Source organism: Neolamprologus multifasciatus, chromosome 8, assembly GCF_963576455.1.
Source record: "Neolamprologus multifasciatus chromosome 8, fNeoMul1.2, whole genome shotgun sequence".
Classification (NCBI taxonomy): Eukaryota; Metazoa; Chordata; class Actinopteri; order Cichliformes; family Cichlidae; genus Neolamprologus; species Neolamprologus multifasciatus.
This window is the reverse complement of record NC_140446.1, coordinates 17,319,180-17,541,729: the sequence shown is the minus strand read 5'-3', so window position 1 is coordinate 17,541,729 and position 222,550 is coordinate 17,319,180. Positions and strand designations below refer to the sequence as shown.

Genomic DNA, 222,550 nt, shown 5'->3' with positions numbered 1-222,550 from the left:
CCTAGTGATGCCATAAAATGCATCATTGGTATTATTATATATGCTACAGCCTTCTCTAACTCAAGGTTTTAAAATGTATTGACTATTTCTATATAGAGCAATTATAGAAAAATTTTATTACAGTCAATTTACAGTATGCACAGGCTGAACATAAACAACAAAGACAGTCTCAGTTCATGTACTTTAGGTTTTGTAATTCCTTTGGCAAAATTATTGGCTGTTTTATATGTTTTATGGTTAGGTGAAAAAGAAAGCTTATACAAGACTCTGTATTCCTGTGAAAAACTTTGTACAGGCTTGTAGGTCTACCTGTAGCAGCAAAAACTGAAGTAATCATCTGTATGACTATTAGTCTCTTGCATCATTGTGGAGGAATTTTGGGTCACTCTTCTTTACAACATTGCTTCAGTTCATTGAGGTTTGCGGGCAGTTGTATATGCACTGCTCTTTTAAGGTCCCATCACAGCATTTCAATGGAGATTGAATAGAATTCTTTTCTCTTTCAGCTATTCTGTTGTAGATTTGCTGCTGTGCTTGACATCATTGTCCTGTTGGATTATCCAGTTTCAGCTAAGTTTTAGCTGTCGCGACAGACAGCCTCACATTGTACTCTAGAATACTTTGGGATACAGAGGGTTCATGGTTGACTCAGTGACTGCGAGGTGGTTAGGTGCTGTTGCTGAAAAACAAACCCAAGTCATCAACCTTCCTCCTCGTGTTTGACGGTTCGTATGAGGCGTTCGTGCAGATATGCTGTGCTTGGTTTTTTGTTTTTTATTAACCATTTGGTATTAATCATTATATTAACACACACCTGAATGCTTCAGACCAATATACTACCAAATGCTGCTGCTTATAGAGGTGCTCAAACTTGTTGATGATCAGTTAATCAAGTGCATTTGATTAGCAGCACCTGGCTGCTACTTACCCACTTAATTCCTATGGAAGCAGAAAGGATGTACTTAGTTTTTAATAGTTTGTCATTCAGTAACACCTGTTTAAATTATTAGATCTTTTTTTCACATTGCTTACATCTGCATCTGTGATCAAGAACAACTTGGGGATGTCATTTTATGGTGATGGGAAGGATATTTACCTCTAATTAAACTTTTACCATGTGTGACTCAGAGTTAGAGTTTACAATACACTGATACTTCCTGTTGTCCAGTTTCTATGTTCAGGTACTTTCAACTTCTCATTATCTTAGATGTTTAACCATCATGAACATGCTATCTCACATTCTGTGATGTCTACTGGCTACATAGTTTCTACATGAACTACATGTGGGCTACATGTGAACTACATATGAGCTACATAGAAAACATAGCTTAAGGTTGTTTTTAAGGGTGATCCCACTTACTCCGGATCTGCAGCGCAGGAACTCCTCTAAATTTCTGTTTAGAACCACAGTACACTTACACAAAATTTGTCTTGAAGAAATGCATAATATAATCATCACCAAGAGTGATTTCTATCCTTACAAGCCTAATACCAAGCTGTCAGGATCTGGTAATGAGGTCACTGTAATGGGGTCAGCCCCATACACAAGAAACTGTGATGCACTGTGTATTCTGACACCTTTCTATTTGAACCAGCATGAACTTTTTTAGCAGTTTGAGATACAGTAGCTTGTCTCTGGGATTCAACCACACGGGGCAGCCTTTTAACTCCCCAGATGCATCAATAAGCCTTGATCGCCCATGACCATGTAGCTGGTTCACCTCTGTTCCTTCCAAAGACCACCTTTGATAGACTGGGAAAACCCCACAAGAGCTGTAGTTTTGGAGATACTCTGACTCAGTTGTCTAGCCATCACAATTTGGCCATTATCAAACTTGTTGAAATTCTTACACTTGCCCATTTATCCTGCTCTCCCAACCACTAACAGGTGCCATGATTAAGAGATAATCAGTGTTTTTGATTTTAATGTAGGTGGTCATAATGTTATGCCTAATCAGTGTGTTTGTTTAAACGATTTTTATTCTTGTTTTTTTTTTATCCATCTGAAAGAACATTTCCATGGAATACACATGCAAATATCATATATAAGCCAAAAGCAGAGTATAGTTCTCCAGGCATCTTAAAGGACATTTCAAAGCTCTGCTTCTTGTTCTAATACAGGGGTGTTAAACTTATTTACCACTTTATCACGTGGAGAAATGGCTTACTTAAGATAAAAATGAGCTGTATGTGGCCCACAATATAAAATGAGTTTGGTATCCCTGATTTAGTCCTCACCAGGCCATAAAACTCAATGAACAAGTGGAAACAAGCTGAAATGAAAAACAACGCATGACAAATCTGTCACAGCATGATGAGGAGATACAAGGTTTAACTTTTGCAGGATGCTGATGAATGGATGAATCTCAGGCGTGCAGGATAATTGGACATCGAGGTTAGAACTCATCAGTGAGAACTGATATTGTTAAAGAAAGACAGAGACACAGCAACAAAGAAATCCCAGGAAACAATGTGAGGAAGATCCCCCCAAAAAACTGTAGAGACACAGTTTTGCCAGATGTTCTCTGCTGTTGTCTGGATTCTGAAATGGGAGAAATAATAATATTGAGCAGAAACAATGAGAGGACAGTACATCAGAGATTGGAAATCCTATTTGGATGCAGCTGTCGTGTGTGTGAACCATGTTTGTATGTTTTTAGGTTTTAAGTTGTTTTTGTTGGTTTCATTAAAGTGATTTGAGACCATTAAAATTAAACATTCTGTCAAAGCCCAACTCTCATTTTAATCTGATGTGTACATTATATGTTGACGACTCTGTTCTTTAATGGGGAAAATCCATCAACCATATCAACCAAAGTAACTTCATCACTGATATCATTTCTAGAGGCTGATGAAAGGTTGGAAATGCTGCACCATCCTTATGATTTCCCAAAAAGGTGTCCTTCTTTCCCGCGGTGCTACACCCTGAAAGTACACTTATAGTTTTAGCAACTTACAAGAGGATCATTATTATTATTATTATTATTATAATTATTATTATTATTATTACCCAGCCCTAACACTAACTTTAACCTATGTTTTGTGTTTTTGTGTTGTGGGTGGAAACCCAAAGTACCCGCGAAAAACCCACGCAAGCACGGGGAAAATACAGAAACTCCACACAGAAACATGGAGGGAAAACCACATGCTAACCACTGAGCCTCTGTGCTGCCCGTAGAGAAAGAGCGGAAAGAGGAGAGAGAGACAGAAACAGGGTGGGCGGAGTTAAAGGTGAAGGAGATGGAGGGATGCAAGAAAACAGAGATTTAACAGTTGGAAGGTGGATATGGTGAATGATGGATGATGATGGAGAGAAAGATCAGTGAGCGTTGATTTAAGAGAGGTGGAGGAAGAGATGGAGAAGTGGAACAGAATGGAATGGAGGCCAGGTGGAGAAAGGAGGGATGTGGAAGCGACTGTTGTCCACCCTGAGCTGAACCCCCAGCAGCCTCATGCGCACTCTTGTCAGCAGAATGTTTCCTGTTTCTGGTCACCCAGGACCAGGAGCCTTTTTTCTTTTTCTCCGGCTCTTTCTCCCATTTTATTTTTTTCTTCTTTTTCCTTTCTTTGCTTTTTTCTTGGCCTCCTCCTCCTCGCCTGATGTGGATCTGAAGAGCCTGAAGCTTTTTTCTTTTTCTTCTGATGTTCCACAAGCTCTGTTTTTGTTCCACAGTTTATTATTTTAAACTACATTATTTATTTTATTCTTCGGCAACAACACTGCATAATTTTGCAGCTGTTCTGTCTTGTCCTTTTGAATTTCTGGGTTTTTTTTTATATTTTGCCTCTCATTGTATGTTTTGGGTTTTTCAGAATTTCTGGCCTCCACTTCTTTGTGCTTTTTTTTACCAGTTTTTCGTAATCTTGCACTTGTTTTATTTTCTCCTGCTGCATTTCTGTTCTGCAGCTGTTGGTTCTTCATCTCAAACGCTTTACATTTCTGCTGCAGTTCTCGTTTTTCTTCCATTTGTTTGCTTTGCTGAAATTGCTTGTAGTCATGTGTATCATGATCATGATGTATCATGTATTGTGTGTGCATCTTTCATCTTCGCTTCCAGCTCTGCCACTTCCAGATGCATCTTTCCCTCCATTATTTGGTATACGTGCTCCAGCTGTTTATTTTTTTCCTCCAGCTGTGCATGCTGACTTTTTATGCTCTCCAGCTCTTGTGGCTGCATAAAGATTATTCTTCTCTTCCAGATCTTTGTATTTGTGCTCCAATTCTTGCATCTCTTCCAGATATTTTTTATTCTGAAATTACTTCTGTTCTTTTCGAGTACTTCAACTTGGATGTGTGCATTGTTAAGGTTTACGTTCTCATGCTTCAATATATGGTTTTCCTCTTCTAGCTGTTTGTTTTTTTCCTCAAGTAGCTTACATTCCCCCCCCCCCCCCCCATGTTTTTCTAAAATCTGCAAAGGTATCTGCATGAGAGAAATGTCTTCTTTCATTCACGTTCATTCATGACATTCTAGTAGCTTGTTGCCAAGACTGTCCAGTTTTAGCTTTTTCAGGAGGGTTTTTTTTCTTTTGTTTTTACAAAAAAGAAATTTCTAGAGCAGAAAGTGAAAACAAACTTTGTGTTTGAAAAAGTTACAGAGGTTTTATTAGAGACATAGCTAATTGTCTTGCAATTTGACATAATTTGTAAAAGTTAAAAATTTCTTTAGTATTGAAAAGCAGAAATTAGGCTTTCTTTTCAGAATTTTTGGGGAAAACACGAAAAGAAAACCACCAACCGACAACATTGTACACAGCAGTAGACTAGTGTGTAGTATGCAAGTAAATAGTGCAGAAAACAGAGATGTTTGATGGAAAACTGGTCTCAAAGCACACTGAGAAATAGAGCTGTGCAGGACGTGTGATTCTATTGTGGTGGAAACAAGACAGAGTAGGAGATTCATTACAATCTTTTTCAGATGTGAAGTGTAGTTTTGGTGTTCTTTTGCTGTTGATCTAATGAATTGTGTGATGAAACCTGCCCTTTCAGGTTCTATGAGATGTCCTTTTTCTGCTCCCGACATGTCTGTGTAGGTGCCATCGGATGAACAAGAGGATCCGTTGATGTTTCTGTGGATACCTCTCGTCTATATTTAAATAACAAAACTGGAGGGGAATCCCATTAAACCAGATATTGTCCCTCTCCCCTCTGATAGGCACTGGTGCTTTACAAACTCGAACATTAGGACTAACAGCTGGATTTCCCCGTTTGAGTGCAGCTAGCCAAACAACAAACAGACATTTACTGCTAAAGAGACAGACAGTAAATGTCTAACAAAAAACCACATTGTTGCTGCTAAGGACAGCACAAAAGTGATCCATTCAACCGATTTTTAGTTTTAGTGTTGTTTTTTTCACTGGGTTATGGATTCTATCACTAGTTAGCTAACATAAATTAATATAAGTCTATCAGCCGCAACCAACCAACCACGTTCCACAGAAGATGGCGCTAAACATGTTTTTAAAACGTTAACTTTAAACACTTGTTTCTTGAATCCACCTTCACAGACAGTGTTACATGTATGTGAGTTTTTGAGAGCAGGGCTCGGTGATGTAAAGTAGCCTCTATATGTGTAGCATTTTATGTCCCTTTAATAATTGAGATGAAATTATTTCGCATACGTTTGACAACTCTGGTCTAATAGTCCCGCCCACTAACATGGCTATAATGAAGAGCTAATCAGTGTTACTCACTCATTTGGCAGTGGTCAGACTGCTATGCCTGTAAAGCTGAAGATCATATCTTTTGCATTGCAATATCAGCCTCACTGGCCTGGGTGGATTCTACCAACGGTCCGAAACATTTCAGATGTGGTTCATACCATTGACCACTGGATGGCGATATAGTGCCGCTAGCTTGTTTCGAGACTAATAAGATTAAAATGTACCATTTATCATAAGAAGGATCTTTGTACAGTATAAGCTAAAAAAAAATGAAAGAAAAACACGAAATCTTAAAGGTTCTGAGTAAACTCGCTTTAGCGAGTCATTAAATATATCTTTATTATATATTTGCATTAGGCGACGGTGACCGTACCCGGATATCCTTGTTGAAAGATCCGCGTTCATCACGGGAAATGGAGTTTTCCATTTTGGCATTCTCCTTTTCTTCTTACGTAATTTTACTTGCGGTTAGCTTTAGATAACAGCCCTTGGTACGTATTTAGCGTACGACTTGATCGCCGTTTGCGCCTTAGAATTCCCCCTCCTTCCTCTCCGAGCTGTTTGAGGTAAACCGACGCGGTCGCATCAGTATCGATAATACACGACGGAGTGGAAATAAGCGCACATACGCGTGTTTGACACAGATATGTTAGATATGAGCCGACGGCAGAGAGCTGGGAGCTGACTAACGACCGGGAAGCTCGGCGAGAGAAGAACAAAACCGGGGGAGAACTTACCGTTTCCATGGCTGTGAAAAGTTAACGTACAGACGACTGAAAACGGGAATAATTCCTCTTCAGCCGAAACGAGGTAAGAACAACCGGTGCCTGAGAGTACTTCACCAAGTGGGGTAATGTCAGGGAGGGTAGGTAATGTCGGCCAAATTTGAGAATAAGAGTGTCTTTGTGTGTAAGGTTCCCCCCGGCAGTAGCAGCAGGCGGCTGTGTCCTCGTCTCAATGGGATTGTTCAGAGTTTTCGTCTGGCTGCTTTAGTGACAGAGCTGGCAGGCTTACACTTTGGACACAAATAGATTGATTATGTGAGAGAGCCTTGTGTATTTAACAGTCGGAGTTTATTCACCTCACCTCACAAGGAGAGACATTAAGTCCCCATAACAGCACTGACATTTGTTCTTTAACCCTGCCTGCTTGGGGCAGCAGGGTTAGGGGAGGGAGATAAGGCAGGAACCAGGCATACTGCAGCCTGGGGTACACATTAACTTGCTCGTGGGCACTCCAGCTGGTTGGACAATATTACGAGTGTGTGTGTGTCTTGAGGCCTGGAGTGTGGCAACAATCTGAAGTTTTGTCGTTAGAGTGTCAATAAAAGGTGTTTTGTTTTTATACCTGGAATGACCACGAAGGGTTAATTATTCCTGCTGTGCTTTGTTCACTGGTGGGGGGTAAATATAGTGTCAGCCCGAACATGCTGGGTTGTGTAGAAATGACAGTTTACAATGTACTGTGAAAATCAGCTCACATCCCACCTCCTTTCCCCTTCTTTTCCCAGTGGGTCCCTGGAGATTAGAAATGAAACCTAATCTCTCTCACCCCTGTCTCTGTCTCTCGCTCTCTGGCACTAACTGTGTCAGCTGTTGGTGCTGACTCGCAGTGGAACAGGTGGTGCTTGGACAGGTGCACCCATAACAAAGGGTTGCAGTCCCTTGACTCCTTCCTCTCTTACCCCTTCTCTCTCTTTCTCCCTCTCTCTCTCTCTTTTTTTTGCCAGATCTGCACTCTTTAGTAACCCATCTATCTATTACAGTACTACAGTGATGATGATTTCTCCTGTCTCAGTCAGTGTGACTCAGTGAGCTTAAGTGAAACCACTCCAGTGTTGTTGTGTAAGCAGCGTTTCATTTTTGGAAATGGAATTGTATTACTAATACAGTAAGCTCCCTGTTTATGTCTTTCTGCGAAAAGCAGTTGGTCTTGAGCAACACCCTCCGGTGTCTAGCTTGAACTTGAGTCTACATCAGCAGCTGCATTACATACTGTAGACTTGCTTGTTCACTGGAATTGTAATTGGAACATTTCCAGACAAACCAGTTTATGTTTTTACACATTCCACTGAGGAGTCATGAAGATTACACCCTTGCAGTTACAAAAAGCTGAGGTCCAGACAGATGACTGGCCATGCAGTCGGTCTCTCCACGATCTGTAGCTCAGGTAGACTTAACTTTATTAAAGAAGAAAATGGAGAAAAAGAAAAGAAAAAAAAGGTGTGGTTTGAGCCTGTTAATGTTCTGGCCGCTCCTGTGTTCTCATGTGTGTATTTTGCTGGCAAACACTGAATTCAAAGATAGAGGATCAGGAATGAGGGCAGCAAAGTTACATGAAGTGGAAGAGAGCAGTGGGGGAAGTTTGAAGGCTTATCTCAGTAATGTGCAGGGACAGTTGAGCAGTGATGAGTGTTGCAGTCACCGCTGTCTTCTGCTTTAACCCTTCAGTGCTCTGCCTGCCAGTGACCAAAGGAGAAATCTGTCTCCGGAAACCAACAGAAAAACACAGAACATTTAGGCTAGACAGCTGTAACAGTGTGTATTGTTCTTATTCTCCTGCTCTCCTAGGGCTGGCATGCCTCATCTTGCCCCTGTGCTGCCGTACACACTCATTACTAACGTCGCTCCTATTCACAATAATGAGCGAGACCTCTAAAGCTTGGACTCTAATGGGGTTTATTTAAATCTCTTGAACGCAGCCTTCCAGCTTTGCTCTGCTCGCCAGGGCCAGTGCGCCTGCGCTCTACAGACACTCCAGTAATCCGCTGGAGGAGATTGCATCCTCGTCCACTGCGCTCAGGCTATCAGTGAGGGAGACTTAAAAGATGGAAAAATACATAACGGGAGCATGGGAGGCTGGGAACGCGTAGCGGGACCCAGATGTAGAAGCATTATGGGGAGAAGCGGCTTTTACACTGCGAACAAGCTCACATCCAAGGCGATAACGGGACCGGGGCGAGGATGTCTCCTGATGTAAGGCAGCGAGGCTCAGCGATTAACATCCCAAACGCTGGAAATATGAGATGAGCGCACGCAGGAGTGGAGCCGGCGGAAGATGGTGAAATTTGCGACCGAGTGCTCCTTCTTCTTCTTTCTCCTGCCTGGACGAACGAAACATCCTCGGGTATTCACGCTTCTCCCAAAGCCTGCGGATCGCTTCCTGCTTCATGCACACTACTCTCCATGGCCCTGTGTACCGCTGTGGAAACTGATCACATTTTTTCTTTCTTCTTCAAATGAGTAACGCTTTGCAGTTATGCTAACAGGACTTAGTTGAAAGCTCACATACGCGTGCGTTTTTAGTGTGACGTTCACCGAACCCGTAAAGCGAAACTACGGATCCGATCCCATGCGAGCGACCCGTGGGCACAGCGATCAGCTAATACTTCATGCCTATCAAAGCTCAAGCAGACCAGGGAGCACCGGGGTGTTTACAAACTGTCGATACTCCTAAAATCACCCATGCAAATGTAGTTTGTCCCTGACGCCGTGGCTGTGGGGATACTCGTTTCCCTGTGTCGCTTCGCATGCATAGACCTGCTATGACAAACTGGCAACCCCGCATAAATCCGAGCGCAAGATGATGAACTGAAGTGGCCTGCCTAGGCTGTGGGATCAGACAGAAATTAAGCTGTGTCTCTCAGACAGAAGAATCTAGGATCATCTCCAGTCCTTGTGCTGGCACAGCACCGCAGCATGACATGGAGCATTGCTCTCGGGTGTTTACTTGGATATTGCTCAAAAGTTGAAACTGAGTTGTAAACATGTTCTGCTGTGACAGCTGTTGAGGTAAACACGCCCGTGGCCTGTGTTGCCTTGAGATTTAATTCCCGTGAAGTGCAGGGATTCTGCACATTTCCGAATTGATCTGTGTGAAATTGCCCTTCCTCACGCTTTCAAACATGTTTTCTTCTGTGAGAGAAATGCAGCTGGGCTGTTTTACTGGTAAACCTCCACAGCAGCTGTTAGTCAGACTGAATGTCTGAAAGGGGACACTTGGCTATTTGCATACTTGTAGTGTTGCCAACACTGCTCCCACGAAATGCGATGCATTGATTTCCTTCTTGCAAATAACTTTTGTGTGACTCTTTTTCCCCCCTGCCCCTTCTACAACATCATCAGTGCCACTACTAATCTGCAACATTATCAACTTCATGGACAGTGGTGTCATTTTGGTGTCCTTTTGCGAGTTTATCTTAAACGTAACACTTTTTGGAGGTGTCTGGTTTTGTTGCTGCAAAGTTTTAAGACAGTGAACACTTTTACGTGCACACGGTTTCCTTTTCCTTTTTTTTGAGACATTTTTCCGAGCATGTGCGAAAGGAAGAGGAAGCAGCACAAGACTGTTGCTGCACAGGCTGGGGAGATGTGTGAGAATGAACACGCAAGGAATTATGAGTGGCACTATGGAAGACTTGGTGCAGAGTGTTACAAGCTTAAAGTCTACAAAAGGGAGAATTACAAGGCTTTGCTGTGAGAAAATTGTATTTTCTCCTCTGTGACGCCAGCTGTTCCATTGGAATCGCTGCTTCTTGCCTCAATTTACTGTTTGAATTGAGAACTTCCACCCTGTTGTGGATACTTGGCCACCTGCAAGTTAAACTCATTTGAGTACCCTTCTTCTTTTTTCTATTTGCCATCCTGTTGCTGTTTTTTTTTTCTTTTCTTTTTTTTGTTATAAATACTTTCTTTCCCAGAGGGATCCATGGTGTTATTTGAAGGAGGAAATTCTTCATATTCGTAGCTGAAAATTGCCAACGGGAAGCAAAGACCACATGATAAGGGTTGTTTGTGTTCTTCAGACAAACCCATTTCTCTTCTGAAGGCTTTCTGTGTGCCCAACTGGGTGCAACAGTGGATCCCTTGTCATATTTGGTGCTTTAGGGAAATACAAAGAAAGAAAACCCCCAAAACAAAAAAAACCCAACATTTAGAAACTAACTTCTTATCTCCGTGGTGATGGGGAGTTCAGCCTCGTCTCTCACTGCAGAGACCGAGTCGGACCATGGCTTTCGAAGTACCCCTTACCCTTCGTCACCCCCTGTGGGCTGGCTCAGGAACAGCCACAGCAGCCCCGTGTGGGGTACCACCTTCATCACACGGCAGCAGCAGCAGCCGTTGCCTCATCGAGAGCGCAGGTAAGGGGCAGCGCTGTCTAACCAATCAAGCACTTCTCTCACATTGAGCACGCTCGGGTCGGGGACAGTTAATGGCAGCCTTAAAGAGGTATTTAATTTTTGTGATTGAGTGATGCTGCTCATTTGCGTTGTTGGCTTAAGAAATGTGCTGCGCTCTCTTTTATAGTCTTACAGAAACGCTTACTGAGGATTCACTAACCCCTCAGCTATGGATCAAATCCACTGTCTCATCAAAGCTTATCTAATCAAAGCCTGCATTTTGATGTTTTTCTATGATGCACCCAAAATCTGACTAAGCCGGATTTGTCAAACAAAATCCCACCTCCTCCTAGCTCGGCTGTACAGTATGTGCTGCAAATGAGGCAGGGCAGAGGGGACTGAATGGGCAGATGGAATGACCTGGGCTCAGTGAAATCAATGAAACCCTGCCAAAAGAATTAATTAAAATATGAATTTAGTGTGATCATGGATATCTATTTGTTGACCCACAAAATAACCCTTTCTGTGTTTTAGCGGCTCCTCAGTTTGCCCGTCAAACATAGCTGTGAGTTTTCAGAGTTTTGGGTTGAGAAAGGTTTATGTGTAGCTGAACAAACTCCTTTGTGGAAGAGACAACGCTATTCCTTTTTGTATGAATAAGATAGATTCACTCAGTGCATCTGCAAGAAAGGCTGCATTAATCCATTGTTCTGGTGTGTGCCTTCTGAATCTCTGATTTGCTGTCAGAACAGCGGCACACAGGAGTTTGTGAGAAGCTTTGAATGTGCCGCACATCTGGCAGTTTTGACTGACTTTCTTCCAAAGCCTGATCTTCCCAACCGCCCTCACAGAAACCTATTTAGAAGTGTTTCCAGTTTTCCTCCTGCATTTTTTTTCCCTTTTTTTTTTATTTTTTATTTTTTTTAGGTCATGTCTCCCGGAACAAGAACAGGCAGTTGATATCGACCGTCTGCAGTGTATTGAAGTTGTTGCTGAGTCACTCAGGGCATCATGGTCTGGTTGTTAGTTATTGATTTTCAGAGAGGCCGATCACATTTCCCCACAATGGATGTCATTATTTATTCAGCATCAGTCTCCAGTTGGGCTTTCATCTTTCTTGATTCCTGCCCACTGCTGTCGATGCTTTCCTTGCAGTTGCTCCACGTTTAACAGTTAAGTCTGTCAAGGCTTCCTTGTCTTATTGTTTCAAGGTTTTCTTGTTTTTTTTTTGTTTCTTTTTTTTGTTGTTTTGTTTTATTTAACCATGAAACAGAAGTCTGGAGATGTAGACTCTTTTGTGAGTGTTGTAGGCCAAGATAAGGAACCAGGCGTGTTTTTCAATGCCCAGGCTCGAGCATGGCTCTGTTAAATATTGCTGAATTCATGATTAAAACTTAAATCTGGCTCGTACTGTCAGTGTAGTTTGACATCATACAGTTTATTTGCTTTTCTTTCAGCAGAATCTTTTGTTTGTGCATCTCTGTAGCAACAAGACTGTGCCTTCAGCACCAATCAGACTACACTCTCAGTCAGTCGAGTGCATGCAGTCCGTTTCTGTCTGCTGCTGGAAGGCATGGAGGGACACACACACACACACACAAACACACACACGCTGACAATAGATGTTTTAGAAAGACATTGCCGTACCACTTGAACGTGCTCTCTCATCTACCCCACTCACCCTCTCTCTCATGTTCACTCAGTCTTTTGTCCATGTACACACCACTGTGTGAGCCTAACAACGTTAGGCAAGCTTTGCTGAGCTGTGACAGAGCATGAAATATAGAAACAACAGTACACCATGAGCCCAGCTAAACTTCAGCAATTCTCTTACGCTTTATTCTCTAATATATTGTCCTATAAACCATTTTCTTTCCCCCCTTTTTCTTTCTTTTTTCCCTCTACCTTGGAGACTGCATGAACAGACTTGTCCTTGAGTAATTTCAGTTTGTTTGCATCCAGCAGTAAACCCCATTGACTTTGGGAAGTGTTTTTGTGTGCCTTGATTCAGCACCTCAGCTGTGAAGGTTCACTCATGATAACAGCCCACTTACAGAGATGTGCAACATAAGTGCACTTGTGCACACTCCCAAAATGGGACATTTAATAGCATTGCTGGCTTCATTAATCCTTTAAAGCAGTGGCGTTCTGTCATTCAGACGTTAATGTGGCTCACAGCTCAAATTCATTCAGGGTGACAGAACTAGCCACAGTAGCCACATGATGTTATAAACTGTTTGAGATCTGATGGCGCGTCAAGTGACACTTACTGCATTAGGTACACATGCATCTTAACATGGCAGCTGTAAATTGGTAGCTAATTTGATAATTGAAGAGGGTATAGGAAACAGATCTATTGATAGTCTTTGGGACTAATATACTAATAGTTAAATGTGAGGAAAAAAATGTCAGACTAAGTAACTTGAATGAAAGTAAGAAAACAAGCCAGAAGACAGAAAAATTTTAGCACACTTTTAGCAATGTGGTTAAGTGTTGTCTCTGCATTTGGATTTGGAGTCTCTTAATCACATTCTTCGATAATCAGATTGTGTTTTTAAATGCGGCTTGAATGTGAAATGTGGCGTTCAGCCCAGTGCATGAAATTGTACACTGATCAGTCTGCTGAGTGTGTCTAACATTAGCTGTGCCAGCACCCGCAGCCTTCTTTCCATGCAGGTTGATATCCATGCACCTCTGCAGAATAAGCTCACCTGTCTGACATGAAATACACAAAATCACTCTGTTTAAGGGCTGTCTACACAGGAGGACAAGAGAAGTTAAACTCTTCTCAAACTTGAGGCTACTCATTGAAGCAGCTACCAATGAGAGTGAAGGAAACTATTGACTGACACACGATTGGGTTGTAAATATGTTTGTACACATTCTTACCCAGGCACCACAGTCTGAAGCATCCACCAGCAACCAACCATCAACAAGGGAATTTATATGTGTACGTGACTTTAGATCCCAATCTATGAGGTTATGACTGTTGTCCAGTGTGTAACTGTGTACAACTCTCTTCCTTCTAAGCGCACATGGAAGGATTCTAATGCTTTCTGATGCTTGAGGTATTAAAAAAAGGAAAAAAAGAAAATAGGCTTTTGTAAACAGCTGGAATTAACATATTTTTTGGCAAACTGGACATTGTCGTCTTTACTCTGGTCTGTAACAGACTCGTTACTGCAGTAAAAATGCTTGAGTAAGCTAGTATTTTCACATCTGTAATGGATCTGAGATCGCAGAGTAAAGTAAATGAAGGAAAAACTGAACATATATGAGAAGAGTTTAATGACTTTTGGAGAGGGGTTTTGTGTGTGCCTCCGGCAGCTTAATGGGGCACAAACTGTGTCTTTTGTGCTCTCTGTGCTGTTTATGTACAAGTGTGGTGCCAAACTTAAGAAGAAAAAGAAAAAGATTTTTGGGTAAAGCGTCAGCTTTGAGACTTCCTCCTATTTGTTGCGAGAGATTCATGTGGCAGTGTGAAACAGACTGAGAGAAGGTGTCTCACGCCAAAAAGTGTGAAAGTTTACATGCCCGTGTTTCAGTTTATTTATTTACTTTTTAATTTCTTATGTTGTTACTTTTCAGGTCATTCTCCAAAGTGATTTAGTGAGGCAGCAAACTCACAAATATACAGGAGAGAAATGCACACTCTGTTAATGTGACTGCTTGTCTTCAGATAAGATAAATGTTATAAAGGAAGCCAGCGTTATGCAACTTTGGAATCTCAGTTATGACGCTATTGTAATTACGGCAGCGCAGTTAAGTTTTATCACAGTGCTTAATGTGTGAAGTCACAAATCTGACTGCTTCATTGCATTTCAGCCACATACTCCTAGCATCCTATGTTGCACGTCGCATTACGGGGGCTCTAAGGTCGGTGTCTGCTCTCTGCAGAGTTGCTCCCAGTCTCTGCTGTCCCAGCATGATGGATGACAGCGTTTATTGCGACCGCGTTCCACTGGCTGTGCTCTCTTTAATTGGATTAAAACAGGTCCACTTGGGCTCAACAAGCATGGTCGCTGGCCGCGTTTATGTCTCAATTATTTCAGCCTGTTCTCTCCCTTGCCGTTGCCTCATCTGATGGAGACAGGGCCGCGTCAGGACAGTCCCCAACCAGAATAGACTTGGCATGAAAGCGTTGTCTCACAGCGTGGCTTTCTGTGGAAAACAGTGCAGTGATGCAGCAGGGGAAAAGAAGGAGGAAAAAAACAAAAACGCCCGTTGGCTCTGCAAATGACATGATTCCAGATTTCCCCACTCTTGTTGCCATGGAAATGTGTAGCATATGTTCAGTAACCTAATTCCACTGGGCCCAAGATAAGACGGCACATAATAACCTGTCTGTCTCGCACAGAACGAAATTTCTGCTGCTGCTGAATTACACCTATGGAGAAAGGGTATAATTCACGTTAATGTTAATGGTTTCACGTAGAAACTAGTGCTTTCCCGTGGCAGGTGGTTTTTGCTGGTCTGCCTTCCCGGGTTAGATTTGTGTCGCAGTAACAGGGGTGGAACTGTTTTAGAAGTTGCCCTCGGGCTCAAGGCACAGCTGCGTCAGCAGTGTCCTTGGCCCCTTCAGATTTGGGTGCCCCCAGGAACTTCAGATTAGCTCTGTGCCCCTGCCATCTCTTTCCCTTCTTCCTCTCTGATTCCGGAGCTTCCTGCTAGCTTCCTGCTTGAGCTCGCTTTGCTCCGTTACTGATGTCTGTTGAAACCCAGTCAGACAGTTTCCTCTGTTTAAAGATTCAAATGTCTGAAGCTGTCTCCACCGCTGACAGATTCACCCATCAAAAAACGAGCGCTGGTCGTGAAATATTCACCGAGGGCACAGCGAGAGGTCAGAAGCCGCTGTTATTGTTTCATTCCTTTTCTCCATTTTTTCCTTTCTCACTGGTATCTGCAGAAGTGATTGGTAGTTCTTAAATCAGTGTGATAATACATATATGGTTCGAGTCCTTCATCATAAGTAGTGTGAACTAAAAAGTGAGAATACAAATGTTGAAACTGATCAGAAATTCACACACTGATTTACTCTGTTAACATTTACACAATATAACCTTTGCTTCTAAAGCTTCCAATAATATTTAGGTTTCATAACAAGGGAATATGTGTTTAATTTTTAAAGTTGCTCTCAGTGTATAGTTTCTTCCGTACTTTCTGGCTGCCTAAGGGCGATTTCTCAAAAGAGCTCGTCTGGTATGAGTCTTTGTACCTTAAAATTGCCCATCTTAATGTTCTATCTCAAGAAGTCTTGGAAAGACTTAATGAAAACTTTCTGAATTATATTTCTATTGTCCCGTGTGATTAAGGCTTTGCTGTCCCCAATCCTTTGTATCACGTCACCAAGTTTCTCTTTAACTGCTGGTGCTCTAGATTACTGCAAACAAGTATCACTTAATGGCTTATCTCTGCAAAAAAAACCCATAAGGGTTGATGTGAGTGAGTCATATTCATCACAGAATTATCTGTCATGTAGAAAAAAAACAGGTTTCTGTTAATCGGTGACCCTGACTCATCAGTTTCTTCAAAAAACAGAAAGAACTTCCACATAACAGAAATGTATCTTTATTTTTTTTTAAGGAGGAACACGTACTCTGGTCTTGTAAGTGAGAGAAATACTTTGATAAAGTCAAAAAGTTCCTGTCTGTGAGACTGTTACAGGCAGGCTGCATTCATTACTGATGGGGGTTCAAATAAATTCTCGGTTTTCTCGAGTGTGGCAGAGATGGTGTAAAAGTGCTGATCTAATCCCCGTCACAGCACACAGGGTGTGTTCAGAAGCAGCAGAATGTTTCAGCTTTCATTATCCATTTTTACAGCTCGTCTGATCCAAGGACATATTGGTGTCTGATAGGTCTCTCTTTTTTTCTCTCCAATAAAAAGCTCTCTGCTGTCGAAGAAGAGTTGTCACTCCTACTGCCTTCCAGTACTGTTTGCATGTAAGAGGTAAAAAAAAAATGTATATAAAAAGTACAAATAGGAATGCCAGGGCTCTGAAACCCTGCTGACAGTTATGAAAATCGCCCCCCATTTTCTCTTCTACTTTAAAAACATCTATCAGTTCATCTTCAAGTGCACAGCAACCAAGACTTTTTTTCTAACATTATATAAGCTTTAAGTTTCTATATTTCCACTTCTCTCCCTGCGCTCACTCAAAAAAAACAACAACATCTGAATATTTACCACCAGAGAAGCCTCACTTTGAGCGTGTTTGTGTGGGAGCTACATCTGGAGCCTGTCTTGCAGTTCAAAACAGTCACGCTCTCCTGAGACATCCAGGCTTACATGGCCTATTAAAGTCATTCCTGATAAACTTGCGTTGTAATAAAACTGGTTTCCAAGAAAGTAAAACAACTGTGGAGATTGTTTACATTCGACGGGCCTTATCATAGGAGTTTAATCCTGTGGGAAAATAAGCTTTGGCAATTTAAAAAAGTATAAGACACCGGACTGCACCTAGGTGTATTGCAAAAGTAACACTTAGAAAATGGTGTAGCCTTAATTATTTGCATTATTGATCATTTATTAGGTTTAACAGACCTCATGTTAGTGCAAGGAAGCCCTGATATTGAACTATCGATGGAGACATTTATGTTGAGTTATTGATTGATGCTTTTACTTTGAATTACACTGTAAAATGAGAGAAATTGACTTTTAACCCTGTAAAGCCTGAACCATGAAAAAATGACCAGAAAATTCACGTTTGTTGTTTTTGCTTTCTTTTTTATAAATTGATTATTTAAAAAATAATTATAAAAAGAAATTAAATTATAATTTTTATATAGGTTTTAGTTTGTATCATATTTTACATCCAGTATTTTTTTGGCAATTTATTATCCAAACAATTATAGTGCAATTAATTTGGGTTTTTGGAGGGAATAAAAATCAAACATGATGTAGCTTTTGAGACTTCCATCAGAAACGACACACTTTGGTGTTACAGGGTTTAAAGTATTGTGACATAGTATACAAAAAACAGTCCAGAATGTCCCAAAAGGTTGATTCTGTTCATCTGGAGATAGTGTTCAGCGGTGAGCTCCTCACTGCCCCATTGTTCATTCAGTGGGCTAGTTTCAGTCATTGTGCAAATGTATTGTTTATAGGGTTAGGAAAACCTGCAGTCAGCTGAGACTGAAGAAGTCACTTGGATGAATTGTTTCTCCCACTGAAAACACCTTGTCTAAATAAACAGAATCAACCTTTTGGGATTTACTTACCTGGATGATTAAGCATGAATTATCGTGGTTTAATAACAATGCAAATAGTCAGTTGCAGCACATTCTTAAAGTATGAAATTAAAAACTCAACTATGTTTACTAGAAACTGTCGATGGACACACCCATGTTGCCCTGGGCTGTAGCTGGAAGAGTTTCCAACAGCACTGAAGGAGCAGGTTTCACTGACTGACTGGCCAAGTCGCACCTTCTACTACTGTGTGGCTCACTGAGCCGGGGTTTTCCCATCATAGCTTTGGAGGTTTGGTGGATGATTACTTGGGGCAAAAGGGTGTGTGTTTTTTGTGCAGCGCAGGCATCAAAAGCTGAAACTGAAAGTTTTTTTTGTTGTTTATAAACATATTTGTGAGTAATGGCACACAGTAAATTGCAATAACAAACACTTGAAGTATTTGGAAAGTCTGGTTGTTCTTGATTCCATCATTGCTTGGATGTTTTCGTGTTTTGTTTTTGTCGGGATTCTCGGCCTACGTCTTCGGCCAGCTTTTCACCACAGGAAGTAAAGTCTGAAAAGAGGTCAGTTACACTAACATGTAACACTCTCACACTATGCTGCTTTTGGTTCTAATTTCCAGTCAAAAAAAAGATTATTTTCAATTTTTTATTTTTTGTAGTAGTGCACACTAGTCTGTTATTAGACACTTGTGTTGCATTGCTCTTCCTCATATACTGCACAGTTACAGGAACAGGTTATGATGACCTGTTAATATCTAAACTCCTTCTGTCCATGGTCACACACGTCCTGGAAATCACATCCTTAAGAGTCAGAGTCCAGAGTTTACATACCTGGAAAAAGTGATAACGAATCTGCTAAGTTTGAAGTTGAGCACAGTTGATCAAAGTTAGAGGCCAGCAATTCCTACTTGGACACATCAAGTAGAAAAAGCACAAGTAGAAATTTACTGATTACAAGATAAATTTCAAAAACGAGTCCTAATGATGTTAAATGCTCTGATTTAAGTGAATGAGTAATTAAGTGCCGAAAATTAAAGCGATTGTATGAAAATGTTAAATTAGGCAGCTGCTTTGTGCTACCTGAATTTAAATGTGAGACACTAAATTTGCAAGACTTTTCTCACACTGTTTCTCTGCTGTCTTGCATGCTGTGTAAGAGCAGCAGCTACATTTACAATTCTTCCCGTCAGACAGGCGTGTACTGGCAGGCTCGACCCAGCAGTGTATGCATTTGGATACATTATTAAATAGGAGCACCCCACAGCGGAGCAAGTTTGCTTCACCTCATTCAGAAACTGAGCTCAGCTTAGATAGATTTGATAGAAAAATTCCTTCACTTTAACAAAATCAAATTGGCTCGCAGGCAGCCAACTCTATTTGATATTCACTGGATCACTGTTTCACTACAAGCTGCACACAAATGTACCGACACCAACCTACAGCTGGAGTCTGCGTTTTGTCTGCCAAGTATGTTTTCATACCAGAGAGCTGACTCGGTATGTTCCTCTCAGATATATGTCCCAAGTGCACGCACATGATAAGAAACGTATCAGCTGGCACTCAGGCAGGCAGCAAGAATTTTGAGTAAACATTATGTTGAGGTCATGGGATTCTGTATAGTTGCTGCGTTGTTAGTTAATGTTTGTTGTCAAGGCTTTGAGGAAATGTTTGTTTTGCAAAAAAAATTCAAGCTCAGCTAGACAAACTGTCATAGAGCCTGAGTGACACTTGCGCTACGGTAACTGACAGGCCATCTGTCATTTAATATCTCTGAAGTGCTGACTGACTCGCTTTATATTTCTGCTCGTCCTGTGTCAGACTTCATTTATTAGACAGCAGGTTAAATGCTTGAATTGTGGGAAGCTGACATTTTTGGCATGTTTTTAGATAAGAATAAAAATCACAATGCCTGCACTGTATAGAAGATCTGACACTGTACTATAAGACAAATACGATGAGTACTACAAATGCAACAATTAAAATGTTAAAGTGGTCAGTCATTAAGGAACTAGGCTATCAACAGCAGCCACCATTTCTGTGCTGATAACATCCATTTTTTTGTGGCCATGCTTATGTTTGTGTTGAATGAGCACTGCGCCTCTAATGGCCAGTGCGATTCCACACCTTCCCCTCAGGCCCTGGGCTCGGGGCCAACCTTGGAAAGGCAGTGCTAATGACTGTCGCACAAAGGCCAAATGTCTCACAGCGAGGCAGGGAGAGACTGGCAAGATTCTCCTCGTTTGATCTCTCATTAGAGTTCAGTATGTATAATGAATCCAAGTAGCCAGAGCCATAGGTGGCCTTAGACACAGTTATCGGTGATTTTTGTAGCATTTCTTAAAGCCTTTCTGACATCTCTTGTATCCAGGGTGCTGTAGATACTGATCATCTTGACTATGTTTGCTGTTTGTAGGTACTCTTATCTAAACCCTGAAGACTTCCTTGTAGACACCTCAGTTGTGAAAGTTAATTTACTCTTTTTATGCAATATTACAGACTTGCTCATTTTTCACTAAGACATTTTAGACTCTTTATAACAGTCTGCTGAAACTGTGATTGTCTGACACCCAGTGAAGCGTTGAAAAATCACCGCAGGGTCATAGATGTTTTTACTTAAGTGAAATTCCAGTTTCAGAGAAACTACTTTATGGGCAGCAGGCTTCATTGAGGACCTCATTGCAAAAAGATAGGCTTGCTAGAGGTGAGGGTGCTCTTCTATTCTCTTCCTCTTCAGTGTAAGCTACTGGCTGACTGCCCAGGTCTGCGACACAGAGGAGCTGAAGTGGGCACTTTTAGAGCAGCTCCAGTGAGCACAGGGCCAAGGACAAAAGGTGTGTGCATGTGTCTGTGTGTATGTGTGTGTGTGCTGCACACTTTTGTTAGCGACTGGAACATGTACATTAAAAACATCCTTTTAAGTATGGTCCAGGAATCACAGGCTATAGCACTTCATCCTCTGCTGCAGGCATGTATTGTACATATAGTCCCGTGCAAGTCTTGACCCACCCCTCAATTCTTTATATAGTTTGTTTCCAAGCAGCCAGACTTTATTTAAAGTTTTAAAAAAATGGGTTAAGCTGTAGTTCTCCAGGCCTGTGAATCATTCTTCCTCTTACATTGCAGAGTTACAGGAATCCTGGTTTCATTTATGTTTGAACAGCTCTGAACATGACCTCTGATCGAAAGTCCTCAAATGCTACAGGAGTACTTTTTATAGGTGCCTGTTAATATCGAAACTCTTAATGTCTCTTGTCACCTGTACAAAAAAGCCAAAGAGAACACAAATTGATAGGCATGAAAAAAAAAAAAATATATATATATCTATGTACAGTGAGAAAAGGGTGAGTATGCCACGTTACACAAGAATTGGACTGAAAATAGGTGGCATCGGGCGTTATGGAGTAATTGATTTCAGATATGAAAATTTGGCTTAAATTATTGTCAGTTTGTAAAAATGGTGAGTGTCTCCACTTATTTGTACAACATGGCGTACAAATGAGGCTCTGTCATGGTTTGGGGCTGCATTTCACCCAGTGGTGTTGGGGATCCCGTCAAAACTGATTCAATTATGAACACACTGAAGGACTATCAGATTTTGAACAACAATACAATACCATCGGGAAAAGTATCTCAATTGGCAACAGCTTGACCATGATCCCAAACAAACTACCAGTACAGTAACATCATACCTGGATAGAAAAACACATGAGTCATGGATCGGCCTCCCCAGAGCCCAGACTTCAACATTATTGAAGCAGTGTGGGATGATCTGGACAGAGAACAGAACAAAAGGCAGAAACATCCAAAGAAGAGCTTTGATTGTCCTTCAAGAAGTCTGGAGAACTATTCCTGAAGACTACTAAAAAAAACAAAAGCTTGACTAAGAAAGTTCAGACTTGGTTGAAGAATAAAGGTGCTTCTTAGAATTGTACAAACTCTGTTTTTGACTTATATATTGTATTTCCATGTGTGTTTGAACATGCATGAAGTGAAGGGTGGCTCAAAGTACTGTACTGGGTGTGCACATAGTACAGTCAAAATGCATTGAGAACCCCAATTGAGAGGTTATAGTTGTTCATCACACCGTACTGGGTGAGAGGTAAATACCGCTGCTTATAACGAGTATCAATAAGATAATTTTTAAAAAAAAATCCTTGAGGCTGATCACTTTAATAAAAAGCTTTCATGGTGTCAGCTAAAGATGGAAATATAATGAATCTGTTATCCCTGTGCTCCAGTGAGAACCGCATCAATTGCTTTAACAAATTCTCCACGTGGCTGACACTGCAACTTTGCTCTCTTGCTGTAGATGAAAGAGGCCTGACAGTTATAAATGTCCACAGGGTAGAATCTGTCATCAAACATGAGGTGTTGACACTTGTTGTCATTGATGTTTGCGGCACTCAGACACGCAGACCTTTAGAGAGCCAAACATGATGTAAACATGTGCCATCCCAGCTGGCACAGTGCTGCCACTTAATTCAACTACTTTTAGCATAGCTGCTGAAGGTGCGGAGACAGGGCTGTAGTCTCAGGACACACCACAGACCTTTATTTTCTTTTCTTTTTTTGTGGTTAGATGAACAATGTCAGTTATGTCCTTTATATTATTACTCAATGAACATTACTTCATTGGCACCCCTTTTTTGTTAGTGGCTAGAAGGGCACTTAATATTGCAGAGCAACCATGAAGACATTGCAGATAAATGCAGTGATAAAAGCGTTTGTGTGCTTTTAAAGAAAAAGTGTGTTCTATGTTTTGTTTATCATTAGAAGGCTGAGTTTACTCCTTACAGTATGGACTTCAGGGGTGCTAAAAGCTACTATTTGCTTCTGCTTCTATAGTTTTGCTATCCTGAGAAAACACACAAATGTAGGTGGACAATAAAACTACCAGCAGTGCTGCATCTATAGATAAATATAGCTAGATGAAGCACACAACCAAGCAGCGAGGACCCACACACTCAAGAGACAACTAAAGTAACACGTTCACATTTCTTCCTGCTTGTCATTTCCCTCTTTACCTCTGGGAGAAGGGATGACAAGAGGAACAGACATTGCGCTGGGAGCAAGAGGTCGTCTGTAAGAGGTCCCCCTGGGATCTGGGGATTCGCTTGATTTGAAAGGTTTAATGAAGTTGAACTAAAGGCAGTTGGCTGGCCGTGACACATGGCACTTCAGGGGAGAGGAGCAGGACCCAGGCACTCCAAACTGCAGTGTCAGCAACAAGGAATTATCAGAATATGCTTTTATAGAAAAAGTTTGTTTTACATCAAGTCTCAGATCTCACTATAACCTCTGTATGCCCAGCTGTTTGTCCGTTTTTCACCTGCCTTGACAGTCATTTATCCAGTCCACTTTGTGGGTGCATTGGTGGGGACTTTAGCAATTGCACTACTGAGTTTAAGGTCATTGGCTCTCATGTTTTGGCTAAAGGTTGTCCTGTGTTACCATTGTTTCCAGTACACTTACTGCTACCTGCTACACAATGTGTGGTGTTTGTTTGGCGTCACAATTAAGTGCCAAACCCCTACTCTAACCTAGAGCTTGCAATCCTGTGACTGTAGAGCAGCTGTCTTCCTGGTTTGCTTGATATGCACCTGGAGTTCTCCCTTTTTTATTTGGGCTATTTTTAAAGCTAATAAATTGTCAGGTGTTTTAGATTACTTTTAATTGTGATTCATTTGCCCAATTAGAACCTGACTGATATTTTTAAGACCAATACCATTGGTCTATAAATTAAAAAAAGCAACAAATGCATTATTGCAATGGGAATGCAGAGCTGAAGTACAGAAATGTCTGCTCTGATTGTAAAGGTTTCAGGTCATGCCCTAAACAAAATCTTTTAACACAGCAGCATTAGATGCTGGCACATGTAGTTCTCCAACCAAATATCACACAGAAGATCAACAAGCTTCAGTCACTTTGAGGGCAACATGTTCTCTGCTGGGGTCAATGTGAAAAACACTGAAGTATCCTGGCTCTTGGCACCTTCCCCTCAGCTATCCTAAAATCCCCACATTACCTTCTCTGTTGGTGTTCACACATGAGCAGCCTGAGTGACACTGACATTTATGGGTTTGTCCAGATAGAAACCGTGTCCGTCCCTTGGGGCTGTCCCTCTTCAATCCGCCCCCACCCCAACCCTCTCTGCTGCACAGTTGGAAGTATCCGACTGTGCTGCCTTCCCTCCAAGGCCCTAATATACCCTCTATCAATAAGTCAGATTGACTGAACTGCAGGCACTCAGAAAGGATTGTACACACGTCAATCCACAGTAACAGACTCCTTTTTAGGTTTTAGTTTGCGAGAGGTGGAAAGAAACCGAGGGGCCTGAATAGATGGATTTCTTTCTGTGCTGCTTTCTCTGTTTGGGTCCTCTTAAGATATGTGGATAGTTGCAAGCTCTAAATTTGCTGTAACTCCAGTGGCATGAATGACTTGCCATTTAAAATATGCCTGAGTCATAAGCGCTGCGAGAATTAATAGACCCATCCATTTGAAATTCATTTGGGCAAGGGATTGACGTGACCTTAAGTTGCTCCCATCTACCCTGCATTAACATTCACTGAGAGGGGAGACAGCCGCTAATATGAAGTGGAAAAGATCCTGTGTGTGTGTGTGTGTGTGTGTGTGTGTGTGTGTGTGTGTGTGTGTGTGTGTGTGTGTGTGTGTGTGTGTGTGTGTGTGTGTGTGTGTGTGTGTGTGTTTGTGTGTGTGTTCTCTGTTTTTTTTTTTTTTTTTTCTTTTTTCCCCTCTTCCTCTCTCTCTCCTGTGTTATAGTGAGTGTCAGTTAAGGAAACTCAAGCAACACTGTCCTAGTATTCTGAGGCAATAGCAGCCTCCTCTCCTCTCTTCTTGCTCCTCCTCACTGTGCGCTGTCTCCCTGGCTCTAATCAGGTGGCCATTGTGTATGGATTTACTGCCCTCAGTGCCCCCAGGAGGGAGATTTGATTTTTTTTCCCCCTTTCCCCCCCTGCACTGACTAATCTTTCCCTCTCGCACTGTATTTTTCTATTCTACTTCTTTCTGCCTCTCCTTGTCTTGCGTTTTCTGGGTTGTTTTTGCTGTTTGCTCTTTTCTTCCTTTACGTGATCACCCTGAATTTACCACAAGCATTTTAATGTCAATTCTCTGGCTTTTTCCATAAGAAAAATCTTGTCACGTTTCCTTCTCTCCTCCCTTGCTCTGCTGACACTTTAAGCTTCGCTTGACTGAAATAGCTTGCGTGTTTATGCAGCAATGTAGTTAATATGCATCTATTTTTGCCAAGCACTTACAGCTATATGGCAAAAGGTATTACTGACTGATTTGTTTGGTTCATTCTGTTCTGACTCATTGTTTTTTCTCCTTTTTTTTCCCCAGCCACTCTCACTCTCCAGGCTCCATGGCAGCAGCGGTGCAAGGCAGTGAGTGGTCATGTGGGCGCTGTACTTTCTTAAATGCCGGTGCAGCACCTCGCTGTTCTATCTGTGAGGCGCCACGCCAGAAACCCGACCTCAACCAGATTCTGCGCCTCAGCAGCACTGAGGAACACCGCTGGACCTGCCCCCGCTGTACCCTCAATAACCCGCAGGGATCTGGGGCCTGCTCGGTCTGTGGCTTTGGTCCATCACCCGCCACTCACACACCTCCTACGACCACTATAGCTGCCACTGCCAATGGTCTCCCTTCTGCTCCCACTGAGCCCCCAACACCCACGATCACCCCCACAGTGCTACTTGAGCCCCATGGACAGCATCCAGCTAAGGAGGAAGTGTTTCGGCGGTCTGAGAGCAATGGAGAGGTGGGTGGTCAGGAGGGTCAGCAGGCGGGCTGGGCTTGTCCTCGGTGCACACTTCACAACACCCCTGTGGCGCTTTCATGCTCAGCCTGTGGTGGGCCTAGAAAACTGTCTCTGCCTAAAATCCCCCCAGAAGCGCTGGTAGTGCCTGAGGTGCGCACGCCAGTAGTGGGCTTTCCTGTTCACACAGCCGCTTCGGCCCCGCTACTGATTGACCTAACAGATGACTCCCCCCCAGCCCCGCCCTGTGATCCTCAAGAAGCTCCCCATGCGTCTTCACAGGCCCTCGCCTCCACCTTTACTTCATTCTCCTCCCTCCAGAACAATCCTGTGCCTCGCAGCAGGCGAGAGGTACCGCCTCCGGGACGCCCACCGAACCCAGGAACCAACACTCCCAGCCCCACTTCCCCTTCAGCTGCCAGTGTGCCACCCCAACCTGGCCCACAGAGGCCAGCTAAGCCCAAGCACGCCCAGCCCCAGGAACCTTCTTACCCCAGCAAGCGCCTCAGTATCTTGGAGGAAGAAGAGTCTCAGCACCACCCACTGACGCCCCACCTCCCTGTTGCTTCCACATCAGCCTCTACCTGGAAGTGCCCTAGCTGCTCCGTGGCCAACCAAGGCAGCTCAGCGAAGTGCGAGACCTGCAGATCGTCAAGGGGTGGTGCTGACCTCATCGACCTAGTAGGCTGTGAAACGGTACGATTTACCCCAGCAAGCCCCTCGAGCCCGGACTTTAGCACATGGGCCTGCTCTAAGTGCACCCTGCGCAACCCTACAGGTGCTCCCAAGTGCTCAGCTTGTGGTTCTTCAAAGCTGCATGGCTTCCAGGAGCAGCAGGTGCCTCTACCCCGCTGCTGTACACATTGTGGCCTCCCAGTGGGGCCTGGTACTGCATCTTGCTCCTGCACACCTTCCTCTTCTTCATCATCCTCAGGTCATAAAATACGTAAACAGGCCCGGGGCTTTCCTTCATCCTCTTCTGCCGTTGCCTCCTCTGGTTCTTCTTCGTCCTCCACCTCATCTAGCCTCCAGGAGAAGGTAGGACAGTGGAGCTGTCCAGCATGCACGCTGCTCAATGATATCAAAGCCAAGAACTGTGCAGCATGCCACACACCCCAGCAGTACCTCACCCTTCGCAAGGTGGTTAAACCTCTGAAGAGAAGGGAGAGCATGCATGTAGAGGCGCGACGACGGAATGATGAGGGCGAGGCAAAGGAGCTTTGGGAGAACATAGTCAGCTTCTGCCGGGAGGTAAGAGAAAAATGTTGCTGTTAGTAATTATTGAGAATTTGAGGCTGCTTCTGGAGTGTGGTTGTACAAATAACCAACTCTGGTTATTCTTTCTAGTTCCTTTGAGTTAGTCATGTCATGAGTCACCTTTTTTTTTCTTACTTTGCATGCATGTGAATGTCCTGACTTTGAGACATCAAAGGCTGCTTAATTTCAATGTGTAATGCGTCAGGGGGAACACATTGCCTTTCAGAGCACAGTTCTCTCATTGTATTTCCTCTTTTTGTGCTGTCATTGTTCCCACTACTTTAATATCGCTAATTTCAGAGAAATGTCAATAGGTTTTGTTATTGCTGTGTTTCTGCTTGCTTCCTTAGCTGAGTTTTTAACGACCACACAGTGAATCTTTACCACCTAAATGAACTACGGATATGGAGAGTCTAATGTTTATAACCAGATTACCTCTGGCCCTCGGTTGCAGTGAAGTTACTTCACAGAATTTTGAAATTCTGTTTGACGACTGTGACTCTTGTGTCAGGAGGATTGCATTATTTTGGTTTGATTGTGTCTTTTGATTGCTCTGATTGTTATGTTCAAGCAGCAATCTCCAAGGCTGAAAAATGAAGCCAAGGTGGAAGTGCCAAAAACAGTTTCTGTAATGGCCACTTGAGGATTGCTCAAAAATGAGTCCATTCTAGTAAATTCTCTTATTAAATTGCCCAACAGCAGAAGTCAATCTTTTTGTATCAAAACATGTTTTGGTCATAATAGTTGTATTGCTGTGCTTCCCCCCCCCCCCCACCCCCCCCACCCCCCATGATTCACCAGTTTATTAGGACTCACTGTAACTGATACGTCTCCTTTGACTGACAGGTGGATGCTGTTTCAGCTTTAAGCTAGGAATCTCCTCAGCTAATACGAGCCCCTGAACTGGACTTGCCAAACATGTTTGTGGTGTTGGTCTCTTTAAGAGTATTTTTCTCTGCAATTATTAGGCAAATATTATTTTAAACAGCCCGTCCAAGAACCCTGTAGAAGGAAAGCAAAATTTCATAATTTTGCATGCTATTCAAATCTGTCAGTGCAGAGTACCCAGTGTGTAGTCTACAGATGTAGCTTGGTAACCAAACTTGCTTTTTAGTTGAAAACATGGCACTCCACCCTTTGATTGTCATTCTAGTTCCCAAAATCCAAAAATGCAATTGTACAAAATGATAACTCTTCATTGCTGGAACTTGAACCAATGGGTGATGTCCATCTTTTTTTTTTTTTCTGTCCAGCTGTAGCTTAGTTTGTATTTTGGAGAGATTTTACACTGCTTAATGAAATATATTTCCTTTCACTGTGTCGGAGCAGACCTCTCAGTAAGAGACAAGAAATATCATTATGAATGTAATTTCCTTTTAAAACAAAACTAAGTACTTTAATTTTACCAAGGTCGGAACAGACAGCAAGAAGTCCTTCTATAGCACACTCAAAACAAATATCACACTGCAAAAAGTTAATTATGATGGTTTTACTTAACTGAAAAAGAACATACTTATAGTAATTATGTTTTTAAAATTATAATTTTTATAGTGTCAAATAGCAATCCCTTTCTACCTGCTCCAGTGGCTTTTGTATGCAGTTGTCATTCGAACACTTCTTGCTTTGGAGAATATCTCAACCCTCAACATAACTAGCTGAACAGGAGAGTTCAGCTAGCTTCTCTGTTGTAGATGTTGTGTCGAAAAACCTCTAGTTTGTGACAGGAATATTCTTTCTGGATTAAAATGACTTGATGTCATTCATTTTTGAAATATGATTGACAGATTAAAGATCAACAAGTCAATTTACAACAGTTTAATTCCAGGCAGTCATTTTTTGGCAAATGCTAGAAATCACTTTTTGGCATGACACCAGATGATTGATGTTGTTTGGTTTTTCTCATCCCGAGCCTGAGTCTTCACGTAGCCCAGGGCCTCATACCACTTATCTGTGCAATGATGTAAGCAACCCTGACATCGGTTCTTTGTATCAAACTGGTTCAGGCTCACTTTATCTCTGCAGTGCTCAACCTTTGATAAGCCTGTATTATGTTATCATGGATATGCTACTCAGGCCTATCAGAAAGGTTCATTTGAAATCATTTAAGACCGCCAGCACCTGCTCGGGAGACCAACCTGATTGGTCTAATTACACCTCAGGAAAATGAGGGCATTGCAGAATGTTAGACCGTTTAGATTCGGCTAAGTTTCCAGCCAGCTTTTATTCTGTGAATTTATTTGGGTGTCAGATGTGTGCCCATTTACTACACCGGCATGACACCTATCCTGCCATGTTTACAATAGCATAAAGTGAGCCTTCGAATGCATTATTAATGCCTTCTTTGAAAGTCACAGGGCTCACTGCTGCAAGCGTGGGAGGGAAGTTGGCTCGGTAGGAAGGAAGGATATCGGAGATCCCTCATCCCCACCTTCTCCTCCTCTTCTAACTTCGTCATTTAAGCTACGCTTTCTTTTATCGTCTGTCTTTTTCTCCTCAAATATTTTACGTCTGCCCTTTCTCGAGCTCTTCAAAGTACTTCATCTTCCTTTTATCCCATCTCCTTCCATCACATCTATCCCCACATGCTCATCCTGTTCTGCTAATACCTCAAAATACACTTTCCCCTTGCCACCCACTACACCCCTCCACCCCCATTCCACCCTCTCCACACGACTGCACTCTATTCTCCACTGTAGTAGTCAGTGTGAGCCTGGAATGTTTGCGTGCGCATGTGTACTTGTTAAGGTGAACGTAGGGCTGGCCTATTTTTAGCAACGGAGTTGGAATGGAGGGGAGCACAAATGATATACTTCCCTATAGTGAACGTAATCACTGACGGCATCAACTGCTACATCTCGGGTTCACGGGCCAAAGAGATTAAAGGGGGGGGGGGGGGTTAAATTGGTAAACAAGAGGTGCTAGTCTCTCATTCATCTCGGCCAAGGCACAAGCACTTGCCAAGCACCAAAATGCCAGTGGTGAAAATTTAGTAATGATTAAAGCTTTTGGTTTAGGCTGTAACAGGATGTGCAGTACAGTTTGACAGCAAGAATGGAGGGACCGCTTCAGATCACCCGTTTTCTCTCTGCTGTTGGGTAACTGGGCCAAACTGGAACTGGAGTTTGTTTTTGTTTTTTATAAAAAAATATTCTCTGCTCACCTGAGTGTGGTTGATTTCTCTTGCCTCTTTTGCTTTTTTGACTCTCCCTGATTGGTTTTGAGGGTGAGAGGTAATGCCTGAGAGCAGTCTGCTTACTCACTGTGCCAAACAAATAAATGCTGCTAACAGCCATCAACTTAACTTGTGAACTGTGACACACAGCATGGATTGAACTGCTTTTTGCTGTTCCCTTTCCGTGCTATGCAATAAAACCAGGCCACATTGCAGCGGATTGTTCTTCTCTTTACTACTCTTCACACTACTTAGTTGCTTAATTTTGTGCCATATTATCAAGGACCTTCTTGCCAGGCTTGCGCTGCTTGTTACAGTATTGTGCATGGAAGGCTTTAAATTCCCTTCTTCTTTTTCATAAAATATGCTTTCAAGATGCTAATCTTGTAGCTTGGGTATCAGAATGAGACTGACACAGCCTTGTATGGCTGCCAGTTCTGAGTCTGGAAATGATGGGAAAGCAGCTGGTTTTCCTAGCTCAGCACTGAGTTGGCTGATTGCAGTGTTTGCATGCTTACATGTGCACAGCGATGGAAACAGAGGTGGCAAGACAGCCAGCAAGGATTATCCTGTAGAGTCCACAACACCAGAATCCTGATTTAGGAAATTGCTTTATACGTGGTTATAATTCCTACTTTTACACTCTGCTGAAGTCAGATTGTTTAAACTTTGGTGCTTGGATTGTAGAATATTCGATATGAGGAATTAATGCTAATTCAAGGTTAATCTCACATTAAATACACATTGCATCTTAATAGAGATGTGACGCAAGTTAAAAAGGGAAATACGATCTAAATTGCCTTTCTAAGGTATTGGGCCTCCATTCTTTCCAAATATATATTTTTTTAAATTTTTTTAATGGTAACAGTGGAAAGTCGTGTGTAACACGTCTAAGGAGCCTTTAAATGAAACCAAATGCTTACAAGAACAGCACAATGGGTCTGCTGCTCCTCTCACTGTAGGGATCCCAGTCTGTCCCAGCTATCATAGGGTGCTGGAGAAGTTGCCAGGTTAACGCATAGAATCAGACAACCATTCAGACTTTACATACATGCCCACAGCCAATTAACTTAACAACCATGTCTTTAGACTGTGGAAGGATCCTATAGAGGCACAGGTAGAGCTCCACACAGAAGAGAAAAATGGTTGTTTTGAACCAAGAATGTAAGGATCAAACATTGATTTAAATTTTTTTTGTTAATTTATCATCTGTACGATCCTCTGAGTCCAGACTGCAGTCCAGAGTGTCATATCACTGTGCCGTTTCAGAAGTGCCTAATTAACATCACAGAGCATCATGTACACTCCAGATATGAATAGGCAAGTGGCTTTAACCTTTGAGGCAGACTGCAGCAGATCATTCTGCTGATGATAATGTCTTTCAAATGGGTTAGGGCAAAACCCTTAAAGGTACTCACAATACAGGATGTGAGTACAACCGGATAAACCACAGGCACTGCGTTCAGAAAGAATGGATAACAGATACGCAGCATAACCTGGTAGGTTTTGGTAGCACAAATGCGCACATCAGTAGCAGCATTAAAGTGTGTCTGTGTAGGCTCCCTGTCAACCAGTTTATTGTAGTCTTAAGAGATTGAAAAAAAGAAGACAACTAGATTAAAGTTTTAAAAGACATTTCACCTCTATTCCAAGAGGATACGAGCTACTTTTTTCAAGCTCTTAGGACCAACATTAAAATAATTCATATAATATTGTTTTCATTCTTAAAATAGAGACTATACAGGGTTCGTACGGGTGCTTGAAATCCTTGAAAATGCTTGAATTTTAATGTTGTCTTTTCAAGGTTTGAAAAGTGCTTGAATTTCAGATGGTGCTTAAAAGTGCTTGAAAGTGTAACTGTATTTCATTCACCACAAATAACTATCTGATTGAATAGTTTTCTTATCAGATATAAAAATAAAATGAGTCGCAAAATGTAAAAGCAAAATTTCCCGGCCTTCGCTGCCTTGCGCCTCTGTTTCAACCAGTCAATGGTTTCAACGGGTGACCCCGCCCCTCCTTCGGACAGTCGGGGATGAGTGCGCTAACATACCTGTAGGTTGCTGTTTTAATGAGTTTTTGATGGAAAAAGACAGTCGCATGATAGGTGAGTCCTAGTAAATAATTTTCCAGTACGTGTACGTTACACATGCTATTTTTTAAAATTATGATTATTTTGCTAGCTATCAAACTCGCTGGAGAAATGATTGAAATGCACTGAGTGTGATGCAGTACGGCAGCGCTATTATGGAATATGCTGTGAACTTAGCTAACATTACTTAGCAGTAATATGAGTTACTTTGCTCAAGTGAAAGCTTTACACATTAGCCCGATACATAACTAGCCAACTTAAGTCTTTCTGGTTACCCTCTGGGGTTAACCATTTCAACTTGGGTCGAACGTGCGGACTTCAAACTATATACTAGTTTTTAAATTGTGTTGATAGGCCACCTAAAACCGATGTTATTTTTCTGAATACAACAGTGGCGTTTACTCTGGGAAGAAACGGTAAAAACTGTGTTTTCTAAGGAGAGCGCTAGCAATCATGCTTTGCTTGTGAGCAATGAGTAAAATAAGTAAAAGTAAAAGAAATATAGAGGCCAAATCAAAAGCTTTTTAGAATATTAGCTTGGTGCCTTGGTCCCTCAATGGTAATATGAGGGACTGATCCATATGGTCACAAAGAATAGCCACTTGTTTCTGTGCGACCAAAGTTCCCCAGCTTTCATTCAAAATGTGTTTATGGTCAGCACCTACACATTAAACTACTTTAACATTACAAATGTCTTCAAGCTCACACTGACAGTACACACATTTATGTGTATTTGTATATGAATATTTCATACTTTAAGGCTGCCTGTTTATTTAAGGGAGATGGACAAAATACATCGGAATTGTACATAATAATATCACAGATGATAAATTAAATAGATTTTAAGTAGATGCTTGTGCATTCTTAAAGTCTTATATGTTGAATTGAACTATGTGACCTATTCGAAGCCTCTTCCAGTCAGTGCTGTTCTCCATGCCTGTCTGACTGTACATGATGTTGTTAGCACAAACACTTGAAAGCTTGAATTTGACCCTGAAAAAGGAGCATGAACCCTGACTATAGAACTGTAAATGTGAGGGTTTCCATACATTTCACGTGAAGTAAAAAAGAAAATGTTTCCTGTTTTACATCAAGCTCAGAGGAAAATTAATTAATCCCACAATAATATAGTGTCAGAAGTAGGAAAACAAAGACAAAAGCTTTAATGGCTGCATTAGTAACAGCCAGAGCTCAGCTGGGATTAGAGCAGTTTGTATGTAACAAGTCAGACTCTTTAACCCTTGGTCGCTGATCATAGTTGTCTTTCTCATGTCTGTTAACATACAGATTGTATTCTTTGAATTGCATTAGTTGGAATTTCAGGATCTGTGCGTATGTAGGGACAAAGCTTTGATCTTAACCTCTGTGTTAAATTGATATCAACCCAAAAAAGCCTTGCGATAAAAGCCTGCACATGTGTCACAAATAAACCTGTGAACTACAGAATCGATAAGCTACGTGACGACCTTGGATGGCCAGGGTGGTAAGGAAGCATTCAAGTGACTCTGTCTAGTAGCAAATGCTGCATCCAGGCTACAGAATTGGATTGTGGGGGATGGTTACCAATTGATTCGCTTCACTCTAACTGCCAGTGGGGTGCCCGCTTTACATCACCCCTCCGCCTGCCTTGCGATGCAACTGGCCGAGTCCACTTCTGACACGGCAGATGGGAAACTGGATAGGGGTTTGGCGTGTGTGGCTGTTTGCCATCTCAGGTTTGTACAGGAGAGTTTTAGATGGGCAGATAGTGTGTCAGGTTTGGTGTCTGGATCTGTTAAAGTATCCGTGTAGTTCTACTCCTGTGTACAGTAGCGGGGCAGTGTTAGAACCCATCGTGTAATTTAAAATGTGGTGTACTCTGCAGGGGAATGTGCCAGAAAGCAAGAAGCTCCAAATGTTTGAAAGTGATTTGCATTTTTGTGCCGCATCCTGGTTAGGAGAGTACAAGATGCCACAGTTGGGCTTTTACTGTGCACATAATAATCTCACGTGGAAAGAATAACGAGTAAATGTGGAAGGCAGTAATTCGCCCTCACTCATAGCATAATCCAGGGCTTGTGTGATGGTCTGTACTGTCCTGCAAATCATGTGAAATTGCAGGATAGTTGGTTCTTTAAAAACTTGCATTAGCAGTTTGAAATGCTTCAGGTCCTCACACAAGATCCTTTTAAGAGTGATCATATTTTAAAATGGATTTTGGAGTTTACAGATGAGGTGTTTTCATGTTCAGTAGTTTTCATGCTCAGTAGTTTTCATGTTCAGTAGTGTCACTCTTTTGTCTCTCTGCCTTCTTTCACTCTGTCTTTTCCTCCTCTTTCCCAGAATTCAGTGAACTTTGTGGATGACAGTTTTCCCCCCGGACCTCGATCTGTCGGCTTCCCAGAGGGCGACAGCGTCCAGCAGCGAATCAAAAAGTGGCTGCGTCCCCACGAGATCAACTGCAGCAATTTCAAAGACCGAGGAGTCAAGTGGTCCGTGTTCCGCACGCCAAGGCCCTCGGACATCCTGCAAGGACTTCTTGGAAACTGCTGGTAAGCTGATACACCTGAACATAAGAACACACAGGACACTGATTGTTTAAGATAACCTTAAAAAAACCAAACCAGAACAAAAAAGGCGTTGTTGATTAATGATTTGATTGGAGACAAAATAGAATAGCAGCAGATCCTCAAAGCAACAGGAAATTTTTCATTCCGTTAAGTCTCTGTTCAGTTTCTGAGAAAGGTCAGAGGAATGCAAAGCAGACAGCAGCCAACACTTCTCTGTGTGCGTCTGTCAGAGTCTGCTTTCAATGGACACTGCCGCTGTGAGCTAGAGATGGTGTGGCAGTGAAACAGTAATTGAAGAGGATTAAAGAGAGAAACTTAAAAAACAAAGCAAAAAATCAAAAGAAAGAAGGTAAGCATGAAATGAAAGGTTGAGCACAGCGGACAGATGTACAGATACATGTGACAGGGAGATTATTCACAGTAATGTGGTCCTGGACACACGCTTTATCTCCCTGCCCTTGTTCTGGGTGCCCTTTGGGGTTTATGTGTGTGTATGCTGTTGTCATCCATCATCTTCCTGTAAGCATAAACGTACACACACACGCACACACACAAAATAACAACAAAGCACAGTCAGTCAGGAAGTTGTCCCCAGTATAACTTTTCGCTTCATCACCAGCGCACACAGCTTATCAAAAATAACCCTCCCCTGAGCCGAATCCTCTCACTCGAAACAGGATGTAACCCAAATTCTTTGTCATTGGCTTCGTCTCCCCCACTCTCTCACTCTCTCACACACGCTCACACTTGTCCTAATAAACCAACAAACAGCCCAGCTTCTGCCAGCCCAGCCAACCAGTGACGGCAGAAGAAAGTCGTGCCAGTCGCCTCTGTCCTTGAGTACGGCTGCAGTACAGGCCAACATCAGAGTTCACATTATGATGCGGCTAATTGGATTTTCATTGGATTCCTTTTTTTTTTTGGCCAATTTGTATTTCATCAGTGACTGAATGGGTTGATCGGCCTCACTCAGCTGACACTTAAACAGATGGAATATAGCTTTAGTAATGCCGCCAGACAAGAGCTTCACTCTATAAAATAATGTGCAGACTGAAAGCAGCACTCCTTTTATCTTTTCAGATATTGCTGCAGTACTGCCAGAGGCAAAAGTAGCTGCTCAATTTGACAATTTTTTTTTTACTTTTTTGCTTTTTTTGTTGATAGAAGAATCAAACTAGTGCATGTACAGCAGTGAGTCTGCGGCGTGCAGAGGCAAATACCTTTAGCTCATTGTCCCCTCCAAAAAGACCTTTCTTTGCACAGCCATTTCATTAATAGTGTTTAAAGATCTTTCTACATTTTCCGATTAACTAATGTACACTTTAAACTCTCTTCCCTTTCAAGTCGAGTCCTCATGTCCCCAGCTGTGATTCCCCAGTGTAAAGAATTACCATTTTCCACATCTATCTGGATTTTTGATTAGCTAATTTCTCTTGCAAGTTAATTAGAGGAAGCAAGCCTGTTTGTCTTTGCTGTGGGGTGTATTAAGAGTAATGGGGAGGTAACCAGAAGGCACAGAAGCTTGACTCATCAAATGTGATTGATTTTCAATGAGGGCTAATTATGTATATATGTATAAAAAAAAAAAGTCTTTCATAAGTGTTTGAGGCACTCTGTTCAGGAGAATGCTTTAATTCCACATTTAGACTTTAATAGCAGCTTCTCAGTTATTTTCCATTCCTGTCTAATCACATCAGTTGACGTTCCTAAACCATGCCTGTCTCTTTGACGGAAGACGGCGCTCATTCAGCCATTCACTTGTCCGTCACACTCAGCTGATCATTTATGTGGTTTCTCTGCCTAATTCACATTTTCTTCGTGCCTCGTTTTAGTCGTGTCTGTCCGTCCTGATGTGACGTTTCATTTTCCAGTTCATTGAGTTTTATCGGGTCTCTAGGTTCCTGAGTGCACTCGCTGTGCTGGCAGAGCGTCCAGAGCTCGTGGAGAGGGTGATGATCACCAGGACCATTTGTCCAGAGGGGGCGTACCAGGTTCGGCTATGTAAAGACGGGACCTGGACGACGGTGCTGGTGGACGACATGTTGCCCTGCGACGACTACGGCTACCTTCTGTTTTCCCAGGTAAGTGCAATGCAGAAAGGTGTTTACGCTGATACTGTAAACAGACAAGAGGGAATTTTAGATAGACATATATAAAATGGATAAATACTCAAACAACTGTCTGAAATTTTGGGGAAATAAATATTGCAGATCTCTGTGTATTAAGTTGGGAATTCTTAATACGCAAAAAATAAAGAAAAACATGATATGTCCCATATTAATTGCTCCAGATCTCTGAAACATGAGGGTAAATTACTGCCGGGGAGAACTGACAGATCCAAGACTTTGGTAAAGACCTTCTCATCCCTTAGTTTGACCCTGAAAACGAGTGCGTTTCGTGGGCAACTCTTAAAAAGAATTACATTTGACTTGGTGAACCCTGAAAAATAAGCCATTAATTAGTTCAAGTTAGTTGATTATGTATTTCTTATCACAAGCACATCTCAAAGGACCCCAGTGAAGAGAAGAATCTAATTAATGAACAGCCAACAATTACGGGTCAAATGAGGTACTGAATTATGCAACGAATAAAGCACAGGCAAATAAAAGCAGGCATTCATGCGTACGGGAGAGACACACTGCGACAGCGTGACACCTTATCTATACCTTATCATGACTCCAACAAACGTCATCTTTTCAAAGAAGACAAAGGAGTAAAACAAGAGGGTAGAAGTCGCGCTCGGTGAGGCAGTGACCTCTGAGCATGCAAGAAATGCTGGAAAAACATTGCACATGCACATTAACAGATAAAAAAAAAGAGCAAATAAGAGATCCTACCTCTGTTATCAGGTTATCATTTTCATTGACCTTTAGATAGAGGAAACTAACCCAAAGACAACATCCTGATCCCTTTCTCAGTGAGTCATACTCAGGCTGATGTTTCCTCTCTTACTTTTTATAATCATTCCAGGCTCAGAGGAAGCAGTTATGGGTGGCGCTGATTGAGAAGGCCCTGGCCAAACTCCACGGTTCCTACTTTGCCCTGCAGGCAGGGCGTGCTATTGAGGGTCTGGCCACGCTGACAGGGGCTCCGTGTGATTCCCTCATGCTCCAAGTCAGCTCCACAAACCCGCGAGAGGAACCCATCGATACAGACCTCATCTGGGCCAAGATGCTTAGCTCCAAAGAGGCCGGGTAAGAGAGGGAGTAAAGGTGGTTCAGTTTAAAAGGAGCATATAAAATAATAAACCTTGTTTGAAAACACTTTGAACCAATCTTCTCTGATCAAAACTACAAACAGAGGGGCACTACAAAGGTGCTGAATGCCAATTTAGAGCATGTTTCCATAATAAAAGTTGTGCCAGTCATCACTTTGATACACAAGCTTTCAAAGCAACATGAGACCAATAGTGCAACTCCAAAGGGGCCATTTCATCTGCGTCCAAACTGCAGGTCCATCTGCCAGAATGATTATTTATTTTATCAAAAGCAGTGTACTAATGAAGACTTCACTCACGTACTATGGTAAACAGAGACAAAGTTCATCACTGAAAAGGAGCATTGGTCTCAAACAGAGGCACATCAGTGGGATTAATTAGGGACATATACTAAAAACTACTATTGTTTTTGTTTTCTGTACCTGTGTCTGCCCAACCTCAAGGTTAAAGTTTAAAAATTTACGTGTTTTTTTTTCTCCCTGGTTACCGAGTAGTAATTGCATTAGTGTCCTAATGTAATTTCTTGTCTTTTAGGTTTCTTATGGGAGCGTCTTGCGGAGGAGGCAACATGAAGGTGGACGATGCTGTTTACGAGTCGTTGGGTCTGAGACCTCGACATGCATATTCCATTTTGGACGTACGAGATGTCCAGGGTTACAGGTACAGGTGGACTTTCTGTTGTTCTGACCATGCCTCCTTATTGCAAATGTATCTTCTTAGAAATCCTTCATACACCATTAATAAACGTATCTGGGCCGTCATCAGTCAGTGTTATTATTTGGTGGCTAGAACATGAACAAGCCCACGAGCCACATGTTGAGCATCACAGAACCCGGTGGCTTGCCAGTAGAGAACGGGTGCACAACAGATCTGTATGATTGCTCTGTTTGGAGCAGCACTGGGAATCCACACAATTCCTTGCACTATAAGAACATATATGTCTTCTTTGTAATAATCACACACACAGAAAAGTCTGGGGCAGAATCTTTGACTATCATAAATAACTGGAACATCGTATGGATTAAAAAAGCGAGTTTAGTCCTCTTGTCAAAGGAACACCTGTTCATCCTCTATTATAGCTCTGCTTGGAAAGCCTCTCCTCTGTTCTCCAGATGCATTTTAGGAATTAAGTCATCCTTCATCATGGCGAACTGAAATTGATTTCCGGGTCACAGTCTAGAAAGACGGAGGACTGAGGAGGCACAAATTAGAAAAATGAGAAAAGCCTAATGAAGGCTTTTTCCTTCTTACCTGTGAGGAAAAAATTTGACAGTAGCCAGAAATCCCAGAAGTAATTTGCTTAAAACCCACACGCAGCCACTTTCATTTACTGCCATAAAGCAATCAGAGTGGAAGGCTTGGGCTAGACTTGGCCACAGGGCTAGATCCAAAACGAGTTACAATCCTCCTGCTAGGAGCCCCAAGGAGATAAAAAGCACTCCAGAAACAGTGAACCACATGCACTTTGTTACTTTTTTTCCTGGAAAATACAGATTCTCCAATATGTTATTCTGTTATGCCCCTTGTGTTTTCTACAGTATGGAGGAGGTGGTAAAATAAAAAGGGTTGTTACAAAGCAGCCAGTCATCCATAAAAGGAGTAATATGACTGTGCAGAGATGGGGGTTGCTGCTTTGACTGAAGGCTGTTGTCACATTTACTGCTTGCTGAATCTGTCTCTCTCACTGTTTCCGTTATCTTCCTGCCTCCAGGTTGCTGCGGCTGCGTAACCCTTGGGGTCGCTTCTCGTGGAACGGCAGCTGGTCAGACGAGTGGGCAGACTGGCCTCAGCACCTCCGCCATGAGCTGATGGCGCACGGCAGTAGTGAGGGGGTCTTCTGGATGGAGTACACTGACTTTATAAAGTAATTATCATTAGCGCAGCATAAGTGTGATCTTTTTTTTCCTTTTCTTTTTTTGGGTGGTCATGCTGAAATCATTTTGGTTAATCTCTCTATACCCTAGTAACCCTTGAATTCATGCAGTTATGTACAATAAGGCTATTTTGTTGTCATCACTGTCATGTTTGCTTTCACAGTCAGTGGCTGTACCTGCTGGTACAATAGACCAGTGGCTGTGACCGCTAGGCTACGCTCACAGATTTCTTGTGTTTATTCCAAACAGACTCTCATTACAAGACTTTCTGTTCTATTTACCCACCACTAGCTGCTTAGAATAGGTTGAATGAGTTAAAGAGTCCTTTATTGTACCGTGATGGACACACGTAATGTGTTAAACGTGACGGACTGTTTGGCAATCTCACGCCTCTGTGGATTTTACTGACCATCTGGTATTGACACCAAACTGAGTTACAGTGTTTTTGTTGTCGTTCCATTTTGCTTGCTGACAAGCGCATCATACACTGGTTTCCACAACATGTTGTTATTAAGAATTGTGGAGGGGGGGATTTGGCAGGCAGAGGCTTAGGCTTGTCATGGCTTTCAGTTTGTTTTGTCATATTAGACTAATCCTGTCACTCAGTCATATACATCATTGATAGTGACTAGTTTTTCTCTAGCTGTGTTTTGCTGCATGCTGCATGCTGACATGCGCTTCTAGTTATCACATGGAAAAATAGTCACAGTTTTTATTCAAGTGTTTCTATAAATGCTATTTTCTTTGTCATATAAAAAAACAAGTGTGTACTTAAATAGCGCTTTTTTTACTCACTTTGATCACTCAAATCAGTTTCTTACTTCAAGACTCATTCACCCATTTACACAGGCCTTTTATTTTTTACTTATAACCAAACATTCACACACTGATGCATCGGCAGCAGCTATGGGTTCACTAACTTGTCCGAGGATACAACACAGAGGCTTGAAGAGCAAATAATCGAACCACCTTCCGATTAGTAGACGACCCGCTATACCACCTGAGTTACAGCCACCCTTAACCCCCTATATATTTATTATAAACACCCCTGTTCTGTACTCTACTATCACAATAGATGGATACTCATACTGGCCACAGTAGGAAACAGTGATGAGTTCAAACCTCAGGCTAGCTCTGTATAATGTCAGTGAAACTAGATGTCCCCAATAAGGCCTCTCTGTTACACACCTCTGCCTGTGCACACAACAACCTCATCCATCTGTTGTATAAACTGCATAGCCCCCATGACCATGATCACCACATTTTTAAAAACTTCAACATCAGCGTTTTGGTGGCTGCTGTGTTTTCTTTTCGCTGTCAGAAGTTCCCATAATTGGATTAAAGACTGTAGTGCTAAGTTATCCGCTAATGCTACCTAGCTTGTTAGCGAGCTTCATTTGTAATCTGTATGGCTGCAATGCAAGGACACACATAAGCTAATTAGGGCTAAGTAATGGACTAACAGAGAAACTGGAATTTCACTTATTAAAACAAACTTCATCTTGAAAGGTGGGTACCACAGAGAAAGCCTTATTATTTGGTAATCCACTACAGAAGCTTTAGCTTTATTGCTACGGTCTGTGGGGACTGCCCCTTGGTTTACGAGGAGCAGCCAATCGGTTGAAAGTCGGCTTACAGTTGAGGAGAGAGAAGTTGCTTGTTTCAGGAAGAGGGCAGAAGGAGGCACATGAGCAAAGTCATGCAAAGCAACTCTAGTGGAGCCAAAGAATAATGACGTGGAGCTGGAAAGGGCTATAATGGGGCCCTTTTACAAGCAACTCAAATGGCCATAATATTTGAAGAAAACTGAACTGTAATGTAATAATCTAATAAAGCTTAAATATAATCTACCATTCACCAAAATGATATTTCATGCGTAATTGAATAAATGGACAAGACTCCACTTGCATAGGAAGTTTCGTTTTTTTTAAATAACTGTCAGCAAAAAGAACTGAAGAATGGAGGTTCACAACATGAGCAGCTTGACGTAGGGCTAAATTGTCTGTACAGTGCATTTGTCTCTCTGAATTTATTGCTCTTGTTGTATTATGAAGGAGGAGGGACATGAATAACAATGTGGCTGTCCTCCTGAACAACTCCAACCTGAAAAATGTGTTCAGCCTAGATGAGAATCCCATATGTCTTTGGGCTGTTTATTGTTTTCTCTGACAGGCAAATAATCTCTCAGCTTTGTACGACATGACAAACTTGCAGCCAGCATCTCCCTAGACTTGTTTTCAGTGTGAAAAAGAAAAAGCGGTCAGCTTCTCGGACAAGCAAGGCCCTTAAATCGGCCCATCAAGTAAACAACCAGGGCCAATGTTGATCATTGATAACATTCTTGGAAAGTGGCTAGACACAAAAGCGAACTAAATACAAACAAGAGGATTCATCAGCAGACGTGTTTGTCTTTTCTGATCAAAGCTGAGCGTAAAACTTAAGCGTTCCCTCTTTTTCCTCCTCTTGCTTCTTCCTGATTGTCAAGAAGACAAAAGTAAGATGTAAGACTGTTGTCAGACCGAGGTTAGGAAGTGATGAAACACTGAAAAACAGACTGAAAGTAAGGAAGAGAGTCTCCCGTGGGGGCGATGTCTTTGAAGAAAGAGGTCTGATATGCTAGTAAGGTAAATTGTGTTTGTACAGGGATGCCCTCAGAGGCTATGCTAACGTTAAAGAGTTGCCTGTGATGCATACAAATAATCGTAGCTCATGACAAGAGGAGATCAACCGGTCACACTGCTAGCATCTCAGAGGAACAGGCTCTTATGCAGGTCTTTTTCTTTCTTCTTCTTTCTTCTTTTTTTTTAAACATGTACATTTTTCCCCCTCCCACAGGTACTTTGACTCAGTGGACATTTGTAAGATCCACTCTGACTGGCAGGAGGTGAGACTACAAGGCTGCTTCCCCAGCAAAGCCAATGGGCCAGTCACGGTCACAGCTCTCACTGTGCTGGAGAGGACGGCACTGGAGTTTGCTCTTTTCCAGGAGGGAAGCAGGTAAATAGGACTCTAATCTAAATCTTTCAGTACCCACACATTTTTCCTCCTTGCCCTTTTTTCTCCTAAGCCTCTTCCTCTTCTCTCCAGGCGCTCCGACACAGCTGACAGCCACCTGCTGGACCTGTGCATCATGGTCTTCCGTGCCTCCTTTGGTAGCGGCAACAAGCTGACTCTGGGCCGCCTAATGGCCCACAGCAAGCGAGCGGTGAAGAAATTTGTTGGCTGTGATGTTATGCTGGAGCCAGGGGAGTATGCTGTTGTCTGCTGCGCCTTCAATCACTGGCAGATGAATGTCAGCAGCACAGGGGGTCCACCCACACCCAGTAAGTGTACAGATGCATTGGTCACAGGCAGCGCTTTAGTGTTCCTGCTTGTGAATGTTCGCTTAATGACGAAGGAACTCTGTTAAACATGTAATTTTTGTCTTCATTAATTGTTCTCCCCTCCTTCCCAGTCTCTAGCCCCACCAGTGGAGCAGTACGGCGGCCCAGCCAGGACTTCCCTGGCTACATCCTGGCCATTTACAGCTCTCGTCAGGTGATGGTGGAGCAGGTGGAAGCGACCGCGACCACATTGGCCGACGCGATTATTCTACTCACAGAAAACAAAGGCGAAAGACACGAGGTTAGAAAAACCCATTCCAGAAAAAGAGAAGTAGTAAAGCTGCAATAATGCAAACCATATTTGTGTTACTTATCTACAGTCAGGTGAAAAAGATTTTCACAGAACTCTGTGGTCCTGTGAAAAATTAATTATACTCCATGGTTCAGCAGCTACAACTTGGGGGAAAAAAAAGTTTTTCTATGTGACTTTATCCCTTTCTTGTTGTGGAGGAATTTGTGGAGCCCGACTGTTCTTTTCACTGTTACCCACAAACAGCTCAGTTCAGAAAAAATCTTTAAGATTCCTCCTAGTAGAATTACATGAGGTAAAGAGTTTAGGTCTAAACCGCAGCGTTTCCATCTTTTGGAGGTCTGGGCTTTGACTTTGTCAGTCATTCTGTTGTAGAGTTGCTACTGTGCTTGGGATCATTATAGCCAGTTTTGACAAAGATCTCAGAAGGATGGGCTCACATTTGACTCTAGAGTGTGAACAGTATACAGAGGAGTTCATGGTGGACTCAGTGTCTGTAAGGTCGTCAGGTCGTGTGGCTGCACAATGAGGCCAAATGATCACCTCTCCACCAGCGTGTTTGACAGTTGGTATAACGTGTTTTTGTTTATGCTGTGTTGTAGTTTTTATGAATTGTGCTGTTGTGAACGTTAATATTTCACATGCAGACTGAAGCCTGTATATATAGCTCATGGGTGTTTTCCAGTTTCTCTGAGTATTGTATGATCGGACCTTTGGGTGAATTTGCTGGAACGTGCTCGCCTGGGAAGGGATGATCAGTTAATCAAGCACATTTGATTAGCAGCATCCTGGCTGCTACTTACCCTCTTCAGTCCTGTGGAAGCAGTGGCGATGTATTTAGTTTTTCTTAGGACTGCAGAGAATCCTGTATATAGTTGTAGGGTTTTGTCTTTCTTTGTACCCCCAATCTTTATTGCCTTTCAGTATAATATTACAGTCCAGATGATAAGTATTTGGAAAGTTTTTCTTTTTCTTTTTTATCTCTGGGCTGTGCGCTTTAGCAAAATTATTTTGAAGTGAAAGACTACTGCCTGAACGTGTCTGATTTAATTTAAATGTGTTGGAATGAAAATACAGAAGTAGATAAAGCTTTTAACACATTGGGATAACCAAATTAATCAGATAGTTTAACCAACCAAAGCCATCGTATTTAGTAGATAGTAGCTGTGACAAAGGCTATCCCCAATCCCTTTGTCACAGCTACTCTCAGCTTTTTTTTATGTGGGGTCTCTCTCACTTTAGTGTGGTTTTAGCTGTCCATTAGCACTTTAACTTGTCGATGATATTCCACTTAGTCACCCTGAAGAGCCTGTTTTGACAGTTGGGTAGTACAGCCGGATGCTGAACTGTCCTCTACAGAGTTTGGCTGAATTTGGGCAATCCTCCCACAAGAATACACTACGCCTCTTTTCACAATAAATTGCCTGGACATTCACGCCAAACAAAGCTTTTGACCTCCATTAATAGACTGAGCCACAACTCTTTAAAATGCACAAACTGCAAGGTGTATAAAAATAGTTATAACTGCACCTGGAATACAAGGTTAGTAGGATCACCGTATGCATAAACATTTTAAGGCCATCTTAAAGCTATCTGTTACATTGTTAAGGCAATGATTATACTGCAGATTATATTGTGCTGATAAAATACTTTTGTTCAACCCCACAACAGGATGGAGTATTCTGTCCAGAATGCTCCAACCTACCTCACAGCATTTATCCTGTTGCATCTAAACATCAGTAACTCTCTGTGTGCCCGGTGTATTGGCAGCCATGCTGTACAAGACCAAATCATATTAGAAGCACCTCCATCTCATCTTTGACAGACGAGATAGCTCACTTTGTGTTGTGAGCTCTTCTTTTTTACCCCTCCACTCGTTTCCTTTTTTCAGAACTTGTATAAGAGTTGTGTTTTGGTTTATTGTCCATAGAAGTTAGTTCCACAGCCCTGCATCACAGTTTTTTGGGGGTTTCTTTTGTATTTTTCCTTTGTTTTAACGTATGTGCACACTTTCTTAAGATGGGCCCAACGTCTTTGGTTGCATTATTTCCATAAATTAGTAAATAAATGGGTTGAAAAAGTACATCTGAAACATTAAGAAACATTTAATAGTCTATTGTCCAATCACTATTGTACCACTATCTCCAATTTGGACAGTCTATTAAAAGGAATTCCACATACAAATCTTTGTATATGATGCTGATCTCCTCAAGCTAAAGCACAGAGCCTGCAGAACAAAAACAAATGCACAACAGTTAAATCCTCACAGTCAGAATGGTTCATACTCATCAATCTGAGGCATCTTACACGCTTGCAAGTCCTGTTCTGCCTTCACACGTGCACGTTTGTGTGCGTTACCTCTTGCACAAGCTCGCGCACGGCCGTTCATACCCAAGGAAACAAATCCTCCCTGCTCTTCAGAACAATGCTTTCCTGAAAGCGCCTGTCACATTTGGTGAATATTTTAGAGGATGACAGAGCTTTTTAAACACTTGAGATCATCTTTGTTAAATCATTCAGCTCTTCAGAAATTCACAGCTGAGCACTCAGGAGCACATGGCAGCCAGTGCGTCAGCTGTAGCGTTTTAGCAATACAGTTAAATGAAGATTTTCAGTTATTATTAATAAATAATTTGAGCAGTCCCGAGCTGTGAAGAAAGGAGAGCTTTGTGTTAAGAGCAGATAGAGTACAAGTATTGCCCAAAGCTATTTTTCAGACACTGGTTGGCATCGCTTGTGCAATTGGACGTGACAGCAAATGACAGCAGCTAAAGTAGTTTAGCTGCACTTGTGTTTGCTTTACTACAAATACAAGTAGCCCTAAAAGAGAACAGCAGCCACTGTTAGAGAGGTAAAGTGGCAGCTGAATGCAGAATGATGTTTTTTTTTTTTTAATCATTATTATTATTGCATTTTAATAATATTAAACTGATTGCACAGAAGTAGTTTTTCTTCATTGAAGCTACTTTGTAGTAAGCACATTTCTTCCTATTTCAAAAGCGTTTTAAGAGCATTTAAGAGCCATACTTACAGAAATGTAGCCACCTCTCTGTAGATAGTTGCCGCAATGCTCTGTAAATCTATGGAATTATAAATACTGTATATATAAACTGCACTATATGGAAATTTAGGATTCTGTATATATACAATACTATATGTATACAATGTGGAAACATGCTTACTATACTTAATGAAAACATAGGATATCCTATGTTTGGAAATATAGGATGTCTGTAAACTATACTATGTGATTGCTTTATAGGATACTGTATATATACTATACTGTATTCTTACTAAATAGAAATGTAGGATACCGTGTTCTGTATTTTGCTGATGTAGTATCAGCGGTGCTAGCTTTGCACAAGTGGTGAAATCTGAGGTTTGCATTTAGAAAACAACCCTTCTGCTTTGAAAAATGAAAAAAATAAGCTTGTTTCCTTGTGTGCTCTCAGGGCCGTGAGGGCATGACATGCTACTACCTGACCCACGGCTGGGCAGGTCTCATCGTGGTGGTGGAAAACCGCCACCCCAAGTACTACCTCCACGTCTCCTGTGACTGCACTGACAGCTTCAATGTGGTGTCCACACGCGGCAGCCTCAAGACCATCGACAGCGTCCCGCCTTTACACAGGTACACAAACCACTCTCTCTTTTCCTCACTTGCGCACAAAGTCAGAAAAGATAACAAGTGCACAGATTAAATTCTCCGGGAACATTTAGGTGCAGCAAATATCCACCACACTTACATGCTTATATAAACACAGTGATCTCACAGGATTAGCGCGCTGTGTTTCTTAATAAACTACCCCAGGCTGGTCTCAGCACAGTTAATATCTGCTTTTGTTTTCTGCTGGTCTCTATTGTGTTTCTCGCACTACTCCAGGCAGATAGATGCTGGGAGAATCAAGCGTGCAGAAGCCGTTTACATGTTATTAGTTTTCTGTTTAACAGCATGAAATCTTCCAGTAAGGGAAAATTGAGGGCTTTACCTGTCACAAAGTTACAGCCCATATAATGGGAAACTGTAAAAAGTCACCATGCATGAAGCTGCTCTTGTCATTTTCTCCATCTAACAAGAACATAGTGTCACTTTGCTTGCCTAAAAAGCTACTATCACAAACTATCACAGTCTCATATTTTGCTCACTTGCTTTATACAATTCATAGGTGAAAGCATTTAGTGGCAATGTAATCATTCAAAAGAAGACCATATCCAATTCATATTCATAGAGGTGTGAGTAACACAGTCATGGGCAGCAAGCCTTTATTTCTCACCATATGTCACCATATTATCCCAATTTGTCTTGAAAATAGAATGAATCATTGGTTCTGATTACCGTATTTCCCGGACTACAAAGCGCACCTGATTATTAGCCGCACAAGCTAAAATCAGGGGAAAATCCTGTTTTGTATATACATTAGCCGCACCTGACTAAAAGCTGCAGGTGTTTCAATGTTGACTTATCATATGTAAGAGAATATGCACAAAGGGAATTGTCAGCAAAGAGATGGCTGTTTGGAGACACACCCCTTTTATTAATATTTTGAAAAACAAGTTATGGGTACATATTTGCATAACTCTTTAGGTATATGTACAAGTAGCGGTAATTACAAGTACGAAACATGTACTGTGCTTCATAAATGAGTAACAAATGTAGTACATAACAATAACCTACAGCACACCAGAAAAATAGATTCGGACTACCTTTTAGGCTCAGGTGCAGTGACACGGCTTTAACAAGAAGAAAAGTCAGTCATTCACCACCATCTTCCTGCGCACTAAAACCACCAAAGTCCTCTTCTCCAGTGTCGGATATGAACAGGCTCAGGATGGCTACGTCATCCACTCTCCGCTTCTTTCCTTCGTTGTCACTTTCAAAACCAAACAAATCCTCGTTGTCAGTGTCAGAGTCGAACACCCTCAGAAGGGCCGTGGCGGTGTCCTGCTCTCCATCATGCAGCAGTCCAGCCCTTCGAAATCCGTTGGTGATCATGGATGTTTTCACACTTTTCCACGCTGTCAGATTCCACCGGTGGAGTTGAGCATAACTTGCTTTTTGCAAGTTTATCGCCACTCGTCATCCAGCGCTACTTTGAAGTTTGTTTTTCGCGCTACTTGTACGGCACTATGTTGCCTGGCGGATGGACATGTGACCAACATACCACTCTTGAACCCCGATACTGTGTGTCTGATCACATGCCCTTCCGCCAGGCAACGTAGTGCCGTACAACAGCGGAACAAACAAAACAAATCGTCTTACGATATGACAAAATACATGGACAATCCATAGAAAAGCCGCACCTGACTAAAAGCCGCAGGGTTCAAAGCTTGTGCAAAAAGTAGCGGCTTATAGCCCGACAATTACGGTAATCAGCTTGGTTTTCTCCACGTGTAGGTTTAGTTTCTCTGAGCAGTTCTCACATCACTTCAATTCAATTAATTGAAACTCATTTTAATTATTTTGAGGACGGAGTGGGATAAAACGACTGTGGCGCTCTTGTCCGTCAGCAGCCATCGGATAACTGTCGTAGCCGTTTGTTTTGCCACTTTTCGTCAGAAGCTGTAGCTGCACTTTTTAAATTTCCTTCCATTAATGCATGATTAAATTAAATGACGCTGCACTTTTCTCCTGAATGACGAAGGAGAAATGATGCTGGAGAGTTGAACCAATTCCCCCCCTGTGGTTGTTTTCAGTCTCTTACTTTTGTTTCATACACAAGGCACAATTTAAGACCACTGTGTTTGTATTCACTCTACCTGCGTTTAAATGTCAACAACAATAGCTCGAAGGCTCTCTCTCTCTCTCCCTGCAGGCAGGTGCTGGTGGTGCTTTCTCAGCTGGAGGGAAATGCCGGCTTCTCCATCACCCACCGCCTGGCTCACCGCAAGGCAGCCCAGGCCTCCCTGGGAGACTGGACCCCCACCAAGGCCACACACAGCCCCCAGCTCACCCCGGACATTGACGGCCTGCACCGGCCCCGGCCTCTATGACCACCGCCCACTTTATCCCAGACTCACTTGCTCTAGTCCAATAAACTGTCAGACCACTGGAAAACAAGGTTAGGCACAGTGTGTGGATCCCTAAAATGCAGAGAAAGATGCGTTTTTTACATCTCTTTAGTGGTGCATCTGAATGTGAAGCATGACGGGAGAGGGAAACATTTAGTTGCTCTCTTCCTAACGTTCCATGGATGCTCGAGATTTTGTCCGGACCGCTCATGCTCTGTCTGTCCCTTGCCAACTGGATGTGCCATTTGAGGATAAAATGAGCGACAGGGGAGTACTAAAAAAAACAAACAAACAAAAAACCCCACAATATTTCACCCCAGCACCTGAGAGGATCCAGTTCTGACTACTTAACATTCTGGACATTTTGTATAGCTGGCAGCACCTGCTGTATGTGAAACAGATGTCAGGCCTCAGTTTGGTATGCCTGGAGATGACCCTGCTTTCAATGAGCTTCAAAAAAAAAAAAAAAGCCAGGGTGAGGTGCTGAAACTACTGAGCCATTGACCGGCCCACGGACCATGAGCCAACCACCAGATCAGACACTTCCCCCTCCCTCCGTGTCGTCCACCAAGACTGCTAACAAAGTGGGCAGACTTCTGGGGGGGGGGTTTATCGCCCTCATCCTCAGTGCGGTACTTTATGAGCCAAACCCCAGTGATTTTACCCATGAAACATACATGTCCTGTATTTTTACATTTTTGGAAAACATCTCAGTGTGAGTTTAACTTGTTTTATACACAACCCTCATTGCCTCTTGTCCATATTTGTGTTAGGGTTTTTTTGAGGTTGTAGACAAAGCCATCATTCATACGGTACTGTTCCCTCTCCGTGGCACAATCTCTAGCTCAGGACCAAACCTGTGATTTGTACAGTAAGCTGGATTGGCAGGTGGATGGTGCCCAAGAAGCTGCAATAGCATCTTTTCACTGTTATCTCCACTGTTTGTGATGTTAGTGGGGCCGTGTTTGTAGAGACTGTAAGGTTTTTATCTTGTGAAATACTGAGCCGTAATGGAATCACCTGGCCTCAGTTTAGGGTCTCATCGCTGGAGGGCTTCTCGTCCACTTCAGAAGACAGTTTATATCTTTCCCCATGAATTAAAATTTATGTGTACAGCACCTCCTCCCAGTCATCGCCCTTCTGCATATTACATGAGTCTTACACTTGAGGTTTGTAACACCGAGCAAATTGCATCTGATCTTGTTTGGTACAGAAGGTGAGATTAGTGTCTGTTTCCCACGCTTGCACAGTTTGCCAGCATGTCAGTTTATACTATAACGTGCTTAGGGAGTACTAGAGTCGCTATTGGCTATTTGAACAGCCAGTTTGCCATGGGGGAGCTCTTAAGAGGAGCTGCCGAGTTTACTTTGGGAGGGCAGGGACCACTTTTGTTTGCTTGGGTGCAGCGTGAGCGTCTGGGCAATCCTCCCACAAGAATACACTGACAGCTTGTTAGCAACAACACAGAGTCCTCGTGAAATAACAAATGATCATTTTGTCAGACTCGGTGCACACACAGCGAGACAGGAAAGAGACCCCCGAGATGGGTTGTGACACAGAAAATAGTTCTCTGAGTGTGCTCGTTCAAGGGAAAGCTGTTTTACGTAGGTCCTTATATATAGGGTCACGGTTTTTTGAGTTTTTTTCCCAGTGTCAAAGCCATTACTCCTCATTCATCATGCCCTTACCATGGCAACATAGATGTCTCATCAGACAGAGAGGGGAACAATTAACATGGTACTATAGAGACAGGATTGAGTGGGAGACTTTTTATTTTAAAAACGATGTCTTACTGTTAATTTTGTGGTGAAATGGAGAAAAACTTGAAACCTAATAAGCAAAAATCCAGCAGCATTCATACAGTTAATGATTAAGTGGGGGAAATTTTGATTTATTTATTTTTTTTGTTGTTGTTTTTTGTATCTAAATCGTTTTAAATGTAAAAAAAACTAAAATGTTATCATGGATAATTTTCACTTCATATCATCTCATTTTTCTCCTTTTAGTTTTAAATCATTGATGCTAAATGGCTGCGCTGTGTCCCGATGTTTGCAGTGCAACGTTTGTTTTTAATGAAACCCAGAGCTCAAGTAACTGTAAATATGCTTTCCAAAGAAACATCAATGTGTAATGACCACTTTCAGATGTGCGTCCCCGTCTGGCCCTGTGTGCATGTGTGAGAATGTGCGGTCGCAGCCACGTAGCTGCTTCAGTCCCTGTGTCTTAATTTATTCATACAAGTGATTTGCAGCCCTGTTTTTCTGAAGCTGATGAATGACAGATAAAGGAATGTAATGAGGCTTTTACAGCTTCACTCTGAGCCCAGATGGATTGACGTGAACCTGCACTGAAACGACTGCGAAGGCACCTCAAAATCAAGCGTCACTGCTGGATCACTTTTACGTTTTACAGGAGTTTTAAGTTTTGTTTGCCGGTCTTCTGTTAGGTTGTGTCTGTAGCTCTTCTGTGCTTTAGGAGCGCCCCCTGCTGCTGAATAGAAAACAACAAGAGAAGAGGTGGTCACTTACCGACCCATCCAACCCCCCCCCCCCCCCCCCTTTTTTTATTTTTCTTTCCTCCTTTTTTTTTTTTTTTTTTTTGACCCTCATTGTAAATTGTACAATTTAGACAGAAAACTGAAAACTTAAGTCAGACTAAAGATTTAAAAGCAAAAAATGACCATTTGAAAAAAGAAATTAAAATATGATAGTAGATAGAAAAAAGTAACCTAATGCTGAAAATAATGAACTCTGAAGAATGTGATATATCTATATATAAATATATATATATATATATAGACATATAAATATATTTTATTGATCCTCTTTTTTTGGGGAGCGGGGACGTGGTATATGTGTACAAAAATATGTATGTTTAATTTTCAATCTCAGGTTCCAATGGACCAAATAAATTTTTTTTAAAAATGAAAAGGCTTTGGTGATTATTACGAAGTAGTATTTCCTTTATGTATACAGATTTATTTATTTATTTTTAGTTTTTGGAACTCATAGAAATAACCTGATGCATGCGCATATTAATTTTTTTTTCCTGTTCAGGCTGCTGTAATTGAATAAAAAGATGAAGTCAAAGCTTTCAAGCTGCAGGGGAAAAAGCACTGACTAATTGAAAGAGCAGTGTATTTCCATATCAAACGTGTTTTTGGTTTCTTTTTGTGTGTTTTTTTTTTTTTTTTAGCATATACATTGGTTTCTTCACTTTTCACTGAGTTTTACAGATCTGTTTTCTGGTGTGTTTATCAGTTTCTGGCCTGTAATGTGCCTCGTTTTCATCTCTGAGCCCCCTCTCCCCTGCTGAGAGCTTTTTTTTTTGCGCTGAATATTTTTTAGAACATCTCTTTGGTACATAAACTTGAACATACAGCCTTCCTCCTCCCTCACCCCATCCAAATTTAGCTGATTTGAATCTTCACCCACCCCTCCCTTCTCTCCCTCCTTTTTCTAAAAATGACCTGCTCCCCACTCCTCACTTTTTGGCTCCTGCGCCCACCTCCAAGGCAACCCCTCCCTGCCCAAATCATCCAGTCCCCCCACATCCTCTTCATTTAACCTCATATGACAGGAGTCCCCAACCCTCCCACCTTGGCTCACTTTTCTAAAACCCAGCAGACACACCAGAAAGGCTCTCCGAGGTTGTGACATCCAGCATAAGGAGCTGTCAGCCCCTTTCTAGAATCATCTAGGAGGAAGCCTCTTCTGATTTGGAAACGAACAAAGGTACGGCCACGATCATATCTTCTAACATAGCCAGGGCATCTTCATCGTTAGCAGTAATGCTCAGACTAGTGGAAGGTCTGTGTACGCTAAAATGCAAACAGTGGTCAGACCAACGAGGAGAGAAAAGTGAAAACTTGCCCTTCTCATGGGAAACCTGTTCACTTCTAAGCCCTAGCTTCCCTGCTGCTGTGCAGATATGAAATAACCAATTAGATATAAGCCTCTGAGTTTAGTCTGCACACATGATTAAGGCTAAATCACCCCAATACATGGTATGAAATTGAAAAGATGCAGTATCCCCTCGGAGTGGAAGGAAACTTTTCCGGGAAAGAGGACTGCTATGAGTAAAGACTAGAGTCTCTGTGTGAGAGGGAGAATTTATTGTGCTGTTCTCAACAGAATATTGTGTATTGCTGCAAACTGCTTGAGGTTTAGTGCGAGGGGAACGTTTTCATATCTACCTGTCTGCTTCCAGACAGGTAGATATATTTGATCACAAAAAAAAAACCCACGAGTGGGAAAATTACAGCTATACATTATCATTATTTTAAGCACAAATTCAACACTTACTTCCAGTAAATTCTAAAGACGGATGGAAGGAGGTATGTGAGCTAGAGATGTAGGAGTGCCACCACCAGATGATCACATTTCTCGCCCATCCTGTCCAGCTAATAAATCATTTGATATTCAACCCGCGGAGGGCACGGGATGTGAGGATTTCCATGAAGGGCAGAGGTACAATGACTCACCTCGAAGAGCATGCCTAAATAGAGCCTTGGCTTGTCTCAGATTTGTGTGAGCTTCTTGTCATGAGAGTTCTCATCGGGGCTTTCAGGTCAGCGAGTGTAACTGGGGACAAGGTCTGTCTGTTTCCTTCACAGCATTTCACATAAGTGAAAGGAAGGAATGTTTACGAGACTGTTTAATGTAAGGCCACTTTCACTGTGGCTTGGTGAAAATCTGGGTCTCAAATAGTCCAGTACACCTGCTAACCCAGTCATCATAAAACAGTCAGTGCAGTGCTAGTGTAGTGTGGTGGTTGGATTGGGTAGTAAAAAAAAAATACTTGAGTGGCATGGAACGGTATGTATCCCTGCACCAAAGTCCCCATTTACAGCCCTGCTTCTTCTCATTTGTCAGCCTGACCACTGGCTCTGCTCTGTGTCTGTTACTAAGCAGATAACAACATACAAAATATAAACCAGCATGTTCAAACTGAAGACCAGGTGTTAATAAACCATGCAGTGCATATGTTTATATAGTTATTTAATGCTTCGTTCTTCTCCAGTAGAAAGTGTAGGCCATAATAATGGCATCCCAGATCCCTGCACTGCCACAGTCCTACACTCCGGGGACTGACAGCGTCTTTTCTGACCAGTCTGGCTTTTACTCTCTGGACTCCAACGTACCTGGACTCTCAAAGGTGATTCTCAACAAGCTCAACCTGAAGGACTACGGCGAATACAGGTTTCCAATTTTCATTTTTTCTTCTTTTTTTCCAATGTTCATAACACCCAGACCTGGATGGCATATATGCTTTGATCGGTTACGCGTTAGAAATTTGCACAAATTTCACATGTCCTACGTGCTCAAAAGTTGCCCTTTATGTCACTTTAACACCTCAGATTCTTGAGCATGTGTCTTGCTTGGCAAATGATTTAGTGTCTGACTCTAATCAGGGCTGCACTCGAAGGGAAGGCTAGAGGAATCTCATTCCGCAACTACAAAGAGATGTTCCAGAGGATGGAGGAAACTTTCAAGTTCTGCGCCGGCTGTAACGAACTCCCCGAACATCTCGCCGAGGGACAGACCCTGAAGCGCTGCGTGAAGTGAGTGCAAACTGCACCCTGTTGCGTTTGATTTACAGTATTCGGTCATTAACGGCGATTAACAACAATCGTTGTTTACAGTCTGAATATTTTCTGGAAATTAAATCTCCACTGTTCTCTGGACATTTCTGTCACCACACAGCCAGGATCTTGTTTTGATGTTGTTGTCCAATAGCTGTCATGTGTGAGGCATTACCAGCTGCTGCTGTATCAGCAATGGAATGATAAGCCACCCAAGTGTGGACAGCACTACAGAGGTGGATAATGGCCAATGGCAAATATAGCTAAGTCCCCTGACTGTGATTCATCTCTCTGCAACTCTGCAGCTTATTAAGAGCAGCTTAATGCAGTTCATATGTCACACCATCTGAGAGAGTGCTCAAGGAGAATATTGAGCAAAAAGCAGCAGAAAACACTGCAGTGCATTTTTGTGAGCACCTAATTGTTTTTGTGCCTCGTTTTTCTTTGGCCCTCCGGCTCCCTGCTTCTGTTTTGCTTCCTTTCCCGTCTCTGATTCATGCCGACTCATTCATGCTGTCGTACAGGCGCGTTCCCTTGAAATTCTCAGCTGCCTCTGCCTCTAACCTCTTACCATTAGCAGGAGGCATTTAGGCGCACAAAAAACGGAAATGCTGACAAGTTATACCCTCGAGACCTTTGACATTAGAATTACCACCAGCGTTAAATCAGTAGTGCTGACTTTCTAATGCCGTCCTAATCCTCATTCTTTTTCGCTTTCCTCTGTTTATTAATCTCTTGGGAAATGGTTCACACTTTAACTTTCAAGGGCACCTTGTTTTTCTCACCCGTGTTTTGAGTCACTTCTTCTACTTATAAGCCTCTTTTGGAGAATTAGTACTCGCAAAGTGCACAGTGCTGCAACACGGTGGCTGATAAATGATTTTATGTAAATGTGGGGTGCCTCTAAGGCTGCAAATGACTGCAAGGTAAAGTAATATACTCTCCCAATGCAGCAGCTGCTGCTGGCTGTCAGACCACTACGCCAACACATTGCCTCATCATTGTGCATGCTGTGTGACAACACAAAGGCCTGCATCCTTACTGAGAGGTCACAAACTCCTACTTTTACCTAGTATGCCCCTGTTTTATTTATTTATTTATTTATTTCCCCAGCAGCTGCCAAAAGCAAGTCAGAATTCATCTTCAGTCTCATTAGTTTCTCACTGCACAGGAAGGGCAACATATTGGTTCTGTATGTAAGAAGCTATTTGTGACTTGGCACAAGCAAAACATTCTAACTTGTGGCCTAGTAATTAAGAAGCTCTCTTGATATACATTACACTGCATGGAGTACTCATAAATATTTTTACTCTTTAGCTAATACTTAGCATGAAATACCTAAAAGCTTAGATAGTTTAGCGTAATACAAGATTAGAACCAGTAGGGTGACCATATCCCAACATGCTAAATGTAAAACAAAGTGTGTGTTTTTGCAGGACTTGTGGTGCCTTACATTTTCCCACCCTGGGAGTACCGTAGGCAGCATGAGATGGTGATATAGTCAACTGTGGGAGACACAAGATGACAACCTTTGCCACTATCTTCACAGACATTAAATAAAAGCTGGATTTTCAGAAACTAGAGACAATCAAAATGTGCAGGATTGTCTCAGTAGGTGGGAAGGGAGGGAAAGGTATAAAAATACTGTGCGCTTACTTGCTTACCGTACTATATTGCCGTGTGGCTTTTCTTGGCAATAGATTGGACTTTTTGAGCTTAAATTAGGAAATCCATATACAGCCAAGTATGCAGTCCTGCGAAAGTCTAAGAACACCACATCATTGTTTTGGCTAGCTTAAAGAACCACCGCTAGCAGCAATAACTTGAAGTGATCGCTTTCTGTGTGACTTTATCAACCTCTCGCATTGTTGTGGAAGAATTATGGCACTCTCTGTTTTTATAATGATACTGTCATCAATATTTAAGCTGCAAAATGAGACCTGTAGAGTCTGAGAGGTAGCTAACTGCAAATAGCGTTGACATTTCATGGTCTGACCTTGGGGTGAGGATGGTCGGACAACCACCACTGAAAAGATTGCAGCATTGTGTTAAACATGCACCTGAATGTTCCAAAACAAACGGCTGAAGGTGGAGAACAGCAGAAGTATGGAGAATTACAGCTTCACAAATAAAGTAATGCTTTTGCTTACCGTCTTCTTCTTCCCCACACCAGTTTTTCACTATGTTACCATTTTTCTTCGGTTTTCCACCAGGTGTTTGAATGTGTACTACTGCACTAAGGACTGTCAAAGAAAGGACTGGGCTCAGCATAAAAAGGTCTGCAAGATATTGCGGCTGGTGGCAATTGACAGACTAGTGGAGTGGCTAATGTTCACAGGTGAGAAATTACAAGGTGGTGCTGCTGAAATGAATTCACATCTCCATGGCTTAAATTTTCCTTTTCTTGAGAAAAAATTATATTTCAGCCTGCTTTTTGAAAGCTGTATCATACATACCAACACATTTGTACCCCTCCCTCACCAAAAAATGGGCTCATGGCCTCAGGACAGCAATGTGCAGTTTTCTGTATATTTATGAAGTAGATTTGATTGCTTTTAAATCCTGCCACTCAGCGCTCCTAAAAATAATAACACAGAGGTTCTCTCTCTGATCGGAGTTGCTACTCCAACACACTTGAGTCAAATAATCACAACAAGCAGCCCCAAGGACCTGAGTTTGGAAGTGCTGTTTTCCTGTTATCCCCGTAAGAAAAGTGGTCTAACGGCATAATGATGCCCTGAGGCAACGCACCAAAAAAAGCTGTTTTAGTAAATACATGAAATCCAAATCTGTCTTTAAACAAACAACTATACTTGTTCACATAGTCATGCATATACACACATTGTCTTGTTATAGTTATTTCAATTTTGAACATGCATACATATGATATTAGTTTTAGCAGTAGCTAACATTGAGTTGCATGCAGAGTTAGTTCCTGAAAGGACTGTTCCACTCCCAGGTCAAAGGTCAGATCCTCTTCTACTGGTTATTTTACTTATTACAGTGACGTGTTATGAAATAAAGTAAATTGTAGATTGTAAAGGACAGTGTAATAAACAATTATGTGGTTTGTTGCCTACCTGGGCAACTCCACACCATAGAGTCATGAGGTTTCTAGCAATCTGAGATGAAAATCAAGAGAAATTACACAAAGGAAATGCCTGAAAGACAACGAGTGAGACAGAGAAGTGAAATTTTTCTGTCCTAAAGTTCTGTCATAGTTGACCAGTGTTTTACTATCTGACTTTAAAAGCCTCTGTGGACCTACAAACTTTGTAGCTCAATCATAGTATTGTACCACTGTTACAGGAGACCTCCCCATCCCTACTGAGAAGTGGTCCAAGTCAGCTGGTGAGGTGAAGAACTGGGACGACTGGCTTTCCAAGCAGGGGGATCTTACACCACGCCTGAACACAGTCTTGTCCGGTGCCAACATGGCGGCCCTTTGGAAAAACGCCTCCAGACCTCGACCGGATGATGCTGACCTGCGACAATCCTTATGGCGAATTCAGAGCGAGTTCCTCTCTCGAGTTCTCACAGTGGGCTTGGCCGTGCAGCACTTTAAACTGGACCCATATGCCAAACCAGTCACTGTTCACCTAGTGGGGACATCTCACAATGAAACCATGGGAGCCAGACTGACCGACTTTGATGAGCTGAACCACATGTTCCCCGGTCACCAGGGCATAGAGGTGGTGATGGTTGGACCTGAGGTGGTGGACGGCCCCATCATGAGACCTCCTCTCAGGGCATTTGGCCCCAAGCAGAGAGTCTACATCAGCGCCTACAAGGCTCTTTACCATCAGTTCTGGGAGGATATGGTGGATAAACAGGAAGCAGCCAAACCGGACCTGGTGGTTGGATTTCATCCTGGTATGTATTCTAATAATCCCACAAGACATCAACGAAGAGTGCAATTTTGAGAGAATTTTAACAGTGGCCTGAATTGAAAATGAATTTAGATTAAGACCTTAATGACTGCTGCAGCTATTTTGGACTGAAGCGATGGCTTGTCTCCCTCTACGTGTGTCTGGCAGCTCCTTCCTTCAGAGAATAGAGAAAGCAGGAAACCTGTAGCTCACTGGATCTGGCCCATTCATTAGTGCCAGGCCTTTATTGGGGATTTGGGTGATTAAGGGGAGCAGCTGTAAAAGAGTTTGGCTTGAGATAGCTGGAGTCAGCATAATGTTAGTAAGCTCTCCTTTTGAAGAGGTGTCTCAGTCTATCACTGCCTGCCCTCTCGTGTGCAAAGTCATTGATTTGAAGCCGTCGGGGGACAGCTACATCTAAAGCTTTTGGAGTAGAACACAAAGGGTAACTGAAAGTCTTGACACCTACTTCCCCGTTTATACACTTTCACTGACAACCACGTCATTAAAGCCGCACTATAACCCAACGCCCTTTTAAGCTTTTGCACCGAGTCTGTTCTTTGACCCTTTAACCTGCAAATCAGCAGTAAAGCACCGACCCAAAATGCACCTGTAACCCTGGCTCGGTTATCGCTACAGGCTCCAGTGGAGCTAAATATACAGGAATCAGTCATCCTGAGAGTAAACTGCCTGAGAGCCTGGCTGCAATTCATACCGCAAAGCTGGCAGAGCACTGCATTATGACACTGTTTAGGTGATAGGCGCGCAGGCAGCGTGACGAAAGGAGTAAAAAAGAAGGTCTGTGCGTGTGTGTGTGTGTGTGAGTGTGTGCTCACAAGAGAATTAGAACCAGGGGAAAGGGAAAGCTACTAGAAAAACACATTTACAAAATAAACTATGGAGATATTGACCTTTGAGAATAAGAGGGAGGAGGTAATGTCAGCTTTCAGAAAGAAGATTGATGTGGGATATGTAACATTACCCATACAGGGATACAACACCCCCAAAACAGGTGCTTCATAAATGCAAAAAAAAACCCCATCCAGACTTCTTTTTGTTGTCCGTGAAATAAACTGGATTTTCACAGCTATATAACACTTTCTTGTTGCCTGTTTTTTTTTATTTTTTTTTTTTAAAGTCTATTATCATTAATAATTACCATATGGCCCAAATTTACTCTGCTGCCAGGCAATTATGGCAGTCGTTACCAGTCAGGCTGTAGCCTGTCTTTGTCGCTTTGTCTCCTGGGGTATGGTTTAAACCTCCAAACGCTTACTCCGTGTTAACAGCTTTCTCGTCACGATAAGTAACCGCTAGGGTGTTCATATCATGGAGTGCATTAATGAAATTGAAATCGCCCTCCTCCTCCCGTTTGAGTTCCCGGGAAAGATGAGGCGCTTGATAACATGATGCCATCTCTGTGCCACGCTGTCACATTTCTTGTATACACCCCCGGTATCTGCAAACTTGTTTCTCACATGTCCACTTTCCCGTTAATGCTGAGTAAGATATAACCACGTCCTTCTCTGTGGGAAAATAATAATAATGCAAGCACAGGAAAATTCTCTTGTTTGCTTGGTTTTGTCTCACTCGGGGACACTTAAGCTGGATGGATTTACAGTATTTGCTGCCATGGCAGGCTGGAACCTCACTAATCTGGTTGAAGGGCAAACTTTTCACCATAATACCCCATCGCCACCCCGCACCACCCCCCGCCGCTCAAAAATCTGACTTCTGATATAAAACCGAGTCGGGGGGGAAAGTGACATCTGTCAGTTAATATACCCGAGGATTATGCAACCAGCCCGTCCTAAATGTAGCCGGACTGCTGTGACTGTCTGTGTGACTGACTGGAGAGTATCACACATTTTCAGCTGGTGTGATGCTGAAAAGAAATATTTAACAAGCTTCCCAATGTCCAGCTAAAGCTCACAAATGAGGTCCGCTTGCTTGTGGCAAAGCTGCCGTCTTCACATCGACACCACAGGTGTGTCGGCATCAGTGAAGCTGGATTATATAATGCTGTTTACTTCAGACCTCAATCCTGACACTGACACTGCAATACACACCTGTCAATAAACTGCTGCGGAGGACAGCCAGAGATTCCTTGGTTTATTAATGAGATTAGCTATGCCCAGAAGGGATTGTACTCAAGCTAACAAGAGAAACACATGGTTTGCTGGAGCCTAATCAAGTGTACTCTGTTCCATCTTTACCTCACTGACTAAAAGGAGACTGAGACTGACTGTTTTCTCTGTCAGTTTGTTGTTTTAATCTTTTAGCTTCCAGATGCCTCATTTTTTTTAAAGAGTGGAGCATCTAGCAGGAATAAGACACACATATTTACTTTACCAGGATTATATTGGAGGATGGGAAAAGATGAAAAAAAGATAGAAGTGCACTGTGGTTTTAACAGTGTAGTGGGTAACAGGCCATAAGCAAATGTGATACTAATTATTTAATATTTCTAATAATTAGCATGTTTGTTTTTATCATGTTTGTGAACGTACAGTATACAGGTTCACGTGTTTGTTTTGAACTCAGGGTTCCACGCTAACCAGGGTCTGATAGAGGGTTGGCTGCCCACTCTGCTGCTGCTCAGAGACTATAACATCCCTTCCTTCTTCACCATGTTCAGGTAAGTCATGCTCCTGTGGCTCTAATTGCTTGGATTGCATTTTATATAGCAGGCTTAATAAAACCTCTCACTCTCTTGAATATTTGAAATTCTTTGCGCTTGAGGGACTTCATTAACTCGTTTTGTATACCATCTGAACTCCAGAAAAAAAGAAAGTCAGAACTGACTGTCGGAGATTGTTGATGAACATACAGTGCTATGCAAATCTTTTCATTTCTTTATGTTTTGATAGAAAAATTAGAAATAGCTTCTACATTTTATTGAGATGTGCAAACACACATGGAATTACAGTACAGAAGGCAAAAGCAGAGTTTGTATAATTCTAAGGAACTCAAATGTCAATATTTGGTGTGACCACCTTTATTCTTCAACACAGCCTGAACTCTCTTAGTCATCTTTCTTGACATTTCTTTAAGTAGTCTTCAGAAATAGTTCTCCAGGCTTCTTGAAGGACATTCAAAGCCCTTCTTTCAATGTTGCCTTCCTTTTGTTCTGTTCTAAGTCAAGATGAGCCCACACTGCTTTAATAATGTTGCGGTCTGGGCTCTGGGGAGGCCAGTTCATGTCTGTTAGTGTTTCATTGTGTGTTTTTCAATTCAGATATGCTTTTAGGGCATTGGCAGTGTTTTTAGCATCACTAATTCTGAATCTAATGCTGAAAATGAAGCTGTTGAAGCTTCCCACATCACACGTTTGTAATTCTGTCAATACCGACAAGATCTTTAACACCACTGGCTGAAATGCAGCCATGACAGAGCCTCCACCATGCTTTACAGAAGGGTGTAGACACTCACTCTGTCGTGCCTCTCTCCTGACCTCCTCTGTTTGTTGGCAATGATTTGAACCAAAGATTTCAATTTTGAATTCATCACTACATTTAGGATCTGTTGCCTCCTCTTATGTTTAATATGTCAAGAAACCTTAAGAACAGCTCCCTGATAGCCACCCTTCCACTGAGACAATTTCTCACGAGGCTTTTGTGAACAGTAGATGATCCACTGACGGTCCAGATGCCTCGTTCAGGTCATGTGTCAGGTCTTTGCTGGATTTCCCCCCCCCCCCCCCCCCCCCCCCCGTATAGTATAACTGGATGAAATCGCACAGTTCTGATACTCCAGTCTTTCACCCTTTGTTGATGCTGTTTTGCCAAAATGTCTGTTTTCTTGTAGCCGTTTGTGTTTCTTAAGCACTCACGATTCACACGCACAATAAAACTAAACTTCAACCTAAATTTGAGTATTTTCACACCTCTTTTGTCTCCACAGTGAGATGGAGCTCAAGTACTCACTGGAGATTCTGCTGGAGCTGGAGATGCACATCAGGGACAGTGGGCCCAATCCATTCACCTCACAGAAACCAGAGCAGGTCCAAGCCTGTCCTAACAAACCCCCCGTCTACTGCAACTCTCATTACGTCAGTTTCCAGGGACTGCTTCCACAAGAAGACCTTGAGGGCCGAGATGCTTAGAGTCCACAGTGAAACCTATGAAGGTAACTCAAAGCCTTCTCTTCGGACCTGACAGATTTGCGGGTTTCCTAAAGTCCTTGGGGGACTTTCTGCAACCTGTCAGAGATGTCCATAACTCTGCTGGACACTGAATCATACCTCTGGCATTGGGAGTGAAGGAAAAATAATCTTCACTCCTGCCAGAGTGTGCTAAAAACTATCCTTTAATTCTGATATATTTATCTAATGAGGAAGAAGCCAGCAGTTTTTGGGGGGTAAAGCACCAGTGGATCCCAGAAGTTTCTACTCTCTTCATTATGCTGGGTGACATGACGACTGTTGGATATGAAGAGTCACTGTTGTACCTACATTATGTGACCAAAATTAGCATCATCATCACTTAACGACTTCCTGTGATTTGTTCTGCGGCATGAGCAAATTCCCAAATATCACACTGGCTGCACATGAATTTAACACACAATCTCAAATACCGCCTATATAAATGACAGCATTATCAAAGAAGCTGAGGTTCCTTTGAGATTTGTGATGGTTGTGAGTTTTTCTACTTTATTGTGTGGATTTGTCTCTGCTTTGTTGCTCAAATTTGAGTGTTTAGTTCTTGAAAAAGAGTTGTGCTGACAGCAGAGAGTTCTACTGATGCACATTAAAGTAACATTTCTTTAGCAATGCCTCTGTTTACTGTGTGTTGTCTTTTATTAAGGTTTATCATCATGTCTAATAGCATTTTTAATGGTGGTAATCACTTAAGCGTGGTAAAATATAATAAACACACCATTACTGTTTTGATTACAGGCCCAGTATTGCTGTATTGTAATGTATATTTTTTTAAACTAGGGTATTAAAGGATATTTTCATATGTGCTAAACAGAGGTCTGTATTGGCAAGTGAGTTTTATTTGACAGGTACGTTTTATTTAATATGGAATAAACAACAATTACCATACATTAACCTTCACTCTCTCCTAGCCCATCTGCCTCTCTTAAAAAACATCACGAGCCCCGTTTTTCAAATAATCATAAAACAATTTATAGTATGGTGGCCCAGAGAGGCCAAACGGACTGCAACTTCAGAAAACACTTGCAAAAAGAAAAATGGTGCAAAAAGAAAAACACTTGCAAAAAAAAAAAAAATGCTGCAAAAAGAAAAACGCTGCAAAAAGAAAAATGCTGCAAAAAGAAAAATGCTGCAAAAAGAAAAACGCTGCAAAAAGAAAAACGCTGCAAAAAGAAAAATGCTGCAAAAAGAAAAATGCTGCAAAAGCACACACAACACAACGGAAATAGGAAAAAAGACAACGGAAATGTTTCTGGGGAGACAACCAGACGGACCAGTTGCACAAACCAAAACATGTATGTATGGCTGTATCCCAATTCAGGGACTGTTTCCCAATTCAGGGTCTGCAGCCTTAAAGTACACAGCCCTAACGGTCCTCAAGGGCCGCGTACTCAAAGATCGCTGCGGCCGGAAGTGCGGGGCTTGTAGGCTTGTGAGATGGGACGGTCTAGCCTCCGTCGCGCTGCCCAGGTTGCCTAGCAGTCATGATACTAACAGCTGGAAATGTTTCATACAGCTTTGTTTGACAGAAATGAAGGAGAACATATTTTGTACTTTTGTTTCTACAAGAGCTTTGTGTGATTTGATAAGTATCTGAGGCTGAGACCACAGGACAGTAAAACATGATTGTTGGGCTTCATTTCTGTACTGAACAGTCATTTTAGGATTAGCTAGTAAATAACAATTAGCTAATGTTGTTCATGAGACTAAAGTCATCTCACTTTGGTAATGTAAATATAATATGGCCAATATTATATTAATCATTATTAGTTATTACAGCAGTGAACATGAATTCTGTGCCAAACACTGAGCTTCAGTAAAGATTCAAGTTGCATTTATTTATATTTCCTATCACCTTAAATCTTCACTTAAAGACAAGTATCTGTGACAGTGTATATATAGATGTATTATATATAAGAGACAAATATTGTTCTTTTAATATGTTGGCATTACTAAATTTGGCTCAATGCTTATATATGTGTGGAAGAAGCAAATGTACGAGCTGTGATAACTGTTTCTGATAGAATGAAGAGTAGACTGATATATTAAATATTCCTTTATTGGGTGTGAAAATCAGACCATGTCATAACTGCTTTAAGTCATACAGAATAGATATCAGAGCCTTAAACAGGCTGACTTCTGCTAAATGGGTTAAACTGGGCACAAAGTATACAAACACATAACATCCTTATAGAATATGATGTAACACTATAGATCAACTTACCTCAGAATATATAAAGCATATAAACAATTACAGCAATATGATGCAACAAACACAGCAGTGCTACTAATCCAAAATACTCAAAGCTTCATAGAACTAAAACAAACATTTATTTTTAGCTCCATTCTGCTGCTGATACATACTTTAGGTTTCTGAATATTAAACTTGTTGCTGCCTTTCATAGTGTGTAACGTGAAGGCCCTGAGTATGAGGTGCCGTAAGGGACATTATTACTGAAACGCTCTCACACACACTACTGAAATTTTAGCTCTCACACACACTACTGAAACACTCTCACACACTACTGAAACGCTCTCACACACACTACTGAAATTTTAGCTCTCACACACACTACTGAAACACTCTCACACACTACTGAAACGCTCTCACACACACTACTGAAATTTTAGCTCTCACACACACTACTGAAACGCTCTCACACACACTACTGAAACGCTCTCACACACACTACTGAAACGCTCTCACACACACTACTGAAACGCTCTCACACACACACACTACTGAAACGCTCTCACACACACTACTGAAACGCTCTCACACACACTACTGAAACGCTCTCACACACACTACTGAAACGCTCTCACACACACACACTACTGAAACGCTCTCACACACACAACTGAAATTTTAGCTCTCACACACACTACTGAAACGCTCTCACACACACAACTGAAACGCTCTCACACACACTACTGAAACGCTCTCACACACACTACTGAAATTTTAGCTCTCACACACACTACTGAAACGCTCTCACACACACAACTGAAACGCTCTCACACACACAACTGAAATGCTCTCACACACACTACTGAAACGCTCTTACACACACAACTGAAACGCTCTCACACACACTACTGAAACGCTCTCACACACACTACTGAAACGCATTTCCGCTGAACAGGAAGTTGTTTCCTGACAAGGAAACTGATGGAAAAAGTGGTATATTTCAAAACACTACAAGGATGTCTACTCAGCAACCTGCTAGTACAGCAGTTCCCAACCTTTTTTGTGCCACGTAAACAATATAAAAATAAAAAAAAAAGATAAATACCATGAAAACCATAAATTTTAAAATCAAGCCTCAACTCTTGCGACCCGGTACCAAACGACTCACAGACCGGTACTGGTCCAGGACCTGGGGGTTGGGGACGGCTGTGCTTGTAGCCTAAGTGAAGCAGCCGCATTACTTAACAATATTTTAGCTTCCTTGAATCAAGGAATGGATTCAAGGTGCAACAGGGAATTCGGCAATTATGTCCTGTTTCCCCTAAGCTTTTTATATTGGCAACTCAGTTGTTAACACTATTAATCAAAAATTCTAACGACATACAAGGAATATAAATTTTTAATAAAGACTTCAAAATAAGTCAATTCACAGATGATACATCTATGTTTTTGAAAGATAAATACATGGTAGAGAAAACTAAAGCTTCTCGTTTATCTCTCAGTATCAAAAAATGTGAACTTCTCCCGATTCATACAAGCTCTGACTCCTCAATAGCTTTGGTTAGAGTTGAATCTAAAGTTAAATATATAGGGCTGATAATATCTAAAAAACCCAATTAGCAGAAAAGACACCAATATTTCTAACTGTATCATCGAGATGAAGAAATCACTTAGCCACTGGTTAAGCAGAGACCTCGCTTTTTTTGGCAGAAACATCCTATCTAAAGCTGAAGGCATCTCCAAATTGATTTATCCTTGTCACTCTCTATATATCTCCTCTAAAAGCATTAATAAGGCTAACACAGTTATTTTCGAATTTTTGTGGAGGAATAAAACCCATTACATAGAAAGATATCAGCTTGTGAAGGAATACAATAAAGGTGGTATCAAAACTCCAGAATTAGAATTTATGGATGGCACCCTTAGAATTAAATGGTTAAAATCTTGTCTGTCACAGCCAGACTCTACTTAGCTCCACATCCTATGATCCTTGTTTAATAAAATAGTATACAGGATTAGACTTTATTTTGAAATGTGATTTTGCGGTAAATAAAATCCCCATAAAGATATCAAACTTTCCAAAGCAGACTGTGCATTTTTGGGAAAATGAGATTTACCCACAACTTCTCCCCATAATTCAACCTTATGGAATAATAGGGTAATAACACTTAATCAAAAATCAATTTTCAAGACTGACTGGTTTGAATAAAAAGATTATATTCATAACAGATTTGTTGGATGATAACGGTGTAATTCTAAGTTACCCAGACTTTTCAGAAAAATATTGTCTAAACTGTTCTCAAAGAGAATATAACAAATTTTGTGAACTGGTCCCACTGCCTCTGCTTCATTTGATTAAAATTTTTATGATATACAATAATTTCTCATCAGTGCTCCCAAATTTATTGCTAGGGCAATGTCAGCTGTTTGATAAAAATGCAATAAGAAATTTGTTAGTAGTTTCTTCAAAGACAAAAATATTTCATAGTTACAACAGAATGGTTACATTGCATGGTTCTAATTTAGTTATTTCATATACACTGGATAAAGCATACTAAAAATTTATGAAATAGCCTATTCTACCTAAAGTTAAAGAAACACACTTTAAAAAAAATTAATCCTGTGGCAGAATTTCTAAAAAAAAGAGATTTGGCTTTGAGGTGGATCAGTGTTCTTTTTGTACTGATGAAAATGAAACCCTCTCATCTTTTTTTTTTCTATGCCCTATCACACAATGTATTTGGTGCAACTTAAAAAATTGGATTTTCCTAAATATTAATGATGTGTCACTATTTGAATTACATCATAATTTTTTTATATGGATCATCTGTCTCAGACATTATTAACATCATCATACATTTGAGTAAATATCATATCCATTGTGTTAAATGGAGGAACGCTAAGCCTTCTCTCCCTGGTTTTATTGATGATTTTAAGATATTTTTTTCTTTGCTAAAAAAGACAAAAAGCACATATGCCAAAAAAAAAAACAAAAAAAAAAACAGGATAATGCCCGTCTCCTGCTATTCTAAATTTTGACTTATGCTGAGGCTAATATATTTTTAAGTAATGCAGCTGTCTCACTAAGACTAAGCTGTCTAACTTATCGTTCCATGATTCGATTCAATTCGATTCGATTCAATTCAATTCAATTTGATTCTGGGAAATTTTGACAGTCAGCAATATTATAATTCAGATCAGTACATTTACATATTTTTGTATCTAAAAAAAGGAAGCTGACACACGCAAGACTTTATCAAAGGTGTAAGCTCACAGCAGATGCCTTTGTGTAAAAGTAGCTGAAGATAAAACACAGAAAAACATGAAGGTGATTTTTCCTGGCCTGGGATTTTATAAAAAATATTCTGCAGTACATCAAAAACGAAAGAAAACCATTAGTCAACATATGAACGTTACCTCTGACGTTCCAGCGGTTTTATTAGAGACACGGCTAAGCGTTTTGCATTTTGCATAATTTTTAAATGTTTAAATTTGTTCAGTATTGAACGGCAGAAATAAGATTTTCTTTTCGGAAGTATGTAAAATGAAAAAAAAACCAGCGGCCGACAGCGCTGTAAACAACAGTAGACTTGTGCATAACAAGCAAGTGAATAATGCAGAAAACAGATTTTTAGACGGGAAACAGTTCTTGAAGTACAGAGAGAGAGAGAAAGAGAGAGAGAGAGCTGTGCATGACGTGTGATTTTATCGTGGTGGAAGCAAAACAGTAAACGTCAGAGGGAATTCATGACGATGTTTATGTGAAGCGCAGTTTGGATCTTCTTTTGCTGCTGGTTCAGTCAATATTGTTTGGAGAGAGATCAAACTAACAGCTTTAGAATCAGCGCAAAAACGTCGTGAAAACAAAGCGCGGACCGCCGACAGATCAGAATCAGCCAGCTGTTGGCTTTCAGCCCCGACCGTGTCCGTGCCGTCGGGTGAGAAAGGCGACATCCCATTGATTCTGATCCGCGGGTCCGCGCTGTGTGTTTACGTCTTTGTGCAGAATCCCTGTTCCTGCTCTCATTTACTGTTTTAGCTGTTTGGTGGTTGTTGAAATTTTGTGCGGTTTCACCTGAGATTCTGGCATTTCGGGCAAAATTAATTTATATTAAAAAATTGATTCAGGATTTTAATGAATCGATTTCACGTTATCCAAGCCAGAATCGATTTTAATTGATAAATCGATTATAAAAACCCACCCCTAACTAGCAGGTTGCTGAGTAGACATCTGTGTAGTGGTTTGTTTGAAATCTACCACTTTTTCCTTCAGTTTCTTTGTCAAGAATTAACTTCCTGTTCAACTGAAATGCCTTCCTGTTCAACTGAAATGCCTTCCTGTTTAACTGAAATGCCTTCCTGTTCAACTGAAACGCCTTCCTGTTCAACTGAAATGCCTTGGTTTTTCAGTAGTGTGTGTGAGAGCGTTTCAGTAGTGTGTGTGAGAGCGTTTCAGTAGTGTGTGTGAGAGCGTTTCAGTAGTGTGTGTGTGAGAGCGTTTCAGTAGTGTGTGTGAGAGTGTTTCAGTAGTGTGTGTGAGAGCTAAAATTTCAGTAGTGTGTGTGAGAGTGTTTCAGTAGTGTGTGTGAGAGCGTTTCAGTAGTGTGTGTGAGAGCGTTTCAGTAGTGTGTGTGAGAGCGTTTCAGTAGTGTGTGTGAGAGCGTTTCAGTAGTGTGTGTGAGAGCGTTTCAGTAGTGTGCGTGAGAGCGTTTCAGTAGTGTGCGTGAGAGCGTTTCAGTAGTGTGTGTGAGAGCTAAAATTTCAGTAGTGTGTGTGAGAGCTAAAATTTCAGTAGTGTGTGTGAGAGCATTTCAGTAGTGTGTGTGAGAGCTAAAATTTCAGTAGTGTGTGTGAGAGCGTTTCAGTAGTGTGTGTGAGATCGTTTCAGTAGTGTGTGTGAGAGCTAAAATTTCAGTAGTATGTGTGAGAGCGTTTCAGTAGTGTGTGTGTGTGAGAGCGTTTCAGTAGTGTGTGTGAGAGCGTTTCAGTAATAATGTCCCTTGCGGCACCTCATACCTGAGTACTTTCTCCCACACTGAAAAAACATGAATGATCAAATTATTTGAACATTACCTAATAAGACTGATTCAGGACAGACAATTAGTTATTCTAAACTTTTCTAGCAGTCCTTCACAAACAGGGAACAGTCTGTCTATTCTCTCCATCTATCAGCTGCTGCTGGCTCTTCCTCCTCCTTTTCCTCACACACTGCTGAGTTTGTCCTGGTGGATCATCAGGGGTGCAAAGTCTCACAGATGATGTGCAGCAGTGGGTCCCTCAGTCTGTCCTCACTCTGGACACTTGCAGTTGTCACACATGGAAATCAAATGTGTGATAAGCTGCAGGATTCAAACACAAGTGTAACTTATAAATACATGTTCATACTTTTATCACACAATCAGAGAGAAAGAAAAAGACAGAGTGCAGAACAGACAGGTGACAGTCTCAGGTGTATACACTGCTACAAAACAGCACAAGAGGAGGAGGATTTTGTTTGTGTTATTACAAGTGCTAAACAAGAAGAGTTCCCAGATGGTAAAGTGGACACATGTGTGACTCCTGTGATTAAAGCATCTTTCTTTCAGCTTAACGAGTGAACCGTCAGCTTGTTCAAACACACGTTAAAGTCCGTTTGGCTCGACACCACCGAACAGAGGCAGCAATATAACATAGCTAACATTAACAGTGCAGTGAATCCTGCTTGTGCCGTGATATTCAGGACTGCAAACCGAGCAGCATCACTGACTTTCAGCTTGTTGTGTTTGTGGATATATGACTGACTTTAATTATCCACAAAATCATCACATTCTCTGTAAGATTAAGGTCGACTATCGAACGGTGTATATTTTAAAGTAAAGGCTTTAAAACAAAGTAAACGCTGAAAGTACAAACATCGCTAATGTCACATAACTTTGCTGGCATGTGGCCAACAGTAATGTTTTAATGTTCCTCGTTATTAAACATTTGCACATAAATAAGTGACATAATATTCAGAACTTACTTTTGAAAGTTTACTCTTTGGCCGCTCCGCTTCCACTTCTTTGAAGTGTCACCCAGTCCCAGTGCACTTGTTAGCATGTTTTGGTTTGTGCAACTGGTCCGTCTGGTTATTGTCTCCCCAGAAACATTTCCGTTATGTTGTGTGTGCTTTTGCAGCGTTTTTCTTTTTGCAGCGTTTTTCTTTTTGCAGCGTTTTTCTTTTTGCAAGTGTTTTTCTTTTTGCAGCATTTTTCTTTTTGCAAGTGTTTTCTGAAGTTGCAGTCTGTTTGGCCTCTCAGGGCCACCGTATTATAGCCAGTCTGAAACCATCGGACACAAAACTGAACAATGCTTTTTAAAATTAACACTATTTTGTTTAAAGCATGGACAAAAAGCCGAATTCTGCCCTCAGTAGCAAATGGCACATAGATCCACCGTAAAGAAAAATGTGTTGTTTCATCGCATTCAAAATGGTGATCTGGTGTCATTTCCCCACACAACCATCTCTAACTGTCACAGAAGATTTTTTTTAAAAAGAGAAAATATCCAGTGAGTGCGTGGGGAACAGAAGAGCACATCTGGCGTCACTCCTGTCAGCTAGGAACAGAAAACTGAGACTACACTTCACACACGCTCACTGAAATTAGACAACAGATGATTGCAAAAGCATTTCCTGGTCAGATGAGTCGCAAATGCCGCAGCCTACTTGAGCAATTACTACTGACCGTGTCCACTTCTTTATGACCACAGTGTACTCATCTTATATGATTGCTTCCAGCATGATAACATGCAATGTTGCAAAACTGAAAACATCTGAAACCGGTTTCTTGAACATGACAATTAGTTCTCTTTATTCAAATGGCCTCCACAGCCACCAGCTCGCAATCCAGTCGAGCACTGTCAGGATGCGGATGTATAGGAGATTCTCATCATGGATGTGAAACCATCAAATCTGCAGCAACGGATCTGTTACTATGTTAATATGGACCAAATCTACCTTGTTGACTCTCGAATGAAGAATTAAAGTCGATCGCAGGTGTACCTAACAAAGTGACTTGTGAACATTCAAGCATAAAATCTAAATGATAAAAGTCTTTATTAATTTAGAATCACCCTTTTTTTGGGTCAAAATGTTGCTTTCACTGATGGATACCAATAAATCTATTTGACGCCGTTTCTAGAGAGCAGACCTGGTGGGGCGACACTGACCTCTAGTGGACAGAAGTTGTAACACAAAGCTATAGGAAGACAAGTCATTAAGAGGCCCAAGGCATGTTTTGGACTAGTGGAAAAAGTGTTTCTTTATAGCTTTCTGCCTGATTGGTTTTATTCTCTTTATATCATTTTATTTTCAGGAGGAAAATGTATTCAGGTTTAGGCAAAAATCTTCTATTAGGCTATGTGTAAATACCAGAGGTACATACTCTGGGCCAGGTTTACTATTAAAACCATGGGCAATAAATCAGTTATAAAAATAATAATAAAGTAATTTGGGGTGAAAGTATATCAAACCCACAAATTATTGCTAAATGCGATAAATAAACAACCGTAACACCATAAATGCAATGATAAATTACATTTTTAGGGGGTTGTTACGTCATAAAACCTACTCGTACATCTACTCATTCATTCATGCGTTTTACCTCCTCATGTGAGTCTGGCTCTTGTGAAGTCAGGAATGGTCTGGAGTTGTCAGACGTTTCTAGAAGGCAGAGCACAGGTGCTATATCTGGCACTGCAGCCCCCCAACAGACCGCTCACATATCATAAAAGCAGAGGAGCAGCAGAGGAAGCAGCTGAAAAGCGTCTGTGTCACACTCATTTGCTCGGTTCAAGATGACGGAAATGGAGAGGTAAGTGGAATGTGTGGAGTCCAATTTTATTAAATGTGCATTTATTTTCACAGAGCACTGTGAAAGTGGCCGATGAGTGAAAGCACATGCAAGAGGAGCAGGGCCTTCACCGACAGCATGAAGTTTGAATTGCCATTTTCAGTCTTGAAACACGGAGGTAGTGGAATGTATGGTTTTTCCACTTGTTTTGCTTAAAGCAAAAAATGCTCTTCCCACCCACCACTGAGAAAAGAACTGAATGTTACAGCATGAGTATAAGAGTATGATGAACACATGGCATGATATTTGTCATCTTCAGCCTCTGATCAGCTGTATCCCGTTGATCTTTAATAATTTGAATCTTCCTTTCCAGGGCTGTTCAGCAGACCAAGGGTAAAAGCATGACTTTCCGGTCCCAAAAAGAGATGTTTGAGAAGATGGAGGAATCTTTCAAAATCTGTGCTTATTGTGAAAAGCGACCGAATGAACTTTCCAACCCACAGAAGCTAAAGCGTTGCTCCAGGTAAAGAGAGAGAGTAAAAAAGCAGTGTATTCAGATTTTATCCAGTGAGTTTGTACTGCCAGTACAGACCAGATCTTTTTTTCCTCTCCAGGTGTCTGAATGCTTACTACTGCTGTAAAGAGTGTCAGAAGGAAGACTGGCCCAAGCACAAGAAGTCCTGCTCACAGCTGCGACTGGCTGCCATCGACAGAGTTGTGGAGTGGCTTGTGTTTAAAGGTAAATTGCAGATTCTTCCAATTATTCCATAAAAGGAATAAAGTATCCGACATAGTGGGTTGCTTCAAATGTCTGATTTAGCAGATTTTCTTCCACTACATGCCATGTCTGACCCAACCCCAGAGGGAAACTGGGGGTTTTGTGTGAATCTGTAAACTGCTATGATATATTTTTTTTACAATGTTATGCTAAAGTAATAATGTGAATTTAAAATAAAAAATTAACAAACCATTTTAACCTTGCTCAAACTGCCAGTTTTATTTGTCTTCAGGAGACCTTCCGTTTCCTACAGAAAAATGGTCCAAGTCCCAGTCTGAGGTAAAAGGTTTCGATGACTGGCTCTCCATGCAGGGAGCTCTCACAGCACGCCTCGATCCCATTTTAAATGGAAAAAACATGAACGACTTGTGGACCAACGCTGGTCGGCCTCGGCCAGATGATGACGATCTGAAGCAGTCGCTGTGGAGGGTTTGCAGTGAGTTCTTCTCCAGGCCCCTGACAATAGCCTGGGGGATGAGGCTGTTTGGTCTAAACCCTTTATCCAAACCACTCACCATTCACCTGGTGGGAGCAGGCCACACTGAGACTCTGTCAGCCAGGCTGACCGACTACGATGAGCTGAACAACATGTTCCCTGGACACCAGGGGATCGAAATAGTCATGGTGGGGCCTGAGGTGGTGGACGGCCCTATCGTGAGGCCTCCCCTCAGAGCTTTTGGACCCAAACAGAGAGTCTACATCAGCGCCTACAAGGGCCTCTACCATCAGTTCTGGGAGGAGCTGGTGGAGAAAGAGGAGGCAGCCAAGCCAGATCTGGTGGTTGGATTTCATCCTGGTGAGAAATTTTTTCTCACTTATATTAACACATAATAGTGTGTATGTTTCTTACTGAACAATAAAAAGTTAGAAGATCTCATTCATTATTTGGTGTTCTTACCTTCCTATTTTAAATTTATTTATTTATTTTTATTAAGGATTTGATGCCAGCCAAGGTCTGGACGAGGGTTGGCTTCCAACTCTCCTGCTTCTCAGAGATTATGAAATTCCTTCTCTCTTCACTGCTCTCACGTAAGTGACATTTTGACCTTATTACATTTATATTTAGTTTTCAGGTTCATTAACTTTTCTGGTGACATTTCTGTTTTATGATATTTCATTGCTAAAGGGAAACATTGTGATCTACACCGCATTATTTTACTGCAGATATGAAGTTACTGCTGTCTAGAATAGTTAAAATGAGCTCGGCTTCCCTCAACTACTACATTAACGTTCTGTTTACATGTTAGTTCATCAATAATAATCAAATATAGTACAACATTAACTAAGAAAACCTTGGCTGTTCTACATGATGAGGACTTTTGATAGTATTGTTATGGCATGCTAATGCTACTTAAAGCTACAGTGTGTAGCATAACAATCCTAATTTGTTTACTGGGAGTAAGAATATTCTTAGCGGTGTGTATTTAAGGATAAGATTACTCACCATCACAGTCAGCAGCTGAAACTGCTGCAGTAAAACCCAGCAAGTTCAAGAGTAATGCCAAACATTACTTCTTTAGAATTAAATCCAGAATACATCTTCAGTATTTGGATTATAAAGAATTAAAGAGCAGCTTTTTCATCTTTTTTTTACAAGGCCAATGAGGAATCTTGGCCTTGTATAACCTCAGTGAGTGGGAATATGCACCTGCAGCTTTGGAGAACTACTCATTCAAACAGATCTTTAACGGACTGATGCTGATAATATGGGACAATGAAAAAAACGAGTGCTTTGTCCATCACTGGGAAGGCACAGCCCACGAGGCCTGTGAGGAACACCGGGTCATTTGCATTTACAGGCGCTGATGCTGATACAGCCAGACAGCGAGAATATTTCAGCTACACAGGCGTGGCAGAATAAACAAGAGATCTGTGAGGGGTTTTGAGTAAGAACCTGAGCGACTAATTCTGGGGAAATGAGAAGATCCTGCGTTAAGTGGCGTCATGTGGGATCTTCAGTTTAATAAGCTATACTGTAACAGTCATTTTTACATTCTAATCAGGTGACATGCTTGTCAGTTTCATTATTGTATTATACATTATATCTTACAAGTGCACAGCAGTCTGCTGAGCCTAAACTTTCTACTGCTTCTGCTCTTTTATCACTGAGAGCTAATGTGCCCATTTGCCATGCTTTGCTGCGTGTAATGTCGACTGATCATGTCTGCTTGTTCTCCGTCTGCAGTGAGACAGAGATGACCTACTCTTTGCAAATTCTGCTGGAGCTGGAAATGGACATGAAAGGAAGTGGAGCCAACCCTTTTGCATCACTAAAGCCAGAAGTTGTGGACTCATGTGCCCACAAACCTCCGGTCTACTGCAACTCCCACTACTTCTGTTTTCAGGGTCTGCTGGAGACTGTGGAGTTTGAAGAACCAGAGGACGCCTGAATAACAGCAGCGTGCTGACTCTTCCAGCTTTGGGACTGTAAAGTTTTGTTTTTACGTGAACTTTAACTATTTTCTTAAAGTAGTTTAAAAAAAAAAATACTACTTAATGTGTACATTTGCTGAATAGGTTCTGCCTGATGGCTACTTACTATGCAATGTCCCTGCTGCATTTGCATTCTCACTATCTCAGTTTGATGGCATTCAACAGCCACGGTGATGACATTTGAATATACTGCCTGAGATGTATTATTGTGTGTAGAGGGTAAAATGTTATAGTAATAGTTTGCTGTCTTCTGTGGTTTTAATCTTTTGGTTATGGCCTCTTTTTTCATCTGCTGTTACAATAACCATGATATGATAAAAGTAACTTTTCATTAACGTTGTCACCTTGTGCTTTTTAATTAAAAAGGACAATATGTCAAAAGTTTTTCAGGCACTAAATTTATTATTTTTGCAACATCTTAAAACAAAAATCACTCAGTCAGTTTCCTCTAGGCAGAGGAAATGAAACGTGCAGCACATTTGTAGCAAGAACGAAGCACAAATCCCCCCAAAACTGTATTCATACGTACAAAGATAGCTTTTAAATAGGTGATTGTCACCAACCTTGAATGATCACAATAGTGCGCACAGTCAGGAATATATGATAAATAGCAGGTCAGAGCTTGACGTGATTATGAATACTATATAATATTGAATCAAATAAGTGGATTTCAACACAAGTAGCTGCAGGTGGAAAATGACAAGGACTGCTGTAAAAGTATTCTGTTAATAAGAGCGTTGTAGTAAGGAGCTGTTACTGTGAGATAACACAAATGTTAATGTGGGGGAGATAAAACTTAGAATCTGACAGTGAGGCAGAGGGAGGACACACAAAACTGACTCATGCCTCACTTCAAATACTCATTGTGCATTTCAGTTTGACAAAACATAACAAAGCAATATTCAAATACTCAATTTTATAATGTAAAAATACAAAAACTATAAAAAACAGAAATTATAATCCACATTCATGGTATTAAACTTTGTAGAGCTATCTGTCAAGCTACCCAACAATGATATCCTAATATCCTGAAGTGCTGATGCAGATTAAACACAAGTGTGTTATACCCATATGCTTTAGTCTATTTACATGGACCTCAATATACCAGTTTCAGAAAGCATTATAGAAACTCAAAAATGAGATTTTAACCCTTTTTTGGTGTTTGTTAACCTGAAGTACAACTTAAAAGAATTTTGAATGACAAAGAAAGGCACCAGTTTATGGGCGTTTAAAGCCACAGATACCAAGCAGAGTGAAAATGAGGTCCAGTACGAATAGAATGAGGTTGACATAGGTGAAAAAGGCAACCATGAACTGAATGGCCCATATGCAATAGCTGGGTGGACAGTCACTGGGGCGAGGGTTGTGTCTGAACATAAAAATGGGCCACATGATAGCAGTAAATACATAGAGCACAACGGAGATGACCAGGAATATAAAGACAAACCTGTCCAGATTAAAAGGCAAGCAATTCTTGAGTTTCTTGAGGATGTTGGTAGCAATGATTAAAGGGATAATGGGAAATGGAATGGCGTATGCTACAACACACAAGATCAGAGGGAAGGAGTCTCTGTAACCGGTCAGGGACACAAAAATGATGCAGCTCACGAAAGCCTCCATAACTTTCATGAATCCTGGTAGGGCGGACAGGTAGCTCCCCGTACTCTTATCAAAGATCTTGTCCTTCACCACTTCGAGTATGTAGACAATGCCGGACAAGAAAGCAAATATGCTCACAATCCACCCGTGCAGGCATGTCCGGCAGATGTAGAAATTGGCATAGAAAATAGCAACGCTGACAGTCATAAGCGCGGAGGACATGGCCATCCCTGTGGTGAAATCTCTCCAGTCCAGGCAAAGTTTGAGCAGTAGGTCAAGCTTGAACATCTCAACGATGGTGATGACGAGGGTCATGATGGGACAGAAAGACCAGGCAAACATGGCGTAGATCCAGTAGGTATGGCTGCTCCCTCCTCTGAAGGCACTTATGACAAATGTAACCAGACACAGTAATATCTGAGCCATGTGCAGCCCTCCTCGCCCGGACATCAGAGTGGAAGGAGTGAACACAGCCTGCGACACTGTGTTCTTAATATCATCAAGTATTCCCATCTCTTTAAACTGAACCGAACAACTGTTAAAATACCTGCGTAACCTATGTATGAGCTCCCAGGTTGCTCTGAGCACCCACTGAGGTATGTTTGATCTATGCTTTCCGTTGCTTCACAGCCCTGTTTTTCTATGCAATCTTTTATTGCCTTTCATTTTGCATAACTTTCTGGGACTGATCTCAGTGTAGTGATAAATGTCTGTCACAGCACATGGAAAGGATATGAAAAGTTACAGAATGTCAACAGTGTGTAAAACCATGGTTTCCCAGAGAACACCGTTTGTTTTTAGTGTGGATTAACTCTTTCAATATATTCTGGTTCTTTTTTAACCCAAATTGTTCAAAAAGACCCAGTGTAACATCATAAAATAAAAGGCCAGCAGAAGATGCACAAGATGCACATGCCCACTCAGGAACTTCTGTCAGCTATCTCTGATGAAAAATTGAACCTAATCGAAGTGATTTTTGAATTCTAACACATAGTTAAATGCAGATCTGTGAAAGCCACTGATTGTCATTCCCTCTAAACACTGTTAAGTGCAGGGGGACTATTTTGATTTCCAAAAAACAGGACACTTGGCCCAGTCATGAAGAACGTTAATAATGCTGTTTGCTTAAAGAAAATTTTAACATACTCAAATGATGCCTTCTCTATGCAGTTAATGAATGGTGAAATAAAAAATGTCATATAGGGTTTACAAGACAACAAGTGCAAAAAGATAACTGAAAAACCTCTGGAATTAAGTAATGGTACAGAAGTAAGGCCTCATCTGTATAAGAAAAATGGCCAGTACCGGGACGGTATGAGGGAAATTTCTTTTGCAGTTCGTCTGAAAAGCTGCATTTGCGCTTTTGCATCTTTTAAACATCATCAGGCATGCTCTGTCCCGTCTGTGAGGCAGAACAACCACCCACAAAGCAGCAGTTCTGGGATGACTTCACACATGGATCCTCTGTAGGCCTATAGAAGAACCATTTTCATCAATCTCGAAAATCCCCCCGGACACCCCTGACAGAACGTGAAAAGTGTACATGTCCAGGGACACGGTTGGTCACCTTAGTTTAGTTTAGTTTAGTTTAGTGCGCTCTCTGCCCTGTCTTAGAAACCACACTTTTTCCTGTGGAGGCAATGTAATCTGAGGAGCTCAAATTGATGCAGAAGACACTGCCAGTGCCAAAGTGCCTTTTGACTTTGCTTCATGTGATCTGTGTGTTTGTGACCGCTTAGGCTTTCTCTGAAGAGAATCTATGAATTGCTTTGTTGACCAGCCTCTGCTGTGTTTGTTCTTGTGTTAGTTAGTAGTAGCAGCCTGGCACTTACATATCTTCTGCCTAATTTACCGCCTCCTTCTCTCGATTCCCTATCTATGTGCTCACATGCAGCCTTGTTCATTACTTCTCAGGATCTGCTTTCATGTCACCCGTCTAATCCTCTAACTCCCCTGTTTCCTGTTAACAAGGTAAGGTTAAGAATGAAGAGTTCAGGACAGCTGAGGTACAGTTTGAACAGTTCATCTGACACTGATGGATTAATGTTCCCAGGAGAGTATAGAGAAGGGGAAAATCTCCTGGAACGAGAAGACAGACGTTAATGACATGCAGTGGTTGCAGCACTGAAGGACAAGATTGAGGAAGGGACCAGAGAAACCTATAGAGTCCCACAGTGTTAGTGACACTACATACTGATTGTCATGGTCCGGGTGAGTGCCAGGTTTTTCCACAGAGTCGCCGTTTCCACCCCTAAGCTGAGTCACTGCATTCATGTGTGTTTCCACACCTGCCGGCAATAGAGCTGCCGGTATTTAATACCAGCACTTACCATCACTCTTCGCCAAGTCTTCAGCTAACCGCAGTTAGTGCTAGCCGTCATAGTTATTAGAAGAACTACTCATCAGATCATCTCTGTCAGTACCACGCCACCCAGACCACTTACCCTTCCTTTGCCAATCCTCCACCTGTTACTCTGCTTGTCTTCCTTTTGCTTCTCTGCAACGGTGGTCCTGAGCCCAACTGTCATTAAAGGTGTGGCTCTTGCTTTTTTCGCACTTGGTTCTGGCCCTCTTATTTGACGTCTCAAAGATGTTTTTATCTGGCTTCCTCTTACTTGGCGAGATGGAATTCTGTGTCCTGTAGCCACTGGTTGAGCAGGATGGACCCCTAGAACAGTGGTTTTTCTTTTGGTCATGATCTGATCTTTCATGTTGGTACAGTGTTTTTCTGTGCACATCTTTCCAGTCAGTCTTTTTTCTTTTAAGCTCTGCATCACTCATATCCTTTTTATCTTCTTCCATATGCTTTCTTTTACACAGTGCTTTCATTGGAATTGTCTCAGCATTTTTACTCTGACTGGGCCTGATGAGGTTGGGGCTGTTCCTCTGAGCTGAAGGGAGAAGACCGTTTTGGCTGCGGGGGCTCACTAGTGTTTTTCTCTCCACTGCAGAGGGAGGGAAGTTACTTTGGGCAGGTACTTTGGTGTCAGAGGTGGGCTGGTGTGGAGACTCTGTCCTGCTATCTGACGCCTCGTTCTTCTTTGTCCTTAAGTAGTTTATGTGTTCATAACAGGACTCAACATAGGAGCTACACTGGTGCAAGCAGGGCACACTTTTGTAAACGCATAGTCTGGCACCTGATCAGGTGTCATTCGTTTTTTTGGATCGAGGTGAAGCAAGTGCGTTACCATTTCAACAAACATCAGGATATCACACCTTTTTACAGTTGTATGTGCATAATCCTGATCCTCGATGAGGTGGATATGTAAGAGGCCATCCAGAGAATGCAACTTTATACCTCTTTTTTTCAACAAACTGAATCCCAAACTCCTGAAAATATTGTTCAGTTGTCTTGAGTTTCCAGTGGTAGATGTAGGAATTTAACTCTCTGCAGAAAAACTTGGCAGTCTTTTGCCCACAGTTTAACATTTTCCCCAGGAGTTGTCCTTGGGTCTCCGTTATGTATCGTAGCATAGCATATTCACTGGGTCCAGGGTACAGCAAATAACCAGTGTACAGAGTCACAGCCACGCAGCCCAGAGACTATATGTCTATACAATGACTTTCCCCCGGGGAAAAGAGGACGGTTGGTCACCCTAGTTAAGTGTGTATTGGCTATGACTACAAATAATAAAATATGTTCGGATGTAATGTTTTTAACTTTAATTTTGACTTTGATTGGTAGAATGTTTTAACCTGGGGTTGTCCACTTTCCAAGAAATCCCATTTACGGTTCCTTTATCAATGTTTCTGTACGGATCAATTTAATGTAACCCCTCTTCGCCACTTTATGTGCTACTGTTTTATGAGCTGCCCTCAAGATATCATACTTCTTAAAAAACAAACAGATATTTACACTTTGTTTACAAAGAACGCACATTCCTCAGTCTGTTGATGGGATTTTTATTGGGCAGCCGGCCCGTTTTTTTAGCATTTGTTTTTAGGGGGAAGGTAAATAGAAAGCGCTACAGGAAGTTGTTGTCAGCATTACCACTGCAGTCAGTACTAGTTAGAAATATGTGCTCCCTGTAGTCTTTTAAAGCCGTAAACCTTTGAAAATAACTCTGGAGGAGGCCGTCGCATTGTTGGAACTCTATTTAGTTGTCATGATAATTTCATTTTCGTGGGCTGTTTATTTTATATTCGTGTCGAAGCCGGTGCTGGGGAAAAATTAGCTAGCGTAACGATAGAAATGGGTCGATGACAGAGACTGCAGCGGAAGAGTTTGACCGAACGAAGCAGCGAGATGGATTTCTCTAAATTCCTGGACGATGATTTCGACGTGAAGGACTGGGTGAATGGTGCCTTCAAGGTGGTGCAGAAGGACGCGCCGGGGAAGGCAGACGCACACGCTGCTACACTGGTCATGAAGCTGCAGGTCTTCATCCAGGAAGTCAACAATGCTATCGAGGGTCAGTACTTTGCATTGGCCATTGGTCATTAGAGGATGTACTCACCATTGTAATTTGCCTTTATGACCTACACTGTTAACTTAGTAAACTACGTCCCATTTACAGTTAATGCAGTATGCTACAAGAACATTTCTGCTGCATTTATTGCATTAATATAAACGGCAAAGTCAGTTTTATAAATATTTCTGTAGAACCAATACAATTCAGCTGCCCCACAATCCTCTAAAAAGGACCATAACCACGTGACCATGTGTCTATGTTGTCATTAAGGACTATGGTTTGTGCATTTGGAAATTGCATGCTGTATGAAATCTTCTGATCACAAATTAAATGAAAACTTTACAGAAAGAGTCATGGTGTCCCCATCAGCAGGTCAGTAGTGAGCACTGAATGGCTTTAGGTGTAGGAAAATTATACGAATCATCTACTGTGGCCTTTACATTCACCGGATCTCTACCTGGACAAACACCTATGAGAAAATGACTTGTTAGACATGACCAGAACACGTAATGAGAAATTGTCTTTGAGAAGATTTATGTTCTATTCATACATCAGTTTAAGAGTTTGTGTATCTAGATCAGAGGTGTCAGAGCTGGCTTAAAATTTGTACTTGTGTAATTTAACAGTTTTTGCTTGCTTATAAAGATCTCTGTTTGTCATGAATAATATACGAAAGTGATAAACAAACAGTTAAATGACATAAAAAAATTAATAGTTTTTCACTATTGACTATAGAACTTTCTGTTAATTACCAGAAACCTTCTGTTGTAAAATTGAAGGTCAGTCTGGCCAATAAACTACCAGAACATTTTCTGGTGTTCTTTTACCTTTATTTCTTCAATTCAGTTCTAGCGCCAAATCACAGCAACAGTCGCCTCAAGGCACTTTATATTGTAAGTTAGAGCCTACAATAATAAATACAGAGATAAACCTGACAACCATATGACCCCCAATGAGCAAGCACATTGGCAACAGTTGGAAGGAAAAACTCCCTTTAAACAGGAAGAAACCTCCAGCAGAACCAGGTTCAGGGAGGGACAGCAATGTGCTGTGACCGGTTGAAAGAAGGAAGCCAGGATAAAAGACATGCTGTGGAAGAGAGCCAGAGATTAATAAAAAGTATGATTCAGTATGATGGGATCTGTTTAAGCCCTAATTATTATTATTATTATTATTATTGTTGTTGTTGTTATTGTTGTTATTGTTAACTTTTATTTAATCAGGAAAGAAATAAACTCTTGAGATTCAAAATGTGTTTTCAGTTGTTGACACCTTTCTTACACTTCCTACAGAATCTTTTCTTTATCATGTAGGAAAAACTAACAAATACTGTTGAAATTGGATTCCTTTTTCCATGACATCTCAGCTAAATATGTAAAACTTCTTTTCACTAACAGAAAGGGAAGTTTACAGTTTACTGAGTTTACAGAGTTGGTGGGTTTCTACATTACGATATCAAGCGCCTTGGCATTTGTATTTATACTGTGTACCTGTACTGCATGGATAAAATTGTGTTGAATTTAACTATGACATGTTAAAAAGTTAGAGTTGTTTTCATTTGTTGTGTAGAGAGCAGTAACCAAGCCCTTCAAAATATGCCCCGAGTGCAGAGAGATGTGGAGGCTTTGAAACAGGAGGCCTCCTTTCTAAAGGAGCAAATGGTCATGGTTAAAGAGGACATCAAGAAATTTGAGCAGGAGACAGTGCAGTCCATGCAGGTGTGTGCACAGTTCCAACACTTACTTCAAGTGTATTCAGGATTTAAATGTGATCTAGTGCATTAGGAGAACATGTATACATACTTTGTATATTGTGTTTTTGAAATAATTTGCTTAATAGTAAGCATTATAATAGTGAAAGTCTAGCACTGGACTCAAATGTGCACAGTACTCCGTACTTCTGAGGCTTGAACTGTATGTTTCATGCATCTTTTCAACCAGGTCCTGGTGGAGATAGATCAGGTGAAGAGTCGAATGCAGCTGGCAGCTGATGCGTTGCAGGAAGCAGACAAATGGAGCACACTGAGTGCAGACATTGAGGAGACCTTCAAAACACAGGTATGAAAGGAAGACTCTGCCGCAGAGCTTTTCTTGGTTTGTTTCTGCCTGCCTTGCTGCTTACCAATTATGAACTGATGTGACTCACACTGGCTCATATGCGTGTTAGAGATCAGAATATTGGAGCACTTTAATCTTGTTATTTAATCTAACTTTCTGAGTGTACTCAACACATCCTGTAAACTGATCCACTGTAGAGTCAAACCTCTTTCAAGGCACTGGATGAGTAATGTGTAATTACAGTGCTATTGTAATTAGTTTTTATCCTTTGAAAGCTAATTATATAATATTATGATATTGTGCAGATGTTGACGGTAACGATAGTAACCATATTTTCCTTTTTTCAGGACTTTAAAGTAATTTCTTCTAAGCTAACCAGCATGCAGAACAGTCTGGCCATGTTAGTGGACACACCAGACTACTCTGATAAGTGTGTTCACCTGGAGGCTTTGAAAAACAGACTGGAGGCCATGGCCAGCCCACAGATAGTAGCAACGTTTAATTCCATGTCTGTAGGTAAGAACCCCAGAGAAAGTGTTGTTTCCTGAATTTATTCAGTGCTTACTGTTTTGGTTTGCTGTAGTTTGCTTACACTGTACAAACATCACATGCTTTTGCCTCTCTACAGACCAAGCCAAGCTGTTTGTTAAAGTCTTCACAGAGATCGACAGAATGCCGCAGCTTCTTGCGTACTACTACAAGTGTCACAAGGTAGGCACCACTGCATCTCTGTGACTTATAAATCTCCACAAAGGCATATTCTGATATATTTGCATCTGTGCATGACTGTCTGTTTTGCTGTTCTCAGGGCCAGTTGCTGAGTATATGGCAGGATCTCTCCCAGAGCGAGCTCAGTCTGAATCAGCAGCTGTCTGAATTCTACGACACCTTGCTCTCCACTTGGCACGGCCAAATACAGTGGAGCAGCCAGGTGAGATGGACTGCAGTACCAAGATCGACACCTGATGGGTTTTACTTTGCTAACACTCTGTAGTGCTAATTTTTTTTTTTATCTTGGATCCACACAGGTGTTCAAGAACCCTTATGAAGTGGTGACAGTGTTGTTGATACAGTCTCTGGGGGCCATGGTGCCATCCATACCTGTGTGCTTGAGCACGGCCATGGAGCGGGCAGCCCAAGAGGAGCGTCTGGGGACTCTGCTGGAGCTCCATCACACCACGTCCACCTTTGGACACAACCTTGAAGCAGCCATGCTGCCACACCTGGGTATGCACCTGAACCATATGTGTAAATACTGCTCATGGAAGATGACAACATAAAGTGTTCTCTTCATGTTTGGTCTTATTTCTACTGCAGGTGAACATAACCTCTTGAAGCTGAGCGAGCTGGTCTGCGTGCTGTATGATCCCTATAAATCTTATCAGCTACATTATGGAGATCTGGAGGAAGCTCACCTTCTCATCCAAATCAGCGCCGTGCCTTTGGTTAGAGCACACCAGAAACTGAACTATTGAAATAACTAGAATTTTTACAGTAATTACTTGTAGTCTGATCTTTATCCAAATCATAATTCTACACATATGATCTGACTGAACTAACAACAGAAAGAGTTGTGAACCTGTTTGCTAACAACTTGTCAAGTTGTCAGTCAGGTGTTCCAGTTACTGAGAGATTTGAAGTGTTCTTGTGCCCCTCCCGGTATTCAAACAAAGTTTACTTGCTGATAAAGTCTGCTGTTCCCTAGAAAGACTGGTAGGACCTATTGTCTGTGAAAACAAGTTTCACTTCTCCTTAGAATAGATGCATGAAGTCAGAAGCTAAATGGATGTCTAAAAAGAATCCACCCAAAAACTGTTTACAGATGAATGAAAGTCATGACTGTTCCTAAACTCCATGGGATGAGGATTACAGGAGAAGTGCATCATGTAAAACTGAACGAGGTTAGAAAAAAAGCAAAAAGGGAAAAAGTGAGGAACAGCTGCAGAACTCCTCCAGCACAATTATTTTGAGGACTTATCATTTGCAGCAAAACGACACAAAGTTTTGAAGGAACAAGGCACTACACACCACCATCACTGGAGTGTTTATTAAATCATCTCACAAATGACAAAATTAATGAAATATCAATTTGCATATCTGGCTTTTAATTTGCATCATTTTGCTACATCTGGCATTTTTGTGCAATTTATTCAGGCTTTTAAGGAAAACAGATCACACTGATGATGTAGAAATCTAAAAAACACCTCGCCATTACAGGGTTAAGTTGCTCAGATTCATAATCTAAAAAAGTGTTTGTATGTAGCAGTGAAACTAGTATAGTCTGCATAATAGTCCATTTTGTCCTGTTTCGCACACTCCACTACAGGAACATGGGGAGGTAATTGATTGCGTAGAAGAGTTGAGCCACTCGGTAGGCAAGTTGTTTGGCCTGGCTGGTGCTGCTGTGGACCGCTGTGTCAGACTGACTGATGGACTTGCAGTGTGTGGCCTCCTCAAAGCTCTCAAAGCCCTCTTCACCAAGTAAAGAGCCTCTACTCACATACGCCACATACTGCATGGATTGCTACAGATATGTTTTATCTCTAGATATAGTTTGTCTGATTTTAGCATTACTGTAGATGATTCACCAGCTTTGACGTGGTGCTGATTCTAGGTATGTGTCAGACTTTTCCACAACACTCCAGTCGATCAGGAAGAAGTGTAAGCTTGAGGACACACCAAGTTCATCAGTTTTCCAGGAGGACTGGACGGCTTTCCAGAACTCAGTCAGGTTATTACCTTTTTAATAACAAAAAAACAACAACAAACCCTTTTGTTATAATTCACTTGGATTGCAAATTATTGCATGAAAAAAACTGTCTTCTTACTTTAAAAAACAATATTGTTGTTTGCAGGATCATTTCCACATGTGGAGAGTTGCTTAGACAATGTGGGGCCTTTGAACAACAGCTGTCAAACAAGTGAGTGAATCTTTTTACTGAATGAATATTTTTACCCAACACCATCATCTCATTTGACAGTGAGCACACAGTCAAGAAGCTGATCTGGAATTTTAAAGAAAATGTCTACTTTGCGATCTGTCCCATAGGATCCTGGCCACGGCAGGTAAGTACTTGTCAGAGTCGTACAGCCCACGCAGCCTGGCAGGCATCCAGGAGGCCACTTCCACAGAAAGAAAGAGTGCCACCAAAAACCCTTGGCAAGAATACAACTACCTTCAGAGGGGAAATGTGGCTGAATACAACAATCTGATGGAACTTCTTTACTCGTTAAAGGTGTGGCAGTTTTCTGTATTGAACCCTTACACTTGGTTTATCAGGGTCCTTCTGTAGCTGTTCTTCTTACCCGACACTTTCTCCTATTTCTGCTTGTCCCTCGCAGGAGAAAGGCACAGGTAACTCCAACTTGTTAGCAGAGCCTAGGACGGCTCTGACCAGACTCAATCAGCAGGCCAACCAGCTGGCCTTTGACTCGGTCTTCATGCAGATCAAGCACCAGCTCTGCCTCGTCTCCAAGATGGAGGTGTCAAGTTTCTGCGTTATTTAATTTCAAATAAGGATCAAGATGATTTGAGTGCATGTGTGCTGAAAGCTTTTGGATTGAGTTTGCGCACTCGAGTGGTGGATATGCCGTATCCGTTTAATCTGTTTGATTTGTGCTTCTTGTTTAAGAGTCAAGAATCACCTGGTCTTGGAGAGAGCTACACGGAGGACCTGCCTAATTTCAGCCTGTCACCACAAGAGTACATCACTAATGTTAGTGAACTTTCATTTGATAAATATAAATAAACAGGATACAATGGTATTTGTACATATTTACAGAGACCATATGACTTTTCCCTCCACATAGATAGGACAGTACCTGATGTCTCTCCCACTCCACTTGGAGCCTTTTGTGACACAAGAGGACCCGGCTTTAGAGATGGCCTTACATGCTGGGAAGTTGCCTTTCCCTCCAGAGCAAGGTTACTGAATATTATCCCCCTCAATTTTCCCTAAAGTCAAAGACATTTGAAAAGGAGATGTCTTGTAATCTGGTGCCCTTCTCAAACACCTTCTCCTTCTCTTTCAGGTGATGAGCTTACTGAGCTGGACAACACAGCAGACTACTGGTTGGGCTCCATTGCTCGGGCAACCATGCAGACCTACTGTGATGCCATTTTACTGATCCCCCAGCTGAGCACTCATTCCACTAAACAACTGGCCACGGATATCGGTACAGTAACTAAAATGCAGGACAGATGACGTACTCCTTCTCTTGGGGATCAATTGAAATTCACGATAGCCCAAAATTATATCTGAACATTTGTGTTTCTGCTCCACAGACTATCTGAGTAACGTGATGGACGCCCTGGGCCTGCAGCCGTCTCGCACCCTGCAAAATATCGTAACTCTACTTAGGACTAAACCACAAGAGTACAGACAGACCGCCAAGCTGTTGCCTCGACGACTGACGTCCACTATCGCTGCACTTCGGAGCATCGACTACTAAGAGAAAAGCAAAAGGACTCGATAGGTTGCATGGCTTCAAGGGCGACCCTGGGGACGTCCTGTGTTGTAAACAAACAGAAGAATGTGATGTTAATATCAGCTGGTTTACATGTTACAGTTCCCCTAATATCATAGTGACTAATCTCGCTGACAGCTGCAGCATTTAAAGACATTTGTGTCTAAATATGGCATTTATGGGACAAGATTCAAATAAGGGCAGGTCTGACCTTTTTTTTTTTTTTTAATTTTAATTTTTTAACTGATTAATGTTTGTGAGTTTGAAATGATGTCTCACCAGTGACAATGCCTTCAAGTGAAACCAAAAGGGGAATGTGTCTTGACTTGTCATTTTTCACTTCTGCATTTATAAGACGGGGGAAGCTTCAGAGCATTTAAATCTACTTAAACAAGTCTGTCATGCTAATGAATAAATCGCAATTATTAAATTATATTTAGGTAATAATAGTGACAAACTTTATTCATTTCTGGTAATTTAACTTTAAAAATAAGGGAGAAAGTGATCTGTCTCTGAGGTTGAGGGTGTGCTGAACTGGTGACATGGTTAATATTTTTACATGCAGTATGGTGGAAACGTGTATATAAAACATGGATGTAAACGTGTGTGGCTATGTGTATTATTTTAATTCAGTGGACTGAATCAAGCGCTGAATGAAGATCCCTCAGTGGTAAACTGTGTATTGCGTTTTATGTTCCACTTCCTACCTTTAAGACATGAAAATTGGCTTGTCTGTCACGGTTAATTGTCAGGGGACTCGAGTAGGCAAAGAAGACTTTGCTGTAAAGCTCTTTTCACACATTTAAACTACTGAAAATGTGGACGAATCAGGTCGGACAGTTTTGTAGTTGTCCCTTATCGCAGCAGGAGATGGAGTGTGCAGCTTTGGGCTCATGCTACAGTTACATAAAAAAAGTGGTGGTTGGAGACTGTGGCAAGACCCAAATTAGTGTGACCCTGTGATATGAAATTGTGGCCTGGTTGCTTTTGCATCTGAGATGCTGTCAGTTGCCATCTTCAAAGCAACTTATGTGAGTCGAAATGGCGATGGAACTGAATGAGTCTGCAATCAGTTTGAGTGAATGAGGTACGCAAGGACTCTTATGAACTGCTTATGAACTGCTTAAATTCAGAGTCCACTCAGGACCTTAAATTTGAAACACAAATGTCTCAACTTTGCTTTTATATGGTAATATAACAAGAACAGAACCAAGTGAGTCCCGTAATGAAAACCTCAGGGACATGTTGAGCTCATCAGTACAGAGTCAGGTTGTTTGCAGTTTGTTGGCAATTGTCTGCGTTTATAAATTAAAGGGCAGTTATTTGCAAACCCTTGCTAATCTGTCTGAGACTGATGGCAGTCAGTCCACTTTGGATTGCAAACAGTTGCACATCTATCCAGGTGGGAGGCAACCAATAACCAAATAATTGTGGTCCTGTGACCAGTTGGTCCCACACACTTACTTGCAGTCAGTCACTAAATGTGAGGAAATGAAATCCACTCATCTTTTTTTCTTTAAGGAGCTCCCCCCAGGTATTAGTAGTGACTGAGTCGTTAGGGAGAATTGCTCTACTTTTGGTGCAGCCATCTGCCCAACCAGCTGCCAGATGGCTACATCCTTAGATCCTGGTTCACCCAAATATGTCTTCCTGTTAAAGAGAAGTTTTGCCTTCCCACTGTTGCCAAATGCTTGCTCATAGGGGATCATGTTATTGTTGGGTAGCTGTGAATATTGTGGGGCCTTTACCTCACAACGTCAACTGCCTTGAAACGACTGTTATCTTGAACTGTCGCTAGGCCCATATAAGTAAAAATAAATTCTAATTAATCTGACTTTTCCAGTGGCCCAGCAATAGCCTACAATATTGGGAAACATCAGCTGATAATGAAAATAACTGTGTTGTGTCTTTTGTGTAGCCACTGTAGAACAATTCATAGCAACTGGCAACATTTTACATAATTTATTTGTTTGTTTGTTTTTTAATTAAATTTTTGATGTTTTTTTAAACAAAAATTCCTTTGTTGTCCTTTCCCCCCCCAGCTATAAGCTCAGCTGCAAATAATGTAAAATAATGTGAAAGAGTAATAGAATACCATTGCTACCGGATTGGTTGGGATCGGCGTCCGCGCTGTCCACAAACAGGGACGGAGCATCATCACATGCCGCTGTACCTGCTCTCCTCCAACATGGACCAGTGTTTGGCCCTGACGTCAGCCGTTACCGCCCTGCCTGCAGTATCGTTGCCCACAGATGATGATGGTGGTGATGGAGACGGGAGAAGCGGCCTCGCCGTGAATTTCATTCGGAGGCGGAATTAAGGCGCACGAAGCGGACAAGTATTTAAACAAACAAAAAAAAGGACAACAAACTTTCAGATGGGGAAACGGGAACGTCCGCTTCACGCGTTTGGCGCAGGGAGAGATGCCCCGCAGCAGCCAAACGCGAGGGAGCGGCGCGCTGTGTCGCTCCGGTCGGGGGTTCCTCAGTTTGGCAGTGCGCCTGTGGAGGCGATTTAGGGAAGACGTTCACTTGGTTCATATCTCCGACCCACCGGTTCTCAACGTCAGCGCGGATTCGATGGCCGGGGTCAGAAGAAATACCTTTAAAAGGGTGGAGCTGCGGTTCGTTTAATAATAAATGATGAGGAATTCCGCTCGTCACTCTCAGCCTAATTGCGAGGAGTGGATTTGATGTTTATGTATGCCTGACACTGATACCCGAGCCCCACAGCGCCGTGCTTTCTTTTTCCTTTTCCAGCACCCTAACAAAGAAACGGGTGATGATATGTCACCATTTGAAATGACGATGGCTGCTGGCGGGTGCGGGACTACCCCTGGCATTCACGTAAAGCGCCCTGATAGCGGCTCTCCGCGGAGGCAGTTTATGCAATCCGACGCAGTGTTGCAAGTGGGCCGATGATTTGATGCTGTACTCTGCTGTCTCCTAATGATATGATCCCAAGAACTGACAGGCCTTTACGTTTCAGTGAAATATGCTCAGGCCTCCCGTAAAGCACCACAGAGCGAGGGAGCTGTCAGTGTGCGGGCACGGGGTGTTTCTCTGAAAAGTGGGGGCCCTCTCTGTAATTAAGGTGTGAAATCGGAGGGGCAGAGAGAGAAAAAAAAGCAATCATGTCGAAAGTTGTGAGTAACAAGGAGAAGAAATCCTTCAGCAAAAAGCTGTTCCGGAGGAGCTCGGTGCGCTCCGTGGGGAGCTTTATGAGCAGAGTTCTCCGGACTCTCTCGACTCTGTCTCATTTTGGCACCGACGAGCAGGCCGCCGAGGACGAGACCGACGAGGCAACTTTGCTCCCCAACACCACTGGGGGGTCACTCCCGTCGGATGACAGCGACTGCGGGGGTTTCCCCTTTGGGGATAAGGTGCCCGGTGTCGCCGGGCTCAAGAACCACGGCAACACCTGCTTCATGAACGCTATCTTGCAGTGCCTGAGCAACACAGAGCTCTTTGCTGAGTACCTTGCTTTGGAGCAGTTCAAAGGTGGAGAGACGACAGGCAACAACGAAAAGGCCAAGTCCAACGGGGTGCTGATGCAGAAAAAGGGGGGAGGCCAGCAGCAGCCGGAGACAGGGGAGGTAACCGAACAGCTGTCTGGACTGGTTCGGGCTCTGTGGACCTTCGAGTACACACCTCAGCACAGCAGAGACTTTAAGGTAGGTCGTGGAGACCCATATAAAGACCCTCGCTCTGTGTGCAAGCAGAAAGCGTCAAAAATACACTAGATTTAAGTTGTGTTTTTATTTTATTTTGCAATATTTGTTTTTTATTTCTTTGAGCTTCAAATTCAACAGTCATCTATGACGTTTGATTAGATATGAGCTTATGGGACAACCAGCTGTACCTTATAGTCCAAGTTTTTGCCTCTTAAGTGCAACTAAGTGAACTTGAGCAACAAAAGGAGTCCTACTTTTTAAGTGGTTGGTTTTTTATGTTCTCTAAACGTACATGGTTAGAAGATAAATCTGAATGTGAACTCCTTAAATATTACAAAGATGATTAGTTTATTATATGCTACTTTTCGTTTCTGACTTTGATCCAGGTGTGATTGTTACACACGGGGCAGCCATATATGCACTTTACAAGCAGTAAAGTGTTTATAGTAGAATCCCAGTGATCTGTGAAAAGTCAGTGTTTATAGGACTAACACTTCTTCCTTGTAAATGAAACAGAATCTTGAGTAGAGCTGTATTGAAGCTGACTGTATCAGCTTTTTGCTTCCAGTCTTGTCTGTTTTTCATTGTCATCTCTTAAATCTGCGTCCCGGCGTTGAAAAGTTTGCCTGTCACGATCACAAAGATTTGCTTCTGCACAACAAAAGACGAGTTTTCTCACTCCTGATGTGTTCTTGAAAAGTTCAATACAAAGTGGAGAGAGACTAAACAGAAATGGGCCATACAGCGCATTCTTTGTTCTTGACAATGTTGCTATTTCTGTCTATTTTCTTCTGCTTTAGTTGCCAGCCAAACTGCACACACACACACACACACACACACACACACACACACACACACACACACACACACACACACACACACACACACACACACAGTACAAATGGATCTTTCTCTTCAAATGTCTAAAAAATACTATTACAACCTTAAATGCTGCTAACTGGACTTCAGCAAAGCAAACTTTGTTGTGGTTTGTGTACATTAAAGATGGACATTTGCTAATTTTCCGCCTCTTTTCTTAAACCACAATCTGAGCCTAAACTGGAAGCACTTAAAGACCATTAGGGAGATTTAATAAGAACACAAGGGAATTATCTTATCGTCCACTCTCTCCCAGAAGCTGCTGGTTTGAGGATTTGGTTGTAGTACACTACCTAAGCTCTCAAAGACTTTGCACAAGTCTGCACTTCTGCACATCTCATCTTAAGATGAGATTTTATTTGTCCAAAGAGTTTGGAAGTTCCTTTGTTATACCAGCTGAACATTAAGTGAAACACACTAAAAAAAGACCTAACAAAACTCCTTACGAAGTAGAATTGGCATATAGCTAAAAATTTAAATACAATATCACAAAACAAATATCTTAACTTAAAAAAATATAAAAATAAATACAATTATATAAAATAAGTATAAATAAAAAGTGTATTAAATATCTCAAATGTATAAAAATATTCAATCCAACAAAGAAAAACGAAACAGAATTAAACTAAATGTAGGTAAAAGCATAAATATCAGATGACACTGAAGTGGCTTCCTGTAACAGGGTCAAGTGTCAAAGCCAATGCAGTCACTGTACACACAGAGTAAAGTGTTGTGACAGTGCCAACAAGAGACATTCAACATGTGTAACCTCCCCCCCTCCCAACAAAACAAAACAAAACAAAACAAATTATAGGATGGTAATATTGATATGATATTTTTTAAAACCCGTACTGATACTGATATTTGATAATCTAAAAATCCAATATGTCAGCCGATATTTTTTTCTTTCAGGCCCATGAAATATGAACAGCTTTGCATGACATTCATCGTGTGTAGCTTTTTATGGGCAGTTACTAAGATAATATTTGTCTAATAAGCAACGTTCTCCAGTTCAAATCTGGGAGAAGATGCAAATCTTAAATCAGCCAAAAAAAAAAAAAACCAAAACCAAAAAAAATGGAAAACCATGCAGGGCTATCTGCTGCGGCAACGACTTGTGAATATGGGAGCAGCCAAAAGTAGCTTCTCCTACTAAGATAATTAAAAAAAAACAACTAAACTTTTTTTACTGTTACAATCAGTCTTTGACTACTTTTTTTATGAGTGTTGCTAACAGAGAAGTTGCAGAGTGCCCTCTGGTGGATAAACTACTATTTCTCCTGTTTCTCCTTCTAGCTCTTTTTAAAAACTTTTAAACTTTTTCTTTATCAGGTGTTATAAATGCACATACATACATCGTGCACCTTTTAAATACACGGGAAACATAGTTATATTTTTGCTGTGTGGTGGTTTCATTCATTTTAAGCCACATTTACTTAACACTTATTTAATCCTTTCAAGCTCAACCTGCTATTTGACATTTAAGTTGAACTGCAAGTTCAGCTAAAATCCTGGTCAAATGTACTGCAAAGGTACAAACAAAGGTCAGAGGTAAGAGTCACGCAAAAGTGTTTGAGTGCACAGCCCCGGAAAACAGTTTGTCCTTCCTGGCACTGGGGATTTTTGTAGTGCCTTGTTGGTGTCACTGGTTTTTAATTTAGATTTTGAACTCTGCATTGCAGACCAGAGGTTTGGGTTATGAAATGTGAGGGCACTTATTTGGCAGAAAAAAGCCAACAAATCAGGATAATGATGCATTATGAGAAAGATATCACAGCTTTAATGCAGTGCCTCATTTAATATTACTTTTAAAATATTATCACCAACTGATGAATTCAGACATTACACAGGCTGAACATCAGTATCAAGCCACTTTCATACTGATTGGTTATTGGCCTGTCAGCAAAAAACACAGCATAAACCAATGGCATTGGCCAATTTTTATCAGCTAGACGTTGACAAACAGTGCGATGAACAATAAAAGACTCTGAAACAGTTCAGCCATTGTTTTTATATCGCACAACGAAGAAAACAGGGAGTAACGACTAAAACCAAATACAGTGGCACTCAGGACAATCAGGACAGTTGCTATTTGGCTTAGAATTTCACATTTTGTGCATCCCTAGCTTTGCCCTCTGGGAATAACAATCCCATTTTATGCACAGTGTCTTGTCTGTCGTTAACCACAAATACACACAGCATAGCAGTTTATAGGGTTCTATTTTTGTGAAGGTGCAGTGTTTAAAAGAGACCTGGGTATTTAGAAAATGAATCACTGATATCATCTCAGATCTCTTTACTTAAAGACAACCTTTGTGGTTGAGCCACACAAGATAGGCTGGCTCTTTCTTTCTTTCTTTCTTTTGCACCATTTTGCACAAAAGTGCTGAGACTGCTTTTGTAACTGCTCTAAAATAAGGACGACTGTCCCATAGGAGAGGCTGAGCGGCCACACAGTACCCAGTGCCGCTCGTATCTTTGACCTTGTGTGACATTTGATAGCCTCTGCGTGGAGGTGACTTCACAGCTTCCAGCCTGGGCGGCTTTGTAGAGTACGCTCTGTTTTGATCTCCAGCAGCTTATTGTTTAAGGTCAAGCTTGGCCTGACCTTTAGGACTCTGCTAATCGTTGTCCTGGTTAAACATAGCTGAATATTTCACAGTTAAGCAAGGTGGAAAAAGGGAACGAGTCGCTCTCTGTGAACTTTTACTACATCTCTGTTTTTTTTGTGCAATCCAGTTAAATCCATCCAATTCCTTGATTTTTCTTTTTTCTGCTGTTGTCTGCAGAATGTAGTGTCAAAGAGTGCCCTTCAATTCAAGGGCAACTCCCAGCACGATGCCCAAGAATTCCTCCTCTGGTTGCTTGATAGAGTTCATGAAGACCTCAACCAAATTATCCCCCTGGACAGCAGACTCCCCAGGAAGGTAAACACTGATTTAGATCACAGTTACGTGTTACCGCTGTGTCCTAAAGTAAACAGATATGCAACTGCGCATTCGGTAATTTCTGAACATTTTATTGCTTCTTGACTGCTGCTGTTGTTTATTCTCAGCCTCCAGTAGAAGAAGAAACTGTCCCTGAAGGATCTCCACTACCAGCACCTGGCTCTTTTGTACAGGAGCTGTTTCAGGCACAATACAGGTAAAATTTGCAGTTGCTGGCAGTTGCACATTTGTTTTGACTCTTTAGCACCGTGCTTGTATTACAAAAACATACATACGTAGTTAAGAAAATCCTCGGCATCCTTGTTTTCTATGCTGAGAGTAATTCCCCATGTGATAAACATCCAAGTGAAATGCCGATCACAGGTCGAATCCACATTGGTATAGATGAGGATATTTATACACAGCTGTGACTTTGACATCAAACCAAACACTGCACGAATGGAAAGCGCGATCACTCATTGGTTTGGGGATTCTTTGCTGTGGATGTTTTATCCTAGAAAGTGTTAAGCAGTGTTAAATAAGAATGAAAATACATAAACTCATCAGAAAAGTGTTCACTGAACTCATAAATCAAGTGAGAAGTGGAATCATTTCCTCAGTCTTTACAGACTTCTTTCTGTAACTGGAGCAATTGCCCCCTGCTGGCCATTATTAAGATTGCAGGTTCAAAGCTGCTGTTGCTTCTTTTTCTTCTTTTTCTTTTCCTTTTATTTAAAGCCCAAGAAACATAAAATTCAGTTCAGTTCTATTATATGGCACCAATTCACATTAACAGTTGCCTTATATTGTAAGGTAAAAACTCTGCGGTATTAAAAAGAAAACCCCAACAATCAGATAACCCTGAAAAGCAAACATTTGGCAACAGTGAGAAGAATAAACTTCCTTTTAATGTGAAGAAACCTCCAGCAGAACCAGGATCAGGGAGGGACAGTCATCAGCTGTGAGGAGACAACAGAGGGAGGCAGAATTAAAGACAAATTATTAGAGTTGTATAATTGAGAGTGATTAAATGTAGCAGTGGTGTATAAACATACAGAGATTGAAAAGAGGTCAGGAAAGAAGAAATGCTTAGTGCATGATGGGATGATGGGAAGCCTCCCAGGAGCCTGAGCTTAGGAATAAATTGTTTCCCATTTCCAGTCTTGATCTGGCTCAACTATCCAGCTTCATATAAGAACATAAACGTGGTGTCAGTTGTAATTCATTAATTCTCCTTGTTTCTCTGATTAGATCCTCCCTGACTTGCCCTCACTGCCAGAAACAGAGCAACACCTTTGATCCTTTCCTCTGCATCTCACTGCCAATCCCGGTACCTCACACAAGGTAAGGTGACTCTGGGTCTAGTTTAGGAGTAAGACAATAGCCATCATACAATTAAAAAAAAAGAGTCTCTGTATCCAAAACTGTAATGAGACAAGATCCTGTCTGAACTCCAAGCTTGGAAACAAAGGGAGTGTCAAACGGAGCCCAGACAAACACTGTGAGAGATTTGACAGGAAAAAGCTAAAATTAGAAGATGCTGTCTATCTTTGGAACATTGGTCCAGTCATGGTTATGAAACAGCCAATTAAATCCAGCCGTTCTGTTGTGCAGGCCCCTGTATGTGACAGTGGTGTATCAAGGAAAGTGCTCCCACTGTATGAGAGTCGGGGTGGCGGTGCCCCTCTCTGGCACCGTGTCCAGGTTGAGACAAGCTGTGGCCCAAGAGACCAAAATACCTGCCCAACAGGTGAGGCCTCATTTAAAACTTTCCTCTTTGTGTTCCTGTTGACAAACCCGCATCAGTAATTTAGTGTTTGTTGGTTTTTTGATTCCCCGTCACTGCTTAGATTGTTCTCACTGAAATGTACTACGATGGCTTTCATCGCTCCTTCTGCGACGATGACGACGACCTCGAGATCATTCAGGAGAGTGACTCCATCTTTGCTTTCGAGACACCCGAGCTGTTCAGACCGGAGCAGATCCGCTCCAAGCGATGTGGTACGACATCCTGTTTACTCACTCTTTGTCTCAGTGTAGTGGGTTGACAAAAACAGGCAAAATGTTTCATTTTTGGGAAGGTAAAGCAGCATGTTGGATTGATTTTTGGAAACACTTCACAAGGGAGCATGTGGGTTTTTTCCCCCCAACTTGAACTTTTTCTGTGTACATTTCAGGAAGCCCACATGCCAATCTCAATCAGAACAACTTGAAGTATGGGACAGATAATAACAGGATGGCCACACAAATACAAGAGCCTACAACACCACCTCAGAGTCCCAATAAGAACAGCGGGCAGGCTGAGAAGATCGTCCTGCTGGTGTGCAACAGAGCCTGTGCTGGACAGCAAGGACGCAGGTGCTTTAATGGACAGAGCTGTGTAAGAATTGCAAATTTAATCCATAAATCTTCTAAAACTTGCTGTTTTTCTATTTCCTACAGGTTCGGTAATCCATTTATTCTATATTTGGAGCGTACAGTGACCTGGGATGTACTACAGAAAGAGATTTTGGAGAAAATGAGGCATGTTCTGCGCCCTGGAGTCTTTGTACAGGTGCATATTAAGACGTAAACACAGCAACCTCACATTTTGATAAGCTTTTAATGAAGATTAAGTTTTTTCTTGTCTTACCCTTGATGCCCTGTAGGTGGGGCCCTTCACTTTGCGTGTGGTAGGAGTGGTTGGAATCACATATCTCTTGCCTCAGGAGGAGCAGCCGCTCTGCCATCCCTCTGTGGAGAGGTAATGCCGCATATCCCCGCTAGGATGCAGTGTTACCCCACCTGAATGTCATTGTAGAAATCGTGTGGCGTGTTCTGTCCAGTTGAAGGTGATTGAAGAGCCTCAGCGAACCTTCATTGGTATTGATGTCAAAATAAATCCTGAGATGTCTGATAGCTTGTCTGGTTCTTATAGATTTTCTTCACAGAGGCTGCCGACCTCTGGGGTTGTTGCATGGATTTTTTTTTTAATGAAAAGAAAGTTGTGGAGTGACATTTGCTCCGCTTGTGTTACACGAATAAACAAAGATTCGTTCAAACTAAACTTTAAAACAAAAAAACATGGTCACCATCACAAGTTCGGATGATGACTTCAAGACTAGGACAAGGGTTAATAGTGGCTAGTGGTGAAAATCGAAAACAGAAATGACCTCTAGAGGAGGCGTAAATCTTTCTGTGCTTATGATAATAAATATAATAATGAATAAAAAAAACCCAGTTAAATGTGTAAAATTAAACATTTAATGTGTCTCTGGTCTAACTTTTAACAGAGCATACAAGTCCTGTGGTCCCGGAGGACCCCCTCATGTCAAAATCGTTGTTGAGTGGGACAAGGAGACGAAAGACTAGTATGTGACACCCACACGCACACACACACGCACACACAAAATTAACACAAGAACTGGACTAAAAAATGATGGACTAATAGAGTGATGAATCCAAATAAGAGTTTTTGGTTCAAATTGTTGTCTGTAGAAACGGAGGATGTCAGGTGAGCGGTACAACATTGAGTATTTACAGACATCTGTAAAACCCAGTGGAGGCTCTGTCATGGTTTGAGGCTGTACTTCAGTGTTGGGGATCTTGTCAAAATTCATGGAAATATAAATGCAGAAATGTACCATCAGATTTTGTTCCACCATGCAACACTATCTGGAAAGTGTCTGATTGGCAGTGACTTTGATTTTCTGCACGGCAATGATCCTAAACTAAATTTCAGTAAATGCAGATCTCGATAAATAAAAACAGCAGCACACGATACATCACTATCAGTCATGGACTGGCCTCCCAAAAGCTCAGAACTCAACATTATTGAAGCAGTGTGGGATCATCTTGACAGAGAACAGAACAAAAGGCAGAAACATCCAAGGAAGAGCAACTATAAAACTATTCCTGAAGACTACTTAAAGAAATTACAAGAGAATAATGAAGAGTCATGATGTTCCCACCAAATATTGACTTTCAAGCTCTTTGGAATGGTGCAAACTCTTTTTTTCCTTATATGCTCTATTTCTATGTGTTTTCTCATATATATAAAACATGTGAAGACATGAGGGGTGACTTTAGCACAGCGCTGTATAGTAACTCTTTTGAAGTAGTGTATTCCCTCTGTGACTCCGGCTGTGTTACGCCCACAGTCTGTTCAAAAGAACTGAGGACGAGTACATCCCCGATGCTGAAAGTGTGCGGCAAGCGAAGGAGCAGCATCTGCAGCCTCAGACCTGCTCACTCGCCCAGTGCTTTCAACTCTACACCAAAGAGGAACAGGTAAGCTGGTGTGACCTGCACAAAGAATATTACTGATACTGATTAAAATATACATTTTTCCCCTGCATGCAGGGGTGCAGAGCGTAAAGCCTGTTTTGTGCTTAAAGTTTGCCACTTGCTTAGTTTTAAAGCGTTTTCACATTAATTTCAGCTTGCTCCTGATGATGCATGGCGCTGTCCACACTGTAAACAGCTTCAGCAGGGCAGCATCAAACTCAGCCTGTGGACCCTGCCAGACATCCTTATACTTCACCTGAAACGCTTCAGACAGGTACAAGATTGTATCTTTTCATACGATGTAAGTAAAAAACAAAAAAAACCCAAACTTAAACGTATTGCTTCTACAGGACGGGGATCGGCGAATGAAGATGCAGAACATGGTGAAGTTCCCGCTTACGGGCATGGACATGGCACCTCATATGGTAAAGAGAAGCCAGAGCAGCTGGAGTCTGCCCTCCCACTGGTCGCCATGGAGACGGCCGTACGGGATGGGTCGTGATCCAGAGGACTACCTTTATGACCTGTATGCGGTGTGTAACCATCATGGGACCATGCAGGGAGGACATTACACAGGTAAGGAAGCACCATATTCAGCTGGGTACAGGAGCTCTCCAGGATATTTATGTGGTTTTATTTCATTGTGTCTCGTAGCTCACTGTAAGAACTCCATCGATGGGCAGTGGTACTGCTTTGATGATAGCGATGTTCATCCCATATCTGAAGATGAGGTCTGCAAGCAGACTGGTTACATCTTGTTTTATCAACGACGTGCAACTATCCCGTCCTGGTCTGCCAACAGTTCTGTGGGAGGTAATTTGTGACAATGTTATTGTGTGCGGACTCATGTCCAGTATGCAAGCAAAAGCATTTGGCAATAAACCCATTAAAAGGAACACAATTTTGAGTCATTTTCTCATGCACCTAAATGGTAAATGGACTGGTGCTAATATATCACCTTTCTAACATTTGCACACACTCTCACATGGATGCATTGGGGGAAACTTGAGGTTCAGTATCCTGCACAAGTGGGCTGAAGGAGTTAGAGATCGGTCCACCGACTATGATTTGAAGGCGACCTGGTTTTACCACTGTTGCTATATTATTCCTTGGAAGTTCCTTTATGAACACTTGCACTAACGCATCTGTTGTTAAAACAGTGCAGAGGGCAAACATTCAAACTGATTCAAATTTGCTGTGGATGATCAATGCTGGTGATGAGTGCTCGGTCTGTGGCTACCACTGAGCACTTTCAGCAGTTTATGTACTCTGCAGTTTCAAAGCCTGAAGATGGAGCATCGTGCAGGGAGCAGGTGGTTCTTCTTCTTTTTTCCTCAGCAGTCATGAGATTAAGCACTGGGAATTCATCCTCCAGGGTGTGACTGTGGTGTTTGAAGGGAAACACTGTGGAGAACTCCACAGTGTGCTGGCATACAAACCCACTGGTTAGATTTGCTTCCCTGTGACTTTGCACACTTGCCCAAAATGAAAATAATTTTGAAGGGCTCCTGTTTTCAGACACTGAGAGAAATCTGGCTCACATCACAGAGATCTAAAAGTAGAAGGTCTGAAGGTTCATGAGCCGATGACCTTAAAGGTTTTCGATATTTATTTTTTATGTGCTGTATCCTGGAACTTTTTTATTGCACCTCATATCTCACATATTAAATTATCCTGTAATGCTCATAATATATAGCTGTTCAACCACTGTCTGTCTGTTTGGCCTCTCAGGTTCCACCAGTTCCTCTTTGTGTGAGCACTGGATTAGTCGGCTTATAGGAAGTCGTCCACCTAGCCAAGCCTCGTCCGGGTCCTCCAGACGCACCTCGCTGGCCTCTCTTTCTGAGTCTGCTGAGTTTGCTGGTGAACGGAGTGAAGATGATGGTAAAGAACACTAATTTCACACAATTACACGTGTTTTTTTCAGCTGACAAGCATGACTATTTTCTTAAGGCATGTTCATCTCTGCCCTGCAGGCTTATCTTCCAGACCAGCAGTGAGAGGCATGCAAAGGCAAACTTTCTCCTCAAGATCTTCCATCGCAAGTCCCTTAGCGCTGAGTGAAAACGGTACTAAACCATCCTGGCCCCACTCTGCTAAGCTCCAGCTTCGTTCCAACTCTCCCTCACGCTTCTCCCTGGAGTCCCACTCCTCCTCCCCAGTACTGGAAAGGATAGGAGAGGTGGTTGATACCAAGCAGTCTACCTCCTGCTTCACTGGGTCACCGAAGTTAGATAAACTGTCAGGGGGCAAGTCGGCTATTGGTGCTTTGGAGAGTAACAGAGGCGCTAAAAGGCTGATAGAGCAGGTGCACTCGAAAGCTGTGCTGCAGGCAGATCAGAGGAGCTCCATCCAGGCAGGAGATAACAACAATTTACTGGCTGGGGCTGAACAGGTCAGTCCAAGACATGGTGCAGCTGCAAAGGAGGTGAAACCAAGGACTGTGGCCGTGGACAGCAGCGGTGTCAAAAGGTCCTCTGCCAAGACTGGGCTGGAGAGCGAAAAGAGCCCAAAGAAGCGTGCTGCCACCTCCTCGACATCATCCAGCTCTCTCTCTCCTGCATCTCCGGCCATTGATAAGTCACAGTCTCGAACACAATCCAAAAGCGCAGCGGCACCATCAACGCCAAAAGACAAAAGCGATGGAAGCACTAAAATTTGCAAGGGCGGCTCCTCCAGAACAGCAACCCCCTCTAAAAAAAGGATCATCCCAAACCACGGAGGTATTACATCCTGAGTTGGCTGCACAGAAAAAGAGTGGATCTCCCGGATTACAAAACTCACACCCTCAGAGGAGGACATCACCCAGAGGGGTTAGTGAGAAAAGCTCCGCTTCAGGAAGGAACAGAGCAGCAGACAGGAGCACTAGCCGTGAATCGTCACGGACCAATACGGCGTTAGAGAAGAAAGTTAGCCATTGGAGGTCCTCCTCCAGGCTGAGCGCTGCTAGTAGAGCTGAGGGCAGGCCAGGCAAGGCTAATGGAAGACAGAGCAGCAGCCCGGAGCTCAAGCAGTAGCTCCTCCATTACTAGTTCTCCGATCCTCAAGTGTAGGTGTTTCCTCTTTAAATACAGCTCCGCCGCTAAGAGGCCCCCAGAGGAGCAGTAAGACAGAGGGACAAAGGTTTGTCCTTCTTTAAAACTGCTCTGAGGCCTAAAGAGACCCGGAAACCAAGTGATAGCGGGCAAAGCAGGGGCAGGAGGAGGGGAAAGGAAAGTCCAGAGGAGAGTGGTGGGAGCGCAATCTAGAGAAGGAGTCCCACACGGAGCGAGCAAAAAAACATTGTGCGTGGCCTCGGAGTCCAACGCGAGCACAGCCAAAGACAAGGAGTCCTCTAAGGCATCAAGTTCAGCCAAGCACTCACTGCTGCCCTCCACACAAATCAAAGCTTTCTGGAGCAGAAACAGCAGCTCAGTCCTCCTGCCACTGCAAAGGACCCTTCAAAGAAAGAGCCAGCTAAAAAGACATTACAGTCCAGAAAGATCCCCCATCACACAAACTAGCCAGAAATCAAGTGATGTTACTCTGAGGGTCTGAAAAACAATCTCTCTAAAGTGCAGCTCTGAGGGTGTTTTTCTTTCTTTTTTAACCATCAAACCAGACACAAAGCGTGTCTAGCAAAACAACTTGAAGCACTGTAGCGTTTCAGTGGTCACTGAAACCAGCTGCCATATTGGACACCTCTTGCCCACATTGTTAAATAGTTATTTAGGAATGGATTTTAACAGAAGCACTTTGTATTGATTGCATTGATTTTCAGGCGTATTATACTGTGTTGTAAATAAGCATGGGCGTGTGTTTAAATTATTGCCTTGTTCTGTCTGTAGCATCGTCGGGAGAAGAGCAGCTCATAGCGAGAATAAAAGTCACTTTGCACAAGGTGGAAAGTGGATGCGGAAAGGAGAAAGGAACTTTTCAAACACGGACTCACTCAGTCACCAAAGGAAGTTTACTGGCAATTTTTAACAAGCTGATGCAGCAAATTATTTTCAAGAGAAGATCTTTACGTACAGCTCTCCTCCAGTATCGAGAGCCATTATGTCAACGACAAACATCAGTGCCTCAGATAATCGCAGAGAAGTATTTAATCGAAAGTTGTGTAACTGCAGGTGTTGGTAAATTTGTAACTCGATTTTAATATTTATCAAGCACTGAAAATGTCATTTCAAGTAAAACACAATAACGCCTGTTTAGTGCGGACCGCTGTTTACATGTGCTCTTTTTTGACGTAGTAATTCTGCAATAGCCTTTAAAAAAAAACACAGAAAAAAACAAACAAAGTTTTTCTTCTTTTTTTATCCGACCACATTCTGACTGTCGCCAAGAAGCTGAGGAGTGAAACGTGCATCATCAGTGTCTAACGTCTGGAGATACTCGGTCCACCATGGTTCTTAACATTTGTGTTTATTAACCTGTAATAACCCCTCAAAACCACCCCTGCCCTCCAGCTGCTGACGGCAACACTTAACTGCGGTGCCCAGGTTCCCTTGTGGGGAATCGAGCCTCTTCAGACTGCCAGACGTCTCCAAACATTCCTCCCAGACGAACACAGGGTTAATGTACAAAAAAAAAAACAAACAAAAAAAAAAACGCATAAACAACATGCTCAAAGACAGCCTGTCCTCTGTCTTCACATGGCACATCACAGCTTGTGCGCATCTTAGCTTGCAATACAGAGTAGTACCCCACAGAACGCACTGACTGTAGACCCGAGAAAAATAGATCACTATTCCTGAAGTATGTGACAGTTGTTGCATGATAAATTGCTTATGCATGCACTTAACTATGCAAGCAGATTCTTGTAAATGCCCACACTGAGTATGTAGAAGTGCTACTCTTGTTGGATGTGTATTTATTTCCAAGTGTGTATATATATATATATATATATATATATATATATATATATATATATATATGTATATATATATATAGTTTTTTTTCAAAGGCCAGCATCGGAGAGCATGTAAAGGCATCTTTATTATCTTTATTAAAGCTTTGTTTGCACATTTCCTCAGAGTAATATAGAGTTCGTATGAATGAAGGTTTTCTGTAGTGTATTCATTTGTCTCATGTTTCCTCCTCAAAACAAACACTCACAGTTGCTATTTTTTTAAACAGTTTTCATGACTTATGCAGCAAAAATGCTGCTGCAGCTTTCGGATTGTGTTACAGTCTGATCACTTTTAACTGGTCAATATTAGCAGAGCTATATTTGCCCCAGGATGGGAGTGTTTTATGATAGACCCAGTGACAGGCTTGTTGTCTGGTTTTAAAGGGGCATTTCACCAAAAATGAAAGCTTCTGTCGTATGTTTAGTGGTCTGTGTAGTTTCAGAGACATCTGCTGTAGAAATGTCTGCCTCCTCTTGAGCGAAATAGAACTGTGGCCCTCACTGTGCCCAAAAATCACAGATTTTAAAAGCTGAATCTGATGTAGTGCAAAGAAAGAAGTTACAGCATGAAACTGCTTGTGAGGATTTTTATTTGTATTTTTTTATTTGTATTTTTTTAAGTAACCTTGTGACTTACATTTAGCTGATTTTGGAGTGAACTCTATTTCTGTTCATGCATTTAGACAGAACGTGACCACTCATGACCAGTCTGCATTACTGTGCTGCTTTTGTCAGAAAAAAACTGATGTGCAGTATACACGTATGCATCTTTTACATATATATGATCAAAACATGAACCCTTCTACAAAAACAAAACAAAACCCCCCCAAACAAATGCTAATATCTTACAGTGAAACATTGGAAGGCTTCATTAACCTATCCAACAGGAACTCAATCAATGAAATTTTAATAATAAAATGATTTACTGAATGTCACATTTAAGGGTGAGTGTATATCACTAGCCTAAGCAGTCAGGCCACAAACTGCTTTGCGGGCTCTAAGTTTTCAGCACATGCAGTGCAGAATAAATCAAAGATGCTTTCTTCAGTGCCTGCTGGCTACAGTTTGTTGATGCTGTGGTATTAAAACCCAACACATCCAGTATATGAACTGGAAAAAAAAAAAACCTGACCTATGTATGTCGCGCCAGTGTTGATGATATATGTCAGCAATGTAATAAATGCAGGTAAAGTACTGTGAAGGAATTATGTGTTTACACAAAATGCATGGGAATTATTAAACCTTTTTATTTTCCCATTTGTATCGAGTCATTTTATTTAAAAGTGCTGTGTTCATCTTTTCTGTTGATCTGAGGAGGAGAGGTGGTAATCACAACCAAAAGCAGGATCAGTGAAAATGCTGTCTCTGCCTCTCTGTCTGCGTGCAGACAGCTTGACCTGCCGGTGCTTTGTTTTTCATTTATAGTGTTTGTATAACTAGCTTGAGGAACAATTTATGCTTCCATTTCTCATTACCTCCACTTGGTGGTGCTCGGTGTTTGCCAGAAAGTCTCAGAAGAGCCAGAAAAAAACGAGTTAGGGAAATAAAGCAGCACTCGGTGTGAATTTGCTCTTGACAAATGCCCTTCAGTCTGAACTTGTGGGATTATTAAGATATATAAGAGTGTCAGGTCTAATGCTGTCAGCGGGGCAGATGATATGTTATTAAACTACAGCACCATCATTTATTTAGAGCTGATTCAATTGCAGTTTTATTAGTTTGGCCCAAGGCTGGGCATATTAAGAGTTAATGCTGCCTCTTTGTCTTTTCTATTCTTGTAATTTTGTGTAACAGTCATCAGTTTTGGGGATTACATTTTCTGCCGCTCACTTCTCACCTCTTGTGCAGTCAGAAGACTGATGAAATTTTAAAAATTGCCTGGGGTGTGACGGGGCTACAACATGCTTCTCCCCACATGCAGCAGATTTTATACACTTGTAGGAAAGGAGCTTTCTTTTCTCTCTTTTTTTTTTTGAAACCCTAAAGGACAATGAGAGGCTCTCCTATTTAAATGCACGTATGGACGTAATTAAATTCACCGACTGCAACCCGGCACAGGATCATTCTGTAATGGAGCCAGGCTCTTCTACTGCCGAAATCAATAATCATTTGCCAATTGTATCACTTCCAAGAGAACATCATTAGCAAGACCTCAGTGGAGAATTCAGCAACTTTTATCAGGATTTAGCACACAAACTGTGACATTACCCTCCGTGACTCCTGAACACAAGGCTGAATTAGTTGACATGTTTTGCTTTTGCTACATTAATGTGCTTGGTGCGTCGTAAAAAAGGCAATCTAATTGTATTGATCAAACCAATCTCGGTATCTTCTGGGGGCCAAATTTAATCCTTAATGCTGCTGCAAATGCTCCAGTGTCCCCGCGCAGGAGCAGGAGAGGAACGGGAGCTTCATGATTTCACGTTTTCACTGCTTGCTGCTTGGATGGATCGATGCATTGACTACTGTGCTGAAGGTGAAATACTCAGTGTGGTCACACACACACACACACACACACACACACACACACACACACACACACACACACACGCACACACACACACACACACACACACGTATAAACACTTCTATAACACAACACAACAAATAGAACCAAGTGTAACAACCATGCAACACTGTGAAACACATCTGACTGGATTTTATTTTTGGTGCCCGTGTTTGTGTTGGTGTTCCATTGTTTTGTATTAAAATTCATAAGATGCTGCAGTGCTATAATACATCCAATAGAATCACACACACACACACCTATATATATTGTATACCTGTATGACCTTATTATGCAGGACAGTGCTAATTTGTGTTGCATTATGAGCTTTTCTTTCTGTCTTTTTACATTAATGATATGTTTCTTTTCAGTTATTCATTTCCTATCTGATCCAATAGTTTAGGGTATTTAATCAGCCTCAGTTAACTTGCCCAGCATTGTTCCCCTCCGACAGGACAGAAAAGAAAGACGCAGCAGAAAAGTGAAAAGCTTTCAAAAGCCTGTGGTAGCAGCTAAACTGATTAATCCTGAAGTCAGATATCTTGGTATTAATAGATCAGAGAATTATTTAAAAGGGTTTCTTTTCTTTGTAAAAGAAAAAAGCCTTTTATGTAATTTAATCATTTTTAGCTTTTCAACCAGTATTGTCACATGAAGGCACTCACAAGTTAGTTTCATTCACAAGATTTCTTCATTTCTACATTTAAAATGTGTAAATAACTTTAGGCAAGAAACTCATATTTATTCTTGTGTTTTTGTTTTCCCTCTGTCAGTTCATAAACTGTATTTAAAAGATGAAAATAGCCACCAGGAAGGCAACCAGTGATTTTATATGTCCTGTTTTTCAAACCTCAGGCCAAACATGATCATTGTTACCAGAGTTCATGAGTGTGGGGTGGACCTGATTTAAAGATAACTATAAAAAGTCATTTGAGAGCAACTTGTCAAGTGCCAGTTAGGGTCACCCTAAAACATGTCCTACTTCCTCCTAGACACTCAGAGGACCAAAAGACTTGAAACTAACAACGGATCTAAACTGTAATATTTAACTTCTTTGTCTAACCGCTGGCATTACCTTTGAAATGTTGGTTTAAACCACTTTTGCATTTCACTTTTGTTGCCCATGATGCTTTGCTCATTTTAATATTCGATTCAATTGATTTAAATTCTTTTTTATTTATATAGTGCTAAATCACAACAACAACAGTGGCATCAAGATGCTTTATATTTTATGGTAAAGACGCTACAATAATGCAGAGAAAACAGAGAAAACCTGAACACTTGTATGACCTCATATGAGCAAACGCTTTGGCGACTTGCTTTTAACAGGAAGAAAAAGGGCGGAAGACAGAGCAGTTTAAATCGAGTTCCTAGCACAGATGTTGTTATTGTATACCTAAGGTCGGTGCTAGATTGGATCAACCAGAGGGACTGTCATCACTGCTGTGATTTTTTATTTGTTGTCACCATCACACTGGAGAAAACGGTGGTTGGAGACTGCCACATGACCAAAATTAATGGGACTGTGTTCAATGAGCTTGTAATTTTACTACCTTTGAAATGGTTGCTTCAAAGATGGCGACCAGATCTACGACCACTTGCAATCAGTTGGTGTCGGTAAAGCAACTTTGGTTCATGTGGCAATAAGATGGAGTCAGTCTGCTGCCAGTTTAAGACTAAATGAGGTAAAACTGTCATAAATCAGCCAAAACTGCAAATCAGTTCATGTCAAAATAAAAATTCATTTTATTAAACAGAATTTCAGGTTAAATACTTACATTTAGAGTCCAGCTGGAACCTCATAGATGTGAAACAAATCCTCAAATTCCTTCACAAATAATGACGTGATTGCTGCAGGATGCCGATCTACCTGTGAAAACCTGGGTGCTTGCCAACCTGGCTTTAATAGTAAAGCAGATGTAGTATAGATGAGTTATACTCACCAGCACAGACTGATTGCAGCCTTTTGGCAACTCGTCTGCAATAAATTAGACAAGAGTTATTTACAAACCTTCCTCTGTCTGAGAGTGACTGCAGTCATCCAAATCAGATCGCAATTTGTCGACAGGTAGCCTTCCACCAGGCAACCTGAGCAACTGCTTTGCAGTTCAGAACTGATCATCCAGATGTTGAGGGTGTTGCATACTCAAGCTTGCTAAATCAGAAAAAAATAGCACCATCCTGCTTTTACACCAGTGTGACTCACAGTCCACATTTAAAAATGTTAGGGCTCAACAAATGTCTTAAGCTTCTATCTATCTATCTATCTATCTATCTATCTATCTATCTATCTATCTATCTATCTATCTATCTATCTATCTATCTATCTATCTATCTATCTATCTATCTATCTATCTATCTATGCTAACAAACTGCATCTCCTTAAGTACCCAAGAAAAAGACGGAAACTGTTAAATTTTCTCTTTTTTACATTTTCTGCTCAACCCTTATCAATTCATAATCATAAAGTGAAAATTTAACAACCTATGCTTCACCAAATGTGTTCTCAGTGTAGGGCTGTTTCCCCCCTGCCAAATGAGAAACAAATTAAATCATTCACTTGTTTCAGCAGCGAGCGTGTCAGTTATTTCTCTTCTCTTGAGCCCAGTGATGGAGTACTTTAGTTCTCCTTTAATCGGATATGAAAAACCTAGTAAGCCTTGAGTGCATCGGAGAGCGAGCGAGCTGCTTTTTAGGCAATGCAATATACATGATGCGTCTTGTGGGATATCTAAGGCTGAATTACGTAACTCTAAGCAGTGAGTTGTGTCTTGAAAACAACTTTAACACCCAAAGAGACTCTGCTGTTGTTTCTGGACTAGAGACAGCTTCCACAAACTGTCAGGGTTAGTGATCTTTGTACCCTTCTCTAGCAACACAGGATTAATGTGCATTTTTTAATGCAGCACAATAATCTTGCTAAATATAATCCCCATCATCCCTCCGCACATTATCAGCTCAGTCTTAACTGCAAGATAGTTTTAATTCTAGCATAAATTACCCCCAGATTTCTTTGAGTAATTAATTCACTGACATTCAGTTGAGTGCTCTTTATGAAGGAAGAAGCTGGAAGACGATACAGTCGCTAAAACCGCAACCTGTAAAATGTCTGAGACCCAGCAGCCTCATCCCACAGGCAGAGCATTTATTTCTCCTATATAATGCGTGGCAGTGGGTAGCTGGAATCCCAAGGCCGTTCTAATACAGAGGGACTCATCAGGATGCTGGAGAGCAAGGTGTGAAGTGTCAAAGTTGGACATAAAGCCAGCGCATGTCTGCCACGCTTCCTCTGACACCCATCCTACAACATTGGCTGTGCGAGGAGTGATTGACTGAGAGGTTGATTATGCTTTTTTCAGCCAGGTGGTTGGCAGGCAGAGAGGCGCATATCACCAGATTGCTGCATCAGCCAAAGTGTGAGGCCACAGTTTCTGGCAACAGTGCGTCTGGACGAACATCACAGGAATAATAAAAAGATGCAGGGATGTCAATCATCAGCTAAAATGTGTCTGTTTGGTTGATGATCTTTTTTTTCTCCCTATTTTGTTGGCAGCAGTCTCTCCATCTTCCTTCTTGTGTCATTAGAGGCTTTTGCCTTTTGAGCAATGCTGAGATGGAAGACAGGCGAGGCTGCACGGGTAAAAAAAAACCTGGAGGTTTTTTGGGTTCTTGGGGGAGACGGAGGAAGTCTTTGATGTTGGGGAGTTTTCATGGAGGCAAATAACACACTTTGATATTTTACGAACCATCTCTGCTTTTTAAAAAAAATGCAGGCAAAAAGCGGCAGTATAAACACCACATACGCAGCTACAAACACACAAATATCCACACATATACTCTGTCAAAGTCGAGCTTCGAATTACCACCCAGCTGAAAGATTTGCCATGATTTTTGTCTGTGGATATTTGTCTTCCACACCGCAGAGTTTCTAAAATTTGCAATTTTCCTGATGACCAATGAGCAGAAGCCTGTCCCGATTGATTTTCAGAGGAAGATAAATTAGTGTTTGGATGAACATATAAGGTAATGTATTCATAAAAGCTGTAATGAGTGCAGCTGTCTCTAGCATCTGACATCCAATCTGAGACAAGCCGCCCGGGGAGTCTGGACCATCCTCCGCCCTGAGTTTGTGTGTGTGTGTGTGTGTGTGTTACTGTGTGATGGAGTAGAATTTCATTTTTTGTGATGGAAAGCACAGTACGAGTATTTCTTAGAGTACTAAAGATTATGTGCTGCTGCTTTGATTACATTCAGAAGCCAAACATTTAAGCTAAGTATTGTGATGATTAAAGAGGGCTGCTGATCAAAATGAGCATATCTGTATCAAATATTGCTCTGATTTACTTATTTAAGCTGTGACTAAGATGCAAATTTCATGAATGATGGGAAATATAATCAACAACTTGATGCTGAAACAAATTGGTTTTTTAAAATTAATTAAAAAAAAAAAAAAAACAAAACAAAAAAAAACAGAATAATTTATGAAAAGCAGCATGATAGAAAAATCATCAGGATTTCACACCACTTCAAAATATATAATTAGTTTGTGTTTTCTTTTTCTTTTCCATAAGATAATTGGTTGTACCTTTATATACACAATATGTGCAGGGGTTAATGCACACAGAAAAATGAAATAACTGTGCATATGGAGCAGGCTTATGCAGAATCTCCTAATCTCACACCAGGATTCAGCTGGTCCCTCCTTTCACGTCGATCAAATGCTGAAATGATGAGGTATAAAACAACCGTTCTACATTGTGAGAAGTGCAAATCTTCACTGGTTTAATTACCTATTTCCCACTGAAAAGTGTTTAGAAATACATGAAAGAACAGTTTGGACCTTAAAACCTACTCACAGACCCGCTCTACTTGGTTTCCTTCATTGCTGAGCTCCAGCTTTGCATGGCTTCGTCGTAACCCCCTCCCCACCACCAAAATCCTCATGCGCAGCATGTCGACTCAGGTGTGGTCTGAAAGTCCAGGGGTTTGCTGATACATCAGATGTGCTTTGCTTTGCTGTGGATGCGAGGTTCATCTGGAGGCAGCCTTGGGATGAGACTTGTTATTCTCCTGAGTGAGACACGAGGCACGAGCTCTAATTAGAACACATCTCCTGGTGAGAGAGACGCCGAGGGTTTGACTACTGCTCCGATCTAATCAGCTTTCTGCCGCACTTTAGCTACTCCTCCAAAAACAGGCTCTCAACCCGCCTGACAAACGGATGCAACAACAGGGAGATGGCACTAAACAACTGTTTCTAATTTGGAGGACTTTGCTGAATTTTACTGATCTGAATCTTGAAAGGGCACCCGCCCAACGCTGTCTCACATCTTTGCCATCTTCTTCTCACTCCCTGCTGGAGACGAGTTAAAAAGGGGGCCGTGCAGGTGGCTGCTGATTTGAGCAGAGATGCAAAAATAAAAATCGGAATGTGAAGCCAGATAAAATGTTTCTCATTTTATCTGCGCATATTGCAGTTGGTGCACCCCGACAAGAGCCCATATTTAAATTACATGTCACTTGAAAGTCTGTTTTTAGTACACTTAAATTCTTCACTTCCATAGCTTCCTCTATAATGATCTCCTACCTTGTCATCTCCACAGACTGCAGTTCAAACACTGGTCTGCAAATAGTTGTAGAACATATATCATTACATACTTGAGACTGTGCCACAGTTGTCAGCACTTCATTTTAATTTGGCTCCTAAGCCACCGGTGAGTTCGACCACTGGGACATCCTGTCGGCTGCAGAAGTTAAACTATTCTGAAGCATTAGGAGTGAACGCGGCGCACTGCTGAATCCCTGCCTCTGCAGTGTCAGCTGCTGTCTCACTCGGATACCGAAGGAGCTCATTCCATCCCATGAGGACATCCTGAGTAAAGGACGAGGACGGCTGTGTGAATCCGTACCCTTAATTCAGTGCAGCTTAAACAGAGCGTGCACGTGCACGGCTAACAGCTTCGTATGAAAACAACTGCAATATTAAGATTTCAGGGGGGAGGACTCCTTTGAAAATAATCCTTCCCCTCTTCTTAGTTCCATACTCATTAAAAATCCACAGGGATGGATGTTTGAAGCTACATTAAGCAACCGTGGCTTCAGCAGGAGACGAACCACATGGCATCTGCACAAAGAACATCACTGTGACATTTCGCTACTTATACTTGGCCTTCAGCCCGCTGTCTTAATTCTGTCTAGTTATTCTGTGGCGCATTAGAGGAAAGCGTTCCTGTTTAGATTTTTGTCCCTACATTAAAAACAGCACTGCTGCTTTTAGCCTTAATCAATATCAGATCACTAAATTATTACAGCAAATACTCTAAGCCTCTTCCTACAACTCTCCTTGGAGAGCGGGAGATAAACAAGAACATGGTGCGTCTACGCCTGTCCTTGAAGTCTTGTTATTAGTCTGAGCAATAACTAGTGCTTATCAACAGTGCGTTGACGTATTTACCGACCCCTTCAGCTTCTTCAGGTATTTTGAGTGTTTAATAATTACCAGGAAGCTCCACGGGGGGGATGGAGTGATTTGAAATCTGCTATAGAGGGTGGGGAAAATAACAACTGTTTGATCACCCAGCACATTAAACATAACCTTGCTTTATGATTTGTTTGAAAACTCTCTGTTTTACAGCAACAAGACAGAAATATTAATCAACATGATCACTCATCAGTTTTAACAAATACTCATTAAGCTTAACAAGCGCCTATTAGCTCGAGTGCAAATAGGTCACATTGTAGTGCTACAAAATGCAAAGGATTTCGTGATTTGCATGGACTGGGTCCTGGGAGATTTCCTGTTGGAAAAGAAAAGCTGCGTGTGTGTGTGAGAGAGCAAGTGTGGGAGAGAAAGAAGAAGAAGAGATCTGACCTGCCAGCATTCTCCAGAGAGCCGTTTTTGCTAGCAGGGTCTAATCAGAGTCTGGCTGATGCTGGTTCTAGGGATTGCTTTCCTCCAGCCCTCAAGCCTAATTAGGACCCCTGTGTAACATATAGAGTTGCTGCTCACAGTGACGACTGGATAGACGCTCACCTGTGCGTGCTCTTTAAGCCACAGAAATGAGTCGCTTGCAAGCATGATGACAAGAGATGCGCTGGAGGTGGTGCAGCCACACCAGCTACTCCCCCACCTGGAGGTCGTGCGAGTTTAATGAGTGTTAGGACAGGCAGAGGCGGCTGTGAGGAGAGAGAGAGAGAGACAGAGAGAGAAAAAAGGCAGATGTCTGGGTTGGGGGGGGGGGGGGTGTCACAGAGAGTGGAGCATCTTTCATGTCTTTTTTTTTCTTTTAACAATGCTCTGTGACCATTTGCAGAAGCGGTAAGGAATGAGGAGAATGACAGTTGTAACATATAGTGAAGACAAAAACATGTTCCCTGAGCTCAGTTTTCTGGATTTTCTCATGTCAAACACCAGGAAATCTTCAAAGGATACACTGTTAAATGCAAATTTCATGAGTGCTTCAGATGAAGCATTCAAACAGATAAAAGTATCTGGCTTCTTCTGAGGTATGTAGATAGAGGAGCAGTGAGGTCTATATTTTCGCTGGGTGCGAAAACTGTTATTAATGAGGATTAGTTCTTGATGATCCTATATGTCTAACTTGTGATATTAAAAGAAACACACAAAATGGTGAAGACATAGCTGTTTATGAGTTTGTCAGCCAAACTCTCCTTCTAGAGTACTGTGCAAAAGCCAACCCTCATTTATTTATATTTAGCTGGGAAAATGGGAATTAGGGGCAGTGATTTACTGAAACATGGAAATATAGGCATAAGCAGAGATGTCTGGACACGTTTTCTATCAGGATGGTCCCTCGGGGCTTTAGTAACTTTGAGGTCCGACCTCTGAGGAGGCCAATCCATGCCTAATAGTGTCCCATTGTGTGTTTTTCTGTCAAGGTATGATTTTACTGCATTGGTGGTTTGGGATTGGGATCACTGTCATGCTCCATGTTGCAATCAGATGTTTTCTAGATTGTATTTGATTGGATGGTGGATCAAAATTGTACTTTCCTATTTTTTCATTCCCATAATTCCGTCAATTTTGACAAGATCTCCAACACCACCAGCTGAAATGCTAAAATGAATGAAATGTTAAAATTTCAGTTCTTCACTCCATCAGAGCTGTTGCAACTGATTTTCAATGTGGTTATAGTGTAATTTGGCACAGCTCAGCCTTTTCCCCTTGTTTCTCTTCCTTAAGAATGGCTTCTTGAGAGTCAGCCTTCGACTGAGACCTTTTCTGATGAGTGAGCAGTAGATGGATCAACTGAAGGTCCAGATGTACCTCTCAAGTCCTGTGTCTGGTCTTTGCTGTGTTTCTTTCTCCTTGTTAAGGACCTAACTGCACCTACCTAACTCCTAACTTTTGACCACTTTTTAGCTAAAAGTTGTTTAGGAATCACCTTGTTGGTGCAAAAACACTATTTTCCCCTGTCAACCTGTTAAGTTTGGCATTTTGCAAAGATTTACCTAGAGGAATGTGACAGGCTGCTGATAACAGAGCGCCTAAAGATGCAATTTAAAATTGGTTCTTTGCTAAGTTGTCCGTTATGATTTGACACAACACAGTTTAATGTCCTGAGTTTGGTGCCTCTTTTAATGCTTGAATGATTCACAGGTCAGTGTTAAGGGACAAGAAAACAACTGTGCTCTTAAAATCTTGAGGAGTGATTCGTCTTTAAAACATTTTACACATGTTATAGTTGTTTGAATGTAATTGTGATGTTAAAAAAACATCATATTAATTGTATGATCATGCCAAAATAAACTATAGCCAATAACTGTAACCAAAACAGACTAGATGGCAATATTTGTGCTGATCAATAACAAACAACAAAACCAAGACAAGCAGTAAATAACCAGCCAGCCATGAACAAAACATTTGGTTTGACCCCAAATCACTTTGGAGATTCTCGATAAAACCTATATTCATTTTCTATCATCATGTGACTCATGGTATTTTTCTGTTACAGACATGTCTTTGCTTTGCTGTCGTGTTCCCTGCATATGTTGTAAGTCTCCTTAAGGACCGATGATGGATACACCAGTAAGACTGGGTAACTGTTCCCTCCATTTAGGTTCAAAACAGTTTGATGCGAGGAAGGCATCCAGCGATGCAAAACAATCAACAACGCCCCTCAAATGCATTCAAACTACAGGGTGGGCCATTTATATGGATACACTGTAATAACATGGGAATGATTGGTGATATTAAAGTCCTGTTTGTGGCACATTAGTATATGTGAGGGGGCAAACTCCACAAGATGGATGTTGGCCATCTTGGATACAACTTTTGTTTTTCCAATAGGAAGAGGGCCATGTGACACATCAAACTTATTGATAATGTCACAAGAAAAACAATGGTGTGCTTGGTTTCAACGTAACTTTATTCTTTCATGAGTTATTTACAAGTTTCTGACCACTTATAAAATGTGTTCAATGTGCTGCCCATTGTGTTGGATTGTCAATGCAACCCTCTTCTCCCACTCTTCACACACTGATGGCAACACCGCAGGAGAAATGCCAGCACAGGCATCCAGTATCCGTAGTTTCAGGTGCTGCGCATCTCATATCTTCACACCATAGACAATTGCCTTCAGATGACCCCAAAGATAAAAGTCTAAGGGGGTCAGATCAGGAGACCTTGGGGGCCTTTCAACTGGCCCACAACGACCAATCCACTTTCCAGGAAACTGTTCATCTAGGAATGCTCGGACCTGGCACCCATAATGTGGTGGTGCACCATCTTGCTGGAAAAACTCAGTGAACGTGCCAGCTTCGGGGCACTGAAGATTTTGTTCAGTGACGGGGCACATCACTGAACAAAATCTTCTGTGTGAACTGAGGGTCCTGTTCCAATTTTTGTTTTGCCCATTCTGCAAATTCTGTGCGCCGATCTGGGTCATCCTCGTTGAGATGCTGCAGTAGCTGGAGTTTGTAAGGGTGCCATTTGTGAGTAGCTAATATCCGCCGAAGGGATGTTCGACTAATGCCACTTTCCAGTGACATGCGGCGAGTGCTACGCTGTGGGCTCTTGCTGAATGAAGCTAGGACAGCCACTGATGTTTCTTCATTAGTGACAGTTTTCTTGCGTCCACATTTTGGCAAATCCAACACTGAACCAGTTTCACGAAACTTAGCAAGCAGTTTGCTAACTGTAGCATGGGAGATGGGTGGTCTCGTAGGGTGTCTTGCATTGAAATCTGCTGCAATGACCCGGTTACTGCATTCACCAGATATCAACACAATTTTGATCCGCTCCTCACGTGCTAACCTCTTTGACATGTCAATGGCTGTGAACAAAGAGAAACTTGTAAATAACTCATGAAAGAATAACATTACCAATAAGTTTGATGTGTCACATGGCCCTCTTCCTATTGGAAAAACAAAAGTTGCATCCAAGATGGCCGACTTCTAAATGGCCACCATGGTCACCACCCATCTTGTGGAGTTTGTGCCCTCACATATACTAATGTACCACAAACAGGACTTTAATATCACCAACCATTCCCATGTTATTACGGTGTATCCATATAAATGGCCCACCCTGTACAGTAACAAGCCTGTTTTGTTAACGTAGAAAGTAGAGTTATCTTTTTGTTTAAATGCAGGGAGTAAAAGTAAAAAGCTGAAAGACAAATAAATAGTCAAGCAAAGTAAAAATACCTGAAAAGTACAATAAAGCTTTGATTATCCTCTGTTGCAGATGCAGACAGCTGGAGACCTGAAGACCGGGTAATCATTCCAGATATACTTCTTTGAAGTCTGCCGCCTGAGCGGATGCATGGTCGGCGCATTGTAATGTAAATTCTCCACAGGTCACAAAAACAGGCGGGCATGCGGACGTCCGCTCACTGTTTGATGTCAAACTTTACGTCTGAATGGGCTAGAGCCCATTCAGAGACCTGAATGGGCTCTAGCGAACACACTGACAGCAAAAGTATAATCAAGGCTTAAGAAAGTATTTGTACTTGATTATTTTCCCACCTCTGCTTGGTGCGCTACATAGCTCCACTTCATGTCTCAGAACTCTTAAACTATTGAAAACCCAACTGTGTATACTGGGTTTTATAGAACATTTATATTGTCTTTTCTAAAGTTTTGCTAATGCCTTTTTTTTTCTCCTCTCAGTTTATGTATTTTTAGTATGTGGCGAGACTGCATCTTTAATTTGATTATTTAAAAAAAATCTGTGCCCATAAAGAAACACATTTCTGTGATGCAGCGTGCAACTGTAGTTTCGAAAGGTGTACTGAAAGTAATAATAGTTTAAGTTGTTACTACAATTCTGATTTTTCAGTGATTTAAAAATCGGATACTTCCATGTATCTGCTCATATTTTTTCATTGCGACAGAAACAGACGGATTTTCTAACATTCATTATTTATAGTTATTTATTAACTCATTTACGTTTTGTCTGACTGCGCTTATTGGTGTTTTATTTTGCAGAGTGCCCTCTAGTGGACAAACTGTGCAACATTAACGCTCATAACATGGTTGAAAGGCGTTCCTCTTGTCTCTTCTTTACTTTTAAATTTTTATTTATAAATGCAGGCAGCTATAGATTAGTAAATATCTGATATCGATCAGTAACATCGGTCCACTGATAAATTGGGCTGTAGTTGTTTGCAGTGTCCAGTTTCCAGTCAGATCCACTCCTCAGGAAGTACAAGTTGAAGTTTCAAAATAAGACTTCACTAATCTGGATGATGTCACTATCTTTTGTCCATCTTTTACATACAGCCTATGACTGCACCACTCTTTTTTTCTGCCTTGTAATCGGTTGATAACATTATTGGGAGATTACTTTTGTCAGCTCCCTTATTCACAACAAGTTCCCACAGTTTTACACTAGATGCCCTTCCTCACACAACCCCAAGAAGATCTCTGTCTCCTCCCAAGATTAGACTAGGGATTGTTTGCTTTTTAGGCAAATGTAACCACCACACTATGTAGCACCTCGGTTGATAACATGAAAAACAAGTAAAGATAGTTATTCCCATACAGCTAGTCTTTTTCCCTTCCACTAAGATATGGATAATGGCACAGTTATTGCAACAGTAAGGATAAATTACCACACACAAGACCCACAATATTGTCCTTTGTGATATGGAACCTGAACACCTCATCATACATTACACAGTGCTTCAAATCATACTCACTGTTCATGTATTACAAAGTGTTTTCTTCCTTTATTTTCCAGCAGTGTATCAATCTGGCTCAAGCTCAGACAGTCTGGCGTTAGTATTCATAGCTTGTAGCCAAATCCAAACTTTTCACTGCAATCTTGTGACATGCAGCCCCGGAATCTATTTGATAACCCGCCACGAATAGGTGTTCCCTGCTTTGTCTTTGAAAAGTGATTGAAATTCCTCACACCTACACCCACTCATGAGCCTACCACCACAGAGGCACACAACAAACCTTACAGAATGCAATAAACCTCAAAGGATGGTGGTCTAAAACATAACTGTACAAACTAGATGTGAAAAGGAGGAATGTGGGGGGGCCAGAGCCGTGTGAATTTTCCATGTTTGGTGTGTTGTTTTCGAAACATCGAGCAGAAGCAGAAAATAGGATGTTTTTTTTGTTTTTTTACAAAATGCAATTTATCAAGGTACAGCATGTGCTTTAGAAGCAACAGAATTAATAATCTCATAAATTGTGCTTCCGTTTTAATTTAATGAAGTTTATGAACAAGCATTGTGATTAACGCAGTGATTAAATACTTCTGCAACATAAACCAGGATTTGGAAACAAAGCACGGAGTACAGAGTGAAATGCTCGTTACAGCACATGTCTGATTCATGTTGGAAAGAACGGAAGAAAATATCTTTCACCTTTTGAAAAAAAGAAAAGAAGAGTAAGTAATATCGGGTGGTTCATACTTGCCTTATGGCTTTACATTTTAGATTTACCGCCACAGTGGTGCAGCTTAATTCTCTTCTCCCTGAAGACTTCACTGACATTTTCCAAGGGCTTGCTTTCAAACTCTACTTTGATTAGTCAAGCAGATTTTAAAAGGAACTAATCCCCTTCCCTTCGAATTTTCTCTCCTTTTTTTTATGAAGCAGTCAGCAATAAAGTCAGCAATAATACACAGTAACACAAACGGAAATCTGAAAATGATGCCTATATCTGGCAACAAACAGGGTGCTGATGCTGGTAACTGATCATTACAAGTGCAAAAGCAATGTCGTCTTAGATTTTACTCTGTTCATTAGAGTCACTTCAAAGGAAAGTACTGCCTCGGCTGCTTCGCTCGGAAATTGTCTAGAGACTGCTGATAGTTAGCTATTCACTTTAGCCTTGACACATTACTGAAGGCAAACCGCTTTAAAAGAACATTTGTGGAATAGCTAAGTTTTTCCAGCACCACGTAAACATACATCTCGAACCTCTACTCCCACTTAAAGTCGTGCCCCACCATTTCATAGAACTTGACATTATAAGGTCGATAGAAGTCTCGCAGTTGCTCAATAGCGTCTCGGTCTATCTGCACATGAGTCCTCCCCTTTGACTTGCCAAGGCAGCGGGGCGAGCCGCTGCTCTCCGGCTTTTTAAGGCAGGGAAAACCCTTGGTGCGGTTGAAATAGAAGTGTTTGTCGGTGACGATGCGTTTCAGCCCAAGAAAGTCCTGCACCCGAGCCATCTCCCCTGCTGGGTCTGTGATGAGACGCTCTCCGCTCACAAAATGGATCTGAGCCAGAGGGAAGTAGTGGAGCCAGTTTTCAAGGTGCAAAGCATACAAGCCGATCCGAATGGCGTTCCAGGACATGTCGACGATTCCCAGGCTCTGATTCCTGAAGGCCAGGTCCTGGAAGCTCGGCAGGTCCGGCGTTTTGGATAACGTCTGCGTGTAGTCCGATATTGCTCGAGTGACGGGGTCTCGCACCACCACTATGAGCTTGGTGTCTTGGGACATGGTAGAAATCCGGTGTGGTGTCTCTTTTGTCACAAAGTAGCTCGGTGTCTTCTCCATTGTGATTTGGCTTTCAAGAGTTCTTGGCATTAAACCTCTGAATGAAAGATGAAAACACAGAATAGACATTTCTCATTTACATTCATTTAATTTAGGATTTCTTTTAAAAAATACTAAACATTTGAGTGCTTAAGCAACCTTAAAAGCTAACAGGTTCAAAGCAAAGGTCACAATGCCCTTCCATTTCATTTGTCAAAGTAAAGAAAAAAATCTATGTAAGATATCTATTTAGGGCAGGATTACACAAGTGAGTTGTAAAGGCATAAAGCTACCCTAAGTGAGCTTCGGTTTGGCCATGAACTCAATTTCTTGATGAAAATCATAATAGGAGCACTGAAGCAAAGTTGTAGTAGTCTGTTGTCACTGGAGACTTGTCTCACAGACAGCTCTCCTGTGCATCAGGCCTGCATGTTTCAGGAGTAATAAATCACCAAGAATGCAAACAGAACACGTATAGCAGCGACTCTGTTCGGTGACTTCTGGGTCTTCAAACTAGGCCATTCTTTACAGAGGTGATAGGAACAAGCAGGGCTTCGCTGAGAAAAACTTGAAGATTGATTGGAAGTTCTAGAGGAGAGAGCGGTTAATGATTATTTTCATTGTCAATTAATTTGCTAATCTTTATTTCACTTCTGTTTTTTCCCCAACTAATCCATTTCAAAACCTGTATTTTTTCTAGTGGTCACCAAAAGGACTTCTCTCTTTTTATTATTAACAGTCTATAAGACTCAAATTTGATTCAAAACCTTAGGAAATATTTTCTGATCAGTTATATGACTAGTTTTCACTCTTTATTGCTGTGGCGCATTTACATTAAACAAAAATCTGATAAAGGATCTTTTTGGTGTGGATTTGGTGCAATTCCCTCAATTTTTCAGTCAGAGCAACTCCTTGCTTGTCAAGATGCCATCAAAAAGCCAGTGGGTGGTATCATGTTGTCTACATCCATCTTTTATATACAGTCTATGGTTCTGTTAAGGCGCTTCTTTCAAACCATCCATTTAAGTGACCTGAGGTTGTATTTATTCTATCATTAGCTGCAATTTTTCAAAGAATGTTAAAATCTAAAAAACAAAAATAAATAAATAAATGGCAACAATACTAACAAGCTCGTGGACATATGACAACATCAAAATTGACAGCAAATTTGTCTCAGCTGTAGAGACATGACCAACCAAGCCACCATCTGATGCTTAGTAAGATCACTTCAGACATCTTTATTCCTTCTTCTTGTTATTTTTGCCTTTGCATAGACATTGAAAAAAACATGTATGTGGCACAATCAATTAGCAAATTCAAGGTGACAGTCCACACCATTCATTTTGATTTATGAACGAATGTTTACAAGGAAGCTTCCGGGAAGCAGCTGTTTTATTTTGAAAGCAATCGGCGTCTGACCTTTTCTCAACGGCTTTGACAGCTGACAATCAACCTGCGGTAATGGGCGAGGGTTCACATCTGGAAGACACATCTCTGAGATAAAAGGGCTTCAACTGCCAACCATTGTGAAGAGTGCCAATTAGTGGAGATACTTTGAGTCTGTAATTATTATATAATACTACTGATACACATCCCTCCTGCAGCTTACATGACAGTCTATCATTAACATGAAATGCTCTTGAAAGAACCGGGGGATAAATACGAGAGCGCATCTCTGCGTAATTGCTCGTCTGTTACTGTATGCATGTGAGTGTGTGTGTTTTTTCATTTTATCATCAGCTAAACTTGTGTTTGCATACATATGCTTCCTCTAAATCTGTGCAATTATGTGCATGTTTAATTTATGGCTATTCGGTTTGATCATCAGTCAATCGAAGCAGTTTGTTAGGGATGCACTTTGTCCCTCCGCCAGGGTGAGAGCTGAGGATGTAGGTGATCAGTACAGTTTGATCACCAGTCAGAAAGATTACAGCCCCCCCCCCCCCCCCACACACACACACACACACACCACCCCCCAATAAACTACCAAGGTGAAAATCATGAAACTCGGAGAATTGGTGGGGCACAGGCAAAGGAAGAACCCATTAAATTTTGGAGCAGATTTGAATCGCTTCCTTTTAACTTGTGAAATGGAGCACTGACCTTGGCTGAGGATGTGCTGTCTGAGTGCCCCTTCTAGTTTAAGGTGCCTTGGGTAGCATTTGAAAAATCAATAAATAATTCCCTTTCATGGCTGTCATGTTTAAATATTATAATAAACAAACAAGACTACAGCTGAGATGTCTAGGAGTTACAGCGGGCATGCAGGACACTGTTTGCACTGCTCGCCTCCAGAGGTTGGATTTTATGAGAAATTTGATGAACTGCTCTACAGTATGTCAAAAAAAGAAGAAAAGGGAGAGAGAGAGCGCCACTCTCCTGCCAGTATAAACACAGCATATTCCTCAGAACTTCCCTGCAATAAAGCTTGAAGTGAGTCAATAAACTGCAGAAAACACATCCAGCATGTTTACCCAGCTCCAAGTCTGATATACACAAAGAAGCACCAAAACAGAGGGTTCATATTCATCACTGATTTTTTTTAAGGTAAGCAGATGATTTTACATTCTATTATTATATTATTTTGTCTCTTTCCCCCCATGATTCCTTACCTTTTCAATTGTTTTTTCACTGTAGAAAATGTAAGTAAATATTAACCACTGCAGAAATGACACCAGAAAAAAAAAAAAAAGGGGGGGGGGGGGGACAGATTCAGGCATAAAACAGAAGAAAATGAGGCGCTACACCGCTTACCTGAATTCCACTGTAATTCCCTATGTACCATGTGAAGGCACACGGTTATATTGGCCTGCAATCGTTATGACCTTTTAGAAAACGAAGCTGGAAATATAGTGTATCATTCTCCATAATTTACTATCATTAACATTTAGTTTGGTGGGAGCGAAACGGCCTAATCAGATTATGCAAGCACAGCTGACTAGAAGCAACAAATTTCCAGACACACTCGTGGGTCTCTGCGGGAGCAGCAGCCACGAGAAAAGGCTGCTCTTTGACCAGTTTCTAGATTACATAAACTAGTTAAATTAGTTAAGCTAAAACCACTTAAACCAAGAATCTTAAAGTCGGACATTGTGCAATAAAAGCTGACTGAAATCTAATCTGGTGTCATTTCCTACTTATTACTATGATTTATGATAAATTGCGGGATTTGTGGAGCAGATGGACACGCACCTGCACAGGTGAGACACACGTTGTCTTACCTGTACCACTCCAGGCCTCTGTCATAGTTCCTGTCGAAGAAGTGTGTTTCGGTTCCCGCCGCGCGCACATCCGGATGTATTCTTATGAACTCCAGGACGGCTCTCGTGCCTCCCTTTTTCACACCGACTATGATGGCATTTGGTAACTTTTTATTGCCGAACTTTAAATTGCTCATAGGCGGGCTGGGCGTGCCGTTCCCAGCGGTGTGATGAGCGAAATGGGGTCTTTGGTCGCCTTTCAACCGAGACGCCTCAACAGCGCTCAACCTCGCGTCCGACGGTAAAAGGCAGGAGAGGGATTTCTGAAGGCGCCTTTTGGCTCCATCTGCTCGCTGACAGCCGGGCGTCGGATCACCTGACGTTTGCATGATGGCACCGTCAGGGAATAGAGCGCAGTAGAATAAATATGAAAGGAAAAGGGATAACAAGCAGATGGACGTTCCTCTGAGCCGGTGTGAGAAGGGGAGAAGTCGACCGAAGAGGAGCACGCATGCCATCTCTCCATGAGTATGAACAGTTCATGATTTTTTTAATTGATTTTTGCGTTCCGTCCTTTTATGATTGTCTTAGCGGCTCCACGGGCTTTAAAGAAGAAAAACAGCAGACTTCAAGTCTGTTACCACAGTCCATCTGAGTCCCATCGCTTCAGCTCCTTACCTGAAAAGGTATCTTTCCCTGCGCACCGAGTTGCGACGCCATCCTATTTTAAAACTCCTGGACGCGTCCGTGGCCATCACGCATGGATGCAAAAGCTGTGCGCGCTCTCTGGCAACTTGAGCGGACTGTCAGCTCCAAACCGGCTGAACGACAGAAAAATATTTCCACACAGTGACGTCACGGTGTCTTTGCATTAAAAATGGTAAAAAAAAAAAGAAAAAAAAAAAGATAAAAAGTATTCATCAGTCTACACTTGCTCATCTCACTTTACCTTTTATCACGCTTCATACTAACATCTAAGCTCCGAGTCGACTCTTTGTTCGTTTAAAGGTAAACATACAGAATGTTTGTAAGTATTAATATTTGAAGCACTTTATTAACGTAAAGTGAAACATTTTTGTTAATAAAATTAATAGTATTAGAGCTGATTTACACCAACACACCAGAAAACACGAGAGTAAAAATATCTTTAAATATCTATAATTTAACACTTCAAGACCCAGCAAGCTTTGCTCTTCCTGTTGGACCAATCACATCACTTGTTCAATCTCTTCTGATGAGGTTAAATTTAAACACACTGAACACAGTTGTTTTTTTCCCCATTTTTTTTTAATGGTTCATGACCTTAAAACTGTATCCAGTCAGCAGAGAGTTATTTGAGTGTTCAGAAGGTTGGATAAAATCAACTCTCTAAATGTCCCAATGTGAGAATTTACTTCACACTCCATTACTGGGAAAATTAATCACCACCTACTAATGATCAGTTTCACTTTTAAGTTAAAAAAGGACTATGTGAGACTGATGTCTTATAACTATTCTGGTCTTCATTCATTTGATAAAGCATGATCCAACTTGTCATGCCATCTCAACTTTCGTGTTGTGTACTGAATTCCCAATTAAAAGTTTCCTTACATTAGCACAAACTGGCTGTAGGGGTGGGCAGATTGATCCAAATATTGATAGTATTGATACCAACGCTGATATTTGTATCAGCTGATACTAGCACGAGTGGATCGATACTTTGTATCCATCCTCTAAGTTAAGTATGTAGCCTTTTTGTGTTGACTGTCAGGCCTATTTTATTTATAGCCTATAGCACACTGTAAAAACAGAAGTTGACCCAGACACATTTACATTTCAGGTCTCAACAAACAAATAAACCCTACTTTCAAAATACATGAAGAGCTGAAAAGGTGTTTTTTATTGTGTTAACTAATTATTGTGAAAAGCCAAAATCACAGTGATTTAGTGATCATTAAAATGTGTTCAGAATTTGCAAATTCATGATGATTTATGTTATAAATCATAACAACTGCTCTCTCATACATAAGATGCCTTAATAGGTTAAAAGTATCGGTATCAATATTGGTATCAACAATACTGCCCTGTATTTACTTGGTATGGGATCGATACCAATATTTGCAGTATCACACATGTTGTAAGACTGGACTTTCTGTGGTCTCAGGGCCTCTTTGGACTGGTTTAGTTGTCCACTTTGCTCCTTGTATTGTTTTCCAGCTTCTATATCAGTAGTCTTGTTCCTGATCTTGTTAGACCTCCCCTCTCCTTGTAGCAGAAGGAGGCATTAAAGCATCGTTGTGTGGTCATACACTTCCTGATGACAAAAACAAATGCAGACAAGCTCACAGTGGAAAAAGAAGAGGATGAAAGCTCCCCGGACTGCAGAGACGCATGGGGAGGAGTTGAGGTGTCACAGTGGTGCTCCTGCGGGTGTCTGCGCCCAATCTGAGAAGCCTCTGATTAAAGAATGATTTATAGGGGCTGGTTGGAGAGACCCGCTTAGCAATCCGTCTAGTGAATGAGATTTTTCCTCAGGAAGAGGGCGGGTAAATCAAACCTCGGGGCGAGAAGCCTGCTATGCTCAGCGATGGGGCGCAGTGATTAAATGTTATAATCACCTCTGCCGTGTGCACAGCTTGACTTTTCAGTGGAACAATCAAAAATATTGTGGAGGAAAATCAGTTTAACCTCAGTTTCATTTACTGAACATACGGTTTATCTTGTTCTAGCTCATTACAGAGAAGGACAACCTTTTTTTTGACTGATATAAACTATGACAGAAGTGCAATGTGGAACAATCTAGTCAGTGCCATTTTTTTAAGGAAAAAAAAGATATGAGAGACCACCCAGGCTTTCCAGGAGCAAATTTAAAAGTGAGACATTCCCCTCCTTAGCTGTTCAGTTTAACTAAGACTCATATTTAGATTTAAGATTCCAGAGAGAGCGGTGGGGGTGTCAGGCTTGACAGCATGAGTCATGATCTATGTTTAGGGAATGAATGATGTGTCTGTAAATGCACAACATATTTCTTAAAGTGTTTGATTGTCTTTGGGAGCTCACTGAATAAGGGTGCCAATGACCACTCACTCCATCAGCGGCACGGCTCATTTGTCAGAGGCAAGCGAAGCCTGGAGGGAGGGTTCGTCGGCTTGTCCTGACTCCGATCAGACACTGGGGGAAGATACAGATGAGCCAGGCAACTTTATATTACAGATGGGTGAAGAATCACTCCCACAGTTTCCGTTCACACCCTCTTTGGGAAAAAAAAGTGCACACACAGAACTGTTTTGTTAAGTGACAAACATGTAGTCACACAGTGTTGCTTGTATATCAGGAGGCCAATTAACAACATTTTTATCTTCTTTTTTAATATACGGCTTGAAAGGAATGATTTATTCTTGACTTCAGATGTGCAAATTGCCATTCTGAACACAGCTGAAGGACTGATTCCAGATATTAGTGGGTGGCATCATGCACTGCAACTGGTCCAGTGTATTTTTGTCTTCAAATTCCCTTCTTTTTCAACATGCCCTTTTTAAGGGTTAAAAAGGGCATCCAGTTTTCTCCAGCTGTCAAATATATAAGGATCACTGGATAACATTTCTACATGACATCTATTTCTTTTCAGCATGCCCAGCAATGACACAACACTGACACCTGCCGGCCACACTTTGGCATTACAGGCAAAGTGCGTCATAACAGATAAGATCGCAAGTGAAAACGAAAGCAAGTCCTCAGCGTCAGGTTCCTGTATCAGAGGCTAGCAGTGAACGGAAGAACAACAACATGAGTAAAAGTAAGTTTAACTGCTTATATATATAATTTCTAATCAGAAATAGGTTACTACCACCAAGGAGCTTGAATAAATTGTTTTATAGAATATATGTGTGAAAGTGAAACTACCATACTGTGCAAAAGTCTTGGGCCTCCCCGTTTCTTTAAATTTTGTCCCAAAGAGCTGTAATTTCATGTATTTTCTCTTTTGGTCTTAAGTGGTCTTAAGCCATAACTCTCTCTTTTGACGTTAGCTCCTTTTCACTCATTTTCAGTCCAGTCTTTGTAGCTGACCATTTGGAAAGCTTTGTTTATGCCACCTAACACCGACCTATTAGCATTAGCAAGCATTAACAAGGCACCTAACTCAAGAGATGTACTGGTGTTATGCCAACACATAAAGAAAGCGAAGCAAATAAAGTCATTGTATCTTGCTAATAGGTGCATGTTCCAAAACACAGCATTTGTTCCCATTTTGTTAATTTAATCCTTGAAACACGTCAAAGATAACTCAGCTTAAACAGCATAAAATGGCATTTTTACACCAACTATGTGACTGCTTAAAAGCTTGTTACAAGAGTGGAGGACAAAAGAATATGTGGCAAAACCTATATACAACAGGAAGATGAGTATCTGAAAGTCATACCTTTAAAACAGGAAAAAAAAAATCCAGCCAAGACCTGACACATGACCTGAGAGATCCATCTGGCTCCTCAGTTGTTCCATCTACTCTAAGGGAAATAGAGAAAAAAAGGCTGAGGTATTACTGAAGAACTGGACTGAAAATCAGCTGCAACAGGTCTAATGGAGTGATGAATCCAAATGTTACGCCCCTAGCAGGGCCTCCTCCTGAAGTTGCTTGTGTGGGTGTGTCCTACCGTCTCATGCCTTAGGTGCCACCTTTTTATTTTGTACAGCTGACTCACATCAGCAACTAAAGGTATTTAATCCCAGAGAAAGGTGAGCTCTGGTGCCAGAGTATGGAACGCCAGGACTGCCATAATGAATTAATTAAATACACCATTAAATAATTAATTAAATGTGGCAATAATTAATTAAAATCGGAAATAATTAATTACATAAATATTTATGACACATGTAATTAATTAATTATTGACACATTTAATTAATTATTGACATATTTAATTATTTAATGACACATTTAATTAATTATTTCTTTATTTCACATTTTAATTAATTATTGACACATTTAATTAATTATTTCTTTATTTCACATTTTAATTAATTATTGCACAGTTGACTCCTTCAGGTCTCACCATGAAATAATTTTATCTGTCAGCCTCACCCATCAAACTCAGGGGGCGGGGTTAACGCTGCCATGCAGCTTCTCTAACATTTTATTGGTTGCCGTGCAAAGTAAGGCAAGACAGGTCAATCCTAGATAATCGATTGCTTGTGTCGACTTGGTATCCCAGAATGCATTTCAAATCACAGGCAGCAATGGTGTAGTTTTAATAATAGTGTTTTAGCTGCGAATGTCTGGTCAGGTTGTCAACATAGAACATGTTTGCAAAAGTGCTCAGATGTTTTCAGACATTTCACTAGCTCTGCTAACAGTCAGCTGACAGAGTGCACCGAGCTCACAGCCCCGGTGTTCCAGCTTAACTGTTTATTTTGTGTGTATTTGTTTGGTTTGGAGGGGTGGGGGCTACGTTAACCGGTTTGTTTAGATATTCCACTCTCTGTGTTCAACATGTTGCATTTGCAGATTCTCATTTTCACCGAACGATCGTCTCTTTCCGCCTGGTCTTGTGTCTCTGTGCTTTTGTAACATAAAGAACGAGCTGACGTGTTTCTCACGACACCAGCGATCAGCTCAACAGGCCCTCAGTTTACCTGCATGCATCCTCCTCATCCTCACCTGTCAGCGGTTGTTTAACACCTGCTGCTAATTCAAGAAACACGTCCACGTTACCTGGTGATAGTCACAGTTTAATTGGGCAGCCGGTGCACAATATAACGCAATGGCAGCACATTTTTCTGCACAAGATAAGTATATATAGTTTTTCCCGAGCGCAGAGCTGCTTGAGCTTATTTCCCAACAGAGCACTATATAGGCGAACCCACTTTATCAGCGGCTGATGTCCAATCACCGGCGCACAGCTTTGAAACCTCACCTGAGTTTTAGCTCTCAGTGTTAAACGCTGGACTTAATTCACTCAGTTTTTGTCTGTCGGGTCACGTTTACTTCGCTGTTTTATTTACAACTGAGCAAATCGGTTTGGCTGAGGTTAAAGTTACGTTTCAGAACTGCACAGTTTTTCAGACGTTTAATGGTTCACTGGCACATGTGTTCGACTAAACCATTCGCTTTTCTTTATCTGGTGTGTTTTGGATTTAACAGTGAATCTTGAGAGTAAACTGACTTATAAAATGTTTTAAAGAAAGAGAAGAGTAGGCGCATTTCCACCGAGAGGACCAGAGTTTGCAACAGCTTGTTCATCATGAAGACTGCAACCTGGACAGAAATATTATATCATCTGTTTTTTAATAGTTACTTATAGCAACTGTATTCTAAGCACCAGCTGTCTGTTAGAATATTTAGAGTTTACTTAAATAAAAATAAATGAGGTTAACATATAATTTGATTTTTTTCTCTTTTTTTTCTTTTTCGGTCATGTTATGTTTAACTGTCAAAGGCTTGTTACAAACTATGAAACACATCGTGCAGACTTCTGGATGTTTTGTTCTTTATGCTGTAGATTTTCACGTCTCTGGAATAGTTGGCAGTAATAAGGATGATTTTCTGTAAAATCATATTGATATGACCCGTGACATATTCGTAGATGACCGTTAGATTAGTCAGCTGGGAAACTCTGGGTTAACTCAGAGAGCTGAAGATATCGTGGATATGCTGACCTCGCTCTGTGGTGTACAGGTCTGTTTACCCTCATGATTAATATTCACAATAAAAATATTAGCCGAACATCATGAAGTCTGTATGTGTTTCATAGTGTCGAACAACCTTTGTACAGTTAAAGCCAGCAGTTACTACATGGCGGAAACACCAACGTTATTTCTTTTATGCGTTTATACGCAGGTCACACTGATGACTGAACAAAAACCCAAAGATCAGCTGTTAATCGAATTTATTTGCTCTCTCTCCTCCTTAAACATGTTTTTAATGTTAGTTATAATTCAGAATTGGCGACTGAAACACATAGGACACATAAGAACATCAAGAAATAAAACCCCCATAAATATAACCTCAGTAAAATAAGTTAGTGTCAGTGGGGGTTATTACAGCTGTGTACCGGGGCCTGCGCTTTGTCGGTGGTAATAGCTCGATTGCTTGCGAGGCGAATGGGTCTATCCCACGCTTTGCCGTGAGACTGGGCAGACATCTCCGAAATCATCGAAGCACTTTTGCAAAGAGGCTGTATCTTGACAAACCGACCAGACACATGAAGATTAAACCACTACATTCTCGGCTAAAAAAATATTAAAACGGTATTTGGTGACACACAAACATGATTTTTCAAAGTTCAGTTCTGTTAGTTTCCACATGCTGGTTGTTGTGTGCTAAAAACAATGGCCACCAGGCCAAAGCAATGGTTTTGACTTGATCAGCGTTAGCCCCGCCCCCTGATTTTGATGGGTGAGGTTGACAGATAAAATTATTTCATGGTGAGACCTGAAGGAGTAAACTGTGCAATAATTAATTAAAATGTAAAATAAAGAAATAATTAATTAAATGTGTCAATAATTAATTAAAATGTGAAATAAAGAAATAATTAATTAAATGTGTCAATAATTAATTAAATATGTCAATAATTAATTAAATGTGCCAATAATTAATTAATTACACGTGTCATAAATATTTATGTAATTAATTATTTCCGATTTTAATTAATTATTGCCACATTTAATTAATTATTTAATGGTGTATTTAATTAATTCATTATGGCAGTCCTGGCGTTCCATACCAGAGAGCTGTGTGTGTTTGGTGATTGTAGCTAGTGAGCTGTATTTTGTGATTGCTTGCTCCTGCTCGGTGGAGAGGAGTGTGTTTGGCCACTAAACTCTTCTTTGCTCTTACTGATGCCTGAGTTTTTGTTTGTTTTCCTTAAATGGTGATAGCGGCTTGCCCGTCTCTTTTAGTTGAGTTATTAATCGAAACTAATAAAACTCTTTAATTTAACAATTTTGCCTCCGTCTCCTTTTTCTGACCCGGACACTTTTTGTTACTTTCCCTCATCACCTGGACCCCTTTTAGGGGAACGTAACACCAAATTTGAAATTTTTGGTTCAAATCATTATCAAATCATGGAGGAGGTCAGGAGGCAAGGCAAGTTTATTTATATAGCACAATTCAACAACAAGGTGATTCAATGTGCTTTGCAGAGACATTAAAAACCCAAAACAAATAAAAAGCATGATTTAAAATTGAAAAGGAGGTGAAACAGTGAGTTGTATCTATTTATCTGTAAAGCATGGTGGAGGCTCTGTCGTGATTTAGGGCTGCGTTTCAGCCACTGGTGTTGGGGGTCTTGTCAAAATTGATGCAATTAGAATTGTAGAAAAGTGGCATCAGACTTTGATCCACCATCTGGACAGCACTGATTTAAAACAGCTTCATTTTTCAGTACGACAATGATTACAAACACTGCCAATGTAGTAAAAGCACATTAGAAAATACTACAATACCCCAAAGAAAAATACACATTAGAACAACATCTGTCATGGATTGGCCTCCCGAGAGCCTGGACCTCAACATTATTGAAGCAGTGTGGGATCATCTTGGCAGAGAACAGAAAAAAGACAGAAACATCCAAAGAAGAGCTTTGAATGTCCTTCAAGAAGTCTGGAGAACTATTTAACTGTACAAATGATTAGAAAGCTGACTAAGAGAGTTCAGACTTTGTTGCAGAATAACAGCTGTCATACCAAATATTGACTTTCAAGCTTGTTACAATTATATTTATGTACTGTATTTCCAGTTATCTTTGCCTATGTTACAGTAAATTCTGCCACTTATTTAATTTTTTCCTTGCTTTTACATAATTTCATCTTGGAAAGTGAAAAGTCATACAAAAGATTAAATTGCTAAGTATAAGAGTTGTGTGTACTTTTGAGACTCCCTGATCTCTGGGATCCTAGAGTAGAACAACAGGGCCGTGAATAATCTGAACTCTGATGCTATTCATTTTTTTCTTCCAACAGAAAAAGTAACAATTTATTCACATGTTGATGGAGAGACGATGGGCTCTCATGAGAAATTTCTCAAAAAACTCTTCAAACGAGGAGCAATAAAAAAGGATAAAGCTGATGATAGTGAGGCTGTTATTGTCTTCGTTCCCATTGTCAGTCGTTTTGAGACAGACATAAATTCAGCTTTATCAAACATCTCAGGTAAACACACCACAATCTATGATAAGTGTTTTGTTTGTTTTGGTATTTTTTCTGCACATTATCACTCATGTTTTCTGTTTGTCTGTCTCAAAGGAGATAAAAAGGTGATCGTGGTGGCCTTGCATCACACCTATGACCCAAACTACACTGTGCCACATAACAGAAAGATGGACGACAAACTCGTTGTTAACTGTTTGTTTTATGAGAAGAAAGGACTTCTGTCATGTCCTTGCAACAAAAAGGCAAGGAAGATGGTCTGCAAAGAGGTAATTACACAAGTTACATAGTTTTTTAAGCAAAAAGTGCTGGATACACAGATACAAATAGACATGGATTCATTTGGATTTGCATCATTTTTACATGTATTGGTCAACAATAATACAGACCAGACTATACTGGTATCTTCACACTGGCTCGGTGTGCCAGGTGGTCAGTATGTTGTCACGCCCACAGGCAGAGATGGAAACAGCAGTTTCCTCCAGATGTTTTCTGTAATATGAGCCAAATAATCTAATCTTGCATATAAAATCTTCCCATTTGGAATATTTGAACAGTGCAGTCGGATCAAAGTTCTGATATTCCAAATTACACACATGTCCAATGGGAACACTCTCACTGCCTGCAGTAATTTCCGCAGTATTAATTGTAGTTTAATTTACCCTGTACTAACTACGATGCATTCATTATTTATTTATTTCTTGCAGCTGAACCTCCCAGGAAAACCATGGCAAAGAAACAAATCAAAAAAAGATCATCAAGAAAACACCACAGAATCAGGGGAAAAAAAGAAAAAACAAAAACTGAAAACTGAAAACAAGCAAAAATAATCTGCATAAAATTAAATAATTGCTTAGACACTTCCTCCAGGACTGACGTTTGTAAATTGCTTACTCAGCTTCGGTCCGATTGTACTATATTATTAATGAGTCTGCATGAATTTAATTGCTCATAATTTATGCTTTTTCCTTTCCATTGTGGCTGATCAATTAGCTTATTTGTTGCTCTGTTACTGAACAAAACAGTGTAGTTTGAATCGTGACACATTCTGCTCATTCAAATGTACAGAAAGGTTGCATCACATGTAGCCCTACCATGGCTTAATAAAGGAATTTTGTGATCCAGGCTTAAACTGATTCTGTTGTTATCTATCAGACTTCCTCATTCACAGTACACAAGGCTAATGTCAACATGCTAGCATGTCCAAAAACATTATGTTAAAGTGCTTGATGAACTTTTGGTCGAAATCATTGTATTCATATATTAGCTCATGAAATAAGCTAAATTCATGTAAATACTGTCCATTCAAGAACTCTTGAGATTTGTAAACCTAGTGGCGAGGTAAAGATAAGGAGCAAACAGAAGAAACAGAATAAGACTTTACCCTCTTAGAACCATTAATATTTAATACAATGATTAATTTGAACTGTATTTTTTATAACTTCACTTTATGGGATTTAAGGTGGGACTTGACATGAGCTTTGTAATGTTACACCTGTTGGTTATAAATTTATGAAAATTGCTTTTAATTTTTTATTTATCTACAAAATTACAAAAGCAAATTTTCCAGTGTTTGTATTTCTATAGTCCATCCATTCGCTTCAGCTTATCCTTTTCAGGGTCACGGGGGGTGCTGGAGCCAATCCCAGCTGTCCTAGGGCGAGAGGCAGGGTGCACCCTGGACAGGTCGCAGGTCCACACAAGGACAGACAACCATTCACACTCACATTCACACCTAGTGGCAATTTGGATTATCCAATTAACCTATCCCCACAAGCTGCATGTCTTTGGATGGTGGGAGGAAGCCGGAGTACCTGGAGGGAACCCACGCAGACACAGGGAGAACATGCAAACTCCACACAGAAAGACCCCGGCCTGATGGTGGAATTGAACTCAGGACCCTCTTGCTGTGCAGCAACAGTGCTAACCATCGTGCCACCGTGCTGCCTATTTCTATAGTAATATAGAATATTTAATCAACTGTTTCCTTCAATCACAATCACCTACTGGCTGTGAATGCACCAGACTATCACCAGTTTCTACATCACATCAAAGTCCAGGGAGCTGACAGGAAAAGGCAGACATATACATTGTCATGCCTGCTGTGTAATGTCTGGAAACGTCCAGGTTGCATTGCATGTGTAGATGTCTGCTTTTCTGGCTTAGGTTTCTGCAGCAGTGACTTTGCAGCCTTTGACTTCTCCTCCACTCTTCCCTTTGACTGAGGAAGCTTTAATGATAAAGATGTGTAGCGGAATAAGAATGACTTGCTGAAGTGTGCAACATTTGCTGAGGTACCGGCTTGGCACACGCTGGACACTGATATCCCCTGGGACATCTTGTAAATCATATGCTGATCTGTTTGATGGTCTGGCTTTGTGTGTTGCTGACTTTGTTGATTCACGGAGGCCTTGCATAGTAATAATCTGCTCGCGGAAGGTTAAAGCTCGGTATTCTCTCATGTATTGACCCAGATTTTTGGCAGGGTCTGTGGTTTATGTCATGATCTTTCTTGGTAATTTCATTCAGTCATTTTGCATTTTTAACATTTTACAGTCACTCTGCCAAGTTTTCTTGACACAGCTCTTGAGACTTGCCTCAGGATTCTCTGTACCATGTTTCCTGCAATATATGGTCTATATCAAACCTCCAAGTGCATAGGCACATCTCTCAATGTGTGAAATGTTATGTTACATGAAATGGCAGGGACTTAAACTGAAAACAAACAAAGGAAGATGACTTTATTTTTTCTTTATAAATTTGAAAGAATTTATAGCTGTATGCTTAAAGGTTGTGAGAGTTAGCACACTGATCAGGGATAGTACTGTTTTTTTTTTAAACTTTGTGTATCTCAACCACTCTAGCTCCACCTATAGGTAGAAATCGGCCACACATGCAACATCTGATAATGTGCATGCATTTGGCAAGACAGGTATGACTGGATTCTCCAAGCAGACTTCATGGCATCCTATTATGACACTTTCTTCTTCCATATTTTGACATTTTTTTCATTTTTCATTTTTTCCCAAACAAAAGGGGGAGGGACGTTAAACCTTCTATTGTATGCGCCGATGGCCAGGCTGAAGGCCACGCATGGAATAAAGATATTTTTTAGCTATGCAAATGAATGAAATATAGTACAAAATGTTGCTGGTAAACTCCTTAAAGGAAATAACTCATAACTCATAATGAATGGTAATTGCACTACACTCTGTTGCTCACAAGATGGCAGTTGAAGATGATGTTTTCTCTGAGTGGAGCTCAGCTGGTGTTTAGGAGGCCAATATAAACAGAAGAAATCTCTTAAACTTGGTATTTTAGCAGTAAAGATAAAAAAGAGGAAAGAAATTAAGAAAATGCAAGTGTTTTACAAAGTGACAATGTTTAAGGAAAAAATAAAATAAACATAATAATTATCTTAAATAGGTTACAAATGATATTCATGGATGAAATTTGGTTGAAACCGGATGACTTGAACAAATATTTGGACCTAAATGTTGTGTCAGTATCCACCTTGATGTTAGCACTTCACTATCTTACACCCACATTCACAAAACAATGACTGAAAAACAAACACACAAGTTTAACTTTCCTCTTTCAGTTAATCTTCTCGCCCTCGGTGAAGCTGTGGATTACTTCCTCCTTGGATTAGCGCGCACACTGCGGGCCCACATCTGCATACGAACGTGGCAGCACGCCAGCGCACATCCAAGTCCTCCAAATCATATGCACAAACACACTGTGTACAAACCAAAACTGAGTTCTCACAGACAGGAAGTGATGTCACTTCTTGTCTCCAAGGAGATGGAGGCAGTTGCTAAGATACTGTGACACCAGGATTTTTCTCTGTGTTTTTTTCTTTCCCTCTCCCTCTCCAGCACGCGCGCGCACACATACACACACACACACACACATGTGCACGCACAGAGATATCGCCACGAATAAGTAGAAACTCTCTCGCATCGCTCTTATTCTCTGGCACCAGATGGCAATGAGCGCTGACTCAACTTTTTTTTCTTTCTTTCAATAAAATCTCTAAAAATAACTGAAATATAAGTTGGTTTAAAATTTCACTTGAATGCCGTTGGGACCACTAAACAGATCACCTGTGTGCTCCGACTGAACCAAACGTCAGAGGTGCTGCTCCAACAATTAGCGACATTTTTATTCTTCGCTTTGAACTATGTGCAATTACTCAGTCACCCACTTCCAGAGCGGCGAGGCCTGTCGCTCCTAAAACGATACAAGTGACTGATGTGTATCAACACCCCTCCAAAGCTTCCACACAGTGTGAGCTGCACCTCTCTAGTGCTATCAGCATGCCACATATGTCTTGGCAGTAGCATGTTGCTGCCAAATCCTCTTCACCCTCCCCTTCTCCTCCCCTGTGGCTCCTAACACAGCATTAAGAGTTTATGGGGTTTGGGTTGTATTAGAAATGCCATGTGCCCGTCTTCTGGATAGCGGGATTAGCTCTCTCTGCTGTGTCGTGTCCGAGAGCCTTCCTGCACTGATGACACAAGCAATACAGCAATGAGCGTTTGTTCATTTACTGTGCACAAATGCATGTCCTTCTCCCTCTCTCCAGTCCACCGCTCCTACACACACGCTCAAGGGTGCCTGCGCACACACAAGCGTACTATACATGCATAAAGGGAATATCAGATACAATGTGCAATGACACAGTGAGGACATAGAGTAGAAAGTGGGGGGAAGAAGGAGAGCAAAGGCACAGGGTGGGTTTGGCAGGGGCGGCATGGAATCATTTTAAATGGTGCGGGGGATGGAAGGCGAAAAAGATGTACGGAGAGAGGAGCCGAGAGTGGTGGAAAAGCAGTGAAAGGCGTCCAGGGCTGGATGAGAGACAGAATATGGGCTACGATTTTAACATGAATGAGAGGGAATGAGGGAAGAGGAAGAAAGAGGGAAAGGAGGAATATCCTCTGCACCACTGTGTGACTGGAAATTTAATAGAGGGAGAGAGATAGAATGAGAAAGAGAGGGAAGGAGAGAGAGGTAGATGGGTGGGAGAGAGAGAGCCAGAGGAGGGGGAGGGTAGAGGAAGAGAGAGGCAAAAGGCACAGAGACCTCATTGCTGTGCAGCTTTCAGTAAAAGCTAGTGGTCGTGAACAATGCTCACTACGGCATTCACCGAGAGGGAGGGTAGGAGCAAGGGAAAGGGTGAGGGAGGGAAGGAAGGCATGAGAGAGAGAGAGAGATGGAGGGAAAGAGAGAGTGCATATATCTCGGGGGTCTTTCTGAAGCATCACTGGCCTTTTCTGTCCTTTGACCTTTAGTGTGAGCTGAGACAGACCAAAGATGCACTGAGATTTATTTTTACCCACAAAGTAGTCTTTGGTAGTTGTAAAGCTGCAAAGGGGGGTTCTCTTCTCCTGTACTTCAGACACATGTGGACACATACATGACAATGCTCAATGGAGGGAAATCACTTATGAGCTAACATCTGTTTAACTGGCCACTTACTTGGTCATTCTGTTCTCAATTCACTAATTACATTACGCTTCATGATGTTGGGTAGCCAGCTGAATTGAAAACCTTAACAAAATATTTCACGTCTACATTTGCAAGGCTCAGATGTATGGTTTAATTCACGGTCAGGATCTTCACAGGCCTGCAGTGTATGTGTTCTACATGTTTGGGTGCTGACAGGAAGTAATAGTGCTGGTGGCTTCCTTATTTACAGCTTAAATCTAACAAGTCCAATACAGAAGCCTTTCAAGAGGGTGGGAAGGCTTGGAGTAAACACTCATATGCACAGTCTGCAGAAAGCAGGCCTCATTGATTTGCTAGTTATAATCTTACAAAAAAAAAATGCTTTTGCTAGCTATGGGAACATTACAGAGTCTACAAAACTCTTTCAGTGAATCAGAAAGGTTTATTTCTGTTAATATTTGGTGGCTTTTAAAAGAAAGTGCCCATGAAATAATAATAAAATAATAACAATAATAATAAATGCTCAAAATCTCACTTGATAGGGAGAAACGAACTGACTCAGGTTACCCTCCCGATCATACAGTGCTGCTGAGTCATATTAATAAATATGTGACTACACTGCTACTCATAACAAGCCCAGAGCTTAAGTTTCACCGGGGGATGTGAGACACAAAACACGCGGAAAGCAAACACGTGAAATATCTCTCATTTTGGAATCCGGCTCTGAACGTTCACTTTAATACACCCAAAGAAACGCAGCCACATCCACGGGTCGGTGCTCCCTCGTCTCTTCTCCTAATGCTGTCTTAGTCGGATTCAGACTGAAACATACGGAATGTGCGTAAAGAGCCGCTTATGCTGGACGCAAACTGCTCTGCCCAGCGGGCGCCGTCGCGTTTGCTACCTGCGTTCCTCTCCAAGGATGATAAGGCGCATCGATGCACTCGTCCCCAACCTCGTTCCTCCGTGCCATAATTATAACACCATTTTTTTCCTCGGCGATCCCGAAGCCGATCTCTGTTTTTTTCCGCGCGCACGCGTGTGTGTGGATTGTGTTCATCTTTAACCTGCCATCACTGTAGCCCCCCGCGTTGCGTTGGCGCTGCGGATCTAGCCTACAAGAACAAGAGCCAGCTCACAGCCGTGGAAACAAGCGAATCAATTTAGGGAAGAGCAGGGGAAAAAAAGAGGAGAGACTGATAGCGAGGTTGGAAAACTGACGATCGGAGAGGGGGAGAGAAAACATCGACCTCACGCCGCAGACGCCGAAACATTAAGGTAGGCTATTTTGGCTGTACAGGTAGAAGGGAGTGAAATGGCTGGCGTAATTATTACATTTGTTACCTAATCGAGAGTGATGCTGAAAACAGTCATGCGATGGCAAAGGAGGGGACAAGAAATTGAGTGTGGCAAAAAGCTGAGATGCATAACAATTTAAGCAAATAATTAACATGAGCACACAGTCCACGTCGATGCCAGTGGAATAAATCTGTGCTAGTTGCATTAAAATGAATCGCTTCTACGCGCAAACCTATGTATTGCACATCTACACAGGTGATATTTCCCAGTCAGCAATGAACTTAAAGGTTATTTCGCGTGCAGTCGTGTTGTTATTCCGCCGAAGAGAGGATGGATGCAAGCCATTTTGTAATGCAGCATGTGCAGAATTAGGCCTATTCAGAATTTCAATTGCGTTCCCGAGAAGGTGCGCCGTAGTGAGCGCAGCTGCATAGATGAATAAGGCCATTCTGTTCAATTGTAGGAGATATTATGCTACAGGCTATATGATGAGGATAGATTTCAGATCAGAGGTTGCGACTGCAGGGTAGAAAAACATGGGCAAGTTATGGGTTTTTGAGATGTGATGGAAAAAAATAAGAAAAATAGGGGGAAGAAGAAAAAAATACAACAACTTGCAATTGTTAAAAGTCTGAAGACGTTTGCCACGAGCTTGTCATTTTCTCTCTCTCTCTCTCTCTCTCTCTCTCTCTCTCTAACAGTGGTTGATGTATCCATACTGGTGAAATGCGTCCCATCCATCCTACCCCAATTCCCACGTCCTGAATCAATCTGGTGTTGTCATAGTTACAGTAGATGATCTTGGCCCTGCTGCACCTGTGTAGCTTTGTGTTCATCTTGAGCATCTGTAAATACATGAGGTCTAATTGGGGCTTGTATTCAAAAAAGCAACCCACAGCCTCAGTTTTTATTGAAAACAACAGCACCACAATTTTTTTCTCTCCATTTTTCCTGTTTTTTGGCCTCTTCATAAACCTTAATGACAGTTGTGGAGTGGAAGACATTGATACAATCAGGCACTCGCAATGATGTGATTGGTTTGTAGCAGTTGGTCAGCAGCTTTCAGCTAATTTGTCTTTTAACGAGTGAGCGATCTCTCAGGCCTGATCGAATAATCAATATCTACATCGTTGCAATCTGCTTTTGACACGAACACAAAGGGCTAAAATAAAAAAAACAAAAAAGAAAACAAAGAGAGAGAGAGATTCATTTAAGTGAAATTGGTTTGAAGAATTTAATGTGGCCAATGTTTCAGCTATGTCAAGAAGCCGTAGAAAACACATTTTGCACAAAGATCAGAAAGAAGGCCAACTGCGACAGGATCAGATGGGCCAAGATTCTAGAAATAAAGACCATCGCGGTGTATTTTGTAGCTCTCGAGCTCTCCTTTTGTCGAGAACTTAAAGATGGCAGGTGAAGTCAACAGGCATGTTTGTAGGTTCAAGGTCTCTCCCACAATACAGCTCTTTACAATACAATGTGGTGCTCTCCGCTGACTGGTTGCACCACCTCATTTAGTGACATTTCCCATGTAATGCAACGAACAAATGCAGCTCAAGTGCTTAACTGTACTTAAGGGAAAAAATGCTGCATTAAACAACTTATTGATTACAAGGGCCAGCGGGTTTTTATTCAAGGGGAATGCATCTTTCCCTCAGTGATGCAATGAAGGAAACAAGTTTGTTTTAAAAAAAGGCTGTGTGTGGGGCCAAAACTTCACCATTAGCTTACATTTCTTTCTAGACTTCAAGTGTCATGAAAGTGGCTGGAGGAATTTGGAAATACTTTCCATCCAGCTGTGTTTATATGATACTTTGAACACCGCTCAATCTAAAAGAAAAAAAAAGGGAGGAAAGAAAGGCATAGCACCACCATCACTGTGTGTTTTTAATGAAGTAGCAGCGTATGAAACACTGGTACTTCTTTGGCCGGCTGAATATTAATGATGTTTTGCTTTGATGCTTTCATGAATCATTGCAACTATCAGACCTCTACTCTGAATCAGATACAATTCTGATGTCTAATAGAGCCAGTCAGATGATTGAAATGCATAATTAGCTGTGAGATGGGGATGAGTGGGAGACTCTTCAAGGAAGGACAACAGTTTAAAGAGCACCATAATGAGGACTGGTGCAAAGGAGCTGCTTACTGTAATATTTAGGTTTATTTGTATTCACACGTCTACATTCATTAGCTTATCTGGGATGTACATATGTGCTGTCATTTCTTTGTGTCAGTTACAGTTACGATGGTTGTAGATCTGGATGTGGGCATGTGTCGAAGAGAGAGAAAGAGACAGGGCGAGAGAGTCAGTGGGATGTGCAAAGCATCTGAAAAAAGTCTATTTTTAGCATACATTCCCTTACGAGCTTTCTTAATAGCTGCTTTAACTTCTTCGAAGTATGTTTTAGCTGAAAACCAATGTTGACCTGATCTTCAGACCTTGACCATTAAGATTCGTTGCAGATTTGTTCCTGCTGTTGTTATGCTGAAGGCCAAAGTTCAACCTTGTTCTGTCTCCTATGAACAGAATTCCAAAATTTAGCTTTGGCTTTTCTTACCGAGTGTGTTATAATAGCAAATCCTGCAAGCATACACTATAAGCTTTGAGTTAAATGCATTTTGATTTATACAGCAAAGGCGCTGTTTATCCATTTTGGACACAAAATGTTGATCAAGCTCAGCTAAACACAGTAATGTGGAATAGGGCACTGGACAGTAAAAACACAAGATGGTGAGTGAGCAGGTTGCCACAGCAACAGTGTTTCTAGGCGCATGCATCGTCGCTGCATAGGAGAGGAGATGCTAAGGACTGCCATGGAGCTGCTTCATAAAAAAAGAAAGAATAAACAGTTTATTACATTAATAAGAGATTCTGTTATTTTTTAAAATGCATCCAAGAGTTATTTTAAATGCCGTATCGATAGAGGTGACATTGTGTTTATATTAGTGTCAGGAAACAAGGATCTTTTATCATTTGTTCTCAGACATGACAGACTTGTGACTGCCAGAGTCATAGTGACGAGAATTATGTGCTTGAGAAAACAATGAGCACTTTCTCTTTCTAATCATTATAAGGGGAACAGCCCAAGCATTTCTAAATTTAGTGAGTCTGCTGATGCTCGCAGCCATTTCTGTTTCAAGATGTGTGTGTGTGACACTCGATTAACCAAAACAAGGCTTTTGAAAAACACAATGCACATTCAGGAATTCAAAACCCCCCCAAAAACAAACAAACAGAAAAGCTTATTTTGCACCATTTTTTCCCTCTTTCTGTATAATCCAGTTGTCACATTCATGTCTGGTTCATCAGTTTTAGTTGTTGGGGGAATCTTGTCCGATTTAGCGTGGCATATTGGGCACCGCATGTGCATTGCAGTAAAATGTCAAGAGTCAATAATCATTCCTTCATGTCTTAATTGCTAAACTACTGCATGCAGGCCTCATTTGTTACCTCATTTGTAATGCTGTGCTGCTGATTCATGATGGATTGCATGAATTTCTGCATTAACCTTAGGGCCACATGGACTTGTAACTGCATACAACCACTTTGCATTCTTTGGGAATGTGAGAGTCTACCTCTGTCAGTGCGTATTTGGCTTGAAGAATGCCAGTATCATAAAGTGGATGCTGCAGCACTTGTGACCCAACTTGCAGTTTTAGAATTTTGTGGCCATTTCAGACCATGACCCTGATGTTAGGTTTAAACCTAAATGGCAGCTGACTCAGTGGTTGATAGACACGTCTTTAGAATAGAAGATTGTACCATTATTCCAGAGGAGATATTGGTGATATTTTGAGATTTTCAGTTCAGTTCTGCAAATAGTCGCATGTGTGTGCTAGGCTTGTAAAGTAAATCTTTCTGCACTGTGCACTCACTTGACCTCCTTCCTCTCTCTTCTTTTGTCTCTTCCCTTACAGGGAGAACCAACAGTCTCCATCGTGACAACGCTTTCACAAGCAAATCCTCCCCTAAATTTGATTTCTCTTCTAATAATTGTCATGGGAAGAAAATGCAGAGTCCTCTAAAATGAAAAATTGAGAAAGCCCAAGTATTTGATTACCAAGGAACTATGAGAAAAAGCAAAGTAAGAATCTATTATTGATAAAGTCTTTAATATAGCATTGCACTTTTTCCTCAGTTTTTAAGTGGCTGCTTGAAGGAGCAAAAGAGAATCAGAGCGTTAAATATGAACATCAAGATAAGCACCTAAAGTCGCTTGATTGGAGGTGACCTATCAACTTCTTAGCAATAGGGGTAGGTCATGACTCAGTTGCCATGCGTGTTGTCATGGTGACCAGTCCAGGTACCCCTTTCCCCCTCCTCTGGTTGGTCCAACTTTTGTTGTGGTTTCACAACCATGGACCTCAGCTGACAGAGGCAGCACCCCCGTGCCCCTCCCCCTGTATCTGCTCCAATCAGGCAAGCCGTGTCATCTGTACAAGGAGGAGTTTAGATCAAATCCCTGACAGTATTTCAGAGAACACAAGATACCTCAATCTACAAGAGAACTCAATTCAGGTAATTTTGGTTTCATCCACAAATGGAAAACACATTAAGAATTTAAAGATATATACCTTGAGGGCATTATGTTTAATTTTGCTACAATATGCCTCCATTTTTTTGTTTCCACACTAGGTGATCAAGTCTGATACATTTAAGCATCTGCGACATTTGGAAATCCTCCAGCTCTCAAAGAACCACATCCGACAGATTGAGGTGGGAGCTTTTAATGGTCTTCCTAACCTCAATACACTGGAGCTTTTTGATAACCGTCTTACAGTGGTGCCATCCCAAGCTTTTGAGTATCTAAGCAAGCTAAGGGAACTATGGCTAAGAAACAACCCAATCGAGACGCTGCCGGCGTTTGCCTTTCATCGTGTTCCCTCTTTACGGCGTCTTGACCTAGGGGAACTCAGGAAGCTGGATTTCATCTCAGAGGCTGCCTTTGAAGGTCTGATAAACTTGCGCTTCTTGAATCTTGGCATGTGTGGCTTGAAGGACATACCTAACCTCACCCCATTAGTACGACTAGAGGAGTTGGAGCTATCAGGGAACCAGCTCGGGATAGTCCGGCCTGGATCCTTCCAGGGTCTAGTTTCACTTCGCAAGCTGTGGCTAATGCACTCCAGAGTGTCAGTCATTGAACGCAATGCCTTTGATGACCTCAAAAACTTGGAGGAGCTGAACCTCTCTCACAATTCCCTGCATTCCCTGCCTCATGACCTCTTCACCCCTCTGCACCAGTTGGAGAGGGTACATCTAAACCATAACCCTTGGGTTTGTAACTGTGATGTTCTCTGGCTCAGCTGGTGGCTGAAAGAAACAGTTCCCAGCAACACCACTTGTTGTGCTCGCTGCCACGCACCCCCAGGTCTAAAGGGCAAGTACATTGGAGAACTAGACCAGAGCCACTTTACCTGCTATGCCCCAGTGATTGTTGAGCCACCCACTGACCTCAATGTCACTGAAGGCATGGCTGCTGAGCTGAAATGTCGTACTGGAACGTCAATGACCTCTGTGAACTGGTTCACTCCAAATGGCACGCTGATGACCCACGGATCATACCGAGTTAGGATCTCAGTGCTCCATGACGGAACACTGAACTTCACAAATGTGACCATGCAAGACACAGGACAGTACACTTGCATGGTAACCAACTCTGCTGGAAATACCACTGCATCTGCCGTTCTCAATGTATCTGCTTCGGACCCCAGCAACACCTACAGCTATTTCACCACCGTCACTGTGGAAACACTAGAGCCAAGAACTGACGAGGAGGAGTCTGCAAGACAGTACATTAATGAGACCTTCATAGATTTTCCTAATCCTACTGTCCACCAACCTGGTGTTACTATAACGCCTTCTCTCTCTTCTCTCTCCTCACTGTCTCCACGAATCAATAGAGCTCCTGAAAATACAGTGACTGAGCCCCCAGAACATGTAACTAACATTCCAGGCCTGGATGATGTAATGAAAACAACTAAGATCATCATTGGTTGCTTTGTGGCCATTACTTTCATGGCAGCAGTAATGTTGGTGGTCTTCTATAAACTCCGTAAGCAACACCAGCTACACAAGCACCACGGCCCAGCCAGAGCCATTGAAATTGTGAATGTAGAGGATGAGATCGGAGCCGGAGCAGGAAGTGGCATCTCAGGTGGTTCGACAATGAATTCTGGAACAGGTGGAGAAGGAACCCTACGGATACATCATCCAGAAATAGTCAATCTTCCCAACATTGGTCGTACCGATACGCTAAACCATTACTACAAGACACATCATTTCAACAACAATGTGATGGGTCTTAGTATTGGCACTGAAGGGATGGGGCCAGGAGGGATCCTGAGTAACAAGAGCCAGCAAGGTCAAGATATCCCTATCTCCTGTACCTCTGTCCCGATCTCAACATCCAACTTGCTCACCTCATCAGGCAACGGCACCAACACCCTCCCCAGTTCGATGTCCCCACCACTGCCTATGTCTCTGCCCATGCCTACCATGGGCTTACATGGATCGATCAAGGGTTTCATGGGCCAAAGCCAGAATCCACAAATGGAACCTCTTCTTTTCAAGGGGAGTTCGAAGGAAAATGTACAAGAGACTCAAATCTAACAGCAAAAGTGAGAGTATCGAGTGAGAGTGAGTGAGAGTGAGCGAGAGTTGACGACAAAGAGGGGATTGATCTTGGGTTTATGCGCAGAATGATTAGACACTAGAGTGCACTGACATTACACTAGGAAAGAGGATAGACTGAAACGGCAATACACAAACACATAGACTTATCTGTGACAGTGTACTGAGCCAAGGATTACCACAATGGCCCACTTGTGTTTGTAGTAACGATCATGGCCATGGAGATCAAGGAATGGACATTGCTACAATGTAAATCTGTGCCAAAGCAAATGTTTTTTGCAGTTTCTACAAGCTGTGTTCTCATAGGAAAAAAAACTAGCCTTTCAGTCCCCAAACCGTTGTTGGCCAGCAGAGTTGAAAGACACGCACAGCACTTGCCACACTGAAGACCAGAGATATAGCAGAATAAAATCCAAGAGACATTTTTCTTCCTCAAAAAAACACGAGCCACATTCTCTCTCTAGTGACTCAAAAGACTCCCTCAAGGTGAAAATTATGTAGGCATAAATAGATGGACAAAAGGGTACAGTGCAAACTACTGTGAAAAATCCACAAATTATATAAATATATTTTCATCTAAATATGTATCATTGCAGACTCTGATGCAGACATATTTTGGGGTGGATGTATAAGCTGGTATAGTTTGTTTCTTTGTGAATAATCAGGGGCGGCGATAGTTGAGGTTTGTTATGATATGTTTTAAGTTTGGCTACTTCTCAGAAACATAAGGGCTCAATTGCAACACTCATTGTGAATCTTTGAATTGGCTTTGTGGCATAAAGTCCATTTAGGTTGTATTACAGTAAATGCAGATCTCTGTTTGACAAACTTTTGTCTGTTGTTTCAGTAATAATCATTACAAACTTTTGTGTTCTGAAAGTGTATTATGTATTTTGTAAAAGCCAGCTTCTTGGTATTTGAATTGACAATTCTGATACTTAAATGCCAGCATCAATTAATGGTAAAAACAAACACAAACAGGTAATCCAATGCAATGACCTGTAAGGGTAAATTAAAGTGTTGACAATGTGTTATTTGAATCAGATCAGTAGCCAGATATTTGCTTTTAGACTGGAATTTGATATGATCTCCTTGCTCGTGGTTACCATAATCATGCCATGAAATGCTGTCATAAGGATGAGTCGACATCTATCTGCAGCAGCTTTCAAGAAGGGAGTGAACATCCATCTTAAGAAGATTGGAATGAAAGGAAATGTACAGTATATTAATAATAATAATGTCTGGTTGTATGACAATTGTAAGATCCACATTTTTAAAGTGTAACTTTCATATGTTAAATGCCATTTACGCTTCTTGCGTTTCAACTATGTATTTCTTTATTTTTGTTAGTTTGATATAATGTGTACAGTTGTCTAGCCATGTATCATTACGTGTGAAATAAATCAATCATATATTGGGTTGTATCGGGTCAATATGGCAACCACGCAGGTAAAGAGTGAGACATTGTGCAGTTCTCTGTGCTAAAACCTGGATTGAATGTATGGTTAGTGGTTTAGCCATTAGTCACCCTGGTAATGACACGTACTGTCTGTCCTGTTAATGCGGTCAGACGGGCTTTTAGCGACTTGCCTGTGGATGGGCTACACTTCTGGATTTGGAAGATGAATGTTTTCATGATCTAATCCTTTAATGAAGGCGGGTTTGTCAAAAATTAGTCTTCGCCCATGGTAATTCTTCTGCTCTTGTGCTGACAAAGTTTGAAATGTGAACAGACAATTAAGGAAAAGTAATGTTTGTTGCAATTGAGCGCAAACTGGACAAGTAACCAGTTATTCCAGAGACAATGGAAAATCAGTGTTGACTGTAATGAAGGTCTAATTTTGCTGGGATGTGTGTGTGTGTGTGTGTGTCCCTCAAAGCTACACATTGTATATGAGGTATTTTCTATTCAAAAGAAGGATTTTGCCATTAGCAATGAGCTCATGCGTTCTGGAAGAAGGCATAAAATGAAGTATTGATAGTAACAGTGATGATAATAAGAGTGATGCTGCTAGACAAAATCCAGAATCTGCTCTCACATTGTTATATCTGTGAAAGGAACATCTTCTAATGCTAGCAAGCTAAGGCATTTTTCAAGTATGCCTTGAACATGTGTATTGATTTTTTTGTAACTTGGATTGTCTAAACTGCAGCCATTTCTCTATTATTTCTCAACCTTATGTTATTATTTCTGGTCATAAATATAATTTAAAAAAAAAACATAGTCAATGTAAATCTGCAACCTGTCCAACAGATTTAGAGGGCAGGATTTGACTGTATCCCCACAGAGACACAAAAAGAATATAAATGAATTCTAAAGACGTAACATATGGCTGCCCCCTTGATGTGCTACATTTGGTGCTCCGTCGTCAAATTTCAAAGAGCATACTAGATACCTCCTTGTGTGCCGGGAATGAGGGTACATTTCTCCACGTTAACCGTGGAACAAATCTTTTACCTGAACATTACTGTAGCAATGTTTTATTATGATGATGATGACTCACCTAATCAGCATGGAAATGTTCCTTTCAAATCTCTGAGCATCCGTAAAACACGACATGCAAGGTTATCATCGTTATTATTAATGTTTGAAGGAAACGCAGATGGCTTTTGTTGCATCTTAGTATTGTGGCTGCCATTGTACTCTGTGTTTGATGCTACTGCAGAGAAAGTTCATTCTCGTAATGTTCAGAACTATATGACCCCTTTTAATGAAGTTGACAAGCTTGAGACTGTACATACCGATCATCTGTACCTAACTGTATTATTGAGTTTGGCTACAGATGGAGTTCTGACATGTTTGTATCCTCTGCATCACCCATTGCTTACAATGGATGCTTCTGTCCAAGTGACATTTATTGGTTTGTTGGAGGCAAAACTCCTTAATGAAATGGATTATGGTATCTGAGACACCAAATTGCGAGACAAGAAAGTGGACTGACCTTTTGGTTCTTTAAAGGTAAGCTGTTCTGTTTGATAAAACAATATAAAAAAGATAGTCTGCTTTAAAAGATTTGAAAGAAAAATGTGCAAAACAACAGAACTTTTAGATTACTTTACACAAAAAAACTATATATAAAAATGTCATGTGTTTTCTTTTCTTTTTCTTTTGTGTTTTATTTCCAGTTGTTGGTTGTATCTTAGTATGTGGTATTATCAGTTTGGGCCTTTATGGATTGTCATTAAATGTCATTTTTTCCCCCTCAGAAATTCATCCAGGTACACAGTGTGACAGAAGAGTGTATTTCTTGAGTTATAGCAAAATCAACATGTGCAATATTTACACTTCAATGACTGTCATGCAGTGACTGAGAGGTATATTATTTCGCTGTTTACTATTTGTGTGATTTCAGTTTTCTGCTTCCTGTAAGGACATAGTCTGTTATTAGAAACATACCACTTTTCTTTTTTGTTGTGATTTCATCCTACAGAACACAACCACAACTATTCTAAATATGAAATGCATTAACAAGTTGAACAATGACCTTTCAAATAAGTTATTGCGTGAACTTTTATAATATAAAATGAAAAATATGTCAAGTATAATTGTGTTTAAACTTTATTTTCTGACCTACTTTTTGTTTACTACACACGTTTGCTTTTTCAGAGGTTAATCAGGAAAGAGGAAATACTTTCAAAATAAGGTTTTGGATCAACACTATGGCTTGCCCCAGTCATGTTATAAAATAATTAGATTTATAAGTATCTTTTAGTACGGAAATATAATTTCTTTTCTTACAGAATTATAGCTTAGTACAGGCTGGGACCACCTTTTGCCTTCAGAACTGTTTTAATTCTTAATAGCATAGATTCAACAAGATGCTAAAAGCATTGCTCAGAGGTTTGGGTCCATATTGACATGACATCACACAGGTGATGATGATGTGAAACCACATTCCAAAGCCTTAAAATTTGGGGACAGTGAACTCATTTTCATGTTCAAAAAACGCTTTGAGATGATTTGAACTTTCTGATATGACAGGTTATCCTGTTGAAAGCAGCATTATAAGATGGGTACACTGTGGTTAAAATATGATGGGCATGATCAGCAGCAATACTCAGGTATGTTGTGATGTTTTTAAACAATGCTTAGTGTGTACTAAGGGTCCCAAGGTGTGACAAAGAATATCCCCCATACCATTATACCACCATGAGCAATGTCGTTTCTGCCAAATTCAAACCCTATTATATTGATATATATCATATGTTGCAGCAGAATTTGACACTTATCAGACCAGGCAATGATTTTCCAATTTTCTATTCTCCAATTATGGTGAGCCTGTGTGAACTGTAGCCTCAGTTTCCAGTTTCTTCTGCTGCTTAAGCTTATTTCACAGCGTTGTGCACTCAGATACACTCTGCTCCATACCTTGGTTGTAATCAGTGACTATTTAAGTGACTGTAGCCTTACTGTCAGCTTAAAGCAGTCTGGGCATTCTCCTTTGACCTCTGGTATTTCAGTCCTGAGAACTAAATGAACGATTTTCTCTTTTTTCTGACCATTGTCTGTACACCATAGAGATGGTTATGTTAGAACACCCCAGGAAATACTCAAATACTCAGACCAGCCACGTGGCACCACCAACCATGTAAAAGGACATTCAGAGTTACTTAAGTCACTTTTCTCTAATATTTCAACAGGTTGACTTGACCATGTCTACATGCCTAAATGAGTTGAGTTGCTGCCATGTGAAAAATGATCTTTTATACTTTGCTGATTGAAATCATAAAAACAGATACATTTTTATAATTTATTTTGGAAATGATCTTTCTAGCAACATTGCAATTAAAGAACAAACATTTAACAAAGTGCTCCACAACATCACCTGCAGTCTAGAGTTGGCCTACATCAAAGTACAACTGGCACACACTTCATACTTGCTGCATTTGCTTTAACTGAGCTATACAGAAAAAAGAAGGTACACAAAGGTCGTACCACTAAGTCCATAATTAAGGTGTACTAATTGAATAAGAGGTGCTGGTGTGCCAATCACATTCTAACAAATTCAACAAAAAAACAACTAAACACTCTGGAATCACTATAGCGTGGAAACTACGTTAGTAAATCAACTGGTCCTTTGTGTTATATTAGGGTAATTATAAATTACCCACTCTGCCAATTTTTATTACTAGTATAAATTTACAAACAGGCTGAAAAGGGAAATCAGACAAACAAATCACTTCTTTCTGGTGATTAGACATTTTCCATGCAAGGCAACTGTGAAACGACTCAGTGGCTATGACACCAACATGAACAGAACTATGCACCTGACACTGTGGCTTCTTCTTGTTCTGCATCATTATCACTACTTCTTTTTCTGAAAGGGTTGATTGTGTGTTGTAAAGTGTTCTTAAGCTAAGTGAAATGAGGTGAAACTGTATACGTAATCACAGTCTTGTCTGCAAGATGTATTATAAGTTCAAGCCGCATTATAAAACAAGTTCAAGGGAATAAGCATTGCAATAAGTGTTGCATCAGCTATGAGCCATAACCATGAATCTGAATGTGTTTAGATAAAATGTTTGGACCTTAGATCGGGGAGATTGTATCTGAAATATCTTTGGGGGCACTATGTAAAGTAATTTTCTTGAATGTAATTGTCCTTGGCTTGTACTCCGGTCTCCAGAGACCTCAGTCCCCACGAGATGTCTTACACATAATGTTAAAGGCTTGCACACTAAAATAGCAATAGACAACACAGCTTCAGTATAATATGGTTAGGCTCTATTGAAGTATTTGTGAAGCCAGTAAAGACATCAAAAGAAATGTTCTGTAACACCATGAGAACACCATGAGGTGACACATCTTGAAGCATATTATAATTATCTGTTCTGTAGCATTTTTCCTGTTTGTCAGCTTGTATTAATAGCGAGCAAACATATGGTACGGAGAATGTGCAAGACTTGAATTTGTCCTTTTTCTGCCATGTTTGAAAAGAGCAATACTCACATGGAGCGAGGGGGGTGTGAGAGCGAGAAAAGAGTGTGTATGCTGCAGAAAAGAATGCATTAAAATGTGCCGAAGATGAAAGAGAAATGCTCAAAAGCGAATACATTTTTAGCATTCTGTGATCTTGGCGTGCATATAATGTAATGCAAGACGGGTACATTTAAATTAGCAAAGGTGGAATTTAAAAATACCTGTTTCATCCCTTGCAGCAGGAAACAACCACAGTCCACAGGAGGTTTATATATCAACAAAAATCTCCACTTGTAATTTTAAACTGTGCTTTCTATTAAAAGGGAAAGAGGAAAACCTGATTTCTGTTTGCAAAATTCTCCCTGTGCAATCACATCTCCTTTGCACAGTTGTAGAGCAGTCATTTCCTATAAATCCACTGTGCCTGCACTATCCTCTCCTCTTCGCTTTCGATGTCTTCTCCCTTCAAATTCAATAACCTCCCAGCTGTGTGTTTCTCCAGGGATTCCCCCAGCTCCCCTGGCCCACAGACAGACTGCAGAATCTGTGGGGAACCTGACACAACATAAACTCCACTGTGAAGCAGAGGTGTCAGAGTCTGTGGGCTGCATCGAGGAGCCATGGAAATGCAACGGCCTTTTTATTTCTTCACACTTTAAAGGTTGAAGGGACAAATGCATGCGTAAAACATGAGAGTAAAGTGTTCGATATGAATGTGTGAAAAAGTACAACCTATGACCCATTTATTCATTGTAATGTGAAGATTCACTAACTACTGTCGGGCTTAACTCTGGCTAAGGAAGCATGAGAAAAGCTGTATGGAATTATATGAGAAAAATGTGACATTGACCCACTTGGGTATAGTTTATGCAAGACGGGTAAAAGGAAACCAGTGGCCCTTTGATTTAAAGTCTGCTCTTTAAAGATTCATTTTTGACTGTTACATGAAAGTATGTGCTTACTACTGAGAGTTTTTTTATACTGTACTGAACATACAGTGCTTTGCTTTTATTTTGGTCTATATTTAAACCCCCTCAGCATTATTAAGAGGCGTTGAGCAGATCTTTTTTGTTTGGTGATACAGTTTCATTTTTCACCCAAAAGAACTCAATTATTAATCCAGGCATAGAAGATAAACAAACATACCATAGGGAGACTCTTTTTGCTAGACATGTATAGCCATCTCATGTAACTTGCAAGCACTCAGAAGCCCTTGTAACCCCAGACAGTTCTTTCCCTCTACTGGGGATAAAACACTCAACCTGACCAACAAGACTTGTCACCCGGAAAAAAAAGCTGTATATCTTTCTCTCCACTGAATATTGCCAAATGGGTTTGGAAATAGAGCCGCTGCTTTATGTGTGTGGGGAATTAGGCTGATGGCAACTTATGTCTGGTTTGCACGTGTTCTAAGTTGTTTTTACTCATGCGCAAATGCTTTTATTGAAATTAGTATTATTTACGACTGTTTATACATAAAATAATGTATATGAGGTAGGGCTGTTCAAAATGTAAAAATAATATAAAGGTGTTGTGGAAATCTGACTATTATTAATAACACATCAGACCATTTTAGAGTCTAATTTTCTGTATTAGGTCAGAGACAAAAATATCTCTTGGTGAGGAATCCAAATGACAATCTGAAATAGCCTCTTTGAAAAAACACAAAGCAGGCTTTCTTATATTGCTCTATAATCATGTTATGTGCTACCACAATATAACACAAAGAGACCTCACCAGTGTTTGTTACACTGTAGGGAAGGTATATGGTGGGTGAGGAGGTTTAAGTAATTACTTTCCTATTAATATTCTCTTTCCAGCATACATCGTAAACTGACACATCCTATGTATTTACTGGAGGAAGATCTGTAGTAAATTGTTCCCCAGTGCATTCACTCCCACATACTAACACATTTTTCAGGCAGTGGAGCTAATGTTGTTATTAGATTATTACACTTACTTGAATATTGATTTGCCATAACTGCAGGTAGGGGCAATGCCTCTACTTTGCCTTGTTAATGTTGTGGCACTCTATGCATTTAATAGCACTATGAATTATGTAGAGACTTTTAGCCTACTTTGATGCTGTAGTGGTATTCAGATATTCAGCTCTAGCACTCAAGCCACTGAAGGAGCAAAATATGAAGCTACAGCTAGCAAGCAGATAGTTTAGCACAACAACTTGACATGAGCCAGGGGATGGTATTTTGAATCTCCTGTCCAAAGGTAAAATCAGCTCACCTGCTTCTCCACTGCTCATGAATTTGGTGAATAACTTCTAAATCTTTGAATTCATACTTTTTTTTTCAAAAGTGGAAAAATTACACACTGTAGCAGTGGTTAGCCCTACAAAGCTAGCTTAGTTAGCAAGAGTAAGAAATAGCTCAGCTGATGCTTGATGTACACTCATTTATCATTAAATATTTTTATACATAATTGTTATGCACAATTATGCACTTAAAAAACATTCAGTGTTTGTGGCAAATGACGTATACAATCACCGTCAATTGTTTCACTTTTTAAAGTTTGAGTTTAAAGCTAACCTTGTAACTATGTCCTTGAATCCTAGTTTTATTTTTAGCATAAAATACGGTATATTATCTAATAATTATTATTATGTTGATTGTGACAACCCAGGCGACAATGGACATATCTGGACAGGTTGTCATCTCTGAGATAGCACCTTGAACCTTGCCTTGCTTACACTAATACTATACTGCCAATTTAGCAACACTGAATCACCTACAACATGTAACTTTGGAGTTATAAAAGAAGACATAACATCTAAGCAAGCTGAGGGAGAAAATGCAAACACTAGACAGAAAGCCCAACTGACAAGCACAGTCAAAACAGATCCATCTTAATGTTAAGCAACAAAGTGACCTGAGTATTTGATCTCCCAAACAGTGGAAGAAATTATAATAAATGCCCAACAATACAACAGTGCAGCAGCACACATGTGACCAAGTCTGCTTATCCATAGCCATTCCAGCAAAGTGATTACACACGTGTGGGCTAAGCTTGTAGAAGAACAACAAACAACACAGTTTTCTCAGATTTGTACTCAAGAATTTCTTCTCATGTTAGGGAGCTGCCTAAAGAACCAGTAGATTAGGAACCTTTGTCGAGCTTAAAGTCAGAATTCTCTGTGTTATGAAAGCAGCTCTCTTTTTACCTGGATAAATCACTGTGATAAATTATACTGAATACACAACCTCAGTTTATATTGTGAGTTTCTGTTCGAATGTTTGTTTAAAGAATTTTTTCAATTGCATTGCCACTAGAATGTGCATGTATTCATTTTGTTATTCATAAAATGTCTAAATGTTTTTATTCTTGATTCTAATCTGCTGCTTAATCTGTTTTACACTGCTGGAAGCTGCTAGGAAACAGGACACACATTTAAATCCATTCAGTCAAATTAAGATTTATTTCACTTTGATCTGCTAACAAACTAAAGTGATTTCAATGTCGTCTTTATTAGGCTGTGGGACAGTAACCTTTAATGATTAAACTGATCCTTTTTAAAGTTTCAGAACTCTAATTTGCAGCGGTCGCCTAGGAAATAAACAGTAGCACTGAGAGCGCACTCAGTGATAAAATAATTAACTTAAAATTTTTATTTTACCACTCTGTGAACTAAATCCGCATGTCATAATTTTCTGCAGAGTTAACCTTGTCTTTTTTGTAAGAGTGTCACATTTTTACAGTTATTTTTTTATGTGCTTTATAGATTTTAATCAACATGTTATCATAATTAGGTGACACTCATAGGCATCATTTTGTGTGCATGAAGAGTCATGTGACCTGTGAAATGCCCCCTTTTTATGTGAGGCCTGAAGCAGAAAGCCTGAAGAGAGAAAGATAAAAACTACTGCCACCCCTATTGCCAACTGAGGTGTGGGTCATTGTCAAGCCAGTTGTGTTGAACATTGTAGTATACCATACCCCTTTGACAGTGACATTGTGCTGGTGCAGAGCCTGTTCTAGTTTGGTGCATTTCTTGCAGTAGTACCAACTTTGGGCCTGGCAATTTTGAGGATTCCTTTTGATGGGCTAGCTTTTGTTTAGTCGGCATGCGTGGAAAACCCTTTAAACTGGTCATCAGCCCCATTTTTTCAGAAAAGGGGGTTATGATTTGAAGTTTGATTACACAAATAGTAAAATGAAAACAATAATTTAATAGCAGAACATTTCTCCATAGACAGGCACAGATATAAACAGATACTTACACGTGTACCAAAAATATGATACGGTGATCAAAATGTACAAGACTGTAATTTCTCTAATGAAAGATATACTGACTTTTGTGAGAGTTAGTGGGTGGTGAATATAAGTAATGCATATAATATAATATATATAATATATTATTTAGTAATGTATAATATAAATATTAATTTCCTTGTAAATTAATTTGTCAGAAATTGTTTTTTTTATTTAATTTGTATTGAAGATATTTTTGAAACTGACCAGTTGCTTATCCAGTTTTTGTATTCTTTTCTAAAATGCCTAAAGAGATTCCTAAGTCACTCTGACTCCAAGATAAATGATGTAAGCAAAATTGTGACATTGTGTGCTATCAAAATGTTTTTCTATCTGATATTAACAAAGTGTTTTCTAAACTTGATATATATTCAGAGGATGTGTTTGTGCATGAAAAGAGTTCCTAAGAAAAGGTGGATTGTCTTTTTATTTGTATCAAAAGCATGGGATTTTTCTTGGTATTTAAAAAGATGATTCATGGAGAATAGAACAAACTTACCTCTCCAGATTTCAAAAATGCCCTCCCACCCATTTTGCTTATTCTCTGTTTTTCCTAAAGATGGACGTTTTTGTCCTGAGGGGGTTAAGAATATTGACAACAAGAGTTACTGACTGAGTAGACAGTCAGGTTGTTGACATGCAGCAGAGTACTCCAGGTACCTAACAGCCTAAGCAGTCATACATGTTTGTGGGTTAAACGATACATATTTGATATGATATATTTGTTTCACTCAGGGCTGATCTACTGAGTTTTGCACAAGCAGTCAACATTTTATAGAGGAAAGGGAAGGATGTGGGCGCTTGTTTGCAGGCCACATGAGCTTTGCTGCTTGCTTCACATCTTTACATATTGGGAAATTGATGCAACACTGCTTTGTTCTGTTGGCTTACGATATATATGAAGAGATAATGAGATTGTGTTCTGTTCTGATTGAAGGGGATGATGACATCGATACGAAATAGCTGTGGTCTTCACATGGCTTCTGTGCGTGATCTACACAGATACATCTTTGTCTAATGGGTCGTTTGACCTGCACCAGTTTATGCTGATTGAATCACAGTGAAATAAGCATGTAGCACATTGCCAGCTAGATACACCAGGTAGGATTCTAGTCTGTTTCCTTTTTCTTCTTAAGAATGCCTGAGAAATGATTGAAACTAGAGGCGACTTCTATAGAAAAAAAACAAATGGCCAAGCGGACACAGTCTTCAAGCATCACTTTGTGCACGACATCAGTGATCATAAGAAACATACAGAGAAAATAGATTCTTAGTGACATTTATGCAAATGAGACTGTGGCATGTGAGTCTGCACCCAGCATGACGAGAGGGGAATTCACCATCACTTGGCTGCTCTACTGCTGCTGCTGCTGCTGCTACCATTAGCATTAGCATTGTTCACACATCCCCTCATCTTAGGCCGCTTCCACACCCCTCCTTCTCATCCTCTCTACCCCAACTCCTGACCGTGTCTCCACCCTCCCAGCACCACCACCCCCACCCTCGTCTCTGCCTGCCTCTGCGTCCTCTCTTTCCTGTTCTCGCTGCAGTGTTGCTATAGCAACGGAGAAATGTGGGAATACCTCCGTCCTTCAGAGAGGGGGATGGAGGAGGGGTAGGGGGGAGATAGAGGCAAAGAGGAAGAGGATGGGAGAGAGACGGAGAGTTAAGCGGCAGACAGAAGAAGAGACAAGAGCAGAGGAGTGGAGGGAAGACTGTTAATTAAAAGACAGACAGAGAGGGGCTGCGACTCACTGAATGGACACCATTGCCTGTCACTGAGACTCCTGACTCACTTAGTGACTCCAACCGTTTGTCCATCTCCTCTGGCCCCTAAAAGCAACCCCCCCCCCCCCACACACACACACACCACACACACTACCACCACCCTCCCATTGATATTCAATCTCTGCGATGAAGAAGATGCCACTGTTATCAGGCTGCAGAGGGGTGTGGGTGTCTGTGTGGGTGGGGGTGGGTTCGACTCAGATGGCATAGTGTCGCACAGCCATGGCGTAGCTTCACGCTGAGCCTTACGCACGCCATTTGTTTGACGATCCATGTGTTCTGGATGTCTCCATTTGTAGTGAGGCTGCAGTTTCCATGACAACGCCCAGACTAAAATAGCACCCCCTTCCTCCCCCCAACCCCCACCACCAGCTCTTCTCTCATACACTCATAACTGTTCATTCCTGATCTTGAGGCTCGTTCTAGATGTCCCATACTGCTCGTCTCCATTCATCATATGGACTGAAGCACTAATACCGCCAACACCATCATCAACTACACACACACAAGTGCGTACACACACACACATACACACACTCACACATGCACGCGCATGCATACACGCCACTCATCACATCTCCTCCCACCTCTTATCTCCCATTTTCAGTCTCTCGGTCGCCCTGCAACAGATTCTGTCAACACGCATCAGCCTCTGCGTTGCCATGGCGACGGTCTTGAAAATCGCTGCAATTATTTCAACAAAGACAAAATAAAAAACGAAAGAAAAGAAGGAAAAAAAGGGAAAAACCACACTATAGCCACTCGGGGGAGAGGGAGGGAAACTGATCGAGTGAGAGATGTCTGCCTGTGTGTATCTGTTGGTGCTTTATGTTTATGAGAACAACAGAGGGAGAGAGTGTGTGCGTGTACATGCATGTTTTGCGACCCTTCAATGAACCAGTGTGTGAATTTTAGCATTTTTCGAACAAATATGCAAATGTGGTGATGTGATTTTACATTATATATGAGTTTCTTTTGGCCCCATATGGTAAAAAGCATTTATTATCCTCCACTAAAACCCCTAAATGGATATGCAAATATATGTATATGTTACTGTGAGATGAGTGCAGGTGGACTCGCTGACCCATTTGTAAAGGGGTGCTTTTCAAAGCCAACCTGTACCAAAGTCTGTATCACACACATGTTGCCCCCATGCGTGTGTGTCTGTGTTTGTGTACCAGTGAGAAGATTACTGTGTAGTGCTGTGGTGTGGAATTGAAAGGGTTAAACAGATGTACACACAGACCACTGCACAGTATCAGAGTTTTAAATTAGTTCCGACATATGCTGAACGTCACTGCACATATACGTTTTAAAAGCCAGCATTAATGTTGCTACAATGGACTTTATCACCAGTTCTTTAAGGTAAAGTTCTTTAATGGTTCCCATGCAGAACATTAAAAGGGACCAACAAGCAGGCAGTCAAATAAAATGTTCTTTAATGACTTAGAGAAAAATACAGAACAAAAGGCTCTGCAGAAACATGCAGAACTCTCAAGTGTCTCGCAGAGTTTCCAGAAAGGGAACAAGGAAACCAGGAAAGCAAATAACCAGGAATAAACAGGTAGATCACATGATGATATGGAAAAGATTGAGGGAAAACACGCAGATTACACACTAGGGAGAATGTTAATAAGGCTCAGGTGAACTGAATCAGACGCTAAAGTGGGTGTGAAGAGAACAAAGAGAGGAAGTAATAGCACAGAAGCATGTGAAGGAATAACCTTTAAATTAAGAAAAAACAGAAAAGAATAAAGTCGCAGAGAAACAAGAAGACAAAGCGAGGCGAAACATGGAAAGCAGAGAAAAAAAGTAAAATACTCGAAACATGAGGGCAAAACCAATTACACTAAGGTTACAAGCTAAACTGTGGCAACAGTTTAGCTTTGTACTTTAAATCCAGTGTGTTTCTGTTAATACTGCGTAACACTGTAAAAATTACTATAAGGCAAAGAGATAATAATACCTGATTTTTTGTCTTCTTGAAAATAAATCCCAGTCTGTATTAAAAGGACAAAAACTAACAGCATTTTAGTCTTTGCATAAAGTACATATAATTAGCATTGCATACATATGCAACTGAAGTGGCATTGTGATAAAATCTACACAAGCCTTTAGAAAACACTTTAGTGAACTATACAAACAGAAGAATAAAGATATAAATTATCACCAGCTAAAAGCAGAACTGGACACATTTAATCTTCTTGTTGTTTTAACTAAGTACGCGGGATTCTCGCTCAGTTTACAAGCTGCCAGTTATGCTCTTTTTTTCTTTGCAGATCATTATCTATAAAACCTAATTTAGTATCTAAAATGTTACTCTGACACGCCACCTCAGTGAATACTTTAAATTGCTTGTTACAAAAGATGCTATCTTACACTTATCAAACATGATGGCAACGCTGCATAGCTCTAAATCTTTACACTTACTAATCCCATTGTATCTCATAAAGCTACTTTGATACTAACAGATACTTACATGTGTGCCATGTAAGGGAAAACACTCCAGGCCCTGTAATTTTAGGGCAAAACCAACAGTGGATGACATAGCAAGTTATAATGAGTGTTTGTGGCTCTGGGCCAGTGCTTAAGTGAGGACATGTGTGTTTACGCATGCAGGAGTACAATTTTAGAAGCCAGGTGGGTGCATCTACACTTTGTCATGCTATTGTAAAGCATCTAAATGTGGGGGTGCTTTTAAAGTGAAATTATCCACACAAGGGCCACACGTTTTCATAAGATCAAAAGCTGACACAAAAATGCCTGCCGTGGCGGGCTGTCATGTCATGTGCGCAGCGGGGAATAGAAGGAGACAGTGACTTGGACTCCAGTTGACAATGGAGATAGACTGGGACCAATAATCCCAGAGGAGAGGTGGAGAGAAAGAGAAAGACGGAGAGAGAGAGAGCGACACCCACGCAAGGCCAGGTAGGGAGGCTATAAAAGCACTGCCTAAATTTACTGAAACATGCACTTAGTGTCAGCCTGGGTGTGAGTGAGGATTTGACACACCCACCCACACACACACACACATATATATATATCTATATGTCTGCGAATCATTTGTACTACAACACCAAAATATGTGAACAAGCAGCTGAGGTAAGTGCAAATCTTCATTTATATTAGAAAAAAGCATTTTGTTGCATGCATGAGCACGCTGCGTATTGCGTTTTAAAGTTTTAATTAATGTTTGAATCACAACATAATAATAATTTCTCTTAACTGGAAAGAAAGAACACTATTATCAACAGATCAGTGGCTCAGCTTGTTAACAGATTATGGAAATTTACTGAAAGTGACTTCAACTTTTAAGAACAAAGAAACCTAAATTTAAAAAAAAAATTGATTTCAATGATTATGTTACATGCTTAGTTGATTCCTCTTATCATAGTCAACATGTACTTAGAGTAAAAATATTATAATAATAATATAAACCATATGCTAAGATCATGATTGGTACACAAAGCCCACTTTATCTCCTTCACTGCACTGTTTCTGTTTCTTTTTGTTCCTTGATTTAATGTGAAATTGTGATTTTATAGATTAACTTTCTTGATACTTTTCCTCTTTCAGTGAAAGAATTTTGTAAAGCAGGTGACGCTCGACTAGCTGAAAAGATGCAGAAGTTGCAGAAGAGTTTGGGCTGTTTGTTCCTTCTCTGCTGCATCTGTTTGACTGAGTGCCGGGTGCTGAAGTTTGTTGTAGCTGTAAGTTCCCCCATTTGTCTCTCTCTCTCTCTCCCCCCCCCCCCCCCCACAAGATGTTTGACAGCATTTCTTTGTTGAATCCTGTGATTATTATATAATCTGGAAGATACTTTGCTGTGCATGGTTACTGATTGCATTGTAGTTTTCCTGCCCGATCAGTATTATTGTTTTTGCACTTTTTTGCGTAACAAAGGATTACTTTGAGCCTAAACTCCAACAGTGTCTAGCATATCTCTCCCACACACTGCAGCTTTATACATAAACCTCTTTACATAACACCTTATTACCCAACTGAATGATTTAAGAAAAAGAAATCACACTATTCTTATGATTTGGCATTTTATATTTTTTATTTTTTTGTATCCTTTAAAAAAAAAAAACTAACTTGTATGTGTATTTTGCTTAAGTGCTTTAACCACTTACCTTGGGACAGCATACTATAAAATTATATATCTGCTACATAACTATTACGGCTTAACCAACTGCAGTAAAAGTGTGTTATCAGCTAAATCCACTAAATTCCTGCTAGTCCTCAGCAAACTCGTATACAGCTCCACTGAATTTTATTGAGTTTAGATTCACAAATCTTTGTTTTTTGGGTTTTTTTTTTAAACTATTATTTTTAGTTATTGATTTAGTTACTTTACATACATAAAAAATTGTTATGGTGTTGTGCAGCAATTATATTCAAAAGCCTTTGGATCTTTGCTGACTTGTGTTTGTGTTATTGTGTTATTTTTATGACGTGTTTCACTCGAGTGGTTTGTAAAATTACTGTGGGATCAACAAGAGTGAATCAGATGTGTGCACAATCCCGTTAATTCAACCTTTCTGTTATGTCACGGCTCAGAAAGTGAGCTGTCAGGTAATAACACTAATGCAACAGTTCTAACAATCGTGCCTTGATGACATCATCAGAATGATACTTGTGCCTCAAATCCTGCCCACGCTGTCCACAGTCACAGATCTCTATTTATTACCTCTGTCTCAGGGTGATAATCTTGTTTAAGTGTGCAGTGTAATGCTAACACAGCAGCACGGCATCATGTGACAATATCTGTTTTGCTGTTCAGGTGTTCCGGCACGGAGATCGATCACCTATTGAGTCGTATCCCAGGGATCCATATGGGGAGGAAGTGTGGGCTCAGGGTTTCGGACAGTTGACTGAGGTACTTGATTTGTCATTGACATTTTGTTTTGTTGTTAACAAAACACGTGAAGAGATTTTGGGTGTATAAACCGAATTGTCTAATAGTTTTACTCTAGCTCTTATTTTACACAAAATCATTTGGGCTGTGGTACGGAGGCCCTACAGTGCAGAAGAAAAGAAAATTGTAGAAATTGCAATACAGCATTTTAGAAAAGAGAAGAATAAAACAAAATACATAATAACAGCATAGCAAGAAACAAACAACAAAACAGTCAAAGCTGTTACTTATCTTAACAAACAAATTAGAAAATAACACCAAGAGAAAAAAAATTAAGTTAACAACAATACACAAGAATATTACATAAACCTTAAAAAAAACAAAAAAAACCCACTGACATTTAAAATTAATAACAAAACAGAAAATTACATTTCAGTAGTTTACAAAGTATGTCCTTTCTAAATGTTTCTAGTTTTCTCTTTAATGTTATTTTGTTTTGCGCTTTAAGGCCACCACACTTGGACTGGAGTGACACAGTTCACTAAAATAAAGGTGAAAAAGTAAAACAAAAGAAAAATAATAATAGAGACTTTATGCTTATAATTTGCCAAGAAATTCATAAACAGGAGGATCACAGGCTTAACACAATGAATGCATCACTGTACTTCAAAAACTGCGAATTCATTTACTTAAAATCCTTCACTATAAAATACACTTTTAACAGACTTCGGGCTTTAATTAAATTCCTTCCTCCTGTGACTTTGCTCTGTTGTCGGGCAATTAGCTGCTTTACAGTGTATAAACTCATTATTTTGTCTTTGAGAAACACTGGTAACGGGGTAAAAGTTTCTTATCTATGTAAAAAGGTTGATTAGGACCATAAATCTGCAGCGTTTTCAGTCAAAAGGTCAAATTCTGCTAAAAATGTAAAATGCTGGCAATTTTCCTTCCAGCTGGGCATGAAACAGCAGTTTGAACTTGGCCGGTTTCTAAGGAGGCGTTACGGAAATTTCCTCAGTGAAGACTATAACAGCAAAGAGGTAAGTGTATCTGTGTATGCAAACACATATGTTTATGTGTGTGTTAATTGCTGTTTCCTTCCCCATCTTTGTTTAGGTGAACTCTGTTGTGAGCTGCCTAAGCCTCTTGTCATGCATGCCCTGTAAAATCAAGTGAGCGTACGAGCAGTCACCATCTGTCACGTCTGTAAAAACATACAATAAGTTAATGAGCCTCATTTTGGTGAACTTACTGTCATGACCGTGCAGTGTGCTAAACATGGGAGGGTAATGTAGCCAGTGGGCTTCGTGTAAAGTACAGCTGTCAGCAAACATGCAGTTTCTGTGTGCTGGATCCTAAACATACTGACATTATAAGAGATTTTTAATTTCTTTTTTGCCTCTGCTTTGTTATACTAGTTACCTTCCTTTTTCTCTTGCTTTAAGTGCTCGTCTTTCTCTCTTAAATAAAACACAATTACCACAACTAATGACAGCTGTTCTCAGAACTTATCACTGACAATCTCTTGCCTAAATCTCAGTGAACTTGTGCCATACCTTTTCGCGTGTTGCCATGTCTGTTTTACTTTCACAAAAAGGGGGCAAAACAGAAGCACTCCTGGTATCACAAGAACATCCAACCTTATCTGCTTGATTTACGATGTGTAAAAACCTGATAGAGAGTGACAGAGAGCTATAGAAGAGGGAAGACTGATGTCAGAAGAGATCACAGCAAGACAGATTGTCCCCCCCTCCCCTTTCCTCCTCATTCATTTGACTCTTCTATGACTCTTTGGGTTAAGGAAGTACCTCAGTTGACTTGGGATGACTACTGCTTGCAAAAATAAAGGGAAAAACTTTAATGAGATTTCTAAATGTAGAAAAGAAACGTAAGCCTCATTTACCCCAGAACGCAGCGCATAGTCGGATCAGTGAAACCACTCCAGTACCAGCATATGAATGCTTTTTAATGCCATGTTCTCTCTGTGATTACAACAGATATACGTGCGGAGTACTGACTACGACCGCACTCTGATGAGTGCCCAGGCTTGCCTTGCTGGGATGTTCCCCCAAACCAGACCCATCATGCCCCAGTTACTGTGGCGGCCTATTCCAGTGCACACCATCCCCAGAGCCCTCGACAAGGTGGGCTGCTGAGCCACATAAATATTTTCTTTTCACAGCAGCAGCCACGCAAAGCTGATTACAAAATTGTGTAAATTATTTTGGGCTTTTCTCTGTAGCTCCATGCGGCCATCTGTGTGCAGGCCAGCTGTGATTCCCCACAGTGTTAAAGTGTGAAATGAGCATACATTTGTGCCCACAAGAAGTACCTGGAGTTAATGTTCATTATTTCCACTGATGTTTAACTGCTGTTTTAAAGTTGCTGAGGTCTCCAGGTAAAGACTGTCCAAGGTTCAGCGCTATGATGACGGAGACCTTCGAGAGTCATCCCTACCAGAAGTTCCTTAAAGCTCACCAGGTAAGACAAAGGCCGTCTCGACACAGCCAGACAGACCTCTAAATACACTGTTCTGTAGCCCATCCTCGGCATCTGTTCAGTGACGTGAATGCTCACAGCCTAGTTTGTGTTCAGCATTTCTTTTCCGTGAGTCATGTGCCTGCTAACCAGTGAAAACTTGTTTGTAACCCCGTTGTTTAATATCATCAGGCTTACCCAATCAAAATTGCTGCAAACAAAATTGTTTCCCTACCTCAGCCTCTCCTGGTCTGCTTATCCCGGCCCTAATTTGTAAATTAACTCACATGCTGAAATGCCTATTTCAGTAAGTATATACTTCACAGTTGTTGATGTCAACGTAATCAGCACCTCTAGTAGACGTGTTTGTTATGCTGAAGACATCATGTCCTCTCAGTGATTTTCTCAGGCACGGTGACTCCAGTGCCTATGAAAAGCTGCACAGTGCAATTTCTCTCACATTCTCAGAGACACTAATTAACGGTTAGATTGAATTAGATTAAGAATTACAATAAAATGGTTTTAATTAAATGGAGTCCCACGTGCGGCCTATTAGGGTGATGTTTGAGATCAGGCCAGGGCATCCTGCATTGAATTTTAACACCCTCTGCTGGAGGCAGAGTACCTGCAAGGTATATACACGAACCAAACTGGTGCCATGTATCACCGTGTTATCTGACCAAAGGTTAAACTTACAGTCATCGCCACATTAATGAACTACTAATGCTAATTTATGCAATATTTGATTATAAATCCCTAAAATAGATATCTAATCAGTGTGCCTGGACAAATATCCATAAATAAATGGAATGTCACTCATAAAAATGGTAATTAAACTGTTGTGTTCCCTTGAGCCTTATTATTTAAAGAGTTTAAACTGATGTCCTTATTCTTTTCTTCCCTGTGCAGTACTTTGTGGAGGCTCTCTCCAACCACACTGGCTACCCCGTGTCCAAGCTGGTTGGCAAAAAAATATGGAGGGTCCACGACACTCTTAACTGTGAGGTATACTTTAAAGCAAGCCCACAAATATTTCTGCTACCTGTATTATGCACATTACAAGCTGCTACAAAACCCAGATGCAGAGAAGTGACAGAAAAAAACACAAAAAAGGAACAATAATGTGCTTTCGTCAAAGTATCTCCAGAGAAACAGAGCGAGGGTAGGAGTGCGGGGAAATCACTTTATACATACAGTAAAATATGAATGGGGCAACATATTGAAATGATAATTAAAGCATAATGAGATGGGTGGATTCTAGGCCAGGTTGAATATGTTCATTCAAACTTGCAAAATGAGCATCTGTTATCTTCAGACTGGTGCTAAAAATAGACGGGATAATAGAAACTATAAAGTACGGCCATTTAAACCTCGTTTGCTGCCATGTTGTATAATGTGATTATTAGCGTAAGGCAGTGCCGTAATGAACATTCTTCTCTTCTGCAGAGGATTCATAACTTGACTCTGCCACGCTGGGCCACCCAAGAGGTCTTGGACACCCTGAAGAGAATAGCTTCCTTTGAGGTCATGTACAGCATCCTCAGTCACAAGCGAAAAGAGAAGGCCAGGCTCTCGGGAGGTGGGAATTCACATTAGAGGCAATTAATTTAGAGCACTCAAGAGGAAAAAAAAAAGAAGAAGCTCTGTTTATCTCATGTGACTGCTGGCCGAAGCTTTGTTTATTAGCACATATGAGCTAATGGGACAAAGATGATTACAGGGCCAAGACAGGATGCTCAATAAGGTCAAAAGGATTGTCTTGGTATGTGAGAAAAATTAATTTGCACTGTTGACATTGTGGTAATTCACCAGGGGTCCTGCTGAATGCCATCCTGAGGAATTTCTCTAAGGCTGCAGAGCAAGGGAGCACTCTCAAATTCATTATGTACTCAGCTGTAAGTGCATTGCTTGTGTACGAGCACACATTTATAATCTGCTGTGTAAACTGCTGCTTGATGTACTGTATCTCCTCGCCTTCTTATTGCTGTGGTGCTTGTTCCTCGTTCCAGCATGACTCTACACTCATCACCCTCCAGGCAGCTCTGGACGTGTATAACGGGCTTCTTCCTCCTTACGCTGCCTGTCAACTCTTTGAGTTCTACCAGGAGCATGATGGGTAATGACTTCCTTCCAGTTTTATTTCCTGCACTATTCTCTTTTGCATATTCAAGCACACTATGTAGGTCAGATGCCCACCACATTTTGAGGTATCGCGGTTTTCTGTTTGGATGCACCGAGCAAATACCTTTCCTTAGCGATCTGAGGAAATTTGGCATGAATATGTGAAAGCATCACATAATACAAATACATTTGCATAACACTTACAGATGTGTGTCCTCTCATTGGATTCGTCCTAATAATTACCCAGATCCTATTCTGTGGAGCTGCACTACCACAATGACTCTCGGAACAACCCCTACCCCAACCCTGTGCCAGGATGCAACGGGTTGAGCCCTTGTCCTTTATCCTTGTTTAATGAGCTGGTGAAGGACGTACTGGCAGATGACTGGCAGGCCGAGTGTGGGTTTAAGACAACATGGTCAAGCACAGGTGAACAAGATAAAGTTTACAATCTGTGTCTATGTCTGTATTTGGTGTTGCCACCAGGTTTCTCTGCAACATGTTTATTATTATTGGGTGGGGGGTGGGGGTGGGGTGGGGGCTTGTCTGGGATTATTCAGAACAGACTGCCTCATTTAAACATATCAAGGCTTTTGGATATTTGCCATGTGTAGCTAAACAGTTGTTGTCTCCCACAGGTACCATAACAGCTCTTGCAGTGGCTGTGGGACTCCTGGCGGTGGCGCTTTTATTCAGTATAGGGGTGATAATCCTCAGGCGGAGAGGACAGTACTCCAGGGAAGTGTAGCAGAGATGATTGACACACTTGTACCATGAAATATATAAATATAAAAATGCTTCCCAACTAATGTTCAATGTAATATGATCGTGATAGGTATTGTGTGCTTGAGCAGATTTGAGCCTCCATAAAGAATACACAATATACATAAATAATCATGAAATAATTTTTTAACAGACATAAAATGTAATCAGAATAAACAACTTTTACAGCAAGGATCACTATATTTTATTTGATTCAATCTTGACAGTGTGCTCTCCTCATTGTGACGTCCACTGCTTACATTCACTGTTTGGCTCATAATTTGAATTTCATCTTCGTTGCTGTCCAGTTTCTCACTTCTCTGGCTCTTTGTAAACTGTGAAAGAACAAGAGAGATAGTGGTTGTCAGCTTTTGTTAGATTGGAGTCCAAGTGTGATGGCAGTCATTGTTTTGTTGTAAAGTGTTTAGCAGAACCATCAAGACTCATCCTGTCCTAAAATAACCAAAGTTCTTCCTGTTCCTTCATCTGTCCTCCTCTACCCGCTCAGACGGTTGCCCAGTGTTCTTACCTCGGACATCAAGTGTGCACTCCACTTCATCCTTGCCCAGGTCATTGACAGCCATGCAAGAGTATTTCCCTCCATCGAAGGTGCTGGGCTTTCGAATGTTGAGGGTCAGAACTCCTTGATTGTTTTGCATCAAGTACTTGGGATCCTCCCCAATAATCATCTTGTTCTTCATCCAGACAATCTTAGGCTAAGATTTGAACAAGTTGAGTTAAGAAAGCTAAAGCTAAAACTTCTTGGCTAATTAGGGGACTCAATTTTTAACATGTGCTTTTACCTTAGGAAAGCCTTTGACAGCACAGCTGATGGCAGTGCTGTAACCAGCCACAACACTTCTATCCACCAGCGGCTGAGTAAACTTGGGAGAGCAGCACATGTCTTTCTCCTTGTAGGGCTTTGATTTGAGTTCCAAGCCTTCAGAAGAGGGTGGGAGGTAAATCAGGGAAAAAAGGTTGCAGAAATCAGAAATGAACTGTATGAACTTAAACATGCAGCTCACATCTTTAAAAAGAACAACAAAAATACAACTTTGCCAAATATAAAGTACTTCTTTGAATAAAATGCAGCATGAATATATGAAATCAAAAGTTTACTTATTTATTAAATAGTAAATCATTAAGGATAATATGGTTGGTATAAACTGAATATATACCAATCAACTAAAGACCAAACACCATTGGAATAAATGGCTTACACTGTACTTATAACTTGGCTAACTTAGATGTATTTAGATGACTTAAAAGCAGCATTTTAGGCCTAAATATGTGTTCAACTGCATGTAAATATTGGAAACACTGTCATACCTGTTTTGGCAATCACAGCCGTGTTCTTGCTCATGCGCGGCTCCTCGCTCAGGCCACAGAGATTTTCGCTGTAGATGCGGAACATGTATTCATTGCCCATGACAAGATCCGAAACTGTGCAGTTTGCTCGTCTATTGTGCTCATAAACAGTGAACCATTCCTAGAAAGAGAAAAAAAGTGATAATATTATATTAAACCACAAAAATCTCCCACAAATCTAGCATGGAGAACAAACCAAGTGTTGCTAAAGGTAAAAGAATCAGCGTTTGGTAGCTAATGTTAGCAAACCCAAGATTCAGATTTGGCTCCTTCTCTGATGCAAAGACGACAAGAGTAAGCAGGATTGGCCAGAACAAATCAGTGAATCAGATAAATAGCATGTTATTCTGTAATTCTCCATAAAGCACAAATAAATATGCTTTTGTGCGAATGCAGCCAAAGCACACACTTCCTCCTGTCAGCTGTGATCTCTCTGTTTTGAATGCATGAAGCAGGTTGGTCAAACAGACTCGCAAGACCTGCAGCTCTTCATAAATCCACTAAGCTATAAACTGTTTATATAAACAGATGTCTGCATAATCTGTAGGCAGGGGCCAAGATTTCTGGTCTGCTTGTATATCACGTTCTGTTGACCAATCATGTTTGAGCAGGCTTTGGCAGCATGCCGATAAAACGGTCTATGTGGAGAACAAAAGAAAGACCACATTTGTTAAAAGGTTTTATTTTAACTTGGAGTTAGGAATAATCCTTGATTGCAAAAGTTAAAAATTAAGTTAAACAGTATATAACAAATATCTTAAATAAGCAGAATGATATGTAGCACAATAAAATAGAATAGACCATGCCAAAAGAAACTAATCTGAAACCACAGTAGATGCAACAAAGTTAAATAAAAACGTGAATAAAGTAAGAAAGCAGTGTCCCTGCAGGTAAAGTGAGTCATGAGCGATGATTCAGAGAGATAACATCCTGCGTAGTATACAGGTCCTCGCTGGACATCTTGGCAGGTGACTGTGGCGCTGACGAAGACTGAAAACACCCCCCTTTCCCTTTCTCACCTTGGTCTTCATGTCTGCCTTCTGGATAGTGTATCCAGAAATCTCACAGTTGCCATCATCCTTGGGGGGCTCCCACTCAAGTGCTGCATTGAAGCCCCAGACGTCAGTTGCCTTCACATTCAAAGGTGGCCCAGGCTTGTCTGTTTGGGGTTAAACTTATATTAGTGTAAGCTTCTAAACTCTGATGAATATTGCATCATCTCGTGTGCCTTTTCTTTGATTTAATGATGAGTGAAAATGTAAAATGGGCTGGGCTAAGTCGTCTAGAGTCCTGGGAGTCATACCAACAATCCTGATGTTAAGGCTGGCCCTGTCCTCCATGTTCTCAATCTTCAGAATCAGCTCATATGTTCCAGAGTGCTCTCTCTCTGCTGAGCGAATGAACAGGATGCTGTCCACGTTTGAGTTACGCACGTTGACCATCTTCTCGTCAAGCGGTTTGCCATCCTTGAACCAGGTTGCGACGGGGCGTGGCTTGCCCTGTGGTGCAAAAACATAATCAAGTTTTATGACTTAAAAAATGTAGATTCAGGTTGTTGTTTTTTTTACATACTTTCAATACTCAAATTATTAAAACGATGCACAAAAACAAAAAAAAACAAACAAACTAAAAAACTATGTTTTGTTTTTAAAGTAAGCTCCTAATTTATTATTCTAATGCTTTTTAGGATCTGAACATAAGAAAAAAACTAAATTTGGTTTCAGCTGCTGCTCTCACTAAGATATCACTGTTACTGATTGTTATACTGATTAGAGCACAGAAACTCATCCTTTCTAACCTGGAAGGGGATAGTCAGGTTGATCTTCTCTCCCACTTTCCTGATGTACTTTGTTCTCAGGTCACGAGGAAGGCGGATCTTTGGATGTTCTGAAGAAGAAACAGACATCCTGTTTAAACTTCTTATCATAACATGCCGTATGACTCTCTGTGGTCAACACAAACAAAAACTATGCTACATCCAAATGTGCTATTTACATTTATACTTGCTCACTTTACTTGGCTGTGAATCTGACTCACTCACCGACGATCTCCCGGATGGTGACGGGCTGTGACATTATAGCAGGAGGACTGCGCCCGGCGATGTTTACTGCCACCACCCTAAAGTTGATCTTCTCTCCCACCGGGAGGCCACGCACCACAAATCCCTGTCTCTCGCACAGCTCCTGGTTTGCCACCACCCACTCAGTGTCTACGTTAAAAGAAAACTTCATGTAGTTCATCTCTTTCTTTTTTTCATTCATTCAGCTGTTTTCATTTATTACATGTAAATATATGGCATTATCACCTCCTTCCTTGCAGTATTCAATAACATAGCCGTCGAGGCCCCCAGCTCCAATCTTCTCTGGGGCGAGCCACTTCAAGCTGCAAGTGCTGTCTGTCACATCGTGGACTGTCAGACGCGTTGGCTCGCTTGTTGGGGCTGAGGATGACAGGAAAGGAGACTCAAGAGTATCAGTGACTGGCTTCACTGAACAAAGGAGGGACAGGGAGTTGCTGAGAAAGAGGACGTAAGGATGACTGTGAAACGTACCAATAGGCATGAACGGTTTGGAGCTGAGACTTGGCTGAGACATGCCAATGCTGTTGACAGCGAACACCCTCATCTCATACAGAACGCCTTCAATCATCCTCTTAGCCTCGTATGTGGTTGATTCGTACACGTCAAAGTTGAGCTTTGTCCATCTGGAAGAGCCTTTCTTCTTCCTCTCCATGAGATAACCTGGTGGAGTAATAATGCAGTTACGTGAACAGGTTGAATAATAATTTTGTTTTCCTTAAACAAATTAATGTAATGCATGCTCCACCTTTAACTGGTGCACCGCCATCAAATTTAGGAGGGTCCCAAATAATGGAGGCGCAGTCCTCTCCCACTCCTGTGCACTTGATATTCTCAGGGGGGTCGGGCACATCTGATAAAAAGATTGCAGTTTATTTAAATACAACAGAGAAGACAGGGTCAAACTGGTATTTGCAAAAAACATCCCTGGTCTGCTGCTCACTACGAGGGGAAACCAGCTGATGTTATCCTGTAAAACCTTCACTTACCCACAATCTTCAGAAACAGCACAGCCTTGTCCTCTCCAGCAGGGTTGGTGACAGTGATGGAGTAGTTGCCCTCATCCTCTCTCTCCGCCCCCTCTATGACAAAGCAGCTGAGGTCTTTCCTGGACTCCACCCTTACACGTCCTTCAGTGTCTGTGATTGGCTAACACACGATATTAAAGCAGTTAAAACATGCCTAACAATTAGGGTTTACTTGTAACTTAAAGTTGGGGTAACAGAGATTAGAGTAGGGGTATCAAACATAAGGCTTCGGGGCCAGAATAAACCCACTCACATATCCAAACCAGCTGAAGGCAAAATCTTCTGACTGTTCATTGTTTTTTGCACGAGGAAATATTGTGTTGCAAGTCTTTGAGAGTGGATGACATCATGGGAAGGGGCTGTCTGTGAACTGTTAATTTTATCCAAGCCAGAGGTCTGAATCATCCTCGGTTTTACAGCCAAAGACATTACTCAGGGCCTGCAGTACCACACTGAAGTGTGGCGGTTAAGCCAAAGAGCTGTGCCAGTGCTTTTCATAAAGTTACAGCAGTAGTGTTTCTTTGTAATAAGACAGAAGACAGAGCGGGAAAAAACTGAGGTATGGCGTATTTATGAAGCTGCACTTCTTTTTCTGAAGACATCTCAGACTTTTCATCATCTTTTTTGTGGATGGATAGTTCATAAAGTGTGACCATTACAAGAATGTATTGTTTATACTAAAGGGAGATTTATCTTTTTTATTCACTTTTTACTGTCCACTTGTTCTGCCACTTCAGTCTGCTAGTGATGAAATGGTGGCACATGAACTAAAACGAGTGTTAGCTGGTGGCACTTGTGCAAACCAGAAGGGCATGAATGGACCACTTGGACTGACCTTAGGTTGAGTGTAAAATAATAAGAAGGGAGCTGTCTTAGTATGACACTGATGGCACCTAAGGTCTGCTCGTAACTCCACATGTGATCATTAAATTATATTCTAAATAGTTTTCATTTCCACACATCTCCTATTATTTAAGTTGTCAAGTTATGCAAACCAAAATAATTCATGCCTTGTTGTATACCTACCAGAGTTATTAAGGTTTTGAATTTTCTTATCAGTTTTTATTTTATTTAGTTTTTAATTCAGTTCAGTTTCAGTGAGTTTTCAGTGTCTCGTTATTAGTTTTAGTGTTAGTTTCTATACTTAAAAAAGCTGTTGACTCACAGACATCCAAAGTTTTAATATTAATCTCTATCAAACACTAACCAGGCAGTTTGTTCAACAAAGTTTTACCAAATTTTACCAAATTTACAAATACGACAATTGGGGATTGTGTACTGGAATTTCCAGGACCACACCTTCTTCAAGCTGTTCGTCTCGTTTACATGCCCCACCCTCCCTCACCTTTTCAGTTCTTTAACTTCTTCACTTCTATTTAGTACATGTGGACTTGCAAGGCACAGGAGCAGCTGCCAGTCCCCTTCGAGGCTTTCCCAAAACCGCAGCTCAATTCATGTCCAAGCCATTCACCTTTACCTACCTAAATGCTGTCAAACTGAAAATGATGCGCAGCTAGTGAACTAAGAATATTTCCTTTACAATTTTATCTCATTTTTATGTTTGCTAAATCTATATGTCCATATATCTAGTTTAGTTTTAGTTAACTGCAGCTATTTTTTGGAGCCCTTACATTATCTCCTCTGGACCAGACAACAGTTGGAGGTGGCTCGCCAGTGATCTCCACATCCAGACGAAGCTTGTTCCCAGCTACCACGATGATAGTGTTTTGGGAGACCATGTTTCCAGTGGTGTCCAGGTGGATTTTTGGAGGTTCTGGTTAAAATACAGCATACGAGTCATCAATCACGTAGGCTGTCTTTGGGTTTGAACTATACACAGGATGTTTAATTATGATGTAAATTACAGGTACCTACCTTGCCTAGGCACATAGTCGATCTTAATTTCTGTTATGAAAGAGAAAAGAGGTGACAGTATTATCCAGGCTGCTGGTGACTAATGTTTCCACAGCAGGACCTTTGTAATTGTTTGGTCTTTCTCACCCAAGAAGTTCAGTTTGGCAGAAAGTGACAGGGCATATCCATCAGGTACAAATGTATAGTCTCCAGCATCCTCTGGCTTCACATTATCAATAATCAGTCGGTGAAACCTGAGACAAGCGGTGCAGAAGATATCATGCAGTTTTATGGAAACATCTGTGTCAAAAAAAAACCCCAACTTTGTTCACATGAAGGCAAAACCGTTTGGTATCGTCTTTTCACCTTCCAATGTGGGTCATTTTGATGCGCTCGCTTGGCAAGACCTCCACGCCATCTTTGTACCACTTTCCTGTGACCTTGTCGTCAGACACTTCACACTTGAACATAGCCTGATCTGTTGCCCTGACTGTCAGATCAGCGATGTCCTGCAACACCTCCAGTTCCTTTTCTGAGGAAGGCCACAAAAGCATAGATCAGGCAGGAGACAGACTGTGTAAGTGTAGCAGGAGAGGAAATAAGGACACCCACTGATCCACTCATCTTGACACCCACTGCCATGAGTCGTTACTTTGTTTGTAAAGAGAGGTGCTGAGCCCTTGGGCCAGCACTCTTCTGCAGTGAACGTTTAAATGAGAGAAACCCTTGGCTACTGTATATATAGTACCTTTTGATACGACACATGTGTGAATGCTCTGTCTGAATGTCTGCCCTGTGTGAATATTATCATTATTAGCTTGGCTTTTCTAAAAGTTTATGTTTTACTCTCACTCAAAACTAAAATAAAGACGTGAGATTATTATGATTTCATGTGGTACCTTCCACCTCCAGTTCTCCTTTGGTATGACCCCCATTTGTCCAAGCGTGGTACATTCCAATGTCATCCAGTGTAGCTTCCTGAATGATAAGTGTGTGCTTCCTTCCATCCTTCTTAAAGCGAAATTTTGAATCTTTGTCTTTGTGAAGCTCTTGGTCTTCAAAAAACCTGGAAATTAATATAAAACAGATATTTTTTAAAAGTTGTCACTAAAACTCTCTAAAAACAAACTGTAAGGTGAAACCAGTTCTAACTTTACAAGTCACGCTGCAAAATGGCTTGGGAAATGATTTTAGATTAATCAAGATATTACAAAATAATATAAATCTAGCTGTGTATACCACGTTTTTAAAATTATAATTAATTTCATTCATTTGCTCTTTGTACAGTTTATTAGGTTTTTCAAAATGCACCTTTAAATAAAAAGATACAATATTAAATTTAGCGACGCTGTATCAAAATTATCTCAAAAATAAAAACTCCAGTGAAACAAACTGAAATAAACTTCAGATTTTGAACTTGAAATGCTTTTGCTGACTGACGATGTTCAAAGCCATCTAACATGCATATCAAAATCTACACATTCAGTTGACTTTGTGACAAAATCTCCTGTATCAAGCAGATCAAATAGCCTCCACACATTTTGACCAGAACCAAGATTTCCTACGATATAGTTTCATCTGATATGAAGATGAGAAGGTCAAAGATTAACTGTGGCATATTACTGAATGAAGTCCAGAGGAAAAGAAAGTTATTACAAGGCTGAAAACTATGGAGCCCAGCAGGGGACATGGGAGAAAAAAAATTAAGACGGACTTTTGCGAGATTTCGCAAAACAAACTCGGGATCTCGCAAAACTTTTGCGAGATCTCGCAAAAGTTTTAACCGCATTCTTCGAAGCCGACCGGAAGGTTGAGGCACGATGTGCCGGGAGAGCGGTATTCCTCTCGGCTGTAGTAGGTCTCGACCTCCCGTTAGCTTTGAGATGGTGGGTGTCAGATCTCCAAAAACGTCGGAGCACTTTTGCAAATATGTGATGTCTTGTAAACCGAGCAGATATCTGACATTTACACAACTACATTCACGCCTCAAAATATCTTAAAAGTGTATTTTGTGACCCAGAAAGAGTAATATTACAACTACATGTAAGTAGCTGCCGGCATTGTTGGAATTCAACTTTTGCGAGATCTCACAAAAGTTTTGCGAGATCCCGAGCTTGTTTTGCAAAATCTCACAAAAGTTTTGCGAGATCCCAATTTAGTTTTGCGAGATCTCGCAAAAGTCCGTCTTAATTTTTTTTTCTCCCATGTCCCCTGCGGGGCTCCGTACAAAACTTTAGCAAAACAAACTCCAAATAATTGGATAATATAATAATTTTCTATATGATTTTCTATATGATTTTATGAGTCTCTCACATTTTATAGTGAAATCTTCTCTTCTTTTCAACGTCGCTTCAGTACATTGAGGTTTCACTTTTGCACATCTCTCTTAAGGTTCCAGCGCAGCATTTTAGGTTGAAGTCTGAACTTTGACCAAGTCATTACAACACTTCCTGCTGTGCTTAGAATCATTGTCCTGCTGCATGACCAAATTTGGGCTAAGTCACCTCACATTTGACTTAGGAATACTTTAATATACAGATGAGTTCATGGTCAGCCAGATCATTAACCCTCCACTACTGTGCTTGAGAGTTGGTTTGAGGTGTTTGTGCTGATATGCTGTGTTTAGTTTTTGCTACACATGGCCCCGTGTATTATAGCAAAACATCTACAATTTGGTCTTTGTACAGTGTACATTGTTCCAGAAGTCTTGTAGCTGATTCAGATGCAACTTTTTACACCTAAACTGTGCTGCCTTGTTGTTTTTAGAGGCTTTCCCCTGGCAACCCTTCCACACAAGCCACACTTGTTCAATCTTGCTCTAATCTTATTCTCATTAATCTTATAATTTTAGGTGCTAAAAGAGGCCTGTAGATTCCTCTTTTGCAGTTTTGAGTATTGCATGGACTAACTTTGGGGCGACTTTGCTGAGACATCTGCTCCTGGGAAGATTGTGACATTGTGTTAATGTACATCTGAATGCTTCAGATCACCAAACTGCCAAATCTTTTCTTTTATAGAGCTCACACTTGCTGATTGATGACTAATTGATAACTAATCAAGTGTATTGTCCTCTTATGCACGCGGTAATGGTGTTCTTACGTTTTTTGGAGAACTTTATGGAGTCCTGTGAAAACTATTGTTTTCTACATGTGACTTTAAATCAGGGGTGGGCAATTCCAGGCGCCGAGGGCCGGTGTCCTGCAGGTTTTAGATCTCACCTTGGGTCAACACACCTGAATCACATGATTAGTTTGTTACCAGGCCTCTGGAGAACTGCAGGAGCTAATTTAGCCATTTAAATCAGCTGTGTTGGTTCAAGGACACATCTAAAACCTGCAGGGACACCGGCCCTCGAGGCCTGGAGTTGCCCACCCCTGCTTTAAATGCTTGTGTAAGAAGAACAAGTTAAAAAATTTTCAGCATATGTACATAACCTGAATCTTTATTGCTGATAATGTGAATTTCACTCACCACATGACGTGGGCACCCTCTTCCGACACCTCTATCTCAAACTCCACTCTTTCTCCCACAACCACGTGATAGTCATCCATCAGCTTGGTGATAGTCACAGGGGGCTCTGAACACAACAAAGGAAGATTTTACAATTCATGAACCAAGCACTGAAACTTCACTTTTCATGCTTTGGGACAAGACATGTGCTGCTTTACTGTATTCTCAAATCGCTACTGTTACCAAACAAGAAGAAGAGAAAGTGCACCTTTGACAAACACCTCTGTGAAACACTTGTCTTCCCCAACCACGCACTCATATGCAGCATCGTCTGCCAGGTTTGTCTTATTTATGGTGAGTGTTCTGACATTGCCGTTCGCCTCCATGATATACCTTAAAAAGACAGTTTTTCATCAAAAAGAAAGCACCTCTGAAAGTATTTCCACTACTGTATAGTATCAGATCCTTCCTTTTTAAAATGTGGATTTGAATCAATCTTATGACAGTTGCAGTGGTACGTATTTTGTCTAGCAAAGCCAACACATATATTACAGTTTTCTGCCAGGATACAGTATTTTTCCCACATTGGGACATTTAAGGAAACAGAGATCTTTGTCCTGCTTGAGTTTCTGGATTTGGGGCATAAGATGTCTTGGCAGTATGACTTGCTTTAACCCACTGGGAGGCCCCTTATGACTGCCTAAAAATAAAACATGTTGATGGCAGCATCATTTCTGAGTATGACTGTGTCGCACAGATAATTTTAGCTTGATATTTTTAAGCACTGCCCACCAAGTCAATCTAAGCTTGATGATATGATGATATGACACACTACTGTTTAATTAAGCTGTACCCTGTAAAAAGCACACAAAAAGATGCGTGTGGATAACTGGTGTGTGTGTGTGTGTGTGTGTGTTTATGCTTTTAATCATACTTGGCTGAGGGTTTGATCTCCTGACCATTCTTCAGCCATTTGACCTGAACATTGGGATCCACCACTTCACACCTCAGGGTAATTTTCTTGCCCTTTTCCACTGAGTAGCAAGATTCAAGCTTCTTCAGGAAAGCTGTAGTTGAAGACACACAGAGAAAAATTAACTCATTAGCTCACATATGTCATGCCCGCTCAGCCTCATAGCGCCCATCCTCTTGCCTTCTTCTTTCTATCCTTTTCCTCTCAATCATATTTGCAATACTCCTCCACTCCTTCCCCTCCCTTCCGTTAATTGACCCGACTTACCCTCGCTATGTTTAACAGGGTCGGCCTTCATTTTTTTCAGACGCTTCAGCATGCCCCTCAGGTCAGTGATGCCATACTTAAAGGCGATTTTCTCATACTCGCTTGGGTGGGCACTCTTAAGCAGTTCCCACACATCTATCTCTGGTTCTTCGTTTTCAGGTTTCTTCTTCTTCCTAGCAGAGAAATAAAAGAGGGTTTATTAACAGGTGGGGCAGAAGAAGCACAAAATACAATGAGAAAATCATACTGTCTCCTCGATAAACAAAACAATGTCAAGATTCTCACTTAGCAGCTTTGAGCAGAGCGCTGAAATCCAGATCTCCCTCATCCTCTCCAGCGTCACTGCATGTACAGAATCAGACTAACTGTAACACACATAATGCATTTTGCCATGGCACAACATTAAGTGTACTATACTGTCAAACCAATGTGCTGTGAGACATGTTCACACATATATACACAGAAAAAAAGTCTATGCATGCATTTTCGACAGGATGAAACACAAACCCCAGAGCACTTACGCTCTCTTGAAGGCAGACAAAATATCTGCCTGCTCGTCCTGATGTGCAGCTGTAATAAGAGAAGTTGCAGAGAACGCACATTATTCCTGGATCAGATCAAAACATCAGTATGTATAGAATCCGTGGCAGCCTCAGCAGGCGAGAGTCTGTTTTCACTCACCCTCAACAGAGATCTCAAAGGTGGAGCTGTCACATTTGTCTTTTGAAGTCACTTCGCACCTGTAACCACCAGCGTCTCCAGGGACCACTTTGATGACCTTCATTTCATAAGTATAGATCTTAGGGAGAAAATATTCATTACTTCTTAGCTATTTCTGAAGGAAGAGGATCGGCCAACATGGTACAAAAAATATCTATGACTCTCTTTGACACACACTTTAGTATTTCTGTCGTAAGTTTCTTTGAACTGCAAATGTTTTCCAGCCTTGCTGCCAAGGTCCAGCCACTTGCCCTTCAACCATTTCATGGTGGGTTTTCTTGTCAGGTTGGTGGAGTCGACCTTGGCTATGAAAGTGACATCCGCTCCTGCCATTCACAACAACAGTTAATTCACATGACATTATATACTCAGATTGCATATTACGGATTACTGGAGACAGCAATAACACAAGCATTCATTTGTGTATCTAACCTGCGACAGCGACTACATTATCCGGCGGTTTCTCCACAAAGAGCCCAGTGAGCTCAGTAGACTGAGGCTCTGAAAAGAAGGAGTAAAAAAGATTTGTTAAATCAGGAAATCATTAGAATCTGGAACACATTTTTATAGATTCATTTAAGACATGTGCTGCAAAATAACATACAACAAAAAATAATGTTCAAAATGTCAAAGTGCAAGAGACACGGTGAATGCTTTGGATATATCTTTGCTTATACTGAGGATCTAAAGTACATATAAAACACATATAAGTCACATTGTTTCTGAACAATGATAATTCCATGCACGATGGGGGCACTTTTTGGACACTTGCTTGCTGATAGAGCAAGCTCAGTAACAGCAGATGAAGTGTCCTGCTTGTTCAGGCAAGCAAAACGTACAGAAATACACAATCACTATATAAAAATCTGAAACTATTAACAAATGCACCTGGTGTCCTTTATGCATCAGCTTTTTCTACCATCATCCAAGATTTGGCATTCAAGCAGCTACTCTATAAACAATGCACACTTGTAATTGGCATTAGGTTCTTTTGTTGCGTCCTACTCTCAGTGCAGCTCTCTGCTTTGTTTTCTGACAGGGAAAATAAATGCGCCTAATAAATTCAGTTTACTAAAAAATCACAGCCAAGACTTGGCTTGGAAGCCATGAGAAGCTACTCAGGAATATAATATCCTCTTTGAGCATGACCAAGACATAGCTGGCACACGTCTGAATTTCATCACGTTTTCATGCATTGCATTGTCACAGTCCTGCACTGTGCTTTCACATCGTCCTCATTCTCCCTCCAGTGCAGGGTCTGCTACAAAAAACAATTATCCCACTTTCACATTTGAAAGTATAACACTTTTAAGTTATACTGTACCATAAGTCAGTATAAACTCAAGGTAAGTAAACAACAGTTACACAATGATTATTTTAGAGTCATTGCATCGAAACAACACACAGTAAAATGCAACAATTCTTTCATAATGATAAGATCATGATCTCAGTAGTCATGATCTCAGCTTCAAATAATCAGTTTAATCATCAAACATCGAATCTAATATTTGAAATTATCTTGATTACTTCTGCTGGACTGATTTCCAAGGCTGCAATCAAAGCAGATACTTTACCCCACACAGAGCAACAACAGAACACCCCATGCTGCCTGAATAACACCCCCCCCCCCCAAATATTACACAAAAATCCCAAGCCAGCACTGACTAACTCACATTCAAACTGCTTAATATTTACAAAAAAAACAAAACCCTCAACTATTTATGGGAAAAAATGTAGATCAGAATCCAGGTGTGGGTTACAGCGGTCAACTGGGAAGAAGTGATGTCCAGTCAAGTGACACAGAAAGCACACACTAAGGTTTTATCTATTAGGACATTATTATATAATAATAATTATAAATAACACAGTCTATACCAGGTTCTTAAATTATTTAAATACAACTAATGAGATATTATAGTGTCCCACAATTTGTTAATTAAATAAATAATAATTTAAAAAAGCATTTTAACTTACTTTTTTGTAAAAAGTAAGTTAAAATGCAGAAGCAATGTGTTAAGCGCCACCTTAGTGCTTCTATGGGAATTAAGATGGTAAGTAGCAACCAGGTGTTGTTGATCAAATGCGCTTGGTTAAATGTGAATAAATGATGAATGCAAAAATTAAAAGAACTTGAATTTATAATTTATATACTGCTTTTAAATAGAATCAAACTACAACATTAATGTCACATACTTCACCAAATAAATCACTGAAGTGTGATTTAGATTTAACTTTGTAAAAATCTATTTTTATATCCTGTTCTTATAAGTTATAAATCTAATACGTAGTATAAACTTAGTATAAATTGTGTTGCAATAAATTCAACTAAGGGAATGTTGGATTCCAATACTTTTTTTTTTAATTGGCAGTAACTTTTTTGCAGACATCCATTACTAGTATGAGAGCCCCGAAACAAACTGCAGTTGGCCAAGTGATGATAATCCCCCCACACATTATACCCCTGTGAGCATGGCTTTAAACAGCCTTGGTATGATAAGCACTTCCCACACAGAAATTGACTCTTAAGAGATACATTAAAGGCAAACTCAACTCAGAGGAGTGGAATAAACTTTCTGTAGCCAGGACAGGGGATCAAAGAAACGGCAGACCTGAAAATATTTTTAAAATCTATAAATCTATATTTAAAATGTGGACTGTATACAAAAGATATTTGACCCCCTGATGATTCTTTGAAATTAAATTTAAATGCCCTGAGTAATTACTGCATGACTAAATCAGTGCACAAACTCAGCCATATGCCACAGTGTTGAGTCAATGATGTTATTCAGCCTGATATATTAATAATATTGATCTTTGAAAAAAAACAACTTCTCAGATCTGACTTAATGAGGATGAAAAAATATATTTTTAGTGACATTATGTTGAATTATTAAGATAAATTAGTCTAGATTTTGATGTAGACATCATAGCTTCTACATTAGGCTGATTTTGGTACATTTCTTCAGATTCCCTCTGTTTCTATCTTCATCCTGGCTGCGTTTGTCTGTATTGCTAACCAGAATGGTGTGGCTTGGTGGATTCATGGTGGACGATGGTGATGATGAGAAACTGTACTCCCAGTGTTGGGGTAAAATATGGCTGACAGCTTAAGATCAGTGGTTCTTATGTTTCCCTTTGAAGGTTTTGCACATGTTCAAGGTTTTTTGTCTTTGTTTCATGCTCCAGTTTTTCCCACTCACACTCTACCACTAAGCTTACCCTTTCTTCTCTTATATATGTGCCATGCTGCGCTTTGTCTGGATCATCTGCAGTACAATGTACCTTTCCTCCCTCTAGGCAAATGTTGTCACAGCAGGAGTAGCTTGCTGAGTCCCACATTCAGAGATGGGCATTGATGACATCAGAGGAGATGCACACTTATGAATGGTAGGAAAGGAAAAAGCTGTGGTCATACATCCACCACTGGCCACATTTGACAGGAAATTTATAGAGGTGCCCAATTTATTATTCATGACCTCATATTGACTCTCGAGCCCACTTTTTGATTGGCAGGCCCCTACTTTCTGGTATTATTCAGCACAGCAACCAGCCTTCCCTACATGGCTGCCTTGTTGTGAGGACACAAAACAGTCTTGACACATTTGATAGAGTCTGTGACTTCTCATCTTTCCTTTGCATACCTCCATGTCCATCATCTGCGTATTTCCAACAGTCCAAAAAAGAAACACTTTGGCAGTCGTCCTGGTAATGCTGGCATCGCTCCCAAGGTCCAGTCTGCTAGGCTTAACTCCAAACATATTCCTAACATATGACAATATGCACCGCAGGAAAGAGTTTACATTTCTCAGTTGCCACTAATGCTGCACCTTACCTCATACTAAGAACACATAGATGTTCAAATTGGAAAAGGAAAACCCTTATAAGTGCTGTGTTTCCCTGTAAAGCACAGCAAGTTGTTGGGCATTTTACACACGTCTGAAAAAGTACACCAAGAAATTAGCACCCTTCAGCTCCCTGGGGCCTTTACCCCTCAGAACCATTCCATGCGAACTCCATCTAGTCAGTCAAAATAGAGCAGACATTCAACTGATCACTCTGGCATCACTTAGGCAGATGGGGACAGCTTTGTATAAACAGCTCTTAAATTTTTCTTGTAAAACCTGAGCTGCAGCGCTGTAGCAACACTTTTAGATTTAGCCTTTATGACACTTTAACGAAGTTTAGTTAGTCAAACATCTCAGATCCTTTGAGCTGACGAGACATGACCCTATATGCAGATCACACGCTCTCTGGAGGAACTGCGTTTGATAATGTCTTGGATGACCTCAATACCTGACCTCTCCTTGCAGTTTCCTAATACAGCATGATGTTAAATTTGAGAAGCAACCATAAAAAGTGTCATAACATCAGATGACACTTGGCACGTTAACAGCAACAGCTGCTATTGTGCCCCAATGAGTGCCGCACACGAACCACAGCTGTGTTTCCACTCTCATTGTTTAAATTGCCTGAGGGACAGAAGCACAAGAGGGTTGGTATCATAGGTCACAGATGGAGAGACAATAATTTTCACATGGAGAAACAACTTCTAAATTGCTGAAAGAACATAAACAAAATAATTTGTCTGTGAGTTGTCTGGTAGCATCAGTGGATACCACCAGTAGGGGACAGAAATGGATGAATGACATAAGAACGCTGTCACACACTAGGATGCCCACAGTGTTTTCTCTTTCTGAAGCTGCTACTGAGATAGATACACAGACAAGCCATCTTTAAAAACACTGGGAGAAAAAGTGAATAACATGATTATCTCTGTACACTCCCACCTATCAAGGGGTTAGATATGTTAGGCACCAAATGATCTGACATATCAGGATGACATACTGCTGGCAGAGAAGAAAAGAAAAAATAAAAAGGAGCCAAGCTGACTGGGTTTCAACATATCTAATATGACAGCATTCTGGGATCCAGTCGTGGGTTGCCAAACAAAGTATAACCAATGACTTCAGGAGAAGGACTAGGGATGAGTATCGAAAACCGGTTCTTGTTGAGAACCGGTTCCCACTGTTTCAATTCCTTGGAATCGTTTGCCATTTTTGCAAACGATTCCCTTATCGATTCCAGTCGCCCCGAATGACGTCACCACGTTGCGGAGCGTCATTTACCTGGCAGGAAACATGGCGGCTCAAACGCTAAAAAGTTTGGTTATACTTTACGAGAACGGATGACAACAGGGCAACTTGCAATACTTGCAAAGTAGATATTTCATTTAAGGGAGGAAACACTACGAATATGCAAAAGCATTTGCTCACAAAACGCGCGATAACCTTAAATAAATGTCGTGTTTTTAATTCCGCTCCGGACTCGTGAATCTCAACCCAGCAGCAGCGGTAACGTTTGCACGTCCTCTCCCGTTAATGCAGCAGGTAAATAATCAACTAACAGTGCATATTATGTTAGCGCGATCTGCCTTATTACAAAACCTGCCATTACTGTGCATTTAGGTGACCATGATGAGACAGACAGAGTCTGGCTCAGATGCTGGCAGTTCTCGCTGCAGTCTACCGGTAGCGTCTCCTTTCAGGCCAGGATAGACGAATGTCACCGAGCAGTGACTAAGTTTGTGGTAAAAAGCTTGCACCCATTTGCCACAGCAGATGCCCCCGATTTTCGGTAAGTGAATGTGTTTAATTGTAGGCAGGGACATTATTGGATATTCTTGTGTAATTGCTACAGAAGAATATTTATTTTATTATTTTACATTCACAATTTTTTTTCCTGGGGACCCTGTGACGCCCCATTGAAGAGCCGTAGGTTGGATCTGTTAAGATCTCACTGTTGGGTTTGTAAGGCCATGTTACTCCTAAATTTCTATCTTGTTCAAAGAGAAGATATAAAACAAAGATCTAAGCTAATTGACCTTAGTGTTCTCCTTTTTTTAAAAAAAAAAAAAATCGATAAGAGAATCGATAAAGAATCGAATCGTTAAACAGAATCGAAAATGGAATCGGAATCGTGAAAATCTTATCAATACCCATTCCTAAGAAGGACAGCCTTCTACCACCCAAGGTTCACTTACAGAGTGAAGGCTGGTCCATGCAGTTAGACACAGCGTGCCCTTTAAGGTGATGGATGATGCACAAATATTTGTGCCTGTCACTCCCATCTAGTGTGATGGGGTGAATTTTAACTTTTCCTAACCTTAACCAAATAGTTACCTAAAGATAAATATGTGGCATTTAGTGCCTAAACCTAATAAGTGAGTCAAAGTGAAAAGTGTGTGAAAAACAGAAAAAACCACGAGCAACCATCTGTTTGTCTGGGTTTCTCTCGGGAAGACAAGTTAGAATCCTGCACCATGGGAAATAGCTAAGCCCGTGGCGATAGTGTGACGCTCTGGGCAATGTTCTGATGAGAAAATGTGTCATTCGTGTACATGTTTGACTCGTATCACATATCCCATCAATCGACATTGTTGCAGACAAAGTAGAACCAGTTATGGTAATGTTATTACCTGACAGAGGTGGCAAACCTTCAGGCAAACATTGCATACAGCAGAACGTTCAAATGTGTTCATGAATTAAACATTGGAGTTTTGAGTGTTAACTCCATAGTTCCCAGTTTGATTAAACATCTGTGGGATGAACCCTGAAAACAAGTCAAAACTATGAAGACCCTACCTCACACTTTACTACTATACCTGACAGGAGCAAGGTATTCAAGTGCCTTCAGGATCTGTGAAGGTAACTGAATCCGTCCTGCTAAGTCTATCCCATGACAGGTCATAGGAAACTGTACAATATTAGGTTATTGTTTTAAAACGTATGGCTGATAAGCACTGAGAGAAGTAGAATCTCTTTTTATAATCCCCAAGAGGAGCTCTGTGGCATACCACAGAATTTTGGTCAAACAGCTTCATGCACATTTTATGAGCTCTGTAGTGAGTGATACTTTGTCTTGGCAGACAGCAGTCTCATATGAGACCAAGAACCTTGTGTACAAACAACTTCAATCCAAAGGTTTGTATGCAACCAACTGGTTTTAATAATATATGTTGTAAAACTTAAAAAAATAAAAAGCACTACAAAACCTCCAACAATGCAGCTCACTCTCTAGGCAGTGTTTTCTTTTAGGGGAATATTGTATTTTGATATAAATATTTTGGAGGAGCACATAATGGCTAATAGATATTAATTTGTAAATAATTGGACGTGAATAAAAATGAATATTATACTACAGTATATTTCTAACTTTCTTTAAAGATATAGCACATTTAAAGTCAACTTGAAAGAAAGGCAGATGTGAAATGTCAAAATGAGGTCAGAGGTCAAGTATGACATAATATTTGGATAATAACTATGGTGTAGAATTTTAAACAAACTTAAAGAAAAAAAGACATTTTATGAAATTTTTTTATCTTAATTGAACTTAAAGAAGAAGTTGAAGGTCAAAGTAAAGCATAGCTCTGTATAGCATAGTTATGACTGATCTTCAGATCAATCTATTGATGTTAAAGGAGAGGTCAGAGGTGAAATCTTTACATGATATTTTGTCGACAATTCTTTTAAGATTCGTGCTTTCCAAGTTATAAGGCTTTTTGTCAATTTTCATCCAAAAATCATAAAGTTTATTTTGAAGGCCTTGGTGGATGTAAGAAAAACATTTGTTGACTGTTAACATGACGCAACTCTACAACCCTACATAGTTTTATCAGAATTGCGTTTACAGACAGAATGAGGCACATGCAAATGCTAGGAAAACAAATAACCTCCAAAAATGTAAAAAAGCATTAAATCAGTCCAAACTGAAGCAATCAAATGATTTCATCTAATAAACTGGACCCAGGCTCACTAAACAATATAGTATGTGACAGTTTGACTAGCACATAATACCGATATTACACTGACATTAATCTTAACACTCAAACAGAAAAATATAGTTTCAGCAAACACATCAACATAAAATGCTGCTCTTTTCTTACCATCTCCATCAGTTTCTGTATCTGCTGCAGACAAGGAAGCAAACAAAACTGAAAAAAGCAGCTATGAAGCAAATGCTTATTGTTGCACAGAAAAAACACTTATCGCTGCAACAGAGACCAAGCAACACAGCAACATGGCTGTAACACAACCACCATGCACCGTCACATTTTTCATTAAAAATCGCTAACATCCAATCCACCTTGAATATGCAAATTTAAATATTTTCCTATTAACACATTCAGAGTTGCTAGGTAGATAAACACATAAACTATGGAATTTTTTAAAAATAGAAACAGAAACATACTTTTAAATGATGCAAATAACAAAACTGTGCAGTTTTACACGCAACATGTGTTTCACATGTTCAGCATATAAAGCTTAAGGTTAAAATTGACCTATTATGCTCATTACCAGCTTTATTTCAAACTCTTCTAGAGTAGCTCCACATGTTTCATGGTTCAAAACAACCCTCATTCATTTCAAACTAGGCCTTGGTGCAGCCACATTGGTTACCCTCTGTTTGAAGCAACTCCTCCCTTTTTAACACGTTCCTCCCTTTAAGAAAACTTTCTAATGCTTAGCTCATCCTTGCAAGAAGAAGATTTGAAAAGCAGATGGGAGCTGTTGTGCTCACTACCAGAGCAGTGTATTTCCTTCCTATGACATCATACAGATCTAATAGCAGAGCAGTTTAGAGAGCTCTGCTTACATGTACATATGGTGACCTCGGTATTTGAAACCATGACCATGTATCGTGGCAAAAAGTAAAGCATAGTAGGTCCACTTTAATTTCACACATAACATATACTATAAGGTATATGTATATAAAGTGTATTAAAAAAAGAGTCAGATAAGAAAAATCATCACAACATGTGACATGAATAATCCTGTTATTCATGTCATAACAGCACAGCAGTCAGATATGTTACAGTCGGTAACGTATCGCTTAGTTCTGTGAAGAAAAATCTTTGTGAAAAAAAGAAGATTTAGCCCATTTCAAGAATACACAACAAAAAGTTACAAGGATCACCTGAGACCAACCTACAAGCTTGCAACCTGAAGGACTCATGCACATACTGTAATTTTCACACATTATGTCACATATGAACTCATATGTGAGGACATTAAATTGATACCACAGGCATATACATTAAAATATAACACTCAAGGTAAATTTAGTGCTTCCATGTCAGTTCATTCCCACGATTCTGCCTTACCTCCATCTTCAGCGGGTGCATCTAAGGAAAATGAAGGGACATTAACTTGGAGTTCCGATATACACTAGAAATAGTTACTACGTGCAGTGAAAAATAATGTCTTTGTACATTAGACAGACACTGGGGCACACGTTACACCTACAGGGCATGGGAACCCATGCCAAGAAGCTCCTGGTGCACAGTTTTTATGCTGATGTTAATGGCAGAGGAGATTTGGAGCTCGGGAGCTACTGAGTCGGCAGAGCTATGGAAACTTTCATGCACAATCTCAGAACTCGGTGACCCTACTCTGACTTTGCAATAATACTATTTACAGTTGATCATGGTTTATCCAGGAGGTAAGAAATGTCCTTCCTAGGTCCTTGATATTATACTTTATTATATAATTTATGTGCTTTTGTGTCGTGACCCTGAATTACATAAAAGGAAGAAAAGGAATGGCAGGATGAATGGATATACTTTAGTCCTTATAGTGTATTATTCCCTGACACTAATAGACCACCACATCTTCTTCAGGATGTGGCAGGGGGAAAATGAATAATGGTTAAGTAACTAATAACAACAAATGTTGAGACCTGGAAAATGTTACATTTGTAAACGCTGCAAATGTAACAAAACCAAAAACTCACAAAAACTCATACAATGCATGCCTGCAGTGAAATGCAAACCAAAGGTCACCGTGAGAACTCAGAGTCTACAGATGTGGAAAATGCATCCAGTTGCAGTCGGTCAATGAACTATGTTAAAATCCTCACAGACAGCTTATCCTGTCTGCTTCACACACACAGTTCATTTCTGTACAATCCAAAACTATTCATATTAACAAAGAAAAGAACAGTTGTTCTGAAAAGAAAAAGGAAAAGAAGGAGTAAAGACCATGATTATTTCTAATTAGAGTGGTTATGAATATAAACAAACAAGCATGTTGCTTTGATATATAGCAGATAACACTGTAATGTCCTTGATTTTACATAATCACAGTGTAATATTAAAGTGTCTGCTTGTAGTTAGCTCTGGTGATGAGATGTGATAGGCCAGCTAAAAAATACAAACACACTAAATGGGAGTGGCACAACAATTTCATTATTCCATTCAGCAGTTTCCTGTTGTCTCATGATGTGATTGAATTTGAGGCCTGTCTTCTTGACTCAGTAATTGCTCAACGAATTATCTAGCAATAGCAAAACCATTTGTTCTGTATTCATCAGGTAATTCGTTTTACAGATTAGTTAAAATGCATTTTCCAACACTCAGTTCAACTCAAACCCACTCTGTGTCACTTATTAACAATGCACAAATCCTCAAAAGTCTCAAAAAAAGAAGCAAAGAAAGTCATTGTCCTTCTTCTTCTTCAGCGGCCTCCGCTGGGGCTACAATTAGTGGATGTTTGTTGGACATAGAAAAATAAAAAATAAAACCATGACAGTCCCATAGGAAAACTAACATTAGAGACACATGACCACACTAAAATATGGCTTGTGGAAACCAAAACACTTCTGCCAGAGCTCTTTCTGTATGGCTACATAATTTGAAGACAGTTGGTTGAACAATAATTTCATAATGCATTTCATAAAATATTCTCAAACACTATAAGATAAAAATAGAGACCACACAGTCACATGTAGGCATGCAGGAATAAAATGAAGATGCTCACTCGCTTGATAAAAAGCTTATGAATAAATAATATCAGTGGACACTGATTACACACCATTATAAGCTGAAGCCTGCCTCTGCCTGACACATGCAGTTGACATGATATGTGAGTGAAAAGTGAAAATGTGAGAGCTATAATCACGTCACCATGTGATAATGTAAGACACGCAAAAGGTCAGTTGTGGAGCAGTTTACTTACCCCCCGCTGGTTTTTCTGAAAAACACAAAAAGGGGAAAAGGTTAGAAAAATATATTCAGAAGTTACAGAAATGTACTGTGATCTGTTACATTTAAGAATCCTTTATCTGTTTTCAAAGGACCCTTCCTCTCAGGGAAAACGATATCTTTAGTAGACTTACTGTTTTGCGTCTTTAATAACACCTAGTCTGACGATGGTTAAAGGTCCTGTTTGTCTGAGGGTAATGGCTTTCTACAAAATGATGACGTTTAGCATGTATCTTATTTATTAGTGAAGCTACTAATCTCAGAATGTAAATTTTAAATATGGCGTACAGTAAGAAGATACATTTTAAAAAGTAGCTTTAACAATCACATCCAATGTGATTGTTAAAGCCTAAATATGGTAAAAGCAACTTCTCAATGGAAATAGAGGCTTATAATACACCCGACTTCCACAGTGTCTTGCTGGGGGTCACTGGAGTAGCTGCTAAAGGCCAGGGATGGTGTCTTATGACCTCCCTGAAGTAATACCATATTCTCTTAGCTACACAAAGTTTCCTTGAATAGCCACTCCAACTTGACCTGGTGTGGTTTACTGTTCACATGTCGTAAATCTCTGGATAAAACAGGTGTTGTGACAGAAAATATAATCATGATTTATTGTGTTTCTCTTCTTAAAAGATCTTAAATGTGTAGAATACAATACTAATACATGCCTGCATGCCTCATAACAACATTATATTTAAAGCTACAACTGCATTATCTCATATGACATTGTGCTATATCTAACAAAAGGAAAAAATAAGACAGCTTGATTTTTTTTTTCAGTAGAAGAAGCTGGAAACAGATATAAATTTAAATAGTATTCAGAGAAAAAAAAGCTTTTGGTTTTAATACTTCATATATCCTGTTTGAGGATTTAAGACCTGCACTGAGTGTAAATCTGCACCGGCATCTGCTATGTAAGTCCACATGGAGCGAGAATCTTGATCATCTTCAACAAGTCTGTGATAAAGCAGTGTAATGAACTTCTGAACAGCTGCTTCTCACAGTCAAAATAGTCCCCTCAGAGACTTTCGGTGGTTTCATATGCAGTTCTGCTACTCATATAATTAGGAGGTTTTTGAAGATGCGCCGATAGATGTACAAGTATATTAAAAAAAGAACAAGACTTACATTATCCTTATGACAAACACAATTATTGACATTTAGGTTTACAATGTCTGTGGCGCAAACCTGGCTTGCAAAGCAAAACAAAAAATAAAAACAAAGAAAAAAACTATAAAATTAGCCCATAGTGATATATATTATAAAAAAGATTTTTTTATAAATCTTTTTTTTTTTTAATTAATTTATACATTTAAGAAAGACGCACATACAAACCATAACAACAATATATATTTTTGTGTGAAAATATAAAAACATTTCATTGGTATAAACATAATACAGAGATGTCATCAACCAATAATTCTGGCCGGGCAAAGACTGCTTTTAACTGGCAGAGGTGACAGGAAAGAGGCGCATTTTCACACATGCATAGAGATCAGAAAGAGAGACTGTTTACTGGAACAATGTGTCAGTGAAGCCGACACATTGTTCGGGGTGATCGTGGCTCAAGAGTTGGGAGTTCGCCTTGTAATCGGAAGGTTGCCGGTTCGAGCCCCGGCTTAGACAGTCTTGGTCGTTGTGTCCTTGGGCAAGACACTTCACCCGTTGCCTACTGGTGGTGGTCAGAGGGCCCGGTGGCGCCAGTGTCCGGCAGCCTCGCCTCTGTCAGTGCGCCCCAGGGTGGCTGTGGCTACAATGTAGCTTGCCATCACCAGTGTGTGAATGTGTGTGTGAATGGGTGGATGACTGGATATGTAAAGCGCTTTGGGGTTCTTAGGGACTAGTAAGGCGCTATATAAATACAGGCCATTTACCATTTACATTGTTCTCAAGAGTGTGAAGTCACGCTATTTAATGCACGTATGTCAAGAGGCAAGGGGCCGGTGTTATAAAAAAATCCTAACTCTTTGAATTGTTGACTTACATTCAAAGAGTTTGGCTTCTATAAAAGTCAGACCTGTATTTATGATACTTAGGATACTTTTAAAACCAAATTTTGATGACCTAGAATGCTTTTTTGTGAAAGTAATATTTGTATAATAAGTTTCAACTCCATCTCTGTAGTTGCTGTTTGTGATTTCTAGGTGATTATACTACACTGGACACCTGGGGATAAGTAAAAAAAGGTAAATATATATTTTATTATTTGGTTCAACTAGGTACTACACTTCATGCATTATTAAAAATTCCTAACAGCTTGTCATTACTTGTCAAACAGAAACACCAACTTTACACAGATGGTCAAAAAAATGTAAAAAACTGCCAGGATTACTCCTTCATTTAAACAAGTTGTCTGTCCACTCCTGTCAAAATCTTCTAACTTGAAGTGACAGCTTCAGAAAACTTGGCTGAAAGTCGCTTCTCTTTAGTACTGCCATCCATCTCTGCCTTCTAAGTTTATCTTTTGCGAATCAATACCAAAAAATAAATCCGTCTGAACAAGACTAACCAACTCTACAGCTCTGCATACTTTTATAGGTACAATTCAGCCACAGAGATAAGTTGCCAATGTATATAAAGAACCTCGATGCCAGAAAACCCCTTGTAAATTTTGATATGCTTGAACTACTTTGCATATGAACATATACTGTAATGTAGCTCACTGACAAAAACAGCTTTGTATAATCTTACACTGATACACTGACACAGAGTTTCAGAGAAGTTTCAGAGGATAAAAGTCATTTTTAATGACTGACATAAACTAGATATAAGTATGATTGTTTAGTGTCAAATGTCTGCAATACTAAAATAATGACATATAAAATAATAACATATAAAATGTTAAAATAATAACACGGGCTGCGCTAGCTGTACTATACTCATGGACATCTTACTTTGAAGGAATTGATTTCTGTGGCCTGGAAATTGAACAGCTAGCTGTGGAATGCCACTGTATTACTTGCAGAGGGAATTTTCCCGTCACTGCTCCTGCTATTTGAATTCAGTTTGGATCAGTGCACTGCTTGGATTCCTCCATCAGCTGATGCAGAGGTCGTCCAAATGACTGTGGTGAATGGTTATGGATAATAAATGGATAACCCGGACCTTCCCCTGCACCAGGCAGTCAAACACGTTCTCTGATGTCTTGCTTCAGGAAAGATACAAAAAAACCTTTCTTGCCTCATGCCACAATATCTGCATGTGCTTGCTAAATTTTGACAATTAAGCTGCTTATTGTGTTATATATGCAGTTAATGAAAGCTCTCAGTGAGGAAGTGACAGTGGTTTCTAGTGGTGGTACTTTACTATATGGATTATGAAATCACAGATTTTGCCATCAAGAGTGACTTAAAGACAAATGTATTCATTCGCCAAGTGGACATGAATCATTTCATCATTTTACGTTGAGGTTTTTGAACCCTTTTGAAGATAAACAGCGCGGAGGGATTGGAGAAACTTCACAGAGCAGTTTTGATTCAGCTTGCGCTCATTGTGTTTCATCAGGACACAGCGATGAAAGGAATTATGACCGTGAATCATACCATTGCTTCCAACCACCGACTAGAAAACTGTCACACACTTGACTGACTGCTCTGGAGCAGTGCCACATTAAAGAGGGCATCAGACCTGAAGACCAAGAAGGAACTCTTTAGGTGAAAATGACAGATTACATAATGATTTATCTCAGCCGGGACTCCAAAACTGTTAGGCAAAACCCGATACGTCAGGGTGTGTGAAACTCTATGAAAGTAGAAAAGGTCAGGGCTTACTGCAGAGTATTTTTAGCTGTTAGTTGAGGGTGTGATCTGAGTGCTGTTAAGTGAAGTAGCACAGAAAATCTTTGAACTAATGTGGAATTGTGAAAGGTAATTCAGTTTGTGGGTAAATAGTGGTGTTGCATGCTAGGTACAAAATGTCACCAAAATTCTTTTCAATAAGAGTATTAGTTGAGAAAGTATTTAAAAAATATATTCCGTCAAATATTTCTTAGAAGCACAAAGCAGAGCTTAAAAACGAAAAAGTGCCAGGTTATCTGATCTTTGTATTTGAAGCTTTGCAGTTAAGTTTGGCTTGGAATGACAGAGCAGTGGGTGGTGCAAGCAGAGTATGCAAAGTGGAATCATATTCATATTACTCAGATAAACACTTTGGCTCTATATGGTGAATAACAGCAGTGCCTGGTTAGGTTTCTGGGATAAAAATAAAAGGTGCATGATTAGATCTTTAAAAAGATTAGGGCAAGGACAGATGCTGGGAAACAGAATCAAATATTACAGAGTAGAATTAAGAATAATGTGTGAACAACTCCAGCAAAGCCTATGACTTTCACTATCGCAATGTGGTCTGCGGGAGACCCCTTGGGGGAAAGGGTTTGGGAGGCTCAACACCCGTCAGCAAAATCTTGCCCTACAAAATTCGGCTATCCCAAGAGATCTATCAGGGCAACTGAGACTGTCTGCAACCTGAGCCTGCTATCAGCTTAGTCAGTTGATTTAAGGTGATACTGAATGGGTCAATGTGGAAGATAGTAGTGAAGGTCAACAGGCAATTATACATGAGAAGGCATGATGCAATCAAGGATGTCAAATCCCTATCCTATTGGGCATTACATAATCCAAAATGCAGATTATCATATAAAATAGCAATAACAGTTTTTTACCCTGAACGCTGCACTGAAAACAAGTACTGTGTATATATTCTATACACAGTATAGTTAGCTACAGTGAGTCAGCTACAGTGACACAAGCTGACCTTCATATAGGACTCACGTAAAGCTCCAGCAGTATTTGCTTATGGAACTGCTGCAGCTGGAAGCTTGCCAGTTCAGTCAACAAGAAAGCGATTTGTGCTCCTATGTCATAAAGATACTCAGTCTAGTGATGTAATAACAACTGGCTACGTCATTATTTACTCCGTCTCAAATCTTCTTTATGGACAGATAACAAGAAAGCAGACAGGTGAAATGAGAATATCCTTGACAAATGGGTAGTATCAATAGTGAATTATTTCATTTATAAATAAAGTATGATGGCTATTTTCCATCATATTTTGTATGAATATAAATATCGGGTTCAAACTCATGGTCAGTCTCACCAGTAGCTATAACATTAATACCAAAGCCACTTTCACCCCATTTAAGTTTGGTCATCTGCTTGTATTTTCTGCCATAACAGCAGACATGCTGCACAACATACTACAAAACCATCTTTCATTGTACTCTTGTTTGTTTTTCACAACCTATAGGATATGTGTAGTGTAAATAAATACGCATATATTATTTTTTTAAATAAAATTTCTCAGTTTTAGTGCACTATGTAATGATTATATATTTAACGCTGAAAAATGAAAACAAAATATAGGGAACAATTCATATTATCCATTAATTTCTACAACATTCATGTGAATTTACTGTTATTTATATTTTTCAAGTCAGCACACCTCAGTATAATGAAACTCTCTAAACTAATTACAATGAATTATGATGTTACAAAAAGTATCTGCATACCTTCAGGGACTGGCTCAGGCATGGTTATTCCTGTGTCTTCTGTTTGCTGCTGGAAGACTGAGGGCTTGTGGGGCTTTTTTCCTTTTTATTTCTCCCCTCTCTCTCTTTCTGTTATTCAAAGCTTTCCTGGCACTCAAGTCACCCACGCCCTCCAGTGAGCGAAGAGTTTTGGAGATATGACACCCTTGGGGAGTTCAAAAAGAGACGCACTCAGAGTGAGACCTTGTTAAGGTGGAGACAAAAGAGGATAATGTGATGTTGAAAAGGGTCACATTTGCAGGATGACGAGATTAATAGGCTTACTAAACCTGTTGAGCTTTTGAATCTTTGCTGGACACATACAGAATACATTGAAACGAGTACTAGGCGATTAAGTTTTTGACACTTTATCTAGCTCCTTGCAGTGTCAGACTAATCTCTCACTTATCACCTCTTATGCTCACATTAAAATTGAGATCAACAAGCATTTGAAATATTATCTTTAGGTTTATTTTACCTCACTTGATACTTTGTTAGATGTGCTGTACTCCCTTAGATGTAAAGCCCAGAAGCTATATAAGGTAATACATAGTTGACCCACCTAACACACATTAAATTATATATATTTGATAGATGCCTACAGTTTTTCAGAATTTAACAAGTTAGCAATCATCTAGCCTTGCATTCTTGTAAAACCTAAATAATTTGCAAATTTTTTACACTAAGTACAACTATTTATAAGATTGTGTAAGAATATTTAGAAAATATACTTCATTTGCTTTCTAGTAGACAATTAGAAAAAGTGCTAAATCATTACATATGAGAGAAGCTACTTACCTTTAAATATGAGAGAAGCTACTTACCTTAGCACGAAGATAGAACAAAAGGAAAAACAATTTGTCTTTAATTTCATAAAATCAAGACAATTTGCATATAAAGTAAGCATAAAAAAATTGTGGTTTCTTTATTAGCAGTGGCATGTGTTTGGTGTTTTCCCCTACTGAGAGGCTCAAGCTATTTTTTTTTCTGCTAAGCTAAGCTAACCCTTTGCTAACATTTCTTTCATTAGCCGTCTCCTTTTATTTCCCTCAAGAATTGCGCTCAAGTTCTTACATAAGCAAAGGTACCAACATGTTGTCATCTAAAGTAATGTTTGTTTGTATTGTAGTGCTCCAAAACCTGGCTTTTCTTTTTCCTCAAGACAACTGAAAGCAACACTTAAGGTACAGGAACAATACCTAAAGCTTAGATGTTGGTGTGATTAACAGTTGCAGCATGCTTTTATAGGGTTTATAGAGTTACCCTTGGCAGCATCTTCTTTTCCCATACATTTGTATATAGATTCAGATACTATACATATCTTCATCAATGAATGCCTTCTCCTCCTTCATTTATCAGAAATGTGCATGCATCAGCTAGAGTCAATTTGGAGACAAGACCTCTGCCCCTGGGGTCAAAGTGTGAATCCCTGAAAGGGACAGGAATGTCATCCGTGGGCCCAACTGTCTGCAAGTTAGATGGCTTAGTGGTCACACAGGTGGTCCCTAACCTAATATAACTTTAGTACCTACTCTGCAGTGGAAGAGGCTGGCATATCTCTAGAAAGGGAAAAAGATCAACGGACTCAGGTAATTTATCTGATGTATGGTTATTTGGCTTTGGACAGGGCATCTTTATGCTGATACCTATTTTACAAAATATTGAAGCAATTGTTTTTTTAAACTCTTTATAATGTCAAAAGCTGATATAACTGAGTACAGGTTCTTGCACTATGATAACAGCATGTAAGTGGTGAACAGTAAAGCTCATGCATGGAAAGTAGACGGTGCTGTTTAAAATAACCCTGATGCAGGAAATAAAATTACAACGAAGTTTGCGCTTGGCAGCTAGAATGACGGTGTGCATGCGCAGTAAGAGACAGATAAGTCCAGCATGTATATTAAGTTTCTCAGAGAACACTTTGTGCAGTTTAGCGCTGCAAAAAGCATTTTAAATAGTGATGAGATGATTAATTGGCAACATGAAAATAACCCTTCCTACTCAGCACCCAGTGTAGCTAATGTTATTAGTCAGTGATTATTCAGGAATATGTGATAGAGTTTTTGAGGCAGTGTCTGCAAGCAGAAATTTAAATTTTGAATTGAAAGCATTCTAGCTGATGCAGCATTTAAGAAATGCTGAAATTACCACCTCATGCCTCTAGCATTCAACAGCTGTTAAACTGACAAAACCCTCAGGAGGCCGGGGATGCTCTCTTATATGGCTTTGTGTTATTCCTGTCAGGTTTTTTCACCTTCTTACATTTTATTTTATTTATTTTATTTTTATTTTTATTTTATTTTTTTGTTTCACACATGGTACAGCAGTAATTCATTTCCCATACACAACCTTCCTTTCAATTAAAGTAACACTGTTTTGAATTGCATGCTTCACTGTTTTTATCTAAACAGTGTAAACTGTATTGCAGATATTGACATACTTAATATTACCCCTTTTATTAATCTAGAGCCACAGAAGTTTGCAGATGATTCTGACATTCGTGACTTTGTGGTACGCAATAATTTTTAAACTTATACAAGCTTTCTTCAAATACTCTCAACAATGTGATAAGAGAATCAAACGGAGGGAAACTTGAACTATCTAAGGACTTTTACTGATCGACAGTCGCAGATGTAATTTGTAATTTACATTTCGTTCTCCTGAAAGAAAAGCACATCTTTCAACATCTGCTAATATATTATCACCCTGATTTACCAGATTTTATTGCTTTAGCTGTCTGACTTGCAGTTGTTGATAAGCTTTTATGTGGAGCCCCGTGGTTACTGCTGAAGACACAAATAACTGTAATCTATGGCTGTCGTGCCAAAAGATTTGCCTAAAGATGAATTTTTTTTCTCACTCCTTCGACACATTGAATTAATTTTAAAGCAACAGGAACAGAATCTTTTTTATACCGTCTGTAATTAGATGGCTTAATTTAAACATAAAATTCAGTAGCAGTACTTCCCTGCACCGCAGCAGCTTGGTAATTTACGCTAAAGACTGACCAATTACTTCACTGCCTGGTGGGCAATATAAATATATTAGGGTTTGTTTTATTTTATTTTGTTATGGTAACTCCCTACTTTAAGTGCATATAAATATTTTTTTTTTTTAAATCTATTTATTTTCACGGGGTGTCTTAATACTATATTCAATCTGAGCAACCCATATTTTCTGTACCTTTAAGACAAATGAAGGTTTATGTTACAAGTATTCACATAATGAACACTCTGTCATCTACATTCAATAAGTCTAATTGCATTTTCTGCCTGAAATGTTTTGTAATTGAATTAAATGTAATTGATATCAATATTTTTTCATTAGCAGAGTCATTAGTCAGTCATATGTCAACAGTTTGGGGCATTTAAAATGTCTGAGTTTGTATCTTCCAGTTCAAAGTGTCTTTTTTTAATCCCACTATTTTTACATAACATTGAAGCAATCCCAGCAAATAATTGCAAAATTATTGGTTAAAGGCTTCATTGTGTTAACCTCCGGCTAATGTATGACATGATGGCTCCATCTTGTGGTAATAATAGGAAATGTCAAATACAACTGGGAAGAACTCAACTCAGGTGACTGAAAGTACTGACAGTACATCAGTGATAGTTATGAAAGATTTGAGTAATTTGAGTGAATTTAAATGCCGGCACATCATTTTCAGATCACCGCGGAGTTTCGCTACTCAGGTTAAACGTAATATATAAGTCACTTAGACAACCTAAAAATGTTATTGTTGGGCTTTTTTCAGTGTTTTATTTGTTCGTGAGTAAATCTGTTTGGCTGAGATTAAAGTTATTACATTAGATTAGATAAAATAAAACTTTATTAATCCCCCGGGTGGGTTCCTCCAGGATTTTCACACTGCTGAATAAACATCAAACAGAAAACTGATTAAACAGAAGTATGAGACGGTCGAGAATTTACGCCAGTGTTCTGTTATATTTTAGATAGCAAGGAGCAGACGGCCGAGTTTATTAAACCCCACCGAGACAGCGGTGTGAAGTAGTCAGACTCGAACGTCAAGGAAGGTGGTAGGGAAGCAGACAGCAGGGGCGATTCTAGAATTAGAATCGCCCCTTTGGGGGTGCTGAGCACCCAGAGAGCTGCCCAGCCAGGCAAGATAAACCTGTCTCTGTCAGTCCCTGCATCCTTAAATATTGTCCCGAGTTCTCTCTGACTGTCACTTTGGTGCATTTAAACCCCTGTTCCTCCATGTCCTCATCGTCTGTTGCATTCATCTCCATTATCAGTCATCATAATTTTACCATCTCTGTGTAAGTCTGCAAATTTCTTTATTAAATCATAAGATTCTTAAATTCATCAAATCTCTCTGTGCCTGGGTCCTCGTCACAAAACATGACATCACTGTTTTGTACATTTTAACACAATTGAATCCCCACATTTGTGAAAGAAAAGCAAAACACTTTTTTGAAAAGTCTGTAACAAAACCATCTAATCTGATCAAGGTTATTTAAATGCTGCTAAAGAAGAATGGATTGGAATAAAAAAAATACATATCCTAACCTTAATTACTGGGTGAGAATAATGAATGATGCTCTTAGTGAGTAAGAAGTAAACTGAGTGCATTTTTTGGACAGAGATTCACTTTTAATGTGTATGTATAATATAATACAGATACATAAAAAACACTCCCGAAACAGAATAAATTGTTACAAATAAATTATTACATAATATTAATAAAAACTATAAAAATGGAGGCAACTTTGCCTGTGGTAGAATGTATACAATGTGTACAATGTATGCAGATACTAATTTTACTAATTTAATAATACTAATTTTCTGTTGTAAGATTTATGAGTTTCATGCTTTCATAGTGGTACTTAGGAGAGCTTGACATTTTATCAGGTGGTACACACTGTAAAAAGTTTGAGAAACACTGAGAAGTGTATGTGTGCTTTTGGAAAACATTTAAAGCTGCTGTACAGAATCTTTGAAACAAGCTTAAAACATTTTTAGAATATAAACAGAGCATCTGCTTCTCTTTACAGCTCCTCACTCCACCAGGGCTGTTTGGCACCTTCTGATACTGTGCAAATGTGATGTACGTACTGCGGCAGTCATACAGACAAGTGGACAGTCCAAAAGCTGGCCTACCTATTACTGGCTGAGGTTTTAGAAGAGTTGTGGCTGAACCACATAAAAATATATCATTAATTTTAATCTCCCCAATCAATTATAATGTTATGTTGGGATGTTGTTAAAGAGGGTCAAAATGTTTCAACCCAGTTTGTTTTGCAGATTCTGTATAGCAGCTTTAATATAGGGAGGACACAACTTCCAGATTGTGTGAGTTTCTATTGTGCCTGTCACTGTTCCCTGTCTGTTTTCTTACCTGGTTCTTCCTGACCTTGCCCTTTCTCCTCACGTTCCCCTCTTTCCTCTCTCCCTCTTTGGACTGACAATCATACACAAATAGATTGTATTCAATTAGATGAAAATTAAATTAATATGAAAAAATACTATTGAGATCACTAATAAAAAAAAGTCCTCTCTCAGTGTACTTTCAACCAAAAGGCAAATAACCAAACCACATGAACATCTAATAAAAGATATAAATATTGAAACACTGATCCAACATTATTCTTGATTGACGGATCATTTGATTTTACACTTTTACCTGAATGTGGCTCCTTTTTTTTGAAAAAACTTCCTCATATCCATTATGAACCTGGCTGTCTCTGCACACACACACACACACCAGGAGTTATAAGGTTAATGGGCATTCAGTCAGTTAGCTAGTTAGTATCCATTTAAAACAGGACAGTGGTAACAACTTTAGGCTAAGGAAAATTTAAAGTTTTAGATTTTTAAATAGGCTGTATACATTTCAATGGGAGGAACAGGACGGTGAAATATCGCTGAATTTACTACAGAGCAGGATGGATTGTAGGGTAGCAAACATTGTCGGAAAACACGTTTTCAACACTGCAGGTTACCTGGTGTAATTTTTTTCAGTTAAAAAGCTGAAGCACCCCCAAAAATGGGCTAAAATCGCCCCTGCTATGCAGACATTTCAGGTTTCCAAGGTGAGCAATTTATTTACAGTGAACTTAATTTAATGTAACTTAACAAAACTTCCTCCCCAAATAAACTCTATTAACAAAACTCAACATAACATGGATTTGGTGACACAGCTCACCTCTCCTCTCTCCTGCATCTGGTAGAGACTGGCTTTAAATAGGGCCGTCAATTTCCCTCCAATTGCCCAACCAGTACCACTCACTCAACTGAGGGATCTAAAACTCTACACAGATTATCCAAAAACACAAAACCTCTACACACTTCTAACACACACATTTACACAACTAAATGGCAGTATTAACGAAAGGAAAAACATTCAACAAATCCCTTTAAACCTTAACACAAACAAAAGGAAGCATGTCTATGGACAAAGAAACCCCTCCACTTGGTTTGACCTGCTGATGTCATATGTGACATCATGAGGACTTTAAAATGAGGAAATGCGTTTCCCCACACCTGACCCTTATGACAACTGAAAAGACAAACAAAGTAAGTATGAACAAATGACTTAATCTGTAACATAATAAAATATAAAGAAACATAACTTAGTATTTGTCTTAATTTGCAGAATGTCTGGTTTGCCAGCAACAGAACGCTTACACAAACAAACCCAGGATAGTGAGTGAAGCAATGTTACTTGACAAATAGCAAATCATAGCAAATACATAGAAATAGAATAATGTGTACAATGTGCAAAAAAAGGTAAACACATGTGGGACAAATGGAGAGCATTGCAACTGCTCCTCCGCTTTGTCACAAGCGGTGACGCTAATCAGAAGGCTAGACGTCCAATTTCCCCAGCCGTTTACTTCCGGCCTACCCGACCTTCTGAGGACCCGGCCCACGTAGACTGCGAAGGCCGGGTCCTCAGGAGGATGCAGCCCATGAATTTGGACACGACCAATGTTACCTAGACTTGAGCAGCCCTTTTAAGAGCGTGAGGCCCAGGTTCGAATCTTGCCCATGGCAGCATGTTTTCAGCAGACTCTTCAAGCTGACGGAACTTCAACCTGTGTAGTTTCTTTCAGCGAATTTTATTGCTTGGTCGGGATTTCAGCTAATTTATTACAATTTGCAAAGTTTTTATGATTTCAGCAACTTTTCTAATATGGACTTCAGCTTCTACACCTGTCTTCAGCAGACAGTTCAGCTTCTTCATGTTGTGCCAATTTCTCACCTTTCAGCAACTACTACTTTTAATGGAACTTCAGCTTGTTCAGCTTGTTTTAGCAGACTGTTTTGGTTGTTTAATATTTCTACTATTTTATTACAATTCTGCAAAGTTTTTATGATTTCAGCTTCTTTAACTGTTTTCAGCAGACAGTTCAGGTTGTTCTGCACCCTGCACATTTTTTGTGTCATCATATCTCTTTGTGAACGTGAACTGATTTGGCTCACTGAGATGAGCAGCTGCCCTGATTCTGGTCGACACAGGTTCGAGTCCTACCTGTGGTCAGTAGCGGTTTTTGATATTGGCGGTTGTCCAGGGCAGCATCGTGGTGGGGGTGGCATCAAGGGCATCGGCAAAAAAAGTTGCTCGTATTCATGCTGCCCCGACATCATGCCAGCGAATTTTGGGGATGGCATAGGCATGGATCAGTTTTCTATCACCCATTTGCGGGGAGTAAGGGCGCCCTCTGTTTGCGACGTGCGCCTGCTGCTTGCAGCACAGAGAGGAGAGGGCGGGGCACCGGGGGATTCGCAACATCTAATAACCTACCCGCAAAATAAAACAAAATAAAATAAAACCCAACAAACACGAGACATAATGATACAGAATTATAATTTGAATTGATGTTCTTTCGAAATTCTATATGCGAAAATTGAGCACGAGAACCCTCGGTGCGCCTGCTTGCTGCTGAAGTCAAAGTAAACTGTATTGTCTTCTCCGCTACATATAGTACAGTACATAGAGAGACAAGACGATGAGGCTCCAGTTATGTATCCTGAAACAATCAGAATCACAATCAGAATACTTTATTAATCCCTAAGGAAATTATGTGGGTCACAGTTGCTCCAAGAAGAAATGGTAAAAATAGTAACAGTAACAGACAAAACTCCAAACAATACATTATGTTACAGATCTTACACATTTAAGAAATATCACTAATATATACAGATTACTCAATTATAAATATCCAGGATTAACAGCGGTGATTATAAATAAATATCAAGAAAATTGCCAAGAAGATTACAGAGTAGAAAAGAGCGTGTGTAAAAAGGGTGAAACTACTGCAGTGTTTACAGCGTATTAGATGGAGGAGTTATACAGGGAGATGGCCACAGGCAGGAACGATTTCCTGTGTTGTTCCGTGGTGCTTTTTGGTAATCTCAGTCTCTCACTGAGCGTGCTCCTGTGAGTAGCCAGCATGTCATGGAGTGGGTGGGAGGTATTATCCATGATTGTCCTTATCTTGGACAACATCTACCTCTCAGACACCACCCTAACGGAGTCCAGCTCCATCCCCACAACATTACTGGGCTTTAGGATCAGTTTATTTAGTTTGTTGGCATCTGTGACCCTCAACCTGCTGCCACAGCAGGTAACAGCATAGAGGATAGCACTGACCACAACCGAGATGGAACATTAATTAGTAGGGATAGTGAAAACTTCTGTTTATGTTTGTTAGCCACTTGGCTATGATAGTAAACAGTAGACACTGATGTAGCTACTGAATCTTTCGGACTGTGTTCAGCACAATATTAATTAGTCACTTTCAGTTGTTGATTTGTCCTATTCTCATTGTATGACGAATTATGACGGCTATTTGTTAGCCGTTTGCATACTATGCATACTCTCTCTCTCTTCATACATATGTGTGTGTGTATGTTTCTCTGGTTAAATTCAGTATGGTTCTGACAGCAGTTTTTACAATAAAATATGTTAATGTACAATCCTTAATATGTTTTATGTGTGGGTGGGGTGGAGGGTACCGGGGCACCAGAGGGAGTGTTCGCCTAGGACGCCAAACAGGCTAGGAGCTGCAAGTTTGTGTGATTTGTTTATATTTTGTATTCTTTTCCTATGGTTAACTAAAAAACTTTTGAAATGCTCTATCCTGTTCCAAACAAGTTTGACTCTTGAAACATCTCCTAGAAACCACTTTTAAAAGGTTCAGTCAGCTCAGCTTCTCTCACAGTAACACTACCATGTGGTCAGCCACATAGCTACATTTCAGAACACACTGCCTGTCCTTTATAATGCATTCAGTTTTCTCCAAAGTTAGTCCATATCACTGTTGGAAGACCTCAAACATTACCCATATGTTTGATCTAAGATAAGTTTAAATATCTGGGGGTGATCATTCAAAGCAACGGACAGTACAGATGAGAGGTACAGGCAAGGTGGAGTGATTTGTGACAGAAAGGGATTAGGGAGAGTAAAAGGAAAAGTTTACAAGATGGTAGTGAGCTCGGCTATTATGCATGGCATGAACAAAAAGGAGGAACTGAAAAACAGCTTACAAATGTCAAGCATAAGGGTGCTATAAATATTGCTGCTTGCTGAGACTGTACAAAAAAAAGTTAACACGTTTCACCGTAATGTCAGAGAAACCAGCCAAAGAGAGTAAACCAGACAGTCTAGTTTCCACCACATTCTAGTTTCCTAAGAAGCCATTAGACCCAAATCATTTTTAAAATTGTTTAAAAATATGAAAAATATGAAATATGAAAATAAGTTAATATTGGCACCAAATTTAACTAGCACTAATAAACATGAAATGAGCAGATGGAGGTGAAAGATCTCAAGGCGCGGAAGGAGAAGTAACTATTTAGTTAGTCACTTGCCAATAAAAGAGACCAAAAGTTATAAAGTTAACAATTGAGCTGTAACATCCCAGGATCAGAGAAATTATTATTGTTAGAATATCATGTAGCTAGTTCAAGGTTATCTTAGGAAAACAAAGGAATTTATAGAGTTCAAAATATGTGGTGTCATTTGAGATTTGTATGAAAATTGACAGTTGTGACCACTTGTAGCTTCCTGAATCCACTTTGTCTTTACACATCGTGGTGATCAGATAAAGCTCACTGTCAGTTACCCTGCTAAGAGGAACTTATGCAGTCAAAATGATGATCTATTAGTAGGTGTTTAAAATGCATCAACAATTTACAAAGAAGTGTTACACAGTGCAAACAATTTGTCACCCCTTTTCTGCTCTTAGGGTGCCTCTGACCCCACTACAGCAAATACACCAATAGTGAAATCTACTGGACTTTGTAATGTAAGAAAGTGATCAGTGAAACAAACAATGAATGCAGCATAATCAATGCTTCAAATGTGGTGTTGACTTTTTTTTTCTTGTTTTTAGGAGCATAACTCTCAGGATAACATTGCTAAGAAGCACCAAGTCCTGCCCCATCTCACCTATGGTGGCTTTTGTTTTAAATGTGTAAACACACCTCTGTGCACCAAGATAAAAGCAAAATGTTTGTAAGTTACCCAGCTCAATAAATTCAGTTCAATTCAATTTTATTTATATAGCGCCAAATCACAACAAAAGTCGCCTCAAGGTGCTTTATATTGTAAAGTAGATACAGAGAAAAACCCAACAATCATATGACCCCCTATGAGCAAGCACTTTGGCGACAGTAGGAAGGAAAACCTTGCTTTTAATAGGAAGAAACCTCCGGCAGAACCAGGCTCAGGGAGGGACGACCATCTACTGCGACCGGTTGGGGTGAGAGAAGGAAGACAGGAAAAAGACATGCTGTGGAAGAGAGACAGAGATTAATAACAGATATGATTCAATGCAGAGATGTCTATTAACACATAGTGAGTGAGAAAGGTGACTGGAAAGGAAAAACTCAATGCATCATGGGAATCCCCAGCAGCCTACGTCTATTGCAGCTTAACTAAGGGAGGATTCGGGGTCACCTGGTCCAGCCCTAACTATATACTTTAGCAAAAAGGAAAGTTTTAAGCCTAATCTTGAAAATAGAGATAGTGTCTGTCTCCCGAATCCAAACTGGAAGCTGGTTCCACAGAAGAGGGGCCTGAAAACTGAAGGCTCTCCCTCCCATTCTACTTTTAAATACTCTAGGAACAACAAGTAGGCCTGCAGTGCGAGAGGGAAGTGCTCTAATAGGGTGATGTGGTACTACAAGGTCATTAAGATAAGATGGGGCCTGATTATTTAAGCCCTTGTATGTCCTTGGAGGCCATCTTGTCTTGGCGGTAAAGAGGAAAACCGCCTCAAATGCAGCTCTTTTATAGAAAATGGGCTGGCAAGAGTAGGAGTTTGGTTGGTCAACCATTTGCAGAAATTTAAAGTCATTAGAGAAGTGTAAAATGACCTTTAAAATATGTATTTTCATACATGACACGTCTGCTTTCATTTTTGACAAGTGATTGATAATGTTAGGATTATTTGTGAAAACGAATCTTCTTTGTTTGTCCCTCTCTGGAAGGATTATGTCATGGGGCAGTTTGAACTGAGAAGGCGTGGTCTGAGAGGGTATAAAGGTGGACTTAGAGAAGAGAGAGAAAATTGTTTGGCAGTATTTGAGGATTTTTTTTGGGTGGGGGAAGGGGGGGGGGGAGTGAGTAATGTTCCAGTCCACACCTCTTTTAGTCCACACTCCAGTTGGTGGTGGTAATACACCATTTTGTTGTTTGCCAACTGCCAATAAAACTTAAAAGAAGAAGAAGAAGAAATGGATAGGTTGCTATTTTGGAAATTCCTGTGTGTGGGTGTAAAAGACTGGCCAATAAACTCTGTTCCATCAAGTCAGAGTGATGTCTGCTGTTTTCCATTCCACACCTCTCTGCATAACAAATGTGATCCAAATATATAATATAATGGCAATGGCATCAAAATAATGCATAATGTCTGTTTCTGTCATGTCCAGTGCTGTAGCAGGCAGGATGACACAAACGCAGGACTCAACAAAGGAGGCAACTTCACTGCTGTAGAAACAAACTCCAAAACAAACTCATGACAATAAACATACACTGCTGGTGTGTAACATGTTCATGTTCAGAACTGAACATGAACATGTTACACACCAGACAAGGAACTATCAAAATAAAACAGAAAACATGAGACACAGACTGAAATGCAGACTTGACACTGGGACCGAGGACTACTAGGTATGAAAGAAAGAACACAGGGGAGGCACAGAGACACAACCTAAATTCTAGAAACTACAAAGAATAACTGAGAAACAAGACTATGACATGGATAACACTAAATCAAAGAATATTTAAAATAACAAAAAATGCAAACCCTGTGACATTTTGTCTAAGGATGAACACACTCAAAATGTTGTTTTTGATTTTGATTCTGAAATGTGAGTTTCTCAGTAACACACTCGTCTTCCATAAAATGTTTGACTATGATAAAGAATGAACCTGAAAAATATTCAGGTTGTGAGAAAAGCAAGGGCCGCTTAGGCTCTCGGATCAATCAGAGATCCATGGCAGCCATACACAAGTTTTTATAATGTCTTAACATTTCTGTCTTAAACTTAAGAAAAAACTTTAAATCCTTTAAAAAAGTATTTTTTAGCTTACAGTTGATAGCTTTGCCTGTGATTAAACATAAAAACACATTTTTATTTATATATAATAAAAATACACAATCAGCATGAACTACCAGTTACAGAAAATGTAAAGTGATTACCTTTAATAAACACATAAAACAGATTTGAACTTGATTAATGTACCCTTGACAAGCAGCAGACGGTTAATAATGAAGAAATGGGTGGGTCTAAGGTCTCTGTATTTATGCAAGGCCCTAAACCACTTGCTAATAAAGTTACAAGAGGAGCATAGTTAAGAATTACAGTCAGTGTTGGACAGTAACCACCCAGGTGCTAAGAAATCATTTGTGTTTTTGTCAAAATACCAGCAGAGGTGAATGTGCAGAATGTGTGCCAGTTACAAGTCCTGAAGACGATGAAGCTTTTATCTCTTATCTCAGACCACTTGTTGCTCTGTGTCTTCCTGAGTCTACTCTGGGTAAGTTTTTTTTTTACCTTTCACTTTGATGGTGATCAGATAGTGAAGCTCAGTGTAGGTTACCCTCGACAAAAGGAAACAGTGCAGTCAAAACCACAGTGAAGCCTAAATGCATGACATGCTTCATTATGTATTTTAAACACTATAGTTATGTTTTGTGAAATAGTGGTTTGTACAGAAATACAGGAACAACAAAATCTTGTTAAACGGCATGAAAATTCTGGACTTTTCCAGATTTTGAAACATGAATTTATTCCTTCTTTGCAACACCGATCTGGTTCCTCTGAGAACAAAAAGAGCATGAAGGAAGAAAATTCAACAATATCTTAAACACTTACAGTGTTCATGATTTAATCAAATCAGATGTGGAATTTTAAAGAGTGTGTCCGAGCAGAAATGTGTTAGATATTTTATAGAACAATGATTAAGTAACTGTAGCTATAATATACAATATAAGAATAAATATGATTTGCATTTTTAGTAAAAGCAAACACTTAATTAATAGATTTTTTGCCAGCTCTGTGATTTTTATGTTATAGATGTTGCTAGTTGTAGAAGCTGACACATAAAATGCTAAAATAATTTGACACTGACTTATTTGTTTCCTGCACATAATTTTTTTTATTTTTAGTGAAAGTTTTTGTTCTTATAAAGCAGAATGCTCAGAGAATATCTCGAAGTATTACTGTTTACATAATGTTTATGATATAATGTAGATGTCAAATTAAAAGCAGCAAACATCGCTCTGTGAGACTGCCACAGACTCGTGTTAACTGGGTATTCAATGGTGATTTTTTTCACAGATTTTAGATTCTGTAGTTTTCACTCTTTTTCTGCTTTTAGGGTACAACTGACTCCACTAAAACAATCACATCAACAGTGACGACGACAGTGACAGCAGGACAGCGAAGTACAGCAAAAACAGAAACAAGCACAAGACTAAGAACCAAGCTGCTGACAGGTACAACACAAAAATCCACTCCACTAACTCAAACAACACAAAAATTTACTTCACTGGCTCAAACAAATCCCACTCCACAGACTTCAACAGAACAAACAACTACATCTACAACAGCAAAAGCCCGTAAGAATGAAACACTATACTTCGACTTTTGTTGGTTATCGGTAACACTGAAGTGAATGTCATTCTGGGGTTTTTATTGTGGTAAAAGGTGAACACCACTCTCAAATCATCACAGCTCCTGACGATGTAACAAAAGGCACAGTGGTACAAAGGAGTGAAAGCAGTATAGTCAGTGCTTCAGTTCTTGTTCTTTTTTAACTATAACCACTGTGTGTCCTCTTTTCTTTTCCAGCTCCAGATAATGTTGACAGAGTGGATGTGACCACACAAAATGAGAATAGTATAACTCTGACCTGGAACAAGGTTAACAACATCTCAACATACATCCTGCAATATGGTGATATAACAGAAAAGATTAATAAAACTGAAGAAGGACCCACAGTACATGTGGTCACTTCTCTGACTGCTGGGACAAACTACACATTCACTCTCTTCACCACGTCTGATGGACTCAACAGCAGTGGATACACATTCAGTGCTGTGACAGGTTAGTGAGCACTGAACAAAACCTTCAGTCTAATTAAAACATAAACAAAATACAAGATGTTGTTGGGAACATTATTTTAGTTTCTTTTGTGTGTGTTTTTCTATTCTAGCTCCTCGTAATGCTGAAGAATTCAAGGCCATTGGTCAAAATGAGACCAGTATAAAGCTGCAATGGAAAACAGTCCCCAACATCAACAATTATATTCTTGCGTTTAATGAAAGAGAGATCAACATTAGTAATTCTGAAAAAGAATACAGAGTGTTAGATTTGACCAGTGGAACCAGATACACTTTCACTCTTTTCACTGTGTTTGGAAATGTCAGAAGCAGTGGAATAAACTGCATCACAGTCACTGGTAAGATATATTTTCTCTATTATAGATAAATAAACCAGGATGGACCGGCTCATTAGTACTTGAAACTTTAGCTGATGGAGAGTTGTTGTTTTTTGTTTGTTTATCAAAGCCACTTTCCTCTGTTATCTTTAGCTCCACAAAGTGTTAATAATGTGACTGTGGTGCATCAAAATGAGATGAGTATACCACTGGAGTGGGACAAGGTTAAAAACATCCCAGAATACATCCTACAGAATAATAACATAAACATTTGTTAAATTTTCCGATTTGAATATGTCAAATTCTAACCCTACCTATAATCCTAGACTGCTTACTGCTAACCTGGTGGAGGTTAACAGATTAAAAACATCTAAAACAGTCATAGTCCTTTAAAATGTTCCACAGTTGATGCTCCTCTACAACATGAACAAGGGCAGAGCTCTATAATGATGTTTAAGGTTTCTCAGAAATAGAAGAGTGTAGCTCACCTAATATTTTTCAAAAGGACTGATAAAAATACTGAAACTGAAGCTTCGCTCCATGTTTCTGTTTCTGCCAGAAAATGTTGTTACAGTCTCTTGTTTGTACGTTTTTCTATTCTAGCTCCTCGTAATGCTGACAAATTTAAGAAAAATGGACAAAATGAGACCAGCATAACTCTGGGGTGGAAAACAGTCCCCAACATCAACAATTATATTCTTGCATTTAATGAAAGAGAGATCAACATTAGTAATTCTACAGAAGAATACAGAGTGTTAGATTTGACCAGTGGAACCAGATACAATTTCACTCTCTTCACTGTGTTTGGAAATGTCAGAAGCAGTGGAGTAAACTGCATCGCTGTTACTGGTGAGATGTAATTTCTTTAACATAGATAGATAAACCAGGATGGACCAGCTAATTAGTACTTGAAACTTTAGCTGATGGAGAGTTGTTGTTTATTTGTGTGTTTTTTTGTTTGTTTGTTTATCAAAGCCACTTTCCTCTGTTATCTTTAGCTCCACAAAGTGTTAATAATGTGACTGTGGTGCATCAAATTGAGATGAGTATACCACTGGAGTGGGACAAGGTTAAAAACATCCCAGAATACATCCTACAGAATAATAACATAGACATTTGTTAAATTTTCTGATTTGAATATGTCAAATTCTAACCCTACCTATAATCCTAGACTGCTTACTGCTAACCTGGTGGAGGTTAACAGATTAAAAACATCTAAAACAGTCATAGTCCTTTAAAATGTTCCACAGTTGATGCTCCTCTACAACATGAACAAGGGCAGAGCTCTATAATGATGTTTAAGGTTTCTCAGAAATAGAAGAGTGTAGCTCACCTAATATTTTTCAAAAGGACTGATAAAAATACTGAAACTGAAGCCTCGCTCCATGTTTCTGTTTCTGACAGAAAATGTTGTTACAGTTTCTTCTTTTTGTGTTTTTCTATTCTAGCTCCTCGTAATGCTGACAAATTTAAGAAAAATGGACAAGATGAAACCAGCATAATTCTCGAGTGGAAAACAGTCCCCAATGTTGACAATTATCTACTTGTGTTTAATGAAAGAGAGATCAACATTAGTAATTCTGAAAAAGAATACAGAGTGTCAGATTTGACCAGTGGAACCAGATACAATTTCACTCTCTTCACTGTGTTTGGAAATGTCAGAAGCAGTGGAGTAAACTGCATCGCTGTTACTGGTGAGATATAATTTCTCTATATTTTCTTATATTTTTTTGGGAACATGGTTATATACTAGCTTCTCGTAACATAAACATTTGTTAAATTTTTCTATTTTTGTCTGATGTACATTTACAACATTAGACAGGGGACATTGAAATTTAATTTTTATAATTGCTAAAGGCTTAGGAAACATAAATGGTTACTTAAGGATGAAACATTGTGAATCAGACTTTGTAAAATTGTCTTTATTTCATCTTTAGCTCCTGATATAATATATTTAAATGGACAATATAAGTCCAAGTCGATATTCTATATTTTCCTTCTGGCCTGCCGTGCCATTTATCCATCCTGGCTCCACCCACCAACCATATCTCTGTGAAGAAGGAAGTGTGCATCTAACCCTGATGATAGGCTTGTGCTTGTGATAGAGCAGCAAATATGGATAATGTGCTCTTAGCGAGCAGCATGCTTAATTATTATATTTTATACAATAATTATCTAATTATTATATTATTAGTACATACTATTTATTTATTGAATTTTGACTGATCTGATCACCTGATTGGAAACATACATTGATGCTGAGCCATTTAGCTCACACACCTACTCAGACTTAAGTTTGTAAAAGCTTGTGATAACTGAACTATCTCTATACTCCTGTATGTTCCACAGTAACATGTAGCTATTTCATTTTAAAAGAAAAAGATGAACAAATTCCACATCTGAGTTTTGTTTTTGTTTTTTCAGTTCCAAAAGTGGTGCCTTGGGTCAATGTGACTGAACGATTTGCTAACAGCATAACTCTAGAGTGGGAGAACATGAATAAAGCCTGGCAATACGAGCTTCAAATCAATGGTGATGTGTCAGATAGTGTGTCAGACGTCTCCTCGGATACAATCAGAAAAGTAGTGACATCTCTTCAGCCTGGAGCAGAGTATGATTTCAGCTTAACCACAGTGTTCGCTGGACTCAGGAGCACTCCTTATACGAATTTCACTGTAACAGGTAAAAAAATGATCTCTGTTAGACTTTTATAACTTTTTCTTGTCTCTTTTCAATGAGTTGTGTAAAAAAGAAGAAGCAGGTTCCTGTATATAACTATTTTCTCCTCTATTTCAGCCATCGACTGTGCCAGTGCAGACTGGAAAGTTACCAACTCATCAATCAAAGCAAAGATTGAAGGCTTGTTCTCGACCGCAACCACCCGTAATGGATCTAACGTTCATGTTAGTGATGGACATAAAAATGTGTCGTTTACTGGACTTTACCCTGGTGCCACCTATAATATCTCTCTTGTCTATGAAAAGTCTTCTAGAGTTTTCCTGCAGTGTGAACACAAATTAACAATTCGTGAGTACAACAGAAACCATTTGAAGGACTAACATATTTTTAATCTGTAAATTAGTTTTTAAGATCTTAAAGTATTCAGTCATATTGGTTACAGAAAGATTATCTGTGAATTTATTTAATTTAGTTTTTACCCTTGCATTCAATTTTTAATCTTAAAAAAGTTTATTGCAGAAAAATTATTTTGTTAACATACCTACATACCACAGGTTAACGCAGTTATATAATATGATTCAGTATTAATATATGAGCTTTAACTAACTATCATTTTATTAATAACTGAAGAATTCATTCTGATGAATTAGCTCAAGAAATTAAAAAGCTTAAAGCAGAAAATGAGTAATTCTTTCAATATCTAATGTGTCAATGTTGAGGTCTTTATTTTTAGTTTTTATGTGAAAATCCCAAAAATATAACAAACTTTTTAAACTGTAGTGTACGGCTTTGAATTAAAAGTAAAGCAAATAATCTTTCTATTTGAGAACAAATTTAAAAATGATGCACTTTTCATAGACTCTGTTTTATAGTATAAAAAGTTTAATTATATTTACTATAAGTCATATATTTTCTGCTTTAGTTGTGATTGTAAAATCTTTTTCTTGTTTTACTCAGTTCCCCCTAATCTAAATGCTCACTGTGAGTACTGGGCAGCTGGATACTCTGTTCTTATTAAATGGACAGCCCCAGAGGGCGAGTGGACTAATGCGGAGGTGAATGTGGCTGGAACGACTCACACAGTAGCTAGTCCTGAAACTGAGATCATAATCAATAGATTCCAACCTGCCAAAAAATATAAGGTGTCTGTAACTTCACTGTCTGGGGTGAGGAGTTCTGAACCGCATGTTTTTTACTGTCAGACTGATCCAAGGGGTGAGTAAAAGTACACAGTAAAATTCGGAGTGTTAAAATAACACTTAAAGAGTTAAATTTAACACTGGTCCCGAGTCTATTTGGTCCCATTCGGAATTGGTGTTAAATCAACTCTTTCTATAGTGTTAAAATTTTAGAGTAAAATTAACTCTAAATAGAGTAAAAATTTAACACTGAGTAACACCGCAGAGTGTTAAATGAACCTAACACTACTAGTAGTGTCATATTATTTACTCTATCATAGTGATAAATTAACTCTATTTGAGTAAAATTCCACTGATTTTTAACACTGAATTGAGTTATTTGAAATTAACACTGGGGGTTCAAATAACTCTGATGGGAGTTGATGTTACTCTATACTGTGTTATTCATACACTAATCTCTAGTGAAAAATTAGCTCTCATTGAGTAAAATTTTTAATTAATTTTACACCAAGTAGTGTTACTAAAACTCTTTCTGTAGTGTTACCTTTACACTCAATTTAGTGTTTTGCAGCATGAAAACCTGGTTTCTAATAATTCTTTAAAATATAAAACAAGTAAGCAAAAACCACAACTAGATAATACGTTTAACGGCTTTATTTTGATGTCAGACTCAAAATATTAAAACATCTCATGTAGTGTACATAAAACACTACACACACAAAAGCAGTCATAAAACACTTCTTCACATTGCTTCTTCTTTAACTGCCACATCAGGCTGTAAATTAACATCAGTGTCAGGCTGTTGGTCGAAATAGTTAAGGTGTTTGGTATTTAAATGTTTTCTAAAACCTGAAAAAGTGCCAAACACACAGCCACAGTCACGCAGGGCACATTTAAGGCAAAGATTTCTTCCAGGTAAGTAACCATGGACTAACCGTAAATGTCTAACAAGCATGTTTGAACCAGTAAACTCAGCCTGACAGACAAAACACTTCATGGTGGAGAATTAACCTTCAAGCCCTAAAGAAGCAACCTTGTCCTTATTTCAGCAACTCTGGGACTTTCTTTGACTTTGCCAACATCTATATTGTACACAGTGGTTTGGATGAACGTGTACATGTTGTAAAGCATGGTGTTGTAAGATGTGCCAAACACAAAATGTGCTTTAAACAGTTCATCAAAAGCACCAAGTGAAGAGGTAGACTTGCATGGTATGGCATTCTTGTCAAGAATAATGAAGAACTGGTGGATGTCATTCTTTTTCACCCCAACAGCCAGGAGGTAGGGTTGCGTGCTGGTAGTGATGGCATCAAGGTGCTCTTGGATATTTGTTCCAGTCTGAAAAGACAAATACAGACAGGCAATAAGAATCAAGTGTTTCTTAAACTGGTAATTCATACCATAAAAACAGAAAAGAAACAAACCTTCTTGAAGACCACAAGATGCCTTTCTGCTTGAGAAGCTGACACCTTTCCTGGTCTCCTCCGACCCTGACCAGATGGTGGAATCAGATGTAATAGCAATAGAATCGCTGAGAGGTCACTGTCCCAGCCTGAAAAAAATATTTGTTTTTAATAAAGTTGAATCATCATCATCAATAACAAATTTCAATGCATCTGCATTGACAAAATGTTTGAGTAGACCCAAAATACAAAAGGACAGTTGTTCTGTGACAAACATTATATATGCTGTGAATGTGCTAATCAAAGAAATAACAGCTCACCAATGTCAGCATTAACTTCAGTGCCATCCTCAGGAGAGTCAGCTGCCAGCAAGAGTTCTTCCAGGTCAGTGGTAGAAGGAAGCTTTCTGCCTTGTTGGATAATCTTTCTTTTGAATGTTGTTGGCCACCTCTCCAGCAACCTGCCTGATACATCCTCACCAAACATCAGTACAAAATCCTGTTCAATCTGTAACAGGGATAGAGAATAGAGAATTATATCTGCTATCTGCAAAAAATAAAATGTGTTTACATTGTCAACGTAATGAAAAATATTCACCAAGCCTTTGATATCTTTGAAACGTGGAAAAACAGACAGTATGTTGCTTGACAGCAGGGGGTCAAGGACCATGTTGTGTCGATAAACAAATGTCAACTTCATCTTCTTCTTGACTGTGTCTTCATCAGCTGAATGTTTCATCAGAGAGATTGCTTCCTTACACGCATCCTCACTCAGCACGTTCTCTGTAACAAACTGCAACTCTCGTCTGACAGTTGGTCCGCCACACTGGTCTTCACCCGATGATCCATCTCCTGGTGCTAGACAATATGAAATACAACTTTATCAAAACTAATAATAACATTTAATAACCATTATTAATACAGAACCACAATTTGGAACTGTATTATATGTTTCCACTTAATTATAAATGTTACCTCCAGATGATAATCGCCTCTCTTTAGCAGTGCATCTCTGTATGGTTTTAATCCTCCAGGCCAAGTACCCAGTGCCACTCTCGCCATCATAATAATGTTCCTTGGAGAGTGACATATACAGACATTTTGCTTATTAATTTATCAGTAAGTTATGTAACCATGAACAGTTGATAAGGACATACATTTTGGCAGGATTTAAAATTTTGATTTTAGTTGATTTTAGTTGTATCAGTTATTACTGTTAGCTACTTACATAGCCATTTTTTGAGTACGGGTCACTGAGGTAAGGGAAAAAGGTTACAATTCCTCTGGCATACATTTCTTTTACCTGCCGTGGTGGTGATGTACTGCAAGATCAAAAGGAAAAGAACCAGTCAGCTTCCCTGGAATTAATAGAGTTTTAAAATAATTTGAAAATGATAGTAAAAATCACAGGGCCAGAAATAAATTACCCATTTTTTTCTGTCATGTCAGCTACCAGTATGTTGACCATTTTTCTTCTGGTTTCATCCACCAGGGACTTGGTCCGATTGTACTCATTTATTATACGTTCTCCACCAGGTTTGCTGGTGAGAATGGATTCCACCAACTGCAAAAAACATTCTACATGTTGATATAACCACTACAGTTCAGAACACTTAAACTACAAACAAAAAAGACACTATTAGAAGAATGTGGAAATCTGTTAACTCTTACTTGCTTAGCTTCTGCATCCAGCTTCTGACGTTTCCTCAAAGGGCTGTCTGAAAGGATGACAGTATCCTGTGAATCTGATGAATGTGGCGATGATAACTGGAACCGCTCAGGAGACACTTCTGCAACAGATGTTTCAAGACCTCAAAAATAGGAGCAAAACAAATCAGTTTAGACTCATTTTATACACTCTTTGATTAAACAATGTAATAATGACACACACAAAAATGACATCCAATGAAACACACATCACTCAAACAAACCTGTTTCATATTTGATGGTTAGTACTCCGGTTGAGGGATCTGTTACTATATCCTCAAATACATCCTCATCCAACTCAGTCCCTGAACTATCAAAAACTTTCACTCCTTCTGTTACGGCTGGCACACCAAACTTTGCAAATGCTGGAAACAAGCACACAACTTTGTGTAAACAAAAAGATTACATGACATCGAATGTTTTGTAGCTTAAAATGAAGATCATTTCAAGATACTTCTTCAAAAGTGAGTCAGATAAATAAAAGCTAAATTATTAAGCGCCACTAACATGCTTGATAAGTGGTAGATTAAAATGGGTGACACTCACATTATGCACTTTTCCCCCCACTAAATATACATTCATAACTAAGATGCTTCCAAAACACAGATCATTTTCAATTAATCATAAAATGCAGTTTGAAGAGACTAAATAACAAAAAGAACTTAAAGCCCCTTGTACACCTTTGTTGGTTTCTTACCGGCAATCAAAAACTCCTTAAGGCTTGGCTCAGATACTCTAACAAATTTCTGCACACCTCCGAGTTTTGCTTTAAGCAGCATGCTTCCTGTAGACAGTAATTTCTTATAGTCAGTGCTCTTCATTGAACTACAGTGAACAGAAAATGTGAATATTAAAACAGTCCCATAAATACCAGCAAAATAGCCTTGCAATGTTATTTCTTATTGTATGTTACTTTTATGTCAGTGTAACAAGGTGTTTCAGTTCTTTGGCGGTAGTTTTTAGCCCTTTACTAAATGAGTATTTCATCTACAAGAGATATAATGCTCAATACAAAACTAAAGTAATTACTACTACTTTTTACCATTTGTCTGATCTAACTTAGCACTAGGGAGTCAGTATTTTGTCATCATTAGTTAACATACTGAACAGTCTGGTAACCAAAATGGAAAAAGGAGCGGGGTAACTTTTGTCAATACCATCAACTCACAATAAATACAAACGCTGTCATCTTAAGTTCAAACTACTAAAAAAGAAAAGCATTAAAAACTGAATCCTGGACATTTTGGATACTTTATCAAGCTTATAACACCTGCTGGTTGTACTCCTGTAACTGTAAAATCGCTGAAGACAGCCGAGTTAAAATAAGACAATAACCTTACTGAAAACGACCTCTATATCTGGTACATAGGTATCAAAAAAAGAAAAATGTAACATTTAGTGTAAACCTTTAATTAGTTAACGCTTGGGTTACATAATTTAAAATTTAAAGATAACTAGCGAATTGCCCGCGCACTGAGGTTAGCCAAAATGCTAGTTAGCTAGCTAATGTTAAGATGTAGATCCCAACACATGGAGGGTTTAATTTAATGGAATTTCGAACATGCTAGAACACAACACAATCACCACTACACACTGAAATAAATTTTGATAACAAGCCTTACAGTCCAACACTGATATCAGTCAACTTTTTTAGCTAATTAACAACCTTACATTAGCATACAGACAGTGTCACATTTGCTTCTGGTACAAAATCAAATATATAATAAACATGGACAAAAGGAATGTAACCTTATTTTAACGTGCTACCTGTGCTTAAAATGTCGAATTGTTAGTTTAATAAGTAAATATGAACAACTTACCCTGCAACTGATGTGAAGAAAATAGCGTCCTGAAAAATCCTCTTGGTTTGAAAACGAGTCTGTGGTGGGAGGAGCTTTCTAGAGTAACGTTGACACTTCCTCTTTTAACTCCACGAATCATCACCCACACTGGGGGGCGTTTTGCTCCAGCTGTTGTTATAATGACTCTATTAGAGTAAATACACTTTAACACTGCTGATTTAACACTGGGAAATTTACTGTGTAACTATATTACCATGTTGCGGCTTCATAACAATATACAGTATTTTCAACTTTGACTTGATTACAAATCATGTCATTTCACTCAAGTTTAAAAATAAACCTCTACATTTTTTTTAACTTCATTGTATTTTAATCATGCCTTTGCTCCCTTTAGAAGTTAATTTACTTGAGTTATCTTCGTCTAATATGAAATGTGTTTGGTGATCTGAAAAATCTAATTTTAACAAATATGCAAAAAGCTTAGAAGTCATAAAGAGAGCACTGTATACTGTCCCTAAATGCCATTTCATTGACACAGCTATTAAATTTGACAAAACATAAATAGTCTGTTTCAATGCTACAACACAAAACATCTCTAATTTAAATTTAACTGGCATCCACACTCAGGTTCATTTGTGCTGAGACTCTTCCGCCATCTAGTGGTCTTCAGTC

General features: G+C 40.4%; 11 protein-coding genes, 1 long non-coding RNA gene and 2 pseudogenes across 21 annotated transcripts; 9 read left to right on the top strand and 5 right to left on the bottom strand.

Moving 5' to 3' along the window:
- The first annotated feature begins 6,152 nt into the window (after window positions 1-6,152).
- capn15 (calpain 15) lies at window positions 6,153-50,469 on the top strand. Of its 3 annotated transcripts, none has more exons than XM_085171477.1 (12): window positions 6,155-10,804; window positions 25,342-27,010; window positions 34,603-34,811; window positions 36,727-36,910; window positions 37,800-38,023; window positions 38,581-38,706; window positions 39,758-39,910; window positions 42,756-42,917; window positions 43,008-43,243; window positions 43,375-43,544; window positions 47,006-47,184; window positions 49,367-50,469. In XM_085171477.1, the coding sequence occupies exons 1-12, from the start codon at window positions 10,626-10,628 to the stop codon at window positions 49,542-49,544; spliced, it is 3,669 nt and encodes a 1,222-aa protein (XP_085027603.1). In that variant the 5' UTR covers window positions 6,155-10,625; the 3' UTR covers window positions 49,545-50,469. The 3 variants fall into 3 exon arrangements, 2 of the variants coding, with proteins under 2 accessions (XP_085027603.1, XP_085027604.1); XM_085171478.1 differs by having other exon boundaries at window positions 6,159-6,474; XR_014875878.1 differs by lacking the exons at window positions 47,006-47,184; window positions 49,367-50,469 and adding an exon at window positions 45,181-45,224 and having other exon boundaries at window positions 6,153-10,804; window positions 43,375-45,148.
- A 1,921-nt stretch (window positions 50,470-52,390) lies between these two features.
- mss51 (MSS51 mitochondrial translational activator) lies at window positions 52,391-65,597 on the top strand. Of its 2 annotated transcripts, none has more exons than XM_085171480.1 (7): window positions 52,391-53,296; window positions 54,588-54,763; window positions 54,976-55,125; window positions 57,360-57,484; window positions 58,456-59,019; window positions 61,560-61,653; window positions 62,919-65,597. In XM_085171480.1, exons 2-7 carry the CDS (start codon window positions 54,606-54,608, stop codon window positions 63,118-63,120), a joined length of 1,293 nt encoding a protein of 430 aa, XP_085027606.1. In that variant the 5' UTR covers window positions 52,391-53,296; window positions 54,588-54,605; the 3' UTR covers window positions 63,121-65,597. The 2 variants fall into 2 exon arrangements, with proteins under 2 accessions (XP_085027606.1, XP_085027605.1); XM_085171479.1 differs by having other exon boundaries at window positions 54,585-54,763.
- A 7,583-nt stretch (window positions 65,598-73,180) lies between these two features.
- Window positions 73,181-76,713, top strand: LOC146512856 (putative protein MSS51 homolog, mitochondrial). The gene is made up of 6 exons (XM_085170662.1): window positions 73,181-73,197; window positions 73,550-73,699; window positions 73,791-73,915; window positions 74,187-74,750; window positions 74,890-74,983; window positions 76,140-76,713. The coding sequence occupies exons 1-6, from the start codon at window positions 73,181-73,183 to the stop codon at window positions 76,342-76,344; spliced, it is 1,155 nt and encodes a 384-aa protein (XP_085026788.1). The 3' UTR covers window positions 76,345-76,713.
- Window positions 76,714-76,756: 43 nt separating this feature from the next.
- LOC146512855 (myeloid-associated differentiation marker-like protein 2) lies at window positions 76,757-80,443 on the bottom strand. Its single transcript, XM_085170661.1, has one exon. It carries the CDS (start codon window positions 78,497-78,499, stop codon window positions 77,606-77,608), a length of 894 nt encoding a protein of 297 aa, XP_085026787.1. The 5' UTR covers window positions 78,500-80,443; the 3' UTR covers window positions 76,757-77,605.
- A 12-nt stretch (window positions 80,444-80,455) lies between these two features.
- On the bottom strand, window positions 80,456-81,361 carry LOC146512854 (uncharacterized; annotated as a pseudogene).
- Window positions 81,362-81,848: 487 nt separating this feature from the next.
- cog7 (component of oligomeric golgi complex 7) lies at window positions 81,849-89,487 on the top strand. The gene is made up of 17 exons (XM_085170660.1): window positions 81,849-82,398; window positions 83,968-84,116; window positions 84,339-84,455; window positions 84,803-84,971; window positions 85,084-85,166; window positions 85,264-85,386; window positions 85,484-85,682; window positions 85,773-85,900; window positions 86,782-86,936; window positions 87,070-87,186; window positions 87,311-87,376; window positions 87,505-87,691; window positions 87,798-87,938; window positions 88,088-88,171; window positions 88,266-88,380; window positions 88,488-88,631; window positions 88,741-89,487. The coding sequence occupies exons 1-17, from the start codon at window positions 82,233-82,235 to the stop codon at window positions 88,905-88,907; spliced, it is 2,310 nt and encodes a 769-aa protein (XP_085026786.1). The 5' UTR covers window positions 81,849-82,232; the 3' UTR covers window positions 88,908-89,487.
- Window positions 89,488-91,163: 1,676 nt separating this feature from the next.
- LOC146512852 (ubiquitin carboxyl-terminal hydrolase 31-like) lies at window positions 91,164-106,356 on the top strand (annotated as a pseudogene). The gene is made up of 16 exons (XR_014875751.1): window positions 91,164-92,595; window positions 96,264-96,401; window positions 96,530-96,618; window positions 97,653-97,745; window positions 98,016-98,151; window positions 98,252-98,402; window positions 98,579-98,759; window positions 98,844-98,955; window positions 99,050-99,144; window positions 99,674-99,751; window positions 100,541-100,670; window positions 100,822-100,941; window positions 101,018-101,243; window positions 101,322-101,480; window positions 102,399-102,551; window positions 102,644-106,356. The product of XR_014875751.1 is annotated as a ubiquitin carboxyl-terminal hydrolase 31-like (transcript).
- Window positions 106,357-117,917: 11,561 nt separating this feature from the next.
- LOC146512851 (heparan sulfate glucosamine 3-O-sulfotransferase 2-like) lies at window positions 117,918-132,228 on the bottom strand. The gene is made up of 3 exons (XM_085170160.1): window positions 129,627-132,228; window positions 125,249-128,377; window positions 117,918-122,085 (listed from the first exon to the last, which is right to left on the bottom strand). Exons 2-3 carry the CDS (start codon window positions 125,743-125,745, stop codon window positions 121,467-121,469), a joined length of 1,116 nt encoding a protein of 371 aa, XP_085026286.1. The 5' UTR covers window positions 125,746-128,377; window positions 129,627-132,228; the 3' UTR covers window positions 117,918-121,466.
- Window positions 128,901-134,354, top strand: LOC146512850 (uncharacterized). Its single transcript, XR_014875695.1, has 2 exons — window positions 128,901-129,002; window positions 134,165-134,354. It is a non-coding gene; the product is annotated as an uncharacterized LOC146512850 (long non-coding RNA).
- A 6,115-nt stretch (window positions 134,355-140,469) lies between these two features.
- On the top strand, window positions 140,470-151,489 carry lrrc4bb (leucine rich repeat containing 4Bb). Its single transcript, XM_085170157.1, has 3 exons — window positions 140,470-141,082; window positions 145,025-145,625; window positions 145,743-151,489. The coding sequence occupies exons 2-3, from the start codon at window positions 145,383-145,385 to the stop codon at window positions 147,717-147,719; spliced, it is 2,220 nt and encodes a 739-aa protein (XP_085026283.1). The 5' UTR covers window positions 140,470-141,082; window positions 145,025-145,382; the 3' UTR covers window positions 147,720-151,489.
- Window positions 151,490-162,672: 11,183 nt separating this feature from the next.
- On the top strand, window positions 162,673-172,458 carry LOC146512848 (testicular acid phosphatase homolog). Its single transcript, XM_085170159.1, has 12 exons — window positions 162,673-162,813; window positions 163,288-163,421; window positions 164,495-164,590; window positions 165,523-165,609; window positions 166,567-166,713; window positions 166,952-167,050; window positions 167,957-168,052; window positions 168,494-168,626; window positions 168,860-168,942; window positions 169,057-169,163; window positions 169,416-169,597; window positions 169,807-172,458. The coding sequence occupies exons 2-12, from the start codon at window positions 163,332-163,334 to the stop codon at window positions 169,914-169,916; spliced, it is 1,230 nt and encodes a 409-aa protein (XP_085026285.1). The 5' UTR covers window positions 162,673-162,813; window positions 163,288-163,331; the 3' UTR covers window positions 169,917-172,458.
- LOC146512847 (myosin-binding protein C, fast-type-like) lies at window positions 170,112-198,321 on the bottom strand. Of its 4 annotated transcripts, XM_085170155.1 has the most exons (28): window positions 198,215-198,285; window positions 192,680-192,694; window positions 182,100-182,168; window positions 181,845-181,993; window positions 181,629-181,746; window positions 181,469-181,517; window positions 181,233-181,289; window positions 180,948-181,120; window positions 180,642-180,774; window positions 179,976-180,100; window positions 179,729-179,834; window positions 177,157-177,323; window positions 176,624-176,789; window positions 176,405-176,511; window positions 176,279-176,308; window positions 176,035-176,177; window positions 174,365-174,524; window positions 174,124-174,228; window positions 173,850-174,038; window positions 173,604-173,738; window positions 173,340-173,507; window positions 173,097-173,185; window positions 172,602-172,797; window positions 172,318-172,457; window positions 171,260-171,419; window positions 170,734-170,870; window positions 170,460-170,646; window positions 170,112-170,265 (listed from the first exon to the last, which is right to left on the bottom strand). In XM_085170155.1, the coding sequence occupies exons 1-28, from the start codon at window positions 198,234-198,236 to the stop codon at window positions 170,243-170,245; spliced, it is 3,318 nt and encodes a 1,105-aa protein (XP_085026281.1). In that variant the 5' UTR covers window positions 198,237-198,285; the 3' UTR covers window positions 170,112-170,242. The 4 variants fall into 4 exon arrangements, with proteins under 4 accessions (XP_085026281.1, XP_085026280.1, XP_085026282.1 ...); XM_085170154.1 differs by lacking the exon at window positions 192,680-192,694 and having other exon boundaries at window positions 182,100-182,166; window positions 198,198-198,321; XM_085170156.1 differs by lacking the exons at window positions 192,680-192,694; window positions 198,215-198,285 and adding an exon at window positions 190,828-191,652.
- Window positions 198,322-211,048: 12,727 nt separating this feature from the next.
- LOC146512846 (receptor-type tyrosine-protein phosphatase beta-like) lies at window positions 211,049-217,051 on the top strand. The gene is made up of 9 exons (XM_085170926.1): window positions 211,049-211,244; window positions 212,088-212,205; window positions 212,561-212,815; window positions 212,925-213,170; window positions 213,753-213,998; window positions 214,598-214,843; window positions 215,574-215,831; window positions 215,946-216,176; window positions 216,786-217,051. The coding sequence occupies exons 1-9, from the start codon at window positions 211,182-211,184 to the stop codon at window positions 217,049-217,051; spliced, it is 1,929 nt and encodes a 642-aa protein (XP_085027052.1). The 5' UTR covers window positions 211,049-211,181.
- LOC146512845 (uncharacterized) lies at window positions 217,050-222,130 on the bottom strand. Of its 3 annotated transcripts, XM_085170929.1 has the most exons (11): window positions 221,897-222,127; window positions 220,774-220,860; window positions 220,301-220,441; window positions 220,041-220,180; window positions 219,797-219,933; window positions 219,598-219,691; window positions 219,345-219,444; window positions 218,968-219,227; window positions 218,691-218,877; window positions 218,392-218,519; window positions 217,050-218,305 (listed from the first exon to the last, which is right to left on the bottom strand). In XM_085170929.1, exons 1-11 carry the CDS (start codon window positions 222,015-222,017, stop codon window positions 217,988-217,990), a joined length of 1,713 nt encoding a protein of 570 aa, XP_085027055.1. In that variant the 5' UTR covers window positions 222,018-222,127; the 3' UTR covers window positions 217,050-217,987. The 3 variants fall into 3 exon arrangements, with proteins under 3 accessions (XP_085027055.1, XP_085027054.1, XP_085027053.1); XM_085170928.1 differs by having other exon boundaries at window positions 218,691-219,227; window positions 220,041-220,159; window positions 221,897-222,130; XM_085170927.1 differs by having other exon boundaries at window positions 218,691-219,227; window positions 221,897-222,128.
- Window positions 222,131-222,550: the final 420 nt, after the last annotated feature.

Bases quoted from the DNA above. Each gene is read 5' to 3' on its own strand.
- LOC146512847 (XM_085170154.1), bottom strand. From the start codon at position 198,236: ATGCCTGAGCCAGTCCCTGAAGGTATGCAGATACTTTTT. The intron at 174,229-174,364 runs GTAAGTGAAGGT...TCTTTTTATCAG, and splicing joins GCTGTTTCTGAAGATTGTGG to ATGTGCCCGACCCCCCTGAG. The intron at 171,420-172,317 runs GTGAGAAAGGGA...TTCTCTTTCTAG, and splicing joins AGGCAGACATGAAGACCAAG to GAATGGTTCACTGTTTATGA.
- lrrc4bb (XM_085170157.1), top strand. From the start codon at position 145,383: ATGCGTGTTGTCATGGTGACCAGTCCAGGTACCCCTTTCCCCCTCCTC. The intron at 145,626-145,742 runs GTAATTTTGGTT...TTTCCACACTAG, and splicing joins TACAAGAGAACTCAATTCAG to GTGATCAAGTCTGATACATT.
- LOC146512848 (XM_085170159.1), top strand. From the start codon at position 163,332: ATGCAGAAGTTGCAGAAGAGTTTGGGCTGTTTGTTCCTTCTCTGCTGC. The intron at 168,943-169,056 runs GTAAGTGCATTG...TCCTCGTTCCAG, and splicing joins AATTCATTATGTACTCAGCT to CATGACTCTACACTCATCAC. The intron at 169,598-169,806 runs GTGAACAAGATA...TGTCTCCCACAG, and splicing joins GACAACATGGTCAAGCACAG to GTACCATAACAGCTCTTGCA.
- mss51 (XM_085171480.1), top strand. From the start codon at position 54,606: ATGGCATCCCAGATCCCTGCACTGCCACAGTCCTACACTCCGGGGACT. The intron at 57,485-58,455 runs GTGAGAAATTAC...CCACTGTTACAG, and splicing joins GGAGTGGCTAATGTTCACAG to GAGACCTCCCCATCCCTACT. The intron at 59,020-61,559 runs GTATGTATTCTA...TTTTGAACTCAG, and splicing joins GGTGGTTGGATTTCATCCTG to GGTTCCACGCTAACCAGGGT.
- cog7 (XM_085170660.1), top strand. From the start codon at position 82,233: ATGGATTTCTCTAAATTCCTGGACGATGATTTCGACGTGAAGGACTGG. The intron at 84,456-84,802 runs GTATGAAAGGAA...TCCTTTTTTCAG, and splicing joins AGGAGACCTTCAAAACACAG to GACTTTAAAGTAATTTCTTC. The intron at 87,939-88,087 runs GTGTCAAGTTTC...TTCTTGTTTAAG, and splicing joins GCCTCGTCTCCAAGATGGAG to AGTCAAGAATCACCTGGTCT.
- capn15 (XM_085171477.1), top strand. From the start codon at position 10,626: ATGGGGAGTTCAGCCTCGTCTCTCACTGCAGAGACCGAGTCGGACCAT. The intron at 38,024-38,580 runs GTAAGAGAGGGA...CTTGTCTTTTAG, and splicing joins CTTAGCTCCAAAGAGGCCGG to GTTTCTTATGGGAGCGTCTT. The intron at 38,707-39,757 runs GTACAGGTGGAC...TCCTGCCTCCAG, and splicing joins CGAGATGTCCAGGGTTACAG to GTTGCTGCGGCTGCGTAACC.
- LOC146512846 (XM_085170926.1), top strand. From the start codon at position 211,182: ATGAAGCTTTTATCTCTTATCTCAGACCACTTGTTGCTCTGTGTCTTC. The intron at 214,844-215,573 runs GTGAGATATAAT...TTGTTTTTTCAG, and splicing joins AAACTGCATCGCTGTTACTG to TTCCAAAAGTGGTGCCTTGG. The intron at 216,177-216,785 runs GTGAGTACAACA...TGTTTTACTCAG, and splicing joins TGAACACAAATTAACAATTC to TTCCCCCTAATCTAAATGCT.
- LOC146512856 (XM_085170662.1), top strand. The intron at 74,751-74,889 runs GTGAGAAATTTT...ATTTTTATTAAG, and splicing joins GGTGGTTGGATTTCATCCTG to GATTTGATGCCAGCCAAGGT. The intron at 74,984-76,139 runs GTAAGTGACATT...CTCCGTCTGCAG, and splicing joins TCTCTCTTCACTGCTCTCAC to TGAGACAGAGATGACCTACT.
- LOC146512855 (XM_085170661.1), bottom strand. From the start codon at position 78,499: ATGGGAATACTTGATGATATTAAGAACACAGTGTCGCAGGCTGTGTTC.
- LOC146512845 (XM_085170927.1), bottom strand. From the start codon at position 222,017: ATGATTCGTGGAGTTAAAAGAGGAAGTGTCAACGTTACTCTAGAAAGC. The intron at 218,520-218,690 runs GTGAGCTGTTAT...TATTTTTTTCAG, and splicing joins TGAAGTTAATGCTGACATTG to GCTGGGACAGTGACCTCTCA. The intron at 218,306-218,391 runs GTTTGTTTCTTT...TTGTCTTTTCAG, and splicing joins ATCTTGTGGTCTTCAAGAAG to ACTGGAACAAATATCCAAGA.
- LOC146512851 (XM_085170160.1), bottom strand. From the start codon at position 125,745: ATGGCATGCGTGCTCCTCTTCGGTCGACTTCTCCCCTTCTCACACCGG. The intron at 122,086-125,248 runs GTAAGACAACGT...TCTTTCATTCAG, and splicing joins AGAGGCCTGGAGTGGTACAG to AGGTTTAATGCCAAGAACTC.